This window comes from Periophthalmus magnuspinnatus, chromosome 3, assembly GCF_009829125.3.
Source record: "Periophthalmus magnuspinnatus isolate fPerMag1 chromosome 3, fPerMag1.2.pri, whole genome shotgun sequence".
In the NCBI taxonomy this organism is placed as follows: domain Eukaryota; kingdom Metazoa; phylum Chordata; class Actinopteri; order Gobiiformes; family Gobiidae; genus Periophthalmus; species Periophthalmus magnuspinnatus.
In genome coordinates this window covers 23,862,291-24,150,648 of record NC_047128.1, presented here as the reverse complement: position 1 = coordinate 24,150,648, position 288,358 = coordinate 23,862,291, and the positions used below count along the sequence as shown (strand labels likewise).

The 288,358-nt window shown below is 39.0% G+C and overlaps 1 protein-coding gene across 2 annotated transcripts; it reads right to left on the bottom strand.

Annotated features, from left to right (window-relative positions):
* Positions 1–60,896: 60,896 nt before the first annotated feature.
* On the bottom strand, positions 60,897–257,583 carry cdh8 (cadherin 8). Of its 2 annotated transcripts, none has more exons than XM_033988574.2 (12): positions 257,340–257,583; positions 254,768–255,347; positions 175,277–175,571; positions 120,712–120,831; positions 111,872–112,039; positions 110,041–110,228; positions 95,587–95,834; positions 74,983–75,119; positions 70,220–70,341; positions 68,815–68,932; positions 63,791–64,042; positions 60,897–62,847 (listed from the first exon to the last, which is right to left on the bottom strand). In XM_033988574.2, exons 2-12 carry the CDS (start codon positions 255,044–255,046, stop codon positions 62,354–62,356), a joined length of 2,421 nt encoding a protein of 806 aa, XP_033844465.1. In that variant the 5' UTR covers positions 255,047–255,347; positions 257,340–257,583; the 3' UTR covers positions 60,897–62,353. The 2 variants fall into 2 exon arrangements, with proteins under 2 accessions (XP_033844465.1, XP_033844470.1); XM_033988579.2 differs by having other exon boundaries at positions 60,897–62,841; positions 257,340–257,395.
* Between the last annotated feature and the right edge of the window lie 30,775 nt (positions 257,584–288,358).

Here is a 288,358-nt window from a genome sequence, read left to right as displayed (position 1 = left end):
GCCGGAGACAGTGATGACAGTCTGGGTTGTGGCAGAAGTGGCAGAAATTTTCCCCAGTGGTGATGAAAGATGGGTCAAATGCAGAGAAAGATTTTCATTCATGAGGGATTTGTATTCATTTACTTCTTAAAAAAAAAAAAAAAAAAAAAAAAAAAGCCACACAAATACAGTGAAATACAGTTAAAGCTCAAGTACCCAACTATTATTTCTCACATATTAGTAAATTCAGTTTTTTTTTTTTCTTCTTTCAATAAAGTAATGTAAAAGAACTTTGAGATCAAAAATAAATCCGCTACTTGCTAGTGTTGCGTACAGCTAACCATTGGACATGCTGGCAACTGTGAGGCTCTTTTCTTTCTTTCTTCTTTATTTGTGAGGGACCATGTACAAATTCATTAATCTTACAAAAGAAAATGTGATTTGTACCAGATTTAGCTACTGTTACTTTCCATCTGCAGTCCATTGGCAGGTGAACACACATTAAAATACACATGTCATTACAATTACATTATAAATTCATCATTAACATTAGCAGTAAAATACAATAAAATGTCCCCATGTCCAATGCATGATGTTTCCTACAGGCCATACCAATATACACTGCCTGGCCAAAAAAAAAGTCACCATCTTGATTTAACTAAGCAAATAGTTTGGGGTTGCTGCAGTTGGTCAGGTCTAGGTTCAGCAACAGTCTGTGCTCAAAGAATGAGGTCAGCTGACACCTGAATATACTGAATGACCAGGTTATTCCATCAATGGATTTTTTCTTCCCTGTTGACACAGGCATATTCCAAGATGACAATGCCAGGATTCATCAGGCTCAAATTGTGAAAGAGCGGTTCAGGAGCATGAGACATCATTTTCACACATGGACTGTCCACCACAGAGTCCAGACCTTAACCCCACTGAGAATCTTTGGGATGTGCTGGAGAAGGCTTTGTGCAGCGGTCAGACTCAACCATCATTAATGCAACATCTTGGTGAAAAATTAAAGCAACACTGAATGGAAATAAATCTTGTGACATTGCAGAAGCGAAATCGAAACAATGCCACAGCGAATACGTGTCGTAATCAAAGCTAAAGGTGGAGCGTGTAACCTTTTTTTTTGGCCAGGCAGTGTATATAGATCTATAAAAAATAAAAAAAAATCATTATGTACAAATCTATAGACGTTTTAGATCAATATTGTGACTTAAAATGTCCAAATTATAACAAACTATCACACCCAAGAATCATTATAACTATAGAGCCAACACAAGCGCAATGTTTTTTTTTTTAAATCTCCTATTATTCATCAAAACTGTAACTTCTATGTCATTTCTAAATCTACACATGCAAAAGCTTTTTAAATCAGTAATGGGAAACCTTACACACACACACACACACACACACACACACAGACAGGCACACATTTTACCACTTTAACCAGGTATAAATATAAAAAATCCTCTCTTCCTTCCTCTCTCCTGCTCTTCATGTGCTTGCTCAAGTATTGCCTGGCTGTGAGATCACCCAGCCCACCCTGTGCTGCACCGGCGGGGGAGCGAGAGAAGCGGAGACGAACACACACCCTCTCAACTGATGTGGGAGTCAGCACCACAGCAAGGGGCCCCTGCCGAGAGCCACTTCCCTGTATGTACTGTATGTCTGTGGCTATGGTCCGCGTTTTCCAGAAGCCAAAAAAAAAAAAAACCCCACAAAAACGAGGCAGCTCTTGCAAAACGTCTCTCTGATACTTCCCCCTGCGATAAGTGCCCGCGTTGGTGCTTTGAGTCTGGGTGAGGAGACAGCCACCCTCCCTCCTCTCTCTCTCTCTCGCGCTTTCTCTCCAGACTGCGGTAGGTTTAACTTTAGCTCTTTTCAATAGACCCGACCGCCTGCCAAGTCCAAATCCGCAGAGCTGGGTCAAATGATGAAATGGGGGAGAGTCAACATTTGAAGAATTTATGGGAGCACAATGATACAACCGATTCAAGCAAGTCGTCTTCACAGGGAAGTAAAAATATGAACTTTGCCAGTCTCCGGAAGACATAGAAGGGCTATTTATAAACACAAATTTGTTTTCATTGGAACCGAGCATGCTTTTTTCATATCGCCAGAACTTATTGCAAAAGCGAATGCAATACATAATGAACTGTGAGAAATGTCATATTATGCTCATAAAAGGGATTTGCATGTAACACAAGACAATATTGTGTTTTACGTTTTAAAGTAGTTGGTGGGTTGAGTTTTCTTTTTGTTTAGCTAATGTTTTATTTTTATCAATGCTATGATGTCATTATACGGATTATAATTCTGAAATTACATAACAAGATCAAGCAAAACTGGATACTTTGGTGTTTCATATGGATTTATATACTTATTTGTTTTATTAGTTTTTTGTGTGTCATGTATTTTAAACAAGGCACCCATGAAAAAGAGTCTGTGTGCTCTCATTGGTTTTCCCTGTCAAAATAAAGATAGAAAGAAATAAGTAAAAATATTAAGTAAACTGTCCACGTTTTATGAGACAATGGGTTGATATTGTTCCCATACAATCCCAGTTTGTTTAATTACAAAATGCATTAAATTAAAAACTATATATTATATCAACAAACTTTTTCTTGTTTCTTTGAACTACTGGTAATTTTACTTTTTTTTTTTTACTATATGATAAGATTTAAGCCATAAAAGGTTGAATTAATAACTTTTCTGACTCATTACAGATCAAAACTAAGTACTAAAGTGTGTCATTTTTATATTTTTTTATTTATTCATTCATTCATTTATTTTCAGCTCATGATTTTTTTAAACAATATTGTAGGTTTAGAAACGTTTTTGTGTTTTAAATCTGATCTTAGGTTATTGTGTCAGTCATAAATTTGCTTTATTATTGTTTATCATCTATATTTACTTCAGCAATATATCGAACTTCAAAATTTGTTATTGTGACAAGACTAGGTACACCATACGAGAATATCACGATTTGATGATATATGCAATTATCAGTATGAAATATATCACTAGATACATTTTAACAACAGTATTTGATAATCTGGACAAACTTGAAATGCACCCGTTTATCATCAACACAAATGTATTGCAGGTTTCTTTTCTCTAAACAAGCAACAAAATCGCAGTGATAAGTAATTTTGTAAGATATATATTAAAAAATATGCATGGTAATATATAAATAAGGTCTCTCCAATATTTCAATATGTTGGCACACCTCAAATTTCAGTGTTTTGCGAGTGTTTTGTTTACATCTCTAAGACTTAACTCCGTATCATTGAATATATTGCCTTTTGGTTGAGCTGGTGTGCATTAGAAGTTAAAACCTCTACACACATGAACGACATACTCTTGTTCGCAAATCTGAATTTTATCCAGGATATAGATTTGAAAATAATAGTGACCCAAAGTTGTAGCCATGATATATGCATGTATAACTTTAAGTTAAAGTTTGTCAAACACTTGGATCCTCTGGGACTCGGGGACTAGTGAGAGTGACCTTTGCCTGGCTTCCCTTCCCACGCCCGCCTCCTCCATGCAGGTGGGCTTTGTATCTGACGAGAATACCAGTTGGCATGCTAAACACCCTCCAGCCAAACATCTTTTTAACAGTGCCACAACAAGAACGCGTGTGATCAATAACCACGGTCGCCTGCAAAGGTCAAGCAGGCTGCTGGTAAACACGGCACTCAAACTTGTGATGGCGCCTGACTTTGCTTCCTGATCAGAACCCAGCTCTCTGGCCTGCGCGGGCTGCCTGGGGACCGCTGGGAGTTACTGCAGAATGGCTGGCTCTGGTGCGTGGCTTGGATGGAGCATGACCGCAGGACAAACAGCGGAAACGCCCGCAAACAAAGACAAGATTGATTAGTTTTAGTTTGTCGCCCCTCCAGCAGGCTCCCCATGCCGCCAGCCTCAAGAAGCTGGAAAATACTCTGTCAGACCACTGAGCTCTACCGGGCTGCAGCATCAGGGCCAGAGGAGAGGGATGTATTCAGCTGCCATGGCATTTCATTACAAGACTGTTCTCCTGGTCTTTCTGACACAAAAAGGGCAGATTTGCAAAGCTATTCCATTTATTTATTTTTTTACTGTATTGGCTATTGACCGGGGCATGATCACATGGATCATGTGTATCTATGTCCATATGTAAAGAATAACCTGCTTGTATCAGATGGTAGCTTTAATGTGGTGCACAGAGAGCAGCTGGAGTGTACTGTTTAAACAGAAAGCTGAAGATGTGTGATCAGGCGTGCACAGGGCACCTGTGAGGCCTCATCCTGACAGCCTGTAGCATGGCCGTTAGCGCGGCACTAAGAGCCAACCTGCCCCAAACACACTGATGTGGCATGTGCCAATGAGCATTCTGTCAGGCTGTGCATTCTGTAGGCTCCCCAGCACTGAACTGTGTGCCGTGTGCTGTTGGACGCTGTGCTGCGGGCAAGGTGGCCATGTCTCTGCTCCTGTTTGCTTTTCAACATGGCAGTGCCACATGCCGTTCACATGATAGACCCCGCTTTATCCAAAGTGACGAGGGGCCTTTCTTGGCTGTGCCACAAAGCAGCTTTGAAGCATCTGTCAATGCCCTCGCCTGGATAAATGTCATATGTGGAATATCTCAGGTGGCAGCTGCACCACTGCAATGACAACCACAGAAAGCCAGAAAACAGCCCAAAGCTTTGCCCCTCTGCACTCCAACTACAAATCTTGTCATTTTCATTTTTAAGACAGTCTCAAAGTCACATACTAAAGTAAAAGCCCAAAGTGAAAAGAAAAAAAGCTTTTTTTTATCCAAACCATTTGTTTTCTTTTTTTTTTTTACAATAGAATGTTGTGCCTTTCATTTAAAAGTAACAATAACCAACATTCTTATAAATCGATTAAGTTTGTTTTATACCAAATATGTCTGACTTTCACAAATAGAGAAATCATATTTTAAAGTTTCAGTGGTCTATACATGCTGGACACAGAGCAAAATAAAGTCCTTTATAAACAGTGCACCCAGGTAATCTCTGGGTGCTGTCTGGAAGCATCACCTCTGGGTGGAAAAGGTGTGACAGTCTAACACTGCACATCTGAGCAGGATGCAGTCTGTCTGGACATGTATGATTGTAAAGGGCTTAAGTAGACTAGGATGACAGGGCACTTAATTTATTTTATTTCAAAGAACACTTACTTCAAACAATACACAAACACTTGTTGTGCTGTTTCATATTTTTGTCAACAGTATGACACAGAGGAATATGAGCTGCTCCAGCCCCAACAGCTCGGCCGCGGTGGAGCAGGCAGCAGAAGCAGCCTGAATGGAGAGGGGTGTTGATCTACTTACCCAGGATGGAGAAGCCAATTCTTTCCACTCCAGTAAAGACTTGGATAATTGGACTTTTGTATTAAGATTGACATCGGATGAAAGTTAGTTATTAACATGGGGTGAAGCGTGGCAGATTGTTTATTAGAATCCCGTCACTATTTACAACCCAAAACCGCAGCGCCCTGACAATGAGGGTTCAATTAAAAGTGTGAAATCCACTTGACATTGACATATACTTGGTATTCTAATAAACATGCATTGAACAAACAGGAGATTTCAATTAATGGGGTTCCATGTATTTTTTTCTGGTTTAAGGTTTGGTGGCGGCTTGTATTCATGGAGTTGTTATTGCTTTGCTAATAATCCAGAGTATGGCATTAAACTTGTCAATCTCCATAAAGACAAGCAAGAAAGTGCTACCAGGCCGAGGTACGGGTCAGATTTGTGGCAGGGGCTGGTAACTGTAAGAATGCAAAATTGTCAAGGTCCAATGTATTTGAGCAAAATGTGTCTTTCCCCAGTACAGCACTTGAGGTTAAAATAAGTCATAAGGTAAGTGAGGAATAACTTTGGGCTGCTGTAATTTTTTTCCCCCTGATCTACTACACTTTTGAATCACATTATAACTACTGTGCAAAAATCTCCCAAAACAAATATATTAGCATGCAATATTCATTCACTACATGCCATATTGTGTGGAAAGACTGTAAACATGCAGAAAGATGGAGAACAAGTTATTTATACATCTGCATGGCTTCCATATGCAGCCATACGTCATGTCAGAGAGATTTGTGCATTCCCTGTCATTCTTGTGGCAGTTTCATACCTTCTTCAGGGTCTTTGTCACAGATCACATCTGTCCTTGGTGTGGGGGCTGGAAGAGGAAATGCTCCTGGCTGAGTTACGTGCAAGATTGTAATAAAAATGCATTGTTGTCAATCTTGAGTCTTGTCTATGTTGTGTCAAGTTATTGAAGACCTTGCAAAATGTATAGTATATGTACAGTATGTATAACAGTCACAAGATGGATGCCTAATCTATTCATGGGTTTCAGTTCTGTTGTGGGTGCCATTTTGAAAACAATTCAAAATATCTAATATTTTACAATGTAATTTTTCAGAATTGCCAAGTCGTCTCTTCCGTTTGCTTTGGAAAGTGCAGAATGAAATGCATAAAAAAGAAACGCTGCAAACCAATCTCAAACATAGTCGTGCGATCAAATTTGTTCATTTCAGTGAAAGATGTGAAATGACGGAGCTCATTGGTCACCCAACATTTTGAACAGTTCATAGATTTTGCAGACATCAGTGATACTTTTCAATCCCCTCTGATATTTTTGTGCCTTTTTCTTCATAAGCAGCCACAGTTGTTTTGATACGGACAGATCATGCATGCTCCTGATTGGCAAATCCACCAGTCAGTCACAACCATCTGAACTCCAGGAGATAACAGGTGACCAGATGATTGTGTATTCTGGATCCAAAATAAATATGCTCTATCCTTCATCCCTCTTCGTCAGCATGACTATCTCACTTTTGCAAAGTTGTCTTGTTCACTTGTTTCAATATACTCACACACAAAGAACCATCTAACTTCATAAACATCATTGTCCAAAAACATCTCACCCCTCTCCACAATCTTCAAAATAGTCCTCTCACTTCCTTCCCTACTAACTTCCGCAGCAGAACTTCCTTCAACTTCAAAAGCAGCAACTGAACCCTCAGACACCAACCCGTCTCTACTTCAGAAAATTTGCCAGCTCACTCTCTTCACATCATATCCACCCCCTTCCTTTCATCTAGCATCTAGCCACTCCTACCTTTTTTTTTTTAGAAAGCAGGAGCAGTTTGGTGCTGTACCCAAAGCAAATTATTACTCTCCCTCCAGTCTGTGGATAACAAACTGCACCTGTATATTTGAGATTGTCATTCTAAAGCAAATATCCATGGATCTTTGGATTAAACTCCCATTGATTTATGCAGTATACTTTACATGTTTCTGCATTCGTTCTGTGATATTTTTCTTCCTGTTTCAAACATTTCTCTACACATGTAAGCTACCATAATCATTTCAACATGTGACAGACAATGCATTTATCTGATTGGTTGATCAGCCTGTTGAAAACGTCCATCAGAACTCGTGGGCTGGTGCGACAGTTGAACATTTAATTAGTCAGTTGACCACTTGATCAAAACAAAAGTCTTCTTCGTCACCATCTCTCTCTTCTGTCCCCCTCAACCACATAAACTTTGGGATGAACTAATAGTAATGGAAAACACTTAGCTCTAATCATAGACTGTATCAAGAAGTGGACAAAGGGAGTGTGGAGTCATCCATAGCATCGAACCAGCAGTTACAGGAGCCAATTTGGAGCTGAGTTCCATGTTTGGAATTTCAAAAGTGAGTATCATAGCAAGCAAAGAGCCAATCTGGAATGAGGCAGATGAAGGTAACGCCCCTTCCTGCCTGCACCACTGCTTTAGCATGGGGCGGGCGCTTAGCAACGCTGTCAATCAAATGCTAGTGGGAGTGGCCTCAGGGAAAGGAGGCGCCTGATTCTTCTGTTATTAATGTTGATATCTTGATTTACAGACAAAATAGTGAAATAAAAAAAAAAAAAAACAGGAACACGTGGAACAGATCAATACAAACATTTTAAGACCAAAATGATGAGACTCACTGCAGCCATCAGAGACAGAGGCGTTTTTCAACATAAAGTGAGATGGAGCCAGAGTCGATGGAGCCGGAAGAAGGCCCATGATCACTTCCTATTTGGAATGCAGCAGCTAGCAGGTTACCTACAACCATTTTATGTATATACCATGGCGATGTATATTATACCTGACATCTTTTTTCTATACCTCCATCTATGGCCAATCCAGCCCTAATGATCACCCCTATGGCGAGTGAGAAGTACGAGGGAGAGAACCGGGAGATTGCCACAGTCTCCCCACTGAGATAGGAAGACACTGATTAATGTCTTATGTGTGGGCACTGAGCTAACATAGGTGAGCCAAGTCTGACTCAATAATCCTGTTCTCTTTCACCAGATACCCACTTCTTCAAGCTTAATCTGTAAGACCCACATTTCACATTGACATTCCCTAACCTCAACCATGGCTAATCTCACGCCTCATGTATGTTACAGCAGTTCTTATCACGGTTTAGCGTATTATAGCCCCTAAGGTGAGTTCTACAAGTAAAACTTATCTAAAGCGTGCCAGCATCGCCTAAACAACGGTGTCAAATGAATATGGATTTGTGAGTTCTGCAAGCTTTTACAGAATGATATTGGTTACTTTTCTTTTTTTTCATGTAAAAGTTCTTGTAGATCATAGTTTTGTAGCGAGTCTGGGGCTGGTAGCATGGTGCGTAATGATTAGCACTGATAACTCACTGTAAGAAGGTGTTTACTTGGTGGATTAGGTTGGGCCTTTCTGTGAGTTTGCATGTTTTTCTTTCAAAGTATTCTTGCTCCTGTCTTCCATAACCAAAAAACATAACAAAAATAGTATGTACAAATGGGAACAATTGGTTTAGCTCTAGGGCAAGGACATCCCTTATACAACACTTTTCTGAATTTAAGATTAAATTAATAAAGAAAAAAGGCATACGGATAAACTTTTACAAATAGCTTAAAAAGGACATAATCAAGGCCAAAACAAAACACAAATTACTGTTCCAAAAAGTAACAGAACTTTAGCTGTGGGGACCCTCGAAAAGATAAGATGAAAAATGCTAACTAATAGTTTTATTTAAACATTGAAACACTTTAAAAGATTGCCTTTTAATTAAATGTGCTGTACCTTTGTACTGTCTTGAAAACATGAAAAACAGAACTAGTTCATTTGGCTTATGCTTTCCAAGCATCCTAGTTATTCACCACAATGAGTTTATAAGCACTTTTCACAACTTTCAGAGATCAGAGCGGAGTTTAAATATAGTTCATTTAGAAAACAGAAAATGAGGCAAGGAGGGGGAGAGTGAAAGTTACATGGTGTGTATTAAGTAGCTCCCAAATTAGCCTACAATACAGCCAAAGCTAAAATTGCACATTCTGGCACCCACCTCCAGCCATTTGCACATGTACCCACCTTCTCCATCCCCTTAGTCTCAACCTGATTCCCTCTGACGACTGCTGAATAAAAATGGGAGCAGAGCTAAATTATGCACATTGGGGATATTCACTTTCCTGTTTTCTCCAGCAGATACCAGCATGTTGTTCCGCGCTTTGTTATGGACGACCCGGGCCCATGGGATGATTAGTAGAACAAAGCAAACCTGTTCGTAGTTCAAAACAAGTTCCCTTTGAAGATCAGTACTTTCTTAAGGGGCAAAAGTAAGGTTTATGGAAAAGAAGACAACCTAAAATCATCAAACTTGGTACTACTGGCCATAAACCTGGCTTGGTATAAAGAAAGGTTCTGGAACAAAGCAACATTGACCAAGATAGAAAACAAACATTTCAATTGATCATACTCTACTGATAAAAATGCTTTCAATGTTCAGTTATCAGTATCAATTATGTAAAATGGAAGTGGCAAAATCAATCAATAAGAATGACAATCTTTGGGGTGAGGTTGGTTTTGTGGAAAGAAAAAAATAGTTTCCAGAATGCAAATGATTCATAGACAGTTCTCAGATCAAAAAAGGGTGTACATTGCATTGGTAAAAGGGTAAATGGTCATATTTTTATATAGCACTTTCACACCTTCGAGGCACTCAAAGCGCTTTACATCATGGAACCACTCACCCATTTACACTTGCATTTATGCACCAATGTACAAACATCAAGGGCGAGTGGGTTAAGTGTCTTGCTTAAGGACGCAACGGCAGCATTCATCTGTGGGAGCTGGAATCACACCGCCAGCCTGTGGGTCGGTGGAGCTGAACTCTCAAGCAATAATGTTTATATTGAGAGGGGAATTCGAACCGCCAACCATCGGAGCAGCAGACAAATTACCAACTGAGCTACTGTCGCCTGCATTGCATTTAATTTCATATTTCAGGTTTTTAATCATCAATATCAATCATTGACGTACGTACAGCGTGGTAGCATATGCTGCATTTTTAATGTGCCTAAGCGTTGTATCGTGGGTCCCATCAATCCCTATCTTGTATCATATCTTGACAAAACTGACACTCCTGTAGCCAAATACTTTTGACAAGTTGGTATATTCGTTGATCGTTCAGGAGCAGTCTATGATAGAAAAGATTTCAAATGTCATCTTGATATTATTTTTAATCATTTTCATCTAAAAAGACTGGGCATGCTGCAGAGCTAATCACACCCAGGGCATTATAAACTTCTAAGGGAGGAGTTATAACCTGAATCTGCTCTGACTTTGTTTACATGCTAGTCAGAGAACAGTGCGTTAGAGCAACCCAAAAATCTGACAGCTGTCAAGTCCCTGCATTGACTGGCGTAATTTCTCAGTTGACCGTGAAGGTTTGAGCAGACTGTCAACAGAAGTTAGGGAAGTTACTCCAGCATCCCTGAAGGGTGGGTCAAATGCAGTGTCTGACGCTAACAATTAAAGGCACTGTACCCGATTTTGCCATCTTAAAAATGTGGAAAAACAGAACTAGTTCACTGTTAAACCGTTTGCAGTCGTCCAAAGTTATTCCTCGCTAACCTTATGCATTCCCAACATCCTAATTAGTCACTGTGACGTGTTTACAAGTGCTTTTTACAACTCTGAGACCAGTGCAATGTTTTACGTGACAAGTCAAGCCAACAACACTTGCAACATGCTAACACGTACTTCCTAATTATCGGACAATAAACCACTTCATTAGAAGCAGACAGCATGCAACATACTTACTTTGACCTCAAGAGCTGCTTATACAATATATCTGTACTGGGGTAAGACATATTTTGCTGAAATACATGGCAGTTATGTAAGCCACACTTCAAGGCCCTGTACTTAAGTTTCTCCAAAGTGGTATAACTGCAACTTGGCATGACCCCTGTGAATTCCAGCTTTCTGCCTAGCGACACACCTAATGGACGGAACATCATGTGCACACCCTGAAGGTGAAGGTTAGGAGAGCCCTGTTTAGCGAAGATATTTGATCCATTATACATTGTTTGTGTCTACAGCTGCCACAACCCGAATTATAAATATTGTATTAGCTTTGGGACCGGCATCCTCAGTCTCTTAGACAAGTTCATAACATTCTCTGCAGGGAAGGGCGGGACCTCCTGTGGCTTCCCTCTCTCAACGTCCTCTCCGGTTCTGTTCCTTCCTCCCACTAGTTCTATGTCACGTATGTATATTAAGTTGGGATCTGCAGCAAAAGAAAGGCTCCTGTACAAAGCTCGGCATGTGCACGACTCTGAGGCAACTGCTGCATTTTTTATAGCACCAATGAGCAACCGGAACAGCAGCATCAGCGCTTGTTAAATATGGTGATCACTTTGTCACTGATCACACTGCGGTTGTGCTAACATACGGTCTACGGAGAGTTGAAGTTCTCACTGTTACTTTGGGGCCTGTTGGTAATAACAGTGTAAATGCTGTTTGCAGCTAACCTACATTTCTTCATGAGTTCTTGGTACAATGACAATGTGTAAGAATACGTGTGTGGTTTAGTGTTGCATGATATTGGAGGAAATTATTGCAATTGTGTTAACTTTTGCGATTTATTTTAAAAGTAAGGTTCCATACGCAGAGCTCAATGTTACAAAAAACAACAAAAAAAAACTTCATGAGCAATAACAAAGAAGACAGAAATATGAACTGCAAAACTAATACATGAAGCCCATTATTTTCATGTTTGTAGTGGTCTAAACTATGCTTAAAAGATTGTAGCCAATAGGGTTTTTCGAAATTGTGTTTAGAGGTCTTTTGCCTTTCCAAGGTTTTCTGGTCTGATACGGCAGATGCGTTCATGATCAATTTTAGAAGCTTAAAAATAGAATAAAACATTAGTAACTGGAAAAATATATACATCCATAGCTGTCAGGTAAACCCTAGTCCATTCTTCAGAAATCAACTACCTCAAGGTTGTCGTTTTTCCCCTCAGAGTTTCATAGTAAAAAAAATATTTTCATTTTTCCAGGCTTGGGACAGGCTCAATCAGAGCTTTTAGCTGTAACTACATTTTACTTGTTTATTGGTACAGAACTGTGAAGACTTATAACGACTTTTACTACATAAAGTATGTTGCTCAATGTTAAACTCAAGGATGTTTAAACTTGGATAAATAAATGTACACTATATATGGAGTACAGAAATTTGTAATCATCAAATTTCTGTGTATAATGAATACTTCAGGTAAAACATATGTGTATCCTTTAATCAAATTTGAATACACATGTTTGATCTATTGTAGTGCATGCTTTTTAGGGTTTATTTTAGCCTTGCAATCCAAGTGTTTTTTACTTCTTGTAGGTTGACACTCAAGATCTGCCCTGGGACTTCAGATGAAAAATTGCCCTCTGGCTAACTCTGGCATATTTACATTGAAATTTTGATTAATATGCACTGTCCCTGAAATAAATGTTCAGAGTTATTTTTTTTTCTGTTATGATTTGTTTTGGATTGTTGAATACCTTGTCAAAAACCTTTTGCAAGCACAATACTTGGTTGTACTCAAATCCGCCAAATATGCACAGCCTCTGCTCATTAGTTTGCACTGTAGCTCTAATTTACCTCAAACATAATTCCTCAGATGTCGTGTAACATTTTATTTTTCTAAACTTTCACGCTGCTTAATCCAGGCTGACATAAATCTACATGGCATAACACCATATTACAATTAAGAACCTTGAAATACTTCAGGGGGCAGTATTTATGGGCCTCTTTGGGCTGATTTTAGATGTTGACACTTTGTTTAAATGAACTCTGTGTAATCCCAGTGTGACTCAGAACCTCTTTGATATTAAATACAACATGGCTCTGGCATGTGACCAAAACTCCAGAGAGGCTAAAGCATTTACCATAAGCTGTCAGTCATGAGCACAACAACCGCTGCAGGGGCTGCGGGGAGAGAGGTGTGTAGAAGATTTGGAAGAGAGGATTAAAAACAAATGCATATACACTACCAGTTAAGTTTGGACACACATTCTCATTTGTTTGTTTTTTTCCTTTATGTTCAATACTTTCTACATTTTATATAAAAGTGAAATCAGAAGTTTTCATACACTATATAAAAAGACACATACGCTTTTTTCCCCTCACAGTCCGACATGGAATCAGACTCATCTTTTTCTGTTTAAGGTCAATTAGGATTACCAAAATTATTTGTATAGATTTTTAAGACAATTTTTCATTACTTTCAAAGTTAGAAGTTTACATACACTATAGCACTTAAACAAAAAAATCCAGACAATCTGATGGACTCATTGACAACATTTGTATTAATTGAAGACACATCTGTGGATGTGTTTGAAGGAAGACCTGAAACACTGCTTCTTTGTGTAACATCATGGGAAAGTTCAAAGAAATCAGCCAAGATATCAGGAACAGAATTTTGGACTTGCACAGGTCTGGTTCATCCTTGGGTGCAATTTTCAGATGCCTGAAGGTGCCAGTTCATCTGTTCAAACAATTATATGCAAGTATAAAGACTATGGGAATGCCCAGACATCATACTGCTCAGGAAGGAGACTTGTTCTGTGTCCCAGAGATGAACGTGCTTTGGTCCAAAATGTGCATATCAACCCAAGAATAAAAGCAAAAAAAACGTGTGAAGATGCTGGCTGAAGCTGATAAGAAAGTGTCATTATCCACAGTGAAATGAGTACTGTACTGTCATGGGTTGAAAGGCCACTCTACCAGGAAGAAGACATTACTCAAAGAAAAGAAAAAAAGCCACACAAGGACAAAATCCTTAATTTTTAGAGACATGTTCTGTGGTTCTGTGTATGACAAAGCTAAAATTGAACTTTTGGGCCATAATGAGCATCACTATGTTTGGAGGAAAAAGGGGTAAACTTGCAAGCCTGAGAACACCAACCCAAAAAATAAAGGGGTGGCAGCATCATGTTGTTGGGTTAATTCGCTTTGGACTGGTGCACTTTACAAAATAGATGGAAAGAACATCTCAAGACATCAGCCAGGAAATTAAAGTTTGGGTGCAAATGGGTCTTCCAAATGGACAATGACCCGAAGCATACTGCCAAAGTGGTTACAAAGTGGCTCAAGGATAACAAAGTCAGTGTTTTGGAGCGGCCATCACAAGCTCTGATCTCAATCCTATTGAAAATTTATGGGCAGACCTGAAAAGGCATGTGCGAGCAAGGTGGTCTACAAGGCAAGGCAAGTTTATTTGTATTGCACAATTCGTACACAAAGTAATTCAAAGTGCTTTACAGAATAAGGACATTAAAATCGCACAAATCGAAACATAATCACAAATAATCAACATAAAATTAACATTAAAACAGAAGAGTGTAGAATAAAGCTGTCTTAAGGCAAACTCTACAAACTCAGTCGCACCAGTTCTGTCAGGAGGAATGGGTGAAAATTCTTGCCAACTGTTGTGTGAAGCTTGTGGAAAGATATCCAAAACATTTGAGCAAAGTCATACAGTTTAATGGAAATCGTACCAAATACTTATGGAATGTATGGAAACTTCTGACTTTGGAGAAAGTAATGAAAAATTGTCTTACAAATTACATCTCTCACTATTCTGGCATTTGGCAAATAAATTTGGTGATCCTAATTGACATGAAAAAGTTTAGTCTGATTTCATGTCAGACAGTGAGAAAAAAAGCATATGTAGCTTTTTATATAGTATATGTAAACTTCTGGTTTCCACTGTACATACTGAAGACATCAAATATATGACGCCAGATATATAGAATTTTGTAGTTAAAAAAATAAAAAGCTTAATAAGTGATTTTGTTTCATTTTTTTCCAATATTGTGAAATGCTCAAAGTACCCACCATTTGCTTTGTGGACAACACTGCAAACCCTTGGCTTTCGTTTAAAAAGCCTCATGATGAAGTCTCTTGAAATGGTTCACTTCACAGATGTGCCATGTCAGCGTCAAGAAATGCCAAATGCCAAGCTCAAAGCCAAGGATATTTGAAAAAAAAAAAAAAGAAATCTAGTCAAGTTATTTTGAGTTTACTTTTGTTTACTATATATTATATTTGTTCATTCATGATTTTGAGGCATTCAGTAAGAATCTGCAACGTAAATACTCGTAGAAATCAAGAAAAAACTGATATGAAAAGAGCATCTACATTTTTTTTACCGGTATGGTATTTTAATATGGAATGTTAGTTTAATTTTTGTTAAGTGTATAAGCTTACATAATATAATAAATGACCACAAATTAATGTTGCTTAATTAAGGTTTAAACTGACAGAAAAATATGATTGCGTGTAAAAACTGTCCCTGCATCTTGGTTGGAATTTGTGGTGTTGAAGACATAGCTGGAGGTATTCTGTTTAAGAACTCACGTCTACTTTCTGTAGTTTTACACTTTTCTTTTCCACTGTTCCCCACAAACTGAGTAAAACCATGAAGAATATACACCACAGGTACTATTTCACCAAACCCACTGACAAATAGAAAACATGAAAACGTGTCTTTATGCACTTTAACAGCAAATCATGTTGCTTTGTGTTCCTTGTAACATTGTGAGAAATCCAAACAATCCATCCCAAAAGTCCTTGAGAAAAACTTAACCCAGCTCATCTTATGAATGGGTTGTGTGGTTGTGGTCAGAGCAGGGCCAGATGGTGCAGGTTGGCACCCTTGCTTCCATCAGTTTACCTCAGGGCAGCTGCGGCTAGTTACCACCAATTATTGAGGAGTGACCATAGACTGCATAAATAAATGGACAAAGCTAACCCGCTAATCACTGCGTTCCAAATAGAAAGTGGGCATGGGTGCGCTTCTGGCTCCAATTCACTTTCTATTGAAAAACTGTTGCCCCTTGTTCTGTAACTGCTGCTGAGGCTTGTTATTTTGGTCTTAAAATATCCGTATAAACTGCTCTGCATGATCCTGGTGTTTGTATTTTCCCATTTTGTCCATAAATCAAGACATGAACATTAATAACAGACGAGTGAGCCGCCCTCTTTCCCCGAGGTCGCTTCTGCTAGCGTTAGCAACAGGTATGATTGACAGCCTTGCTAAGCGCCCGTTCCCTGCTAAACCAGCGGTGCGGGGAGGAAGGGTGCTACCTTTAACAGCCTCGCTCTGGATTGGCTGTTTGGTTGCTATGATACTCGTGGTCGGAATTTCAAATATGGAACTTGGCCAAACGCTGTGGATGACGCCACTCACATAAGTCTACTTCTTTACACAGTGTATGGTAGTGACAGAAAAATGCAGGCACTAAAAGGCATTATTTTTTGTTATTAATCAGTTTTTGCTTTCCATGGTCCATTTATCTGCTGTGTTTTTATTTACATTTCATTCACACTGCGGTTTCTACATCGGGCCCAGAGCTCTCCGTTTGACATGTCTTCTATGTGCTTATTCCACTAAGACAATTATTACACATCTTTAATGCAGTGGTTACGGTACATATGTTCTGCTGTCAGGTTGCATCTGTTCCCTGAGCATACATATGGTGTCGGCTAGTGCTCGCAGTGTTGTGAAGCCTGGCTTGTTTAAAATGAGTGCTTAGCCATGACAAAAGTGTTGACTGGCTGCGCATTGTGTTCTCACCTATAAATGCCTTGTCATCTCCGACCAATTTCACATGTCGGCCCCTGAATAACCGTCCCGGAGTTAGCCCTCACAGAGCTCCCAGCGGAGAGCCAGCCCAATGTTCTGTGATGTGTCAACACTGGTTAAAGAAAATGTCCCCGCTTCTCAAGGCGGCTGTAATATCTGCCAGGAGGGGAGAACAAAATGAATAACATCTTTAAAGTTTGATGCTCGCAAAATACCAACAGGATATGAAGCCATACAGCACAAAAGTGAAGTGGTGTTTGGTGGTAATTTTTGTATCATGCTTATATACATACAGACTCATCAGTGTACACGGTTATTGTGTCCTTTGGCAAAACACTTCACACACAACCGGACACACTTTGCTATTGCTCTACCTCCTCAGAAAATGAGACTGGGCCTGGTTAGTACTCAGATGGCAGACCGCTAGGAATACGAGGTGCCACAGCGAGGAGGCAGCAGCTCAAGTGGACTCATTGTGTCCTTAGGCAAGACACTTCATCCACATTGTCTAGAATGAATGTGGCGTGTGTATAAGTGTTGGTGGGGGTTGTTGGCGCTGTTGGCACATATTGGCAGCCTTGCTTACGTTTACCTCAGGGCAGCTATGGCTAAAGAATCCGAGCGTGAGTGCATTTTGTAAGACTAAAGGCCTGTAAGTAAGGTGACCATATTCATATTAAAATTATGTACCATCCAAATTTACAAATTCGAAGGATTCAATCATTTTCATTATAGATCACACATAATACATCGAAGGACAGTCACGTTTTATGCTGTCTCTCAAACCAAGGTCAATTATCTCTCAATTAACATAATCAGGATGTGAGCGCTGTGAATAGGACTCCATGGCCTCATAATGTTGCGATGGGATTCGGGACGCGTTCAGCTCTGTAGGGGGTGTCTGTCCTTTTGCACTCCACACATTACAGTTTGACAGGTGCATGGCCCTATCCAAGTGTCCCAACCGCCATACCTCAACAACTACAGAGATCACCTTCAACAAGCAGAGCGCCACAAGTTTGTAATGTTGAACCACTGCCATGTTTTCTACAGAGATCTGGATCAAAAATATTATTTGGGAAAATCTGACATATTTGTTGTTCATCAAGATGGAATGGCTAAAACAATATTAAAAAGTAAACAAAAGGACAACAAAACAAGTCATTAAAGGGGATGTCAAATTATTATTATTATTATTATTATTATTACTTATTACAATTATTATATCCCACGTCATAAACTTACTCAAAGTTGTATTTTGATCCATGCTTGTTTGAGGAATTCTGTATTGCCCTGCATTTGAGGCTCAAGTGCTCAGAAAATTGCAGTTTTCACCTACCCCCTACCTCTTATCCCTACCACTGCAAGGTGTGTCAACATGAGCCAATACACCTTATGCTGAATTTATTTTTTAAGCATTTAATACAATGTAATTTAGTCATTAAAGCATACATTGAATTACGCTTATTTTCTTGTATGTTTCAATTATCCTTTATCTTCCTCTCCAAACGTCTTGTGTTTCCACCTTTTGATGTCATTAGGTGGTAATCCGGCTCCTATGTACTCACCCCATTCTTATATCTTATATCTTATCTTCTAGGGGGAAGTGATCACCCTCTGCAGACAACTATGGCATTTTCAGGAACCTGTCTTTCATTCATATGATATTCTAAGATGTGAACAGTGAGATGCCTGTTCAATATACTTTAAACAAATTAACCATTCCAATTATTTGAACTGATACATTAGTTTTACACTATATTCTTACTCTGTGAATCATATGAAAACCTAATCTTTTCCTACGCTGCATTTCATCCCCCAGTAAGTAGAGACTATTTTCTAATGTCCATGTTCCACTATGGCATTTACCTGTGGCTGTTCACTGTATAAGATAAGCCAAAAGTAATTTCCCTGTGCAAATTTGAGTCATATTAAGTACACAGTAGGAACATTATTTCAAGGAGCTGCAGTTATCTTGGACATATTTACCCAGGGCAGTTTTGCAGAGAGGGGGATCGCAGAAATAAGTTGAGGACATGAAACGTATATCCAGTTTTGCATATCATCAGCAGACAGGTTGTTTATTGTTTTTCAGCCACTTTATAAAAAAAGACAAGGTGTTAAATTATCAAAGTTAACATGTCATTGAATGTAATGACTTTTTTTTTTCTTAAATAAACTTGAATTTGAAACAACCATGATCACATGTTACTGCATTGGACTGTGCAAACAATCTATACAATGTGGAAATGTTTACTTAATTTATACTGTAAATCATGTACAACAAGTAGGACCTAAATACAGTATTATAATGGTGCATTGTGTAACTTTCCCTATTCTCTACTTGTTTCCACAGAGATGTTGTTGCTTTGCCTAAAATACTCCATAGTATTGCATTATAAACATCTATCAGATTTACCTGTAAGTGTTCAACTGTAAATATTCCTTAAAAAACATGTATTTTTGCTGCGAGCAGGGTCACCACTGGAGTTACGTGAAGATATATAGCCATACTGTGGAACCTTTTCAGCCATGCAATAGCTTCTCCATGCAGACAAGCAGGTGGCATACACTAAATCAGAAATGTTACAAAGTGCACCTTCAAGCAATCATTGTATCTTGATTTACTAATGCAATCTATAAAAAAGAGTACGGTGAATGAGGCTTTCTTTGTTCGTTGTGATCAAGCAATGATGAAATACTGTGAAATGTCCTGAATGTTTCACATGAGACCATAACCCTAAGTTTCTTATAGCGTTTCCTAAAGATCTTGAGCAATGGCTTGATCACTTCAACCTCTATCGCGAGTTTTCATCCACATTTTTAACAATGCCTTTCAGCTTTTGAGTCCATTGAGCATGTCAAGTTCAGCTCACTAGTGATTTTCCGACCTCAATAGCGGGAAACACTGTGGGTGGCTTGCCATGTGGAAATGCAAATAACTGGCTTCAATAAATACAAGTGCTAAAATGCTGCATAAATGACACATGGAGCGAGGCAAGACTTCACAAGCAAATCAAACAATAGCCTAGAGCGCTGGTAGAAATCGATAGACGGGATCTACGACATCTTGAAAATGGCATTGAAAGGTTGGCCTGTTGTGATGTCTTTAGAACCGGTTGTGATTTTGTAGACTAAAATAATCAGTTTTAATTTTATTTTTTCTGTCTAAAACTAAATGAAAAGTATCTGTAATGATTAAAACTATGGGTGAAATTACATACATTTTATCAACTAAAATTGACTGAGAGAAGATATTTTCAGATTAAAACCATATACAGCTGGTGTGTCTGAAAAGTTTCAGAGGATTTTCAGACAGCAATTTTGATCTATTTCAAACCTACAAACACCCAAAGGACAAAACCCTGAGCCACAAATAAAGCAATGTGGTCTACTCCATTCAGTGAAGAGTGCAATGAGAGTTATACTGGAGAAACTAAACAGTCACACCATAAGAGAATGTACCAACACCGTTGCAAGAACTCATCAGGACCCCAGTCTAATGTCCATCTCCATCTCAGAGCCACTAACCACTCCACTCCAGATCTTAGCCAAAGAAAAGAAATCTACCTATATTTAAATAAAGAAAACACTAGGGCTAGACAGTATGCTAATAGCTGTAAGAGAACATATTAGGCGCCTGAATGATTATGCCAAGTATGACTCAGGCACAATTCACACTTAGTGTAGCTCATTAGACCTAGCCTACAAACAAACTAAACAAATAGGTGTGTTAGTTTCAATGTAGTTAGCACCCTTCAGATAGATATAAGGCAGTGTCCACCAGTGATCTGACCACAACTGAAGACTGGGTTTGGATGAGCAGCAAAACATCTTCACTCCTACAACTTTTTATCCAGGTGACAGATTAGAATTTTTCTTTTACTACACATATTATATATTTTGTCTAACAATAAAAGCATGAATGGATGAAAGGAAAGAGTGGAGACCTTGTCATGTTGGCCTACATCATCTGAGGTATAATACTCCCTACGATGGAATAGCTAGACTGGAATGGACAATACTATTCTTGGATTCTGGTAAAATCTTATATCCTGCATTAAAACTCCAGCTTCATGTCTCATCTTCCTCTGTGGCTATTTTTATTATTATGGATTTTATCAACTAAACTTTTTGATCGATTAAATCTAGATGAATTAAAAATAAAGTCTAGTTTTAGCCTAAAGATTAAGACTAAAACTACATTAAAATTTCCTATCACATTAACGCTCTTTGAGACACAGTTGCCATTCTCATACGGCAACAGGTACTCAAAAATAGCTATAAACTACAAACTATAATATAATGCCACTGAAACAGAGCAAAAATGACTCCGATGTAGTTTGCAGGCAGACATCTTTTACCAAACCAAATTTGAATAAAGTATTGGGAGTATGCAATGCACATCCCAGATTAATGTGTTGTAATAAATAGTGATTAGAGAGAGTGTGTCTGCTGAGATACCCATGGAGTGTTGCAAATCTACAACTCACTTGATTGATCGGTTGTTTAAAAGAAACAGGAAAAAATAATCTAATCAGACATTAATGTCGAATAGTCTCTTGTGGAGACATATTAAGTATCACTGTGTACTTCTACAAACTCCTTTTGTAGGCGCTACACTTATGAAGTGTTGGATTTGTTTACATTTTATTTGTTTACCATTTTGGGCTGTTAGCATGCTATTCATTTTCAACCCCAAAACACACCTCCAGTATGGTAGAGACCAAGTCGGGCTCAAGATTTGTCCAATACTCCCTGAGAAACAAGATTGATGGGTCAAATGCAGAGAACATATTTCCCATGGAGACAATAAGGTACAACTTACCGTTCCTTTGGTTGTTACACTGTACTCCTCATCCGGGCCCCATCTGCACTGAAGAATGTGTCAAATGTGAGTACAAATTTCCCCATGGGGCCAATAAATTATAATAATTTCCCTATGGGGACAAGAAAGCATAATTTACCTCATCTTTGATTGTCTGTACAATGACAACTAAAGTGATTCTACTGAAACATGCACTTTAGGGTTATCCCCCAACTAGGCACTCCTCCTCAGTGCCCCAGTGGCATTGAAGAATTGGTCACATGCAATGGACTAATTTCTCTATGGCCACATTCAAGTTTAAACTAATCTTAATCTTATTGCTTGGAGTTACTATAGAAGCCTAAAAAATAAATCAATAAAAAAAAAAAAAAACTTAAAAAAAAAACACATGCCTGAGAACGAACCAACTCTTCAAACAAATGAACCAGTGCATTCTTCATTGTGAAACTGCTGTCCTCTTTTGAAATATGGCAACATAATCAATGAGTTTAAACTCTGATAAATCCCCCTAATCCAGCCAGCACAACAAGCCTACCTTTGCTCCTATCTGCCGCCACCAAAAGACACCTTCTAATGATTTTCAATAACATATTTTAGCTTCAGTGCAATGTATTACTGTTTATTCTTAAAGTGCTTAAGACAGATTTTCGTGTTTTACTTCAGTTGGGTGGCAGTTTGTGGAAAAAAAAGTTGAGAAAAGTATGAAGTTTATAGAAAGTAGGGGAATACCTCTACCATGGATCTATGGATACAGTACTGCGAGCTACCTGTTGCACGTACGGACTAGTGGTCAGCCCATTGGTACTGCAGCAAAAAAAAAATCCACCAACCCAGAAAGCATTTTTTTCCCATAAAGTGCAATGCAAACACAAACTGCTCGTGTTCAGCTGATAGAGCACCTACAGCTTTCACCAAGGCCGGATTTTACGGACATTTTCTCAGTAAAAAAAAATAAAAATCCTTGAGTTGACTTAATCCTTGAGTTGAAAAAAAAAAGCACTATTTCAAATCCCTAACTTCAGCTCACCCTGCTCCACACTAGCCACTCTTGCTGTGATTGGTCAGAGGGGTCATGTGGTACACGAGACCACGGATAAAACTAGCCGCTAAAGCTAGAGATTTTAGTGCTTCGCTCACTGATTCTGCAGAAATCCACAACGTTAGCAGCCATATTTGTTTTGATACAGATGGATCACGCGTGCCTCTGAGTGGCTAATCACGTCCATCTGAATTCAAGAGAGATTCACTCACATTTTCATTAAGTACTGGAGAAGTGTGTATTCTGGATCCCAGGAAAGAGAATTGTGGATCTCCACCCACAGTGCTGCCAGTTCTGTGAGGGTCAGTGTGTGCCTAACCTACTCGAACTGACTGGGCTGGCCTTTCTGTGTGGCTGCACCTTTTCACCACATTAAACACTTCACATGTTCCTGAGGGCCCTAGCTCCTCCGCTATCCTCCTCCTCACAGCTAAGCAGCCTTGGAATAAGAATCCACCCAAATGCATGTCTGCTCCCACACCCGGGTAAACATGCAGGGAAAATAAAAGTGGGGAGGAGAGAAGGTCAGGAATAATAAAGATGATGTATTGAGTAAAGGTTAGCCTGTCTCCGAGATGCTAATTGTTCTGTCAACAGTATTCATTTGCCAGGACTCCCAAAGGGCACGCATCCATTTTGTTTGTTCCAAGTTGATGAGTTTCTCTCGCACATGAGCGAAATGAATGTGTGGAAATATAAGGCTTCTATAAATATATGTTCTTTTATTTAATGAGTGTAATTGTAGGTATTTATGGAATGTTTACATTACATTGTTCATGCAAGTCTACAATAACTTCATTCAAGACAGAAAAAGATCCTTATGCATACATCTACTTGGTACTATGCTCAAAAAGCTACATGAGAGGTTTTACATAGAATAAATTTATTAATATAATTTTGATGAAGTATGCTGTTTAGCCCATCTTCCCTGTGCCTGACAGACAAAAACATGACTATTCTGATGGCTGTTGGCAGAGGTTGGCAATCACACAAATGCATTCAAAAGGGCATGGTGGGTGAAATGTCAAGCTTAAGGACACAACAATAGTAATCAATTTAAAGATGTCCAACTCATTCCTAGCCCTTACAAACCCCTTGTCACGTCACTTGTATTCACACATAATAATTAACCAATGGATTTATATAGCACCTTTCAAGACACCAAAAGACCTTTACAGTCCATTACTCATTCGGCTCTTGAAAAGCTCAATGAATGATGCAGACAGTACACAATGGTTTAATTTTGTCGCGAAGTACTGCTTTTACAATACCACTTCATGGAGGAAAGAACGAACTGTATAAGAGAAACTGGTAATGCTCCTATAACCATATAAATAAAATGTTCTATATGATGTATTTTTCTGTAAGCTCAAAAATACACATACAATGAAACATCTAAAAGGTCATCAGCAGCTAGATCTTCACTTGTAGACGGTGTTCAGAGAGTAAAGATTTCCCTTCACACTCCATGTCAGTGTCACAGATAAACATACATTTGTATTTTGACAGACACAATAGTTCTGAAGTAACACTTATTCATTGTTCGTACTTTTTGACAACTTCTCACATCTCAGTTTTTCTGTTTGTCTCCTGTTAATTCCAGACCCATCATCACTTCCTTCTAAAGATCACTTGTCTGTCACTGCTTAAGTGAGATGTCATGTGGAGATGGAGTCTCTGGCGACTTTAACTGTCACTAGCTGTGCTGTCAATCAGGCCATTAGACTTTGCACCAGTCTGCGCCAATAAAACTATGTGGAGTTGCATGAAGGTTACCGCAATGACTTTGAGGACACCTTACTTTTAATAATAGGGGTAAAGGTTTCTTTGCCGTTTTGCTGCTTGTGGCCTTCTACACGCAAGCTTTCGATAACTGAAGACATGATTAGTGTCTTGCTTGGGGACACAAGGGCAGTGTTCAATACAGGTTGATTGCGTGAGTGGTTCTTAGACATCCGTATTTAATAAAAAGTGTGGTTTGAGTGTACAAGCAGTGTATCTTACTCAAGGAACTGGGGCAGGATGGGCAACAGTTCTACAATCATTTTCAACTGCATGGGTATGGAAGAAAACCTTTCAGAGGTAGTCATCTGGACAATGTTTTTTTGACATCGATATGTTTCTACTGGCATCCAGAAGTCTTTTTCAATCTGAAGGTACTGGACTGAGAAGCAAGAACAGCATGGGTATCGAACTTTGAAATGTGTTGTAAACTTATCCAGTGTGCTGACTTTAAAGCACTGTACCTGATTTTTTTTTTTTTTTAATGTCTTAAAAATGTGATGAACACAACTAGTTCATTTTAAATGGTTCTCACTTAGCAAAAGATGAAACTTAAATCTGCCAACTGGACAAATCACTGTAGGAGTGAAGACGTTTCGCTGCTTATCCAAGTCGCTTCTTCAGTTCTGGGTTAGGGTTGGGGTTATTATTGCTGGTGGACACTGCCTTATATCTACCTGAAGGGAGGGGCTAACTACACTAAAACTGTAAACAGCTATTGTCTCCAGTTTCAGCCTTAACAACCCTATTCAACCTGTAATGGCTGCCTCTTGTTCTCTTTGTTTCTGTTTGTTTTGGGTCTAAGGATAGAGTTGTAGATCGCTGAGAGATTATGTCTCAGGTCCCCATTTCAGGTTTATGCAACTTTATGCAATGAACAGGTTTTCTCAGCATTCAGAAGCCAGAGTGGATTTTGTGGTCATAGTAATGCTAACAACAACTAGCATGCTAAGCTTATACTTCCTGATTCTCTGACAATAAAGCTTTATAATTAAATACAGACAGAACACAGCTGCATTATTTTGACCTCAAGAGCTGTTTACACATATCTGTACGAGGGCAAGACAAATTTTGCTCAAATATCTGTTACAGGGCCTTTAACTCAATAGGGTAATAATTTTCTGTTATTTTACATAGACATAGAAGTAGAGCGTATTACATCATTTGAATAAAAGAGTTACAGCAGTAATGCAAGTGAGACACTGCTTCAGTTCAAATTTTTCCAAACATTCCAAGAAATATCTCTGCAAAAAATCAAGTTTCAATTTTGAGAGGTCAGCCATCCTGGTGAAATGCTAATGCTAAAAAACCCATGCATGTTCTGAAGCATATTGTCCATTCCTCTAGAGTACTTAAAAGAAGTCAGTCCCATTGAGTGCAGGCTATAAAGTCCGGCCTTCACTCTGCTGCAGGTTCTGAGGCGATATTGGAATAAATGGCTCTCAGTGGGAACAGTAGGTTAGTCCCTTTGCCACGGGGTTGCTTTCAGTTAAAGAGCGCACTCTGTCAGAATGTGGCCGATAATGAGGGGCACACTGCGACACAGCTCACACTTACTGCATAGCGTCTTAAGGTTAAATGATATGACAGTCTCTAACTAAGTCTCTTTTTTTTGCCTTAAAGGTCAGCTGAATATTTTATTGCCAGCCGGGCCTGCCAGTGTATTGAAATGGTAATGTAAATACCACTACAGGACTGTGTCAGGGAGAGAGGTCTTGGCAAAGGTCAAGCTGCAGCCTGCCTACTGCCTCGTCCATCATATTCTCACGCATGGAGTGGCAGCCAGCATTCATTCACAAAATGTAGAGGTATAGCATGGCTCCTCCATAGCACTGAATATTTAGCAGGATCTCATGGAATAATAAAATCTATTGGATCAACAAAATGTCAAGGCATTATCAAAGTTTGCGCAGGCCAAATGTGAAAAGATTTTTGAGGATTATATTATATTGATCTAAAATATACTATTACAAAAAAGGCAAAGTGAGGGACATATTACAGCTTTTGAGTCTCAAGTGGCAGTTGTGTGAACAAACTTTCAGATTTCTTAGTGCACGTGTACCAAATTTACTGAAACTTTAAAGCTCAGTCACTTTTCGTCTAACGCTGAACAATGGTAGAGAGTAAAGAACGGTTTTCCAAAAGGTTCTCCTGTGCCTGATTGGACAACAAAATGGTATCCCTGGCCATTTCTAATGCATACGCAAATCCCTTCAGTCTCATTTTATTTCACAAATTGTTGCTTTTATAAACTCTAGTGTAAACAGTGTTTCTCCAGAGCAGAAGGCACAGGGCCTGTAATAGCGCCAAAAAATATCTCAGTGCAAAAGTTCCAGTAGTGGGCAGTTTGCATATAAATAGCCATATACAGTCAAAATCATAATTTAACGCAACAGAATCTGCTGCTGCTCCGCTCAGTTACACTTTTTTTTTCTTCTCTAATGTTGAACCATAATAGACAACACAGAACAAACTACCTGGGAATGTCAGAGGTAGTGGTTTCCAAAAAGGTTCTCATTTGGTGTCCCTGGCAGTTTCTAATGGTTTTCATGCAACAAAATCTCTTTTCAATGCATAGGTGAATCCCTTCAGTCTCATTTTATTTCACAAATTGCTGCTTTTATAAACTCTATAGTGTAAACAGTGTTTTCGCAGACTAGAAGGCACAGGGCCTGTAATAGCACCAAAAACATCTCTGTAAAAGTTCCACTAGTGGGCAGTTTGCATATAAATAGCCATATACAGTAAAAATCATAATTTAACGCAACAGAATCATTGATATACTCTCTGCAAATCCCTGCAGACTAACCCTATGGAGTGCATAAGTATAGCAAGTATAGAACACCCTGCATGGCCACTTTGTCAATAGAGCCGGAATCATTAAAGTTTTACAGCCACTTTTTAATCCTGTGGAAATGGAAGTGGTTTTCTCGGGGAGCACACACGCGGTGCTCTGTTCATCCCTCACCTCCCCTCATTGGATTTTGTCTGGGGTCAGCAAAGCTCCTCTGCTTTGCTCCTCCTCGTGGATGCGTTCCAGGCTGAGTCTCTACATATGCTAGGTGCTGGGGGAAAGTTGCTGACGCAGGTTGAACAATCATGGAGCCCCGTAGAGCACATCTGTGATCATGAGCCCTTCCCAACGCAAACGAACCTGCTCTCACACTCCACTGGAACGCCATAGAAAGAATAAGGCTTTTTTTTTTTTTTTTTTTTCAAAATTACCACCTGCTATTTTTACACCCCTGTTTTATTGATCCTTTAAATTCCACTTATGAAAAAATTGAGGGGGAAAAGTCTGTGTTTAAATAGTGTGCCTCAGCTAAGGAGCACTCCCAAACCACTTACTATATAATGCTGATTTGGGCATTTTGGGTGGTTGTTATTGAAACACTTTCAAAATCATTACATGGGGAAAGTTAGGCTAATATACAAGCATCATGCATCCATCTATTGGTCATGTCCATTGATCAGTTAATTTAAAACAACTAGGGTGCAAGAGTTTTGCTGTAGTTAGCTCCTTTCTTCAGACATAAGGCAATGACTTAACAGTATCCTGAATTGAAGAAGTACTGAAAAAGGATTAGGTACATACCTCTTGGATGAGGTATGTGTGTTTTATATTTACTCCTTAAGTAAACTAAACTTTTGACAATTTAGAGATTTTTTTTTTTTTTTTTTTTTGCAATAATGTACTTGTAGTAAGAACCACATTTATGCAGGTCCTTAAACGTGCAGCAGCCGACACTGAAGTAACATAAATTGATTAAAATGTGAGACAAATAGCTAAGTGCATAGCACCATGACCATGAGATATGAGGCAAGACACAAACTACACATGGTGACAATTTCAAAGTGCCAGAGTGTGGACTTGTATGAACGATAGGAATGTGGAGTGTTGTGTATCCACTACACTACCACTGACACTCAGAATATTGGACTGTTGGAGATATTGGTTTCTCTGCTCACCCAATCAAGTTTAACTTGCGGCAGTTGTGTGAAGAACACAGTATGCTCGGTGATAAAAGAAAGGGTGTACTGAGCAGGATTCAAACCCCGGGCTTCAGTGTCATTGTCCAATGTCATACCCATTAAGACTCTCCAGAATCTGTTCTCCCATTCTGAAATGGAAACTGGCAACAAAGCAATGCACCACGCACTAATCCCTGTGATTTGTTGTTCGGGGTGAAATGTCCCTACGCTGAATGATCCAGAGGTTTGTATATGGAGTGGTATCACATCTGTGAGAATAAACAGGTTGCAGAGCCTCCTACAGAACAGGACAGGGAACATGGTCTTCTCCAGGAAAATTTCACCATCAACTTTAGAACCGACATAGGGCTCCTGGCCTGTACATAACAGGGCTATTCAGAATCAAACATTAGCATGCTAGTGTTATGGCTTTTTTTACCCTAAATCTTTACTTGTATTGTTATGGATCTCTTTAACCTAACCTTCGTAATACCATCTGTTATGCACAGATGTATATCTTGTTTGTTGCGTCCAGAAGCCTCCAGCCACTTGGACTAGACTAAACTGGTACGATTGTTTTGATGGTATAAATATGTAATTCATTTGTCAGCTGAGGTCGAGATGACCCTCTGTTAGGGACAACAGCTCTTTGATGACTGTGCATTGATTCAATAAACCAGCCTCTTTGATTCAAGACAACTTCACTGTTCATTTTATATTTTTAAGGTTTTTACTATTAGAAATTCCGCAACACTAGTTAGCATTATCTTAAACCAGTATCAAATTATTTACGCATACATTGACAAATTTATAGGACATCATGTTAGCATTAAGTATTTTAGCAGTGTAGCTAATATAAATGTCACTCAGTGTCATTGCATTCAATATTCAGACTCACCAGTTAAGTTGATTTGCACAGCGCACATGACAAGTTCTCCAGTAAAATGGTGATCTGGTCTAAAGGCGAGAGACGGTCCAAATGAGTCGACCCGTCGACACATGTGTTGAGCTCAGAAACTGATGCCTGTGTCGAGTCGTGTCACTGTGTGTGTCACTTTGAGAAAAGTTACATGACCAATATATCTCACGTGTCATGTGGTGTTGCTGGTGTCGGGAGCACTGAAGCAGGTCATTTAGAGCAGGGTGCATGAAGCTCAAGTCTGTCTCTCTTCATCAACACAGAACCACAGCGAAAAAAAGAAAGGCCTATTATACTGCAGATCTGCTGAACGGACTATTATTTTACTATAATTTCCACAACCATTCACCTTGTCACTGTATCACTTATAGCCTACTTTATTGTACAAAAGGCTGTTATTTGCTTTAATGGCATAAGACCGCATTATCTTCTTGGTCAGTTCTTTTCTTTGTTTGATATCAGCTAGCAGTAATTTGCAGGGCTCTGAATGAGGAGCTCTGCGTTGTGTCAACGGTTCTGCATATGAAGCAGTTCATTTTTAAACCACCAGGAGGCACTATATAATTCACTAACACAGTCAACACCATATCAACCCAGTGTTGGAAATACATTACACACACCTTGAGGCATTATTATTCAACATGTGTAAGGTTGTACATAACATTTCTATCATGACCCATCTACCCATCACTAGGCAATTTACAATCAAGGTCTTAGTTCCTGAAGCCACTGAAGTAAATATATATAAAACAAGGTTATAATTCTTAGTTGTACACTAAAAATTAGAGAAACATCAACTCACTGATCCACACCACCAGGATCTACAGCACAGACACTGGAATGTCATTCAGGCTTGAGAAGTGTAGCTGGATGGTGACAAAGAGAGGGAACGTAGTCCACACAGAAGGGGTCTCACTCCTAGAAGAAACAATCGCAGGCATTGAGGACAGCTACAAGTACCTTGGTATCCCACAAGCAAATGGCAACATTGAAGAGGAAACAAGGAAAGGAGCCACAGCCAAATACCTTGGACGAGTAAGGCAAGTCCTAAGGAGTCAGCTCAATGGCAAGAACATGATCCAGGCAATAAAAAGCTATGCTCTGCCAGTAATCAGATGCCCAGCAGGAATCATAAGCTGGTCAAAGGAGGAGATACAGACCACAGATGTTAAGACTCGAAAGCTCCTGACCATGCATGGTGAGTTCCATCCCAAATCCAGCACCCTGTACGCGAGCCATAAGGAAGGAGGCCGTGGACTAGTGAGAGCCACTGTCCAGCATGAAACATCCGAGATCCATAAGTACATCAAGAACAAGGCCCCAACAGATAACCTAATCAGCAAATGTCTCAGACAGTAGAGCGCAGAGGAAGAGGTGCTGGAGGTACCATCAGAGGAGAACAAGCCCCTGCACGGGATGTACCACCGGAACATAACTGAAGTGGCTGATACCAAGAAATCCTACCAATGGCTTGAGAGAGCTGGTCTGAAGGACCACACAGAGGCACTCATTGTGGCTGCACAGGAGCAGGCCTGGAGCACCAGAGCAATATAGCCCCAGATCTACCACACCAGACTAGATGTTAATGCCAAGCTAATGCTAAGACAAAGAGGCCTGTGAGACAACACATAACTGCAGGGTGTAAGATGCTGGCAGGGAAAGCATACATGGAGCGGCATAACCAAGTAGCAGGCACAGTGTACAGAAACATTTGTGCAGAGAATGGACTGGAGACCCCAAAGTCAAGGGTACTGCAACTGCAAAGGTAGTGGAGAATGATCGAGCCAAGATCCTGTGAAACTTTCAGATACAGAGCAATGCTGTTTTGGTGGACACTGCAGTACCAAGTGATGGGAACATCAGGAAAAAGGAACATGAGAAAGTAGAGAAATACCAGGGGCTCAAAGAAGAGCTGGAGAAGGCCTGGAAGGTGACTGTATCAGTGGTGCCCATTGTCATCGCACAGAGCATCTGGCCAGTGACCCCCAAACCGGAGGAGTGGCTACAGCAGATCCCAGCAAAAATATCAGACATCTCAGTCCAAAAAAGTGAAGTACTAGGAACAGCAAAGATACTGCGCACTGCCTGTGTGCGCAGTGTGAGTGTGGAAAAGTCGATGAGATTTAAAAAAATAAATAAATAAATACTCCCTTCAAAGCATTTGATTGGCTGATGAGAATCATGTGACAGGTTGCAAAACCAACACTGGATTCAGTTGAAATAGACTGATAGAGAATAGATAGAGAGCAAATCCTGGGTTGCAAGTCACTGAATGTATCATCAGGTCAGGCTTACATAGTGCAGGATTCTATTAAGAGTACAAGAAGCTATCCAGGTCTCCTGTCCAGTAGTGGTGGCATGTGGTGGTGGTGGTTGGAGGGTCAGATAGCACAGATTTGCAGCCCCGCTTCTGTCAGTCTACCCCAGGGCAGTTGTGGCAACAGAAGTAGCTTGCCAGTATGGTGTGAATGAATAATGACTGTGACAAGCCTGTAAAGCACCCTTGCGATCGTGGGGTACACGCCACCACGTATTTCAATGAGAACTGTCAGACGTTGCCATGGCAACAGCTTTGAAAATAGGTATGGTGTCATTGACTTTTTTGTTCAGTATAGGATTAGGGATGTCCATGCTAAATTTCAAATGTTTGTGACAAAGTATTCTTTTTTTGCGTACCATTTAAAAATTCAAGGGGGCGCTGTGGAGCAACGTAATATTTGACATATGTAAACTGCATATTTATGCTCTCAAAATAAGATTTTGAACAAAACTTATATTAATGCCGGAAAATAGGACACTGCATGTTTGAGTTACAGGCCATTTAAAACTTTAAAAAAAAGTCTTTTTTTTTTTTTTTTTGCAGGCTGGCCACACCCACATTTTGTGACTTAAAAAAATTCAGGAGAGTAGACTATAATCCCACATAGGTCTAGTTCATTTTTACCATTTTGCAAGTTTCTTGAATGAAAATCCATGGCTTAAAAAATCCAAATGTGAGAGTAAAAATTTTGAAAAAATGGGGTTCCGCCCACAATGGCCGACTTCCTGTAGGGTTTAGGGTGGGGTCATAATATAATTTTTTAATATTTAATATGTTTGTACCAAATTTCATTTGTCTACGATGAAAAAGGTCTCTCGTTGCCGTAATGTATTTTGATTTTTGAGGTGGCGCTATTGAGTCATTTTGATACGTTAATTTTTTTGCACATGAAAATACAAAATTTTTTGCCAATCTTGAATTTTAGGCCATAGTTTGATGAGTGTAGAGCATCTATTTAGTCTACAACAAAGTCCAGTACTCTGAACCCCATTCATTTCAATGACACATTTATTATGTTACCACGGTAACATGGTTGCAAATAGAGGCATGTTCTCATTGACTTTTTTGTTCAGTTTGCCAAGCCAAATGTCCATGCCGAATTTCAAATGTTTATGTCAAAGTAATTTTTTTGGTCCAATTCAAAAGTTCAAGGGGGCGCTGTGGAGCAAAAAAAATTCTGATATATGTAAATTGTATATCATTTTGTGCAGATCAAGATTTTAAACAAAATGTATATTAATGCCGGGAAATAGGACACTGCATGTGTGAGTTATGCACACTTTAACACTTCAAAATATTGTTTTTTTCTTTGATTGGTGGCCACACCCACATATTATGATGTAGAAAAATCCAAGACGGTTCCCTATAATCCCACATGGGTCTAGTTCATTTTGTCCAATTTGCAAGTTTCTTAAAAGAAAATCCATGGCACAAAAAACCCAAATGTGAGAGGTAAAATTTTGAAAAAATGGGATTCCGCCCAAAATTTCATTTGTCTACGATGAAAAAGGTCTCTCAATGCCGTAATGTATTTCAAATTTTGAGGTGGCGCTATTGAGTCATTTTGAAACATTAATTTTTTTGAACATCAAAATAATAAATTTTTCACAAACCTTGAATTTTGAGTCCAATAAATTGAGTTTTCGTTAACGTTCAGGGGGTCAAAAATGATTTCAATCCGACAACAATAATAATAATGGAAACGCATTTTCCACCCATTATTTTTCTCCTAAACCATAACAGCTACAGTCATGTGACTTTCCCACATTGTGCCCCATCAAAAATAAGGCCCCTGTGATTTTTTTTCACAAGTCCACGACAAATCGATTGTCTTCTATAAATTTTTGAAAATGAAATTTGAAGAGGGCGCTAGAGAGCCATTTTGTGAGAGAGTGCCTTGATTTGCATATCATTGCGTTCAGCTCACAAATGTGCATAAACGCTGTATTAGCCTTTTCCCAACAAAAAATGTGTGAAAGAGAATTTTTTTTTTTAAATATTCAAAAATTTGTGATTTTGTTGAAAATTCACCCTGACCACACCCAAAGTCATATTGAAAATCACACATGGGTTTAGTGGGATTTTGCCAAATTTGAAGTGTTTGTGATGAAAACTGTGCGAGGCGATATCTTGAATGTGAGGGTGTGCACTTTGGTCATTCCCGGGTTTGATCCAATATGGCCGACTTTCTGTATATTTTAGGGCGGGGCCAGAATATCATTTTTGTCATGTCCCAACAAGTACTATTTTTTGATATGCGTTTCAGATTTTTACGTTGACTTTTTTCCCCCCGAGTCGGGCTCCCATTGGCCCCATGAAAATCAAAGTTTGAGGTGGCGCTACCAAGTCGTCTTTCGTAATTTTTTCTCGGGGTCTTTTGTGACAATTAGAGGTCGTCGAGTTCTAATTTTTGACACCACTCACTGTCATGTCGGGGCGTGTTTACTACTTAATTTTTGCCATTTTCCATGCTCCGGACGTGGTTTTAATGAGTCCCTCGCCGGGACGTTGTCCCAGGCTCGGGCCTAATAATAATCATAAGGATGAGTCCAGTACAGAGCACAAATGAGGACAATTTCTCCTTTCTAGAATAGTATGTAAAGTTGTGGTTAATTGATTCATTTTTACAAGCAAAGGTCTGCACACCAACAGTCCATGTTTTCCATCATTACTTAACTAAACCACTGTTCCACTGTATTGACCGTAGCCTGGCCCAGTGAACCCAATATAAGCATGCATGTGTGGAGATAGGAAGCAGTCCACGTCCCTGCTCCTTCTGCTGCTGGGCCACACATATTCAGATCAATAAGACAAATAGGGACGGTCTAGAGACAAAGAGTACACCGCCCAACAACTACATGAAGCTATTTATAACTGAGCCTGTGTCCATCAGAATAATGATCCCACAGCACGCCCGAGACATCTCCCCAGGCCTAGATCCATACAGCGCTTAGGCCACCGCGGCTGCCCCAAACACGCACTCCGAGCAGAGGGATCGGCCCTAATGCTGGCCCCTGTCAGCACATCCAGGCATTATTCATAGAAGCAGCATGGCCCTCATCAATCTCCTCACAGCACTGCAGAGGTAGGGCTATAAGGCTCAAGGAAGGTATAAAGAAAGAAAATGGAGTTTGTGTGTTTTATTTAATGGAACAAAATTTGCCGTTTATATCGCAGTCATCGACAGCTAATAGTAAGTCTGGTTATGTGGCTATACAAACTTGTTGATGCACGATCTTGTCTGATCTCAGAAGCCAAGAAGGGCTGGATCCTTGTTAGTACTTGGATGGGAGCCCACTGGGAATACCACATGCCACAGTGGGACAGCAGTGGCTCTAGTCCAAACTTATTCCCCACCTTGCCCAGTATGAAAGGGATGTGTGTGTGTGTAATTGGTGATGTTCGGAGGAAGTGATGGCGCATCTCTTCTGTCAGTTTGCCCCAAGGCAGCTGTAGCTAAAATAGTTGCTTAACACCGCTGAGTAAGGAAAGAATGAATGAAAATGATATGGAATTTGACAGTGTAAAAGAGCCCTAGGGTTAGTGCATTATTATTTTCATGCTGCAAAGACAGAGGTTGTGATTCATTTCGGAGATTCAATTTTAAGTGCTAAATAAAAAAAAATTGCCTTCCACAGTTTTACAAAAATAGTCTGAAAATAAAATAAAAAATATATATATAGTTTATAAGTATTTTTTCTACACTGATGTTTTGATATGAGATGCCTGATATAAAAATCAGTTTCAAGCAATCTGCTGGGCTTATAGTGATCGATGGGCAGTGCTTGATGCTCCACTCTTTCCATTCAGACAGAAAAACGTTATGAAATAGACAGAGCATTTTGGACCTTGTGCAAGTACATCCAAATTCATGCATACAAACGGAAAGGAAATAGATTCTGGGAGAACTACTCAATGCAAATGATTAATTTATACACAGCATAATGTGGTTTTCAGGGAAGATGGGCCACTTAAATATTAGTAAATCCGATAGATAGCCCCATCGTCCGCGGGCCTCACGAGTAACCAAACACACACAATCCAATTACACACTGTAGGTTTTTGTCTTTATTTCCATAATGCACTGCTTTAATGGAATTACTCCACTAAGAGCAGGATTTTCATTTATCATTTGAAATTCAGATTGCGGCATTGTGGGAAACTTGCTGACAAAATTGAAACACATGAAAGTAGGGCTGCGCGAGGCTGTTTCACCCCATTTAATTAGAGACAGTGGAGGAGCAGAGACATGCCGAGTGCGTTCCAAAGAGGAATATTAATAATCACCGCTGATTTTTAAAACAAAGGCTGGTAAATGAAGACTTAATATTCGGCTTGATCTCTATTATGTCCTCATGTGTTGCGGGGAACACACAGTCATATATATGCATTGGGATTTATTTGTGTGTCTGATTATTATTAGCGATGGGACTTTCGGCTTGTTTATGGGATCCAAATCTTTTGGGTCCATTTATTTCGAAGAGCCGTTCAAAGGACTCGCTCTTTTACCGTTTATTTATATGACCAAAGCCAACATAACAACTCATTTAATGTACAAACTAATCCCAGAGAGAAATGACCAAGGCTAAGATTTGTTTAAAATTGTTCAATTGTTATGTGTTTTGCATACAAAGCTCTCACTTGTGTTGTCTGCTTTGCTTCTGAGCTGATTCTTGTGTTGATTCAGCATTAACCAGGATAAAAATGCATAAAAATTAGAAGGAATAAGTTTCGGTTGTTTTAAACAATAAGATCCGGATCCAATTAATTCTTCAGATTGAGAGGATGCTTAAAAATATATTAAATGTGGAATAGCAGTTTTTATGGCACATAATGGAGCACAAAAACTTTTTTTTTTTCTTTTTTGTAAGCTCTCTTTTCAGAAATTACCTAGAAATTCTTCCAACTTCTAAGTATCCTTGAGTATTTATGGGTTTCAAGATATGGAAACTGTCCTCCATCGTCAAAGCAGTTGAGCAATTTAAAAGAAAATAGTATATATTATGAATGGGGAAAGGTCCTTGCTAAGTCCTTCAAATCAGAAAGGAATTACTTGCCTGAAACCCCTGAACAGCTGAGCACTGTATTGCGTATACTTTGAATACTTTCATATTATGTTGCATTATGTAAAGTATAGGACTAAACCAGCTTGTTGCACTGTTTAAGCATTTATACATCATCAATTAAATATTCAAAAGAGTTTGTTTTGTTTTTCAAAACCTATTGTGTGACCACATACTGCCATGTACTGCTTTTAATTTAGGAACAAAACTGCATTCTGAATACAACTAAACGGAAGAGTAGCTGCTCCAGAAAGCAATTATTCAAACTCAGTATTCTACCTATTTGCAGTACATGTATTTAGTCACTTTGCAAGATAAATGCACAATTTCTACACAACATCTCAACTCATTTTAGTAAAAATCCCTCCCTCTGGAAGTCTGTCTGATCTCCTCACACAGTACCATTACACTCCACGCATGAACCATTGTGGCTGCACACAGATCAGCCCACTGCCGAGACATGAGGCACTTTTGCATACTTAGGCAATCAGCGACCGCTCACTACAGTTCTGCTCCACCGCCTGGCGCTTCAATTCACGGAACATTCTGCAGTCATTGAAGTAATCAGTTAGCACTCGCAGCCTCCCCGAGCTGCATTTAAACAAAGTGTGCCATTTAGACCCCAGGAACACAATCAACATGTTAATGCGGAGCTAATGCCAAGTGTCAGGACATTTTTTAGGATGAAAGATGAGATTGGATTCATCAGATTTCTTCCCCCAAAAACCCTAGAGTAATCAAACAGCAGTCCTCCAACGAAAAGTGATTGTGATAAATCTGACAAAGAAAAAAGAAAAAAAATTGAATGATGTTGTGATAATCTTGCATTTATTTTACACTTTGATCTTTTTTTTTTTTTTTTTTTTTTGACATTTTTGTTGCTACGGTGACACAAAATTACACTGATACTAAACTAGAATCTTACATAGCTGAAATTTGTTTTGTCTTACTTGCTTTTAGAGATGTTATCTGCCTGTCACCATAAAGATCTTCCATTATTCAATTAATTATGTTTTTATTCTTAGCAAAAATATTCCCAGCAGCGACTCCCTAAATGTTCAGCAGTTCATTACAGGGCGGGACTTGCCTTTCATGTCCCAAAGGCCCAAACTTAACCAAATTAACTGTTCCTAACCTTAACCTTCTATAAAGATCCCAGTCTGCCCTGTGTCCTAAACCCTCCCTTCTGTGTCTGAGTCTGAAGCTGGACAGAGATTCTGGTTCCTCCCACACACACCTGCAACCCATCAACAGTCAAGCTGCACCTGTCGAGTACAAAGGGACAGAGGATCTGACACTCAGCGGGAGATCGTCCATGTATCCACCATAGTACTGTTCTGCTGGGCTCTGTCTAGTTTTTGCATTTATGATCTCAATACCCAGTCGATTATTTCTCATTCTTCGCCAGATCCCGCTTCTTGGAACCACTCTGCACCAGCTCTCCACGACTGGTACGACCACCTCAGCCTCTGACCCCGTGCCCTGCTCAAAGACACCACTCTCAATTGTCTGCTCTGTCTACCTTCATTTACGTTCCAGTGTCTGTAAATAAACTGTTCTAACGTTTTACTCCCGAGTCTGAATCTGAATCTTTGCCCCCCCCCCAGTCGTTAAAACACCTTCACTCTGTATGGATTTGACCTGATGGTGTTACCTACATGTCTCCATGGAGATAGACAAGTTGACTGGAACGTTCCACAGACATTAAAAGCTGTACTATCTCCATGGAGACAAGCCAGTAAGAGACCCTCCATGGGAAATGTTACATAGTGCACATAACAGTCAACATACAAGACTCAGACAATGACTATGCAAAACTGTAAAATGAAAAAAAAAAAAACAAACAACATATATATGTGGAAAATCATTTCGTAATCCAAACTACAAACTCAGTCAAGACTCTTTTCCCCATCACCTGGTATATGGCTGCATGGTGTGGGATATGGCGCTACAAAAAACGTCACCAAATACTGTGAAAAAAAAAGTCTGTATACAGGAACCCTTTTGTTGGCCTGTCCAAAGTTGTTTGAGGTGCAATTTTGGATTTGGGGTTCACCTGAGAGCCAATATCTCACCTGCTCCATGATAGAAGATGGGTGCGAGTACAGAGAGGCTCGTTCTGGAAATGTCCATAGCCTAAAGCAACAAAACACTACCTGGCTTCCTCACATCATCATCAGCTGGTCCAAAAAAGAACTGCTGATGTCCAATGGTGGTGAATGTGACTTAGCAAAGATACAAAGATGGTAAGGGTAGATTTTCCACAAACCTTAGTAGCACCTCCGCTTTCCTTGGATAACCTCAATCAACACTCAACATATCTCATAAATCTCTTCAATAGTATTATAAAGTTGCTAACCTCTGAGTGTGTTTTTACAACTTATAATGTAATTACACTTATTTGATAGTTATCGTCTTGAGTCATTTTAGGCAGTAAAGCCAAGAATGTCAGTTCTACTTATACAATTAATTTTACCTATTAGGGAAATTAAGAAATATGAAAACGTCTTTGCATTTTTAAGTTTACCGATGTAAGTATTAAAACAAGTGGTTGAAAACAAAATTTGACAGCAAAAGTCTATAAGAACTGGTATAGAGTAATGAGCCTATTCCTGTCACAACAACACTAATTATGGCCTATGCAAAAATAATGTGTATATATATATTTTACCTTTAGGTCAGATAAAAAATAAATACATAAATAAATAAATAATAAAAATGAAGACATGTAAAACATCTTTGCGTTTTTAGATTTACCAATGCAACTATCGAAAACAAAATTTGACAGCAATATATTTATTTGTCCTCTTAAGGTTTTGCCTCTTGGAAACGACATGATACAAAGCATATGATTTTGCATAGGACATCAGGGAAACTCATCTAAGAAAAAGCCTGAAAATCTAAAAAGGAGGGACAAAATGTGATTTGAGGGAGAGTGCACCCATCGCCAAGAATACAATTAGGCATGAAAGGACTAATCATCGGACACAAGTACAAGTCTCCCCCCTTGTTTTAGATTTACCAAAGTAACTATTGAAACAAATGGTTGAAAACTAAATTTGACAGCAATGTATTTATCATTCAAATATTTTCAAATACAAAGTCAGTATAACCCCAAACCAGGCACTTCAAAAGACATGCAACAATGTGAGTGAAAGGATTTACAAATGTACGTATTAATGACAGAAGTAGTATGCATGAGTACAAACCACATTCAAATGTAAAATTATGCTTAAAATTCACACTTGGATTGTTTCTCAAAAGTCGAGAATTTGCACATTTTTACTTTTTTCCTTCAACTTTGAGCAACTTCTGTGGGTATTACTTTATAAAGAGATGATGACTGATTTAATACTTTTTGTTAGCTTTGTCAAATCACAGGTTTTCAGAAGTAAGTGTGGTGATGTTAGTGCTAAGAGCCAAAAGAGTCCAAAACTAGTTGCACATACCAATTACCATCACACGCCATTAGACATAAAAGCTCCCCAAATCACAGCTGAGTGGACCGACCACCCTCAGCTCCTCCAGTTTAGAGAAGCCTTCACATTGAAGCTTTCTACCTCAAAAATACCACATGTTTTATTCAGATTCTAGTCTCGAGTCAAATCAGGATCCCTTCACTTGCATCTGCGGTGGAGAGATAGGCCTAGATTGATGTACAATCAAGACAGGAGGGCTCCAGGATGGTGAGTACTAAGGAAACCATTTCTCCTCTAGTCCCTGCTTCTTCCTCCTCCTCTTCCTCATCCTCTGCTCTGCTCTGCTCCTTTAGCTCCATAAAATCACTGCAGTTCTGTCGTCAGTCTGCCTTTTCCTTACACCTCTCCCTGACACCCAGACACTCTGCCGGAGATGGCCCAGCAACACTTATGTTACTGGGGGAAAAGGACATCTACCAAGTGTATATTACTGCAGAAATCCTGGAAAGTTGGGCACCATTTGCGAACAAGAGTTTCTCAGGTCTGACATCGGAAGTGTAAGGTACCTATCCCACGGTTTAAGATGGAATCGAAAGTTTGTTATTTCAGCAAGGGCTGCAAAAAATATGTAAAACAGATGGTAATCGATACTAAAACTAATATCCAAATCAGATACTCATTTGGGCAAGTATCAATACTGAAAAAATAAATAAAAAAAACAGGACCATGTTTTGTATCATTTGCGGTATCAAAATTATTATTGCGTATCAACCCAATTCCTTAGTATTGAGTTTGTATGTATTATGACAACACTGGTTACAGCCTCTGAAAAATAATATTGCTACAAAACTACTCAATCATCAAAGTTATGAGTTAAGTGAGTTGACATTCAACATCAGGGAAGTTCTGTTCTAAAAGGCACTTGTGTTGAGCAGTTGCTTATAAATGATGAAGTTTATATGATGTGGCAATGTAAAACTCAGAATGAAATAACTTCATTGTCCAAGGACACCGCAGTATGAACAGACAGAAGGAAAGGAAATCCACTTTTTTCTTAAAATTGAACAAAATATGAAAAAAACTAGCACTACTGTCACTGCAGCAAAAAAAAATTAAAAATACAATATTCTATCATTTAAATGGTCAAAAGAACTCACAATGGTGCCTATAAACTTACTTTACAGCCAAAACCACATGCTTTGACAAAACTTTAGAGACAAGTGGGTCTGGAACTGTTTCCGTCTCCCCCAATTCCAGGGGGTGTGACGGACAGGCAGATGAACCAATCAGAGTGTCAACACGAACCTGGCGGCTTACATGTAAAACGGAAAAAAAAAAAAAAACAACACAGAGGACTCTTGAACTGTTATTTATCTCAGGTACAATAATGCATATATTTTGTTCTGAAAGATCAGAGAAGTTTTGAGTGGACATGTCTTCCGCATTTGAGAGACATGTGCTACAGATTAGCAGCTGTGGTTGAATCGTCCCAAATTAGGGCAGAGGTCTGATTCTACGCTCTTCTGGATTCAAACAGAATGTAGAAGGGACTGGCTGGTCAGGCAACCTATAAACAGGAACCAGAAACCTGTGTAATTTCTGCAGATTAGACATTACAGCATTATTGTAGCATCTTTGAAGATAAGTCTACCTCAACAGTCTCCAGGGAATCAGAGATTTTTATCTGAGCTATATGAGGTACTGATAACTCCCTCATTATCCATTTCAGTTGGCGGGATTGGGACAGGACAACTGAGAAAGTTAACCCACACAGATTTAAAAATAACTCCAAATGAAAGTCCTTTTACGCTTTGGTTCTTGCAAACTACATAATAAAAAGCATATGATTTTGTATAGGACATCAGGGAAACTCATCCATGAAAAAGACTGGAAAACTAAAAAGAGGGAGGGAATATGATTTGAGGGGGAGTGCAGTACGCCTGTCCCCAAGGATACAATTAGGTATGAAAGGACTAATCATCGGACACAAGTACAAGTCTCCCCTCGTGAATGAACACATTACCTCTTGGTCCCTGCAGCGCCTGGGGCACTATGGAATATCCCAGAATCTGTTAAACGGCGTCGCACATTTATTTCAAAGGGCCGGGTGCACGATGATGTAAGCACTATTGGGCCAAGACGCTTTGAGGCAAAATTCTGCTTCAAAAGCTTCCAAGAATCAAATGTCTTTCCATGGGACCATCTGACTGATCTATCCTCCCTAGTCCTGCGTTAGTGTTAAATGAAGGTCCATTAATAACTATAAAAGCAGTTTTGTTTTTTTTTGTTTTTTCATATTTTAGTTTAGTTTGAATGTTTTAGTCTTTTTTGTAGTATTAGTAGTGGTATTAGTAATAGTAGTAAATATGCATCATCAATTCGGTGTAAAATCTGTAAATGGAATCAATTAAAAACATATTTAAAAGGCACTGTACTGGATTTTCACTATTGGCAGAATTACTACAATAAATTGTTCATACCAATCCAAATGTATTCTTTACTTTCCTGACTTATTCACCGTGATGAGTTTAGAAGGATGTTTCCCAGTTTTCAAATGCAAGAGCGCATTTTTGTTGTCACATCATTCAAGAAAGAAATGTCTTGCCCAAGGACAGTATCTGCTTTGGGAGCTGGTATCAAACCACTAATCTACTTACAAACTTCCTCCAAATGAATAACTTTTTTGATGTTTTCCAGTCAGGTTTTAGATGCCATCACAGCACTGAGACTGCTCTTATCAAGGTGACAAATGACATCCGCCTGAACACTGATGCAGGCAAAGTCTCTGTCTTGATCCTGTTAGATCTGAGTGCTGCTTTTGACGCTGTCGATCATGTGATCCTCTAACAGAGACTAGACAACTGGGTGGGCATCTCTGGTACTGTCCAAAATGTATTCAAGTTCTATCGAGAAGACAGGAAGTACTTTGTTCAAATTGGAAACTGTGCCTCAGATCACATGTCCCTGGCATGTGGGGTGCCCCAGGGGGCAATCGTTGGCCCGCTTTTAGTTAATTGCTACATGCTGCTGTTAGGTCAGTTAATACGCAGCAATAATGTGTCCTACCACAACTATACAGATGACACTCAGATCTAGGTCTCACTAGCAGCAGGTGAATATAGAACAGTTGATTCATTCCACCACTGCATCCAACAGATTAGTTTATGGATGCAAAACAACTTTAAGCCTGAGTCCATTATTACTATTATTAAACTTCAACAAACACCATATCAATTTGTGTCTTTTTACCATATAAAATACTGCAAAAATCAAATGTCAAAATCAGACTTAGAGAGACTTATCCACACCTTTGTGTCCAGTAGGTTAGACTACTGTAATGGCCTGTTCACTGGCCTCTCTAAAGGAGCGGTAAGACAGTTGCAGTACATCCACGATGCAGCTGCTCAGGTCCTGACTAGAACCAGAAAGTCATGTGCTCAGGTCGCTGCACTTTAAAGCAGTTCTCTTGTGTACAAGTCTCTCCATGGCCTAGCAGCAAAGTACATCTCCGACATGTGCCATATGAACCAACTCACACACTGAGGACTTCAGGGACCGGCCTCCTGCTGGTGCCCAGAGTCAGAACTAAACATGGTGAATCAGTGTTTCTGCTTTATGCAACCAAAAGCTGGGACAATCTTCCTGAAGATGCGAGACAGAGCTTTACTTTGACAATGATTAAATCCAGGCTCAAAATGGATCTGTTTAGCTCTGTATATCACCAAAAGTTTTTTATTCTGCACTTTTCTTTTTTAATTTTGATGAATTTGAATGATTATGTTTTGTTTGTTTGCGTTGTGATTTTTATGTCTTCCTTATTCAGTCTTTAAGTCAATGCTCTACCAACTCAGCTACAGCCAGCCTAATGTAAGGTTTGCTTTGACCCACACTTCAATGCCTCTGTGTTTTTGTCTATAGGCAAAAGTTTAGCGAAAGAAAGCTGAGTGATTGGGTATAGCAAGACATTAACATAAGAACAGGGTGGTAAGGGAATTCAAGGCAAATTAGTGAGCCCCATATGTTCTGGCCTGGTTAACAGTGATTTTTGATGCAGCCTCTTGATGTGAAGAAAGTGCCCCCCTGCTGGTCAAAATATGTGCCCATGCTCACCAGGGGCCTTCAGATCAGAAACATCTGAACAACTGAAACATATGACCCGGGAGCTTAACGTGTTTATAATAATTTAATAATGCACGCATAACGCAATTGTTTGATTAACTGTTTTGAACTTTTTGAATCAATATTAATGATCAACAGGAAAACGCATTTTAAATCTAAAACAAAAAGTCAGAAGGGATTTGAATGGAAATGGGAATTTTTTTTTAGATCAAGTTTACAAGCTATTTTAAAAATCAAAAGTTTTTATCATCTTGGGCCTGCTATGTGTTAGACAGTTTTAAAGAGTTATTTTTACTAAGCTTGAGAAAAAGAAGTCAAGTTACAACAACAAACAAAGGTAAATAGCCATAATTTTCAAAAGTATTTTCAAATTCACTGTAGTTCAAACAGAATACTCGCATTCAACAATATCTTTACACACTTTACTCCTGATGTAGACTTGGCTTGGTCCTGTTCTAGTCCTACACCAGTCCTGGTTTAGTCCATGTTTTGTTCCGGGTTGAGCCCCAGTTTGATCCCAGTTTTGATGTGGCATGTTTGCAAATGTGAACCCACGCTAAAAACACACTTGTAATACATTGCAATTTAATGACACACTCCCGATCTTGCATGCCACTTTAAACTTACAAAATACGGTATGCTAGTTGGGGCTCCAGAACACCCACTTAAAAAGAAAGACACTGCTATCTCACTTACCATGCAACATTCTCCCTGTTTTCGCTAACACCAGTCTTGCACTCCGATTGCTAGCTTTATTCTTCAAATGCTCTTTTTCCCAGCCTCCTCCTCTATCTAGTATCTCACCCCCCCGCTGCCTGCCTGTCCCTTGTTCCCCACGCGTCTTTTTCTCGCTCTCATAAAATACAATATTTATCCGTGCTTGTTTGAGTTCACTAACCCTTATCATTGGGTGTGCTCCCCTTGGCTCCTAGATTAGTCTAGGACTCATTGACATTACATTGCTCATGAAATATGCATATCACGATCAAAGGTGACGCGGAGAGAGAGAGAAAAAGAGGAGGGAGGGAGAGAGGTGGTATCCTTACAAGAGCTCCCAAACTATGGTAGATCCGCTCCACCAAACCCACAGCAACACAGAATCACATTAGTCCCAACATGGTAATAAATAAAACATTACTGAAATAATGCTAGCGTTGGGTGGCTATATGCTAGGGACTTCAGCTAAATTAGAGGATCACAATTGGATTCCTAATGCATATTTTCTTAGATATGGTCGTGGGATTATTGGCAGTGATTGACTAGAACACAGCACAGCAGGGGGTTAGTTGCCAGCTATCTTTTTTCAATACATTTTGTGATTACGAAGCCTCCAAAGTCTTTCATTTTGCACATCAAAACATCTCGTACGATGAATAAAACATTTGTGGGAGAATACTATTAAGGCTTAAAGCAGCGTGATTACAAGAGGCGCATCAATAAACATGGTAAGTGCTGCATATACATTGTTTTTGAGCCATTATTCAGTGTCCTTTCCAGCTGGGATGTTTGATACGGCATGCATTATGTACCACTAATCTCAAGAAGGGAGAATAGAGGCATTTTGTCTTAGGATCTAGATAGAGTATATGCAGATGTGGTCAAATAGGGTCATTAATTACAACAATCTATTCATGGATCAGCCACAGTGTTTTAAAATGCACTAGTATGCTTATAGAATGGTTATATATATTACACAAAAGTGACTCTTGTGAGCTTTAAGCCATGTTAGAATTCTGTTACCTTGTCAAAAACATACCTCGAGTTGTGTTTTGTTTCATTCACACATGTTTGAGTAACCCTTTATTATTAGTTTGTGTCCACATACCCCAACCTCAAACCACTCTGTTCCACCTTGTGATGCATTGAAGCGGTGGTTTTCAAGTTAACAGCTACCTTTTACCTTTAGTTCAGAAGAGATTGGCAATTCCAGGGCTGAAATTATTCATATGACTCTAGTGAAGGTGAATGGAGTTTAAAACCACACTGGAGCACTTCCTGTATTGCCACATGACATCACAAGGTGGAATATAGTGTTTTCCCTTTGAGAGAAGAACACAGCCTAATTGTGGAGGGTTTGTGTGTTAAACATGTGTGAATAAAACACAACTTCGGGGAGAAAAGAACAATATAACATAGATCAGAAAATAATGTAATATAGGCCCTTTGAGCAAAAGTAGGTAAAGTAGGTTTTCTTTTTACCAAAGTCTACAAGGTTGAAAATAGTCGCAATGGGTCAGCAACTAATGATATCTAAGGTGACAAATTCAATTTCACTTTCTTCCTTGCACACTTATGAACTATAGGAGCCTTTATTGAAGCTGGATGCTCAAAGGCATATTCAAAAACTCATGCAATTATTCAATTTCTATTCAAAAATAGTTGAAAACTATAGAACATCACAACTGCATGTATAACTCCCAAAACATGCACTACTCCAAGTACCTATAGAATACACTGACAATTTTTCTGCCATGTGCCATTTCTAAGATGGAAGGCACACGGCTAAACTCAAAATCCACATATATGTAACCCCCAGATTCAAGACAATTATATTAAAATAATCTAATAGATTGGACCAAGCGCTAGGTTTGCAAGGGCTACAATAAAAATAAGAGTTGAGTGAGTGTAAATGAAGTGGCAGGAGACGGAAATGAGCAATGATGGGTTAGATAATTAGAAAAATAAAATAAAATGGTTAATGCTAACAGCTGGCATACTGTTACATACACGTTGTGTACAATATAAATCAGGAAAACCCAAGTACAACTGAGCTCAGTGGTATTTCAGTCATCCAGTCACAGTCAGTTGTCCAAAAAAAGTTCCTCGTTGTGACAGTTTGAGTGGTTACAATGTGATGATCAACAAGAAGAATAGAGAAAGTTACCATTCTCCATTGACAGTTCAGGGTTCCGCGACAGGCTCGCCATCTCCTGAGTCTTCTGAATCGTCACCAACCATACAAAACGTAGCCTATGTAACAACAATGTATACAACTAGTTAAAAGTCCATTTCCATTCTCTAATTTTTGTAGTAGTAGTAGTAGTAGTAGTAGCTAGAGCTTTGTTGTTGTTGTTTTTTTTTCTCAAATTATCAAATATTGTATCTCCATTATACAATTTGCAATATCAGTAACAACATACGTGCATGTTTTAAACTCAAAATATCATTGCTGCACATGAAATTATTTTTTTAACAGTTGCAATAATAAAATGAATTGCTCCTTTAATCTAAACTGATTAACCATGTGACTTGTGATTAATACTTTATCCCATTGAATTTGTAACTTTTAATCTTTGTTTTAAGCTTTTGTAAATCATGACATTAACTTACTTACATTACCAAACAGGTAATAATGCAATAACTCATTTAATCTTATCCACTGAATCAGTAAACCCTAACTGGTTTAGCATTGTATTACATGCTTTTGAATAAAGCATCTACATGTGCATTTAACATCAAAATAAACATTGCATCTCACCAGGAAATAAAAGTACAGTGACATTCGTTGCCAAGTTAATTGTGCTTGTTTTACGGTATTTGAAAGCAACAAACACGATTCACATTGACCTTAAATAGTAGTTTACCACTCACGATTAGCATTAGCATTAGCATTGCGTTAGCATCATGTTAGCAACAGGTTACTATATATATAGCACATGTTGACTCACCAAGACGATGGTTTTGCATGAACATGAAACAGCTCACTGTCACAGCCGCTCTGGTTCACGCATGGAATCAACTTAATAAAAAATAGCATATACAATTTCCCAATTAGAATTATAATTTTGCACCGTATTTACATCAAAATAATTAAACGTGCACTCACCAACAATCTGTTGGCTTAGCAAATTAAACGGCTCGTCACCCGGCCTCTCGTGTATGTCCAAAGTGAAAAAGAACGAAAAATCTAAAGTGAACCTGACATCACATCTGAAGGAGGTGGGACATAATTACTTTTGACAAATAAGAAGGTCATTATCGCCCAACGTGACTGACAGAACAGGAAGTCAAAGGGCAAGTGAGAGGATCACTTCCTCTTACCAAAATAAACGTTTTCAAAATAAAACGAGTGCATTAACAGGAGAGAAATAAGGCGCGTTTTCTCTACTGGGTTACATATAACTTTATTTTTCTCAGGGCCACAAGCTTTCCACGTGGTATTACGCAAGTCCTTTTGACTGGCATCAATCATGTTTGTGTGATTAATGTCACCATTTTGTAAAACTAAGTCTCTATTCATTTTAACTAAAAAAAAAAAAAAAAAAAAAAAAAAAGAAAGAACATGCTCTAGTAATTACAGTTATTGACCACAAAACAGATCAAAACACGTGATATAAGTCCTTTCTACCGTTGAATCCTTTGACCTCATTCTATACAATGGGCAGATTGGAATGTGATGTGACTTCTAGTCAATGTTCCCTCTAATTTTTCATGAGTCTGAGCAAACACACAAACTCCCTGAGCGGTCCCATGGACCACTGTGAGCAATATTAGACGTGCGCACTGTGGTCATGCTGCATCGCATCCATCCAAGTTAAATGGTTTATTAAAAGAATCAAATTACCACATTTACATGTCTGTTATAAGATATTTAATTAAGTGGTTTAGTCCACTTATACAATGAAAATGACAAAAATCTTGCTCATGACCTGTGTAATATGTTAATGCTATTGGAAGTATAAATATTAAATTTTAACTATGGCAAAACATGAGCTTCCAACCAAACCAAGCCAACTGTAAACTCCAATGTTGAAAACACACTTAACATTTTTATTGTAAAGCTCTGACTTGTATTATGAGTATAAGCCATTGTGAGAAGCTTTTGCTGTGCACTGAGTGAGATTGTCCTACTGTGTCTGGGAGACAGTCCAGTAACTCTTTTACAGTATATGACACGTTCATTCGATTTTTACAACTCATAAACTAGTGACAGTATTCAATTTAAAACGCAAAACAGCTGCAAAACAGTGAGTGAAATTACGCAATTACGCACGCGTAATTTTACGCGCGGATCTTTGCTCCTGGGCGGGCCGTCGGAATGTTAAGGGGTTAAACACTTAGAATCATTAGCGAGTTTTCACTCCACATCGGCCACATCGGCTAAAACTCTGGTAGCGGGACATGAGGAGCCTGTCAATGACGTTGATAAGCTGCGGAAATACGTCTGTGAATCACATAATTGTCTGGAGCAGCTCGTCCCCGGTCACACTCATTGACTCACATTGAAAAAGCGCAGAATGAATTGTTGTCAGTTTATTTTATTTTCAATTCCGGTTCGATTTTTCTGTGCGCGGAGACCGTGTCAGCAGTGCGCAATTGTGCACGCGCGCAGTTTAGAGGGAACAGTGCTTCTAGTCCACATGTTGCTGTGCCATTCACCGTTAGTGGTTTTCACCTGCATTTCAAGGACAAAGTTATAGGTTTTGGTCTTAATATCTTCCTCCCATTTTCACATTTGAAATGACTTAATGACTTGATTTGGTGTATATCAAACCTCTTTCCAAAATAGCAGCTCTCAAAAACACTATGTCCCTGATAGAAGTAGATGATTAAGGTCAATGAAATCCGTCCTTTTAAGAGTACAGCAATCCCTATAACAGCTGATGTTTTGAGCAGAAGTGGCTGCAGAGAATAGTGAGAGTGAACCATCGCTTTTGATAAGAGAGGAGTGTTTTTACAACCTTAAAATTGCGCTTTCTGCCACGAGATTTGATATATTCGGTATGTACACGAAGCATCTCTTTAGTTAGCGCTATTCAGACCCGGATAATGTCAAGTGAGTCGCTTTGCAAAAGAGACCCTTTTTTGGTTTCGCTGGCTTTGATTGGAATAAACTTTGTAGTGTGCCCCACATAGCAAACTGCACCCATCTGTCACGCCAGCAAGATAAACTCAAAGCTAAAGGCAGCTTTCAATAGTTTCCTGGCAATGATATGAGCGCAAACAGACACTTCAAACACGAGACATCCCACTTGGAACTGACTGCGTTGTCAAGGCAGTTTGGTCCTGACCACACAGCCCACTTTCAAAACACGCAATCTTCACACAATGACAAAATCAGGGTGACATGTTAGAGACAATGAAGATGTTTCTTTTGTATTTTGAAATTTTGTTGGATTTGAAATGTATGAGCTGATTACAAAGTATGCGGTAAGATTTGAATATTACTTCATTTAAAGCACCTTTGTCAAACTCAAGGTCCATGTGCCAAATGTGGTCCGCCACGTTGTTTTATGTGTGAAAAGGTAAATTAAAAGGCATGACTGTAATTTTAAAACAAGGCTATGCTGCTTTAATGTGTGCATTGACCATAAACTAATGACGTTTTATGTTTATGTTTATTTATTAAATATGGGACAGTGCACATTGATCAACATGTGTTAGTAGAGCATGTAAAAGTGCCAGAGTTAGCCATGCAGGCTAATTTTCTTCCGTAGTCCCACTCATTTTCCCAATGAGTGGAAATGAGAAATATCTGCAAATAATGATCCCAAAATGTTCAGGAAGAAGAAAATTGTCGGCATGGAAGACAGCTTCAAAAAAGGTGTGAAGGTGAATACAAGTTTATGCTTCATGGAGAAAAACCTGTATGTTTTTTGTTATTATGTTGTTATGAGGCGACGTCAATTGTCAAAGAGTACAATCTACACCGGCATTTTGACACCGGACACGGAGCTAAGTATTCAAAAGTTAGCCTTCAAGAAAAACAACAAATGGTCCAAGAATTAAAAGGCTCTAATCACAGCAGAATACGTTTTCAAAAGCCACTACTAAGGAACATGCATCAGTGAAACCAGCTCAGGCTTTTTCAGAGGGTTTTTGAAGCAGTACTGCAGCTGTGAGCAGGTGTGCCCCAATTCACACTTCCAGTTATACAGACATGTAATATTTGCAACTTGAATAAGTAATAAATACAGAAACAGTTACTGGACAAATAAAAACAAAACAGTAATACATTTATTTTACATGACATAACTGCCTTATTGTTGACGGCAGCCATTTTGCTGATGTGGCCCTCAGTGAAAATTATTATAAACACACTTCTGATAATGGACAATGCAGGCCAGAGATGTTCAAATTGATAAAACCTTCACAGCTCAAACATATTACGCAAACCTTTCTTGAGATAAGCAAAGGAATAGGAAGTTGACATTTGTTGCGGAAACATTTTAAGTTGTTCAAGAGTTGTAACGAGAAGCACTCAACTCTACATGTCTAACGTACTCGCAAAAACTTGATCAGTTACTTTTCTTCTGCCTCAAGAACTTTAGCCAACATGCTAGAAATGAAACCCATGAAATATTGATGTTTCCCACCAATGAAAAGAACAAACAAAAGAAACTTGCAGGAATAAACTTAAATAAAAAGGGATAATCCATATACTGGGCCCTGCGTCTGTTTGTGATACTTTCTGTGCTCCAGCCGGGTAAGCCTGCTTCATCCCGTCGGCAGCTGCGAGGGGACCGGACACTGCCTGAACCCATTTAGCCTCCAACGGCTGTTTGGCTAAAGCAGAAGCAGCAGTCCACGCACACTACCGACACGGCGGTTCTGGTACAGTTCTGCTGGCTGCGTTATCCACCAACAGAGGTGCTAATGAATGCTAATTGCAGGAGGGGGGTCAATTATACACTCCATGGCGCGTGATTAGGACCACCGTGTTAGCAACCGGCGAATCAAAACAACACCTACCCTCTTCTCCAATGAAACCACAACACAAAACATCCCGTGTTTGACTAAAGCGGTAACGAGCCCTCAAATTTTCATGCACGGCAGCACAAAATGACCATAATAATTCTACGAGGGAACATCAGAGTTGGAGCTGCAGGCTCTTAATTTAGTAATTACGCCGGGCAAAGATGTTAGCCAAAAGACTTCCCAGTGTAATGTGAGGAATTTTTACTTAGCCTCAGCTGTGATGTGAATGACCGCACTGGCACGGTTTGAATGTTAACAAGACGCTAATTGTATCTTTGTTACCTCAGCAGAAAAAGCTTATGCTTACATCTGCTTTGGCTAAGTTAGATCATTGGTAAAACCTGGCCAACGTAAATAAACTGAATACAGATTTGGGAAACTGTAGTATTCCGTTGTGGCTCAGGACTTTTTGGTGAATTCCACAACACTGGACATGGGAAAAAGCTAATAGTGAAAAGCTAAAGGTGACTTTGCTGATGGGCAGTTAAAACTAATTTTATTTTATTTATTTAGTAGCTTATTTGAAGAGGGACAATGCACATTAATCAACATTTCTGTAAATGCGCCAGTATTAGCTATACAGCTAGTTTCCAACTGCAGTCCCTATGGCAAGATGGAAAATGCCACCACGCATAAAATACAAAGTTTGTATAGTTAGTTTGGTTATTAGTAAAATGTTCTAAAAGTTAGTACAGGTAAGCAGGCAATTAGTAAAATACTGTGACAAAGACAGACAAAATCTACAGACATAACACAGAACAGATGAGGCCGGCAGGCAACACATGGCAGCACAATTTCACATTTGGTGATCACAGGCTTGATTCAGAAGTAACCATTTTTTTTTACCATGATTTTAAAAGTCCTGAGTGACTCCACACTTCTGATGTGAGGCGGGACAGTGTTCCAAAACTGGACCGCTCGAACTGAGAAAGCAGATTGGCTAAATGAGCTTTTTCTCAGAGACACAACTAGATTGTTTGAGGCAGCAGCTCTGGTGTTTCTACCACTCTGTGTAAAAAAAATAAATAAAAATAAATAAATAATATATATATATATATATAATTTTCTCCATGTGTTAAAGTTTATGCTAAGGAGTAGCTGGCTGGAGATTTAGCATTTTCTGCATGTTTAGGGTTGAACAAATCAACCAGAATGAACTGAGAAAGCCCACCCAGACACGTTACAAGCAAACTCCACACAGAAAAGTATCAGCTGTTTGGGAATCAAGCTGAGAATCTTTTTGCTGTGAGGCAGGAATGCTAACCACTCTGCAACACGCAATCAGATTTGAAAAAAATAAAATTTAATCCTCTTAAAGACACTCTTAAAACACGATGAGACAGTTTTCCTAACACATTCTTAACATCCTAATCATCCTATTCAACACGATGAGTCTATAAGCACATTTAACGACGTTCCGAGGCCCTTCCCGTCATACTAATGCTAACAGCAACTAGCATACTAGCCTTACTGTCTGGGTTGTGGATGATAAAACTGCTTTATAATTATACCAAAAGAAAGTTTCATCCACAGATCATACCCGGACAACGAGGGATTACACACAGACAGCTCTATGATTAGATGCAGACAGCACAAAGAAGTCTTATTGTGACCATAATAGCTGTATTTACAATATACCTGTCCCGGGGCAATACAAATTCAACTTTAAAAAAATTAGAAAAACATGAAAAAAAAGGTACAACAACCACAACTATGAATGTACTTCGATAGTGCCAAAAAGTTTGCTCTCAAAGATGTTGGCAATCATTAAGACCCTCAACCAAAAAGTGCCGAGAAGATGGATAGGACCAGACGTTGCTCCCATATGGAGTTTTCCTGGGTTGGTGGTTTGGTCACCGATAGTGACAACACAAGATGGGTTGTACCATTACTGTGATTCTTTTCCCTGGCATGACACGTAATGGCCCTGAAAGTCTGTGTCCACTCAGCAGCCACTTTCTGAGGAGAGCTCCCTTTAATCTTGGCTGTTTTTGATTACGCTTTGTTCAGAAAAGTCCACTTCTTCCCTACATACATCTGCACCTGATAACACCGTGTACTTTGATTTCCTTTTGTAGTGTTGTTTTTTTTTTTTTTTTTTTTGCAAGGCATCTCCTCGCAGCGGCCTCCCAACTTCAAAGTGGACTAAATTAGACAAGTAAACAATGAGCTTGATGGAACATAATTAAGAAGTTATTGTTAAGGTTATGCTGCGTGAATAAGTTCAATCATAATGAGGGAATAGTCTTTCATACAATCAAGAAAAGGGTTTATTTGGGAAGTCTCCTGGGTCTTTGTTAACACGGGGTATAGGTAAAGAGAAAACTCATTTGCAATGGGCTTTGTCTTGGAATGTTTGATGAAAGGTAAAGAATTAGGATAATCTATATGGGGATATAATTAGCTCAACTTACAATTAATTAAATTACTATGTAAGTGCAGGGATTTGATAGGGATGTAAAAACAGCGGTATTTTAATAACACAAAATGGAGCATTGATGATATTATGAACTTTTTCTCACTTTTTAATTTTAGATTTTCAATTAAAACAGAGAAAAAACACACATGCTCAAAAGAAATGAATAAAAAAACTCCCCACATAAAGCTTGGACAAATAACAATAAAAGGGCTGCAAACACTCTCAAGCAATCAGTAATATAGACTTTTATATCTAATGGAAAATAGTAAACTCCCGGGCTGTTGGACTCATGAAGTTACCCGGCTGGTGGTGAAAAGTTGGCTCTTAACAGATCGAGTGAACCTGTTTTTGAATTACTTTCTTTAAATGATTTCAGTAGATCAGATCTAGAGCAAGTGAAAAACCAGCGGTCTCTTCACCATTGCACATGTTAATAGGTTCATGAGGAATTCTGATTCAAAGTTGATGCAAGTTTTGCAAGCAGGAAAAAAATCTAATTATAATTATGATTTGAGTATGCACGGGAAATAATACGTTTGTGTCAAGCATTTCAAACCAGTTACCTATTACTTAAAATTGAGAATGTGCTTGGAACATATTATATTGCTATTATATTAGTATATTGCATATTGCTGTGTATGAGAGAATTAGCTTTGTGCACAACAGCGCCCGGCGACCTCACCGTGTCTCTATTTCCTGTCTGATTAAATCTCTATGAGGTTTCTAAGCTAAAATTAATACATATTTACAGATAAGGCAGTGGACAAGGATCTGTGAGTGGATTTAATTGACCACATGTTAAATACTATACAAATAAAAGGACGACTCTTTTGTGTTTAGAAAGAGAGATGTTTGTGTCTCAATGCTAATGTTATACACTGCCTGGCCAAAAAAAAGTCGCCACCAAAAAAAAAGGTCACACCGTCTTTAGCTTTGATTACGGCACACATTCCATAAGCTTCTGCAATGTCACACGATTTATTTCCATCCAGCGTTGAATAAATTTTTCACCAAGATGTTGCATTGATGATGGTCGAGTCTGACCGCTGCACAAAGCCTTCTCCAGCACATCCCAAAGATTCTCAATGGGGTTAAGGTCTGGACTCTGTGGTGGACAATCCATGTGTGAAAATGACGTCTCATGCTCCTGAACCACTCTTTCACAATTTGAGCTCGATGAATCCTGGCATTGTCATCTTGGAATATGCCCGTGCCATCAGGGAAGAAAAAATCCATTGATGGAATAACCTGGTCATTCAGTATATTCAGGTGTCAGCTGACCTCATTCTTTGAGCACAGACTGTTGCTGAACCTAGACCTGACCAACTGCAGCAACCCCAACATATTTGCTTAGTTAAATCCAGGTGGTGACTTTTATTTTGCCCAGGCAGTGTATAAGACACAGTGAGCTAGCTCGTATACTGCTGTGCACAAAGCCTTAAATGAACAACACTATTGCAATCAAGACATTCCAATATCACATATCCAAACCAAAATATTGTGGGTGACCATTTACACAAAATCAGACTTACTTAACTCTAGAAATGCATAACCAAAGAGCTGTCACCCTAATGTTGTTAAGTCATAAAAATACACTGGCACCATAAAATAATGAAAGTCTATCATTCATTAGATTGAGCACCATAAACAATAACCATAACTATAAATCCAGAATGCCTCCCTCATTTGCATGCATCCACGTCTGTTTGTAATAGAAGGCATTTTTGGCAGGCACCAGTAATTGCAATCTATCCGACGTGCCGAGCCCGGGGCCAGCCTTATAAAAAAGTGGTACATATCAGCGGGGCCACAGTCAGTGCAAGGTGATCACCTGGGGGGCACTTTCATTACGTGACAAAAGTGAGGAGATAATTTGATTTGGTGTTTAGTTAAGCAACCCCTGTCAAACCTGTAGCCCATACGCAGCAGTGGAGAGATCCGAGATTGACTACCAATGAGAGAGCTGACCTTACGGGGTCGCGAGCTCACAAAAAACAATTTGTGCCATCATTTAGTGCTCGACTGGCCTGTAAATTGTGTTCCATGGCTGTTTTTTTGACAAGGCTGTGCACCAGAGTTATATAAACTAACTCAGATAGAGATTACAAGTTCCAATACTCGAGATGATTCTATTTACGAGTCGACAGAAATAATTCACAGTTTCAAGAGCTGGCTGCCTGACCTGCTACAACCTATAGGCCAAACATTTACTATTGGAATGGAGGTTGTGTGTCTAGCACTCTTGGCTCACAGCAATCAAGTCTCGGGTTCGATTCTGGGACCGGTGGAGGATTTCTGTGTGGAGTTTGAATGTTTAAACTCTCAGTACAGATCAAGTGTAGCTCAAGATCCGGAGATGGAACCCTTGGGCTGCGGTCACCCACTGCTCCTGACAGGTTACCCAGCTAGAAGAATGGGTCAAATGCCAAATCCTATTGAATTACAGAAAGACTTCAGCCTCTACTTTAAAATTCTTTCACTCAGACCTTCATTTCATAACAGGTGATGAATTTAAAACCTTTCCCCGTACATGAAAAAGTATGTTGGCCATTGATATCTGTCAGAAAAAAACAACACTGTATGAAATTGATTTATAAGAGACTACTTTATAGACTGACTGAATATATTATTTGTTTGTTGAAGTTTGATACAGGAACTTATAATACAAGATCTCATGATGGTCTATGTCTAAAACCTGGCTGCACAAAGACATGCAAAACTGGATAGAGTTTTGTAATGCACCCTAATAATGATTATGATAATGATTAACATTAATAATCACACCTGCACCTGTTTTTAATGTTTTAAATGAAAAAGAGTCTGGTACTCTCACTGGGCTCTTCCTGTATAAATAAATATTAATAAATACATACAAGTAAATAAATAACCTTAACTGTAATGTTGAACTTTTATGCGCACAGGCAGGAAAATGATGTATACATTCTATATTTGATTTTATACAAAATACAGAAAGTAGTATCCTCAAAAACATCCCAAATATGCCAAAAGGCTTAGAAAGTCCTGACCAAAAAAAAATCTGAAGGATGATTCCTTTCAGATTATGGCATATCGTAACATTCTCACCTTCCACAGTAATATTTCAGTTTTGAAGTTGAAAGATACCCCGTCCCTGGCGCCATGATTTATATTGAAATTCAACCATTTCTAAGTGCAATTTTCCCCAGTACGCTTGTCTGTGCAACATGGAGCTCAGTGTAGAAATGATATCATCAAAAGCCTTTGTTATTTATGAGAACCCTCCAAATCAGATAAACCGGAACAAAAGTCTAATCTTTCAACAAGATTAACAATAGGCAGACAATACTCCAACAGCAGTGAATTTAAAACACTGGGAGTTTCACCATGTCTAATCTACTTTTCTGGTGAGAAAGAAAATAATTAAAAAGGCCAATGATTATTACGCTAACTCCAAAATGACAATTAAACTGGAAAAGAATGATAATAAAAATCTTCAAAATTTAAATATACGGTATATAAGTTTCTGGAGGTGGCATGTCATCTGCATAATCCCTGTAAAGCGTCATACAGTCTCCATGGAGATAAGTAAGTTTTATACCATTCTGTGAAAAGTTATAGAGTTGTGAAGTGATGTCATTCCTGGGTCCAACTGACTGATTTCTAGTATTTGTAGATTTTTTTTTGTTCTTTTGGGTTTTTTTTTCTCCACAGTAAAGCCTGCCTTGGACCTGGAAGTGACATCACACACCTAGATCACAACTCTATAGCCAAAGGAACAGCATTTCCATGGAAACAAGCAGATAGAGGCCAAATAAGAGTCAGGTTTGTGGAGATGCAAGCCCACTCAGCGTAAGGACATATGTTTTTAGTGTAATAAAACAATTACAAAAAATCCTTTATTTAGTCTATTTTTGCCGAAAAACATATGGCAACATAATTATATTGATAACATTTGGTAACAAAATTATGTAGAGCCTTGGTATTCTTATGAGATATGTTTTTTTATGCAAAATAAAATTCACCAAATGTTCTGAATGTTTTACTATTTTCCCTGCTGAAATTCAAAAAAAGTAATATCAGAATAAGTTAACTTTATAATTTCAAAATAGATAAAGCACCTGTTGCACCCTAAGACGTATCATTTAAACATGTGGCTTTCATGGTCGGAACAAAAGTCTGCTGCAGGGACAAATGATAAGCACCTGTCCTGGTATCTTTTTCTTGATATTTTAGCCCCAGAAAGTTGAGCCAGCAATGGAAATAATACAATTTGGACTGTTAGAAAGCAGATTTTAAAATGGAACTAAACACTAACTGTTTTTGGCAATTGATTTGGCAACTTTAGTGGAAACTAGGCAAATTTGCAACTTTCTGGTCAAAGTTTGTGCTGCTTTCAGTGACCTCTGCAATTTCCAGTAGTTGGTGACATCACAAATTATTGGAGCCAGGTGTTTCTAATTACAAACACCCGGTTGCAGGGGCGGAGTTTGAACTGTGCATACCTGTTAGACCAATCATACTGTTCCATATATTCCCAGACCCCGCCCCTTCGTCCTCCTTCACTCTTTTCCTTAATCCTCCCAGAACTGCCCAATTTAGCAGCTATATGTTAAATCTGGTTGTGGGCGGAGTCAAGGTGTTTAGTCCCACTTTAAATGGAAGTCAGTAGCTTTATAAATAAATAAAAAGATGAAAATTTAACAATTAGGAAGCGGAAAAAGACTAAAATAAATGCATGGAATATATACGTTCTACAAGTCAGTGTAAAAGCTAGTTAGTTTTTTTGAGGATTAAAAAAAACAGTTCTATGTTTTTGCAGAGAACAGCATCCACAGATAATCTTTTTCTTGTTCTGCATTTGTATTTGCTTTGATTCAGATACATATTCTTTGACCAACTGTGGCCACCAGACGCTTTGTAGTTGAAGAGTACTTTCATCTAGACCAAAGTATTTTTTTTTAGGTTTCCCATAGAGGTCATGTCACTTGTTTGTGGGTGGACAAAGGAAAGTAGTACTGAGATAAACAACATGAAAAACAGCTTTTGTTCTTCGCTGTGTATGAGAAAGTTTACAAAGACTAATTCACCACTATTTCGGTGGGTCCTTCTCGGTCATGTGAAACCTTAGGGGTAATGAGCTAATTAGTTGTCGCAAAATAGTTAAAGTTTGGTGTGACTTTTAAAAAGGTTGCTGCAGGTTACACAAAGTGATCATCAAAAACAAACTCTGTTGCTTATTTACCCAGAATGGAATTTGATTGACACTAAAGTTATAATGTTAATTTTTACTATAATTAAATGTGTCTAAAAGTTCTAATAAAAAAAATAAATCTAAAGGTAGTGAAGGGTCAGTACCACTAATCTCTAATCTCTGTTTACACCTTTCAGATACTTCCAACAAAAAAAAAAAAAAAAAAACACATCACGGACTGGCTTAATGCCAGGGTCGCCCATACAGAAAGCAACTAATATCATCGCCGGAACAGAGAGGCCACTGAGATCCATAAACGACGTCAAATGAGCATAAATCGGGATGAGGGAGCATACACCTTATCACGCATGTGGGATGCAGTCCTGGAGAAGGCGTCAGGCAATGGGGGTGTAAGCTTCTCAAAACCTTTTAAGAGCCTAGAAAATACGTCACAACATGGCACTTATGAGAAAGGTTACGAATGAAACATGTAAAGCTGGGGAACAACTGGTTTTGTTTGAGAAAAATAATTGTTACTTAACAGTATAAGCTCTAAAGGACAAACAGACCACATGACACACATAGATCAGCCTAATATGCTGCTAGCGGGGCATATTTCGACAATTGATGCGTAGCCTAAAAACGTAGTATTGTAGCATTTGATGTTTGTTTAATAGTAGCAATACCTATACTACTGACTCACTATATCAATACAGCAATACTTGGTTTCAATACACATTTTGAGATGCAATTATATGCAGATTGTTTAAAAAAGGCAATAAAAACACAACGGTTTTACTTTAAAATTCATCAATATATCAAACGATTGCTGCAACTTGTGAAATGAGGAGATTTATGCATATTCAATACTTACTACTAGTTTGTGTCCTCCTGCATTTTGACAGGTGTGATTGGCAGGTGACTTAACCAATCAGGGTGACACATTGTTCTGCGTTTCAACAGGAAGACTAGCACTGAAGCTGAAGAATAACCTTATATAGTCGTTCATGTTTCTACATTATGCCGCTCAACATTAACCCAGTATTGCATATACCGTATTAGTCATCTGATTAATTTAATAATCCATGTTCTGCATCAGCGGTAAAGAAAAGAAAATCACACATGTTATGCCATATTTATAAAAATATATTTCACAAAGTAGGAAACAATACAGGGTATCTTAGATTACAGTACAGGGAGTAAATAATTGAACATACACATTTATAAGCATTAAAGCACAGTAGAAAATATGATCTGCATGTAGGACTATCCCATATAGTATATTGTTTAGTCTACCGAGAACTGCCATAATACTGGTATCCATACAAACTGCACGCAGCTGGAGTGCCATTGGACTTCTCATTATGTGCAAGAGCTAACGTGCAGAGACAAAACCTACCACCTCATCGAAAGCTAATGATGTTAGCAGTAACTTTATGTACAGTAGTCTTTTTCACTGGTATCATACAGTAGTAATGTAAGCACGGTATGCACATGGCCTGAAATTGACTGCAAATTTATGGGTTGTCCTTGTTTATTCACTCTGCTATTGCACTGTGCTTAGATGGTCTCCTAACAGTAAGAATTCATATCCTGATTATCAAGACCATCTAAAATATCATGGTTACAAAGAACTTTTGCTCGCTTACGCCTAGTCTATTGTCAACTGCGATACATGTTATGGTATGATGTTTGGAAGTTTAAGACAGTTCGCAAAGGGCTGAGAGAAAACATCTGCTTGTGAAATTGTCTAAGCACACTCACTTCAAAATTGTCAGCACAGAAAAAAGAAATGATTGAAGAACAAATATACAAAAACTCATAGAACTGTAATGAAGAATCAACACTTGTCCAAAAACATTAGATTACAATTGTATTTAATGTTGCTTCTGTAAAAAGAAGGCCTCAAAGTTTCTACATTTCTCTTTTTGTTGTCTTCACACCAGTCTGTTATAGGCTAACAACATAGTACAGCCACACCTGGAGCATGTAAATACAAAGTGTAGTATAAAGCAAGCCTTTTGGGGGCTCTTGGACAGTTTATAAATGTGGCCGCCGGAGAACATATCAAATAATAAGAAATTCACTTAAAGTCAATACTGCTTTGTCTCTTTTTGCGTCTTTTTCGAATCATACATTCATCATGTATACAGTATATTGCTTTTCATTGTCATTTTGCTTCCAATCAATCCGTTGGGTGGCCAGGCAAGCTATGCAACAAGATCCCGTCACGCCTTCTTCTAATGTCCAGCCTCGGAGTTCATAGATGTCCACTTATGTCTCAAAGAAGCGTGCAAAATCCAGAAAAGTCTCTTGCTACTGGCAGTCACAGCATATGACTAACACCCGAAATACTGCTAGAACACTCCACAAAGGAATCTAAGTTCACAAGAATCATACATCTCCTACTAAAAGACATTGTTTGGCTTGACAATTACAATGCGCTTGACATAGTGGATGACGATCGCTAGACCTCACTCTAAGAATACAAAAAAAGGTGGCCTCCCGTCTTGGTAACTTTTTTTGTTCTTTTATTTTGTTTTTTTCTGTTTCTAAAAGCCTCCATTCCTTCCTAGCGTATTAATACACAAGTATGTGGACAGAAAGAAAACATCTGAAAAGTGTTTTTGATTTTTTTTTACTTATGAAATCAAGCGTCAGGTCTCGCGGTCGCTTTCACCTACGGAATACAGCTCCCCAAGTCTTCTGAACCTCGGACCCCACTCTCTCAGATAGTCATAGTTTTGGTCTGAGTCCGATGACGCAGTTTCCAACGAGCTTAGTGAGCCCGCGATGGACCCCCTGCCTTCGTAGCCGTAGATCTGGATTGAATCGTAAGGGGGCGCCGTTGGGTCATTGTCTGCTTCGTGGAGTCGGACGTTGATGAACTCGTCCACGTCGACACCATTGGGGCCGGAGTGCTGTCCCGCCCTGGGCATGAACTGGAGGTCGGGTTTGATGTCTTTGCGCGGAAGGTAGCCGTTGATTCCGTCTGGGTTCTGGAGAGTGGCTATGTCGAACGCCTCTGTGTCCTCCTCGCCACCTCCTTCGTCGTCGTAGCGGATGATGTTCTCCCTCACATCCTCGTCATCCTTGATTATCAAAGGTTCGTTCTTGTGTCTTCTCAGAGTCACGAAAAGCACCACTATTACTGTCGGAAAAGAGACAGGGAGAGAGAGAAGAGAAAGTCGAGCTCAAGCGTTTTAAAGCAAACCACGTCAATAAAAGAACAGCATTCTCCGAGGTCACGATAGTCAAGTGTTTGTTTAGATCTTGGCCATGCTTCAATGCAATGTTGTTAACTTTTACTTCATAATAAGAATCTTGAACAGGAAGGTAAAATGTTCAGTTTTCAATGGTTTCTTTATTTTAAAAAATTAAAAGAAAAACTCGTGGCCTTGTTTCAGATGACATCTTGTTTACTGATGTCACATCATGACCATTTGAGGTCTTTACTCATCTCAAATAGTAATTTCATTTATGTTGGGTTGTTTAAGGTTGAACAAAATATTCCTGCAATAAAAATTCTATTCCAGAGTAAATTCTGCATGTGGGTTTTGGTTTGGGTGGATTTTTTTCATGCAATGTTCATAATTACATAGAGAGGGTGTTACATCCAATAAAGTTAAAAGGACTGGAAAAAAACTACTGGAAAAAACATCAAAATCGGCACAAGTTCTACTACCCATTTATTTAAATTCACCCCACCACCAAATTTTGAAATATGAACTGCATTAGTACTTGGGTCCGGTGTTGTTCAAAAGTATGACAAAAAATAAAAAAATAAGTAGATAAAGGTGTGCAATGTAACTTTTTTGGTTGGAGGGTCACAACCGAGACTTCATAGAATGTTTTTACTTTGCCTGGAATGTTCAACACTATGGTATCAAACATATTGCAGTTGACTCCAGTTATAGGTTGGCTGTTTTTTCAAGGTATCTTTGAGCAATAAAACATCTGAAATAGAAAAAATGCAAAATAGATACGTTTGGTACCATATTGGAACATTCCAAGTGACATATCCACATACATAAAAGAGACATAAAAGTGACATAGGGCACCCTTTTTTATTATGAAATTATTCTGCCACTCACCTAGCAGCAGTGTAATGCAGGCAAGAATCGCTATCAGGGCCCCCATACTAAGGCCGATGGGCAGAACGTAGGCCTCTACATTGCAGGACTGGACTTCTCCTTCTTTGCTGCAGCCACAGACTCGAATGGTTAGCGTGTTGGTGCTGCTCATCGGCGGGTGTCCGTTGTCGGTGACAATGATTGGCAAGAAGTACATCTCTTGCTTCTGCCGTCGGAAGGTGTCATGCTTGGCTAGAACGCTGATTGAATTGTCTGTCAGCGAGAGAGAGAAAAAAAAAGGTAAAGATGAGTTTTTAGCAAAGGGCTCTGTGGAAAGCAATTGGTATTCAGGGTTGCAACTGACTGAGGTTCTATTATTCAATTTCACATCAATCGTCTCAACTCCTTTTTAGCATTCTTGGTTTTCCAGCTAGCATGAGTCGAATGTCGGGCTTTCTTCTCAACAGTTCAATTTGGGAATTCTGACGGGAGGTGAGCCCAAGTTTGCGGGCCCGTCTTTGAAAGCGTAAGGGGACCGCGGCGGGCGACAGCGGCTCTGAGGATGGCACATGTCGAGGCAGAGAGGTGCCATATGCTCTTTGATGACACGTCTGTGAGGCTGTCTGCTCATTAGCCAGCTTCTCCCATATTATCAAACACACACGTCCCCATAAGAATACACTCCTGCTGATCCTATGGAAAATGTACAACACATCTGAAAGCATGACCTTTGCCTGTCTAACTGTGTTGGAGCCACACAGAAGAACTACTTCGACGGATGCGGCAGGCTGCATGAAGTGTTGTGTGTTGACAGAGCAAACTTAATCAAAGGATGGAATGCGTCGTGATAGAATTAATTCCTTTGCACAATCTGTAATTAATGTGAGCATATGTTCAAAATGACTTCCATATGAATTCTGTCACAAAGTAGAGCAGGCTGCTATGTGAGCAGTGCAGAGACTAGTCTACTTTAGATTACATTGTTCATAGGGACCTTTTCTTTTCTTCTAAGATTACAAAGTACATATGGTATAGTGTATCCAGCTATCTGATCTCAGTAAGTTTTTTTTGTGGTTCAGAACATAGACAAAATATAACTCTAACCAAAAACCTGTTGTAGCGTCAGTCAGTCAGTTCTCTATCTAAACTTTGCTTTTATTTGAATGCTTTTTAAGTTACTGTTGAAAGACACATTGGCATCTTGCACATAATGTTGTCAGTGTTTGACATCTTCCACTTGATTAGAACCACAGCTCTTACCCAGCGTGTGCTGCCCCCTAACCTTTCCGCTGACTAATCCCTTCAATTAAAGTCATCAGCACAAACAAAAGCAGCAGGCTCAAACTCACAGGAGCCTGTACTCTGCCATCTATGCTGTGTAGTGTGTGTACTGTGTACTATATAGTGTATACTGTGTAGATGAGAGGCTGCTGCAGCTGCCAGGTCCTCTTCACACTGAAGTGTCCCACAGTGGGCAGCAATATGTTTCTTCTCCTCAATAAATGCAATGGTAGATACAAGCCTGTGCTTATGTAATTGATGCATCACTTATGCATGCTCCCATCAAAAAATGCATGAAATGCATTGTTTATTATTTGCATTTACTTTGCTAAAGATGTCAGTATTATTTGGCAACTAACTACGTTTTCAAAATTCTTTGTGCTCACATTTTAAAAACTGATGATATTAAATGGACAACTGGGGCCATTTGATTCTACAGTAGCAAACTCATGTGAACAGCAGCTTCATGTCAATATGTTTAGTTCAATTGACCCTTTAGGTCTATCCTTGTGCTCTCAGTGATTTGCATTCTGATTTCACACAGATTTGACATGGTAATCCCTATCTGATGTAACTGTGTCATGCCACACAGTGTACACTGGTTTAGGACTTCTCATGTCTGCTTTCAGAACTCTCAGACAACCACCCCCAAATGTACAGCCAAAACATGTTTTATTTTTATTTGAACTTAGGTAACCTTGTATTTTCTTCTATTGTGTGTGTGTGCGTGTGTGTGTGTGTATATGTGTGTGTGTGTATATATATATATATATATACACATATATATATATGCCATTGTATATATGTATATATATATGCCATTTAATTTCTTATTGTAACCAACCAAACAATTCAGTTGTAACACACGTGTACCATGCCTGCAAGGCACATATAGATAGAGCAGATGTAATGCATACATTTCCTTTTCAGACAAGTATTCTTTTGAGAATACAGTATGTTATAAAGAAAGCTCTTAGTACACTACACGGGGGCTTTGCTCACACTGCTGAAACATATGTGAGATTTATCAGTTGCATCATCTTAAGAAACTAACAAATCTACTCTCTCTAAAGAGCCGGGTACAGGAGTCAGCATGGAGCATACACTTGTGTAGGAAACTGTGCCCCATTTATTTAGCAGCATGAAGTATAGTCTGTATTTGTGAGTAAGTACAAGCACAGACATTTTATTTGTTTCAAGAAATAACATTTTATTTTTTTGATGTATTGTATTTTTGGAAATCTGGAAAAAAAAAGTTACAGTTGCAGTGCATGCTTGGCCTGGCTATGCAGCCTTTACTCCTAATATGAGATCGCAGGGTAAGCTGAGGGAGTTATATAAGAAACAGCAATGGATAAATAAGTATCTAAGTTCTAAGCTCAATGGCACAGTGGTTGACACTCTCATGAAACATGGACAAGATTGCTGATGAATTTAGTCTTTTAGACGGCCATTGTGAATGAATGTGAGAGTGAATAGTGTGTCTATGTGTGTGCGTTTAACAGGGTGCACCCCACCTGGTGGCACAAATGATAAGTTATAGTCCAAAACCAATCCATCTTAAACATAATTTGTAGTAAAATTAATTAATATATGCTTTAATCACAATGTTTGGCAAGCACTTGGTAATATCTCTTAATTTGATGTGGTCCCTTCGGGAGATTGCTTTGCCTGAAAATCTCCACAGTATGGCATTAAAGTATTTGCCATTTACTTATTATTAATTTATTTCTCAAAAAATCTTTGAAAAATATGCAATCTTTATGTGAGTGAAGTTGCCTTTCCAAAGATCTGCACTGTAACTTAACATTCCAGGCAGAGCAATAACCTCTCAGCCTCCACCAGAAAAGAAATGCAGTGAACATTAAATATTACACCCTTACAGACAGGAGCTATATTTATTAAGAGAATATTGTAAAATGTAATTCGTAAGAGTTGCTAAACATATTTCATTGGTAAAAGACAAAACTTGCTTCAAATCTGATATAGCTCTTCTTCCAGAGTTGTACATTCACAGATTTCTTGCAAACTTATGTCTCTGTCAAAGTAGTAGTTGCAGAAAGTTAGCCCGAAGCCAGTGCACCAAAACAGACGGCCCGAACCATATGAAGAGTTTTATCGCCCCGAGCCCAACACATTATACAACGTCATCACAGTCTGTTCAGCGCCTGTTACCGAACGGAGACTAGAGACGTGTGGTGGAATTAAGTCTGAAGGGGGAAAAAAACTGCAAATAAACCAATCAAAGTATTTAGCAAATACATTTAGTGCCATCTGCCATGCTTGCAACAGATTCTGGGAAAGTCACCCTACATTGAGCTGCAAGACTAGCACGAAAAGCCCATTTGGATCTCATTCGTTTAGCTTCCCTCAAAATGCACTGGGGAGTAAAAATAGGTGGCGCCGTCCAAACCATTTCACATCTGCTAATTGCGAGCTACACTGATCCAGCAGACTTCAAACCGAGGACTGTAGCGTGCCGCAGGTTAGAGATTGGAGTGGAAAGCCATTGGAGAAATTTAGAGAAACTTCAGTCATTCCAATGTGAATGGCTTTTGTGTGTCAGTGGAAATCCTACCTTAGTGGTGTTGGGATGTTGACAATGCTCTCGTGGTGTGAATTTTAAATAAATATAACTTCCTTTGCAATTTTCTTTTCAGATTAGACTCACATACTTTATGGTTAATGTTATAGGCATATGAAGGATTGGGTTAGCTAGTCAATAATCAGGTGTCTAATTATTTTATTTAGATGCTACTGAAAGAAAAAGCAGATTAAAGTCATGATTCAAAAGTTTTATCTGTCTTTAAATAAATAATCTAGTTTTGTAAATGCAGTTTGGGTCAGATACAAAGAGATGTGTAATAGTTTTGAGAGCTTCCAAAAATTTAATTCTTCGGATGACATGTTTTTATGGCTGGTGGTAGTACTTACAGATAGTAGTTACACCACACATAAATGCTACACGCTTTCTTTAAAGGAAGTGTTCTTTAGCTGGATTTATGAATGTTGTAATTCTGTTTCAAAATCAGAAGACTTTTATTGCCATTGTCAGTGAACACAACTCACAAACTAGGAACTTGCTTCGGTGATAAAGTGCAACATAGAAACACTTAATAATAATAATATAAAAAAGTAGAAATATAGCTATTATGATTAAAAATAATACAAAAAGAAATTAATAAATAATACAAATTAATGATTAATAAAAATAATTAAATAAAAGGTACCTAAAATATATCATTCAGGTAACAGTTTGAAAAAACATTGAAAGCCCTGACCATATGAAAATCTTGAATAGGTTATTTCTCTCAGCAATGACAATTTTACCAGTGGTTATGCCGATGATCAAAGGCCTATCTACTAATCTGTCAAACTACTGAGAAAACAATCTTTTAAGGTCAATAAAAATGTAATATGTAATCATTATAATTCAACATGCCATACCTTCATAATGGATAAACATGGTTTAAGTCTTATTAGATTTGAGATTCGAACCACTCCGCCTTGTCCTTGTGTTTTAAAAGTTTATAAAAGCAGCAATTTGCAGGAGTGTTGTATCATTTATGGCTCTGATAACTTGAAGCCAGCTTTGCACCTTTCAGAGTTTATTCTTCACTTCTATCGTTCACTACGCTAATCCAAATGACTTTTTAAGGACAGATTTTGAGTTGCGGGGTCACAAAATTGAAACAGAAATCCATCAGTGAAATTTTGAGAAACTTCAATCAAACCAACATTCCTGTCTCTATGGGATCACTTACCTTGGTTATTTTTTATGGTGAAGTTGGGATTGTTGAGCATTTCGGGCACTAGCCGGTAATCAAAGTAGTGGCCTTGGATCGGATCGTCTTTGTCAACCGCACTGAGGGTCTGGATCACCTGTGTCGGGAACAAGACAAGTTGGAAGACACAAAAACAAAAGTTGAATCCATTGGGTGAGGCCAGAGGTGGATAGTACGCAGTTACATTTACTTCAGCAAAAGATGAAGTTTAAATCTATCAACTGGACAAATCGTACGAGTGAAGACATTTCGCTGCTCATCCAAGCCGCTTCTGCAGTTCTGGTCAGACTGGACATTCACTTGAGTAACTTTTTAAAGACTTTTTAAAGAAATTGTACTTCTCAGAGGAGTTTTCTTGCAGCATACATTTACTCTTACTTGAGTAAAAGCTTTGGTTACTGTTCCCACTGTGAGTTTTATGTTGAAAATTTGTTTCTTGCACCGCTCCTTTAGATAAGAATTAGTTTTTCATCACTGTTACTTTTCAGATATATGATTTTGTGCATTATTTAATGTTTTATCTTTCAAATTACATTAACTTAAAATGATAAATAAGATGCATGGCCCAACAGTTACTCTTTACTTTAAGATTCTCTTACTTGATTAGGAGTTTTCCCAAATACTTTTCCAGTCTTATGTGAGTCATTTTAATATGTGAACCATTTCTTGGACCACTACTTTGCATTTCTACTTGAGTAATATTATTTTGAAGTAACGTAACTCTTACTTGAGTACATTTTTTGGCTACTCTACCCCACCTCTGGACAAGACTAACATGTTTATTGATGTTTTACCGCTGTGGCTTGCCTAACAGCTTGCAACAAATGTGATTAAATGCATAGCGCCTATTCATTTTGTGATATCATTATCAATTGCGCTCCTGCCTAGCTTGACGTACTTGTTATCTGCTGAATGTTTATCTGTCACCCTGGGTCTATATAAGATTGATTAGAAATTAGAATTCAACCCTGCAGGACTCTATTTTTGTGCCATTTTCCTTTCAATAAAGTCCCTCATCGTACACACTTAGCTTTGAATGAGGTCGATTGATGAGAGGAGAGGAAATGCTAAGTACTTGTCCAGGATTTTTTGGCTGGGGGGAAAAGCGTGGTGCCATCTGGAGGAGGACATGAAAGACGGACTTGAAATATGGAGCGCTCTGATCAATCCCGACTGCTTTCCCCCGTTCTCAATGCGTGTCAAGGGGAAGCTGTTTGCGAGGAAGAATAGGGTACCAGGCAAGCTACCTATGCGGTGTCCCAGTGATATAAAGAGGCTATAATTCACAGTAGCCAATCATTACAAAGAGGGAGAGAGAGGTAGAGAGAAAGTGATGGATGGTCAGTTTGATGAATGAGTGGGGGGGCTGAAGGGGGTTCTTTACCTGTCCGGGTTTTCCGTTTTCACACAAGAAGGCTTCGTATTCTGTGGCGAATTCGGGCGCGTTGTCGTTGATGTCCATGACGCGGATGGCCACAATGGCTCTGGAGATCTGACTGTGGTTATCTGATTGAAAGAGAGAATAGAGAGTTGTTAAAAAATAAATATGGAGCAGTTACATTTTATTGTTATGAGACAAAAATGAGCAGCTAAGATTATGTTTATACACAAATTATAACGTTAGTGATGTTAAAATATAGATATTTCACACCGATTTCATGTTGACGGGCAAATCCAGAATGATATCTCTGTATTTTTTGATACAGATTAATCTCAGTCTGGTCCTCCAAACCCGGTCAAATATGATCTTGCAGTCAAATCCGTTTTTTCAGTGACTCATGTGAAACGAAGGAGCTCATTGGTCACCTTTGACTTACAAGAGTTTATTGCTTTGCTAATTGATTCTGCAGAAATCTAAAATGTTTTTCAGCCCCTTGTGATATCTTTTTCCTTTATTTTTTCCGATACGGTGGACCATGCATATCCCCGATTGGCTAAACTAGCTGTCAATCACAGCCATTTGAAAACGGAGAGAGTCCCCGGTGACCAGACTCACATCTTCGTAAAGTATTGAAGAAGTACTGAAGTGTGTATTCTGAATCCCAGGCACAATGTCATGCGCAAATTTTGAATATTTTTAATAATCTTTCTAAATTTGAAACCAGGTGTGTTGAAGACTCGAAGGTGAACTCTGTAACTTTTTGTTTCCTTGAAGATGTCATTGCTTTACTTGGAAATTTTCCACTCCATGGTAATAAATGTCTCTATCTATGGACACAAGCAGGTGACACTACCAGGTCAAGTTATAGCAATAGGTTTTTAAGCAATAAAATATTCAATTTAACAAAGAGCAAACAGTTTAAATAAGAAAAAGTTACGTATTGTATTGTATTGTATTGCATTTTACTTTACTTTATTTTATTGTCTTTGTCACATATGTTTTTTTTTTTTTTTAATAATACACCATTTACATGTTCTCTCAAATAAAACCACCATTTCACATATAACTAAAATGACATGTTTTTTTACTCTAGATGCCCTGCCACACCTCATTTATCGGAGCTTTTCATGTTGCTTTTTGTATTATTTGGTTTCATCGTCCTGTTACATACCCTTTCCCCATTCAAGAGATATAATTTTCTGATATTGTTGTTAGTTGCTGTGGTAACTAAGCCCTAATTTTCCATCATTTTGAAACCCACGAATTGCACGTTTCTCAACATCAGATTTGAACATTATACTTGAACAATAGCACATCTGAATGAAGGTAAATTATTCAACCCAGTTTTAATTTTCTCCCTCCCCGAATTCATCTAACAAAATACACACTCAATAAGCCACATCAATCTAAACTCTTGCCTCTATCAGTAATGCAAAACAGGATCCTAGGCAACAGACAGGGGGAGCTAACCCTATCCAAAGTGCTTTTGAAATCCCCTGTACACTGTCATCTTTTAAACATGAGTATTAAAGCATGCATATTAATGAGGCATTGGTAACTGAAGTTTTAAAAGACAATAAAGGGCTATCTAATTAGAAGTGGCTTTACTGGAATTATTCATCACTGGTAATTGACAGTCCCTTCCGAGAGTCGCACTTGTATTTATGAATCAGTGGCTTAAATGGCAACTTTTAAAGCAATTAACTGGTAATACGTCCCTCTGTGGGTATGTCATCCGGGTCACTTAATCTGCTTTCTTATTTTTGAATTTAAATGATCATGTTTTTTTTTTTTCTTTCTTTGAGGTATTTACTGTAGCACATGTGCAAATTAAGAGTAAATGTCTTTGCTAATCTGGACCTGATTGAATGTAGTTTACAGACAAGAAGTGCATATCTGCTGTTATACGACGATGAGTTAGAAGTAGTAGCAGTTCAAGCCACTTTTTAAAACTTGAATCTGGAAAGTTAAGATAATGCAAAATGTACTGTCTGTAAGCCCACAAAAGGCAAACAATCAAATAAAGCCATAGTATATAACTTTTTAGACCCCCAAAAATAGACTATTTTTTAATTTAATTATTTGTATGTATTATTTTTATTTATTTATTATTTTTATATTTGTATTGTATTCATTGTATTTTATTTTATTTTATTTTATTTTAATTTATTTATTTTATTTTATTTCATTTTTTTTTCATTTTGGTTAATAGCACAGAAAAACTTGCATCCTTATATGCTTGCATCTCCACAAACCTGACTCTTATTTGGTCTTTAAGAGGGCCTCCTGCTGTTTGTTTCTATGGAAATGTCAGCTGTAATGTCCATGATAAAAAATATGCATCTATATCCATGAAGAATGTTACACAGTTTGGGTTTTGACTTTCTGTTTCCATGGAAGCGTGCATGCGATGTGCCGCCTCCATAAAAGTACATAGAGGGCATTTAATATAAAAATGACAATATTCTACAGAAACATTTAGATAATAAGGCAACAACTGCTATAATATGAGCATGAAGCAAAACTAATTATAAAGTCAATTTTCCCAGCTGTGAGATAATTCACTATAACCCTTTACAAAGGTACACTATATGTAACTTTTCTGGTGGAGACTATACCGCCAGCTTGTCTTTACGAAGATAATATTGTTTTGCTTTGAATGTTCCACATGACATTACGGTTATGTCGCTTTCATTTATTCAGTTACAGGTTTGTTTTTATTGCTTTTTATCTGTGCCACCTGCTTGTACATACTGTGGAACATTCAAGCAAAGCAATAACATCTCCATGGAGACGAGCAAATGTTGGACCCTGCACCAGAATAGTTACATAGTGAAAACTGAAATATGCCTAAGAATGTATGTATTTACTCTCCTAAAATAAACCCAATTTCTACTTCAGAAACAGTTTGCAAATGCATTGAACTGATGTGAAGTAGCTGTCACTTTGCATTTGTGCCTATACGTACTCCTGCTCTTACGTTCTAGCTTTTGAACCCACGCGGCTGATAAGGACGTGCCCCGTAGGGACAAGGGACCCGCTGTTGGTGCCGGAGACAAGTTGAAGGAGGGGTAAGCAGCGAGGAGAGGAGAAATTGACAGAGTGAAAGACAGTGATGGATGGATTAGGACGCGCGGAGAAAGGGTGAAAAAGAGAGCGCTATAGCTGTGTTACAAGAGCCTTTACGCTAGCAGTCGCAGCAGCAGGCAATGGAATCTGATTAGTCAGATGTCAACCGGTGCACTGAAAAAACAGGCCTCTATTTGGGTGGCAAATGGCATCCCGGCTCCGAAAACTGGGAACACATCTTTCACTTTTCACGCTGCAGAAATCCCCAATCCGTGAAGAAAACTGCCATATTTACTTTGGCAAATTCCTATTAGGTGTTGTCACTATCTCAAACCACAGTTACTTCGCCAGCAGGCATGAAAACAGGCTTAAAATATACAAGGCCTGAGACGTGCACATGGCTTATCAAATGAGACACATTCAATTCTACCCCCAAACTAGCTAGCGATGGCGGCGGTGTTAGTTATGTCTGGGTTAGCACGGGCAGAATATTCCGACAATGTTTTTTTTCTTTTGCTTTTTACAATTAATGTGTTTGCTTTGATTACGGATATAAAAAAGACAGGCAGAAAGACGAAGCGTGTAGTGAGGAGAGGGGGTAAAAGTTACAAGCTGTGTAAAATTTCTGTTTCAATAGCTTGAAGGGGTACATTAAGCTTTATCACAACATACAGCCCGCTTGAAACAATCTCTATGCAAATATAGTGCCTTTACATTCAGTCCTGGGCTGTTTTGTAGCTCTGCCGGCAAGATTTCAACCTAGTCAGTGGGTTTTGCGCTTCGCAGATGTTCTTTAATCTGTAATGGATGCTGGCACATGAGCAATCCACTCCACCGATGTCTTTAAAACTGTTTATTTGATATGTCTTAATGTTCTTGCTCTTTCACAAATTGACTCGCGGGCTGCTTAATTCAATCAAAACTCAAGCAAATTAACGGGCTTAATGCCTCAGTGGATCCGAATGCTAATTGTTTGTGCCGTATAGCGGGAAAGCGCACAAAAGTGGGACATTAAAAGGAGTGTGAGGAGCAGGTCAGTTGCCACGGTTGCAGAGCATGCCTTATTGCAGTGATTAAAACTTGTGTGCCGAAGAAGACATATTATGCTTGTGTCTGCTTTATAGTTATAATCTGTGACACCCGTGGATTATTGTGTTGTAATTTGGACTCTTTAAATTGCAATATTGATCTAAAACCCCCGTAATAAAAGAAACCAGACTGCTGACTTCTGCATTTGAAAACTTTGGTGCCCAATGGGAGCTGACGTAGCCGTAAACATCATCAAAACAGAGGGTTGTGCAGTTGTTGGCATGTCCAATGGATAGCTGCACTTCATGCTAGCAAGTAGCAGATTTTCTTTTTTTATTTGTACCAAAATGACTACATGTGCAGCTGAATCTTACACATATTATCGAATTGGAAAATAGAATTAGACAAAGTAAATACACCAGTGGCAGTGAAAACGGGTTGATCGGAGCAAGGACATCTTTAATAACTCAAGATAACTCAAAAATGCACGAATCACGCTGAATACATCTTCGAGACGGTAAATGAGAAGGGGAAACAACTACAGCATGGTTATAATGCTCTAAAAAGTCAATTTTGCATAATAAATCCACTTTAAAGTTGGAGATTGGGATTGCTGTGAGAGTAAGGGTGCAGTTGGAGGCCAGCAGAGGGCAGTAGAGAGCACTTACTGATTTCGGTAGCCGTGACTGTGATGTTGTGCCACATGTCGGTTTCGCGGTCCAGAGGTTTGGCCAGGGTGATCTTGCCGTCGTCTACGTTTATGTTGAACTGACGCTCCAAGTCTGTGTGTCGGTCGATGACGTACCTAAAATGATAGAGGAGAAAGAGAATGTAAAAGTCTATGTAAAGTAAAATCGATCTAAGGAAAATATGTTTTTCTTTAGAACCATTTGAATCTACCACCCACAATGCCACACCCACCTCACTCCAGCTGACCACCAAAGCAGATCTGATCGTCCATATAAGCATGAAACCTTAAAACCTAACACAGCCCAGTATAAACTCCCCCCCCCCCCCCCCCCCATGCTCTGTCCCAGAATGGAATCATCTACCAACTGACATAGTTTTAAGCCCGACTCTGGGCTGGCAAAACCTTAACATCAGGCACTCTCTATTCCTTCATCAGCATGATATCCATCTGGAGTTTGACAATTAATCAAACAGAACCAACCTAAATCAACTTATGGTGCATTCACACTTGCACAATTGCCACATAAAATTGGAAATAATCTGGGGCTGAACTTGAAACCAGACCAGGACTAAAGTAGAACCAGAACAAGACCAAAGCAAACTGGCATTACGATTCAAACGGGACCCAAACCATGCCATAAGTCTACATCAAGACTAAATTAGGCTCATTAGTGTCAACTCACCCACAATCCTAGTATGTCTGACAGATCTACTAGCCTCCTCAGGTAGGACCTTACCAACCAATCACTGTTCCAACTTATTTTTTCAACCAACAATTCAAAATGGCGGCTGCATCATGTTAATCTTTTGCTTCTATAGGTATGTTTGAAGACAACTTGCAGCACTTAAAGCTTTTCTTAAGTCGTTTCCCATGAGTTCAAAGCTAACTACCAACTATCCACTTTCTGAGAATGAAATGAAGTTCTCTCGTTGGTGAATTGAGTGTCAATCCGTAAACTGCAATTGTATACGTTAAAAAGCGGTACTCCAGTGTCTTTCTTTGTAAAGAATACAAGAATAACTTTAAGGTTGATTGATTGTGTTTTGATACCGCTAAAAGGCATTAAAACTTCACTTTCTAAGTATTGTTAATGATTCTGTGGAGGGGCGCCACACCTCCCCACTGTTTGTAAATGTCAACCGCGCACTTCCACTTGTCTTCGCAACAAGCCGTTAGCTATTTTGTTTAGCCGCGTGCTATTTATCAAGAGACGCCTTTAGATTAATGCACATTTAAGACTGCCCGAGGAATAATTAAGAGCCTCACCTGAGCAGCAGGGGGCATTAAAGTGTAATAAGTAGTGAAAAAGGCTGTCCGGACCGCTGTAACACCTCCCCAGCGCTAAAACAACATTAGTATGGGGATGTCAGGGTAAGGGATGGGTCGCTGTTAACCCCGTTTGGATCTGTCAACAGAAAATGGCTCCCACAGGGTTTGCATTAATGAGTTAGGACAACAGGCTACGACAACAGCGGCAGCGGGGCTAATAGATGAGACAAACATGGACCACTGGACGGCCATGTTGTATGTAACCTTGTGTTTTCTGCCATGTTTACCTGAAGAGTACAGGAGGAACAGGTTAAGCCTATTCAGCAAAACTATGCATGGGCTTGGTTAAAGGTTATTGTGAAAGCATATGAGGGATTTATTAGGGTTCTGCAGTCTATGCAAAGTGCCAATCAGAGACATGACGCTAATTATTTTGCATGGATAAAATGTAAATATTGGACTGTTGATGCTGATTGACAGTGTGCTAACATGCATGGTCTACAAACTACAGAATGTAAAGTTAAAAATGGTTCATTTCAAGCAATAAAAAACTACTGCTACTGTTGCTTATAGTAGTAACAGTAGAATTTTAGCAATCCTGGCAACGTTCAACTGTGCTAAGTATGCTGCCTTTGTCTGGGATCCAGGATACACACTTTATAAAGATGAGTCTGGGCACTGGTTAATCAATGAGCAGAACACTAAACTCTGTTAATCTGAGGTGAAAGAAATTAGATTTTGTTCAAAATTATGGGTGATCAATAAGCTCCACACTGAAAAGAAAAAAAGAAAAAAAATCTGCAGGAGTATTGACTAAACTAATCATTCTGGATTTGCCAGGCGGTGCTTTGCTATGACAGTTACAGACAGTAGGCAAGCATGGTTTGAAAATAGTTAAATAGTGTCAACATGGTTAAAATGCCAGTGACTACGTCTGATTTCCCAACCTTTACACGGACAATGTGGTAACCTTATTAGAAAAATGACACGTTTTAGATTTCAAAAGACTGTGTTAACTAAAATTTCTAGCACAAATCTTGCAGAAAAAAACTCAGTGGCAGAACTTAAAACCGCAGAAAGGACACCCGCAGATTTGAAATTGGAAAGAACATAAAAGAGAATTCTTCTGATGCCACTCGAAGCTGTGAAATCACCCTTTCATGTTGCAACGTGTTTCGTTCCAAGTTCCCGGGACAAGCCCACACGAAGCGGACTCAAAGAATCTGTATGGGTCATCTATGCTTTCACCGCGCTTGATATTAAAGGCATTTTATCTGACAAAGACATGACAAACAGAACTAATTCTTTTACATGGCTGCAGTGGTCCAAAGTTATTCTCACTGACCTTATGCATTCTGAGCAAAAAACTTATTCACCACATTGAGTTTATGAGCGTTTTTAGAGGACAGAGAGAGTTTTGCCATCACAACAAGTAGCATGGTAACAACAATTAGCATGCTACCCACAGACTTCCTAATTCTCAGACAATTAAACACTTAATATCTGTACTGGGGTGAGACAAATTTTGCTCAAATACATGCGGTAAAAAAAATGTGTACAAGCTCTTCAAAGGTAACACAGCCAAAAAACATGGGGCGCAATGATTTCGATGGGAGATTGTTGCTTCATGGGCCATTTAACTCAAAACAGTCTCCATTCTTTGCTTCCTGACTGACAGCGTACACTCTTTATTTCAGTTTTTTTTTTTTTTGCTAGGTCTAAAGATATTCCTAATCCAATCCTCCTTACCCAATTTATTGCAATTCCCTCCCCCCCCAAACTCCTCCGCGTCCAGACACCACCGATCGCCTCGTCTCCGTTCCCTCTACCGCTTTTTTTTCTTTTCAATTCGAGGTTTCATAACGTCTCAGTCCTATCAGCGCAGACCTGTTGGCAATGGCCTACTGATATTTAAATGAAGCAAAGAAGCAAAAAAAAGATGGTGCACTGAGGGAGAGAAAAAGAGAGAGAAAGAGATTGGGAGGTGAACCAAAATGACAATGAGAATTCTGTAAAACATTGTTTGCAGGGATCGGTGGATGGAAAATCTTATATATTTTTAACGTACCCTGACACTAAAAAAGTAAATATATGATTGAATAAATGAATAAATACATAAATAAATAGTGCAAATTTAAAGCTGCAATAGACTAAAATCTCACCTCAAGAAAGTTACATACTGTACCTGTAAAAAATCTATCTAATAATGAAATGAACACTTAATATTGAGGGTTAGTACTGCAGTGTGAGACTTTTTGATCTGTGTGTTGGTAATATCTTCTTCCTTTCCTTTTATGTCTTACAGATAAGACCATGAAATAACGCTGCCTGTTTGTACACCACATGCATTTTTATATCATATGCATAAACCACAGCATCATTAATGTCACAGAAGTATAAGAAATAAATAAAGGACCACATATACCCCGACACAGACTCTACCATTACCTTCATATTGTAAATAAGACATTAGACATAAAACAAAGTCAAGACCATAAACTGTAAATATGGACACAGCTAACCCGCTAACCGCCGCGTTCCAAATAGGGAAAGAGCATGGGCGTGCTTCCAGCTCCATCGATAATGGCTCCAATTCACTTTCTATTGTAAAACTGTCGCCCCTTTCTCCGTAACGACCGCTGTCAGACCCGTCATTTTGGTCTTAAAATGTTTGTATTAACCCGCTCCTCATGATCTTGGTATTTTTATTTTGGTATTGTAAATCAAGATATAAATATTGATAACAGACACATCACCTTCTTTTATCGAAGTCACTCCCGCTAGTGAGTGATTGACAACGTTTCTGAGTGGCGTTACCTTCAACAGCCTCCCTCTGGATTTACTCTTTGGCTGCTATGATACTCGTGGTCAGAATTATATGGAAATACATATAAATATGGAATTCAGGAGGCCCCGGCAAAGACCCAGGACACGCTGGAGGGACTATGTCTCTCGCCTGGCCTGGGAACACCTTAGGGTCTCACCGGAGGAGCTGGAGAACGTGTCTGGGGTGAGGGAAGTCTGGGAGTCCCTGCTTAGACTGCTGCCCCCACAATCTGGCCCTGGATAAGTGGAAGAAAATGGATGGATGGATATGGAATTCAACTCCAAATTTGCTCCTATAACCGCTAGCTTCAATGAGCTTCATTTGACTGGAGCTGAACACTATGCGTGATGCCACATTCCCTTAGTCCACTTCTTTAAACAGTCTATGGTCAGAGCTCCACTTTCTCTGCACAGTGGGGTGTCGCTTGCACACAAACAGCCCTAAATGAAATAAATAAATAAACGTCTGGCCCAGATTCCCATTGTTGCGGAGACGTACCGAGCCGTGACATTTCCATTTTTGAGATGAAATGGTGTAAAATCCTCTAGACGCAACGGGGTGGGGAGAAAAGAGGAGGGAGAGATCCACCAGGACTTCCCACCTCCCCGAGCCAACTCCACCCTCCCCAAAAGCGCTCCCCTCCTCTTCCTCACCTCCTCCTCCTCCTCCTCTCCAATCTCTTGGCCTATACACAACGCAGAGCACTTTCAAGACAGGCAGACAGCAGCAAACCACCTGGGAATAGCCCCTCTCCCCCCTCTTTCTCTCCCTCCATCTCTCTCTTTCTGCCGCAGACGGAGAGGATCCCAGTCAAGCTCCTGACAGGCTCACGTGGAAGAGCGCGAGGAGACAGAGCCTGAAATGTTCTGCCACCTGTCACTCAAGCTGACAACCTGATGTGAAAAGAATTAAAAGCAAATAAAAAAATATATATATAAAAAAAAGTATACCAAAAGCAGTACGTGCGCGGGTTACCAGATGAGTGAGGTGTGCAAGTGTACGAGCGGTGTCAAAGTTTTCTTGTCACGGGGAAGGCGGTGGATTAGAATATTGGTGAGGGAGTTGTTTTGCCAAGGTTTGATATGAAGTGAAAAGCATTAATACAGAATAAGTAAGGAATCATTTTTTCTTATTAATTGTGAGGTTTACTGAAGACAATTAAAGGAGCGCAACGTAACTCTTCCGGAGTGGGGTCTGCTTGCGTGTCTCCTAAATAATTTGAGGCGTCTCTCTGTCATTAGGCCTGGTGGTTTGTTTCCATGGAGATAGGAGATAAGTTTCATGCCATACTGTGGAATATTCCGTGCAAAAAATTAAGATCTTCAGGTGTTTCCTTGCCACAAATCTGATCTACAGTGGGACTGGTGGCAAAGAAATAAGATCTACATGCAGTCAAGAACGTCCAAAAACTTAAAAAGTTACGCTTGCACAATCACCATATCAAAATTAGGACTAAACGAAGAATAAAACCAGAAGTTAACCAAGTCTAGACCAAGACAAACCAGGACTAGAACAGAACCAAGTCAAAACCGGGCCCAAACCAGCACCAGTGTTAATACATCCTCAATACCAGCCTCTAATCCTTGTATGTATCATTAAGTAACAAGTTGAGTTTCCAATTTCTGCACTACACTTAGTAACAACACATTTTCCTACCGGGAATATAAATACTACAAATAAATACTTTGAATGTATACAGCCTGGACTAATTTGAACAAAACATTTCCAGACATCAATATACATAATTTTGTTGGCACCAAATATTTTCACAGCGATCCACAGACAGCCAAACGTAATCAGGGATAATCTTGAGGACAATTAGCTAATCAAAACGCATCGGTGTGACAGCAGTATAAAAACTATATGGAATCGCAATCAGTGGCATTGCATTGTTTTGTGCTCACTTACGGTTCATCTCTTTGTCTCGTCTCATTCCGTCATTTCTTAGATCTGCTGCCAATCAAACCCTGTGACCATGACATTATATGCTAGACAGTCTGTAGAAGGTAATCATTATGCTTAGCTCTCCAAGCTATTGTTGCTCACACCATATTTATACAGGAATAGGAATTTTATTGTATGGCTCGCTATAGGCTCAAAAGTAATCTCTAGACCAGCTATTAAAGAAAACCTATTGTGTTTGGGTCTGCTATATAATTAAAATCTATGACACCCGTGGATCATTATGTTATAATTTGCAATAGCAATATTAATCTGAAACGACTTAATAAAAGAAACAAATTCGCTGACTTTTGCGTTAAAAAACTGCGGTGCCCAATTGGAGCTGATGCCGCCGTAAACGTCATCACAACAAAGACCCGTGGAGTTGTCGGCCCCTCCAACAGATAGCTTCACATCACACTGGCGAGAAGTTTTTTTTTTTTTTTTCATTTGTACCAAAATTACTATGTGGCGTATCGCCAATTAAGAAAATAGCATTGGAGAACAAAGTAGGTACAGAGCAGTGGGTGTTTGCCGATGGTGCTGAAAACGGGGATTGATCTGCAATATGGCAACTTGAAAATAAGCAATTAAAGACTGCTCAAACATGCACAAATCACTCCAAAAACAATTTTAAGAAGGTAAATGAGAAGGAGAAATGACTATAACATGGTTCTGAAAAGTTGATTTTGCATACATGGGGAGAATATGCAAACTCCACATTGAAAAGGCCCCACCTACCCAGGAGTCAAACCCTGAGAGGTGGAGATTGAAATACTAACCACTGTGCCATCACGCTGCCTTAAAACTTTTCATCATTCCAAAACCCATAGATAAAACACAACTGCATCATAAGATAACTCATTAAAGTATTATTTAAGGGTCCATTATGTTTTCTGTTGAAAGGGAAGGTTCCTTAGTAAGGTATAAACCATCTTTCGTTAACTCCACGACAAGTGATTTTTTGCCCCAATACAGTTGTTTTTGTGGAGTCACCTGCTTGACTTCAAGGTAATTGCAAAGTTTTATGTTATTTCATGGAGCATTCCAGGCAAAACAACATCTTCATGGAGTTGTCTGTCTAATCCCTCAGTCATCCAGGTCTGATCCATAGCACAAGACCAAGTTTAAATCTGTCAACTGGACAAAATTTTGTAGGAGTGAAGACATTTCACTGCTCATCCAAGCCGCTTCTTCAATTCTAGTCAACAATAGGAGAGTCATTAATGGTTGAATAGGGTCATTAAGGCTGAAATTGGAGACAACAGCTGTTTACAGTTTCAGTGTAGTTAGCCTCTCCTTTCAGATAGATATAAAGCAGTGTCCACCAGCAATCTGACCAGAACTGAAGAAGTGACTTGGCTGAGCAGCGAAGCGTCTTCACTCCTACAACAAATTGTCCAGTTGACAGATTTAAACTTCGTCTTTTGCTATGGATCAAACCTGGATGACTGAGGGATTACACAGACATCCCCATGGAGAATATTTCAGACCCTCCACCAAAACTTCCATAGTGAGTTATTTGCCTGAAGGACAAACTTAGTATTTCAATGAACTTTTTGCGGTTAGCTATAGAACTTCAAAGGCATAGAACAACCCTCATACTTCAGATAACATATGAAGCAAGCCAACTCCATTGTGGATATATTTTGCAATACAGAATCTTGCTGAAAGGTAAATTTGATGAAGAAAATGATGCAATTTTAAAATGAAACGAACACGGTGGAACTATAGCACTTATGGGTTGGCCCGTAAGTCTTCAAACGGGAACAAGAAAGGAATGAATGCATGGGTTATTTGAGGAGAACTCATTGACTACCTGTATAAGCCAGCCCAAAGCATGACAAACTGCAGCTAACCACTCCAGGCTACTTATTTTAGTGACACAGGCTCTATAGCAATTTTGAGCAATTTTAGATCTTATTAATATCAGTGATGCATGACGGCCATCGCCACATGCCTAGAGCTCTTTGGTCTTTTGGATGGATTATCCCAAGGCACAAAATATTCTGAAAATGTGCAGCAGGAAAAATAAAAGCAACTTTAGATGTTAAGATTTGCGTGTATTTACTGGCAGAAATTGTACTTTTTTAAGGTAAGGAGGCGGAAAAAAGCTGAAAATTGTTAGCAAGTAGTTATTTATGTAGGTATGTAGTTAGGAAATAGCTCCGTGGATCAATCATTTACCACACAGCTATTAACGTTAACGTAAATTGTAAGATTTCTGTGCTATTGTGAGATAAAACCCGCTACTGCAGCAATACCAACTCCATCCACAAGAGGTCAGCAAATAAACCAAATTAGAAGATTAACTGTTTTGGCCCTTGGTGAGTTTTACAATATATTCTATTTAAAGGTACGGTATCATTTTTACCGTCTTAAAAATGCACAAAACAGAACTGGTTCATTTTAAACAGTTTTCAATCGACCAAAGTTATTCCTCACTTACCGTATGCATTTCTAACATCCCAACTAATCACTTCAATGAGTTTATAAGCACTTTTCACAACTTTCAGAGGTCAAAGCAGAGTTTTGGTAATGCTCATGGTTATGCTAACAACAACTAGCATGTTAAGCACGGACTTCCAGATTATCTGACAATAAAAAAAACAACAACTTATAATGGAAAAAGAAATGGGTACTTTAATTGTGTCCATTTCATTCTTGCAAAATAAGACCACATACAAGCCAAAGAGCATTTAACCACTCAACTGCAAAACTCCCAGTATTTTGCAACTTTTTCTCTTACTAGTTTTAAAGTTTATGGGGCTTAATTAACACTTTTTCACAAGCACTTGGTTATATGCTAACAAAAGTCTTCCTGGCATCCCCACACTACGTACCCACTACTCTACAGAATTGCTTATTGTTTACAAAGTGCTTAGTTTCGATTCGATGCATTTAGCACAGCGCAGTGTTCTTGCAGATGGAAGTTAGTGGGCTAAACATTTTCTGCATACCCAAGGGAGAGGGGCGACTTGCTGATTTGTCAGAGTGGCCTAAAGAGTAAGCGCTACCCGTTTGTTTATTTAGTTGTTACTATGTTCTCTTGTATCTGCTGAGTATTATGTATGTGTTGGTACGTGTCTGAATGAGTGAATGCAGTGTACGTCCACGTAACAAAGGTGAAGCCAGACACACCAAATACATGTTTTTTTTTATGTTCCATTGTTTTCCGCAGAGAGAAAAAAGGCTGTATGACATTCCAGTTTGTTATTAGGTCACTTAGTCCAGAGGGAGGATCGCAATATAAAACTAATGCAGCTTTTCCATTCTGCTGACCGCGTTTCCAAGTGTATGTGTCTGTGTCAGGTGCGCACTGTTGGTGAGAGGGATAGTTTGTCATTGCAGTTTCGACCAATCAGAACTTTTGGTTATCAATGTAAAAATAGTTGAAGAATGGACAGTCATGAATCCAGGTTGGGGGATCGAAGTGAAAATGGGACACACAACTGAACAGAGTCGAACTGAACTGGGTTTATGCAATGAATAGTCTTCACGTTGGCAATTTGAGTTGAGCTAAAGGTAGACTGTCCACATGGATTTCTAAACGACATGGTAATACAAATGAGGAGGATAGTGTTGTACGTGTCAAGATAATGTTACTCAAGGAGAAGTAAACAATGTGAAGTTGCTTAAAAGTGCACCATATAGTATTTATTTCAAGTGGGAGCCTGCCACCTGCTTGTCTCCATGGATTTGATAACTTTGTATAGACTGTATAAAGAAGTGGACTATGTGAGTGTGACGTCACCTATAGTGTTCATCTACAGTCAAATAGAACTTACCGAGGCGAGCAGTTACAGGAGCGAATTTGGAGCCGAGTTCCGTATTTGGAAATCTGACCACGAGCGTCATATCAACCAAAGAGCAAATCCGGAGCCATGCTGTTGAAGGTAATGCCCTTTCCCACTTCCCACCCAGCAGAGAGCCACCAGGATCACGTAGGGCTGGTTAATACAGACATTTTCAGACCAAAATGAGGAGGCTCACTGCAGCAGTTACAGAGAGAGGGGTGACAATGTAAAGTGAATTGGAGCCAGAGTTGATGGAGCTGGAAGCGTGCCCACTTACTATTTGGAACACTGTGACTAGTGCGTTCGCTATGTCCATTTATACATACGGTCTATATAAATTTGCCTTGAATGTTCCAACAAATGGCATTAAACTTGAGGCAAACCTCCTTTGAGTAAGAATCTCTGTTCTTCAAGGTATTTTTGAGCAAAAAATTTATGTAATATGAATGCTAGATTGATAAATTTCAAGCGATACAATGGCAGATTCCAGGTGAAGCAATTTCCATGGAGACAAACAAGTTACATAATCCACTTTTTAGTGAAACAAGTTTTGGTGAAAATAACTTTGTGAGTAACTGTTCAGTCTAAAACATGTAAGTAAAAGTGGACCAATTATGCAAAATCGACTTTTCAGTGCTTTTAACCATGTTATAGTCGTTTCCTCTTCTCATTTAACCTCTCGAGGTTATATTTGGAGTGTGTATGTTTAAAAATCTTTAATCGGTTATTTTCAAGACGCCATATATCTGTATTTACTTCGTTCTTCCATTTTAATCTTAATCGTTGAGAATCATAGGATTCAGCAGCATCGCACAGTCATTTTGGTACAAATTTTAAAAATCCGCTACTCGCTAGTATGATCTGCCATTAACCACAGGAGAGCGACGACAGCTACACAGCTCTTTTGTTGTAATGACGTTTGCGCTGATGTCAGCTCCCATTGTGCACCACTGTTTTCTAACAATTTTATGAAGTCGTTTTAGATAAATATTGTGATTTATGTGCAAATTATAACATAATGATCCACGGGTGTAGATTATAACTATAGAACAGACTTAAAATCTATGACATATTCTCACAATCATAATATGTATATGCATTTTTTTCTGTTAAAATATGGGTTTAAAATTTATTTTTAAAATGTATTTTATTTATTTCATTAACACTTTACAAATGCCATAAATTTGTATTTATTTATTTATCTATTTACATTTTCCTCACATTTTGAAATGACTCTTCCCAGTCTTACATTTCACCAACTTGTTTGCACTATAGCTGCAGGTGGATAAAAAACAAGTATGTTTTCCAAATGCATTGGAAACTGCAATCGGCCTAATCACAGTGCTGTATACAGTGTGCTCTCCCACCTCCATTATCTATTATTGAACTAAAAAGCACCCCACCATTTGGGTTCACGCGAGGGCAGCTCATAGTGACTGCCAGATGTCACGTTGCTTTTTATTTGCGGTCAGTCAGGTAGAAAACCACAGAGTACATGGTGCGGAGAAGGAGAGGGGGGAGTGTGGCAGAGTGCACCTGAAAATACTTGTTGGTTGGATGCATTAAGTACAGCTGAGGGCTTGTTTGTGTCCTCAGCGCAAAAGGACACGGCAGCCCACCACTTGGGTTGCGTCGGTCTGGTCCAGTGGTGATGGCAGGGGCGTGGGGAGGGGGGATGGTTGGGGTAGGGTGTGGGCAATGGTGGAATGCTGCAAATTTGTACCCAATTATATAAGTATAAGTACTGCTGTCAAAAGTATAAGGTAAGGTAAGGTATGCTTTATTGTCCCTGAAGGAAAATGTGTCCTCTACATTTGACCGTGTGTACTTAAGTTAAAAAACATTATATTTATAAGCTCCTTTCTAACACCCAAGGTCACTTTACAGAGCAGAAACACAATAAAAATAACATTAGTACAATTATAGCGCCATTTAACAGAATAAGCTAATCTAACAAGGTGGATTTTGAGGTGGGACTTGAAAAGGGTTAGTGCGGTTAATTGTCTGAGTTCAGAGGGTGGGGCTAAACAGCTGAAAAGCACGTGTTCCCATGGTGACCAAACGGGCGGAGGGTACAGTGAGCTAAAGGGAGGAGGAGGACTGAAGGGAACAGAAAGAAGAAGAGACATGGAGGAGCTCTGAGAGATACGGAGGAGACAAGATGTTATTGACGGCTTTGAATGTGAGGAGAATGAATGGAAAAGTAAAAAGCACGCATGAAAAAACTATAGTAACATGTTTTTAGCAGCATTTTAGATCAATATTTAACATGTACTGAACACCTTAATGCTTAAGTTAGTCATTTTAAACCACAATTTGCATGCTGTCTCAGCTGTGCCCAGTCAGAGCAGGAGACGCAGTGCTGTTATGTGTATTTTTAAGTTTAGAAAAGAGAAGTACTGCTGTGAAACATCTGTGAAACGGGGCAATTGAGACTTGTACACTACTCAGAAATTTCTATGATTGTAAATGTGACATGGCAAGAATTATACTCAATTACAGGTATTTAAAAATCTTCTTAAAAAAAGTACAAAAATATATTCAGTTACAGTAACATGCGTAGTTGTATTTAGTTACTTTCCGCCTCTGGGTGCGTTTCGAGCGACAGAGACAGATAGAAAGAGATGAGAGGTAAGATTGAGACAGAGAGAGACTGTAATCACTGCGGTCAACTGGAGAGCCCGTTCGTGAGACACTTTAGGTGCAATCCGCCACAAGGTAGCCAGCTTTTCAAATAACAGGCTTTTTCACTTTTTTTTTGTTTCTTTTTTTTTAGTTCTTTGTCTCTGTCGCAGATTTGGACATGAAGGACAAAAGGGATTTCATGTAGAGGATTCTTGGATGGAGTACAGAAAATGTTACCTTGTCACCGAAATGAGATTCAGTCTGTTCTCATTTCCATAGCAACATTTGATCAGAGTCTTTACTTAGGATGAAGGAATGTTTTGTCTTCTAAGCCAACTCTCTTGTTTCTGAGTCATGTGTGTCTACGTTCATCCATTCACATGCAAATAATATGAATAAAAATAATAATAAGTGCTAAATCTAGGAATTCCTGATCAAGATCCTTACTCAAGCCACTATCCTAACTACCACCACACACTGTTTCTGACAGACTGCAATATAACGGCATCAAAAATGGATTAAAGGTGCATTATGTAACCTTTTTTGTGGAGAATCGGCCGTCCATCACCGTATCTGTTATTGCTTTGCCTGGAATGTTGTAGAATATGATATTAATGTGATTTATACTGCGTGTAATCAGGTGTTTGTTGTTTTCCAATACCTTGAAAAACATGCATTCTTACTGTACATGAACTTTCCTCTCCACAGATCTGACCTGTAACTGTTGGTGTCACCTGCTTGTGTGCATGAAGAGTGGAGCTTAAAGGGACCATATTACACGATTTTCTGATGTTATAATGTTGTTTCCTCATCAAAAACGCACTTAGAGTTGTGTTTTGTTTCAACCACACATGTTTCTCAAATAGAAAACACTCTGTCCCACCTTGTGATGTCATGTTGTAATACAGCAAGTGCTCCACTGTGTTTTTATCTTCCATAAACCTTTACTAGAACCATTTGGATGATTTCAGCCCTGGAATTGCCCATCTCTACTGAAGTAAAAGTAAAAGGGAGCTTTTAACTTGAAAACTACCACTCCATGACATCACAAGGTGGACCAGAGCATTTTGAGCTTGAAAAACAAACTAATAATAAAGAATTCCTCAAACAGGTGTGAATCAAACAAAACACAACTCCAGGTATGTTTTTGATGAGGAAACAACATTATAACATTAGAAAATAGCATAATATCGGCCCTTTAAACTTCAGTCTTCGTGCACACAAGCAGGTGATGCCAGCAGTTACAGGTCAGATCTGTGGCGAGGCAAGCTCAGGTACGAATAAAGGTAGTAAGAATGCATGTTTTTTTGTTTTGTTTTGTTTGTTTGTTTGTTTGATGAGCTAAAAAAATTATATTATAGCTTAAATCTCACAAGACTCAATTTTGTGTAATATAGGACCTTTAATACCACACTATGGAACATCCTTGGCAAAGCAATGACATCTCCATGGAGACAAGAAGGTTATGATTCCTCCACCAGAAGCATTTTATAGTGTAATGTGTAGGTAAAACAAATGATAATATTAAAACTTCCTTGCATAACCAACCCAATGCTGTTAGCGTTTTATATATATCTCATCTTTAGATTTCATTTTACATTTAGAATTACAAATAAAATATGAACATACAGATCCACATCAAAAACAGACTGAACAGAGTGATGCCGCATGGAATAACTGTTACTGTGTACTTGTCCTACATCCTCTAGTACTGAAGGCTGTTACCCATCATTTACATCATAGTTATTACACAGTCAGATCATGTTTTACAGCTAGTATCTTGCATGCGCATCGCCAAGTCCATAAATTGCCTATTGTCTATGGGGAGATTTATTATTAAAACCATCTGATCTTGTAAGAGGCATTATTCAGCAGCGGCCCTCTGTCTCTCAGTCTTTTTTATCTGCCGGGATTAAAATCTCGCAGGCTGTAATCATTTTATCAGCCCGGAGCTTGCCGCGTAACAGGCCAGCGCAGACCTTGGGCTCGAAGTAAAATCAAATGCTCTTTGGTGTGGGTAATGCATCATATTAAGCTCTCCACGACAATGGCTTCTTTCATCTGTCTCCTCGCAAAAAGTAAAGACGTGGCATCTGCGATAGATCACGCCGGTTCTCCACGGTGAGTACGGCGAAGGGCCCGCGCGCTTAATGTTCAAAGCAAATAGCGTGTTTGAAGAAAGGCAAATTGTTGTGGTAAAAATATTAGCTGGCAAGTAAACGCGCAATCTGCCTATTCGTTGATCGTCGGACTTGGCGGAGCAATAATGCAATATACCATTAGTGGATTTGTTCAAAAGATTGAGATTGAAAGTTGGTGAATATGGTTTACAAAATGGCTCTAAAAAAACTTTTACTTCAGTACAGCTGAGGGTAAAAGGACACCATTGGGTTGCGTCGGTCCTGTCCAGTGGTGATGGTAGGATGTGGAGGGGGGGGTGGTTAGGGTAGGGAGTGGGCAATGGTCGAAAGAGTACTGCAATTTTGTACTCAATTACAGGTACAAGTACTGCTGCCAAATCATAAGATAGATGCTTTATTTCCCCCATAAGGAAATGTGTCCATATGTACTTAAGTAAATACTACTACTACTACTATTACTACTACTATTATTACTACATTTATTCATAAGCGCCTTTCTTAAGCTCACTTTAAAGGAGCAGGAACACAATAAGCTTGGGACTGAAAGTTGGTGAATACGCTTTATGAAAAAGTGCTAAATTAAAAAAAAAAAAAGTCTAAAAAGCTTTGGCTATGCTGGTGATTTTTATTTCATTTTTTTTACTAACAGTTAGTGAAAACCCGCAGGCAAAAATCCATTCCGAAAATAACAACTTTCTACAAAATTGGTCATTAAAACTATAATAAAGACGGTCAGTAAAAAAAAAACGACCTCTAGGGGAGAAAAAATCATGTTCAACGCGGTGTAACTGGTGGAATGACCTGTGGAGATTGCAAGAGTAATGTTACTTCAAAATAGTATTAGTAGAAGTATAAAGTAATGGTCCAAGAAATTAGTCAAGTAAGAGTTTAAAAAAGTATTTGGGAAAAGTGCGACTCAAGTAAGAATAGCTTAAAGACTGTCAGGACCGTACACTGTATATATAAATGGACATAGCTAACCCATTAGCTGTTGTTTTCCAAATAGGAAGTAAACATGGCCGTGCTTCTGGCTCCATCGACTCTGGCTCCAGTTCATTTTACATTAGAAAAGTGTTGCCCCTCTGTCTGTAACTCCTGCTGTCCAACTCGTCAATTTGGTGTTACACTGCTGGTTTTTTATCATCTCAAAATATGAACATTAATAACAGACAAATCAGGTTCTTTTCCCTCCTTCTAGCATTAGCAACAGGTTTGATTGACAGTGTTGCTAAACGCTCCCTCCCTGCTGAACCAGTGGGAACAGCCTGCTTTGGATTGGCTCTTTGGTTGCTATGATACTCACGGTCGGAATTCCTAATATGGAACTCGTCTCTCCAAATTCTCCTCTGTAACTCCTCGCCTTGATGAGCTTCATTTTACTGGAGCCAAACGCCGACGTCACACTCCCTCAGTCCACTTCTTTATACAGTTTATGGTCAGCAACATCTGATTTATAATTTGAAGTTAATGCAAGTTCAAGGACAAAACATGAAGTAATGCACAAAATCGGGTGTTTTAAGGATCGACACAAAAATGAGAAAAACAAAATCATATCTGAAAGAGCAGTGCAAGAAACACACATGTTGAAATCATTTAATACTGACAACACAACAGCACAGCTTTTGTCACTTGTAGACTTACTCACAGTGGGAAGAGTAACCAAAACTTTTAGGTAAGAGTACTGTTACTTCAATAAAAAAAGTAAAAAAAATACTCAAGTAGGAATGAAAGTATGGTGATAGAAAAATACTCTGAAAAGTACAATTTCTTTATAAAAAGTTACTCGGGTAAATGTAACTGAGTAGTACCCACCTCTAAGTGTTAGTATATATGTGTCTGGCCGGTGCAGGACAGCTCAGCAGGGGGGTGTACATGTACTCATTCATAGTGCATGGGATTTTAAATTCATGCCACACTCAAGAAGACACAAACTGAGCCTAAAGAACATACAGGCAGTAGCTTAAACCGGGCTCACCCTAGGACTGCCTGTCACGTCAACTACGGTGGACAGGTATGGACAAAAATCAGGTTCATTATTCGATCAACAATGTGATTGAACACGGGCGACAGTAGCTCAGTTAGTACGGCCTGTGTCCACTGATCTGAAGGTTCGCACATCTAATCCCGATCTTCACATAAACATCATGGGTTGAGCGGTCAGGTTGGTGGTGCGATTCCAGCTCCCACAAATGAATGCTGCCATTGTGTCATAGGGCAAAACGCTTAACCCACCTTGCCTTGTACGCTGTATGAATGTGTGTGAATGGGTGAGTGGTTCCTTGAGTGTAAAGTACCTCGACGATGGAAAAGTGCTATTAAAAATATGACTATTTACCACTTAAAGTTCAGATATGCGTTAAAATAGGTCAAGGTTAATGTTTAGGTAAGACAAGTAGCGACTATAGTCAGAGTCAGAGTCTCCAAGAAATTAATGTAAGTCAATGCGATGTCCCCAAGAAGCACGGAAACCCAACACTGCGACTATGTTCACATGGATTCACCTGATAACACAGAGAAGTACTTGTCTAATTACCTCAAAAACGCTCCAGACCGCTGTGGTGTCCGGGAGAAATAGATTACTTGCGAATTCTTTCTGCGATCACGCTCCAAGACCTCTCACAATAATTACTATATTGACTTATCGCTCAATAAATGATAGATGGAACAATCATTTTGGGGGGGTTTAAAATTTATCGTGGGTACTTTTTCTTTCTTTTATTCTTCTGTACAATGATAAGTTTTGAGCCGTGGAGGGCTGAGTAAATAATTTAGCTATAGCTGGGGTACCTGATTTTCAAACTGTGAAAAGATGAAGTAGGAATTTAAATCTGTCTAACTTGTTCTTAGCTTTCGCAAACCCTTTGGCATTTGGCACATTGTTAATATGCATATACATGATTTTTTTGCCACTAGCGCAGTTAACCCATCCTTAAACGACCTCCGTCCCAAAGCATCATATAGTGACTCACGTGGCTCTTTCCTACCATTTGTAAGAGATGAAAAGTTTCCTAATTCGTCACAATAAAATATTTCAAAGTTCAATATGCTGCTAAATTAAATATAGATGTTAAACGATAATATAGAAACTAATTTATGCCATTGACATAATACCTCGAGAGCAGACTTAAACTACAAAAAACAATCTAAATCTACAATGCTGCAATAAATAAACATCAGAATGAAACATTTTAGTCATAGTTTGAATCTGCAGTGAGTCACAGAAGTTTTTAATTCAACTGTTTGCAGCTTAAATCTTATCCTATAGCAAAAAATAACAAAACATTTTCCAGTAGTGCAAATAAAATGTACACAAGATGAATACTGACCCCCCAAAAATATTGTTCCAGCTGTCATATATTGATCAATAAGTGGATATAGTAACTATCATGACAGGTCTAGTTCAAGTGTCTTGCCCAATGATACAATGTCAGTACAAGTGATGAGCAAGTATGCAGTAGCAAAAAGGGTTTACAGTCCATCTGGTACCATAGTAGAAGTTGCAAATTCCTAGAAACAAATCATTCAGCTATCAAATTACTCAGAGGCACATCATGAAGGATGGGTCGAAGTCTAGAGGACACATTTTCTCAGGAATGATATAATATATATGTTAGAATATAATAATTACATCTACAAGATTGAGCCAGTCCATTTTCTCCTTAATGATACCGCCTCATTATCCCGTGTCCTTAAAAAGTGTCTGCCCTAACATCTCAGCTCTAACTTGGAAACGTCATTGTGCAAAACAAGGACACAGAGAGGCAAAATATGTCATTCTACATAAAACACACTTTCTTTTCACATGGGGATGGACACCGTGCAACCTCACTGCTCCATTCCTCCTGGCGGTCTCATCACTAAACATGAGAATGCACCAAAAATAAAAATATATATATATACAAATCCAAATGAACTGGCCCGTGCTGCTGCCGAGCCAATCTAGCAAAACCACCTCCGCAATTACACAGAACTTGTTGAGTGTTGTCCCGGGAATGTGGTCACCAAGTCACCGGAGACTTAATGAAATGCCAAGATGGAGGCAGAGAAATTGCATGTGTAACCTATCCTCAAGGTGCCCTTCTTGTATGTTCCACAATAGAAGTCACAGCAACAATATATCGTGAGCCAGTCACATGAGGTAGTGTTTTTTTTTTTTCTTTGTCTTTTTTCTTTATATATGCTAGGCTATTAATATTGGCAGCGTCATTGCCTTGGTGTCAAGATCGTCATTAGCCACAGCTGAACAGAACAGTATGCTAATACAACTCATACTTTACAACTATTAGTAATATGTAATATATATATATATATATATATATATATATATATATATATATATATATATATATATATATATATATATATATATATATATATATATATACATACACACCATGTGATGTTACTTTTTATCATTTTGAAAATGTGTTATGTGATGAAAACAACCTAATAACATGTTTAATAAATTTCAATTTCATTTTAGACACTTTGTGTCACCCCTCCCTTTTCTCTCCATGCTAAGTCACTCCCCCTTCAAAGCACCATCATAACACAATGAGTGTGTTTACATGAGCACGAGTATCCCGATTATGAGCCTTATCCCTCTGTGAAACCAGTATGTTCATATCAGTGTAGAAATGAGGAATGGAGCATTCTAGATATTTAGAGTGTTAACTAAGGAGCTAAACATGTAGCTGCTTAAAGCTTTTTAGCATGTTTCTAATAACAAAGAAAGAAGATACACATTCAAATAAGATCATAAGACTGTGGAGCACTGTCACAGCTTTAGTACAAGGTGTTATAAACAGTGAATGAAAAGTATGGCAGGAAAAAAAAGTTCCACAGCATCAGTTTACTTCACAGATAGCCACAGATGTTAGCATGGTGTTAGTAGTAGACTGCTTTATTTTAGGTAAAAAATAGTATTGCTTAAAAAGTTCTGGTAGAGGTTTGAGTTGTTTTGGCAAAGTAACAGCTCCTACTGCACTTGCTCAGTACGGCACCAGCATTGACAAATGTGTCATGCAGACGCAGTGTACTATCAGAACACCTCACTGACAGTATCCTGGTTTCTGATAGCTGGAATAATGGCTTATCCAGGATACTTCAATCAGGATACTGCGTTTAAATGGACACAAACAAAACACACTCAGTCAGTGTGCATTTCACTAATGAAACTACTGTGCATCAAATCAGGTTTGTGAAGTTGTAGTGGATGACATCTAAAACCTCTTCAGGCGTGTGATTTTGCATTACACTCCCTCTTTAAAGTAGTTACATTAGAGTACATCATTGGAAAGCTTGAATTTCTATTCTTAAAGTTTAACTGCAACTACAAAATAGTGTTGTCACGACTTTCTTCAATATTTCCCTGGGGTTTTACTAGTTCAAATATAGATCAAAATAATTCTAAAACTATTCAGGAAAGATCCACATTTGTCCTATATATTGTTTTTAAGCATTTACACTTCAAATGAGTATCTAGTTTCATTACTGCTACTACTACTACTACTACTACTACTACTAGTTTTTGATCCCGAAGGTTGGCGGTTCAAATCCCGCTCTGTATATAAACATCATAGGTAGTTCGATCAGATCCACTGACCCATAGGTTGGCGGTGCAATTCCAGTTTCACAGATGAATGCAGTCATAGTGTGGTTGGGCAAGACACTTAGCCCACCTCGCCCCCAGTGTCTGTGTACACTGGTGTAGTGTGAAGTGTGTGTGAATGGGTGAGTGGTTCCTTGATGTAAAGCGGTTTTGAGTGTCTTGAAGGTGGAAAAGCACTGTATAAAATTTTGACTATTATATACCATTTACGATTTAGTAGACTCCTTTTTTTCTGTCCTGTTGCATCGTAAAACAGCATAATACTATGATAAACCACAGTTCCCCAAAAAACCCTTCAAATTCCAAACACCTTAAGTCTATCCAGGACATCACATAAACTGCACAATGAAAAGTACCATAGGGATAATACCTGACAGCACTTCCAGAGGAGTCAGGGTCCCTGGCGGTGACGGAGCCAATCACAGTGTTGATGGGTGCGTTCTCTTTGACCTCCAGCAGGTACATGGGTTTGGAGAAAACTGGGGGCTCGTCCGAGTCCAACACCACGATCTTCACCGTGGCCGTGTCTTTGTACGGCATGTCCCCGTTCGGCCCGGGGCGCACGTTGGTGGCCTCTACTTTGAGAGTGTAGGCGTGTCTGGTCTCGTAATCCAACGGCTGCAAGAAAGAAAAAGCATTTGTTAGAGCTATACTTGTGTAGTTTTAATAACGATGTATGTGACATAACAATGTTCCAAGAAGCTGGTATCTCAGTCCCTCAATCCCTCAGTCATCCAGGTATGATCTGAAGTAAAAGAAAAATTCAAGTCTGTCAGCTGGTCAGATTACTGGACAGATATAAGGCGGTGTCCCCCAGTAATCTGACCAGAACTGAAGAAGCAGCTTGGATAAAAACAGCGAAACATATTCACTTGAAGAAATGGAAATGGAACAGAATGCAATCTATCAACACTGTATTTTTAACCCACACATAAAGATTGTGAACATTCATAAACCATATGAACAATATAAACATAAGAACTCTATACCACTGTGAAGACGTCTGCGAGCAACTTTCCGAAATGTTACAAAGTCAAACATTATTTGATCAACAAAAGCTGATAAATCTAATTTGTTGTTGAGCTGCGTGCCATTTTCCAATATCTTCCATCTCACGAGTGCCCAGATCTGACTTTGAATGCTCCCCCTGACAGCTGATTATTAAAGCTTTCAACCCAGCATCACACACAGATTACATCTCAAATTAGAACCCTTCTTTCTCCAAGACTGTCAACAAAAGCCGCAAACTTTCCACAGAAAAATAAAATCACAAAGTGTAATAGTACAATGTGTCACTCTACCATGTCGGTGTAATCACTGTTTACACCGCCTGCAGCTCTTAATTCATTCACCTTAGGCTGTGAGTTAATATTTAAAGATAAAGACAAGTTACAATATTACACGCGGGCCTCCCTAGACTGTCACAACTCCTCGTCCGATCACCTCTGCTCGTTTCATCCTGCCAGAATAATGGGATCAAGTCACTTTCACACTCCATAACCAGGATTTATAGGGAAATCAAAAGTAGGGCCTTGGTGCCTGGGGCGATTTGAGCTGGAGAGTGGGGAGAGCGCAGAGGAGCGAAGGATGAAGGGAAAGGTTAGCGAGGAGAGTGCGGAGGGCAGGGTTGGGAGGTGTCGGGGGTCCCATTGTGGCGTGCCTGAACAGCCGGAGGGCCATATAAGAGCAGAAGTGGTAGAGGGCAGTGGTAGTAGACGATCTGAATCCCAAGAAACCTCTTCAAAGAGCTGTGTGAGAAATTAGAGCGCTTCCCTCTCCCCAGACGCCTCCACCGCCTCGACTTCTCACCGTCTCACTTTGGGCCGTCTGTGCCGAGAAAGTATGCAGGCTGGTTGCAGACAGAGCTAGTATATTAGACTTGTATGAAGTAGAGAATGGACACTAGGGAAAAGTTTGAGGATTATATTTGAAGGCAGAAAAGGTTAGAAAGATGGTAAAATACACACAAACTGAAAAATGTATTAAAAAGAGAGATTTTCTAATAAGCTGCCATATACTGACAAACAAAACTGCCCTCCAAGAGTTTCTGGGGCAACAGTAGACCTAAGGCTATCCATGGGTTTCAGAATGATAAAAAAAAAAATCCATAGGTATTAACAATTTAAAACAAAATATCATATCCTTTGAATGGTGAAAAGTTCTAGGAGCTGAGACCCATGAATGGGTATAGCCTCGCCAGCACCATTTTCTAACATAAGGAAGGCCTACAGAAATTTACCAGACAACTAAATAATGTATTTGAACAAATAACCTGTACAGAATAGGTCATATCGTCAATAAAATGCCAGATTTCCACATAAGCATGCATCATAACAGCAAGTAGAAATCTCACAAACTGGGAAAACTAAGAGCCCCTTGATATATCTTACACAGGGGCCTCCAAAAGCTGAAAACGGTCTTGGCACTTAAAAAATGCCCAGTGAGATGCAAAGCTGGCACATGGATCATACCACGCTATCTTGTTCTCACTAAGAAACGGTCAATGAATGATACAGGGACAGAAGTTGTACTGGCAGTTAAGCAAGTGCTTTTCTGGCCTGAAGGTTGGCGGATGACTTATTGCAAAACTGAGTGAATACTGGCGTTGTGTCCTTGGGCAAGCCACTAAATATATATTACCAACCCAAGCCACAGCACACAGCAGTTATGAAGGACTACGCAATAACAGATTCACTGGGGCAACCTTGTATCGTTCAAATATCGCAAAGCCTCAATTACTTCTTAAACATTTTTCAGGCTTAAAGATTTCCTTCTGATACGGAGGATTCGGCATGGCAACAGCCCTCAGTTGTTATTGCATTAACGCAATTCAAATCCGAAGATTATATCTTTTAAATGGGAAAAGGACGTCACAAAATCCTTCAAATAAGGAAGGAATCATTTGCCTGAAACCCATGATCTGATCTGAAAAACACAATTACGTTCCCCATAGTATGGCAAATTAAACTATGTATTAACTGTATTGCTATCCCAAAAAGGTTGTTTTGACATGACCTGTTTTCCATTTCCATAAGAGATACCAAACCCAACAATTGCTCCAAACACATTTACTCTCCTCTAAAAGCATTACTGCCTTGATTACATTCAAAAGCCCTGATTAGCAAGGCACCACCACTCATTCTGTAACCAATATTGATATGATTAATAACAAAAACATAGCTCATTCTACCGTGAACGCATTGGCTAATTGCTGGTGTGTATCTCACCATTTTGTCACCGCAGTAATCCTACTCGACAACGCGTGCAATGGACTCTTACTTGTGTGCGGTGTGTCCTAACATGACGGAGCAAGGTGAGAGGAGGCCACCGACTGTTGATAGCAAAATTAATTACACCACTTCCACTTGAGTGCTTATGAAAAACAACACTACAAATATCCATTCCTTCTTGAACTCTGACTGCTTACAATGTCAATTAAAAATGCATGCAATAGTAAATAAATGTTACATCTATTGGCCAGTTGCGCTTGTTAAACACACATGATGTAACTTTTCTGCTTCCTGCTTATCTCCATAAACATCTTATTGCTTTGTCTAGTTCAATGACTTTATTTAATTAGGCTACAGGTGTATTTGTTGCTCTAAAAGTACCTTGAAAAACATGAATTCTTACTATGAGCCAGGGTCACCTCTCCACTGATCTGACTTGTAACTTTCTCTGCATGTCTCCACGAAGATATATATACGTTTAATGCCATATTGTTATAGACTGTATATGTAAATGGACATAGCTAACCTGTGAGCCGCCGCGTTCCAAACAGGAAGTGAGCATGGGCTGCGCTTCCGGCCCCACCGACTTTGGCTCCAATTCGCTTTACATTAAAAAACTATGGCTCCTCTCTCTGTAACTGCTGCAGTGAGCCTCGTCATTTTGGTTTTAAAATGTTCGTATTACCCGGCTCTAAGTGATCCTGGAATTTTTATCTTGCTATTGTGTCCGTAACTCAAGATATGAACACTAATAAGAGACAAACGAGGTGACTTCTTTCCCGCTAGTGTTAGCAACAGGTTTGATTGACAGCGTCGCTAAGCAGCTTCACTCCTGATTGGCTCTCTGGTTGCTATGATACTCGCGGTCGGAATTCCAAATATGCAGCCTGGCTCCACATTCGCGATGGGTGATGTCACACTCACTTAGTCCACTTCTTTATACAGTTTGTGCATACTGTACGACATTCCAGGCCAAGTAATAGCATCTCCACGGAGACAACAAGTAGGTGTTGGAAAAGTTACAGTTGCATCTTTAAATAATGTGTGTTTTTGTGTAGGATTCCATTGTGAATCGAAGAAATCATTAATTCAGTGGACGCACGCATGAGCTTTGAGTAATCTAGGGACAGCCACTTTAATTCGTATTAGTATGCTTGATGTAGTGCACGAAGTTGATTAATAGAAGATTCATGAGGAAAAAGCAGAGCCGCGCAAGACTGTCCCAGGCTGTTTTCCCCCTCATAGATCAGCTACTGGGTTTGAACTCCTATTTACTATTAATATGTTTAGCATTTGATGTACAGTACGCAGGCTTATAGCATTAACCCCTATCATTCCGCTCAATTAAAATGTATGGGTTTTTTTTCCCCATGTCATTTTAAACCCTCTGAGAATGTAAGTGAAAGTAATTGTCGCAAACAAATCCTATAGGACTTCAGACGCTTTAGGATGAGTGAGATTTGCCAGCTTACAAGTTGGATGCTACTTATTTGTCGCACAGTGTTAAACATTAGAAGACTTATTATTGTTTCTATGATTATCACTTATCACATTTATCATATTTACTTGATTTAAACCCAAATAGTGATGAGAATTTCTAAATTTGAATTCCATAATTAATCCAAGAACAAAATGGGGCACCAATTTGAAAGATAAATATTGTTAAAGTGAGATAAAATATGCTGTGCTTAGATGTTTCACATAAGTTTCAAATGCTGAACTGCACTTAAAAACTTCATATTCACTGGCGAACTAGGTCAAGTGTACTTATATAACATGAAAGGTGGCTCTGCTATATAAGTGCAAACTCTTTATAAACCAGTACCTTCAGATTGAAACTGGCTTCCAGATGGCATGCAGCTGAAACTCCTTGATTTTAAAAACATTGTACAAATGACTGATTTACCTTCGAACTCTTTTCTACCATAGACCGTATCTGGAGGACTGAAATGAAATTACATTGACTAGTTTCTGCATAGATTTTGGGTATTTTTGTTGTAATGAGGGGTGAATAAGTCCCTTTTATGGCTAATTATTGGTACATTTTGCAGTTTGCTGCAGCTCATGTCTTTTAATGGAACAGTCTATTTAAAAATCGTCTACTGGGATTATGTTTCATTCTCTAAATCTTAAATAGTGGCATAAAGTAGTTTCAATATAATCTTTTGTCACAATATTTCTCTGTAGCTGTTTTATATCGCACTTTTCCACTTTCAAGGCACTCAAAGAGATTTACGTCAGGGAATTACTCACCCGTTCACACACACGTTCATACACCAATGTGCGCAGACACTGGGGAAGAGGTGGGTTGTGGGTTAAGTCTTTTGCCCAAGGACACAACAACAGCATTCATCTGTGGGAGCTAGAATCTTGAATCGCATCGCCAATCTGTGGGTCAATGGATCTGACTGCTCGACCAATGATATGTGTGTAAACCCTCAGTCGTCCAGGTCTGATCCATAGCAAAAGATGAAGAATGAGCACCAAAACATCTTCACTCTTACAACGGTTTGTCCAGTTGGCAGATTTTAACTTCGTCTTTTGCTGTCAACCAATGATGTTTATGTCAAGAGCAGGATTCGAACTTCCAACCTTCAGATCAGTGGACAAACACTTTACTAACTGAGCCACTGTCGCCCTCAGATCTAAACTGTCTTAATAATAGAAACGGGTCGATTGCCTTGACAGGTCCCGCTTCTTCCCTGTGGCATATCACTGTTAAGTATTGGTTTGTCAGTTACATGGTTTTGTTTTTGCAAAGTGGCTGACACAACCTAAAGAGGCATGTGGGTAGTAGGTAAAGTAGGTAGGTAAAATCAGGAATTTTCTGAGCCTCGAATGCGGGACAGTACAGGATTACTCAAACACACATGAATCAATCAAAATGCAACTGTGTCAAAAATAAGCCATAGCCACGATGTAATTATACGTTACCGAAACAGCACGTCTACATTCGACAACACATGCCTTCTGTCTCTGTCCCCGCGCTTCTTGTCATGTCCTACCCGCAATCCCGCTGGGTCATTGTCCGCGGCCTCTCCCCCGCTCCGACATCACATCAGTATGTACACAGAGGCCATTGAGAGACTTCAAAGTTCAGTGCTGGCTTCAGGGGTGAAAGCTCAGCACTGCACTAACATCCCCCGACAGGCCTGCGGGCTGCCAGATAAAACGCTTAGAGCCCAAACACCACACAATCTCTGGTCTGCCCTGCCTCTCCAGCCACACTTAGATCAATAAGTTTTAACCTTGCTGCAAAGGATCTTTCATCATTTGAATTCCATGTCAGGTGGAGGTTGTGCTTGTGCGACTGTGGATGAGAGGGTGTGTCTTGGGAGTGGAGCTAAAGTGTCCTGGTTTATTGGTAACACTTGAAAGTATGAACAAAGACAGGATGATGAACATGCAGGACTGTTTCCATAGCAATTAAAGGGCTTATATTACGCAACACTAACTCATGTGAATTTTTTGTCGTGTCATAATACTGTTACCTCCTCAAAAATACACCTGGAGTTGTGTTTTGTCTCATTCAGATGTTAGAGTAACCCTGCTTTATTAGGCTGTATACATCTCCCAAGCTCAAAATGCTGTGTTCCACCTTGGGATGTCATCAAGTGCCATTTAGAAAGTTTTTAGTCTGAATTGAAGTGATTTCCTTGACAATACACTACAATAACCATAAGTTGCCTTTGAAAACATGTATATATTTTTAGTTTACCTTCAGTTTTTCAGTTGTGATTACCAGTCTACAATATCTTCAGGCAGACTGAGGAGTGGAGAAGTTTCAACGAGGCTAAAACAATAGCTGTAGCTTCCAGGACATTCTTTTTTCAAGTGATTCTAGTGAATGTGGATGGAGTTTAAAAACAGTGCTTCCTGTATTACCACATAATGACATCACAAGGTGGACCAGAGTGTTTTCAGAGAGATGAACACAGACTAAATATGCAAGGATTGTGTGTTAAACGTGTGAATGAAACAAGACACAACTCCAGGTGGGTTTGTGATGAGGAACAACATTATAACTGTAATATGGGCCCTTTAACAATTCACAAAATCTACAAATGTTGAACCGTATCATTATTTGTGGATTGGCTCCTCAAAGTTGCTATATTAATTGTATGGTTTGAAGTCCTTTCAACTGGTAACACTCTTTGGTGTTGAATGGCACTGCTTTCTTAAGCCATTTTAGAAACATAATTTCACTTTTGTTTCTTTTTGTTGACAGAGAAGACATGGAACTTTGAGCCAGTTTTTGTTTCATGTGGTTCAGTCTAGTAATTACAGAAGTAAAAATCAAATCAGACCAACACATCTGCAATTGGGCAGTTAAATGGTAAATTCCACTGTAGGAATCTGACCTGTTCTCCAGCTTCATTTTAAACTAAGGAGGTATCAGGCTTAATACCCCAACGCAGATATACTGTATAAGGAGCTCAGGTCAAAATAGGTCCATAGTCTACTGTCTGCATCTAAATCGTTTAAAATCCTTTAAATCATTTTATTTCTCAGATAATCAGGAAGTACGTGGTTACCATTCTAGTTGTTCTTAGCTTTAGCATGATGGCAAAAGTCTGCACTGGTAAGAGCTGTGAAAAGAGTTCATAAACTCTATACGGTGAATAATTTGAATGCATAAACCATTTAAAACTAGTTCTCTTTTGCCTGTTTTTTTTAAGATGGTACAAATCACTTGCAGCGCCTTTAGTAAACTATATGTTCATTGTGAATTAAGTCTGTGTTTATGCTAAGGCTAATTCAGGTGCCGTGATAATAAAGTGATATAGTTTTAAGCAATGCTATATTATGGTAACAGTGTAATACACTGTAAAGCAGCGCGGATTTTGGGGACTATTTGAGAGAGTGGCGTCAGGAGAGATGTAAAACACAAAGCTTGGGGCTCTGCAGAAAATTGTTTTGGAGTCGGAGCAGATTGAAAACATTCACTTTCATCTCATAACACATTGTTTTTGTCGATACCTCATTTTACCTTTTGCTGTTCTGTTAGCATACACCATTCACGGATATTAATTTAACAAAACTCAACATTAGTTTATGTCTATGCTATAAAAGTGATGCATAATGAGTCCAGGGAAATATGTAGTAGTCAATTGGATTATGATTAAAGGTCTTAGAGACCAAAGTGACTGAAATGATTCTGTTATTCAAAAAATCAGAAGCTTTTTCTGATTTGCGAGAAAAAAAAAATGTAATTATTATTTGGTGCTCCTAGAAAATTACATAAACATATTTGGATGGATGTTTGTTATCTGCTTGTTCCATGGAATGCTCTGGGATGTTTCATTTTTCTTATCTGGCGCTTTATCTTAACTTATCAATAATTTACTCTTGCAGTGAATGGGGTCTTCTTTCCACAGATTTGACCCGTAACTTGGCCTAGTGGCTTTATCTTTTATCCCTTTGTGTCCATGGAAATAAAAATAGAAATAGAAATACTAATACTAAACAAGAATTGAAACTAGATACTCATTACTTAGTATTGATAAAAAAAAATTCACAGGACAGAATTACATCTTTCCTGAACAAAATCGTCTTGAGCTGTGTCAGAACAAATTTAAGACCACATAAACTAGTATACGGCCATGGACCATTATGTAACCTACCTGGACAACTGAGGGACATAAATATAAGCCTGCATGGTAATATAAAAGAAAGTACCATCATTTAATGTTGGAAATGACATTCTATTGTATAAAGAAAGAACATCAAGTCTATTTCTTAGTGTAGAAATTGAGTTTGAAATTTTAGTCTGATGACAACACGTCAAAGCTACAAAAAACTATCAACCTGGTTCTAACCACATACTATTAATCCCTTGTTAAACCATGAATAAATGGTCATGGTTGACTCAAGCAAAATACACACATAGAGAGATCCTGGAGCAGCAGTGAAAATTCTGCTACAGCATAATAAGGACCGATCTTTTAATACCAATTTTGCTGACAATTTGGCAGGATTTTTTGCCAGATGCCCTATCTATGAAAACAGTATATGTGTGACTCATTTTTCACCAAACAGCCAGGTGAAACAGGGAGACACAATCCGACCAGACAGCCTCTATTTGCAGAGGTTAGCTGAAAGACTAACATTTTCTTTGTCAACACTTTTAGACACTTGGCGCTCAGTTTGTTTTTAGAGTCATGGCTAAATGGCGTCGTCTCAGGTCGCCTTGGCACTCTGGTACCCCGCCCCCTTGACACTCCAACACCCCGCCCCCTTGGCACTCCAGCACCCTGCCCCCTTGGCACTCCAGCACCCTGCCCCCTTGCCATACCGGCACCCTGCCCCCTTGGAAGTCCAACACTCCACCCCCTTGGCAGTCCAGCACCCTGCCCCCTTGGCGCTGCAGCACCCGCCCCTTTGGCACTCCTGCACCCCACCCTCTTGGCACTCCAGCACCCTGCCCCTTGGCACTCCAGCACCCCGCCCCCTTGACACTCCAGCACCCCGTCCCCTTGATAATCCAGCACCCCGCCTCCTTGACACTCTAGCAACCCACCCCCTTGGCACTCCAGAACCCCGCCCCCTTGGGTCTCCGGCGCCCCGTCCTCTTTGCACTCAGGCACCCCAGTCCCTTGACACTCCAGCACCCACCCCTTTGGCACTCCAGCACCCCACCCCTTGACACTCCTGCACCCTACAGCCTTTGCACTCCGGCACTCCGCCCCCTTAGCACTCCAGTACCCCGCCCCCTTGGCACTCCGGCACCCCAACCCCCCGGCTCTTCATTGTTCACATTTTGACAAAGTCGCAGCGCGTCCTTGGGGTAATGTCATTTTACATCACAACATGGAGCCGGTGAGTGATGTATAGCTTTTCTAGCCTGGCACGGAGCTGAACCATGACTCAAGAGTGCAGAGCAGCCATCCATCAATCCACAGTATGATCCGATATATGCAAACATCTATAGACTTAAACAGAATACATGCATACATAAACACGTGCATGCTAGAGTGTTTTTTTTAGATTTATTTATTTTTTTTAATATCATTCAGATCTTCTGGGAATGTCCTTGACAGAATAGAGCTATCTGGACTAGCTTTGATGACATACAATTAAAATGTTCTATGATGTTAAAGAGGTCATAATATGTAAAAATCAACTTGAGGCTGTGAGATTTTAACCATGTTGTTATGGTATTCCCTGATCATTAGTTTACTCAAGAGTTTGCATTTAATTTCTCTCTCCTCCTCTGCATTGCAACGTGTAATAAAAAAAAACAAAAAAACAAAAACATAAATAAAACAAAATGAATAAATACAGCTTAAAAAATGTAATAATAAAATGCAAAAATAAATAAAATACAAAAATAAATAAAATAAATCTGAATCCCAGTCAGGTAAAAACATAAAATAAATAAATAAATAAAAAAGACATAAAGGAAAATCTGCTGTTTACTATGGTGCAAGCTACTCTGAATAAATGAGTCCTCAATTTTACAGTTTTGAACAATAATTCAATGAACAAAATACAAAATAATGATCTATATATGTTATTGTTTAATACTAAATACCTGAAATATTCTCTTTGAGATGTAATTCTGCATGTTGTGATGTTTTGCGAATAGAAGGGGTCAAGTAAGGTGTCAGATGTTTACGCCCAGATGCAACCCAGGCTACTGTATATATTATATAAGAATTAGCATACTGTGTGGTGTTGAATCAAAAATGACTCATTGCACTGAGGAGATACAAGTAGCGCTATAGAAACTGAAAGAAAATAATAACAATGGGGGAGAAAGAAGAAGAGCTGAATAGTTTAGAAAATGTTTGTAGTTCATATATTTCAATGACAAAAAATACATTCAAAAAGGATACATCTTCTATAATGTTTTAAATGCTGTTCATGTGCCAGTTTCAAACCCTTAGTTCTCCAGGTGGGTTCAATAATAAAATGCTTCATGAAGTGTATCCATAAAAGATTTTAAATAATGAGAAAAAAAACACCAAGTTGGACTAACTTTCTTTTCACCTCTCATGACACTTCACCTGCCTTGCCGAGTGTTAATGTTCTGTGTGTGAGTGATTGGTTGCAGTTGGAAGGTCTACATCATAGAGTGTATATATAAATGGACATAGCTAACATGCAAGCTGCTGTGTTCAAAATAGAAAGTGATCATGAGCGCACTTCTGGTTCCGTCGTCACCCCAAAATCCTCACCTCTCTCTGTAACTGCTGCAGTAAGCCTCATCATTTTTGGTCCTAAATCTTAAATTTGTATTCCACTATTTTGTCCGTAAATCAAGATATGAACATTAATAACAAACAAATCAGGTGCATTCTTTCACAGAGGTCGCTCTCACTAGCGTTAGCAAAAGGTTTGATTGACAGCATTGCTTAGCACCTGCTCTCTGCCAAACCAGCGATGCAGGTGAGACTATGAATTCCAAATAGGAAACTCAGCTCCAAATTTGCCCCTATAACTGCTAGCTTCAACGAGGGTCATTTGATTGGAGCCAAATGCTACGGGTGACGTCGCACTCACTCAGTCCGCTTCTTTATACAGTCTATGGTCTATCCCAGGGCGGGTGTGGCTCTAATAGTATCTTGTCAGCACCAAGTGTGAAGTAAATGAATAATGAGTACAATGTAGCACTTTGAGAAGCTTCGACAAGCCAAAGAAAAAACGATGTATTCTTTTTGAAATGTAATATGTTGGAGAAAATGGGGCAAATGTTGTTTATGGAAACCAATTAACTAATTGATGTCTTTCAAATTGACGACGAAAAAAATCACTTCGACGGGGTCATTCGAGGACAAAGAGAACGCAAAACAATGGAAAACAGACTGACATTAATATTCCAGATTAGTATTGAAATCCAATTAGTTCTGAAAGCAAGTCAACCTCATTTGAACTCTGGATTGCAAGTCATCATTTCTAACAGAGCAAGCCATTGATCCCAATTTGTATAGTACATCTTGTGGCTTACATTTAGCAGAATAATCCACCACTATGATCACCCACAGTAACACAGAGCACTTCAGAACTTCTGCAATAAATTATTTCCTCGTCTTTTGAACACTTACATATCATGACGCATCGCTCCATTACGCACTAATGTGTTTGGCGGAAGATGAGATATTCACTTTGTCACACAAGTGTTGCTCGCGTGTTTCCTCGGGCCGGCGCACCTGGGAATATCTCGCCGAACCCATTCAGAACGCCTTCTTCCTCTTTGCTTAAAAATTACTGCCAACGTACCCTTGAGCAAACCAATTAACCAACAACTGCTCCTGTGAAGTGGCTTTGGGGGAACACGAACAAAGCAAGATGGAAATGTGAAAGAAAGAGAAAGAACTAGAGGCGACTGGAGGCCCGGTCCATCTGCTCAAACGGTGATGAAAATGGAGCTGTCTGCGGAGTGTAATATCAGAGCTGAGGCCGTTTACAAGCTGCTTTAGCATTCACAAGCACGCAGTGTACAAACCCAGAGAATCTATTAACTCGCATGGTAACAAGTTAGCCTTACTGTTAGCTAACGGAATGTCGACGCTCGTAGGGGTGCGTGATTCTAATGAGCGACAAGGTTTATTCAGGTTCATTCGGTTCATTCAGTTCATTCAGGGTCAAGGTTAAAGAGGTGGTATTATGCAAAAGAGATTTTTTTTTAGCTTTCTATCACGTTAAAACATTGTTCCCTCATTAAAAACATGCCTGAAGAGGTTTTAGACGCCATCCATACATGTTTCAGTAATTTAGCCATCGCTCCCGGGCCCTATTTGAACCCTCTTTATGGTTAGCTATAAGACTCCGCCCACAAGCCTACGTCACCCATGCTCCTACACGATAATTCTCCATAAATGTACAAAAATTATACAAAACTGAACACAGCAACTTGCTAAATGTGATGCGATGTGCAGTAGTTTCATTAGCAGGATGCACGCTGACTGTGTTGTATTAGTGCTCTGAAGGGGGAGTGACTTAGCGCAGAGAGCATAGGAAGGAGAGACTCAAAACCTTCAAAAAACTAAAGTGAATCTTATAAAATATGTTAATACGGGGTCTTGGCAAATATTGCATTTTCAAAACAATAGAAAGTAGCATAGTGATCTAAATATGTTACGTGTTAGCAGTTAATATCTCAAGAGTGCCCCCTCGTTAAGGTTTCTAAAGGCTAGTTTGTTGGAATCATTGAAGATAACGAATCGCTTTGACATTGTTGCATAATAGAGGTCTCTTTCTGCATCCTATTTGCAAGTACATTGTAGATAAACGCCATTAAAAAAATAAATCAAATGAGGCTTGTAATTTAGTCTGTATCAGGGTTTGCAAATGTCAAATCTATTTTAGTACGATAAATATATGGTTCCGTCTCTGCTTGATTAAATCCACTCGACTTTACTTTCATTGATATTCCCTGTACAAAAGTAAGCAACAGAAAGAAAAATAACGTTTTTTGACAATTCTTCAAATTGAGTTATCTGTGTTTAAACGATAATGAAAGTCTAGCTGTCTGCCGATTGTAATACGAGAGCTGAGCCGTTTACGAGCTGCTTTAGCATTCACAAGAGCATTGTGCAAACCCGGAGAATCTATTAGCTCGTATGATAAGTATTTACTGTTTGCTGTCAGACGAGGTATTACGTCTTTCAGTTCATTCAGGGTCAAGGTTAAGGTTTCAGAAGACTGCATTCTACTGGCACATACAGATAAGCAGCATTATAACAAAATCAAATGACACTTGTGATTTACTCTTTGTATCGGGGTTTTCAAATGTCAAATCTATTTCCGTGTTATCAAAATATCATTTAGCCTCTCTTTATTTTAACTGTCAATACCTTTAAACAGTAAGTAACAAAGAAAAGTTATGTTTTTGACAGTTCTTTAAGCGGTTGTTTGTGCTTAAATGTGAACTTTTCAAATCTAAAGTTCTGTTTTTGTGCATTTCTGAGGCATAAGCACAGTGGCATAACATGTATAACATCTATCTCTTCCGTGCTAAATCGTTCATGTGAATTTGCTTTATCAATTGCGGTAAACACGCCATCATTATCGATACAAATAATCGAGCACACTTTTAGTACAACTGAGCTTTTGATATAGTTTTAAAAGCAAATGTAATTAATATGGAGGACTTTTTCTGATTTTGCACATTTTAGACTGGCTCCAGCAGAGTTTACCATCATGCAACAACTAGCATGCTCACCGTGCACTTTCTGTTACATGTACAATCCTTAATTTTGATTCAGACAGAACACAGTGGACTTATTTTGACTTCAAGACCTGCTTATGCAATATATCTGTACTGGCTGCTCATATCCATGGGAATAATCGAGTACAGGGTCTTTAAAGTTGGATTTTATTTACTGAGAAAACATTTTTGGGTGACGTCAGTTGCTTAGCATGCAAACGTAGGCCAACTGCACATGTATTCCAAGGCGAACCGATCGGGGCACCAGCGCTAGTAGAAACCTGGCTAATACTTTTGGCTATTGGAAGCAAATAATGAATAAATAATGAAGCTAGCAAAACTTTTGAAACAGTCGACAGTCAGCAATGAAATTAAATAGCACTCCAAACCCATGAAACGCATCAAACATTTATAATAAGTATAATGGCTGACTGTAGCGTACCTTTCTGAGGCGTAGTATCCCCTCTTGGGTCTGCGCGTCGGTGACGATCTCGAATATGCCCAGGCCGTCTCCATCGATTATGTTGTACGTGGACTTGGCGTTCTCCCCGATGTCCCTGTCGCTGGCCCACACTTTGCCCCCTGTCTTCCCCAACGGTATGTCCTCCGGAATCACAAACTCATACAAACCTGCAAAACAAATCAGTCTTACTCTCTCCTCTGCCATCATTAGACGAGAGCTGCACTTCTAAATAGCGTGTTTGATGACTGTGAAATAACATTTATCTCTGTAAATGAGAACAAATCAAGTTTCATTTATTGGCTAATTTGTTTGTATTTTTCAATCAATTTTCAGAGAATTGTCTTATTTTCGGAGAACTTGTGTGGGTGCCGTTCTCCTAAGCATCACTACAAGTACCTTAGAAGTGCTTACTCAATTTAAAACTTTACTCAATTCCATTTTCTTGAGCATTTAAAGTAATTACCTGTAATTAGACTGGCTGAATCACCCCTGTTGTATTCTCACATTTCACCTCTAGATTCTGGCCATGTCCCAATTTGACAAATGCACACTTTGTCGGGTGCACTGAAGGGCACTTCCGTAACTTCCGTAGAGACAAGACCTGTCCCATTTCATGTACCCGACGAATGAGGCCGTCAAATGTGCCCTATGTTTCCATGGAGATTGGTAGTGAACAAAGTGTGCATCCGAGCACACTTCGCACACTGCTATATCCCATCATGCACTGTGCGTGACTTCTTCTATGGGAGAAACTAGGTATATTTTCTTAAAGTTATGTAATACTAGCTACAATTGGGACAAAAAAAATCACATTATATTTTCCTATTGATATTCAAAGGTAGGATAGGAAAGATAGAAAAGATAAGATAAAAACTGTAATTATTTCAGTGTCTATTTTACACCTTTAAGTCATGAATCAACAGGCGTATAGTTCATTAGTCAGCAGCCGCTGACTAGCCGTGGCTAGGCGACGTAACGTAAGCTACGTCACATAAGCGCACAGACAGTGGTGCTATGCTCCTATGCTCCGTAGCATAGGGCTATCCCATTTTGGCACGGCTTTTGTGGCCGACGGAAGCAACATGAAGGCTACAGGAGTACCCTTCATCAGCGGGGTACTTCAAACGGTACTTTGAACGGTACTTCAAAATGTGCAACCGTTGAATTGGGACAAGGCCAATACCTATGTTATTACAGAGTGATAGCGTGCCAGGTTTGGCCTTACAGAAGAAGACCAAGTGCACAGGTGAGCCTGAACAAGGGACAGGTGAGGAGAGGGAGGCAGGTTTCACTGCCAGGTTTCATCTGCCATCTACTGGTGAAAATTAAAAAAAAATCCAACACATTTACAAATGGTAGCTTAAACAAACATTTTTTCATACTTTTAGTCCTCCTTGAGAATTATAATTTACATTGTAACAAAGCAATGGCAATCAAAATATCAGACGTACATTTGTTTCTTTTGCTCCACTCTCTTAGGATATAATTTAGTTGTTTTGTTTCTTTTTTTCTTTTTTAAATCGTGGTCCTTTGAAAATACCAGACTGAAATATGATATTATGTCATTTGCAATTACAATTATTTGAGTAATACTTTTGCAAATACTTCTTATACTCTTACTTATTCATTTCTTGGACCACTACATTTTACTTACTTGATCACTAGTACATTAAATAACGGCACTCTTTCTTGAGCACAATTTTGGCTATTCTACTCACCTCTTGGACTGGTAACTTCCAGTATACCAGTCCATTTAATGAGCTGATATTGTGATTTCCATTCTACAATACACTTTTGAGAATAGTCTTACTTTTGGAGAACTTGGGCGGGTTGTCGTTGATGTCGGTTAGGGTGACAGTGACGGTGGTCGTCCCGGATAGTCCTCCCATGTGTCCTCCCATATCCTTGGCCTGGATCACTACTAGGTACTCCTCCCTCATCTCGCGGTCCATCTCATGGAGGGCGATCTTTATGGTCGCTGAGGGGCGGAAACAGTTCATAACACATTAATGCAATTATAAACATGACTGATAGACTCCGCAAAGGCGTGTAATGGCGTGCATGCAAATATGAGGCACATGCTGTACTCTGTAACCTTCATGGACAACCAGTTTGAAGACTGATGTTAAGTCATATCTTTTCATTTGTGTTTTGGGTTGTGTTGTGTCCTTGAGCAAGACACTTCACCAGCTTTGTTCAGTGGAGTGTATGGGTAAGATATCTGGCAATGTTTAGTTCGGATGTAAGGATGTTAGAAAACCAAATCACCTAAATTGCACAAATCTTTGCGTCACGATGCTGGTATCAATACTCCGATATTGGTATTGCTACTCTGATACCAGTATTGCAATATTTTACATCACATATATCCATTGCTGCATATGTTTCACGTGATTTCAGCGTCAATTCGGAACCAAATTCAGCTGAAAAGAAGAATACTCAGTGCTTTTTAATGATCCTGGTTTCTTTTATATACATTTCAATTTGAGAAGAATGAACTGTAACATTCATGGATGGATTTCTGTCTAATATTGCCGTACACATGTAGCAAAGACTCATGCAATCTCCCACCGATTTCAATTCAAAAAGCCTGTACGCCGTCTGTTCCAGGACTGTAGGTATCCACAACCGAGCGAGTGTTAAAAATCAGCTGTGCTTGTTTTCTGACGCGCTGTTCCGCCGGCCCCGAAAGTCATTTGTATTCTGATTGAGTGCGAATTATGCTGTCTGTCTTGTATAATCTTGAATATTGTATGCAGAATGGACCTTATTGACTCTACCCTGGCTCTGCATATGAAAAAGCCTCTGCCGCAGCATATAGGGATAATCCACTCAGGAAACAGAACCCCGCAGGATCATCAAATGAATATAAAACCGCTCATAAAAGGCAGGCTTTGGCATGACACCCTGCCTCGGTCCTGAGACAATGAGAATACGCGGGGTCTGTGATGAAAAGCATAGGAGGGGGTGAGGGAGGGATAGAGGGGACGGGCTTATTCGGAGAACATATTTCCCTTGGAGATGTAGCACAATTTCAGGGTCACTGAGGCGTTTCAATGTCACAGGCCGAACCGGCGATCCGTGCTAATAGAGAATACAAAAAACATACATAAAGGACTGATCTCATATCTTAACCCTTTTACAGGGAATGGCAGATGGGGTGTAAACAGCGTTGGAGTTTTAATGCTGACTTAACACGCTGGTGGGTTCAATGCGTTAGGGTTAAGGTTGGGGTTGTGGATCTAATTAAGCAGTTTTTTGGGGTTTTTTTTCCCCAAAGCAGCAACATGTGTTTGCCCAGGCACAGATATATTGTATAAGCAGCTCTGTGAGAATCAACTAGCGTGGTTGCTAATTATTTTCAGCTTTATCATGATGGCAAAACTTCGCTCTGGCCTCTGAAAGTTGTTAAAAGTACTAATAAGGTCTTAGTGAATAATTTGGACACTAGGAATGTGGTAGGAAAGTGAGGAATAAGGATATGGACTTCAGCAATGTTTTTCATGTTTTTAAATCAGTAAAAATCAGATTATTAGATAGTATCAAGTATAAATTTCAAGAAATGTACAATAAACTATATATATAAAGTATACATAACATGATTTAGTAACTTCCAATTTTTTGTCATACTGATAATTGTGACAAACTATATAATTTCATTGCGATTACCAACCGTTCATTTTTATTGTGTAGGGAAAAAAGTCTTAAATATGTATTGCCTATGTAATAATTAATAAGGATGGTCAGTTTCTTTAACCACACACTAAAGTAGCTTAATATTTTTAAGTTCTAAGTTTCTAAGGTTCTAAGTTCTAACCCTAAATTTGAATTCTAATTGAAATTGTAATTGAAACAGTGCTAATAAGTAACTTAATAACCGAAAGGACAAGATCGCGGATACAAGCAGCTGAAATGGGTTTCCTTCGCTGGATGGCTAGCTCCTTAGAGATAGGGTGAGGAGCTCAGTCACACGAAAGGAGCTTGGAGTAGAGCCGCTGTTCCTACATGTCGAGAGGAGTCAGCTGAGGTGGCTCGGGCATCTGTTTAGGATGGTTCCTGGACGCCTCTCTGGGGAGGTGTCCTGGGCATGTCCCACTAGGAAGAGGCCCCAGGACATGCTGAAGGGACTATGTCTCTCGGCTGGCCTGGGAACGCCTTGGGGTCCCACTGGAGGAGCTGGGGGACGTGTCTGGGATGAGTGAAATCTGGGAGTCCCTGCTTAGACTGCTGCCCCCGTGACCTGGCCCCGGATAAGGTGAAGAAAATGGATGGATGGATAATAAGTTAATTTCAAAGCTTGCATAGAATTATTCACCCATTCATCCACAAATATCTCCAGTCTCTAGAGGCAAGGTGAGCTAAGTGTTTTGCCAAATGACACAACATCAGAATGCCATAGTTGAATTGTCAATTGAACCGCCAACTTTTGGATCAGAGGTCGAATACTTAACCTAAAGTGCTACTGCTGCCTGGCGTTATACAGCCCTATAGCATGAAAGACTCTGAAAATGCTAGCACGGTCCATTTGACATACTTGATAACCGTGTTCATGAGTGTCTACAAACGCACACAGAAACAAACTCCACTCACCCTGCACCACACTGATCTGCACTGATCATCGTTAATTATTCAAATGAATTCCTAATCACTGAAAAGAGAGGATAGACAAACACTCATTTCCATAGATATTCTTCGGCTCTTCGTGCTTTTTTTTTTTTTTTTTTTCCAGCGACCATTAACTGAGTGATGAAATGGGGCGTGCTGTTTATTTATTTACCCAGTGCTGTGTAATTTCCAGTGTTGTAAGTGTCAACCACACTCTAATAGGTGTTTTCCACTTACCTTTTTATTTTTCATTAACATTCATTAAAACATCTGGCTCACTTGAATGGGCCATCTGCATGTTGACGAAGCCGCTATGCTAATCCCGAAATTGTTCTCTTTTCTTTGTATAGCCACGATGCTAGCTAGCCATGTGCACCTAGGACCAGGGTGAGCGTGCGGTACGTCGTCGCTAACATTCCGCCTAATTATGTAAATAATTTTGCGGCTGCCGTCTCATGTTTATTGTGTACTGTTTTCCAAATTGTGCGCAAGTCAATTTCCATCTCATTTCTTATTAATGTCGTTTCACCATTATTTAATCATATTGCTTACAGACACATGTTTAAAAGGCGAGCCGCGAAAGCAATTAAAGATCCAATCTGGAGCGCGTTTGCAGATAACTTTATGCATGGTGACACCGTGGCAGAGTTAGCCGCACCGAAATAGAACCAACGACTGACTTTTATTACTCCTTTGGATTTATAATTACGTGATTGTACACAGCGGCAAATGGCTGGTGGACCATTTAGCGTTTACGGCAGCCAATCAGCTGGCAGAGGCAAAGAGACGCACGGATGCAGAGGACATGAATCATATCATCTCAGGGCTCCAATAATGAATTTCATGCTGCCTTTTGTTGCGCTGTGAGCCGTATCGCTGATCATCAGTTGACCTCGAGAAACCAGGACACAGGGAACAGAGAAGGGGCTTTGTTTGTATCGATGCAGCCCACAGATAAAAACACCTTTTTCGCCTCCATATATGTTCCTAAAATAACACAAAACCATTCTATTTACAAAAGAGGTCAGACAGACTATAGTTACTGTGTTGCTATAGACATCTTAAACACAGTAACCAGTATTTTGTTACACTTGGAGTCAAATGTAGCGTGAAAATGTAGTTTGTTTTACTTAAAGGTGCACTGTGTTTCTGGAAGAAGGTTCACTACCTGATTATGTCCATGTAGAGGTTGCTTTGCTGGGAATGTTACATAGTCTGACGTTAAACATACTGTATCTGTCCCAGTGGAGATGAGTGAGTGGGTGTCATGTCAGATCGTATTTGAGGTACTTGTACATGCACGATTAGCAACAAAAACACTGCAATTTAAACATCTCCATGGAGACAAGGAGGTGGTGGACCCTTCACCAGAAAAGTTACATGAGTAGATCAGTAGTTGTGCACTCTGCAATAACATGCGTCACTGAACTGATGCCAAATATGTATTTCTCCCTTCATCAGGACAGGATAAAGCAAGGAAAGTTTATTTGTATAGCATAATTTGTACACAAAGTAATTCAAAGTGCTTTACAGAATAAGAAAGAAAGAATATCACACAAATCAAAGCACAAATAATCACAAATAATCATTAGAAAGAGTGCAGAATAGAACAGCTAAACAGAACCGTTTTGAATCTGGATTTAAACATTGTCAAATCGGGTTTTAGCTGCATAAAACTGAAACGCTAATTCCCCATGTTTAGTCCTGACTCTGGGCACCAGCAGGAGGCCGGTCCTTGAAGTCCTCAGAGTCCGAGATGGTTCATATAGCACTAACATGTCGAAGGTAGTGGAGGAATATTGCTGGCAGTAATATTAGGGATGGTGATCGTAGCAGCAGCAGCAGTAATATGGTTAAGATTAAGTTAGGCTTTATTGTTTCCATAGAGAAATCTGTCCTCTGCATTTGAACCAAGCTTCAAAGCCAACCTGGAGCACTACCACAGACCACAATCCATCTCCAGATCTTAAAATATTCTTGATCAGGACTACCTGGAGGATTTCACGTATTGTGTTTTGGGTTGTTGGACGTAACAGGTGTGTCTGGTGAAAACCCACAGAGATGATGAGGAGAAGCATGGAAACTTTGTATGTGGGTGGTCTGGGAGTTGCACCGGAAATCTTCTTGCTGTGAGGTGTAACATGTTGAATTTACAACTTTTCTTCTATAATCCCACTACTTTTTCTTTTCTTCCACTTGTTGAATTCTTAGTACAACAATATTTTCAAGTTCCAGCACTTGAGCACAGACTTCTTCCCTGTCTCTTCAGCACATCAGTTGTGTGGGCGCACTTTTCTTAGCTTCTTTTACACTTCACACGACACAACCGTATCATTTTACTCTTTAATTAAGGCGTCGCGCTCGTCAGCTATCGTCACATTTCCCTCAGTAATATAGAATCTCGCCCCTCCGCGCAGTTTATGTTTGTAAACAGCAGCGTGCACATGTAGTCGGAGCAGGCCTGGGAGCCACAGTGATGAAGCGAATCATGCAGCGATAATCTCCATCCATTTTGGCAAACAGACGGACGCGGCCTCCTGCAGTCCTGTTACGGCATTATGGAACTACATTGTCAGCTCGCATTTAATGAGCAATTACTGATGTTTCTGCAAGACTCGTGGCAAAGAAAATGATCATGATATCTATATGCAAATGTGTGTCTTTCGATGATGTGATTTTAAATAGGGTAACATATTGCAGACGGTATGTGCACTCTACAAAGCTTTGGGGGTGAAGAGTTTATGAATCATTCAATACTGTATTTTGGGAGTCTTTAAAACCAATTGCTGTAAAATGTAAGCAAAGTTAGGTACTGCTTGTATATAACAATCATCCCTTGTTTAGCCTCAATACAACACGTACCAATTGTTTATTAAGAATGATTCAGGGTTAGTAACTACTTCATTAGGGGGTTCGGAGTTAAGGTTAGGGTAGTTACTAAATCTGAATCACTCTTTGTAAAATATTTGTTCATTATGAGTTAAGAATAAAGGCTATTAAAAGTGTAGTTGTTATTATGTGTTACTCGAAATTTGTATCTTTATCGAAATTCAGTCATAGCATTTTGGCTTGTATTATTGGCTGTATGCTAGCCCAGATACTACCTGGGACACATTTGTTACTAGCATGGTCAAGGAACAAGGGAAATTTAGTTATTTCTTGCTGAACTGAGGGGGCAATTGACCTGTCCTGGGGTTGGGCATTGAACCTACAGCCTATTTGTTTAGAGGCAGGAATGTTACGACTCTGCCAGCCAGCAAGATAAAAAACATGTTTTTATTATTATTATTATTATTATTATTATTATTATTATTATTATTATTATTATTATTATTTATTTATTTATTTATTTATTTATTTATTTATTTATTTATTTATTTATTTATTTATTTATTTATTTATTTATTTATTTATTTATTTATTTATTTATTTATTTATTTATTTATTTATTTATTTTTCCATGTTTTAGTTTTAAATTCCTCAGAGTTTGCTTTGCTTTATTTACACCACTGCAAACCACTGGCCGTCTCTCAATGACCTCTACAATAAAGTAACCGGAAATGATTTTCAATTCAAGTTGTGCCATGTCAGGGTCAAGGAAGGCCATTTGTCAAAGGAGTGATAAAATCAAAGGGTATTTTTCAAAATTTAAAATCTGGAACAAGTTCGGGGAGTTTTTGAGATTATACTTTTCTATATTCCATATGTGTTCATTCATAGTTTGGATGCCTTTAGAGAGAATCTACAATGTAATAATTAGGAAAATAAAGAAGAAACATAAATGAAGTGTGTCCAAACTTTTGACTGGTAGTTATAAGTGGTAACCGGCATTACTTACTTGACATCTCATACTGAACATCTAATATTTTGTGCATAGAAGCCTAAAGCAGCTTATTCTTATTTTTGTATTATTATTTTATTTATTTTTAAAGGGACAGCACATAATTAATGGACATTTATATATGAAGATTATTGCCAGCGTGACCAATTTCCATCATCAGTCCCTCGGCAGGTTGATGTCAAAAAGTCTACAGGACAGGGAAGCTTATATTGTTTTATTTGAATGGGGCTGGAGTATACCCATATTAATAACATGCATATTGCACAACCATTTTGAACGCACGTCTCCATGGAGTTGTCAATGCTCTACCTAGAATGGTCCGCAGTATGGCATCAGGCATATTTATCTCCATGAACCCTATCAGGTGATGCCAGCAGGCCATGTTAAAGGTCAGATCTGTGGAGAGGTGAGACCACTTAACGTAAGAATGCATGTTTCTTACGTGTTTTAGCAAGAAATACACCCCTGATTAGTTAAATACCATAGTAGTTCAATGCCATAGCGTGGGACAATCCAAGCAAAGCATTAGCATCACCGTGGAGACAAGCAGACACAAAACAAAAGTTAAATAATACACCTTTAATTCCTATCCTGCTCATGGTGTAGTTTGTGCTGATAACTTCCTCTGTCTTCCGCTATTGTAATGTAAATGACCGTAGCCCGGGTCAAATGAGTGATCAGCGATAGGCCAGTACTTAACCTCTGATGACTTTGTCCTCATTTATCAGGTCTGAACAGGTAATGAACCCGGACAGCCTTTAAACAGGAAGAATCTGAACTGCCCACAAGAAAGGGACTGTTGGAGTAATACTTAGATACAATCACAGACTCACTCTAAAAAGTCATTAAGTCTCCTTCTGTTCTTTTTACAGCCCGAGCGCTCATTTATTACATTTAGTCATACATTATGTCCTCCATTGACGAGAAACAGACAATGGATTTTGTGCATTGTATTAATAGCTTTCATTAAATTTAATAAAGCGGCGCTTCAATCTCGCTGGGATCTCGAGCGGGCTTTGTGAGGTAAACAATGAGGAGAATCACCACGGTCGCTTATTGTCTGGAGTTCCAATTCTAACAGACTTTTTTTTTTTTTTTTTTTTTTTTGAAATATGGTGGGAACACTAGACTTCTGTGTTACTGTATTCGAATGCTTTTTGTGGCACAGTGTCAAGTACACTCCACAGCAACGCAATTGGAGTTCGGAAAAAAGCACTTCTCAGTTGGTGCCCAGAGCTTTGGTGGATGTTGGAGTTAGAATAGAGATATACACTACCAGTCAAAAGTTTGGACACACCTTCTCATTTGTTCAGTGTTGTTTTTCTTTATGTTTACTACTTTCTACATTGTATATACAGAAGACAGATGTATGAAGCAATGTATGTGGAATTATATGGCAAAGAAAACAAGTGAAACTACTTTTTTTTTTCATATTGTAGATTAAAATTCCTCAAAGTAGCCACCCTTTGGTTTGTTGACACCACTGCAAACCCTTAGCCTTCTTTCAGTAACCTCTATAATAAAGTAGCCTGAAATGTTTTTTCAACTCAAGGTGTGTCAATTGTCAAAGCAGTGATAAAAGCAAAGGGTATTTTTCAAAATCTAAAGTCTGAAACAAGTTCAAAGTTATTTTGAGGTTATATTTTGTTAACTACTGTTGTTAAATTTCTATACAACCGCTCACCTTCTGAGATGTCCTCAGGTCCGGAGTGGGGTGTGTTCAGGAAACGACCCAAAAGACAGAAGCTCTAATAGTGTAATGGTTTTTATTACAAAAACAGAGCCAATTACAGATAGAAGTCTGGGTATCTCAAAGCCAATACAAGAAAAACCCTGAACAAAGAAATTCCCCCATATTTATATCCATAGAACGCCTCATTTACACAACTTATTGTCAATCTATCTACAAGGATTTAACTATTTCCAGATGTTACACGTACACATCTCAGTGTTAGACATGTGAATCCGTAAACTCTGTCACCTCTATACATTAAGCTCTTAAAGGAGAACCAACAGGCCCACTAACATCTAATGGTGAAGGCCAGATACTACACTACATTCCACATTCATCGTGTTCATTCATAGTTTGGATGCCTTCAGTGAGAATCTACAATGTGAATAATCATAGAACTACAGAAGAAACAAAAATGAAGTGTATCCAAACTTTTGACTGGTAGTTATCTGTGGTAAAAAGGTGTATTTACCTGAGTTGGGGTCCACAGAGAAGTACGGTTGACCTTCCAGAATGCTGTAGACTAGCTTAGCGCTGTTGCCATAACCGGCGTCGTCAGCGTCCGTGGCAGTCACCTGGGTCACCGGAGTTCCTATGACAAAAAAAAAAAGTATTATTAGAAACATACAGTGAAAGGTTTTGGTGAACTTACAATGAGAATCAGGTCTGTCACAGCAAGCTTACACATTTTACATGAAGATACATTTGGAAAGTTTTGATGATGGCCAAAAATCAGTTCTATCGCTGGCAAACTTTGGAACGTGGACACAAAATTAGTAGAGAGGGTGTCAGTTATGTAATTTGAGTTTAATACAAATGGTTAAACCTCTAACATGTGTACATACTGTGATTCATTCAACTGGAAATGGAGCTTTTACAATATCAATTCAATTTTTTGAGCTCAATATCACAATAGTGGTCGCTTCGTAGTGCTTAACAAAATTGCTGATTCAACCAACTGAAAGTTAGAAAAATCAAGTGTCAAGATCCCAGTTTGTCCCTGTTTCTGTGTTGTCTTTCCCCCTCTCTTCTGTGTCCTTGTCTGGAGCTGGGGTGGAGACTCTGGCACCACCCACTCAACACCTGCAGCCCATGAGCAATCAACCTTGGGTGTACAAAGGGACAGAGAATCCTACACACTTCGCCAGATCGTCCGTGTATCCGCCGTGGTACAGTTTCACCTGGCTCAGTCTAGTTTTTGTGATTATGGTCACAGTACTCAGCTAGTTTTTCTCGTTTTTTTTTTCCTGATTCTTGGAACTACTCTGCACCTCTGCCTCCGGCCCAGCTTTCTACAACTGGTACGAACACCTCAACCTCCGACCCAGCTCTCCACGACCTGCTCCGTCAACCAGCATTCACATTTCCTTGTTTGTAATAAACTCCGTCACACTTTTACCACGAGTCTGTATCTTTGATTCCCCCCAGACGGCACGACATCAAGTCAAACCTTGGTCATCGGTGAAAAACAAGTAGATTAACCAATACGCAAATGGATAACTCTCATAGCGCTAGGCCTGTCACGATAAGTTTGATATATTGCTGAAGTAAATATAGTCGACAATACTGAAACTAATTTATGCCACTGACACAATTACCCAAAAGCAGATTGAAACCACAAAATTATTATAAATTTACAATATTATATTAAAAAAAAGCAAGAGCTGCAATAAATAAACAGCAGAATGAAACACTGCAGTACTTAGTTTGCATCTGTAATGAGTCATACAAGTTATTAATTCAACCTTTTACTGCTTAAATTTTGTCATCTAGCCAAAAAATAACCAAGCATTTCCCAGAAGTGCAAAGATAAATTACACATGATAAATACTGACCCCAAAAAATACTGTTCCAGCTTTCATATACTGAATGATAAGTTGATATAGTAATTATCATGACAGGCCCACAGAGCGCACTTTGTCCTTAGACCCTCCTTGTCGACAACGTACACTCCAAAAAACGTGGTCATTTAGTTATGAGTTTTACACAAATTATTACTCAAACTGACTGATTCAACACAGACTATAATTTTTGAATAGTAAAAACGACAGGCATTTTAAATACAGATAAAACACAACACACCGTGCACATTTCGGACGCATTTATTTCGAAGAACTTAACTTTCTTGCTCAAATGCATAACTACTGTGCATCTTCTTTACATAAATCGAATGAAACGGAAATAAAATATGCTCAAAGGAAATTGTCCCTTAAACAGATAATGCAGTTTCTCAGCAGGTAAAGTAATGACGGCTCTGAGGGGTCGGTTTAATGTCCAGGAACCGTTCAAATGACTCGTAGGCTAAATATTCAGAGGTAAATGTTGCAGAGTCATCCTGGTGTGTTCATATATTATCACTTTGTATACATTTACCGTATTTTGCGCAATACTTAATGGCACCTTTCCTGTAACGCTATATCAGGAGTCTCTAATTAAATTTCCCATAACGCTAAACACACATTCCACATTGTAACACCGGGATTCACAAATAAACAAGTTTTATTTGTTAGTAAAATCAATGAACCATCATTTTTCATAGCCTTTCTAACCAGTTTATTACATACAATAAAAGTTGTTTATGGAAAAATAAATTACTAAAATTATTATTATTATTAAGTTTTAGCACATGTCGTCTAGCTCCCAGCATGCATTGCTTCATGGCTTTAATAAGGTCTTGATGGCAACCTACACAACCAAGATATGGGACTGTATGCAAAAGAGACAGTATAAATAATATACCACTTTGTAATAATGGTAGAAAGTGATAATACAACCAACATTTCCTGTAGCCCCCAGCATGCCTTGCTGTACAACTTCATCTAAGTTGACGTACAATCATAACTGAGAACTGTATGCACAACCTGGCCATAAATAAGGTACCTTTGCACAATAAGTTCATAGCAATCCAAGATGTATCTAACTGTCATGTATTTATAGACGTTAGGAAGATAGAGGGTGCTGTAAAAATGGAAAATAGTATAGTTCTTTTTTACCTTCAAGGCACTTAAAGCACTTTACATCAAGGAACCACTCACTCATTCACACACACATACACACACACTCAAACCCCAATGTACAGACACTGGTGGGGAGGTTGGTTAAGTTTCTTGCCCAAAGATACAACGTCCGTATTCATCTATGGAAGCTGAAATCGCACCGCCAACCTGTGACCTGTAGATCTGCTCTACCAATGACGCTTATGTTGAAAGTGGGATTCGAACCTCCAGCCTTTGGATCAGAGGACGAACACTCTGAGCTACTGCTGCTAAAGTTGTCAGGTGATTCTGGGCTGGAGCACAATGTTCCGCTGTCCACATTGGATATACTTACACTATAACACATGCAATCCATTGTCAATTTACGCTTTTACAATCAATTATCAGTATAGTGTCTCTACGGCGTATAGCTGGCCCGTGCAGCCTTGTTAGTTTGTATAACATGACAGAGACAAATGCCTCATCATTATTATCATGTTTATGGGAATGTAACCATGGTGACAAATAGATGCTTTTAGTGCCTGGATGTCTTACGATTCAAAGCCTTTCTTTTATGAATTATCTGAAAGCCTCGCTCTTGCTTTTAAAAACTTGAGATGAGACTTATGGCTTTAACTAAATACAAGCTCTTGACACAAAGGAAACATTAATGCTACCGCCCGCTCATGTATTTTTAAAAAGCAATATCCGTATTCAGCTAATAGTCGTGCAATTAGCTGTTACCTTCCACTCCAACAATAACCAATGAATACAAATTTGTTTCATAATTATAGTACTTTCAAGAGTTTTTGATAGAAAATGTAGACAGTCCTTCTATACTGAGTCATCCTATGAGGCTCAAGGCAAGTACATTAGCAACGATGGCTGTCAAAGAAGAAAAGAAAGGATACTTATATACTGCCAAAGCTATTATCAATACTACATAAATGTAGATCGTTAAGAACGTTTGAGTGTGTAGAGCGTAGAGTTACCATGGTTATTGTGTGTTGAGAGCACATGTTTGAAACATACTGACACATGGCGAATTTCTCCAAAGATCAGATATTTCAAGTCTGGTGTTTGCTCAAATGCACTGCATGAACGCTCAAGGCGGCAAACGTGCCATGGAAACGCGCCATGAAAACATTGGACGAGCCTAAACTTTCCATGAGGCCCCTGACGCCATGTACTGAACATTTAAAGAAAAGAAAAAAAGCATTTTCCATTTTTTCCTTATTATATAACTTTGACATGTTTGTCTTGTAGGGGTGAAAATATATCACATGCTGTTCTTTGTTTTAAATGTTGTATTGTGACTTTTTATATAGTAAAATAGTTATAGTTATATATAGTTGTAAAGTATCTTCTTCTCATCTTAAAGGAACTGTGTGCAAGGATACAAGGAACTGTATTCATTTTAAATTTCACAAACTTTTTCTATCCGTGTCTGCAGATATGAGGTAAACAAGTTCAAATCAAATAATGCTTTTACTTATAATTTTAATGCTGATTTATTATTACTAAAAAAATAAAAACATTAAACATCATGTCCCATTTATTAATAATCTGATGTTTTGCTTCATAAGGCAATTTTCCAGTCAGAGTGCAGAATGAGCCTCACTTGAGTCTGTACTTTATGGTCCTAGTTTCAGTGCTGAAATCCAAAACATCTCTTTCTCTCTAATCTGAACCTCCACCCCATCACCTGCAGCCAAACATTAACCAGTGCTAGTGCAGCCTCTTCAGCTCAGTGAGTGAATTCTGGAGGTTCTGAGCTTTCACATGAGACACGGCCTGTCCATACACTGAGAATGAGAAAAACTCGAATGTGTCGTCTATATGCAGGTTAAGGCGCTGGCAACCGGGCTCAGCTGTCATTGCAATACCTTAAAAAAGTGAGAGCGTAGGCATACAGTTCCTATAAACAGCCTTTTTTTATTTTGACAATAAAAGATGCATATTCAAACTTTGCCTATCAACAATCGCGATCATATAAAATGCCCTACATACCTTCCACCTTTATAGTCTCGTGACGCTATCAATTAATAACTCAATTATTAAACTCATCCATTTTAATTCACAGTGACCTAGCTTTCATCAGCGTCGGGGGGGAGAGAGGTGGAGAGGAGGAGTGAGGGAGGAGAAGAGGCGAGGAGGGAGGAGGGAGGAGGGAGGAGGAGGGAGGTGAGCGGACATGCTGACAGAGAGCAACACGCTGGCACCGCGCTACAGATGGTATGGTAATTGTTTCCGTGAAAGATGTTTAGAGGTGTTCCGACAACAAAGGGAGATGTCCCTCGCCACAGACGCTACGGGTCCTGCCATGGGCCAAAAACAGTTTGCCCGCCACACATCACACATCAAATGCCTTGTAAAAAAAAAAGAAAAAAAAGAAAAAAGAAAAAAGAAAAAAAGTGCCGTTTTGGCTTGGCTAGGCGGTGACTTAAACAGGAGCTATAAAAATGCGGTGCCAGATGTGAGTGAGACAAAGTTTATAATGTGCATCTGTATTCAGTGTATGGTCGACTACAGGCACTGAAGCAATCCCCAAAAGGCGTGCTGACCAAAGTGCTGATATATCTAACAAAAAGATTTATAGTCGGTAGAATACATTTGGAATACAAAATATGAGGGTTTCCGGGGATAGCAGGAGGTGTGGGAAAAATATTGATGCGCTAATACAGTCCCCCTTGCAAGTTTATTAAAATATGCGACTACAGTAAATATGTTTATCAGCGCCTCATGACTCGGCATGCTTGGGAAATATTAAATGCATAACTATGAAGTTGAAGAAATCAAATTTTCAACAAAGAAAAAATGTTCAACCGTGGAATAGTTTTAGTTCAGTGGAAACAGCTGCATGAGTTGTAGCTAAGATAAAGCGATAAATGCACTGAGGTGTCTTGCCAAATGAGACAATGGCTGTAAGCAATGTATTTTTTTTTCTTCTTTCAATCTAAACTTGTTGTATCTCATCTCTCTCATCACTGTCATTCACATAATTCTTCATTAATAAATCATTCATATGTCAAAGTAAGTTCACTGGCCTTCATAGTGATCCTAATAATCACTTATCTGTTTCCATTAAGTATTTTGTTTTGTTAAAATAAATGTTTATAGGGGCAAAATGCAAGTATTTTGGTTGGGTGTACTTGTCTCCATGGAAATGCTATTACTTTATAATGTTCAGTATGGAAATAAACTTTTAAATCTGTCTATTAAGATGGGATTTGCATCTCAACCATAGACTGTATAAAGAAGTGGACTAAATGAGTGTAATGTTACCCATAGCGTTCGGCTCCAGTCAAATGAAGCTCATCGAGGCTAGAGCAGTAATAAGGGCGAATCTGGAGCCAAGTTCCATAATTGGAATTCAAACCACGAGTATCATAGCAACCAAAGAGCCAATCCGGAGCCAGGCTGTGGAAGGTAACGCCCCTTCCGACCCTCACTGCTGGTTTAGCAGGGAGCGAGTGTTTAGCAGTGCTACCGGGGGCAACCTCGGGAAAGAAGACGCCTAATTTGTCTGTTTTTAATGTTCATATCTTGATTTATGGGCAAGACTCTGAATTGGAGCCAGAGTCGATGCGTACCCATGATCACTTCCTATTTAAAATGTGGTGGCTAGCAGGTTAGCTAAATCCATTTATAAATAAAATCTATGCTCAAAACAGATCTGACCTGAGTGCGTGATGGGGATATACATTTAATGCCTTACTGTGAAACATTCCAGAATAACAGGCGGCAGACCGTCCACCAGTGTAACGTTTAACACCAAAGTTTAACCTTTCATTGAACTTTTTAAATAACTTATCTTATTGTTTTATGTGTTTTTAAGCCATACAAAATTCCATACACAATAGCTCCTTTTATTAACAATATACTTCTCAAACAATACCTTTATCTCTATATCGCACCACATTTAATGCATATACTATGACACAAACCATCCTTGCTTACACCATGCAGTTCATACCTATATTTGTAACAATTTGCTCCTGTAATCTAACCCTCTCGTTACACTGTCATTCGCGCACACAACATGTCGATGCCTGATAAATAGTCCCGGCTTCATCTCTGGAACACGGTAAAAGGCCACATGCAAGCTGTAAAGTAGAGTAGTGCTTTCGCAGTTTGCAACCCAATTATTTCACAGCGAGAGTCTCTCAAGTGGTCCGCAGAGACAGAGGTGTTCTAGTAATCTTACTACGACCTGTGCGCTTGGGTTAGCTTGTAAATTCGTACCACGCTCCACTCTATTTGTGCGCTACTTATGCTTTGTAAGATCACACGCAATCAATATTTGCCTGTGTTATGGAGATATTTCAGCTGGCTTATTATCTCTCTCTGATCAGATCCTTCCAGTGTTTAACGCAGTTTAAGACGAAAACCCGCCTCTTCTCCCTGGCATTTAATACCAGCTACACAGGATAACTTGGGGTGGATTGATTGATTTTTGTTGACTTTTATTTGAAGCACTTTGGGCAGCTGAAATGTGCGATATACATAAAGTTGCTTTGAATATCCATTGAGACAAGCAGATTGCGTCACTAGGCCAACACAGGTCAAATCTGTGGAGAGGTGACGCTGCTAACAAAATGCATTTTGGATAACATGGGTAAGTTTAATGTCATATTGGGGAACATTCCAAGTGAAGGAGCATCTCCATAGACAAGCAGATGGTGTAACAACCACAAAAAAGCTATATAGTGCACCATTTTATATTTAATTACTTCTTAAAAACAAATTAGTTATTCAATTAATGCTTTGTTTTCTAACATCAATCATCAAGCAATAGACACTTTTTTTTGTTGTGGTTAAATTGTTGTGGGTCCATCTTTGGTCGGACACAAGGAAACCAAGCCATATGCAAGTTGTAAAGTTTACAACCCTATTTTTCACAGCCAGAGTCTCTCAAGTGGTCCAAGGAGACAGAGGTGTTCTTGTAATCTTATGACGACCTGTGGGCTTGGGTTCGCTTGTGAATTTGATACCGACATCTATTTGTCTTGCTCCAGTAGATATATTGTCAATATAAGTCTGCTGTGTACCGTCTTCATCTAATTATAAAGCGTTGTATTTCATCCGCGAATCAGAAAGTGCGCTGTTAGCATGCTAGCTGTTCTAATCATTACCGTAACACCGCTTCAGTCTATGAAAGTTGTGAGACATGCCTATGAGCTCATTGTGGTCAATAAAGTAAATGGAATGTATCAGGTAAGTGAGGAATAACTTTGGGCCACTGCAAACAGTTTAGCACATTTTATGACGCTACAAATCAGGTACAGCACCTTTAGCTATAACCAGTGTCCACAAATTAGTTCCATAATTAAACTACTTCCACAGGTTTTTGCTGAAAATGTAAACAGGGGCCTTCTCTGCTCATACAGTTGAATGAAATGGTAAAATGGTAAATGGTCACGTGTTTTTATAGCATTTTTCCACTTTCAAGGCTCTCAAAACGCTTTACATCAAGGAACCACTCACCCATTCATACACCAGTGTACGCAGACACTGGGGCGAGGTGGGTTAAGTGTCTTGCCCAAGAGTACAACAACAGCATTCAACTGTGAGAGATAGAATTGCACCGCGAACCTGTGGGTGAGTGGATCTGACAGCTCTACCGATGATGCTGACGTCGAGAGCGGGATTCGAACCGGCAACCTTCAGATCAGTGGACAAGCACACTCTACCAACTGAGCTACAGTCGCCCCAATTGTGTTAAAGTTTAGTTAGTTCAGTTAAAACGTTAAATAAGTTAAAAAAACGTTTGGTTAAAAGTGAAAGCTGTTGGTTTTATGTACATACTGCAGAACAAGGTATTCAATAGACTGAAGAGGTAGCATTTTCATTTTTGTTTTACTTCAAAAAACAACAAAACAAACCGAAAACTGATATGAAAAGATGAATGGCACCCCCCCAACTGTGAGCTACTTGTCCTTAGTACTGCAGATCACACGCAGTCAATATGTCCCTCTTTTACTCCGGTATCTCAGTTAGCGTAAAGACATTGTAAAAGCAACAACAGAAGAGCCGTAATGTTAACTGGATGACAGCAGCTGAAGCACGTCCTAAACAGGAGCTCATGTTACATACAGCCATTAAATATGAAATTAACTGCACCACTATGCTCCAATAGCCATTAGTAGGAAGTACACTGTTGGAGGATAGTATAGTGTGAAGTCATATAAAGTCATTGATTTGTAGTGCGCAGAAAAGACAGAGTAAATTGTTCTGGAAATTAAAGACCTAGAAAACAAATACAATAAAATCCCTGGCATTTGGAACGTAATTGAATAAATAAATAAGGCTATCTTTATTTGAGCTGATACAACACAACACAACAACAAATTGAAATTATAAAAATTGAGACAATTGTAAAACTGAAATTGGTATTGTATAACTATGTGAGAAAAGTTGGAATTTAATGGAGAATATTTTAACAGAACTTGTCAAAAAGAAATGAAATAAAAATCCGAAAGTCTTGACAGGTTCTGTATTAGTTGGAATATTCACCTGTTAATGCCACAAATTCTGTCACTGCATGTCGCTCGGTTGGAATTATAAAACCACAATATGAATGAAAGAATGGCAAATGTGCGGAGATGACCTCGTGCAAATAATGACAAGTTTCAATATTTTATGGACTTTCATTTTGGTTAAAACTAGTAATGGGACTTTTGGCTTTTATGTGATCTTAATCTTTTGGATCTGTTCATTTCAAAGAGCCGTTTAAAAGATGACTGGCACTTTTACTATTTATTCATATGACAGAAGCCAATGTAAGAACTCATTTTATCCACAAACTAATCACAGAGAGACATGACCAAGGCTCCGATCTGTTTAAAATGGTTCAAAGTGAGAGTGGGAGTGTGTTTAACCTCTGGAATCGTGCATTATCTAAATAAAACGTTACACTACAGTAATAATAATAATGCCATATCTGTTCTGTTTTTGGTGCACAAAGCTCTCACTAGTGTCGCCTGCTCTGCTTCTGTGTTGAATCTTGCAGTAGTTCAGCGATAATCAGCATAAAACTGCATAAAAACTTGATTTGAAGATTCGGTTCTTTAAAAAAATTGATGATTATTAATAGAACTTGCTAATTTGAACGTGTTATGACAGTTGGAATAGTCACTTATTAATTATTCACCTATTTCCCACTGTATAAAAAGACAACAAACAAGGTTCTCGTGACATCACAACAGTCATTCTAGTTAGTTAAAAGCGTTACGCCACAAAATTGGACCATGGAAGTAGTGTGGGCCCGATCCGAACATATAATAAGCTTCAACATTTGCAGACTTGCCATTGATTATTTGATTAAAAACTAGAATTATCCAATAAATTGAGTTGAATTAATTTACTATATGGTTCCTGTGACTTCCATGCAAGCACGTTACATTCAGATATTACAAATGAACTGACAAGATGGAGAAATAAATTGTATACCTAACTCATTTCCTGTTGTCGTTTTGCACCATAGTACACATCACTACACTTACGCAGAGAAGCAAATTATATCCGGTGTGCCATAGGTGTCTGCCAATGGTCAAATGAAACAAATGCGAGACAGACAGCTGAGGAAATTGCACGCATACATGGCTCTTATCTGTTTTAAAGTTAAATTACTTCTCATACAGCGAGGAGAAGCAGTCATCTACACATTCCTAATTAAGAAATGATGGTTGAAACTCAAAAACACGTGCGCAAACAACATTTTTTGTAAGATTTGGTTGCAATAGCCCGTTTTTCAGATGATGGCGCAACGGCACATGGTACGTTTTCTACATTTAAGTATTGCAAAACCAGAAATTGTGCCTGGAAAAAGGTTAATTTTGCAGAATTTGAAATAAGAATGAGGTTGTTTTGGGGTGGACGTACCAGCTTTGCTTTAGTGTTTATTTGTCTAAGGGGGTATCCCATGAAGCTTTGCAATGTGATGATGTCAAATCTGTGAAAAACGCTATTGCCTGGGATCTAGAATACACACTTTTCTAATAATTTACGAAGATATGAGTCTGGTCACTGTGGAGTTTCCCTGAAATCAAATGGGCATGATTGACAGGTGGATTAGCCAATCAGGGACACGCATGAGCGAACTGTAAAAAAACAAATATGGCCGCTCAGAATATCAAACGGGACTGACAAAACATTGCAGATTCCCAAACTCTGTAACTCTGGCGTAAGATGTTTTATATTGTTCAAAATGACACATGCCCAACGAGCTCCTTTGTTTCACATGTATCAGCGAAATAAACAAATCTGATTGCACGGTATTGTCTGAATTTGGCTCGAGGCGCGACGGAGGGCATGGGGACCAGACTGATATCCCTCTGTATAAAAAATACAGAGAGATATGATTCTGGATGTACCAAGCAAAGAGGGCAAAGGAATAAAATCTTCATAAACATAAAGAGTGGAAGCATTAGAGCGTGAAATAGCTAGCTTATTCTCGACTTCCCACTGGGGTAAAATTCTCCTGAATGCCCCATGATAAACAGAAAAAAAGACAGATTAGAATGGCACAGTTTGGTCCTGTTCCAAACCAACGCAGATTAGCTCATCCTTTGCCTCAGTATTGCACTAGAATGTCCATATACAGTAGTTAGCAGCAGCTGTAGGAAAAAGAATAGAGCTTTACGGTTAAACGCATATTGTTCTTGGCTTTTGTACCAAACCAGCATAAAGCGTCGTGGCAATTACAATAATAACTATACCTATAAACCTGGATAAAGAAAAGATTGGAACAAAAGCCATGTTTGAAGGAATCGCCAAGGTCCACAAAAAGAAATGATGGCAGAAAGTAGCTGGCCGTGATTTGACCATAAATATCCCTGTATTATAGGGCACATGGACCATTGATGGAAAATTATGCTTCTCCAATCCCTATAACAAGGGCTTTTATGGTGAAATATATGCATAGACTAGACACATATGGAAACAAATGTGAGGCTTATTAGCGCTATGATGCAGTAGTGTAAATGAGGAAGCCCTGAACTGATGTAAGCAAGCGGAATTGTTTATGACATTTTTCCGATCTTTTTGTTAATCAATTGTTAATCTTTATAAAATGTAGTAAAATAAAAATTCTAATCTGTCAACTGGACAAGAAGTTGTAGGAGTGAAGACGTTTTGCTGCTCATCCAAACTTTCAAAACTGAAAAAGTAGCAAGGATCAGAAGCGAAACGTCTTCACTTGTACAACTTTTTTTTGCAGTTGACAGATTTGAGTTTTTCTTTTACTATGGATCAGACCTGGACGACCGAGGGATGACACAGACATCTTTATAAAGCATAAAGAAAAACTCACTTCATAACGAACAAATAGTTTCTGAAGTACGATTGAGGCTGAGTAACTACTTAATTAATACCTTAACTCCTAACTCCTTAATTAGTTGTGAGAGATCAGTTGAACCACTAAGCTACTTTAATACTTTAATAATGAACCTGTGCTGCAAATTAATAAACAACAAGACTACAGGCCTTTAATTCAAATCTGAGAAAGTGTCCGAGACTGAAAGAAAACCTTGACATACATAGTTTTGAATAACTGTTTTCATCTTAACAATGATAATCCTGCATAAATAGATTTAACTCTGTACTAAAGATGCACAGTGTAAGATTCTGGTAGAGAGTCTTCCACCTGCATGTCATTGTTTTGCCTGTAATGTTAGGGATTGACTGGCATATCGATTGGCTGATATATTGGGCCGATATCTGCACTTTTTACTGTATTGTGATCGGCCTTAAATCTCCAGCACAGGCTGATATTTTGTTTTGGTTGACCTACTGCCTAAAGAACATGCATGAAGCTATATTTGAACATTCAACATTGTGGTCTATTCCATTCAGTGTAGTGAAGACTGCATTATATCGGATCAACAGAATGTACCAACACCGTAGTGAGAGCACCTCGGGACCCCAATCTGCCGTGCATCTCCATCTCAAAGCCGCTAACTACTCCTTTGAAGATAGTGAGGTACAGATCTTAGCCAAAGAAAAGAAATGGCTTGAGAGGGGAGTTAAAGAAGCAATTTTTGTTAGGAAAGACAATCCATCTTCGAACAGGAATGGGGACCTTAGACATAATCTATCTGCTATTTATAACTCCATCCTCACACCTATATCTGAACAAAGAAAACGATAGGGCTAGCCAATATGCTAATAGGTGTGAGAGCACCCATTAGGGGCCTGAATGATTATACTAAGTGCCTCAGTTCACACTTAAGGCAGCTCATTAGACCTAGCCTACAAACAGAAACTGTAAACAACAGGTGTGTTAGTTTCAGTGTAGTTAGCACCTCCCTTCAGATTTTTCTTTTACATTTGAACATTTAGTAGTAAGAGATAATTGCACAAAATGTGACTACACTGCTCTTTTAAGGGTCTGTGGTTAAAAAAAGGGCTGTGGGTGAGTTTGTAATAAATTTAACTGACATCATTTGGAGAAAATAATTAAAATCGGTCCCATATATTGACTTAAAAAAATCATCAGAACTTTTATTATTATTATTATTATTATTATTATTATTATTATTATTATTATTATTATTATTATTATTATTATTATTAATGAAACCATCTGTAACTGAATAAAAGTGAAAGCAGATACATTTGTTTTCATAGTTGGAACATTACAAGCAAAGCAACAACATGACCATAGACAAGCCCCAGAAAAGTTACATAGTGCACATTTCAGTTCTTAAATTCTTATATCTAATGTTTTTCTTTCTTTTTTCATAATTCATAAGCAAACTGTGTAAAATATTATCCCTTAGCCTAGATGCAACAGACTACTGACTACCAAAGATGTCAACGTCAACAAAAAATTATACAACTGAGAATCCTGTGCTGCAAGCAAATACACTAGATATATTTAGTAAACCTTCTCCTATGCTCCTGCAGTGGTCCAACAGAGACACGCAACTATAGTATGTGTAAAAATACAGCGTGTGTTTAATTACCGCTTTCCAACACTGAGCCTAAGAGCATTCATCACTTCTCCACCTCTGCACAATTTAATAGCACACCAATCATTTCAACACAAATCATGTGTAGGGCCTTGTATTAATGCATATATTACACTTTCAACTCTTCCAGGTAAGCACGTTTCTTATAGGAATTCTGTAGGCACTAGTGATCAGTTACATTTACTCGGTTATATTTATTTAAACCTGAGGAAATTGCTGGAAATTGGTATTAACTGCTAACACATAACATATTTAGATCACCATAACTTCGGTTTTTACTGTGGATCAGACTTGGACGACTGAGGGATTACACAGACAACCATAAGGAGGGTTTGAATAGTGCCTGGGAGAGATTGCTAAGTTACACGCACAGATGACGTCTAAAACATCTTCATGCATGTTTTTGATGAGGAAACAATGTCATAAGAGGACGCATGTTTTTGTAAGCTTTTTCGTGCAATGAACAGCCAAATCGGAAAAAAAAAACAAAACAAAAGAAACATGTTTTTACTCAAAATTTGGCTAAAAAGTTAGATGTACTGCAGCTTTAACAGCAGTGGTTGGATCTGGAATTGAAACGTCAACCTTTGTAGTAGTGGGTAAATCCTCTAACCACGTTTCCAAATGCTTTCTTGTCACTTTATGTACTTGAATAATAGTATTTTCAAGTAACACTACCCCTATATGAATACAGGATTCGGCTACCCCACCCAGCTAGCAATAAACACATGTGGGTCTAGCTTTTCTTTTATCCACCAACAGGAATAATAGGACCCACACCTCGTATTTGCTCTGTACACTGGCTCGCTGATAGGAAATCAATGGGCATCTTTGTTGAAGCGGAGAGGAGGGATAAATTGGGGGACCCGACCCGATGCGTTGCACAATGGCTTGGGGAAGGACACTGCAGCTTAAGTCCCTGGTACATTATACATGGGCTGCTTATTTCCTTTAAAAGCATTGTGCGCGTAATCAAATAGTGGAAGGTCGGGAAGGCACACATCTTTGCTACACAGAGGGAAGCGGAAATGAATTCGCAAATTAAACGCAATGCTAGTCAGTGCTTTTGTATGCTAACTCGGAGTCTTCGCAGTCGGATTGGTGGAAAGTGGTCCCCAGTGGAAGCAACAAAATCATACACGCCAAATGAAAATATTACCGAGCAAACAATGGACAAAATGGAATATTTGATCTAATCTGATGAAGGGATCAAAAGAAGACAAATCCAATAGAGCTGCATTGCTTGAGGAGAATAAAGTGCTTTGTTTTGAGGACGAAGCAGAAAAGTTAAGATCTCAGTGGACCAAAAAACAAAAGAAAAAACTGAGGATGATAAAATGGAAGAATAGTGTTGTTGTATGCATTAAAGTTTCAGTCACTACATAACTATAGTATCTGTATATGTACAGTATATGCAATAAAGCGGTGGTTCCCAAACTATACGGGTACCTTCAGAATAACCCAGGAGTAATGTGAAAAGTTATGCCGTTATTTGCTACAACTTTTTGGTAACACTTAATAATAACTACACTTAATTCATAACGAACATACAGTATGTAGGGAACGTTTAACACTTAAATAATAGATCAGGGCTGCAGATGAATAAATAAGACTACAAATTATGACTTTATATCTTGAAAGAGAGTGTCCAAGACTGAAAGAGAATCGTATAACGTTGTCCATGCATTTACTGGAATCCATCAGTGGTATTTCTGAATAACGGCTTTCAGTTTACCAAGGATAATCCTGCATAAAAAGAATTAACTCTGAGCGCATATTCACTTCCTGTTACCAACGACACGCATCTGTTTCTACAATAAATCAATAGATAGTGTTGATGCTTTTGCTTGAATAAAATATAGGAAGGTGTTTGCAGTGTTAGAGATGGTGGCAGTGTTCTTGAAAATAGATAGATGAAGTCAGCCAATGCAAGAAGATGGATGTTTCCTTCCTGACTGAATCAAACCATTGTTTATTAAAAGAAAATATCGCACTGTTTATCAAAGGTTGCAAGAAAAAAAAAATAAAGCATTGTGTATTTTGACTATAATTGCTATAGTTTTGCTATGCAGCTGTATAGACAAAAGAATGTTTCCTAGAATGTTGACAATAGCTTTTATGCTAATCCACCATTTACTTGAAATGGGTGCATTCTGTTGTTTATTTCTCAGAACATGTACTCAATGGAGCTTTGAAGACAGCATATAAAACAAAACATATCAAGAAAGTCCTAATTCAAAATAATCCAGGCCTCGTCACTGCTAAAAGGTACAGTGTGTAACATTCTTAAGGTGGCATGATTCCATGGAAGTTTTAAAACCATACTTTGGAACATCCTTCACGGAGATGGAGGCCCTCCGTTTGGCCAAGTAAGAGTCAGGTTTGTGGAGATACAATACATGTTTCCAGTGAAATAAAACAACTAAAAAAAAGAAACCAAAACATGCTTTTATTTTTCAGCTAAAAGGTCACATACCATGGCTTTAAATAAGGGGCTAGGAATCAGGGTTAGGGTATGCATTCTCAATAAACTATTTGATCATTATGAATTACATCTTTCCTCATGCTTTATCATGGCTAATTCAGGTGTAGTCATCACAAAGTGTTGCTGATCGAACTTAAGGACATCATCTCACAGAGTTCATACTTTGGGAAGGACTTGTACTTTTCTCTATCCTTCAGTCCAACAGGCGTGGCAACGGGCTCACATCTCAGCTCAGTTTGGCTCAGGCTGGCACACAAGCGTGAAGGCTAGAAGACTGGCAGCATTCATATGTATGTGGGCACCGAGCCGTGGAAGAGGGAGATCGGGGAGTCGTGCGGAGAGCTGTGTGCGGCCAAGGTGTGAGGGGGCTAACAGTGCCCCGCTGTGTGTCCTACCCGGCTAAAACAATAGACTTTATGTCTGACTGGCTTTACACTGCAGGGGGCCCAAGGCAGGGGAACGAGGACAAGCGGAGAGCCCGGCACACAAGCAAAATGGGGTAGTCCGAATGGGCCGCGGAGTCAGTGGTTGTAATATCACTACATTATGGTTTGGCCAAACAGATATTGGAAATGAGAGAGCTCCTGGGAAGAATACCAAATGGGAATGCATAAAATATTTGGTGTAAAAAACGTTCTGGGATATATATTGAAAGCACTGCATACACACAATGCTGTTTTGTAAGTACATTGTACAGCTGCCAGAAACAAAGCTGATACGAATGCAATATTGTATAACATAACTCTAAAATAAAATGAATTGAACAAAATCATGGCAAGTGAATTGTAAATGCATTTTTATTCAGCAACAATTGTTTCATATATATATATATATATATATATGAAACAATTGTTGCTGACTGAATAAAAATGCATTTACAATTCACTATATATATATATATATATATATATATATATATATATATATATATATATATATATATATATATATATATATATATATATATATATATATATATATATATATATATATATATATATATATATATATACACACACACACACAGATTTTTAACAAAAATAAATTGAGTTGAGAGATAGTTGAGGTACAGTATGTAACTTTCTGGAGGTGGCATGTCACTTGAATGGTTTCATGGAAATAGAAAGTTAAAACCATACTTCTTCAGAACATTCTCCATGTTGGTAGATACATTTTATGCCATACTGTGGAATATTATAGCCAAAAACACAACATTGCCATGGAGGAAAGTGGGAGGAGGCTGTTCTCCAGGCCAAATAAGAGTCAGGTTTATGGAGATGCAAGCTCAGAGTAAGGATGCACGATTTTCTAGGTTTTTTGCCTGTCGATTTTTGAGTAAAAAGTGACATACTGTGGGTTTAAGTGAGTAGAATTGACGGTACAATTCCCTGTTGATCAAAGTGTCTCTCCATACCATTATGCATAGTGAAAGTATGCGTACTGTAAGACAATAAATTGTGATGGACTAAGAAGGTTATGAAAGTCAAATTTAATTAAAAAAACAAGTACGTACATAGACACTTATCTTTTATTCCCTGTTTTTTATGCATTTCCACTTTGGCAGAGTTCAGACAGCAGACTTGGGCTAGGCTTTAATCGACAGCACTCTGTAAGTAAGTGACTATTAACGGCAATCCACTTACACAGATCCAATAAACTGAAATGAAAACGTAATGAATGCATGCCATAACCACGCTCTGTGCCGCGAGACTGCCTGCCCGCCCGCACCACGCTGCTACTGTTTCTAGGTCAGAGCTCCGGCGCGCCAATGGCTTTCACTCCAAACTGCCTGGTCTGCCGAGCTCAACTGTCCCCCGATAGTGCCTTTGCGGTGACAGCAAAGTGATTATGTATTGATCTTGATCACATAGACACCAGTGTAGCACTGTGTGCCGTCTGTGGGCTGAGAGGATAATAGCTCATGATCAGACCAGCAGACTGACAGCCAATCTCTCCAGGCCGTTGCCGCCAGCTCTATTTTTGGACGGTAACACCTATTTGATGGAAATGTGTACACGGGTATAGGGATTCATAGAGGAATTAAGAGGTTATTAGCTGCAATGTTGTCGAATATTAGAAAGCAGTGGAGAAACAAGCATGTCTTGGGAGCTTGTATGTGTCCATATACTCTCAGTGGAGGAGATGACACACTTGGCAGGAAGCCACTACAGCAGCATTAGCCAGATTTACATTCTATAGCTGTGGATGAATCTTCTTGGGAATAGCTTGATTGCTACATTGGAAATTCTTGCCAGTTTACCAACAGCTTACTAGGGTAACCAACAAGTTGAGATTTAATGAATGATAACACTCAAATCTGCTGCAGCAAAACTATTGGCGAGTACATTGGTAAGACACTGGCATTCTGCAATGGTTAAAAATGGAATAGCTAAACTTAGTTAGCTAGCTTTGCTACCATATCAAAGGTAAGGACTGACTAAGAGTCAAGTGTTTACAATGGCTACATTAACGTGCACATCAAATATCTGATGATTATATTATTTCAGTTATCAAACAGTTGAAATATCATTAGAGTGTTGGTCCCCCAACCTGAGGGTTGGAGGATTGAGTCCCGCTTGGACCAAGTTCTGTCGTTGTAGCTTACCATCACCAAGTGTGGAAATGAATGAATAATGACTACAGTGTAGTGCTTTGAGAGGCTTTGAAAAGTGCATTACAAGTATAAGCCATTATTAACAGTTACATTTAGGGCTGTATCTTGCCCCTGGTCTTAACACAGCAGTCGTCTGAGTGAGATAATCTGCTGGCAGATAGTGTCAGAGCTACTGCTGAGAGTGTGGGGCGTGGAGCTCTTAACAAGAGGTGTGCCGTGCCAAAATATTAGGTGGAGTCGAGAAAATTGAGGACGTGGTGTGGTGCATTCAGTGAATTGCCAGAATCGTAAAAAAATAAAATATCAAACAAGCGTACTGAAAAACATAACATGTAACATCATTCCTCAAGACATAAAAAGCCTTCTTTTATTTGGAAAGGTATTATGGATGATAAATGCATAACATTTCAAGGGCAGGTATAGAGCCAAATGTTTTGAGAGAACATGCACACATGGAGAATCATAAATTGTCAGCTTCTGTGATACATAGGCCTGGTGTAAAACTGGTGTCTACAGCTCGAAAAAATTAAGTTCAATACGGGTTGGTTTGTACATTTAACTCTAATAAAATGAAATACCAAAGGATATGACAGACATTATGAAAATATGAATAACTATAGCATAACTTAAATTTTGGTCCTCCTTTGGTCAGTATGTCATGGCGAGAACCACGGGCTTGGGAGAGGCCAGCAGCGTTAACAATCATGCTTGCGGGGGTGAATTTAAATGATTTTCCAGATAAAAACATGTGCACATGAACTACTGGTATATAGAGGCTATTTTAAAACTAAGCTAATGACTTTGCACTGGGATGTTTCATTTGGATGAGGCTGTTAACAGAGCTATCCTAAAGTGTCTGTCTGCAGTCCTAATGCTGCAATGTCAGATGTCCTCACATCCTCATGCTCTTTCTCTCATCAACTCCATTTCATTTCGTGACTAACGCAGAGAAAATAGACGTCTGTGTGCATGCATAGGTGCAGAGTGTTCAGAACGCAAGCCCAGTCAGTCCTGTCACAGCCCATCCAAAATTCTAAAGCTGGTGCTGCTACTGGTGCGTACTTAGATTGTGGGGCTTTGGAGCTGTTTTATTGTACCCATACATAAGTTCTCTCTCTGCTCACACCTCTCTTTGCTGCCTGGTAATGATGCCATCACCATATATGTACCTGTACCGTCCCACTCCAGCCACCAGTGTCCAAGTGCAGCCTCTTAACACCAGCATTAACATCATGTAGGTGGCGGGAGTCTGACCTGCACACGCCCCCTTAACACTACTGCTCTGTTAAGACCGGGGGCAAGATATATCCCTTAATCTGTAATCTGATTTCTGCAAAACGTAGCACAAAATGGGCAAATTTAAAAACTAAAAAGACAAAATTAAACTGATGGAAAATTCTTCTTTTGTACTTCCAAATACAACATTTCATTGATTAAATAACACATGTCACCAGGTGTATTTGATTATCAGATTTGTCTTGGCCATGCAAACACAACAAAAATCTGATTATTATTACCTAGTATTACGTGATGATATTTCCAATGGGACAAGTGAACAAAGAAAATCTTATCTGGGACCAGAAAGTACGTGCCCACTGTTGACATTTTCTCACGACCTAATCAAAATCAACAAACCAGAAAGACCAAAACCATGGAAACCGGTTGAAACAAATCAATGGACCAAGCATAGTAAGCCTCCTTTCATGTTTTCGCCTCCTTTTCCCAGTGGAAAATATGACACATTTTGAGTCAGGCCTGTCAGTTCCTCTATAACGGCAATACCCATTCCACTATATCTGCACATCGTTGTTTATAGCGACGCTGCAGATGGACATTAAGGAAACCCTAAAACAAATAAGCGCACGTATAATCCACTGGCATATACAAACTCTATCACTGCCAGCACTTTATGTTTACCACCCACCCACCTCTCCATTCGTCAGTATTTTGCATTGATATATAGCCGGTGCTAAAATTGTGCATCCCGTTTACTACCACTATAAGGTTTCCTATAAGCATCTCAGATTACAGGAGGAGCGCGCGGTGAATAATTGCAAGGTAGGGTAAAAATGTGGTGGGGGTTAGGCTATCAGTCTTCATACACGTGTCTAATGTATACCCATGCAAAAGTGTGCGTTTCAGCAGAGCATCAGGAAGTAGCAGAGGAAAGGACTAAGTGAATGAGGAATGCCCAGCGGAGGGTGCGGAGATCAGGATGCATGTGTTTAGACTACGCTATGTGTTTAGAGGCAGCTCAAAGTGTAATGTACTGGTGTTTGAATTGTACTCATCCATTAGTTATGTGCTAGCTAGCGGGAGAATATTCAAGGTGGTGCAGTGCGTTGGATTTGCAATGAAAAGTTTGGAAATAGAAATATTTAAAATAGGCTACAGGTATTAACCAAGAGTTCAATTGCAGTATTTGATCAAGTTTTTTTTTCTTTTTTTTTTTTATTGAACTAAAATAGATTTGGCTGTTCCAAGACACCAAATTAAAATCCTCGTGGCGCACTTTAAATTGAACTTTTTGCTATTTTAATTGCTCCGTGTAATGAGTTTAGACATACATGTCATAACTTTCAAAGGCCGCAGTAAACATTAATGCTAAAAACAGGTATGATGCTAACAGTGCACCAGCATTTCTTCCTGGTTCTCAGATGATAAATATGCTTTATAATTTAAAACAGCTGCTTTTACAGTTTTCGACGGAGAATGTTTATTAATGGGGTTGCTGTTTGGAAACTACAAACGTTATGCAAAAGTGTAAAAACTGAAAAAAAAAAAAATGAATTAGAAAGAAGTTCAACTCATCAACAACAAACTGACACTTACATAAAGAAACAGACAAGGTACAGAACATTTTAACTATAGCATGTTAAAGCTAACCCTTTAACTTTCAATGGGCGAAGTTTGTCTTAGCCATTACGGACACGACAGCAAGTTATCAAACTCTTTCTCACGCTCCTTTCACAGATTAAACAACAATAACACACATTTTCAGAGGCCAGAGTGAAGTTTTGCTATCAGCGTAATGCTAAAAAGAGCTAGCATGGTAACAATATGGCAGCATTAGGCTACTTCCTGGTTTATAATTGATAAAAAAACCAAAAAAAAACCCAAAAACACTTTCATATTTAAATGCAGACAGCTGTTTTTAAAATGTATATGTACTGGGGCAAAATTGATTTCACTTGTTTTTTTTGTTTTTTTGTTTTTTTTGTTTTTTTTTACATAATTAGAACATTGCGTACAGTCCCTTTAATGATTCCTATAAACACTATTAATACGGTTGCTGTTTGGATACTATAAACATCATAAAAAAGCCTTCAAACTAAAATATGACTCAATTAGAAAACTTTCAACTCATCAACACCATGCTGTCTCTTTCATTATGTAAGTGTCTCTTCCTCTATCAAAGACACAGCACTGAGACTATAGGGTTTTTAAGATAAGCGTTTAACTTCTCAGGAGTGAAATTTGTCTTCGTCACCATGTACAATGTGTAAGTAGGTTCCATAGAAAGTCATCAAACTCTTTCTCAAGCTCTTTTCACAGGATAAACTACAACCCAAACATTCTTTCTATGGTTCAAATTGCGTTTTATGTTGCACCAAAACGCTAAAGCAAGCTCCAAGTTTGTCAATTTTGTTCTCTGACAATGGCAATAAAAACTATACTGATTCTGATGGCCCGTGATGTGTGAAAAAGTGAGCTAACAAGTCATGAAACTCTTTTTCAAGCCTTTTTTCACAAGCTAAACAACAACCCAAACATTCTTTCTGTGGTTAAAATTGTGTTTTATGTTGCACTAAAACACCAAAGCAAGTTCTCGTTTGTGAATTTTGTTCTCTGACAATGGAAATAAAACCTATAGTGATTCTGATGGCCCATGATGTGTGACTTCGATAACAAGTCATGAAACTTTTTGAATCCCTTTTCACAGGCTAAACATTCTTTCTGTGGTTCAAATTGTATTTTATGTTGCACCAAAACTCCAAAGCACGTTGCGACTTTTGTGAATTCTGTTCTCTGCGAATGGCAATAAAACCTATAGCGATTCTGATGTGTAAGCGACTAAGCTAACAAGTCATGAAACTCTTTTTTGAGCCCTTTTCACAGGATAAACAACGACCTAAACATTCTTTTCGGGGTTAAAATGCACTTCAAACCATCTGTCCAAAGAAGACATCAAGGACTAACACACCATTGCCTCCCCTAGACCAGAGACCACGCCAAAGCTTTGTATATTAAACCTTGGGAACGACAACTATTTGTTTACCCACATTGTAAATTAAGGTTGGAAAATAAACCAAGGGCTAGGCGAGCTCGTGCAAGGACAGGAAGAAACTTAAGATAGGATATGGTTGTCAGCATCCTAGAAATTGCTCCCTGGAGTCGCTGATGGATCGGGGATGGTGCACTTTTGAGGGACCGTCAAGCTAGCGTCGCCTTTCCCGTAGCCCCATTACGGGTGTTTTTTAGGATACACCGATACTCCATTTGTCCCTGTGTAAATGAGTGTCAACCTCACTTCAAGAAACCACTTTGACGCGCCGAGAAAACAAAATTAAGGTAACAAAGTAATTAAGAGGGTCTTTTGTTCTTCGCTGATGGAACCGACATATGCTACCGTTTTAAAGGCGTGTGTCATTGATTCACTTTAATTAGTTCATAGGAGGAGAGGCTAACATGCAGATGGAGTGAGGGACGGTGCGAGTTGGAGGACGAGAAAATGGGCACTCCGCGTGTTTAATTGCTCCCAGGCGTGTAGCAATGGCGAGGTGGTAGCATGGTATAAGGGGAAGCGTATTGTCTAATGAACAACTTTATCACGGCTAAGTGAACAAAACGTTGGTTAATTTGAGAACTCTGCCACAGGGGCGAGAGTGTTTAATGTGAATTATGCTTGCATGAAGAAAATGAAAAAAAAAAACTCTTATGCCAAGCTGGCGTAAAGAATATAGGGAAGAGATTTGGGTTTTGCTATAGTGCACTGTGTTGGTAGAAGCTGACCTCTGCATGACATCTCTTGGTAATCTACCTTTGCTGAGTACGGTGTAACTTTTTTAGTTGTGTACTTGGTGCTCTCAGAAGTTTTCACCAAAAAAATACCATAAAAATATTTGTCTTAGTAGTTAAAATCTTCTCCCTCACTTCAAGAACGTTTGATTCTCTTTATATGTGGAGTTTTCCTGTTGCACGTTAATCTTAAAGGCCCTGCACCCGATATTTTTCCCAGTATTTGAGCAAATTTGTCTTGTCCCAGTACAGATACAGTGTAGGTCGGTATAGATTTATAAGCAGCTACTGAGATCAAAATACATCAGCTGTGTACTGTCTCCATTTAATTATAAACCGTTGAATTGTCAAATAATCAGGAACAGCACTGGTCACTGAAAGTTGTGACGCACTCATAAACTCATCCAGGTGAATAATTAGAATGGTCGGAATACATATGTTAAATGAGGAATAACTTGCAAACTGTTTAAAATGAACTAGTTCTGTTTGACTTTTACTGAAATTTGACAAAAAACCAAGTCTACGCAAGAATAAAGCCAGGATTAATATCAAATTATACAAAAGATAGCTCTAGAACTAAACGTAAGAGGAAACAAATTGGAGAAAAATAAAATAAAGTCCAAGTTTGAATTTCAAACTAAAATGAACCTTGAAATTGAACAGAAGTATCCTGTGTACCAATAATAGGATTAACCCTACACCTTGAGAAACACTGAACTAAATGCAAGAAATGTGGTTTTAAGAGTTACAGAAATAGATTGAATATACAGTGAATATTTTCTATTTTCTGCATCGATGTCAGAGAATACAGTAGAGCCCTTCAAGGCAACTACTATCATTAACACAAACATGCGCTTAGATAATAGAGATCAAATTAGGGGTTAATATGCAATTAGCAATGCATAGGGTGTGAAGAAAATATACTTTATGTTACTATATCTGATCGAGCAAACTGCAGTTCTGACAATACAGCCTAACTTGTGTTGTGAGTCTGAATAATGCATAGAAAGCAGCAGGTATTTCTTGAATAAATAATAGAAACAAAAAGCGCCGAAGGTTCTGTCAGTAACTCACAAAGTTGACGGAGTTCATTGATACTCGAAGGTAAAGTATATATGAGCTTCGTATTTGTTGCTAACTGCTCTTGTCTACCAGTGTCAAATAGGCTGCAGGTGGTTTTCAGTTGAACCTTCATTATTGATTAGCAACACTTACGAGCTTTGGCATGCAGAGGCTTTTATTTAAATATATTTCTTTAGATTTAGTTTAAAGGGATTGGCGATACTGGGGCTAATATCATATAGGTATGAGGAAAAAAATTAAATCTGAGGGAAAATAGCTCATTTGGTTGAGTGTTTGTCCATTGATCTGAAGGTTGGCTGTGCGACTCCAAGTCCTACATATGAATTCTGTCGTTGTGTCCTTGGGCAAAACACTTAACCCACCTCACCCCCACCTGCGTATCTCCATGGACATGTTGGTGCTTTGAATGGAATTTTCAACAGTACGGCATTAAATGTATCTATCTTGCAAAAAAACCCCAACAACATTTAAAGTGAGTGGGGTCGTCTCTCCAATGATATGACCTTTAACTTGGCCCTCTTTGGTGATAGAAGTATAATGCCATACTGAGTAACATTCAAGGCTAAGCAATAACATCGTCATAGAGATTGGGGAGGGACCATGCATCAAAGTTACACAGTGCACCTTTAAAATGAATGAATGTATGTTTAGACAACCAGCATAAGAAATACAACACATTTTGTTATACCACAGATAAACACATTTGTTCATTTTTTAAAAAGTGAAATATTGAATTGTGAACTTTAAATGGTGGGCCTTTCCATTTTAGAACACTATATCAGACTATCCCTATTATTCCTCCTCTCAAAAAACTAAAAAAAAATTCAAAAAACTCTTTCATCTCCCTTTTTTGCTCGCCACAAGTGTCCTCACAAATCAGGTAAGTGGCACTGTTGTCAAGAGCCAAAAAGATAACAGTGTAAAAAACACCAAAATAGCCATAGCAAGCAGAACAGAATGGTGCTTTACTGGAAGAAGGATGTAAGTCATTTTGGGTGCTGTAAAATGCAGATAGGAGGAGCAAAGTGAGACTCAAGACAAAAAAACAGACTATAAGCCATGGTAATGTGTGTATATATCTAGCCTAAAGCCAAACAAATCACACTAAAAGGACAAAGGCATATTCTGGGAAGTGCTACACAACTTTTCGGGACTTCAATTTCCCAAGGTCTTTTTAACCGCACTGCTGCAAACTGAACTTTTGTGTGAGCGAGGACAATGTTTATGTATGCATTCTTACTTGAGTGGGCACGCCTCTCCGCAGATCTGAACTGTGACTTGGCCTAATGGCATGACTGTGGAGATATATACATTTAGTGCAATACTGTGGAACATTCTGGACAAATCAATAGCGTAAGATAAGAGATAAGAGCAGCTTTACTTGTCCAAAAATGGGGAAATTCCACACGGTCAGACATTAAATATAATTCTTAAAGGAACTGTATATAAGATTTTGATTTTAATTTTCATAAAATGTACGGATATGAGGTAAACATGTTCAAATATAATATATTTTTTTATTAATAACAAATGTATTTTGTGTTTTTTTTTTTCATTATTATTATTACAAAAACATTGTACATGAGGTCCCATTTATGTTGTGATTTGGTGTTTTAGTCCTCTGGACCAGGGGTTTCAAACTAACTTTCACCGAGGGCCACATCAGCAAAATGGTTGCCCTCAAATTTAAGACAGCCATACATATTAATTTATCTTATAACGGCCACATAAAATAACATGGCGGGCCACATTTGGTCCTCGGGCCTTGAGTTTAAGTCATGTCCTCTAGACGATTATCCAATCAGAAAGCATAATTCAGCTCTTATGTAGGTTGACCTTTTCAAAGCTGAAATCCAGTTGGTTTAAACCTAAACCACTTCTCTGATCTAAATCCTCCCTATCTAAACCCCAGCACCTGCAGTCGATCATACATCACATACATCAGAGCTAGCACAGCCGTTGCAGCTCAGTGACTGGAGTCCTGAGGTTCTGAGTTTTTACATGAGACATGGCCTGTCCATATGCTGATAAAAACTCACGTGTCCCCTATAAGGCAGGTTAAGGCGCTGGTAACCCAGGTCCAGCTGTGATTGTAGAACTATGTATTTTGATCCTTGAATGCCCTATGACGTTTATAGTTGGACAGAACGATGGGGGAGCTGGCATTTAAAGTTATTGACACAAACTTTTTGAAATGTTAGACAGAAATAACAGATACATATGATGAAGTTGATAAAATGTCTACTTCCAATTTGACCGAAAATGATGAGACGATATGAGTCATATAAGTGGATATGAGAGGAGACACTAAAATATACATCTTTGAGTGGAGAGGTTCACAACAGGACACAATTTAAAGGAGAGTAGATGCACTCTAAAACTCTTTTTTTTCTGGAGGCTTTGTCAGCTGCTTGCCTCCATGAAGTTGTTATTGTTTTGCCTGGAATGTTCCACAGTATAGCATTAAACACATGTACCTCATTCATTTACTTTATTGCATGTACCTTTCATTTACATTTACTAATTTCAAATGTTTTTTTGATTAAAAATACACTGAAAAACATCTATTCTTACAGAGAGCAAGGTCACCTCTCCACAGATCTGACCTATAACCTGTGTACTTATGTTACACTCTTTTTAATGGTAATGCATGTTATTGCACTAAATTGTATGTTTTAAAGTCTTTGAATCTGTATAAACATAAAGACACGTTGCTGCATTATTTTGTTCGAGATTAACATTGCCCCTGGGCTGAATTTGTTTGACCTTGTTTGAACTTTCAAAGGAAAAGGATGAAAGGAAAAAACAAGATTCAAGTGATGTTCTTTGAATTATAATGGTTGAAATATTTTGTGCATATATTTTGAACTGTATTATTTATGTACATATAGGAAATAATGCCACACAGAGGTTTCTCATTGTTGATATCTATTGCATATTCCCCTTATTTCTCCTAATAAAAAACAAGATTTAAAGATGGAATAATACCAAGCTAACAAACGTATAGGTCCCTAAATCCATTTGCTCTCCAGTTTGACCTGGTTTATGGTTAATATCTCTGTAAATACTGGTCCTATCCACATGGAACAAAAACTGACACAAAGCTCAAAGTCTTACGTCAGCGCAAGTATACAGATCTGAAAATATTACTTTTTTCACCATTTCAGAAAGTAGTGCCATTATTTAACCTCAAAGACGTGATTGTTTTCAGTTGAAATGACTTATAGGATTTATATTGCAAGTTTTGTGGAGCCATTAATCTCCCATTTTTTCAACTTTTCAGCATTTGACCTTCCTGTGATATTGCATGATGGTACGGTTTTGAGGACACTTGACTGTTCAAAAGATACAATATTTTGTTTTGAATTGTTTGCAGGCACTGTATCTGACTTTTACTGTCTTCAAAATATCAGAATAAGGACTGGCTCATTTCCCCGCTTACCTCACGCACTCCGAACATCCTAATTAGCCGCTTTGAGGAGTATACAAGCGCTTTTCACAAGTCTCAGAGTTAGAGACCAGTGTGGAGTTTTACCGTGGAGGTAAAGCTAACAACCTGCATTTCCTGATTATAGGACAATAAAAACACTTTCTAATTAGATGCAGACAGCACACAGCGGACTTTTGACCTCACAATATACACAATACGACTTACACAATATATTTGCACTGGAGCATGACATAAAATACAGTTCTGGGCCTTTAACTGCCATGACAACCATCCTAACTTTTCATCATTCTGAAATACATGGATTGCTGTATCTAATAAAAAAAGAAAAACTGTCAGATGCCCTGCCTTCCCACTTCCCACACAACAGCATCAAGCCCACCACTATACTGCCACTTCTAGCTACCAGCGCCTTGTAAAGTAACGCACTATGTCATCTGCTAACCCGCTCAGATCCACCAAGGGTTAAATCTCCCCTTTTTTTCTCCCCAGTGGAATGTGGAAACCTGCACTGTCTACGTGCCTGGTGACTTAATGCCTCCGTCAGCGGCTGGGATGGCTGCTCCGCTCCCGCCTGACAAGCAATCCATCACCACAGAACACACAGACCGAAGGCTAACACTGCCACATAAAACGTACAGCTACAATACATGCCTGCACATTGGGACGCAGCGTGTTTGGGCCCGGGACTAGAGAAGGCCTTGTTAAAACGACACTAGTTATAAAGAGCGCAGTGGGCTAGACTTATCGGCTGGATGAGACAGATGAAGAGCGTTTGGAAAAAAAGTGTTGTTCAGCCATAGACTGTATATATAAATGGGCATAGCTAATCTGCTAGCCGCCGCGTTCCAAATGGGAAATGAGTCTGGACGTGCTTCTGGCTCCAACGACTCTGGCTCCAGTTGATTATCTATCGAAAACCCGTTGCCCCGCTGTCCGTAACTGCTGCTGTGAGGCTCGTCATTTTGGTCTTGTCTTAAACTGTTCGGATTAACTTGCTCTACCTGATCCTGATATTTTTAATTTGCTATTGTGTCCGTAAATCAAGATATGAACATTAATATCAGACAAATCAGGCACAGTCTCTCCCCGAGGTCGCTCCCGGTAGTGATAGCAACAGGCTTGATTGATAGCGTTGCCGAGCGCCCGCTCCCTGTTAAACCTGCTCCTGCTTTACCTTTAACAGCCTCGCTCTGGATTGGCTCTTTGGTTGCTATGAGACTCGCAGTCAGAATGCCAAATATGGAACTTGTCTCCAAATTCGGCCCTATAACTGCTAGCCTCATTGAGCTTCATTTGACCGGAGCTGAACGCTATGGGTGACGTCACACTCACTTAATCCACTTCTATTTTATGTTTGTTTTTATTGAACTGAAAAACTGTACGGGTTTGCATCTCCACAAACTTGACTCTTATTTGGTGTGTAGGACAAACTCCATCTGTTTTCATGGAAATGTTCATTTGGTTTAAAGTAGCTTGTTCCATTTCCAAAACAACAAACTACTGTCATTTCCTGTCAGATGGAGTCCCTTAGTGTTATTGCAGTGTATTTAATTTAGTGAATGCAGATTTTGCCATATATTGTGTAAACATATCTGAAACCAGTCATACGAATGGTGAATAGTGGGATAGAATATTCATTAGACCATATCTGAAGTTGTGTTTTGTTTCATCCAAATCCCCTGAAATAATCCTGTATTCTCCGGCGCTGAGTTTCAGAAGTCTGCTCTTGTTCACAAACTTTAGCACCTGCGGCCACTCCAGGAAAAAAAAAAGAAAAAGCTCTATAAACAAACCTTTGTACATGATACTCGCTTTTTTTCTTTTTCATTTGTTAAATCTCAAGTTTGTATTGCAAGTACTAGATTTGCTCATAAAATTGCTTCTTCCTTCAAATAACATCTTTCCTCTTAAATTGCCAGGTACTACTAATGGTTACTTGTTTCTGTTCTCAAGAAATCAAACTTGTATTTCATCAACCACTGAGTATCATTTGACTACATGTCCTATACAGTATGGAATCCCCCGTAAACTGACTTCATCATACACCGATGTGGTCATTTTTGGACCTCCTGCCTGGCAACACTTATCAATTTTTACCATGTTTTTTGCCTGGATTTACCAGAATATCCTTTTTTTCCAGATGGGCATGACTGACAGGTGAATCAGCCAATCAGGGACATGCATGGTCAGTCTATATCAAAACAAAAATGGCTGTTTACGAGGAAAAAAAATGAAAAAAAATATATATATATCACAGAAGAGACAGAAGAACATTGCGGATTATGCTGCAGAATAAATGAGAAAAGCACTCAAGTGAAATCTGAGGTGAGAGAAATTACATTTTTTGTAAGAGATAGGTGACTAAGCTCATTCGTTTCACATGCGCCACAGAAAAAAACAAATGTGATTGAGCAAAATTTTTGGTTCTAGCTCGAGATGTAACAAAGGCTGTATAAATAAGACAGAGAAATATCGTTTTGGATTTGCCAGGTAACCATGTTCTATCTCTATTTTAAAAAAAAAAACAAAAAAAAAAACAACTATTTACTATATGAAGTCTCCCAGCATACACAATGCTCCAAAAGTGGGTGGCCTAGAAAGCACCAAAATACATGGAGGGGAGGGAGGTGGGTGGCTAAAAAGCAAGAAAATGTGAAATGTGGATTTACACCTGTGGTAATCCTGGGGTTTGTTTACACTCCCACAAGTGAAGAAGTGAAATTTGAAAGGGCTATCTCTGCGCCGTGCCGGGGAGCAGATTCAGCCAATTACACAGCGGCCTCTGGTGCAGCATGGTAGACCTGCTGCAGAGCCGTGCTGGCTGTGGCTGAGCTTCAAACCACAGGCTAAATCCATAGTGCACTGGTCTGAACAATAGTCTACCCCTAGAGTACTGACACAGGCATAGAGAGAATAAGAGGGGGACATTGAGGAGATGGAGAGAAATATGAAATGTGTACGAAAACAAGAAAAGGGGGTCAAATGTGAAGATGGCAAGATAAAATGCAATGTTTAGAATGTTTTAGCATTCAGCTGCGTGGTGACAAAGATGAAAACTGAAAACCGCACAACTCTTATTCCCCGGGGAAGACCGAAGGACACGCTGGGGGGATGGTGTCTCTCGGTTGGCCTGGGAACACCTTGGGGTCCCGCATTGGAAGAGCTGGATTGAGGAAGTGTCTGGAGTGAGGTACGTCCCCATGACCCAGCCTCAGACAAACGGAAGAAGATGGATGGATGGACAACTCTTATAGCACAAATGTACAGCCAACAAAGCCTATTATGCACCTTTTTACATACGGAAACAATTAAAAAACTCTCAACAGCACAGATTATTGCATTAACATTGTTCATTCATAACTGTACAATACGTGAGTGGGACGGTGCATCATGTTCCCTTTGATTTGTACTGGTCTCCATGGAGATGCTATTGCTTTGCCTGCATTGTTCCACAGTATGGTATTCAATTTATTTCGACACATGTTCATGGAAGCAAGCAAGCGACACCCCCAGGCCACGTTACAGGTTAGACCTAGGGAGAGGCGAGTTTAATTACTGTAAGAATGGGTCTTTTACATTGCATTTTTTGGCCATAATGTACCTGTGGTTGAATAAATAAAAGATGAAAGAAGCCTTTAATCCCATATTGTTGAACTTTACAGGCTAGGCAATAACATATCCATTACCTAGACCTGTATATGAATATGTTTTGGGTGTTTTTTTTGTTTTTTTTCTATGATTTTTCCATATAAAATCACTGTCTCTGCATCCTCTTTTTATCAAACACACCAACATACATTGATGTGGTCGTCTACTGGACATCCAACCTGGCAACGTCTACCTCACCATACTTTATTAGCATGTATTCAATGTTCCTCTGCATATTTCCAATCCATCATGATACCGTTAGAAAGTTACCAAGCTGAACATCCATGTAGTTGTATCATCTCCCTGTATAGTCTGTGACCTTGGTTTTGCTCCATTGTAAACCACAATAGCATAAAAACCAGGCTGCTTCAAATCCAATGAGATGGATGGATGAGACTGCAAAAGAGAAAAAAAGAAAAAAAGATCAAAACTGAATTACAAGTGCGGGGTCATAAATTCTGAAGGCAAAATAAAAGGCGTGTTATGGCTCGTGACTCCCGTTTTGAACTCTCCCATAGCTTCAGACAGCTGAGGCGTGGCATCTGGTGTACAAGCCCGCCGCGCGCTGCACTTAATGGGGACAGACATGAAGAGGAGGGCCCCTGCTCCATAGTGGTTGAGGTGGTTGTGGAGATGTGATCCTCGCGTCTTATCTGTTTTCTCCCCCGTGACCTTGCAGCTGTACAGACGTTTATGCCTCTCCCCTTTTATTCTCCTGTAGTGATTGGATGGGCCTCTCCAGTCTCAAACTCCTGGCACCCTCATAATGCCTTTCCCTCCCCATTGCGGATATATATTCTTTTTACAGGCAACAAGAAGCAATTAATGGATTACTGATTGTTGATTGAATTTTTATGTTTCAGTCATAATTGTCTGCAAAGTTCAAAGTATGTTTTAAAACCTTAAACATGTTCTTAAATACCTTTGCTTTGGCATCTCATGTTTTAGAACTTAACATAATGACCTTGTATCAAACCAGACATTATTTTTCAGCTTCGGCGGCCCCCATAGTACAATCAGGTGCCCCATATTAAAATTAGGTGTAGGGCTCCATATACTGGCACAGGGAATTATCACAGGGGAAACATACAATCTTAGCCAATAATTAATGCAGTTCTAATGTAATTTGACAAAAGAATTGGTTTGAACGAGTCTGGCGATGATTTATGGGCTTAAAAACTGTGCAGAGTTTCTACCTGTGACTCAACAATCCTGGGAAATTTCAAATAGCATATTCAGAGGTTCAGAGGCAAAAAAACAAACAAACTGAAACTAATGTAAACAAAACGAAACAACAGGTTCTTTTCTGATGAGGAAGCGATGTTATAACATGGTATAACTATCTTGCATAATATGTGTCTCTATGAAAACAAGCGGGTGACACCATTTGACCAAGGTTAGATCTGTGGAGAGTCAAGTTTTGTATTTGCAAAAAAATAAAAAATAAAAAAACAGAAAGATATCTGTTTAATGCTGAGCTATGAAACACTCCAGGCAATGCAACATTACCTATAAACCTGTACACAAATATGACTCTTTAAAAGTGGTCGCTATTCCCTTTTCAAACAAAAATACCACACCAGTATTTATTTTGTCTTTTCCCCATGACCTTGCAGCTGTACAGACGTTTATGCCTCTCCCCTTTTATTCTCCCGTGGTGATTGGATGGGCCTCTCCAGTCTCAAACCCCTGGCACCTTGATGAATGCCTTCCCCTCCCTTTCTGGTTACACTGACCAATCCTCTCCGCCGCGGCACACTCTACACCACATGAATCTTCAATGCGAACACTTCGAGGATGAGCTCACCCGCACATACAAAAACCGCAATCCGTCTTGTAATCATAACTGCTTTTTGTCTTTGTTGGTTGCACTTTGCTCTGAGTGCTTCTGTAGTATTTGTGCTGGCAAAACTGTATGCAAATTCGTAATTGAATCAAACTTGCTATTTGAGTTGTAACAGGTTAGTAAAATGCAAGGGCTGCAGTTATTTACAAGAATCTCATCTGCAAACAACAAATTATCCTAATATCATTGTCTTGTTGCAACTTGTTAAAGACGTTATTGTGCTTGTGTCTGCTATATAGTTGTAATCTATGACATCAATGATCATTATGTTATAATTTGGACATTTTCAAGCAAAATATTGATCTAAAACGACTTAATAAAAGAAACAAGTGAGCTGATGTCCACTTTAGAATACTGCAGTGCCCAATACGAGCTGACGTCATCGTAAACATCATCACAACAAAGGCACAGTTGCCGTCACCTTCGATGGATAGCTGCGCATCATGTTAGTGTTTTGAAGATTATTTTTCATTTGTACCAAAATGGCTACATGACACTACTGAATTCTACATGAATCACCAATTAAGAAAATAAAATTGGAGAACGAAATACAGAGCAGTTGGCGTAAACCAGTGGCAATGAAAATGGGGGTTGATCGGAGCAATGGCATCTTGAATACTGAAGAGGCACGATTCGCTCTAAACACAACTTTGAGTGGGTAAATGAGAAGGGGAAACAACTATAACATGGTTAAAAGGTCTAAAAAGTCAATTTTGCATAATAGGTCTGCTTTAAGTGAATTTTTGACCTCTACCAACATGTAATTCTTGTATTAATCTTGTATTTTTAGCAGTTTTTATTTCCATACTCTGACTCGTTGGGTTTCAATACTTCTGGGGACATTATACTGACTTGCACTCATTTCTTGGTGATTGATCTTAATCTTAACCATTATCATTTTTTGCCTAAGCCCAAACTTTAACCTATTTTAACCCATATTTTTACTTTAAACCATGCCATCTTATAATGAAAGTATGCAGATTTTGGTCACCACAATGTGATAAATACCTTCTCTCAAACAATTAGATTTGATTTTTTCCCCCATAATCTTGCAGCTTTACATTCATAACATCTTCTAAAAGGAAGCAATTGACGCTTTTAATTTTGGGTAGTGCAAGCTGGGCGCCTGCAGGGTCTCAATAGCTATACTTGCTACCTCAGATAATTAATAATGCATTCATGCGGGGTTGAGAGTACACAGGATCTTGCTCAGTTCTGCAGAATCACCTGAAGCGTTGCAAGTGTCCAAAGTCTCTGCTCTCGCACACAAAAAAATCACAAACACATGAAAAAGGTTATTGCTTTTGGAGAAAATGGAAATGAGATACCACATAACAGAACACATCCTGATACAACGCAGGACAAAGTGGGATGAATATAGAGCTGCAGAGGACTGAGAAAGGCCCAGCTGCACAACAATAAATATCAACAACCCTCCGCTTTAATAATTTCTAGTTGTGACACGGCAGTGAAAATGCATAAACCTTCTTGGCATTTTATTCCACATGGCCGTAGAGCACAATGCTCAGATATGGGGGTGGTCATCTCTCTGTGGCTCAAATGTATTTACTCCAAGCATACAAGAAAGTGTGGCTGAGATGGCTTGTACTAACACTTAACAGCAAGAAGATTGTAGGTACGATTTCCAGGTCACCCAGGTCTTTCTGTGTGAAGTTTGCATGTTCCTGCAGCTAAGATGGCTAGCTCAAGACCTGGAAATGCTCCCTGAGCGATAAACTGCAGCAACTCACTGCACCTGACACATTAACCCAGTGGCATTGAAGGATGGGTCAAATGCCACCAATTAATTTCCATCATGAGGGATCAATTAAGTCTGCCCTTCTCATAGATATTCACTATGACACTGTGGCTAAAAATATGCATGGCACTTGTAAAGTGAGTGAAGTGTTTTCTTTTAATTTTGTTAAACTATAGAAGAGTGTTCCAACATATGTAAAATGGGGAAGCAATAACAGGGACAAATTAAGACTTAAATCATTATAAAACCATTTTTGCAATGGCATTTTGATATACTGCATTTTCAGTGATGATTAAGGAAAAGCCTAATTGCCACAATGGCAAAAATATGAAGCTTTACAGACACATCAGTAAAACAAAGTCTCACTTCTATTACAACAGCTTATGTTGCTAGAATAATTTGTGGCTTTTGATGCACTAATTGTCTTATTTTGGTATGCTCCACTGCATCTGTACATTTATGTAAGGCATTTGGTGGGAAATGTCAGCTGTACATAATGTCATTAACATATACACTGAATATATCAGCCGTAGCTGAGTGCACTTTTGCATTCAGGTCACAAGTTACAATACAGTTTAGTCATAGTTTTTGGATAAATCAAAACAAATTGGTTAGAAATACAAATGAAATACAAATGTGAATGTTGCTTTAGAGTGAGTGCAGTGAATTATATTCAGACAGACAAAGCGGTGAAGTGCTGGTTAATTCCTCTTTTTATATTAGGGGAGGTAAGAAGCAGATAACTTTTGGATGTACCCAAACAGACTTTAGTAAAGAAGTTTGGACATGGTTTATGAACAAATTCAATTCAAGATGATTAGATTAGGTTAATAACATGCACATTGTTATCAAATAAAACAGATTAAAATGGGCGACAAACAGCACACAGGGATCAACCTGCTTTGTCATTTAAATGTCACAATATGGCCGCTTGAGCTGGACTGCTAAATGTCGTACAGCACAGGACACGTACTCTGGGTTGTATAAGCAGGCCGTGCAAATTGCCAGTGTCCTTTTAACAGATCTGACTAAGCCCTTCAGTATGGGAGGTGTGAACTGCGGCCTTTTCTATGTGCTGCTATTGCTCTGGTGTAAAGAGCCTTCCCACTCACATAACACCACAGGCCTGTGTCTGCTGAGGGGGACATCACACTCACGCAGCAAACTCTGATGGCATTTTCAACACTCAGGAAACGGAACATTTGGAGCCAAATGTCAATTTGACAAATTCACACCCAAGATGACTGCAAGTCTTTACGTCCCATGCAGCATATACAGAGAGTGAGTGGTACGGTATAAAATCAAGCATATCTTCAGGCAGGTTTTGTTAGTGCGTATAGTTTTAGAACAAATTGTCGGTCCATGGCTCCATATATCATTGCAAGATAGGACAAAATTGATGTGGTTACTGTTGTAGAATAAATGAAGTAGCCTGAGAGTTTAAATAGAGGCAGGACACTGGATGTCTAATGCAGGAGAAGTTACCTACCATCAATATGGGACCCAGAGAATTGAATATTCAATATTCAACTGTTGTAGGGAGTATTATACCTCTGATGACACACAACAGATAATAATGACTGAGCTGTGAGTGTCTTTGGCACAGCAGTGCAATTTCTGTAACATTAATAACATACATAATATACAATATACAGTTTTATATCTGACAGTGAAATGAATCTTCACGTTCAACTGTCAAAGTAGTAGCAAATTCAAAGTAAACTTTATTTGCTCCAAGTAAATCCAGTCTTAAAATGTTAACACAGACACAGTGCATGCATGATTTTAAAGGGAAATGTAGTGAATGATCCCAGCTCAGTGCGCCATCTGCATAACTTAGAGAAGAGCTGCAATTAGCCTGTGAATGTGTGAGAGAAAAGGGATATTTGAGCCTACATAAAGAACACTGTGACATGTCTGACTTAATGAATCTCATCGTAAAGTTTACACATCCCCCATGCAGAGAGGCCCCACGGTAACACACAAATGACACTTAGCCTGATGCTGTTGGGCACACACCTGTTGTGCAAACACATGTCAGGCCTCTGTGCCACATAGTCATTATGTTTGATACCATCCATTTTCATCCATGTCAGCTAACACGCTATCACCATTACCATCAACACCTCCAGCATCCAAATGGTTCATGTGCAAAAATAACCCTTTGACTTTTCTGACACAAATAACTTTTTTTCAGTATGCAAAAAGTTGTACAAATAGAGGACATAAATTAGGTTAAGGATAAGGTACACTTTTTTGTCCTCGTAAGAAAATTTGTCCTCTGTATTTGACCCATCCTTCAATGCCGCTGGGGCATCTCCTTAGGAGCAGTTACCACTGCAGAGCAGCGCTCAGGGACCTTTGAGCTAGGCTTCGCCAGGACTACCTTAGCTGGAGGATTTTTATCAATGGTGTATGTTTTGGGTTGATGGTGGGAACTGGAGTGCTCGGAGGAATCCCACCCAGACATGTGGAGAAACATGGAAACTCTGAACCTTCTTGCTGCTGGCGCTGACAATCACGCCACCATAGGATTGAGAAAATTGCATTGACTAAATTTTTTTTAAATTGTAAACCTCAATTTTGATTTAAAATGCTTTAGTAATGGAAATAGGAAGTATCAACCTGTTTAGAACTGCAAAACGAATTTTTAACCCTTGAATATAGGACAATACAGGATTATTATTGATTTTTACCTAATATTAATTTAAAATGTACCAAGTGAGTGTGTTTGTATTTTTATGAACTGTACCTTGGTGCTTTCCAAAGTTGCCTTGACATTGAATTTCTTACAAAGACGTCCAACACAATGACTTCGCCTACGCCATTTCTGATCAGTCTCACTCAGACGACTCTCAATAATGTTTTCCTTTTTCAGGACCGTCTGTTTAAACAAATTAAGGGGTCAGCCATGGGTGCATCATACCCCCAAACTATGCCAGACTTTATCTGGGTCTCTGGGAGGAGAGGTACGTCCACAGCACAATCAATACAGGATGTCAAGATCAATAGCATGATTTTCACATCTCAATGACCCACATCAGGCTCAGCGTGGATTTTAGTGACAAAGAAATACACTTTCTGAATTTGAAAATATCTCTTGATGAGCAAGGACTTTTGCACACATCTTTATTCAGAAAAGTCACAGACAGAAACACTTTACTACATGCTGAAATCTTCCATCCCAGAAATCTTATTGAAAACATCCCTTTTGGACATTTCATCGCTTAAGACGCACATGTGACTCAGAGTCTGGCTTCCGTCACCAGGCACAGGACATGCAGGACAGATTTTCCCATAGAGGTTGCAGTAAAAAGCCACTCCATACCACAATATTCTGTTTAACTGAACATAGCATCAAGGCCCAGACAATTAAAAACATCAGAAAAAACTGGAACATCCTCTCCTGTGATTCATCCCTGGTCCTCTGTTTTCGTTTACCTTTAGACAGGCTCATACGCTTAAAGATAAACTTATGAACAATTACTTGCCTGCTAAAAAGCCCAACACCTTCCTCAACTAACCCATTGGTACTTACAGATGCGGTGCCTGCAATTATTGTCCACACATTAATAAATGTATTAATTTGATAGACTGCAGATGGAACAAACACTTTTCATTGCCAATTGTTTGCTAGTTGTAACTCTACATATGTCATATATAGACTAGATTGTTCCTGCAGCTGCTTCTATAGCTACCGAACCAAAACTCAATCAGAACTCTAAACACGGACTACTCATAGCCAAACGTATTAAAACCATGGCCCACATGAATATAGATGACCTCAAAGTCATGGCGATAGAGGTCATTGAATGGGATCCCAGATGAAGGGATCGGCTCAAAAGGTCACTTCAAAGGGAGAACATCTGGATACACTCCCAAGGTGCTGCTTCTCTTTCCAGTCTAAATGAGGAGATAGACTTTGCTCCCATTTTATAAACTGCTCTTCCGCGGTTCTGACTCTAGTCTGTCTTTGCTCATTGTTTTAGCCACTGTTTGTTATTGAATTTACAGCCTCACACTCAGTTTCAACATTGTCATTTTCCATCAACATTTTTATTATGTACATGATGCATCCTGTTTCTTTTTGATAATAGTCTCTTGGGTATTTTAGGTCACATGTCTACGGTCACCTAACATTATAAAAGGGAGTCACTCGGTGCCCTCATCATTTTACTCCTAAGTCTTGACGAAGACACTCAGGGCTTCTGCGTAGGCTGGTCCATGTCGCAGTAAAGGACTTTTTCTACACAAGAGGATTATTTCAGCTCCGCTACCATTCCCGTTTTTTTTTTTTTTACATCAGCACGTGCTAAGCTGAATCTCTGTTCCTCCATGACAAGTGACCTCATACTTGTCCTACATCCTTCTATCTGACTCACTAGAGCTCCACTGAAGCACCCACCTTATCTCCTGTTATCATTGTCTTCACATTATCTGAAACTCTCTAAGAACATATCTCTGTTCTCTCGTCCTTTCTCCATTGTAAATATTATATTGAACTGATTACTATATATTTGCAGATTATGATGTTTTGTTTTCTTTCCATGCACATACTCTGATCTGATTCTGAACTCAGGAACTTGTGAATCACTACCCCCTTACTCTGCTGCCTGTGGTAATGCATGTGCGGGCCTATGGGGACAGTGGAGTGCTTTCTCTGGTCCACGCTCCAGGTGGATCTGCAATACAACACGGACACAACAGAAAGCACTTATGTGGAACGGCTTTACAGTATGAATGAACTGTAACCTTCTGCAGTGTCCTGTACCAGAACCTGATCGGGGCGATTGGGAGTCCACAGGAGAAAACCAGTCACTCTAAATAACTACTATTGATACTATTAATACTATTGTGCAAACTTTTGCTGCGGAAAAGCATGCTCTAGTTTCAATAGACTGTCTTAGATATTTAGTGGTGGGTTATAAGTAATGAGTTGCATCTATTTTGTTGCATTTCCTAAAGATTTTGAGTAATTGTTTTGTTTTTTTGTTTTATTTTTTATAGCCATAACAACCAGACAAAAAATAAGGATGCAATGTGAACCAGAAGCTCATTGGAAAACACATATTAACAAAAATATTACGTTATAAGGAAGTGTTGCAAAAAAAAAAAAAGAAAAAAAAAGGAAATGTAATTAATTTTATTGTAACAAGTGCATGTGTTATATTCACTAAAGCGTGTATGTGTAATAATACAATGCTTCTATTATTATTGATTTGGACATGAAAGTGCATATAAAACTTCTTAAATAAATAATTCATGTTTTGAGTTTTGGGATTTCATGTTCACTATGTTCCCATTTTGAATGTTGTGATGGAATGTAACTACATTTTAGATATGGCTATGTTTGGTTTTTAATTGTTTATCGTTTAATCTTTTTTTATTATTATACATCACAATGCTTTTCTAGATTTTTTTTTTTTACAAATACATTTATATTCCTACCATCTATCAAATTGCTGCATCAAATTTTTTATTCAAGGGATGACCAGAAGCAACTACACTCCAGTCCAATTGTTTTTTTTTTTGTTGTTTTTTTTTGCTATTTTCTCCAAACTTCACCATATTCCTAAAAAAAATAATACAAATACAAATTCCAAAAAATGACCCTGTCGCACGAAATCCATTTAACCACATCCACTTAGAGTTGGTGCACACGGGGTGGCATTTGTGTGACAGGCTGTGCTATTACCGAGCCTTTCACATACAACACAACAACACACACATATACACACAAACACACACACATGCACGTACGTCCTCTCATTTCCTCTCCCTTTCATGAACTCTCCTTGTTATTTACCACCTTCATTTTGGCCTCCCATATTCTCCTTTTTAAGCATTGACTTTGAGAATCGGCAGCGTGGTGGAGTAGGTTGTGTTTTGTCCTCTCTCTTTCTCTCTCTCTTTCTCTCATTGAGGTTCTTTTGCTATTCACCGAGGCCAGGCGGCAGCAGCAGTAGCCAGGGCCAAGTCGTATGCATGGCCAATCTTATGCAGATCGCATTGAAGGGCTTCATTACCTAGAAGCCAGCCACCCTTTTGTTCTCCCTCAAGGGAAGAGTGAGAGAGCATGGGCTTAGTGAGAATAGAGAGAAAGAGAAAGGAGACAGGTTTGGTAGAGCTACAGCAAAGGAGGGGTAATAAACATCAACAATAATAAAAATGCATATACACGCTATTGGGGTGAAGTAACTGGCCCAAGGACACAATGCCACTATGCAATGACACAGAGCAGGGATCAAGCCAGCAACCATCAATATTATCCTGGATGTTTTTACTTACTAAGCAACTGGCTCCTAATATCCTCTATAAACTGCAACTACTACAACTACTACTATTACTACTAGCATAATGTCTACTGCAGTGATACCACCAACATCGTTTTCACTTCTACCAACTTCACTACCAAGGTCAAATCTGCAAAAGTAAATAAGTAACTACATGAGTAAACATACATACAAAAAATAAAAAAAATAATACAATGAATAAAGTGTTTGCTTGAAAAGAAGCATTTTGAAACCGTAATAATCTAAAGGTGTCGTTTTTGAGTGTTTACCTCAAATATATCTTATCCACCTAGCTTCTATAGACTTCTTTGTATTAGCTCTTCTGCATGAAAGTCGCTGTACATCATTTTTACCGTTTTAAAAACATGAAAAATAGAGCAAATTCATTTTCAACGATTTGCAGTAGCCCAGACTTATACCTCACGTACTGTATGCATTCAAAGCGTCCTTATTATTGACCGCTATGAGTTTATAAACAGTTTTCACAACTCGTAGAGAAAAGAGTGGAGTTTTGCCGTCACTGTAAAGCTAATAACAACTAGCAGGCTAATGCACTTCCTGATTATTCAACAATAAAATGCTTTATAATTAGATGCAAACAGTACACGGTGAACTTTTTTTGATCTCAAGAGCTGATTAAACAATATATATGTACTGACTGGGACAAATTTGGCTGAAATTACATGAAAATACAAGGAAGAAACGGGTAAAGCTTCTGCAGAGACAAGAACTACTGCTTCAACGTGGGTATTACCGTGCGATTATACCAGAAAAAGACTGTACAGGGATTTTACCATTGTAGCCAGGGCAATGTAGACTGATCTATAATTCAGAGGCTTATTGGATGAAAAATAGCATGTGATGAATTAGTCATACATATTTGCGTGTGATGTTTAGCAGATGTGAGCCTTGACTAGGTGCTTGCAGTTTTATGTTTATTTTTGTCACTCCACAACATATGTTACACCATGGGAATATATGACTTGGCCTCTTTCTCTTATATATGCTGTGTAATGGCTAACATAAAAAAAAAGAGATGCTGAATTAGCATCGGGCTCGCTATTACAGGCCACGAGTAGAGCTGTGGGGGATTGTTAGCGAAAGTGGCCCAACAGAAGCCTGGCAAATACACTGGGTTATTGACAAGTGACAAGTTTGGGCACCAGCAAAACAGAGGTGAATAACAACAACCAGGCCATTACCTCCAAACATGCCGAGACACACAAACGTGAACTCGCTCCGAATGTTGCCAAACGAGGTGAGATAGAGCGCAGTAGAGCCGGTTATTTACAGAGAAACCGCCTCGTGTCAGTGGCATGTCAGCCGAATCCTGTCCTCTCCCTATTTAGCATGGCCACGGGAAAGGGCAAGCTGGCACCGCTACTAGAGCTAGCAGTTGGATAGCATTGAGAGAGAGAGACGGAGAGGGTCTGGCCAGGTTCAGTGCCCCCAACCCCTCCCCAAACTCACTCCAACGCACCCACCGCCCACCCATGCCCCATCTCCACCCCTGCGGCCCAAGAGAACGCTCGTCAGATGTGCCCCGGACCAAGCACCAAGCCCCCTGCCACTCAGTCCATCTGCCAAGCTGCCGACCGAAGTCTAGGATCAGAGCGGAGAGCACACAAACACCAGACACTCTCTCTACTCGGCCCGCGCTCAAAGCTCAACAGACAGATAAAGGATGTGCTAAAAATGGTCTTCTTTTAGTTATGTGGGCTACTGTGACCCCTACGTGCCGCCTGGGTTTTGCTCGAGTTAAACTGCAGTTAATACAGGCGGCAGACGGAGAGTTTCCACGTCAAGTAGGCTGAGGCATTCCTGCAAGATCAGCGCGGAGCAATCATATTTTTAGGTATGTCAAGTGAGGGGAGTTTTTTTTTAGAACATCTGGCCCTAGCGAAGCATGAAATGTTCTCAAAATAGCTCAGCGTTGCCTGTATTGATCAGAAAGATGGCTACGCGTTGAAGAGGCGTGCAGACTGAAATCCACACCAACTAAGAGGTAGACTATAATAAGGAGCTTGTTAAACATTAGTGTGGCCAAACCTCCTTGCCAAAACCTGATCTTGTTTGATTTCTGGAGCTAAGCAGGGTTGGGCATGGTTAGTGTTTGGATAGGAGACCACTGGGAATACTGGCGAATACTGGGGAATACTGCGGGAAACTGGCAAAACTGTTGAATCCTTAGACAAGACACTTCACCCACATTGCCTAGTACGAACGTGGTGTTGGAGGGATCAGTGGCGCAGCCTTAATAGTACCTACAATAGTACATTACCACCACCAAGTATACAGTTAATGAATAATGCACACAACTGTAGTGACTGAGTGTCTGGAAAAGCGCTATGGCTATTTTTATTTCTATTTTATACACTTGAACACACACTTTGATGGACGTTTCAAGCTGATTTTAACAATGTTATTATTCGTCAGGCGCTATATTAAGTTACCAAACCAGCAATATAAAGTGTGTGATTTTCTTCATGTAGCGTCTTACCTCATTTCCATACACGTCGCCCTTTGATCAAACCTTGCTCATTTGTCATCCAAATATGAAATGACGTCTTTACTTACTCCACATACCTGCGTTCTGTGATGGCAGCATAATCAAAAACATCATTAAAGGAACCACCGCGCAGACACCTCAGCCTGTTAGAACTATTACCTACGCCCACCGCCCGTCCTGAAATGCAAATCAACTCCGAGCAATCTATTAACGCCACTTCAACTTCTTGTCTTTACACCAATTTAGCCGATCTTGACACATTTGGCGAGGACGCGTGCTTTCGAACAGGTATTCACTTTGGAGGAGGGAGGGATCGGGGGAGGTACAGGCCCTTGATAGTGGAAATCGCCGTCTGTCTTCAGGTTCGCTTATTAATCGGCTTGATAATGAAGCTCTCTCACACATCAACACTCCTAGGACACCCCTACACGCCAAGAAGAAGAAGAAGAAAAAAAAACTTCCAGCAAGTTTGTTTCTCACTGTAGCAATTATTACCATCCCCACCCTCCCTGAAAGTGAAGGGAGGAGTGATAGCGACCTCATGCTAATTACACCAAGGCACACTCAAAGCGAAGCAGGTTTTGAGGTATCTAAGGACATCACGGACCTTGTTAGCAGCAGAAAGAATGGCGCGGATTTGCACTTCCAGCATATGGTTGGAAGCTGTACGGGAGAATTTGTCAGCTTGTAGTGGTCTTAAAGTCAGAGACCCTATTAACTGGGAAAAGCACTGACTAATCCAGGGAGATGTGTGCAAACCGGAGATACAGGTGCAAATGAACTTTATAGTTAGAATACCACATTGTTAAGATGGTTTTCTCTGGTATATGACTTCAGTATAAGCCTGGATTTTATTAACAGAATAATTGAGTGTTTTGTCAATGGTATTTTGTTGAACACTTGCATAAAATTTGAATGCTTGCCTACCATTAAAATTGACAGACGACTACAAGATGGTAGAACAGATGGAGCAAATATTTACTGTTATGTCAATAAATCAAGCGACTGAAGTAATGCTATTTAAAGGTACACTGTGTAACTTTTCTGATGGATGGATGGTCCACCACCTGTTTTTCATGCTCGAAAAGTTTTAATTTTCCTTGGACATAGGGCGTAGTAAGACATTAAATATTTATCTACATAGAGACAAGCAGGGGACACCACCGGGCTAATTTATTCTTATTTGTGGAGAGGTGACCCCATTCGCATTAATAACGCAAGGTATTTTTAGCAATATAAACACATTTGGCACAGCAGTAACCAATGTAGTGTAGTAGCTATAGTACAATAGTAACAAGCTACATGTTTTTCATTTTAGTGCAATAAAAACATCTGTAATGAAATAAATGCTTTTGTTTTAGTTTATTCGTTGGCTGAAGTTGTACCCAGTGAGGCTTTAATAATATTGCTGACAATGGAGGGAAATCAAGATAAATGATACACTCTAGTACTTGTTCCAAAATGACAATCGTTTCTTGTAAATGGAATTTCTGGTTAAACATTGGGGAATGAAAGCTTGTGTTTTAAACCTAGAATATTGGAATTTAAGTTGGCATTGTTTCATGTTTTTCTTTAACGCTATTTAAAACAATGTTACCTCAATTACTTTGCCCTTGGCCCTAAACTCCGCCCCCTTCTCAGAGATTCCAGATTTCGCCCATGGCCTTTTGAAAGATGGGTCTGAGAATTGGACTCGACACTTGGGAACAGACTGACCTTAACCCACGACCACTCAAATTTAATCTGCTCTCTGACTTTACTTGGGATAATAAACTGTTTCTGGCCACAGCTGGCACCAGGCCATTAAAATGATCATCCTTTAATTGTGCTAGAGGCCACACGGGAAGACAGATTTCTTGTTTTTTTTCCTGCTAAAGAGTTGACATTAATTTGTGTCCAGAGTCATTTTGTTGAGTTTTTCTGAATATTTTACAAAAAAATATAGATGATATGAATTTCTGAAGATGGTAGATCTGTTCTAAATATTCCAAACATTGCTACAAAGACTGTACAAAGAAGTGGACGAAGTGAGCGTGACGTTACCAATAGCATTCGGCTCCAGGCTAGCAGTTAGAAGGACTAGTATAGAGCTGAATTGCGTATTAGGAATTCCGACCGTGAGTATCATAGCAACCAAAGAGCCAATCTGGAGCGAGGCTGTTTAAGGTAACACCCCTTCCTGCCCGCACCTCTGGTTTAGCAGGAAGTGGGAGCGACCTCAGGGAAGGAAGGCGACTGATATGTCTGTTATTAACGTTCATCTTGATTTACGGATATAACAGCAAAATAAAAATACCCAGATCATGTCAATTAGAACATTTTAAGAGCAAAATAACGAGGCTCATTGCAGCAGTTACAGCCAGAGTCGATGGAGCCGGAAGTGCGCCCAGGATCACTTCCTATTTGGAATGTGGCGACTAGCGTGTTACCTATGTCCATTTATATATGCAGTCTATGGGTTGCCATTCCCAAGCCTGGATAAATGGACAGGTTTATATGAGGAGGAACAGCAGATACCATTGTTTATGGACAAAAAATAATAGCCAACACTGGTATTATCAGTTTTATTGCAAATTGGAGAATTTTATAATTAAAATATAGATGTTAACTGTTAATCATAGTTTGCTAACAGTGGCAACAATATATTTTTTGTTTAGTCTGCCAAATACTACTACATTCCTCTATTCTACTACATAGAAATATTAATGATATTCCTTGAATGTTCCACAATATGCCATTGAACTTGTCTGTTTCCATGGCGACAAGCAGGTGTCAGTGGAGAGGCGATCTAGTGAGAATGTTTTCAAGAGATGTTTTTGATTTTTAACCATATTTCTATCTAGAATATTTATTTCAAACTGTGGAACATTCACCAGAAACCAATAACCAGGGACACAAACAGGTGGCAGACTCTCCTCCAAAAAGTTACCTAGTGCATCTTTATCTCGAATGGTAAATCCCAAAGTCAACACTGCTAATTTTTCTATCCCTCAACCCACAAATCCACTCTCACAAGTATAATGTAACCCAGACTTCCCTTATACAATCTCCAACTCGCATGCACTCACTTCACCCCACTCCACCTCCTCTTCTTCCTCCTCCTCCTCCTCCTCGTCTTTGTCGCTGTAATTTGACGGACTATCTGGCGAACAATTAAGACGGCGGACACCTTCCATTTTCATCCATTCAACCAAATGAAAGTCAGAGAAAAGTCACAGTGGACGCACGTCTTATCCGGCCGGCTCCTTTTAAACGCCAGAACAAAAGGTCTTCTTTCTCCTTCATATCCCATTAACCTCCCTGCTCCCCGCGCACACGAAACATGGCGACCCCACTGGCCCATGTCACATATCTCATCCAGCTCCGGCAATATGCGCTTGAGGAAGAAGAGGGGTGAGGAACGGGGGGGAAAATGCGTCGCTGTCTGGTAGGTAGATAAGCTGTCTGTTGATAATAGTTGTTGAATTCGGTCATGGATACAGCGATGACGGGTGGAAAGATGCTGTGATGCTGATGGGGTTTGGAGTGGACCTGACAAGCTAGATATCGCTGTTAGCTTTGGTTTAGGGATGGGCAAAATGATCTAAATCTAATTTGATATAATCGAGCCAATTTTAGAGTGGTTGTTGCTTTAGTTCAATGCGGAAAAAATCGTCCTTTTTCCTTCCGTTGGTGAGCGTTTTTCGATTCTCTGAAGCAGATTCAACCAGTTGGGTGTGAAGTCTCAGAATATGAAGATGGCAATATAAACCAACAAAGTAAAAAAAAAATCTATATATTTATTATGGAATTATTTATGCCATATGACCTGTTTCTGCTTCGGACATTTTGGATTTGCAGTGCTGGTTTCCCCCACACGTTCGTCACATTCTTGTCTCCATGGAGGTGTAATTGTTTTGCCTGGACTGATTCAAAGTACAACGTTAAACTTGTATAGTATTATCATGAAGATAAGTAGATCAGTTACAGGTCAGGTCTGTGGCGAGGCAACCCTGCTCACAGTAAGATTACATGTCAATTTGCAGGTACGTAAGGCCATACTCTGGGACATTTGGGGAAAAGCAATACAATCTTCATGGAAACAAGTGACAGAGTGGAGCTTTTAAGGGCCTATATTATTCTGTTTTCTGATCTATGTACTGTGTTATGTTGTTTCCTCATTAAAAACAGACCTGGAGCTGTGTTTTGTTTCATTCACACATGTTTAACACACAAACCCTGCATATTTAGACTGAGTTCTCCACCTTGTGATGTCATGTGGTAAATACAGGCAGTGCTCCAATGTGTTTTTAAACTCCATACACCTTCACTAGAATCAATTGGATAACTTTCAACCTGGGACTGCCAATCTGTACTGTACTAAAGGTAAAAGGTAGCTGTTAATTTGAAAACTACCACTACATGACATAACAAGGTGGAACAGAGTACTGTAAGATGTGTGAATGAAACAAAACACAACTCCAGGTACGTTTTTGATGAGGTAACAACATTATAACATAACTGAAAGCTCACAAGAGTCAATTTTGTGTAAGATAGGACCCTTGTTGCAATGTTCCATCTTTTTGCCAGATGCTCATATCGGGACATTATTTAGGTGAGACAAATGCTTACTCATTAATTTGTCCAGACTTTGGAGACTACCCATAATGCCACAGTACTTGAAAACAAGATGATAAATAGTCAGTTCAGAAAAAAAACAGGGAAACTCTATCAAACAAACAACCCTGCATCAGTGAATGTTTAATTAATCAGTAGTGACAAAAGGGAACAACAACCAACAAAGACCGATTTTCATATCTTATGCATTATTCCCACCGGCGGATTGTAGAACGCTGTCAACTACGGCTTTGCTCTCCCCGCCTAGCTCTATGGTGTCCCCGTGCTGCACTGACAAAGCCCTTTGAGGGTCTGTACTTTTCAGCTGAGATTCAAAACAATGTGGCGCAGGGCTATGTAACAGGGTTCAGACAAAAGAGCTCGCATTTGTGTTGTGTTTACATGGATATTTTTGTATCCTGTTTTGTTCTCTTTTGCTCTACCGCCTCGACACTAGCTAAGAATAATCAGCATTGGTGATGAGAAAGAGAAAGCATAGGCACAAGAGTTAACAGTATCTAAAGAGGATTGTGATAAATGTAAAAAATTTTAAATGTTTTTGGGGCAAGTGAGTAATTAATGTTGTGTAAATGAGCATGTTTGAGTTACGTGTCTTTGTCCTGTTTTGGAAGCCATTCTGAGAACTTTAAACCATCCAAAGGATTTGAGATAGCAAAAAAATGAACTTTCCATCACTCCATCACTGAAAGCAAATCATGTTAAGATGGCCAGACCCTGTTGTCAATGCCCAATCTTGTCTAATCTCAAAAGAGAAGCAGGTTGTGCCTGGTTAGTACTTGGATGGGAGACTGCTGGGAATAGCAGGTGCCAGTGGGTTGGCAGTGGCTCTAGTGCATTCTGTTGCAGTCTACCTTGCCTAGAATGAATGTGGTGTGTGTGAGTGTTGTTGGTGGTTGGACGGGCCAATTTGCGTACATTGGCAACCTTGCTTCCTCCAGTCTAGGCCAGGGTGGTTATGGCTATAATAGTAGGTTACCACCACAGAGTGTGAAGTGAATATATTGAAGTATTTGCCAAAAAGATCACAGCTATTACACAGTTCAAACCAGTTGAATTTACCTACATTTTCAAACAAATGTTCCATTGGCACATTCAGCAGCTAATTCTTGCCTTGCTTATCTTTCTAAGCTAAGCATCAAATTAGACATCACATCAAACTAGTTTGCGAAATTGCATGTTCCACTGAGAAAATTAATTTCATTATCTCAAGCGGATTTAAAATTAACAAAAAACTTTCATTTACAGAAGTGGTCCATGATTGTTTTTTTTAAAAGAACAACCAGATAATTTTTGGGTGCTGTTTTAACTTCAATTAAGGTTTTAAAATCTAAATCGCCTCCCTCTGCCTGGAACAGCCTCCCTCTGCCTGTCAGATCCTCTCAGTCTGTAACGCAGTTTAAGACCAGACTAAAAACACACCTCTTCTCCTAAGCTAGGCAGGATTTCATGGTGTTTTATTGCAATTTGCATATGTGTCGTATTTTATTTTTTCTGTTTTTGTTGAATTTGTGTGAAGCACTTTGGGCAGCCTAAGTTGTATTTTCAAAGTGCCATATAAATAAAACTGAATTGAATAAATACAAATCCAAAAATACAGTTTTAAATACACGTGTTTACTTGTTTCATTCCACATTTTCACATTTGCTCTGACCTTACATTAGCTGATATGTATACATTACAACTTTAACAGGCTATGAATTGCATTAACCAAGTCTGTTTATCCAATTAAAAGAAATTAGTGTTACTGCTACTTCATTAAAACTAAATGTCCATATGTGTTTTAAAAATACAATTATACTCGGGCTAAGGCAATTATGCCATTTCCCCCACTTGCATAATACTGCACTTAATGAAAACCATATCACAAATTAAATCCAAACTTCCGCGCATGCAGCTGCCATAGTCCACCTTCTATTGTTTACACAGAGAAATTACCCACACTCCACTGCTCTGATCTGAAGACTCTCCACAGATGGGATTTACCGAACAGATTCCGATACATACCTAGCACCATCTGCCCTCTCTTGTTATGTCAAGTTTATGACAGGAAACAAGAGGAATCTGGATGAGAAACACAATAACAAGTGCGTACCGCCCAGCTACAGACCTCAACACACTCGCTCCACAGCTCCAGTGTCAAAAAGCCTTAAAGACACCCTCTGATCTCACGTCTACAACATTTTCCGACCTGACTCTGCACTCTGGGGGTCGTCCGAGAAAGGCTTCCTACAAAACACATCCACCATCTCGCGTTGGGCTGCCAGTCTTTACACCAGTATATGCGTTTGATACTTCTAATCATCACGCGGCGCCATTGAAATGCATAGACAGATCAAGAATGCGAATATATGAATACATTAGCATAAAAGCGCGAGGAAAATTGTTTGCAGTGGCGCGTCGCATTTGTGGGGAACTCCATAGCTGGCGGCAATTAGAATCAGTCAGTGTTGTCGTATATTGTAACTGCATATTGATAACAGTCACCCTTATACGCTTTTACTTAGCTCCCCCCTATTCCTCTGATGGGATTGTGCCAAGGTATCTAAATTCATAGAACTATTCATGTTCTGGCATTGCACTGAGAAGCTTTTGTAGAAAAAAAAAAAAAAAACAGTCTTTGAATCTGGTCCCCATAGAACTGAGGAACATGGCATCAGTTCAGAACTTTGATCTGTGAAACTGGCTTCTGGACAGTGAGACATGTGAGCGGAACATGGACTAATCTATTGTTGCTAGCTTAACTGTCTTATTGAGAGATTGTGAGTGTGTGAATTGTCTATTGTTGTGTTACCTTTAACCTGTGGCCCTCGACAGGGTAAATTTAAAGGTATGATGGTCTTAAAATGTCATTTTATCAGGAGACACGCAGTTACACAGCCATTTTTACATCTTTGCAAATGTATATGTAATATTTGTAATCTGTAGAAGTAATGAATCCAGAAAAAAGCAGTTACATTTATTTTACATCTGGCCCTTTGACGGCAGCCATTTTGCTGATGTGGCCCTTGGTGAAAACGTGTTTGACACCCCTGCTTTAGACAAAATGTTGACTAAAATAAAATGTTGTTATTGCACTTATAAAAACGTGTCTATAATGTGAGCGGGCTTGCATCTCCATAAACCTGACTTGCATGGCCTGGAGGAAGGATTTCTCCTGCTTGTTTCCATGGGAATGTTGTTCTTTTGGTTATAATCTTCCACAGTACGCCACACAACTACTTTATCTCCACGGTGAATGTTCCAAAGTATGGTTAACTTTCAATTTCCATAGAAACATGCAGGTAGCGTACCACCTCCAGAAAATGACATACAGTACCTTTAATGTTTAATAAAAAAACATAATGAAGACAAAGATTTTACTCCTGTCTACCCTCCCACATCTTCAGACACCATTTTATTCAGAACCTTTTCATAAATATTCCAACCTACTGACCACCACTTAGATTATAAAACTGACTGCGCTCATAAAAATGTTGAAGAATACTATAAAAGTTTAACATAGAACCAAATGGGCCATGCCGAAAGCTGTAGTAGCTCTTGCCCATCCGTAGATCAGCAATTTTTCACACATGCCACAAAAGTGAGCAGCACAGCGGCATATGTTAATGTAGACGTAGTTAGCCAGATATGTAAAACACCGCTTTTAATGCAGTACGTGGAGCTTTAAATTGTCCCTAGCTGCAGAGAGAATTCAATTTGCCCATTTCCTGATGAGGGGAAACTATTTTGCTATTTCAATATGTTGTTTTGAGCCAGGTTGCGCATGTTGTTAGTGCTTCTCTTTTGTGTGGGCTGATTTTCGGATGGGAATGCAAATCAGGCTTTCGGCTAAGTGTGTATTGACACCGGAGCCCGGGATGTTCAGTTGGGTGAAGTTCTCGCAATTTTTATTTGATTTATCATTCTTGTATTTGCCGAGCATGTAAATAGGCGCCCTCATTTCCGCTCCGTTCCCATTCGCTCATTATTTTTGATAATAGCCCATTAGAGATCTTCTGAAATCTCACGCTCTGATTAGACTGTGCAGTGTGGCGGGGGTTGGAGTACGGAGTAGTGATGGACGATACCACACTTTTAGGATTCAATACTGTACTGATTAGTTTAAAGGGAAAATTAATAGGTTGCTTTAACGTTTTGGAATTTTATTATGGAAAAAAAAACATAGTTGGAGGGCAGAGTTAGTTGCTATTTTTGGGATGGATCCAAAGAGAAAATACACACTTTTTCCTCAACATTTGGATACACACGTCTTGTAGATTAATGCCATGTTATGATGGTAAATGATCACATTTTCATACAGCTTCAAGGCTCTAAAACTGCTTTACATCACAAAACCACATCTCTCAGCCACCTCGACACACAGAGACCGGGGGGCTTAAGTGTCTTGCCCAAGGACAAAATAATAGCATTTATATGTGGGAGCTGGAATCGCACCACCACCACAACTAAAATTATATACTAGAGAATGCAAGTAAAATTCATTATTACTGCCTACAAAAGCAATTCTTTCACCATTTCAATGAACACAATTGGATATTACAATTTAAAAGTGCAATATGCAGCTTTTCTTGTGTGCAATAAACGCCACTTGCTTGACTCCATGGATGTTATTGCTTTACCTGGAGTGTTCCACAGTATGACATTAAACAAATCTATCTTTCCATTGAGTCAAATAGGTGGAAGCCCTACACCCGAAAAATTGACTAAACATGGCCTATAATAAGCTAGAACTGACTGAACCAGTGTTAAACCTCAACTGAACCTGCACAATAATCTCTACATAATAATAAGTGTTCATAAAATGGAAATCTGAAATGCTGCTTGAAATACAATCCAGACAGATTGTGAATCTAACATAAGAAAAATATTTTACTGACTACCTTGCTAACCGCAGTTTTTCAGGACAACCTTTTTCAATTCTTCCATCGTCAGTATTTTTGGGTTTCAGATGACATCACAACATTATATAAGCCAACAATGTTTAATACAGGTGTGGAGCCAACAAAATGAATATTAAGATTTCTGTTTCTATAGAGTTGTCCAGGGAGTTTACATTGCAAAATAAAATTGAATTCTGTCATCTGAACAACTGGACATGAGTGAGTGAGTAGAAAGGATCAGGTTAAACATTTGTGAATTTGACAGTACCATGTAATCAGTAGGGAAAATCTATCTCTTGCTCCCATAGACTGTATATATAAATGGACATAGTTATTCGCCAACCACCGCGTTCAGAATGGGAAGTGATCATGGGTACGCTTCTGGCTCCAACGACTCTGGCTCCAATTCACTTTACATTGAAATATTGTCACCCGTCTCTCTGTAAATGCTGCAGTGAGCCTCGTCATTTTGGTCTTAAAATGGTTGTATTGACTCACTCTACATGATCCCGGTATTTTGATTTTGCTATTTTTTTCCGTGAATCAAGATATGAACATTAATAACACACAAATCAGGTGCTTTCTTTTCCCGAGGTCGCTCTCACTAGCGTTAGCAATAGGTTTGATTGACAGCGTTCCTCAGAGAAGGGGCGTTACCTTCAACAGCCTCGCTCCGGATTGGCTCTTCGGTTGCTATGATACTCTGTAGGAATTTCAAATGCGGCTCCAGCTCCAAATTCGCCACTATAGCTTCATTTGACTGGAGCCGAATGCTATAGGTGACGCCACACTCACTTAGTCCACTTCTTTGTACAGTCTATGCTTGCCCCGTATCTGGTAATCATTACATTCTTGAAGCTAAAAACCACCAATATCCCCACTTACCCACGGCGGACATCTCGGGCACAGAGGCGCGGTACGGCCCTTCGATGAACTGCGGGGGATTGTCGTTTATGTCCTGCACTTTGATGATGAAGCCCGACGGAGGTTCCAGCGGTTCGTCCGTGTCCGCGTTGACCACCTGTGCCGTGAGCGTGTACTCCGCCTTCTCCTCGCGGTCCAGCCTCTTCATGGCGTGGATGTCACCCGTCAGCTCGTTGATGGCGAAGATGGTGCCCGCGCCTTCACCCGCCAGGACGTACTTGATGTTCTTGTTGCCCACGTCCAAGTCTGTGTGTAGCTGCGATGGAAGAGACAGAAGGGATGGTTAGAGTTAAAGTGGAACTAAACACAAAATCTACTTTTTTTGGGAACTAAACTGTGTACTAAAACATCTAAATATAAGTGTGCGCTCCTTTCACTGGCCTCTGCAATTTCCAGTAGTTGGTGACATCACAGAAGACTGACCTGATTACAAACACCTGGCTGCAGGGATGGAGTTTCAAGTGTGGATACCTGTTAGCACAATCACACTGTTCCTTATATGTCCAGAACACGCCATCCTTCCCCCCTCAAATCTTTCCTTTATTTGAAATGTGGGCGGAGCTTAGGTGTATTTTCAGTGGTATGTATAAGCAACCACAGAACAGCACAAGGTGACCCACAAAAATATCTTGCACAGGTTGGAGTATGGAATTGTGTCAGTAGATGACCTAGTTAACTAAATTTTATAATATAGTTACAAGGAGACACAAGTAATTCTTCTTTGTCGGTCCCAAGCCTGGAAACATAGGTTGCTTAAAGCCATTTACATCCATGACATCACAGTTTTGACAAGCTATAAAAGGGGTTCTCAAACTGTGGTACATGTGAATTGAACCCAGAGTAAGTTCTTGTTTAGAACTACTGTAACATTGGAGTAGGGCAATTTTAGACCTGGTTTAGTCCTGGAATAGTCCTGATATTAGCTTTGCAATAAGTCTGATTAAGATCTGTAGTACTTGGATTTTTTTTTAAATTCATTCATTCATTATTTATTTATTTTATTTATTTATTTATTCATGTATTTATTTATCTATTTATTTATCTATTTATTTATTATTTTTATTTAGGTGGCACTTAAAGCTTGGACACTTTTTTTTTTTTATGTTCATTTCAGCAATAAAAACATCAAAAATGGAAAAAAAAAAAAAAATCCCCAAAATCTTTCCAAAAAACAAAAAAAAACAAAAAAAACAAACTGTTCTATTTGTGTCTATTTCATATGCAGTGTGTTTTTTAAAAAGTTGGCAGGGCTAGTCCAAGCCTCACTGAAGACTAAGCAGTGAGGTACCCAAAGATGTTGTTGTTGTTGTTGTTGAATCTGTTCATAGTTTCCCCAGTTACATTGCATCTAAAGTAATCTAAAGTGTTTTAATTATGTTTCCATTTTGGTCTTCTCTTTGTTGTTGTAGAGCGCTCCACAGCTGTCCATTAGGTGATTGATTATGAGTGGAGCGGAAAAAGTATATCATACACACACATCTTGGGACATACGTGAGAAACATTTCCAGAGAACAGTGATGATGTGTTGCAATACTAGGTGTGTACAAACTCTCAAATCATTGAGTCACAGAGCTATAGAGAGTACCTGCTCCACTGCACACACTGACAGGGGGGTGGGCAGTGGATGAAGATTGGCACCTGCTGTAGATCTGACTCATACATTCTTTACAGAACAGTCTGTTCCGCTCTATTTGGAGTTTAAATCATCTTGCTTAAGGCTGCAATTTTTCCTGCATACTGTGCCTACTACTCCTGAGCAGAGGTTACAGATGGTATCAAAGACTGACCAAAACTTATTTAATAACCTGACAGTAAGAAAAAGCGAGATAAAGAATTCTACCATCTACTACTGTATCAATATCGAATGTAAAGTGCAAATACAGGTTAGAATATACTCTTTAGAGACTCTTTTTGCTAAACATCTTTCCTTGTTTCTTGGTTGGACATGGGTAGTAAATGTGATAAAGGAAAAAATGATTCCACAATGGCCAAACTAAACTGTTAAATGAATGTTTAAAGTGTCAGAAAATGTGTTAATTGCATATACTTGTCCTTGCACTTTGGATGGTATTTTATCTATTGATGACATAGATAAAGTTTTTTTTTTTTTTTTTTTTTACAGCTTGTCATTTTTAGTGTTGCTTCACAAACTGCCAAATGACTGATCTAAAGCTACTACTAAAGTATTTACCACTTGTACTACTATGCCAAAAGTAATACTTGGTACAAAAATGAGATGATGTCATATGCACTTAAAAAGATAGCCAGTTTTCTATCAGATTTACTCAAGATTTTTCATTCATTATAGCTGCAAACAATGAAAACAAACACAAATTAAATTGTTCAGCAACCAACGTATGAAGCCAAACTAAGCCTCCTCACTTGCTGCCACTGCGTCTTTTTATAACTTTCACTTTGTTCAACACTTTGCAGTCTTCCCATGAACGTAAATGCTGGTAAGTGTGCACTACATCTGTACTGTGTCGGATGCAGCAGTCTAAATGAATCTCTGCTTGGCCCATCCTCTGCTAAATGAGCCCCACTGGGGACAATATCTTCATAAGTAGCACAGGAAATGGACCTTAGCCTACCTTGTTTCTTGTTATACATCACAAGTGCTCCATACAGATGCACTTTACGGTGGATATTGCTCCCCGTTGTATGAAATTTACCAAGCTGAGAAGAGCAGAAATGCAAGAATATGCTTTTCGTAACAGGAGAAAATCTTCAGAATGTATTAAACATTAAAGGCACTTGATGATTCACGCACACAAATAATAGCGGATGATGCTGTTTGGCCTTATTATTTGCAACACGCGAAGCTGCATTGCGTGCAACACATAAATCACACAATACAAGTAAGATTTATATATATATATATATATATATATATATATATATATATATATATATATATATATATATATATATATATATATATATATATATATGCAGGTTTACAATTTTGTACGTTGGGGGTGACAGTAGCGCAGTTGGTAGTGTGTTTCCCACTGATCTGACGGTTGCCGGTTTGAATCAAGCTCTTGACATAAAACATCATTGTCCATTGAGGTTCGTCTGGTCTTCTGTTAATTTTCGGTTGAGTTTGTTTTAATACCTGACAGTTTCGATTGCTCACAGCTCTTCCTCAGAGTGGTTACATGATGTGAAGTCAGATGATGTGAAGTCAGACGATGTGAAGTCAGACTGCAGCTAACCAGACATATCACAGCAACATCACATGACCACTCTGAGGAAGAGGAAGAGTGCTACTGAGCAGTCCAAACAGCCGAAACATCATTGGTTGAGCGATCAGATCCACTGACCCACAGGTTGGCGGTGCGATTCTAGCTCCCACACATGAATGCTGTTGTTTTGTCCTTTGGGAAGACACTTGCCTCCACTGTCTGTGTACACTGGTGTGTGAATGGATGAGTGGTTCCTTTATGTAAAGTGCATTGAGTGCCTTGAAGGTGGAAATGCGCTATATAAAAACACGTAACCATTTGCCATTTACTATTGTGTATGTTTTGCTTGGATTCACTGTTCATATGGGATTCTTGATCAACATTACATGCCGGCAAACGCTATATTCTCTTATTTAAAAGTGAAATTTGTAATATGATAAGAAATTACATAAAAAAATTAAATTATTTTCTTAAATTGTAACTTTTTTTTTTCCCAGAAAAGTATCTCAAGCTGTTGTTATACAGAATGTACAATCTAGGCTATATAACTGTTTGGTTGCGCCCAAAGTTTTGTAGTTCAATCCCCAATGTTGCATGCTGTTGTTGGTGTATCGTTGGGAAAATAAATCTTTTTGTGAATTTGTAAACTGAATTTCGAACTTCAGCATTGATTTTTTATTTCTTTTTTAACTGTCATAACTACACCCAACCCTTTGCAAATATGGAAGCAATGGACAGCTTTGAAGTAAAAAAAGAGGAATTGTCAAAACTTTCTGGTCAAATCACCTAAATCTATGTTTGTGCTGCCTTCAGTGGCCTCTGCAATTTCCAGTAGTTGGTGACATCACAAAAGACAGCCAGGTGTTTCTGATTACAAACACCTGGCTGCAGGGGCGGAGTTTGAAGTGTGGATACCTGTTAGACCAATCACTCTGTTCCTTATACCTCCAGACTCCGCCCCTGCTCCTCCTTCAATGTTTTCTTTAGTCCAGAGGCACTGCCCAGTTTAGCAGCTCTAGCTTAATTAAATGTGGTTTGGGGCAGAGTTTAGGTGTATTTTAAGGATAACGGCTATACCACATTGGACCAAGGATTAAATGTCACTAGGGTATATTATAAGTCTTATGTTTCGGCAACTGAACAGTGAGGCATTGTCTGGAACATTTAGCCAGTACACGTGCATCATAGCAACACGTATAACTGCATTCACTAGCTTGAACTCCATTCCATAGCACAGTATTTTAGATATTGTGTACGTCTGTAATGCCCGACCTCTACGCTCCTACAGTGTTACTTTATGAACCAGCCTTCACACATAATACAGTCTCGGAGGTGTAGTTTGCAGACACTGACAAAGCACATTCACTTAAATTGTCACACCTTGCACTTTTGTTTTCCTAATTGTGCTATCATTTCCCGTGAATGATGTAGCTCATTAACACAAATGCCTGGCAACATCCCGCATGCTGAGAGACCCCCTTAAATGAGCGCAAATTAACGATCTTCTGTCATTGCATTTTGTCCTATGCATGTGATGTTTTGTGTGTGACTACGTGCCCGCGGTTAGACTACACATGCCACTGTATACATCTCAATTTTGAAACATAGGGGGCAAATTGACTGTTGTGTTTTGCATATTGATTTGGTTAAAGTCCTTAATTACCCATATATTTAGTAGGTTATTAACCCTGCAAACGTGTAGTCCTTTGCTTTTCTAAATATCAGGTATGGTTGCACATGCACAACACAGTTCAAAATGTTTCATGTTTGTTTTGTTGTTTTATTTATTTATTTATTTTTAGGTACAATATGTCATTTTCTGGAAGTGACACACCTTCATGATTCCACAGAACTAAAATGGTCACATTTTTATATAGCGCTTGTCCATCTTCAAGGCACTCAAAGGACTTTACATCAAGGAACCACTCACCCATTCATACATGTACATATACATATACACCACTGTATGCAGACATAGGGGGTGAGGTGGGTTAAGTGTCTTGCCCAAGGATACAACAACAGTATTCATTCGGAGCTGGAATCACTGCCAACCTGTGTTTATGTCAAGAGCGGGATTCGAACTGCGGACCTCCGAATCAGTGGACAAACACTCTGAGCTACTGTTGGCCCCAGTAAAGTCAAAAATGAATACTAGACTTTGGAATATTCTCTGTGAAAATAGATACATTTTACGCCACACTCCATCGCCAAAAGAACAACAGTTGCATGGAAATAAGTGGAGGAGGTACTACCTCAGGCCAAATAAGGGTCAGGTTTGTGGAGGTGCAAGCCCACTCATATTAAGGATGGAAGTTTTTCAATGCAATGAAAAAACAATGAATAGAGCTAATGCAAAACAAGTTTAAGTTACATACTGTGGCTTTAACACGTATGACCAAAGTCAAAATATGCCATCTAATATGAAGCCCTGGAAGAATGAAAAGTGGGAAAATGTACAACCCATTTGGTTACATTCTACTGAAAATGTCCCGTGCACTACAAACTAAATTGTTGTGTGGTTTGAACAATGCCAAATAATGTCTGCACAATTCTACTCCATGGGATATTGAAATTTCTTGCATCAAAAAACTAAAATAAAATAAACTGTGAAGATTTTGCAAACTTTTGGTGTGGAGGAAAAAGAACATATTTTCTGCCCAAAAAAATATTAATAATCATCAACAAAAAGGCAAGATATCAACCAACTGTAAGATGCTAGACCAAAAACCCATTACCATAACATGCTGTTTTGCTCATTGGCTGCTCCGATTGGCTAAAACTCTACTAGACGTTCCTCCTCTTCCCGAACGATTGCAACAGGTGCCATTCCAGATCGATTTTTCAGAGCTAACCTTATTAGCGCTATACGATCGGTCTGGTTTTAGTGACTGAATATGTAAAGTGCATGCTATGGGAGTTCAATTTGTGTTCCCATGCTGCAGTCTCAGTTTATTGTACAGGCTCTTGACCAATAAACTATAATCAACTGTACCCAATGGAAAAACTGCTAATGCTGTTACATCCAGATGCAGCTAAACTGAAATAAGATTTTACTTTTGTTTGTTTGTTTCCCTTTGTATTTCTGGTGGCTGAAATGTAAGTATTAACAAGTGGTATAGGCCGAGGATGAATTCACTGCGTAATCAAAGTTGTTGTATGCTTAAACAGAAGGAAAAAAATCAAATAGTTCAAAAAAAAGTAGCCCTATACTTTGTTTGGAAACACAAACATTATCAGAGCAGCTCGTTCAGTTTTAAAATCTTTCTGTTTTTGTTCAGCCAAGACAGAAATTTTAATTATACCTGGAACACTTTGTAAGAGCGTGTATTAAAAGCCAACTCGCTGGGCTTTTTTGTATAATTGAACTCAATAAAAGCAACATTACTGCCATTAGATCATAATAGCTGAATATTTTTAAATGGGAAATGTGTCCTTGCCGACAGGAAGACATGTTCTGTAGTAAAATATGATTAACTTCCATTGCAGTCAGAGAACAAGGCACAATGAGCCAACAAATAGAGCTCGTTCCCATTCATCCATCCTTATATTCGGACATTTGTCACAAGAGTTAATCCACTTTGCCTGCATTAAAATGGACATGAAGTCTCAGAATACAGCTAAGGATCAAATGTCAGTACTAGAATATTTGGACACGTTTTTACTTTGCCGAGATCAGATTTCAACAGATCTGTAACCAAACTCCGCTCCCATCTACTCACCGCTTCTCCAGCCCTAACTCATAACTCATTCAATAAAACCTGCTAATACTTTTTCTTTCATGTCCGTCTGAGTCTTTCCAGGTTGAAGTACTACTTATACTACACATTACGCCATACGATATGCGTCATCCTTGTCCAAAAGCAAATAAAGGCTATCAATCTAAAACAAGGACAAATCTTTCATTTAAGGTAATCCTGACCATTCCTATCTGAAGATGGGTCCCCGGGCGCTGCTCCTCTTGACATGTTGACCCAGCGGCATTGATTGATGGGTCAAATGCAGAGGACAAACGATCCTACAGGAACAATCACGTGTACTTTAGCCTTACGTCTACTGATTACTCCTACTTTTATTACAAGCAACAGTAAATTTAAAGCTTTTTTTTTTTTTTTTTTTTTTTTTACATATTTACACCAAGTTGCAGAATATGTAGGCCTACGTGAAAAAAATACTGTAAACACTCTTTGCCAACAACTTTGTCAATATTACTACTGCTTTTAAGATTACTGCTACTACAAAAAGGCTGCTTCGAAATACTATTACTACACGTAAGATCAAAGTGTTTATTCTAGCATAAAGTAATACTCAATTTGTCGCAATTGCTTGTAGACATTTTTAAAAACAAATATTATCTAAATGTATATACTTAAAAATAAAAATAGTACAAATCCCATCGCTGAACTTTAACCAGCCGCTCCTCTTAACAGCCGCCTCTGAACGCCCTTTTCGCCCACTTTGCCGACAGCCTTCAGCGTGGAGTGCACAGGCGGTCATCACAAGTACAATTACCGAGGGGCCAGGGAGAAAAACTCTGTCACCAGTCCCTGTCATTAAAGTGAGTTGCCCGGGCAACTAAAACAGCACCCACAATCAGTGACATTGACTGTGGCATTCAGGAAACAAGTCAATAATGGATAACTACACGGTGCACGCTCCGCCATTTTGTGCTACAGACACATACTAAACAATAAGAGACATAGGCTGAAGGTTGCTACAGATTTATGCACAGTTTTGTCTTTCTGTGGCAATAATAATTTGTACTATTCACCTGTTTCTGGAAGTCGGGGCCCGCCATTATCTTTCGGGTTGTGTTGTTTTGCATGGACCAGCTGATCTCGACAGCAAATATGTTCTATACAGACTACAAAGCTGTTTTAAAACCGCCCAGAGAATCAGCGCATTGTTGACTTGTTGGCGCACATGAACATTTAAAATTTTGCACAAATCAACCTACTTTATGTCACATTTTAGCTGCGCGTTCGGCTCCAGTCAAATGAAGCTCATCGAGGCGAGCAGTTATAGGGACGAATTCGAACTTCCATATTTGGTATTCCAACAGCAAGTATCATAGCAACCAAAGAGCCAATCCAGAGCGAGGTAGAAGGTAACGCCCCTTTCCGCCTGCACCACTGGTTTAGCACAAAGTGGACACTTAGCAACGCTGTCAATCAAATCTGTTGCTAAAGCTACCGGGATTGACCTCAGGGAAAGAAGGCGCCTGATTTGTCTGATATTACTGTTCATATCTTGATTTACAGACACAATAGCGAAATAAAAACACCAGGATCATGTCAAGCGGGTTAATACAAACATTTTAAAACCGAAATAGGGGTAAAAATGTTTGAACGTAAAGTGAATTGGAGCCAGAGTCGATAGAGCCGGAAGCGTGCCCATGATCACTTCCTGTTTGTTAGGCGGCGGCTAGCAGGTTAGCTACATCCATTTATATATACAGTCTATGGTACCAAAACGAGGTGGGGTGGAATAAGGTCCATATTGTTTGGAGATAAAGCAAATTCAGAAATGAAGGATTGTACCGGAGTTAAGTTGCGTGAATAAGTATTTCAAAGGAGTATAGAGAAAATATATTCATAGGTTTATACATACTTCAGTGGAAAGTAGCATGGTGTGAAAAAGACAGGTGTGTAAAATTGAGTTTTTACAGTTGCCTTGAGAAACTGAGCATCTTGATATACTAAAAAGCTAGATGTCTACTACTTTTCCTCTCACGTTGGTATGCCTCTTCAAAATACGAAAAACAGAACTAGTTCATTTTAAACGGTTTGCTGTCCGAAGTTATTCCTCTCATACCTTATGCATAAATATTCACTGTGATGAATTTATAAGCACTTTTCACAACTCTGAGAGAGCAGTGTGGAAATTTGCCATGACGGTAAAGCTGATAACTAGCATCTTAACACGGAATTCCTGATTATCGAACAATACAGTGCTTTCTAATTAAATACATTCAGTGCACAGCTCACTTATTTCGACCTTAAGAGCTTTTTATATTACAATCTGTACGTGGGGAAAGACAAATTTTGCTCATAAACACGTGGAAAATCAAGATTACTCAAACATGCAAGAACTAAATACTACTTTGAGTGGATACCTGTGAAGGTGAGCTTGTCTGAATGTTGTTATCTCATCAAAAACCTACCCGGAGTTGTGTTTTGTTTCATTCACACATGTTTGACTAATCCTAGTTCATTAGTCTGTCTACATCTCCAAAGCTCAAAATGCTCTGTTCCACCTTTTGCTGTCATAACAAGGGGTAGTTTTCAAGTTAACTACTACTTTTTACCTTTTGTTCAGTAGAGAAATGTCAATCCCAGTTCTGAAATCCAAATGATTCTGGTGAAAGTGTGTGGAGTTTCAAAGCGCAGTGGAGCACTTCCTGTATTACCACATGACAACACAAGGTGGAACAGGGTGCTTTCTGTTTGAGAGAAGATTCGCAGGATTTGAGTGTTAAACATGTGTGAATGAAACAAACTCCCAACTATGTGTTTGATGAGGAAACAACATTATAACATAGCTGCGAAAATAGCGTAATATAAGCTCTGAAATCCAGTTAACATTCCGCTGGAGCCAAGAGCTAGCTGCTTGTTTTGTGTTGTTTCTGTGCTTCTCATTTGCAACTTTTCAACACTGACTTGGAGATAACCCAGAGGAACACAGTCTATAGCATCACAACTCTTGATAAGCACGGAAATAGTCACTGCAATTTCTCCTATTAATAATTAATTGTAATTTGGAAGATGTTGTAGCCGCTCATAAATAATACAAAATATACAGTGCAGTCTTTGGTGTACTTCCAACATCGCAGTTATCACAAAGCCCAGGAAGTCTATAGCGATGAAGGTTTTACTGATACACCGTTAAATGCAACGCTAAAACAACGCAATAAAGCATCAAAACACGTGCTAAACTTAAAGATACATTGCGAAACTTGTCTAAAGGAAAAATAAATGTGGAAGGTTTGTTAGGTACAATAGAGTTGCTAAGTTTGACGTCACTTCCGGGTCCGCAACATGATTGAAAACGATTTGAAAAACACATTTACAATTTCTTTCTTTTATTCACCTTATTCTGGAAGCACCACCATCATCGTTCGGGTTTTATTATTTTGCATGGGCCTGCCGATTTGATCAGCAAATAAGTTCTACACGGACTACAAAGACGTTTTAAAGCCTCCAAGAGAATCGGTGCATTGTTGACTTGTTGGTGCACATGAACCTAGAACGTTTTACACAAATAAACTTATTTTATAGGATATTTTAGTGGCAAAACCTTTGTTAAATTCTCCATTGAAATAACTGGGATTTCCGCTTAACAGGAAGTACCATCACGAAGTAGCATTTAGAGGCGGAATAAGGTCAATAGCGACGACGCGTTTCCTGTTTAAAAGAGATTGCAGTCGTTTAAAGCTCCCAAGGTGTGCGTGGATCTATTGGTATAACTGTGACAGAAAGTGTACGAGGAAGGTTGATATAAGAGGCTAGGCTAAAAACGCATTAGCTGTTACACACTGGTAATCCTACGTATATTATGTTGGATTATTACTACTATTATGTACATATTTGATTCTTGAAAGGTGATTGTCTTGATTGTTCGATGAATAAGAAACTAAAACAAAACTAGAAATCATAGCAAAAGACAAAGTTTAAATCTGTCAACTGGACAAATTGTTGTAGGAGAGAAGACGTTTCGCCGCTCGTCCAAGCCGCTTCTTCAGTTCTGGTCAGATTACTGCTGGACACGGCCTTATATCTATCTAAAATAAGGAGCTAACTACACTGAAACTGTAAACAGCTATCGTCTCCAGTTTCAGCCTTAACAAACGTACTCAACCTTTAATGGCCCTCCTATTGTTCTCTTTTGTTTCTTTGTTTGCTTTGGGTCTGAGGATGGAGTCATAGATCTGTGAGAGCAGCGAAACGGTTTCACTCCTACAACGATTTGTCCAGTTGACAGATTTAAACTTCGTCTTTTGCTATGGATCAGACCTGGACGACCGAGGGATTACACAGACGAAACTAGAAATCAGCTTTGAAGTTTCTGGTTGAACCCCGACTTGACATCATCACTTAACAGTTTTAGTTTTCGTCTGGTGATATGATAATTTCAGATGGAGGGCAAGGGTGTATTTAACTCTATGGGAGAGTTACGTTTTTTGAAATAGCCATCGAATTTTGGACACTATATGGAATTTTGGCTGGAGTTCTAAGGCGAGAGAAGTTTATTTAGCGTCAGTATAAGACTCAGAACCCAGAGACAGATACTATTGTCGATTCCAGTCTAGTCCAGTTTGCGTATACTTCCATTGTAGGCCGTATTATGCCTATGATAATGTAAGCCAAGGTAACAAGGCCGGAGCTGGCGGTGTGGAGCTTTCACAGCACAGAAAAGCAACCTCTCTATACGTCACGTGAACACAACCTATTTCCTCCAATCTATTTTAATGCATTCCAGAAAAAAATAGGTCAAAAATACTCCACTGTACTTCTTGCTGTTGCATCATCTTACCAGCAGCGGTGGAAGAAGTACTGTTGTTCGTTAAGAGCAAGCAAATACTCAAGTAAAAGTAAAGTATCACGTGAAAAAATCTACATAAATAAATGTGTTAAAGTGCCAGTTTAAATGTACATAAAGAGTAAAAAGTAAAAGTATTTCACGCAGATTTTGAGAACTTTTAAGGCTTTGAATGTAGTCTTATTTTTGTTGATTTTTTTTTACCGTTTTTTGTGGCTGTTTTAATCTGTACATTTTTATTTTTGTTTGCGCAAATGAACATGTTAAAAATAAACCCTCAGCCTTTTCAGATACCTAAAATTTTACTTAAGCACAGTACTTTACTGCGTTTACTTTGTTACATTCCAGTACTGTGTCACACCTTACATAACACTATTTTCCAAACATGAATTTACTTTTTTCTGAGTTAGTCCTTGAAGTGGCCATACGTTTCCTTAAAACGCTGCGGCTTTAGGTAGCTCTGAATATGACGTGCCTGTCAAGCTGCTTCGTGCTGTGTAGACATTTATTTATATATTTTGCGTCCCGGTGCAGTGATGAAGAAATCCAATCCGAGGCTGACTGGAAAGAGCGACTTTACAGTTCTGTCTGCTCCTCGATAGCATCCCTAGCCCCATATACTGTACGCACACACTCATTTTGCTAACCATGTGTCCCAATCAAGCCAGCGCAGGACTGCTTACCCTGTCAGGAAATATGCCATCTCGTGCAGAAGATTTTTTTTTTTTTTTTTTGACGTAGCAATCACTTGAACAATCACGGGGAGATAAATGAGGAAGGTTCTGCAGGATTCTACTCCCACCTCTACTCGAGTCCGGGGTTTTTCGAAGTCTACATAGTTAAGTGCAGGTCTACAGAAGAGCTAATGATTTCGCTCAATGTCAAGGCTGGAAGAGGGGGAGGAGAGGAGAGGAAAGAAGAGAGGAAGAGGGGTGGGAGGAGGGAGAAGAGAGAGAAAACGGGGAGGGGAGAGAGAGAGAGAGGAGAGGGTGTTAAAAAACGAACGGGAGCGATACAGAGATCGTGGAGAAGGGGGAGAGAAAGGAGAGAGAACGAGAAAGAGAGAAAGGAAGGGGCATAGGTTAGAGGAGATGGGAAGAGGAGAGAAAGAGGAGCAGAGAGGAAGAGAGGAATAGTTGGAAAAACAGGGGTGGGAGAGAGGAGGGAGAACAAAAAGAAAAGAGAAGAGAGGGGAACAAAAAGGAAGGGGGGGATAGAGAGTCAATGGAGAAGGGGGAGAGAAAGGAGAGAGAGGAGTAGTTGAAAAAGGGGTGGGAGAGGAGGGAGAAGAAAGACAAGATGGGGAAGCGAGAGAGAGATAAAGGGATTAAAAAGGAATGGGAGTGATAGAGAGACACTGGAGAAAGGGGAGAGAGAGAGAGGAAGAGAGGAGTTAAAAAGGAGGGGTGGGAAAGGAGAGAGAAGAGAGACAAAATGGAGAGAGAGAGAGACAGCGAAAGAGAGAATAGCAGGTATTAAAAAGGAATGAAGGGATAGAGAGACACTGGAGAAGAGGGAGAGAAAGGAGAGAGAAAAAGCAAGAGAGCGAATGAAAGGAAGACAGGAGTAGCAGAAGAGCTAATGATTTCACTCAACGTCAAGGCTGGAAGAGGGGGAGGAGAGGAAAGAAGAGAGGAAGAGGGGGAGTAGTTGTGAAAGAGGAGTGGGAGGGAGGAGGGAGAGGAGAGAGAAAACGGGGAGGGGAGGGAGAGAGGAGAGGGGGTTAAAAAGGAAGGGGAGCAATAGAGAGATAGTGGAGAAGGGAGAGAGAAAGGAGAGAGAGAAAGAAAGGGGTGTAAGTTAGAGGAGAGAAAGAGGAGCAGAGAAAGGAAGAGAGGAGTAGTTGAAAAAATAGGGGTGGGGGAGAGGAGGGAGAAGATAGAGAGAAAAGAGAGGAGAGGGGAACAAAAAGGAAGAGGGGACATAGAAAGACAGTGAAGAAGGGGAAGAGAAAGGAGAGAGAGAGGACGAGAGGAGAAGCTGAAAAGGAGGGGTGGAAGAGGAGGAAGAAGAGAGACAAGATGGGGAAGATAGATGAGATTAAAAAGGAAGGGGAGTGATAGAGAGACGCTGGAGAAGGGGGGGAGAGAAAGGGGTGGGAGAGAGGAGGGAGAAGATTGGGAGGGGAGATAGAGAGAGGAGAGATGAGAGGAGGGGGGATAAGCAGGAAGGGGGAGATAAAGAGACAATGGAGAAGGGGGAGAGAGAGGGGAGCGAGAGAGAAAGGGAGAAAAAGGGGCGTAGGCTAGAGGAGATGGGGAAAGGGGAGAGAGGGGGAGGAGGGAGGTGCGGGGGAGTAGAAGAAAAGGTAGTGGAGAAAGAAGGAAGGAGAAAGACAATGGAGGTGTGGGAGAAGAAGACAGAGGACAAGAGAAGAAAAGGAGTAGTAAAAAAAGGGGAGAGAATAGAGAAGAGAGCAGCAAGAGTCGATGAAAAGAAGGGAAGAGAAAAAAGAAGGGAAAGGAAGAAGAGAAGGGGGAGGAGAGGGTTGGAGAGGAGAAAAGAAAGAGGAGGGCAAAGTGAGAGTAGACATATTCTCTCTCATTGCTTTCAAGAATGAGAGAGAATGGAGAGAGAAAGGTTGAGAAGAGGAAAAGAAAGTGAGTGACAAAGGGAGGATTGCAGAAGTGAAGGGAGAGAAAAAAGAAGGGAGGAAGGAGGCAGAAAAAAGACAAGATGGGGATCTAGGGAAAGGAGAGAGCAGATGGAAAAGATTAGAGAGAGCGAAAGGGAGAGAAGGAAAAAGGGGGAGAGAGAAGTGAGGGGGAAGAGTAGGAGAGGTAGAAAAGTATAGAGGAGAATTGTGAAGGAATATAAAACAGAGGGAGAGTTGAGTGGAGGGAGGAGAGAGGCTGTGACTGTGATGGGCTGTCAGGAGAACACACGGCACGCTGTACGTCAAACCGCTCAACCAAATTCTACTTCAGCTACTTCTGTGAGAGGGTCGCTCGTATTTATGGAACACTGGAATCAGCACAGCACTCTCACATATCACTTTTAACAAGAAGAGCTTAAATGTCTACTTTGGGACGAATGTGTCAAATACTTTTTATCGAGAAGTAACTTTGTGGAATTTGTGTGTACATCGTAGCTAGATTCTGACTACAATATGCTGAGTGGGCTAAAAGTACTAACCACTTTAACACAACTATGGTCAAATGCAAGGTTTTGGTAGTACTGGAAAGAGTGAGGGAGCAAAAAATATATAGAAGGAAAAAAAAAAAAAACTTAAAATTTTGTTATATCTGCTGACTGCAAAACTCATTCCATTTTATCCACTTTGGCTGGACAATTTTTCTGCCGTACCGGAGGCAAGGATTTTCCAATTTTATCTGAGAAGTTTGGTAGAGAAACATGGCTCGAACATAAATCTTGATTTCCTGAAATCTTCACAAAAATTACACTATATGTCAAAAGGCTTCAGGGTGTAGAATTGCACTTGCACTCATTTCCAGCAATAAAAAAAACGAAAGATGTACAAAATTCTGTGAAAACAAGATAGCAGCATCTATCACTCAGGAGTTGAGACTTGCACTTTTACTGGAAACTGCTGTTGCTGACTTTTTGTTCAGTATAAACCAGAGACACAATTAGACCAGATAACAGCTACTTAAGCATTTAATATTAACTCAAGTTAAACGTCTATTTCCTCAGCTGTCTTCTTTCTTCTTATTACTTGTTTCATACTGTTATGAAGTACCATAGTAAAGTATGCATTATTCATAGTAATATGTACTATTTGAACGATGATGTAAAGAGTCTTGTACAAGCATAAGTGAGTGCTCTATAATGCATAGTAGTGTTGTCTCTAAATGTCATGTCAGATGCACTACTGAAGCGCTCAAGCTAACGCGCTCAAGCTAACACGCCTGCTTAGCTTCAGCAGACCCTCCACCAGACTGTGGGAAATGTCATGTTCACCATTAAATATGCAGCACATGCATGTTGTTATGCAAAATGTATGGGGACCCAAAGGCCAAGTCACACATCGCTGGTGGACGTAGCACCTGGTACGGCCAGTGTCTCGTCCTACTTCTGCCCCAATGACCTACTCTCCCAGCTAAAGAATGAAGCCCCTGTGCCGTCTGCTTTGGTGCAATGAGAGATCCAAAGCTACTAAATGATTGCCAAAAGTGGTAAAATTAGAGCTAGACTTTTCTTCCCCATCTGTACAGCCCGGGGCGCTGGAACATAAATGGTTACTGGAGATAGATTCTGCTCAAACATGTCTCAAACTAATTGTAGCTTTGTCCCATTTGTTTGATTTTGGCACTGTTAATTACACGTACATGAATAATCTGTAATTCTAAATATTGCAATAACATTTTGAATGTAAGGAACAGATGGTGCCATGCATGATATATGATACACTTAGCTATTCTTGGGAACATGTCCCCCCAGTCTGTCGCATTGCACGTAGTGTTTTATCAAATCGGACAGAAAGTTTCCCTTCTGGTGTGAGCCACAACAGGCTTTATTAGGCTGTTCTGCCTACATATATGTAACATTAGTGATGGTCTAGAGGAAAAAAAAGAAAACGGAAATGAACACATTTATTCTGGTGCACGGAGCCGTCTGAAATATTTCAGATCCTTTCATTTTTCACAACACAAATGAGGCTAAATTTAGTTATGTCTTTGTATTATTTCTGCTGGCTGCAAAACTCATTCCAGTTCTTTTAAATCCATTTTGCCCGGGCAATTTATCATGTTCACTGGCATACTGGGGGCAAAGATTTTTTTTATATTTGAAATTTTATTTTAGAAGTTTGGTTGAGTAAAATGGTTCCAACATAAATCTTGATTCCCTCAAATTTTGAAACAATTTACCATGTCAATCTTTTTTGAGTTATAGGAACCCAAAAAAACAATTACATACATGTTATATGTCACATTCATCACTCTGGCGGCGTACACATTTTACAAACATGGCAAATATATTCTTCCAGGGTTTCTGTGGAGTGTCAACAGTTCATACAGTACAGTACATACAGTACAGTACATACAGTACAGAACATACAGTACAGTACATACAGTACAGAACATACAGTACAGTACATACAGTACAGAACATACAGTACAGAACATACAGTACAGTACATGTATAGCGAAAACTAAATCTGCTTTAAAACGTCGGGGATGGGCAACTTCCTCTAAAAGACCTGATTTGTTGCAAAAATTAAAACACAACAAAGCTTATCTTTTCCCCCCATATGCTTAAAGATGTACTACATTTTCTGTTGGTGGGGTCCACCGCCAAATAATGTGATATTTATTACTACCTTTATCATATGATATTTTATTATTACTAGTTTTAGTTATTGATTTGCTTTGATTGTTCCACAGTGTGGCATTAAACGTATCCATCTCAAAGGAACAAAACAGGACTGCTCATAGTTAAAGGCACTGTACCAGATTTTTACTCTCTTAAAAATGTGAAAAACAGAACTAGTTCATTTTAAACAGTTTGCTGTGGTCCGATGTTATTCCCCACTTACTGTAAACATTCCGAACATCTTAATTATTCACCACAATGAGTTTCTAAACAGTTTTCACAGCTTTTAGAGACCAGAGTGGAGTTTTGATTTAACAGCAATTATCAGGCAGTAAAACACTAATAATTAGATGCAGATATATTTTTGACCTCGAGACCCCCTTATATATAGTCTCTGTACCATAGACTGTATATATAAATGAAAATAGATCATGTGCTATGTTCCAAATAGGTAGTGCTCATGGGTGCACTCCCGGCTCCATCGACTCTGGCTCCAATTCACTTTACATTGAAAAATTGTCACCTCTCTCTGTAACTGCTGCTGTGAGCCTTGTCATTTTGGTCTTATGATCCTGGTGTTTTGTTTTATTGTTTGTTTTTTTTTTGCTCTTGTGTCCATAAATCAAGATATGAACCATAACAACAGACAAATCAGGCACGTTCTTTCCCTGAGGTCACTCCTGTTTGAGCAAATACAAAAACCTTTAATTGTTTCATTCACTATAGACACAGTTGAGCATAATGGACAAAGCAAAAACATCTTCACAGAGACAAACGACTGGCTGACCCTCCACCAGAAAAGTTGCATAATGAAGCTTTAATACTGTAAGTTAATACTCCACCTGCCCGCGACACCATACCCTTTAAAACCCCATCTCGCTGCAGTCCATATTGACAGGCTCTCATAACTCACTGGGTCGGATGCGCTCGGAATAAGTGGCTGGTCATGTATTTTTTATGCACACATGCTTTATGAATCTGGCCTGTTTTTTTAATAGCGTAATAATCAATAGGGCTCTTTGCAAGGGTCAAACTCACATTCACGGAGGTCTCTGAGTGCAGGGAGTGGCTGGGATGTTTCCTGTTCCTCCACTTTTCTCTCTCTTGATCTACTGAGACAATGGAGGAGAAAGCGTGATACTTGACCTGCGCAGGCTCTGAGGTGACGGAAACGAGCCGCGCACAAAAGGTAAAGCAATTACAATCAACCTGCTGCTAACCTTTTGTGTCATACTTTCCTTTCACAGTATGGAAAAAGTGTGTGAGGGAATGCGGCGATATTTATGTGGAAGTCTTCTACTACTACTTTTACTTCTGTGTACGAGCTGGGTTTTAGAGTCATATGGATAATAATAGATGCAGAAAATATGATGAAGTTACGGCTGGATTTTTGACAATGAACTATTTACTGTCAAAACAACTGCAGAAGTATCGTAAATCTGTATTTAGAGAAAAGGTAAAAGTATATGACTATGACTACTAGTAACGCTACTACTACTATTGCTACAACTACTATCACTACTACTATTGCTACTACCACTACTACTGCTATCACTACTGTTACTATCGCTACCACTACTATCACTACTAGTACTATCGCTACTACTACTACTACTACCACTGCTACTAATACTATTGCTATCACTACTGTTACTATTGCTACCACTACTACCACTACTACTACTGTTACTATTGCTACCACTACTATCACTACTACTACTACCACTGCTAGTAATACTATTGCTATCACTACTGTTACTATCGCTGCTACCACTACTACCACTACTAGCACTATCACTACTGTTACTATTACTAGCACTACTACTACTATCGCTACTACCACTACTACTACTAGCACTATCACTACTGTTACTACTAGTACCATTACAGTACTATCACTGCTACAACAATAAGTAAGTATGTGCATATGTTGTCGCAGTAACGTCTATTATACTACTTATATAATTGCATATTTTTATGTCAAACGTGTGAATGAAACAAAGCACAACTACAGAGAAGTTTTTGATGTGGAAACAACATTATAACAGATAAAAAAATAAACTTAATATGGGCCCTTAAAATGCAACACTGTGGAACATTCTAAGTGAAGCAATGAGATCAAAGAAACCTCAAAACAACAAAACACACTCAGAAATTGTATCTTTCTTCAACAATTGTGAATATATAATTTGAGTCAACAAGAAAACAAACTCAGAAATAAGAATTCAATTCCAAAAACAGACCTAAATTTTCAAAACTGTCTTTTTTTTTTTTTTGTTATCTTCTTCCACAGATATTATCAATGAAAATAACATCTCATGGATTTAATCAAGGAAGGACAGAATCATATTTTAATTGGCTTTTGCAAACAGCAAGTCTCAGATGGCTTTTTAAAAATTCACTTGTCTGTTTTTGCATTTTTTTTTTCTTTTCTTCAACAACTGCAAATAATTGGAGTAAACATATCCAGTTACTTCAAAATATGTGTTAATTTACATCACGGTCAATCAGGGCTTATGCGCCAGTGTCTCTTTATACCTTGAGCAGTGGTACACAAGCTGGAGGGTACTTCACCTGCTTGTTTCCATGGAGATATTTTTTTTCTTTGTGTGTAATGCTCCATAGTATTGCATTAAACCTATTTAACTTCTAGTATTACTGTTGTTTTAAAGGTTCTGTACTTGATTTTTTTCCCCATGTACATTTGTGCTTTGCCCCAGTACAGATATATTGTATAAGTAGCTCTAATCAGGAATTACATGTTAGCATGCTAGTTGCTGTTAGCTAGTTGTTGTTAGCTGGCCTATGAAACTTGTGAAAAATGCTTAAATAGTGCAGTGAATAATTAGGACGCTTGGAATGAATAAGATAAGTTAACAACAACTTTGGACTAATGCAAGATCAACTAACTTTTTTTTTTTTTCACGTTTTCTCAAAAAATCTGGTACTGTCCCTTTAACTATTCAAAAATATCTTGAAAATATTTTGCATTCTTTCGGTGAATTTGGTCGCCTCTCCACAGATCTGACCCGTAACATGACCTGGGACAACCATCTGCTTCTTTCCATGGAAATAGATACATTAAAATCACAAAATGGATTCTTGTGTTTTGTTTCATTCACACATGTTTGAATAATCCTGCATTATTAGTCTGTCTACATCTCCAAAATGCAAAATGCTCTGTTCCACCTTGTGATGTCATGAAGTGGTAGTTTTCGAGTTAACGCCTTGCTTTAACATTTTTGTTCAGTAGAGATTGACAATTCCAAGTCTGAAATCATCCAAATGATTCTAGTGAAGGTGTATGGAGTTTTAAAACACAGCAAAGCACTTCCTGTTTTACCACATGACATCACAAGGTGGAATAGAGTGTTTCACATTTGCAAGATTAACTCAACCTAAATATCCAGGGTTTTTATGTTAAACGTGTGCATGAAACGAAACACAACTCCAGGTATGTTTTTGATATGGAAACAACATTATAACATAGATCAGAAAACAGCGTAATATGGACTCTTTAAATGCATCACTGTGGAACATTCTAAGCAAAGCAATGCCATCAAATACATATCAAAACAAGAAAACATTATCGTTTTTTCTTTAACAATTGTGAACATACATTTTGAACTAACATATTCAGTCACCGCTCGCCTCTGCCGTGGTGCGTTTGCGGTCAATCAGGGCTAATGCACGAGTGTCCGGTCCCTACACCGCGGCACATAACACCGCGCGGAGAATAAGTCAAAGTCACAGTGGCTACCTTTACAACAAGAGGCTCGTACAATTAGATTAAGCCGGCCATGAAAAGCCTTTTTGTTTGAGTGTGCGCTGCATGGGAGAATGGATTTTAGGTTAATCATAGCAAGGTGCAATGTCAGTGGGAGAGAATGGGTAAATGCAGGGATAAAACTGTACGGTGAAAACTGAACAAAACTAGGGTAAAAATATTAAAAGAGGGTATGTAGAATTTTTTTTTTAGTTTTTTATGAACATGTTCAGATCAAATGTTGCTTTTACTGATAACTATTATAATGCAGATTTGTTCTTTGTCCGATCTGAAAGCAGAATTTGCCTCATGAGCGTCTCAAATCCAGCGATTCCTTTTAAAAGCTTAAAGGAATCACTGATCCGGCTCCTCGCTACCTAAACCAGCGATGTGACGTTCGTGAATGAGTCGGATCTTAACGCGAACAATTGGAACCACATTTCATTTTTCATTTTTATGCATTTTTTAACACTGATTAACGCTGAACCGACACAAGAATCAACTCCGAAGCAGAGCAGGCGACACAACTGAGAGATTTGCGCAAAAAACCCCCAGACTAAGTTAGTTTTTAAAAATTATTAATGCAATTTTATTTTGATTCTGCATCATTTCAAAGGGTAAACACACTCCCACTCTCTGTTTGAACTGTTTTAAACACATCTGAGCCTTGGTCATTTCTCTCTGTGGTTAGTCTGTGGATAAAATGAATTCTCACACTGGCTTCTGTTATATAAATAAACATAAAAAAGAGACAGTCGTTTGAAAGGCTCTTTGGAATAAAAGGAGCCAAACGATTCGGATACCGTAAAAGAGCTGAAAATCCCATCACTAATCTAAACTCCAGCACCAGCAGCCAATCATTACTCTTTATAAATGTGGTTACTTTTTTAAGAAGTTATGAGACGTAGTTAGCTTACTGACATGTTTCGACTGCGAGCTGCAAGTCATTTACTGAACTGTCATGGGTCTTGTTTTTCCCAAAATGCAATAAAAATCTTACCAATGCAATAAAAGTCTTTACCCATTGATAACTCGTTTGGCATGAGAAAAAAAAAAGAACTGTATTGAAACAAGTCAGAAAACATGGAACTTGGAACAATGAAATACTCCAGGTCCAAGGAGATACATTTTATCTATTAAAAAAATGAAATTGGAATTGAAATTAAGAAAAAGAGAGATGAAGGAAAGGAAAGGGAGAAAGGAAAAGAGGAAAAAAGTAAAGGAAGGAAAATTATAAGGGAAGAAAGGAAAAGGCAAAAAAAATAAATAAAAGAAAATGGAGACTCAACCCTGAAACTGAATGTCAAAATTTGTTTTAACTTCATAACTATACTCACTCATTCATTTTAGCTGCTCAATAATAAAACGTTAGCTCATTGTAAGCCCCCAGCCCCTCAACATCCCACCCCAAGCTCTGATCATTGTTTTATTTCTGTTTCTTATCCTATGCTTTGTTCCTTGTTTATCATTTTCTTGTCTGTTTCTTTGTCTTTACATGTTTGCATGTTTCCATCTCTTGCCAAGTCCGGTTATGTTTTGTACTGTACTTATTTTTTTCTTTCATAAATAAAATAAATAAAAAAATAAATAAATTAAGAAAATCTTGATGAGATCGTAACAAATCTCAAAATTGATTATCTGCAGTGCACGGTGCATAACACTTGCAGAGAAACCACACCACACCTGTTCTGCAACCAATCTTTTAATATGGATTTTTACACAGGCTACTCATTACATTCACCTGATAGAACACGAAAGCATTGGACACTGCCTTTATTAGTTTGGGGGGGGACGAAGTGAGAAAATAAATAGCTGTTTGTCGTTGGTGTTTGTTTTGTTTACTGCATTGCTTCTGAGATGTTATTCCCTTGCCTGTAACGCCACGCAGTATAGCCTCAAACTTCCAGGACTACGATTGTACTTATTGCTCAAAAATCTTGCATTATAGTTGCGAGCGGGGTCATCTCTCCACAGATCTGACCTGTAACTTCGCTTAGGTTACACTACTACTTTGGAGATAGACAGGTTTAATGCCGTACTGTCTGTGGAACATTTTAGACAAAGCAAATTGCATGTCCATAAAGAAAAACAGGTGGAATATCCTCTATTAGAAAATATTACTACATACTACACAACTGAACCTGAGTTGCCAGTTGCTTAACGTGTATATAGAGGAAACATACACATTTTTATAATTTTTTTTCCTCTTTATCAATATATGGACAGCGTATCCTGCAGCAGAGGCACTGATTAACGATTGGCTGCAGGCCCTGGAGTTTAGGTCGAGAGGATTCACATCAGAGAAGTTCAAACTAACTGGATTTATGCGTTGGAACTGGCAACCCAAATGTTTAACTCATGTAAGACTCATTCTGCTTTTTGTAACTAACAGTACATCACAATTTGAACATATTTAGCTCATCCCAGGGGACACAGTTCAGCCATTTAGTCAAAAAAAAAATGCACATACGGTCCCTTTAAAGCAGGACTACATGTGTTGCGTGCAATGGAGCAGATTCGGAGCGCATATACGGTGCTTTTAAATGTAAATGCAACTAAAAACAACAACCCATTGACTTGTGTGGGTTATTTCTCACAGAACACATACATCGCTTCACAGTTCCGGCAGCCCGCATGTGTCAATCATCCCAGTCAGTCATTTATCATCGCGTTTCTTTCACATGGTAGCAGAACGAGTAGCCTATTTATGTCAAGGCCCGTGCTGCGTTATGTAAAGAGACACGTAGACAACTGAATAGCTACGACTTCCTTATATGCGCTTTTAAGTGGGTTTTAACCGGTTTATAATGTAAAGGGCTATACTTATTGCCTATAGGTCATTACGTTTTACGAGGGGAGCAGTCAAGTGAACAATCCGGCGCAAGAAGAGTCTGTAGAAAAGACATGTCACAAACGGGAAAGAAAAGTGATGTATAATTTGTAGAGCGTGAGTGTTTAACTGTATGAGTCATGGCTAAAAGTGTAACTGAATGGACTCCAATAGCTGAGTTTTTAGAGTGGTGTATGCAGATAGAGCAGCTGCCCTCTAACCACAAGTTTCGAGGTTTGGTTCTGACGTGCTGCCATTGCGGTTAAATCTGTACACAGTAACAATGGATATTTTTCAAGGTATACTTAAATAAATGATAAGTTTAGTGCCAATAATAGATAAGTTTAATGCCATACTGTCGAAATATTCTAAGCAAACAACAGCATCTCCATGGAGACAGGCAGAAAAGTTGCATTGTGGACCTTTAATAATTCAAGACGATTCTGTTCAGTTGCAAGGCTATCCATATTTTATTTCACTGCGTGTTAGTTTGTTTATAAAATGGATTTGATGTAACTAATAGCCCACATTTGACCAAACTTCAAAACACCATAGATATTACACCAAGAACTGCCACACATCTTCATAATGATGTTTTGTACCAAGCAGAGAGAGCATGAACACAAATCAAAAAACTTTTAAATAACGCAGACACAGGGACAATTTGTGTGTTAAAGGTGCACTATGGAACATTTCTGGATGAAGGTCCACCGCAGGCTCGTGTCCATGGAGATGTTATTGCTTTATCTGGAATGGCCCACAGTATGGCAGCAAACATATACCTCTATGGAGAAAAGAAGGCAACAACAGGGCAAGTTACAAGCCAGGTCTATGAAGAGGCATTATTATTATTATTATTATTATTATTATTATTATTATTATTATTATTATTATTATTATTATTATTATTATTATTATTATTATTATTATTATTATTATTATTATTATTATTATTATTATTATTATTAATTTGATTTTTTTTATTTATATATATATTTTTTTTACAACAAGAACATTAGTAATTGAATAACAGCACAATGGATGAGTTGAATGTTATACTGTGGAACATTCCAGGCATTGTTATAACATCACATATATCATGGACACAACCAGGTCTGATACCCTGCACTAGAAAAGCTCCATAGGGCACCTTTAAAATTGAGATTTTTGGCATTAAAGGCGACGTACTTGATTTGTACTGCCTTAAAAATGTGAATAGTTAATTTTAAATAGATTGCAGCAATTGAAACTTATTCACGTACCTTATGCATTCTGAGCATCCTAATTATGCACCGTGAGTTTATAAGCACTTTTCATAACTTTCAAGCACTCGAGCAGTTTTACTGTCAGAGTAAAGGTAACAATAACTAGCATGCTAACACATCCCAGAAAATAAGACACTTTGTAAGAGAATGTGCTGCAGGTTTCAAATGACATCACAACATCCTATAGGCCAATAATATTTAGTACAGATGTGGGGCAGGTAAAATGAATGTTGTTAACCCTATAGTGGCGGATGCTATTGTCGCCGATAGAGTTGCGGACTTTCCATTACCGTAACTCGGCAACCAATTGTGCTCTCATGTAAATTCAAATGACGTCTCAAAGCAGACGCATGGGGCTCTTTAAATATTTTGCTGTCATTACGGTAATCTGCCTCCGTTGTCCCTCGAAGATGAACAATCACAGTCACTTATTCGATGTGTCAAAGAAAAAGCTATGGCTGGATATGTAAAGTATCCAGTACATTCTGATACTTCCTTTAACATGATTTTTATGGCTAAAAAAAGAATAAAAATCCAGGAAAGTTATACTGGTCTATAGTGTGCTCAGTCCTTAAATGGTTAAAATGCAAACTAGAATATAATTAACAGGAAAACTACTATTATAATTGGCAGGAAAAACTGGCCCTTGCACCCGATCTGAGAGTATGACATCATCACAATCTACAAACTGAAAACGACCGATTTGGAAAGAAAATTGTGTACCGCCCCTTTAAATAGAGCTAGATGTTTCAGTATTAAGCTCCAGTCCTGCCGCGGGTGCACATGTGGACGGATGGGGAGGGACCCAAACAAAACAAGCTTAATCAAGAAGCACAACAGTTTTCTCTTTCGTCTACGCCGCCGCTGACCTAATCAAATCAACGAATGAGATTGATTCCACGTGGTGCCATGGAGACCGTAGCAAGTCTAAACTCGATGCTCGCCACTCCACCGCGATGTGTGTTTTTCTCAGCCCAGATGGTGTCTAGTTCGCCTTTGTAATTCATATTTCAACATTTTACCCTCCCTCTCTCCTCCTCTCTTTTTCTATCATCCCCTCTCCTGTGCATTCTCCGAGTAGAAGCACTAACTAAATGAATGCGGGTGTGCGGTTAAGTAGCTCCAACTCATCTGTCAAGCGGGCGACGCTGTGATCCTGTTAAATGCCGCAAACAACACTTTTGTTTAGTGAAGTTGCTCAAAGAAAGTATAAGAAAAGTCTGGTCTCAGCTAAACTCAAGTGATCATTCAAATGAGTAAGCAGGCAACGTGTCGGGAGCGGAATGGGACGATTTGGGAGCCATACGGGAAGGCGCTCTACTGTGTCGGAATGTGATGTTCAAGAATAATCAATATTAGAAGCTCGGTGGGGAAACATAGAGGTGTTTCTGAAATGTTACGAGTGCGTTACAGCAATCGTGGGAGGTATAGACAGGTTTTTCCTTACTCTTATCCCCCATATATAACTCCATCCTCAGATCCAAAGGAAACAAAGGAAACAAAGAGAACAATAGACTAAGGCCCATTAATGATTATGCTTAGTAGGTCTCGGGAACACTACGCTCTTGGTGTAACTCAATAGACTTATCGAACATACAGAAACTTAAAAAAATAGCTGTTTGCAGTTTCAGTGTAGTTTAGCTGTTCCCTTTGTTTAGGGATGCATTGGGTCAAATTAAAATACTTCATTGGGTCAAAGTTTGGTATTGGTATGTGCTAAAAATGACATGCATCCATTTGCAAGTGTTTCTATGGAATGAAATAAGCATAGATATGTTTTTCCTTACGCTTATCACTTGTCCTCCATATATAAGTCCACCCTCAGACCCAAAGCAAACAAAGGAAACAAACAGAACAATAAAGCTACCTAGTAAGCTCATTAAGACTATGATTATGCTTGGTATGTCTCAGGAACAGTGCACGCTTAATGTAGCTCAATAGATTTATCCTACACACAGAAACTTTAAACAACAGGTGTTTATAGTTTCAACATAGTTAGCTCTTGCCTTCAGATATAAGATGTTAGATATAACGCACCAGTAATCTGACCAGAACTGAAGAAGTGTCTTGGATGAGCAGCAAAACGTCTTTACAGTTGACAGATTTAACTTTAGCTTTTACTGTGGAATGAAATGTAAAGAGTGTGTTACTGCAATAGAGGTAAGTATATATACTTTTTTCTTACACTTATCACTTATCCTTCATATATAACTCCATCCCCAGACCCAAAGGAAACAAAGCTAGCTCAGTAGACCTATCCTACATACAGAAACTTTAAACTTTAAATGTAAAGTTTAGTGTGATAGTGGTACGTATATATAGATACATTTTCTTTATGCTACAGGAGGCCCATGAATTGTGTCTTTTGGGATGGTTTGAATCAACTTAATACTTAATACTCCATTTCATCAAAGGTTGGTATCATTATGCTTCAAATGATCTGAAAAGGCTGGATCAGTTAATAACTATTTAAAGATTTACAAGGCTGTTGGCCAGTTGTGCTTCCTGCTTCTGTCCACCACGATATCTCTCCCCATGAACCTCAACTATTCAAAACAAAATGTTATCTTTCACACTCAATTTCATTTCAATTAATTTTTATAAAGCCCAAAATCTAGTGACGGGACTTTCAGCTCCTCGGTGCAATCCGAATCTTTTGGATCAGTTTTCATCAAAGAGCCATTCAAAATACTGATTCTTTTGCTATTTATTTATATGACAGAAGCCAACATGAGAACTCATTTTAGCTACAAACTAATCACAGAAAGAAATAACAGAGTTCTTTAAAATGGTTCAAACTGAGAACGGGAGTGTGTTTACTCTTTGAAATGATCAGAATCTAAATAAAATGTTGCACTACAATAATGAATAATCTCTTTTACTGTTTTTGTGCACAAATCTCTCAGTCTTGTCACCTGCTCTGCCTCTGTGCTGATTCTTGTGGAGATTCATGTGTAAAAATGCATAAAAATTGAAATGAAAGGTTCCAACCGTTCACATTAAGGAACCGTTCAAAAGAGCCAACTCGTTTTACGAACATCACATCACTAACAAAACCACAATAGCAGTTGCCTCTCAGGGCTTAACGGGATCATTGATTTAACTGAGTGAAAGTTTGAAAATCCAACAGTGGAACAGGCATTTGTCAACAAGAAGCAGATTAACCAACATTCATTCAACTGTCCCAGAGCATTACTTTTCTTTAGACCCTGCAGATGTGTCCAGGACTCATGCATATCCATTTGCAGATAAAGTTCAAATCTGTAGGACCAGAGCGAACTCAAGACTAAGGGACAGAGTGAGGCTCATTCAGGACAGAGGGGGCTCATTCAGGATAGGGCAGGGGTCATCCAGCCACAAATGACAATGCTCTTAAAATCTCACGAGAAAAGATAAATAAACTTTATGTAACGCTAGCAGGCTAGGAGGTTGATTACTTCTTATTCAAGCCTGAGGTATGAATAAACACAAATGGCCAGTATTGAAATTAAAAAAAAAAAAAATTTATGGATGTATATAAAATAAAAAAAACAATAAACCAGACAAACAACAGTAATAGTTAGTGAGTAGTATTTGTATTATTGATAGAAGCAGCGGATCTACAGATGAGTATTAGTATTTGTATTATTGGTTGATGCAAAAGTTCATGGATGCATTTGAGTTTTAATCCAAAAGAAACCAAAGTTCCAAAAACAATATAAATTGGTTCCAAAAAATAAAAAATAAAAACAAAATCTACAGTAAGATGGGTGCGGATGAAAGTACATTTTTGTCATACTGCATAAGTAGATGTATATAGATATGTAACTCGCCATCATGAGGTGAGTTGAAGGGTTATAAGTTTTATATCAGTTTTTTCAATAGAAAAAATCTGACCATTTAGAAGTAGACTATTTGCAATCAGAAAAGGCAAGTTTTAGTCCATAAATCCACAGGTTTTGCCCTCGATATTGACCTAAGAACGCCACAGGGAGGAGTGAACAAGGAAGTGATGGGGAAGTGACCTCTGTGGCTCCGCTGCTTAAAGGCAGATAGGACCATGGCAAACAGGAAGTGGTATCAAAATAAAGGATTTGGGGACGTGTGGGTAGTACTTCTTGCACACAAAAGGAAAAAATGATATATCCTCTTGCACATCGGAAAAGACAAGCCAAGTCAGACACCTGTCAGGAGCACTGCGCAAATTTTGTTGTCTATTTCTTTTAAATAAACTAGATTTACCCAAATGAACCTGTCTTGATTTGCAGATAATTCACGTGTATCAGCAGGCAACATGTCGCGAGTTGAATTAAAACCACATTTCGCTAAACCAGTTACAGCCGAATTAATTTTTAACAACAATCAATATTAGAAACTCCGTAGGGGACATCGGTGGAATTTGTCTTTGATTCAAATCACCGGCAGCGTGTCTGAAGAGGCTTCCCGTGAGCAGTATGTACACACGTGGGCACATTTCCATAATTGGAAGACATGCCGAGCCAGTGCCATTCTTTTGGGCTCGCTGCTGTGGAAAATGCAGATGTGCTCCGTGGCGCCTGTACCAACTGTCAAAGTCATTGTTCCCATTGTGAGAAGTCGTGCAAATTAGTCGGTTTCAATGCCAACTGCCACAGCCAAGGAACAACCATGCATTGCTGCCGCTGGAATTTGTGCAGGTAGGTTCCGACTTTCCTCTACATGCCCTGACAGCCTAGGGGATTTTTTATTTTTTATTTTTTTTGCAAGAGTCCCAATGAAGTGGTTTTACAGGGAAATTGTATTATTTATAAGAGGGACATTTCATTCAGTATGAAGAGATCGCATTTGTGTAACATTACAACATTCTAAAGAGCAGAGTTTGGTTGCCAGGTGGTAGAGTACTGTTAAAATGAGAAAGCCGAGGAAAAAAAAAAACTTATAAAACTATATTTTATTCATGTATTGGCAAGAGCCCCAATGACGTGGTTGTGTGGTGAAATTTTATCATTTATAAAATTTTATTCCATATGAAGAGATTGCATTCACGTAACATTAAAACATTCTAAAGAGCATAGTTTGGTAGATTTTACTGTTAGAATGAGAATATTTTGAACCATTTTTCCTGCCTTTTTATTTATTTTTATTTATTTATTGGCAAGAGAAGCAATTTTCTGGTGAAATTGTATCATTTATAAAAGGGGCATTTCATTCAGTTCATCGTTTGTTTCAGTTTCCTCTTCATAGGCACCATTTTGAGGACTTTTTACCATTAAAAAAAAAGAATATTACAGCAATGGTGAAAACATGGGTGCACCGTATGCATATGAAGAGATCGCAGTAGTAGTTTGGTTGCCAGGTAAGAATTCTGTGGTGGAGTTTACTGTTAAACTGAAAACATGTTATTATTATTATTTTTCTTATCTTTATTATGTCCCTTTTTATTTACTTTTATTCAACTTCACTGTCTTCTTAGTACAAATGAAGTTGTAGTTTTTGCACTTTATTTTCATTTAGAAAATTGGCTATATGGATTTGTAAACATATGGCTTGCTCATTTTGCTGAAAAAAAAAAAAAAAGATTTCTCTCCCATTAGTCTTCAAAACAGAACTTAAATGCCACTTATTTGGTATAAACAAAAATCAATGTGTGTAGCATTCCATCACGCAGAGCCAGGGGAGTTTCAATACATATTTGTGAAATTATAACATTGTGACCTACTATGTGCAATATGGCGATGTTTTGATCTGAAATGTGATCAATATCCTTTTTAAAATTTAACTAGCTTTTTCTACATCTCCACTGAAAGCGCTTCACAAATATACTGCCTTTTCTTGCACAGTGCATGTCTCGGTGGGCGAGGGCTTATCGGAGAAACTGCCTTTGTACAGATCTAAGAACAAAAGGCTTTTTAAATGAGGGCTCCAATGGCTATATTAATAATCATGTGTGCCTTTTCCTCTGAGAGTGACTGCGATATCCAGTATCATTAGACATGCAAATAACAGCGCAGGTTTTGCCATCCCTGGGATTAGAAAGAAAAGGAGGAAAATGGAAAAAGCAATCTGGCTGTGGTTGAAGCAGTTATTGAGTTGGGTGATGTGGTGTTGGTCTGTGAGGTCTTGTCTGAACCAATGGAAGTGCAGCTAGTTGACCTTTAAAATATAGGTACATTTTTATCACATTTTATACAGCGCTTTTCCACTTTCAAGGCACTCAAAGCGCTTTAGTTTCAAGGAACCACTCACCCATTCACACATTCATACAACAGCAGACATCGGGGCTAAAGGAGGTTAAGTGTCTTGCCCAAGGACACAGTAGGAGGTGGAATCATATTGCCAACCTGTGGGTCAGTGGATCAGAACGCACAAGCAATGATGTTTATGTCGAGAATGAGATTCGAACGGCCAATCTTCAGATCACTAAATCTGACAATCTGTCGCTTGTTATTCATTTATTTTGTATTTATTTTATTTTACTTTTTATTTAATTGTATATTCTATTTTATTGTTATTTTATTGTTATTTATTTATATGCTTATGGATAGCCTTGTCTTATAACATGTCCAAGTCAATGCTTCTCCAAAAAAAGTTACTGTAGACATTGTGTAATTTAAGAAACTGCTATTTTTTTTTTTTTTGTTTTGTTTTTTGTTTTGTATTTATTATTTAAATTTTCTTTATAAACTGAAAATGAAAACTGATGATACAGATCCAAGTCCTAACTAAGCTTTGTGAAAGTCAAACAAACAACAAATACGATTAGTCTTACGGTGCTATTTCAGATTTCCCTTTAGAATGTGATGCATTCATGGCAAGGTGGGCGAAGTGTCTTGCTCAAGGACACACCAACAGCGATAATATATACAAACAGGCAATACGTCAGCTAATGCCACAACATATTTAGTTCCTCTGTTTTACTAATTATGCCACAATAATAAAGAACTTGCCACGTTTGAGCGACAACTGGATTATTGTTTCGGTTGTTCACCAAAACACAAAAATGTACAGGTTAAAAATGAAATATTAGAACTAGAACAGTGTAGTTAGCGCCTCCTTCAGATAGATATAAATTGGTGTCCATCAGAAATCTGACCAGAACCTGCAAGACTGAGGGGTTACCCAGACTAGAATAGAAATACAGTGATTTTAAGTATCACCTGAAATACCATCCCACACCCCTAGGGCCCCTCGCACCACTTGTTGTCCAACACTAATTTGAAATGTCACATCCCCTCTTAGCAGACGTTAGCTCCAAGTACAAGCCCTCCATGTTTGTGCCACGATGCCAGTGTGCCAAGGCGCTGCCCGTCCTGTCTGCCAGACTGTGACAGAACAAAAGGGATAAGGAGCAGGGAACAGGAAGTAACCACTAAAAAGACAGGATACTGCACAGCGCCTCGCAGAGTACACGCTAACGGCTGACATGTTCTTTTTATCATCCACTTCAACCACAACGGGATGACCGGATACTACAACACTTCTACTGCTGCTGTGGCTGTCACACTTAGAGAGAGAGGGATGAAGAGAGAGCGGGGAGAAGAGGAGAGAGGGAGGGGAGTTAGAGAAGAAGACAGGGAGAGTATCATCCACTTCAACCACAACGGGAAGACCGGATACTACAACACGAGTACCACTGCTGTGGCTGTCGCACTTAGAGAGAGAGAGAGGGATGAAGAGAGAGAAAGAGGGAGAAGAGATGGGAGAGAGGGAGAGGAGTTAGAGAAGAGGAGAGAGAGAGAGAATACCATCCACTTCAACCACAACGCGGTGACCGGATATTACAACACTACTACTACTGCCACTGTGGCTGTTGCACTTAAAGAGAGAGAGGGATGAAAAGAGAGAGATGAAAGAGTGGGGAGAAGAGAGAGACAGGGAGGGGAGTTAGAGAAGAGGAGAGAGAATCTCATCCACTTCAATCACAACAGGAAGACTGGATGCTACAACACTACTGCTGCTGCTGTCGTACTTAGAGAGGGAGGGATGAAGAGAGAGAGAAAGAGGGAGAAGAGAAGAGTAGAGAGAGAGAGGAAGGGCAGTTAGAGATGAGGAGAGAGAATATCAATACCATATCCCAACAGGAAGACTGGATACTACAACACTACTACTGCTACTGCTGCTGCTGCTGCTGGTGTCACACTTAGAGAGAGGGATGAAGAGAGAGAAAGAGGGAGAAGAGAAGAGTAGAGAGAGTGGGAAGGGAGTTAGAGAAGAGGGGAGAGAGGAAGAAAGACTATCATCCACTTCAACCACAAAGGGATGACCGGATCCAGCAACATAACTGTGACTGCTGCTGCTAACACACTTGGAGAGAGACGGATGGAGAGAGAGGGGAGAAGAGGAGAGGATGAACAAAACTAAAACGCTGCTGCTGTTCTCACACTTAGCGAGAGAGGGATAGAGAGGGAGAGAGAGAACGGAAATCACTTTAACCACAACCAGCTTACCAGAAACTACAACACTGTTACCACACCAGGAGAGAGTGATGGAGGAGAGACAGGGAGAGGGGAAAACGAGGGATATTGAGAAAGCGAGTGAGAGAGAAAAGGTATATCAATCACTTCAACCACAACCAACTGACCAGAAACGACAACACTGCCTCACTTAGAGAGAGAGAGATGAGGGGAGAAGGATAGCAAAGAAATGAGAGATGGAGGGGGGCAAGAGGAGAGATAATGTGAGAGGGAGAGAGGGGGAGCAAGAGAGAAAAGAATATCTATCAGTTTAACCACAGGCTGCTTACTAGAAACAAGCACACACTTAGAACTTATGAAACGAGAAAGAGAGAGCAACTTCAAGGAGAGCAGGACTGAGAAAAACGAGAGAAACAAGGAGATAGAAACAGAGAAAATGACAATGATCCACTTCGAGCATAATGGAAACGCAGAGAGGCAAGGAGACGAGGAAGAGAGAGAGAGATAAAGAGGGTGTGAGAGAGAGTCGGAGAGAGGATAAGAGCAAGCGAGGGAGTTGCAGACAGAGGGATGGAGAGAGGGAGAGAAAAAGAGACAGAGTAGGCGAGAGAGAATGAGAATCCTCCGCCACATTGCACAAACATTCACTAACCTTACATAACCATCTCCTCTGGCTAATACCAGACGAATTCCACATCCCAAAGTGGACCTCTAAGAACACACTAACGCAAAAACACAAGAGCGTGATAACCGCTACGATGAGATATGATTCCACCGAAGTCCGTCTGGAATACAGCGCCTGAGATGAAATACAACAAAATATTTCCATAGTCCAAAAGTAAAAGTCATTTAGTCTTCCCTCCGGTGCTTGGGGAGAGGAGTGGGCTCAGAAATTGCCTCTTATAACCCATTTTGCTAATTCCCTTGTTAGCTACACTTCATTTTGTGGGATATCTTCAGCTTGGGTACGGCCTGGTGTGTCGTCCCTTAGCAAACACGGCACAGCTGTAGGAATCTATCTCTGTCGGTAAAAGGTTAGAGAAGGGAAGGAGTGAGGAAAACAGGTTAGGCTCAGAGGAACCTGCAGCTGGAGCACAAAACAAATGGAGGTGGGGTATTCAAATGCAGGAGGACGGTGAGATGGATGTGTGGAATGGGAAAATATGGCGTATGTGAGGAAAATGACAAAGGTGTAAAGTTAGCGAATACGTGATTGTAATATGTTTGTCTGTTTTGGAGGGTTGTATCGTGAGCTAGTAGGAATCTTGTCATGTTCCTTGGCAGAGGTATAACACTGGACCCTTTATACAGCATCAAAAAATTGGTCAAATGGTCAAATCTTTATATAGTATTTTTCCACCTTCAAGGCCACAACAACAGCAGCATTCATCTGTGGGAGCTGGAATCGCACTGCCAACCTGTGGGTCAACAAACTGAGTTACTGTCACTCAGTTCATCCAACAATAGTTTGGAGCCAAATACCAGAAATTGGGACTTTGAACCTCCTGGTAAAATTAACATATCAGGGACAACGTTTATTTTATTTTATATTTTATTTTACTTTATTTTATTTTATTTTTTTATTTTATTGTATTTATTTTTTAAATTAATTAATTCATTTTATATATTTATTTATTTATTTTCTAATTAAATTGCTTGTTAAATTTTTATGCCAATTGATAATGAAAAAAAAAAAAAAAAAAAAAAAAAAAAGCTGTCAAACCATTAGGTGTATACTAGCTCTCTTCAAAACAATCACCAAAATAATAAATTTGGTGAATCAGGGAGTGATTGGCCCAGACTTTTGGCGCGGATTGGCAGCCACATTTTCATTCCAGGTCAGTTTTAACACCTCACCGCGTGCACAGTAAGTGAGTAAGTGAAAAATTGCCTCAGTTTCAGCTTCTTGTTATATGCAAAATTGTAAAGACTTTCCCCCCATTCAAAATATAATATTATTTTAAATTGTTTATTACTATGTCAACAGTCAGATTTTTATTTTGTTCCTATCACTGTGAAACCCATGGATAATGCTTCAAGAAACTCATCTTGTAAAGCCCAACATAAAACCAAGCACTCGCTCCTATCATTATCACAAAATTGCCAGTACTGTTATCCTATTAAAAACCATTAGCATTACCAAAACATTACTGGCCCGTTGACAGCATTTTGCGGCCCACTGAGTCCATCCTCCACTATCACAGGATTTCACCAAAGCCCAAAGTGACTATAGCCCAAATCTTCCTCCTCCTCTCCTTCCTTCCTCCCTCCTCCTCATCCTCCTCCTCTTCTTTCTCCCTTCTATCTGAGTCTTTTTCTGGATCGGCCCGTCGGTAATGTCAACAGAGATTTCACGCCACAGTGCCAGTGCATCAGCCTGGCTCTGTTTTGCACTACCTGTGATTTACATCAGAGGCAAGCAGGCTCATGGGGGATTTTTGGTGCCAAAGCCGGGGCCGGGGAAGAGCGAGATAGAGGGGGCAGAGATAGAGAGAGTGGGGATGGAGGGAGGGGTACGTCTATCAGGTCTATCTACATCCATCTGCGATCATGGCATCGCATTTTAGAGTCTGGAAACCAACAATAAGAAAAAATAAATCTAAAAATGAAAATCTTTGTATGTATTGCAGCGTTCTGGTATGAGGTACCAAACCAAAGTTCTTCTTGTTGTTTATTTTCTGAACACAAGTGCTACTGCGGGCCATAACCATGAAAGTGAGATCTAATGAGATCTGCGAGATGACTGGGCTAGGCTAAATCTTACAAGGCAAAATTTTAGGCACTTTGAGGTTTTCGAAATTCTTAAAAGTTCATGTTGTGAAAATAGAAAAGAATCCTGACTTTTGTGAAAAATCTGACCTTTGTGAAAGCTGTGGATGCCCTGCCAGCTGAACATAGAAAGTTTGAATTCCCCAAAAGTGCATTGTGCTCTATGGGAGGATTCTTTCTGGGCTGCAGCTCTCGGGAGCTGCAGTACCTTGATCTGGCACGGGATGGAGGGCGAGTGTCTTATTCCAGGGGTGTCCAAACTTTTTTCACAGCAAACTGAAACATATTTGAAGTGGGGGGACAAACCAGTGTTGATACAGGGAGTCAAATTGTGCAATTAAGACCGGTTTGACAGCGCCATTGTACCGTCAATAAGACTCGGAAGATTATTTTTAGGTCTGTGTCACAATGCAATGTGATGTTATTCAGATTATAGAGGTAGAATCTCTTCAGTTTGGAGTCAAAAATACTTCCTGATCAATTGAGCCAGTTTAGGAGGAGGCATGAGGGCCAACAAAAATTGGTTGAAGAATTTTGAATTGGTTCAAAATTTGGCCCCTGGGCCGTAGTTTGGACAGCCCTGTCTTATCCAGTTCTTATTATAGGTCCATGGCCGTAACTCATGCAAAAACAAGCACAAAAGAACAGGAGTCTCAATTTAGCAGATCCAGTCTCTTAACTGAGAGATAACAGTAGGAACAGTTACACCAGGGGTGTCCAAACTAAGGCCCGGGGGCCAAATGCGGCCCTCAGACCAGTTTTTATTGGCCCTCAAGCCTCCTGCTGAACCGACCCAATTGATCATAAGCAGTATTTCTACCACTCTAATCTCAAACATCACATTGCAGTGTGATACAGACCTAAAATGAATGTGTTTCAAGCCTTATTAATACACAGCGGCTCTGTCAAAGCTGTTTTTAAAGTACCGCACTGCACTGATCGCTAGTCTGTGGCCCTGCGCTTCGAATATGTTTTGAGATGTGGCCCTCGACAAAAAAAGTTTGGGCACCTCTGCGTTACACCAATAAAAACAACAAAGGGTGTCAACTCTGAACAATACACAAAATATCAGATCATTACAGTATACTATGATAAATAAATCGCAGTTTGACACACTTAGTAGTTACTTTGCATTTACAGTGAGTCGTATTCAACCCTCCCTTGACTCTAAAGTGACACAGTAACTCTTTAGCAGGGAAAACGAATATAAATGCATGGTGCTGTTAAAAAACATGAGCTGCATTAAATACATTTAATCAACCCCGCACAACCCTCACGTCATATCTTAACTACCGAGAAAAAGTACCTATGATAAATACTGACCCGCAAAAATTATTGTTCCATAAAATAAATCAGTAATTATTGTGACAGGCTTAGAAGGCGGAGGAGGAGGAGGGATTGTAGGTTTGGAGTCACAACCCTGGGGCGTGACAGAGAGCCCCTTTAACAATGGCAGGGCGAAGGATGTTTTTACAAGATCCATGAGTCTATTCACGCTCCGCTCCTAAATGTCACCGTAAACCCGGGCAGCAGACGGCTTTGATTTAAGGAAGACTGCGCACTGCACCTTGTAGACTAGTGTACTACTAAAGGTATTGTTATAAGTACACACGGTATAAAATGGAGGCATTAGAAGATATAGTATGAGTATTTAGGTTGAAATAAAACATAAAAAACAGAAATTCTCTTGTCACTTGAGCCATATTCGAGAGAATGGAATAACTGCATTGGGAATAATTAAACATATGCGAACAAATATGGAGTGACTCAAGTACTCCATTTGCACTCTGTTGAATTTTGCATTTTCTTCATATTGCAAACTTAGTAATAGCAGTATAAGAAGAGCTGACGGAGAATTTTCCACTGCAGTCATACCGAGGGCAACAGCTCATCAGAGACTATAATACTCCCTACAAGACTTAGTCAGACGTGAATGGGCAATACCACAATGTGTTGCGTGTTCATAACTCTGCGTTACGTATTGATGGTAAATAAACCCAGAGTTCACCTAGAGTATCCAGCCTCTCCACGCAAGTTTCACACAACTTCGATCATTTCCACAAGACTAGCATATCAGCCTAATTGGTTTCGCAGCAGCAGTAATAGCAATATTAGTATGCTTGAAGGAATCCCAGCCAGACATGTGAAGAAACATGCAAATTCCACACAGACAGAACGAGTTGAACCAGGAACCCCGCGAGACACGAGATACTTTTTTTGCAGCCATATTAGAGGTTCTTTTTGGGTAAAGTAACTAAACTTAGCACACCGTCCTTGTTTACTTTTTACCTTAATACTCACAGTAGTACTTAATAATCACATCTATTTAGAGGACTTCATCCAACGCTGTCAATAGTATTACTCCCCATAGCCCATTTGTTCAGCCTCTTACAAATTGAACAGAATTAGAGAGACTCGCCCGGCTCATTCACCACATGCAGTTTTTATAACAACCAACACCTTCCCCTACAATCAACAATACAAGAAAATCTGCGTCCCCTTCAGCTAATTTACTCAGTTATTCCTGGCACAGCAAACCTACCTTCGTCCGAGTAAATCATTTGCGTCTCACAACTGAATGCTTACATCTGTTCATTTTCTGACAGTCCACACTTTGTAATCCATTTATTAGGCTGCTCCTAACAGCATGCTTGGCCCCCGGAGCAGCAGACACGAGCCCGGGCCCCTGTCATGTCCACGGCTAACGAGTGGGGACGTCACGGAGCTACAACATGTCATTTGTCTCCCATAATAAGCCATGAGGGCTGGAGTGGTTTGAGGGAAGTCAGCATCTCCATAAGGCCCCCCCTATTCCTGGAAACACACAGGCGGAGACAGTGCCAGGAAGCCCTCATGCCCAAATATGGGAGGGCCAAATGTCTTTATAAGGATGAGAGTGTGTCTGGAGGGGGGTATGTGTGGCTTCTAAAGCATAAGCTAGTGGGTTATTCAACAGTGATGGATAGCTTGTTGCCAATTTGGAGAGTTGACGTCAATTCAATTAAACGTATTTTGGTATATAACATTTACTCATTGAATGTCACAGCAGTTTTATTTTTACCCTAAATGCCCTTTTTGCAACAGCCAGCCACAAATAGTGACAAGAAAAGGCTGTAAGGAAACAACAACCAGCTTAACAAGACTTTTTTTATGTAACACTTTATAATAACTACACCTTAATTAGCCTTAATACAGCATGAAGAAAAATGTAACCATAATGAAAAAATTGCTTAAGATTAAAAAAAGATTCAGGCTTTGTAGCTACTTAATTAAGGGATAGGAGTTAGGGTTAGGGTATCTGTTATTGGTAGTTACTGACCCTGACTCAAACTATTTCTTCATTATGAATAAACTCTTTGTTCTTGCTTTAAGACAGGCATGCCCAAACTGTGGCCTGGGGGCCAAATGCGACCCTCAGACCAATTTTTCTTGGCCCTCAAGCTTCCCGGTGAATTGGCCCATATTACCTTAAATATTTAATGTGTCCCATTGAGGATGTAAGCATGAATAAAGGTCTAGTGGTTCAGTCCAACTTGTAATAATAACGCAGATTTGAAGTATTCACTGTATTGGTGACCAGTCTATGGCCCTCGGCTCTCAGCTTTGTCTGTGTTTTTATATATGGCCCTTAATCAGAAAAGTTTGGACACCCGTGCTTTAAGGTGTAGTTATTATAAAGTGTTACAGGTGGCATGGTGGCTGAGTGGCAAACACTTCTTGCAGAAAAGACCCAGGGATTGTTCCAGGTCTGTCTGTGAGGAGTTTACATGTTCTCCTCATATCTGGGTGGGCTTCCGTTGGGCATTCTGGTTCCCACATCAACCAACAAATCCTCTAGCTAAGGTAGTCCTGACCCTGAGCACAACGCTGTGTCACACAACACTGCTTATGATCAAAAATCAGCAAAATTGGATGAGGTGAGTGAACAAAACTTTAGGAATTCATATTCATATTTTTGTAGCACTGTTATATCAATTTGACACAGTTGAGTATTTGTTGTTGGAAAATAGACAGAAAAACAAAATTTACAACAGACGTGTATCTATGATCTCAATCCTGGTGAATGTAAAAAATAATAATAATAATAAAAATAAAAATCCACTACACAACATAAAAAAGCCAACATTACCATATTTGCAGTTCAGCTTCAAACTCACAACCAAACCAGTGGTGAGAAATGACCTGTGGTTGATAGCGAGTGTCCCTAACACTTACACGACACACCCAGACCTTATGAGAAGGTGTTGCTTTGCGTGCTCTAGCGCCCTATTACCACCTGACTGCGAGATGGATGCCGCCTGTCACACCTGTCTGCCTCTGCTCCTGCCTGACGCGGGATGGGGTCACGGGGAACGCGCCCAAACACTCATCAATCTCCACCATTGTCGGACGCTCTTTCGGCTCCGGCAAATCTTCTTCCAATATCCATTTAGTGTCTGAGGGTCCTGACAAAAAAATGCTTACAAGCACACAAACACCAAGGCCTGACCCGCTGACCCGGTCCGCCGCCGAAAAGACAGGCAAACAATGGGCATAAAAAGAGCATGAGTGATATCAAAGAAGCGACTAGGTGAAATAAGTTGCCGTAAAAATGATGAAATGAATAACCTTTGTTTTTTCTTGAACTGCGAGTCAGTGCTTAGATGGAAATGGACCTAATTTCAATATTCAAAAAATCTAACTCTGAAAAAAAGAAAATTGCGGGTGAATTTTGCATGCCAAATTTAACTGCAATTGCTAATTTGCTATGACTTTTGGGCTTTCCACATATGGGTTTCAATCACGTTACATTTTTGTCTTCTGGATGCAATTTGAGAACTTTTAAATGGAATATTTTGTTCTGAATTGCTTTGGCAACAGCCCTAATTTTTGATCACTTGAAGCCCAACTGGCAACATTGGTCAGTACAAAAAAGGTGTATTTATTAAGACAAAAAAATAAATTATTGTTTCAACATTTTGATTAAATTTGTTTCGCCTCAGTACAGATATTTTGTACAAGCTCTGTGTGGTGTCTGAATGTAATTATAAAGTGTTTTTTTTTTCATCTGAGAAACAGGAAGTGGTGTTGTTAGCATGCTACTTGTTAGCACTGTGCACACACACACACAACTCTGGCTGTTTTGAAAAGTGCAAATAATCTTTTTGTGGTGAATAATTAGAATGGGATGCTCCAAACACAATTTCGTTGTTCTTCTGTGACAATGACTACAAATAAATTTAATTGAATTGAATAGAATGCCCAAAATGCGAAAGTGCTAGTGGAAAGTAGTTCTATACACCACCTTTAATTCTACCAACTCTTGCACTGAATTAATCTTATTCTTCCAAAGTTTTTTAAAAAGACAATTGCTGTAAAAACGCTAAACATTTCAACTGAATATTGTTAATGCCATATAATACTGCATATCTCTCGCAGACTGTATATATAAATGTACATAGCTAACGCACTAGCCACCACCGCGTTTTAAATAGGAAGTGATCATGGACGCTTCCGGCTCCACTGACTCTGGCTCTTTACATTGAAAAAGTGTCACCCCTCTGTCTGTAACTGCTGTTTATTTTGCTATTGTGTCTGTAAATCAAGATATGAATATTAATAACAGACAAATCAGACACTTTCTTTCCCCAAGATCACTCTTACTAGCGTTAACAACAGGTTTGATTGACAGCGTTGCTAAGCGCCTGCTCCCTGCAGTGGGGGTGGGAAGGGGCATTACCTTCAACAGCCTCGCTCCAGATTGGCTCTTTGGTTGCTATGATACTCAAGGTCACAATTCCAAATATAATACTTGGCTCCAGATTCGCCACTATAACTGTTAGCCTCGATGAGCTTCATTTGACTGGAGCCGAACGCTATGGATGTCGTCGCACTCACTTAGTCCACTTCTGCATACAGTCTATGATATCTCACCCATAACAAGCTGGTAAACTCGTGCATGTTTGAGCAGTTCCCGCCCGTCTTCTCTTCTCGCATGCCAAACTTTCGAAGACACTTCCTCAGACATGCAGCATTATGTGTGATCCCTTAAGAGATCTGTCCAACTTTAAATCCACTCTGTGAGGATGACATCGTTATTAGACTGGCAGCAACTGAAATTCAATTTGGTGCAGTCCCATAGGCTTCCATCAAGTGTGATCCTGTGAGCAAATGCCATTGTGTTGTCTGCGTCCTGGCTTTTTCGTTTATTAAAATCACAGCCAATTGGAAGGGAGAGCCATCGAAACACAAGCCCAGATCTACTAAACAAAACAAATGGGATGACATGTGTGACCACTTCCAGGTGAAATTTGGAGCATTGTGAATGATTGTCCTGGCCGCAAAAATAATGGACATTGTTTGGTTCACAAACCCATAGATTCCTTTTGTGTTTTTGCACCAACTGCAAACACAAATCTAAAAAAAAGGTATTCCTGGCTTCAAACTCGCACCATACTGCAAAGCCAGAAAAGTAATTTTCATTATTTTGGCTGGTGCCGAGTTTTGCCGCTCCCCTGACAGTTAAGCAGCATTTGACTACCCAATCCGCTAATGGGTGGAAGGGGGTTGCAGATAAAAAATAATAAATAAAATTCGTTTTTGCTGGCATTATTATCATATTTTCTTCACAAAATCTTTCTAAGGCGTGCACAGTGTATCAAATATTAATGTAGCAAAATATGCAATAGCTTTATGCAAGAGTACTTCCAAGCCGAGAAACTCATTCATGTGTTGTTTACGATGGTCAACCCGCACTGGAGCTTGGTCACGCTGTCACATTGCGAAAAAGGATGTTGTTATGACTCGGTTTGGTATATTTTTAAATTATTTATTTGACAGAACGTAGTTACTGGGGGTGCTAAAAGGCTCAAGAAAATAATGTGTGAAAATTCAACCCGCTCTGTTTTTTCTCCTTGGGCTGTGTAGTTTCTTTTGGCACTTTCGCACCCCTCAGCTGCCTTCACTCATACTCAATTCCTCCCTCTCTCTTTGTCTCTCTTTCTGTCTCACTTTCTTTCTCGGGGCTCCCTTGAGGCTTTGGGAAATAATGTACACAAACATAACAGGCCTGGGTTGTTTACATGGGAAGAAGTTGAGTAGAAGGAGGAAAAAAAGAAAAGAGAAATCTGGAGTGAGGAATTATCCCAGTGTGAGGTTCCATTACAGCACCCTAGTTAATTGTGAAAGTTGGAAGAAGTTCTGGGATGTTGCACTGTCAGTCAAACAGCATGGGGGCTTGTGATGTGAAGGCCATATTTCACATTCATGACAGATAAAGTATCATATACTTTACTCTGCTTTTAGATGACCTAACTTGACTTGCTTATCTGATCAGTGTAACAGAATAAGCAAAGGTTACTCAAATAAAAACAGCACAATTGCACAAAAATGTTTGGATGTAGTACAAGTATTCATTATTACCAATTGCATATGTGTTTTGTTCCGCTGGAGAGACCATACTTTACTACTATACTATTCCAATGAGGTTTAAGTGGTCTACCGATAATACATTTTAATAGATTCTTTTTTCAGACCGGGGTTTAGTTTGTTGTCATACCTGACAGTTTCAACTGTTCAGTTAAAGGTCTTTAAGGGACTTTAAACTGGGACGAGGGGACCTTTTTACTTACACACCTGGGATACTATCCTGAAGTAGTCGGACTGCAGATGGCGCTGTCGTACTGCCTGCTCCAGTAGGAAATATAAATTTTAAAAAATTTAAAAATCAGCTGACTGGACACGTTAAAGCAGCATCACGTGACCACTCTGAAGAAGACCGCTAGTGAGCAGTCGACACTGTCAGGTATGAAAACAAACTAAACCTTGGTCTGGAAAAAATAATCTATTAAAAAAAATAAACTTTTTTTTTTTTTTTTCAAGAGATAATTTTTAAATATTTTTTCATGATTAGTCAGAATTTGAAAAACGTGTTTTGTTCCATTTTATTGACCGTGCTACCTTAGTATTTCATAGAAGGCATGTAGTAATGCAAATAATTTCTACCACTGGGATAACAGGCTTTGTAGTTGGAATGAAGTAGCCAACGGCGCAGATTGGCAGTGTACACCAAGGACAGCTGTGGTCATAAAATTATCTTAAAATTAGCATCACCAGGAGTTGAGCAAATGAATAATGCAATGTTAAGCATCTGGGAGTAACCCCCCAAAACTTAACTGAAAAATAACACATTAGCATGATTATTATTATTACAATAAGAATAGTGTAGGATAGGTATATATTCAAAGTAGAAGTGCATAACCAAAAACAGTATTTATCATAGTCAAATACTACCATTCCCTGTCCAGCCTCACTCCTTACACGTGTTTCCCTCTGTGTCATATTGGTTGTCATCACTTTCCACTACAGTGCTTCAATAACAGCTGACAGTGGGGTCCCAGGTGCACTGCCTCCATGCCACCGCACATCTCCTATCACACCACAATAAAAACACCCAAACAGAAAAAATATATAAATCGGCTTCTTGAAATGTGACAGAATAAGAGGAAAAGTGGCTGTACCTGATTTTTTTTTTTTTTGCATGTATTTGATCTAAATTTGTCTTGCCCCAGTACAGATAAATTGTAAAAGCTGTCATTTTTATCATCCTAGAATCAGAAAACACGCTGTTTGCATGCTATTTATTGTTAGCATTACGAATAGGGTAAAACTTCCCCCCAGCCTCTGAAAGCTGTGAAATATGCTTATAAACTCATCACCGTGAATAATTAGGACGCTCAGAATGCATAAAGCAGGGGTCTTGAACTCAAATTATCGGAGCCGCGGGAGGCAGAGACTGGGAAAGGGTAAGGGTAAGGCTGGGGCGCATCAGGTTTTCCACTAAAAAAGCTTTGTTAAAATCTTCTGAAACATCATCGCTGTTTTCGACATACATCAGGAAATATGCCAATTCTTGTGGATTTTATGAATACACATCGTTATTTGTTGAATCTTTTGTGACGGGAGTACGCAGCACGAGTGACATGTGTGTTTGGCGTTTACTGATTTGGCGAAACCTTCTACACGCAACATTCGTATTGTCCTGCGGGCCACAAAATATCATCTCGCGGGCTGCAATTTGCCCCTGGGCCACAAGTTTGAGACTTCTGGCATAAAGTAAGGAAAAATAGGGGGCCAGCCAAGCCGATCCCCCACTGTCAGCTGTCCATATACCTGTCTGCTACGTTCGTGACATCTCTGTATATCGAAATATATATAATAATGTGATCGTTGTGCATTATATCTTGTACAGCTATATGTGCCAGTTATTTATTGTATATCTTTCCATCATGCATTCTGGGTTCTCCCATTGGGTGTCACTCCAGCCACACCTATTTAACATGGCTCCACAGCCTCGGACAAACCATTCGCCCAAACATTTCTACAGAGACAGAGTGCGGAAGTCTTTCTATTTTTGATTTTGACGAGCATTAAACACGCCCTCTGCAACACACCTGGCTTTAGAAATACAACGTGTGAAACATCCTCTTTATCTTACGTTTTTGAGACAGTAAAAATCACACAGCGCCTTCAACCACTATTTTCAGATTCTTATTTACTCGCTTTCACTTTTAAAACAATCTTTTTCTTGGCCCAAAAAAGCGCATCACAGCACAAGTTGCTTTTTAGTGACTTTGGGGACTTTTTGTACATGGATGCATCAGCTCCGTGCCTACTGGATTCCCTGGACTCGTATCATAGAGAGCGGAGATTCATTACCGCGCCGGGCCTTCACTCTTGGTTGCACACTGTCTGCTCGGCTTGGCTGGCCCCCTTTGGACCTCCAGACGGCTCCATAGACGTGTCTTTATTTATTTATCCTGCCTTGGAATGGAAGTTTAAAGGCGTGCCGGATAAATGCATTCAAGGTCAGATTTAAATGTATTTTGGGCGTACTTGAGATATCCTTCAACAGAATACAGTTTGAGACGGTTCATCGGGGATATATTTATGGAAGCATGGTGTAATAAATCCTCTGTGGAAAAAACCCCCACCAGATTTAAAGTTTCCAAGGATTGTAACGTCACCGACAGATTTTAAAGGGCCCATATTACACTATTTTCTGATCTATGCTATTATGTTGTTTCCTCATCAAAAACATATCTAGAGTTGCATTTCGTTTCATTCACACATGTTTAACACACAAATATTTAGGCTGATTTCTTATCTCAAACACCCAAAGCACTCCATCACATTCCACCTTGTGATGTCATGTAGTAATACAGGAAGTGCTCCATTGTGTTTTTAAACTCCACACACCTTCACTAGAATCATTTGGATGATTTCAGACCTGGAATTGCAAGTCTCGACTGAACTAAAGGTAAAAGGTAGCTTTTAACTTGAAAACGACCACTTCATGACATCACAAGGTGGACGAGAGCATTTTGAGCTTTGGAGATGTGGACAGACTAATAAACCAGGGTTACACAAACATGTTTTTGAGGATGTAACAAAATTATAACATGGCTAAACGCTCACAAGAATCAATTTTGTGTTCCATCAGACCTTTAAGTCCACACATCACCACCAGACTCGTTTAAAGCACCGTAGTAGTAGAACATAAAAATACCCAAGGCTTTATTTTTCAGCTCAAGCAAGTCTATAATTTGAAAGAAAAAAAAAAGATTTCAGCATGATGTATGCAGGGAACTCAGATTTCATGCAACAAATATTTTCGACAGCTTGTCTACACCTTGTCACAGAAATGCTGGAGCACACTGTGAAGCAGTCAAAATAGAAGCCTGACATTTACCGCAATTATATACATTTAGTTTGAGATCACAGAAAGAAAGTGCATTTTCCTCACAGAGCAGGCTGGACTCTTTCACTCCATTACAGCTGAAGCTTTTAATGTTCATAGGGGAAATTGTGTGCATTGTAAACTAGTCAATTAAAATAACCACTAAATTAAAACTCAACTGCTATAGATCAATTAATGCTGTTTTTGTTGCATTACTGAACCTTAATGCAAATTACCAGCAATTATAACGGACCAGCACTGAACTTGGCACTTGCTGTTTCTTTATCATCTCAGACGCTATTTCATTTTCATTTCCATTTATTGCATTTATTTTTGTATTTTATTCCTTCACGCCATTAACCACACACATTGGAGCCAGAGGTGCCATGAGACAGCCTGATGAGAGTGTGGCTGAAAATCTGTGCCAATGCCCTTCTTCATGCAAAATAACAAAACCCTAATGACAATAGCGGCGCCCACAGCGACTTCTGGAATAAGGTGAATATGTAAGAAGTGTTTTGCCCAAGAAAACAAAGGAAATATATACTGGTTGGCTCTGAGATTGCACCTAAAACCTTTGGCTTTGGCAGAACACTCCTCTACTGAGCCATTTCCGCTCCCATGTACACTATTTTACACTTGTATTAGATTTCTAGCTACCTCTTTTGCATCCTTGAGCTTAAGTCACAAAGATCACTTGTAAGCCACGCTATAGAATATATTCCCCAGGAGAGTACTGGTGAAGTGAAAGGTTAAAAACATGTTATTTTGCATATAGCCGCCTATTTGCAGAGCGACAGCGGGTCTGAGGCTATGACACCGCGTCCATTCACAGACACAAGAGCAGCTAGATGACACTTACACAGGCCCTGACACTACCCACCCACTCATACACACGTACTTTTACTACGGCAGATATTTTCTTGACTCACTCGGTGTCGCAACAGACGGATGACTAGCTGGACCTCCTTCCTCTCTTTCTTCTCTTTCTCTCACCCCTCCGTTGAACTGTCACACCCCGCGCCCACATCACACTCCAGTTCGGACTGAATGCCACTAACTACGTCTTCGATCTGCACTCACCCCTCACTGGTAGCTCCCACGTGCGAAAAGCCATGACGTTATGCTCCATTACGATCGGTTGTCTGGTAATCGTGCGTCAACTGGCCTCTCCTGCTAGAAGTGATGCTGTAGGTTAGGCAAGTGCTGGTTCATTTTCATTGTTAAAAAGAGGATGTAAAATAAAATAATGCTTTGTATTGGTGGAACTGAAGTTGAATTCAGAAAAATCAATAATTGGACATGGAATAATAGCGATTTACCATCATAAAGTTTGTATATTTCTTTGTTTTTCTTCAGCATCAGTGGACCTGCTTAGGCTGATAGATGAACTATTATTATTATTATTATTATTATTATTATTTATGTATTATTTTTATATTATTAAATTTATTTACATTTTTTTCTTGTTTTTTTATTCTTATTTTATATTTTAATGCCACCTTTTAGCCAAACAAACTAAAATAAACATATCTATTTCCATGAAAAATGTTACAAAGTATGGTTTTAACTTTCCATTTCCATAGTATTATGCGGATTACTTGCCACCTCCAGTGTATTAATATTCTCTTATATTATATCTTTGCCCTATCTAAATAATAAAAAATGTTTGTATAATTTTTATTTTAGATGGTTTCCAAGTTCAACATAGGCCAGCATACTGCGGAAAAGCTTTATTTACAAAATGTAGCCAGCATAAATAGTACATGGCAAGAACTAAGGTTTAAGCTGGAGTTACACTTATCAATATAAAATCACAAAACACTTTTTTAGTTTTGACTCTTTTTCGATTTCCTCTCTGTGTGTCCGCTCACCACCATCCCACGGTGCCTTCCTCTGCTCTCCAGGTCACATCACTGGAGCATTCGCCTCTCCAAACCGCACTTTATTCCATCTGAAAAACTTTTGTCAAATGATTATTTTATAAAGTCTTACAAAGCCGTCAACAAACTTTCTCGCAAACAGCACGCTTTTGACCTCGTGCGACTATAGCGGAGGTTTCTGAAGTATAAATAAACCAACAATGACTTGGGAAAGGCCGTGAAGTGAGAGAGACAAAAAGCTACGGATGCACGCGGAGCTCCCTCTACCAGTAAAACGTATTAGGACACTCATAACCTACGCGTTGCCTGTTCTCTGAAAAAATAAATAAAAGAAAAAAAAGAAGGAAAAAAAAATGCTCCCTCAAGCTAGCATCGAGAAGAAAAAAGCATTGGAATATTTCACACAGAGAATACAAGGTTTAGCCAGGCCAAAGCAGGAAATCACAATTTGCCACCACATTTATTTGCTCACATTTCTGGAGGCGCTGGCTTGTTTGTTTGTCGGGATTCCAGAGGCTAAACTGTACTGCGAAGAAGACCATAAGAAGTATTCCTCACAGAAAGCAAAATGGAACTGCATCATATGAGAAAAATGTCAACCAAGGTAACTGTATTTATTTTAGCATCGTGTTGGGCTATATATGGTATAGATCAAGAATATGTGATGTTTGGAGACATTTTTTAAGATTGAGACTTCAACAGAAAACTGGGATTTGGTGAGATCCACTACCAGCATGGAGATATTATTGGTTTTCCTAGCATGATCCACAGTATGGCTTTATCTTTCTACATAGAGACATGCTCGTATTAGGTGACACTCGTATTCGCAGAGATTGGAATCCGCACATTGTTTTTTTGTTTTTTTGTGTTTTTATTGCTTTGTTTTCATCTCAAAAATCACCTACAACTGAAATAATGCAAGATAGATAAATTAATGCAACACTGTGGAACATTTTATGGAAAACAATGCTCCTTATGGGACAAGCTGATGTTGGACCCGCTCCTGAAGATTGACATTGCGCACTTTTAAATACTGTATATCGATCGAATGTGAATTTTAAGTCGTTTTATTCAAAATCCATAATAATAAATAGTTAAAATTAAATACATTTTATTGTTATTGTTTTAGTGGCTTGTTTGTACCATTAAAATATGTGTATGGGCTGAATTCCCTTAGCAACCGATAGCTCTCACTCATATCAATACTTAGGCATTAGAGTTCATTTACCAAACCGCATTAATGCTTCAGGCCAGATTCTATGCCCTTTTAAAATCCGACATAAATCTCGTCTTCCAAAACCGCACTTTTCAATTTGCGCCGTCACTAGGAGCCGGGCAGGGGGGCAAAAAGCCTCCTCTGCTGTTACATCTTCTCTACTTTATTACCAGTCTTCAGGGAAAATGGCTGAAGCGTCGCAGCCCAGCTATCTGTTTACATTTTCTTTACAAGACTATATTGGAATTATAATTGTGTTGTATGGCACCTTCTTTTGGAGGCCTGCTCTGTTTAAAGGTCCTGTGGAGTCGTGAAGATGAAGAAAAATGGAGGCCTTTTGAGGGATTCGATTACTGGGGAAGAAACTGCAGCTGCACAGTGGCCCTTTTCTCTCCCTCTACTCCTCTCTCTGTTCTGTTTTCCTGCAGGTGCCAATCTCCCGGGATGCTCAATATTAGAGCTGTAGGCACACTGACGCAAACACCGTGCCATCTACGCCCTGCACAACGATTTCTCTCTACGATTACACACACTTTAATTTGGAGGAATTGGGATAATTAGAATAGATTGAGGTATTTCTGCAACTGACCGCAAAGATGTTGCCGTAGTGATACCTATTGCTCCACTGACTTTCGATTTGTTCCAAGGTTAACAGGGTCAAACCAGAGAGCCGGTGCATTTGCTGTTTTCGCCTTACAGTTACCATAGAGCTGAGTAAATCTGGATTGGAAGCATGGACTGTATATATAAATGGGCATAGCTAGTCCATTAGCTAGGAAGTGAACATGGGTGTGAACGGATTCCATCAGAGTCCAGGTCCAGTTGACTTCTATAGAAACATATGCACCTCTTTCTTTGTAACTGCTGCTGTCAGACTCATCATTCTTGTCTTATAACGTCTACATGGCCCTGGTGGTTTTATTTTGCCATTTTGTCTGTAAATCAAAATTTGAACAATAATAACAGACCAATCAAGTGTCTTCTTTCTCGAGGTCAGAGCTTTGTAGCAGTAGGTACAGGCTTGATTGACAGCTTTCGTGCCCGTCCCCTGCTAAACCAGCAAGTAAGTGGCCGGTACCTTTAACAACCTCGCTCCCGATTGGCTTTTTAGTTCCGCAGTTGATTTCCCAAGTATGAAACCTGGTTGCAAATTAGCCGCTATAATTGTGTAGAACTGAACACTATGGATGAAGCCACACGGTCCACTTCTATATACTGTCTAAGGCTGGAAGTGATTATTTTTTTCCCCTTTCTTTATTTTGAGAAGTCCTTGGAAAAGACTGAACAATGTGTAAATGCAGTTATGAATGCATTATTGGAAAGCTTATTCAACACATCACATTGTAACTGGAAAAATAACACGCATCTCGTCTGTCACACTGGTTATACAAGCAGACGGCATAAATATTCCATCACATTGTGGATGACGGCTGATTTTCACAGCTCCACGGCATTGCATGGTGCAGTGGAGTGAGACTGTATTTGTATCCTTAATAATGTTTGGAATACATTTAAATGCAGAGGCAGTTCAGAAGATTTCCAACCTCAAGTATTACCGGAAAGAATACCTCCACCACTCATTAGCTGCGTTTCCATCACCTTATTTTTAATGCGCATTTTGAAGCATAAGTAACGGGACAGGTCAGAATTTAATGCTAGAATGAGCTCTTTAAGTGTCAGAATGAAGATTTGCTGAGCTGGTTTATGTTTAATATATTACTTAACCTATCCATTTTGAGCTTAAGTGTTTTTTGACAATAGTTGCAGAAAGTGGAGCCATTATTCAGTCTCAAAGATCTGTTGTCAGCTGGAAGAGCATTATGGCAAATCTGTGCACCCAAGCTCCAACAAATACATTTTTTAAGTTTTAAGTTTGGATATTTCTTTCAAAAACTCCCATTAAGAGTTACATCGGCCCTCGCACGCCGTCCGAAATTATAACAATAAAATTCTACAACACGAACACAACCTATTACTGTTAGTTTTACCATCATTCCAATGTAACAACTTTTCCAATTTAATACAACAATTTCCTGTGTAATATCTCTGTCAATAAGTAATTACTTGCTTGGCGAATATCTGTATGGAATGCTCATCGGAGGGGAGCAGATCTATATCAAGTGTTCATTTACATAATGCAAATGAATCCACAAAGGAAGGAGGAAAAAACTGTTTGCTACCGTGACTGTTGGATACCGCAGTCACTGGTGGAAAAACAAAAGTATCTACAGCAAAGATGGGCTTTTAGTGCATAAGAAAGGATAGACTACTTGCAAAAACAGTGAACATAATTCACAAGTTCAAAATTTTACTCCCTGATTGGACATGGGCAACACAGAATACATAATTGTTACCGTATTCCTTTATATTCCTGTATATTTGTACTTTTCTTCTCAACTCCTTACCCCACAAACCACTACTTGACTGATTTAAAACTATGATAAATATTTCCCACAGGTACTGTTCCACCAAACCAAGTTCTAATTTGAAAAACATGAAAACCTATCAAATGCACTTCAGTGTTCTTTGTTTTGTTGCGATGTGAAGAATACTAAACTGTGTCAAAGCACTAAAAGGAATGCAAATATTTGTTTGGCATTTTCATTTTTCAGACACAATTGCAACTGGCAAGCAAAAAAAAACAAAAACTATTAAACTCTTTGTGAAGTATAGATGTTTTATTTTGGGAGCGATTGTCCATTTGTTGAGGCTCATACGCATTAGCAGAATATGGGCTTCTCACCGTTCCATTAAGACCTCCCCCGATAGACGCACACTATTTTAGCCCCCTGTTTACTTAATATGCAGGATCCGGCCCGTCTATTTGCCTCTAATCAACTGATAAGACGAAAGGCCTTTTCTCTATCCCCCGGAGGATGAAAACCAAACTCCTAATGGTCATTAGTAGCAATTATGTTCCTTAACTGGCACATCCTCCATGCTTTTGCTGCGTTGGCTAGCAGAATGCGTGTGGGATCCGATGTGGGAATGCGAGGGACTCTAAACAGCTCTTCAGAATACATTTCCACCCAGCTAACCACGGCTCTCACACTGATGATGGATATCTTCAGTTTCCTGTTTGTTGTGATTAAGATCAGAGATAAGTTGCTATTTGAGCTCGATGGGCCCGCTGTATGGGACGCGTTAATGCTCCCCTGCTCCATTATCCCGAAAGATTCATTTACACCGAACTTTGACTCGCTGCGTCCGCGTTCTACAATTTGATTAGGTTATAATTTCCGGTGGGAAAGGGCCATTATAACTATGGGAGATTAACAGTTTTTTTGAAGGAAATATCCCAAATAAAGTCCATAAACGTTGAATCGCATCAATATTTGTAAGAGATTGGATCCAAAACACAAGGATTTAAGTCTTTTCAACTGACAACGCTCAACAATCCCGTCTTTGGAGTTGAATAACGGCACCACTGTTTGAGTTTATCGTGACAGGATTATTTCATTTTAATTTATCTATACTGACAGAGAAAATGTTGAACTTTCTGCTAGTTTTTGCTTCATAAGAATAGGATATTAACCATAAACCAGTTCAACAAATCTGCAATCTGACAGTTAAATGGCAAATTATACCATAGAATTCTGACCTGCCCTCCATTTTGATTAAAAAGATGTAATATATTGCTTTGAAATTGTTAATTGTTACGGTAACGGTGCTAATTTTTCATCATTCTGAAATTCATGGATAGGCATTGCACGTGAACACAACCTATCGCAGCATCGTCAAAGGCATCTTAAGGACACTAGAAAGACTCGAAATCCGTCTCAGCATGCTGTACCAACTTCCAATTAGCCAACTCAGCTACTTTGCTACAAGAACCAGGAGACTTGTGTGATTTTATGCAAAAGATCAAACGGCCTCTGCCCTAATCCCCCAAGTTCAACCTCGAGAGTGTGATCCTTATCGACAATCACCAGGCGCGCCGCATTACGCATGCATACAGACCTTTTCCTCACGTACTCCACTCGGGCAACAAAGCCAGGGACCTCGCTGTGGGATTTGCATTGTAAATGTTAGTGCATGTATTGTGTGCTTGACATACGTGACGGTAATTCAACGGACAATCTGATCTGGTGTTTGTGGAGGTAATACGCCACACTCAGGTATTCGTAGATAAGTCCGCACAAATCTGCGTGTAGGGCCGCACATGATCCCTTTATGAATCCCCGGGGATGGCTGCGAGCGGCTCATGTGGATGAAAAAGCACGTAACGCATAGGATGTTATGGATATTATGATTATTGTTGAACTAAACTGACATAATATAGACACAAGTGACATTACAGCCTCCATTTTTCGTCTTTATCAGATGGAGCGGCGTGCATGCAGGGGAGGAGATGTGGATGGGAAGAATCAGCTGTGTAAACAGGACACAAACAGCTCTGCCGGTGACAAGGCTCGCTATTGTCAGAAAACTAATAAAGAGGCAGAGTGTTGGCGCAGTGCAGTAATTACACATCCCGGGATATCAGCGAGTGTTTAGAGAAACACTAGCCATCAACAAAGAAGAAAAGGTCATCAAGACAGATATGGCATTAGCATTTTGACGGTGCTGAAAGCAGGCATTGATTCATCTTGGCGGTGGGAGAGTGTGCACAGGTAAACAGTAGCAAAAGGACCATAATATCATGTTTTTCTTTATCCAGCAATTGACTGACAGGTAGTAAGTGTTTGTGGTTGCTTTGTGAACACTGTCAAATCATTACCAAGAAATCTGTGGTATTATGTTTCCACTATTTCCCTGCAGATAGGACATGTGTCATATTGGTGATTCATGAGGTATATTTAGAGATGACAACCAGCTATTTTACACCACTTTTTCTTATTTGAAAAAAAACAAATTGCTTTGTATTTATGGCAGCACAATAGTGACAGTGCCACTCTTTTGACCAAATAAGGTTGTGAATATAGTGAGATGGTATAGGGCTGTGCAATTACTAACACTTTAATTGAATCATGGTAACATTGACTTCAGATCATAATTAATGCACTTTTTGTTTTGTTTTTTTGTTTTTTCTTTACAGCTCTGGTAACCCTGTGATAATAAAACACTGTTGTTTGGAGTAAAACAGAATGATAGAATGTAGAAAGCTGCAGTTAAAACATGAATATTGTTATTAAATCTCATAAATATTTGAAAAGTTATTGAATTCATACAGCATCAATTTTTATGTATTTTTTATTTATATGTATTTTGTTTGTTCCTAAGGTGTAACTGAATTTTTCGATCGGAGTAACCTAAATAATGTATACATTTTCAATAACGCGGCATACATTAATTTCTGTCTCTGTATATGGATGTGGAAAGTCCAATATGAAATCGCAGATGTTTATGTTCCCACAGTCCAAGCAATAAATAATATTATGTTGGTCCAATTGACTTTTTTCAATGTTACAGTGAATACAATTAATCTCCCAGGTTTAGTAATAATTAGGGGCTTGGGTCTAATAATAAGAAATAAAACAGGAACAATGGAACAATGCCAGGTACTTTGTTGCTGGCTCGGGCCAATAATACTATAAATGGGAGTATATTTGGAATTACTGGGTCCAGATGGCTAAATACGCACAGAAAGTAATACAGAAAAACATGTCTCATCTTGGCTCCTCTTGTACTAACAACACAGCAGATCGAGATGGCTGTAAACCTACTCGCCACTGTCCAGATGGAGGCTACAGTGTATTTGGGTTGGCCTAGCTTGCGTTCCCTTGACGACAAACACACAAAGATCCGTGTGGCCATTAAAAAAAGTGCTGCCTCGCCACAGCTGCTCGTGGTCGGTCTTCATCAGCTAACAGCTACGCGGCGCACCATGACGCAGACAGAGCATGCAAACGCACATAAAAGGGCACTGTGCCATTTGGCAGAGTGGAAAACTGCGGGAGCTGAGGAGAGCCCTCTCTGGGGAGTCAGCCTGGGGTTTCCCTTCAAGACGTACTACCAAGCGCCTATGAAACTTTAACATTCTTTTGTGCTGTGAAGTCGACTGAACTAGTGATTCTGGAGTTGCTCGTTTAGTGAAGTTGTACAGTTTTGCTATTCCCACCACCACCAATCACGTATAACATATAATATATAATGGATTATGTTCACTTTCTAAAATGTGGAGATCTTTTTCCAGTGGAGGGTAGAGGTCTATATAGAGATTCGCTGTTTTCAAAGAATTATTCAAACTGAAAATCCACATCTGGGAATTGGCTCCACAAACTTCCCTTCAAAAGTTCTTTCAGCTGACAACAATCACAATTTATGGTTAAATAATGGCACCACTCTCTGAAGCTGTTATGAACACAGAATACATTTTTGTATATTTATGCTGACAGAGATGTTGCTGAACTTTGTGCCAGTTTTTAGTAATTACAGAGATATTAGCCATTATCTAGTTTGATAAATGTGCGATCTGACAGTTAAACAGTGAATTCTACCATAGACTTCTGCCCTTGTCCTCCAGCTCAGTGTTAAACTATTCACCTTATTTCGGATGTTGCCATGGGCGCTGCTGTTGTCATTCGGGTTGTATTATTTTTGCATGGAGTTGCTGATCTTGACAGCAAATAAGTTCTATACATATTACAGAACCATTGAAACCCCCCCAAGAGAAACGGTGCAGTGTTGTTTTGGTGATACACATGAACATAGAACGTTTATACAAATCAACCCACTTTATGTCACACTTTAGCTGCAAAACTTTTGTCAAATTCTCCATTGAAATGAATGGTATTAACCAGAAGTGCCAGTGGCATTTAAAGGCAAAAGTGGGAGGAGCGAAATAAGGTCAATAGGAATTCCTGTTATCAGTGTCAAAACATTTAGTTTAAAATTGTTAATCACTATGCCAAATGGTCCTAATTATATTATTATGAAAGTCATGAATTTGCAATAGAACAGTTGGCAGTAACTTGGTTTGCAAACTCAGGACCTAAAGAAAAGACTATACAGTAGTGCTATCTGGAGCCTATCCCAGATTCTACAGTTTTTTTGTAAGATAAAGTTGTTGTTTTTTTGTAATAACCAGTTATTCACACAAAATCAACACAAAATTCCATGCAGCAAAACTGTATGGCACACAATCTATTTACCATATTTTAAATGTCCAATTGCAACCACATTTTCTGTCCCAATAAATCATACCTGCTAACCAATTTTTGCCTATGACTGACAGGCTAATGAACAAACCCATTGTAAAGCATGAGAGCTAGCATGTTTTCCTCCTGTTTTGCTGTAGTAGCCATGCAGGTTAAGTGGAGTGTAATGTCCAAATTAGCCTTGGGTGTGAATGTGCTTGTGTGGTGTCGGTGATAGATTGGCAGGCTGAGCGACTGTAACCTTTGGAGTGCCAAACACATGCTGGGATGGGCCCAGAGCACAGGAAGTGCAGGGGAAGCAAAGGGCAGCAGGGATTCTGCTTTCATACATCATCATAACAAAGACGCATTACAGGTATGTGTTCACAGGAATAATCCAATGTGTGACCTGAGACGTCCTACAGAATATATCTGTCAGAGGAATTATTGTGAATATAAAAGAAGGAATAAAGGATTTACTCTCTAGTCTGCTTTATGTGTGTTGCAAGTATTAAAGAATAGACTGATGTATGTTAAGCAGGGCGACCAGCACAAAAAAAAAACAAAACAAAACTAAAGACGAATGAAACTATTACACACTTTGGCTACCTTAGGCTTGTGGGTGGATTTCAAATCACACATTTTGGTACAAAAGTAGTGGCATTGTGGCACTACTAGTGCCACATTCTGTGCATAATTATTATGTAAAAAAAATAAAATAAAATCTATATGCAATAAATATGTAAAGATATAAACATTCTGAGCTTTTTTTTTTAAATAACTGGTTGTTATAAATCACCAGAACAAATTGCATAAATTTAATTGAAGTAAATTAAAGATTTTGGCTTGTGCAGGTTCACGGGAGTCTTTCTAAATACACATCTTGTGGTTGTGCCAAATCAACATAAAAATATGTAAAGTTGTGAACAATGCATTCTGCCCTTGTTCAAAAAGCTTTATATGAAATGTGGAGTGGTCCTTATAAACAGACAGTACAAACTGCACACATTTAATTGTTGAGAAAATATTACATAAATGTTGATTTATGTACTGTATACACATGAGTGGCTTTCTTAACAAGCATCCAAGTGGTGGCATTGGGGGGAATAGATATTATAAATAGCCAGAACAAAGGGCGTACAATTAATTGAAGTGAAATGAAACTATTCCACATACTTTGGTTACCTTGGACCTGCAGGTGGATTTATAATCACACATCTTGGTATAAGACCAGTGGCATCGTGACATAATGGTTGTGCCTAATTTGTATGTAAAATATGAAAATATAAGAACAACTTGTGCTTTCTGACCTTGTTCAAAGTGCTTTCTATGTAGTAGTTATTATAAATAACTAGAACAAATTGCATTTATTTAATTGAAGTGAAGTGAAACTATTACACATAGGCCCGGTGCAATAATGGTTGTGCTAAATCAATATGAAAAATGTAAACAATTTGTGAATTCTGACTTCATTTAAAGTACTGCATATATATTATTATTTCACAAACTGCCTAAGTCAGGCAGTTTCTTTTTCTATTTTCCTGAAAACCTTGAAAAATTACATAAGCATTTATGCTAACAATTGCTGCGATAATTGTGAAAACAACTGACAAGTCATGTTTTTCATTTAAAACGTTGTCATATTATATGTTTAAAAGATCAAACAGCATATATAACTTGGAATAATAATATTTTTTACACTTGGCAGTCAAGCCTACATTAATTTCATTTAATCTAATCTGAATATTTCCAGTGTGTTACAACAGCAATCCTCTTTCATCAAACCTGTCCTCACCAATGTACTTCTAATTGGATGATCTATTATTCATAATATCAAGGCTTTTTTTCCTTTTTTTTCACTTCCTCAGAATACGACTTTTATAAAACAGACAATGAGATAAAAAAGCTTGTGTAAGCACACATCTGTTAATATTTCATCAGATAAACCACTGGAGCGTGTCCAATCCACTGACAACAACAACAACAAGGACAGTGATGAGGACCAATGCAATTAGCCAGCCTTCAAACCAACTCCACTGCCTAAAAGCTTTTCACATGTTTCTGGCATGCTGCATTCAGGTCCCTCCGCACCCTTTGGGCCCGCCTAGGAGAGAAGTACGTAATTTCCAGTTTCACGCTGCTCTCTATGCACAATACGCCACAAGCATGTATTCTTTGAGAACTATTTCAACATCCAACATCCCAGGATCCCATTAAGCATTCATGATTCATCTGGATTTTATATTATAATGTTTTGAATTTTTTATGCGCTCCCTCCGTCCCTTACACATCACACTCTTCTGTTCCGATCCGTCAGGGAGGGAAAAAAAAAAAAGGAAAAATTAATCAAACATCAGTGTTGGAGGAGGGACAGTGTTGACCTAGCACGTACACTGGGGCTCCTGTTTGCCACGCCACCTGTCTTAACGTTTTTCTTGTATTATTTATTGGAGATTGCAATTTTTTTTTTTACAACTCTATAAAACAAATTAGCTTACCTTATAAAACTAAATCAGATGTGCTCTCAAGCAGTTAGAAGAGCTAGAACAGTCCAGGAAGAAACAATACTGCTGATGTGCCATTGAGCAAGGTATTAGTATTTAACAGTTTTTGCCCACCATGTAGTTCTGTGAATGTCAATGCCTTCTTTGTGGTTTAGAGGCACTCTTGATAAAAAAAATAAATAAATAAATAAAATAAAAAATAAAACATCAACAAAATAAATTAAAATTATGTTTAGTTGTTATGTTTTCAGAGCCCTACCATGTTACATTTCAATCATAAACAGTTAAATACGTAGTTAAAAACCTTTGCATCCTTGCTGGTGGTGGGCACAGCACCTTGTCACCATGGAAATCTAATTGTTTTACATCGAATGTTCCACAATATGGAATTAAACTAGCTATTTCCATGGAATTTTGACATTCTAATTATCAATTTTGACGTAACGTTCTATTTCCATCATGCCCACCACCTGAAATGTTAGACAATGGAGCTTTAAAGTTGCACTATGCACTTTGGTGGAGATTTAGTCACCTGTGTATCTTGATGGAAATGGCCTTAATGTTCCACCGTATGGCATTAAACGAGAAGAAATGAAAGTTGAAGCGAAATGACCTGTAAGTTGACATGATGGCGCACTTGTTCGTCTCTATGGATATGGATAAATGTCATAATGTGGAAGATTCCCCCCTCAAAAAAAACAACAATGACATCTCCATGGAGACATAAGAAGGCGAATTCTTCCCCAAAAAAGCTACTTAGTGCACCGTTAGGTAAACTAAAAACATAATTCACAAACTTTTAAACAACCCTCAACTTACATAAACTTGCACAAATGAACAACTTTGACTAGAGCCAAGCGTTCAGCCAATCCCCTTGAGTTGCATTAACTTCTTTATGCAGTGTGGGCCCATAAAAGCCTGTGATTAGTGGCCTATGAGCGGGGAGTGTGTTTTCGCAGGTAGAGAGCCAAGAGGAGAAGTGAAGCCTGCACGGATGCTGCCCTTTTCCACCCCTCCTTCCCTCTCCTGGCTATTATTTCAGCTATCTTTTTGTTCTTTCTGCAGAAGGGATCATTAAACCGAAATAATTCATTTGTGAGAAAGGTCAAAGTCTGCAGTCTGTTGGCACCCAGATACCAGAGTTAGGAGTGGCTGCGTGGAGAGAAGAGCGGGAAAAATGTAGCCTACATTGATCTCACTATGTGTTTGTATGTGTAGGGGTTTTATATGTTCAGCCCAGCGAGGAGCCCTCTGCAAATGATAATAATGGTCTTCCTAATAGCTGTTATTGGTGGCGACACTGATCTTCAACTAAATGCCAGATCCATAGTTTGCCAAGGCCAGTTTATTGTAATGATCAGAGAGGATAAAGGGGTTAGAGGAGGAGAAGGTTGATATGGGGTGTTGGCATGTGGTAGAGAAATGGTTGGTTTGGCATGGCCCCCTACGAGTGATGTAAACAGAGCTGTTCTTTTTTTAACAAGCAAAAAAAAGAGAGAAAAAAAAAAGTAAATATGGCAGGGATATAGTTGGATTTAAACTGATCTGGTTTGGTTTATTCATGTATGATAACAATGCCATACAAAGTTAATGGCTAAATGGTTTGGGATATGTTTTGGAGATGAGTCAGGTTTGTGGAGATGCAAGCTCGCTAAGAATAAGGATGCGCGTTTTTTCTACATTTTTCAGTGCAATAAAGCATGCTAGATGTTTAAAGGTAGTGTAAACATATTTTGGACATTCCCTATGGAGACAGATGTTTTATACCAACTGCAGAATATTATTGCAAAAGGATGAAGCAGGAGGCCCAAAATAAGAGTCAGGTTTGTGGAGATGCAAGTGCGCTCAGAGTAAAAACGTTTTTCAATGGAATAAAACATGCTAGTTGTTTAAAGGTAGTGTTCTGGGGCAATACCATCTTACATTTACCTCTACTGACTCGTAGCAATGTCTAATTTCCTTTTTGTTTTTCTTAATGTGTTTGCTAATGCAGTGAAATATTTGCGTACTATTTCTACAGCAGTACTGTGTGTAGTGTGTACTCAAGAAATAACATTAGGTCCAGTAGTTTGCAAGAAAGATGTGGAGTTATATTTGTCATGAAAATCTTGCAAAGCTCTAAAAATAGTAACTTCCTCTGTGCCTAAACGCGGACTGTATTCCCATAGTGAGTGGTGCTCTGTGCTGTCCACGTGTTTCTCCAACAAACCATGAAGCCAAATCGCACAATAACAACATCCATTCTTAACAAGATTAGTGTGCGCCAGTCCCAGTTTGGCTGATGGGACATGTACAGAGCCTGGGCACATGGATAAGCCGCGTTGTGATGCCCACAGCTCTTTACATCCATAGGAGACCGTCCGCCTGGAGACCCAAGCCAGGCACGCAGCCACAAGAGCACCCTGGCACTGGGAGAGGGGATCCCCAACTCGTGCAGGCTTGGACCCCCTTACTATGTCAAAGGCAAGGGCCAATTAGCAGCTTTCACATCATCATAATCTCTTCATTTGAATAATCAGATTGGAATAATTGTGATAATTGACCGCTGCTGATGCAAGGCCAGTGTTGCGGCTGAAAAGCACAGTCCAGATTCAGAATAATAAAAGGACACATTATATGCATTTTAACGTAGCTTTGGTATTTCAGGTTTTGGAGATTAAAATCCCACACATTATTTCCTAGCTTCAGTGCTCAACCTGACTGGGAACTGGTGCAGCTCGCCCTCTAACAGCAGCAGAGGGAATTACCATAGAGAAAAATTAATGTTATCTAATAATAGAACATGCGGTAGTAATGCACGCAATTTGATGGCAAAAGTTATTATTTATTAACTTAAAACTGTTCAGGGTTTCTACCTGTGACGCAACAATCCAGGGAAAATTCAAAATGCATACTATATGTCTTTTAAAGGTGCCAAACAGGGTCTACCACCTACTTTTCCCCATGGAAATTTTGCTGCTTTGCCTTGAATCTTCCATAGTATGGCTTTAAATTATAGCGTATAAGTAGGACACAGTACAACGCCCTGCTCTCTATAAGAATGTATGTTATTAAAGGTATTTTTGAACAATAACAACACCTGAAATTGAATAAATGCATGTCGGTTTAGTTTAATAATGTACTGCGGAACATTCAAGGGAAAGCAATAACATCTCCATGGTAGCGGAACCCCCAGCTGGAAAAGTTGCAAAAGATTCAACATCTGCCTCTTTAATACATTCAGATGAGTCTTCTGTCTTTGCCTGCTTAAAATATGATTATACACGGGTCGGTGTATTGTCTGAGAAAACAACATAATTTAAATGTCAGCGTAGACGAAGGCCAAGAAGCAGCTTAAGCCTGTGTAATTGTCTCTTTTGAAGCTTAAAATATGGACGCAAAAACTCCTCAATTTGAGAGAAATGTGCCTAATTTAGCCAAAGCGACTCGTGAGTTGAGCATTTGAGGTGAACCACTTTAATTCCTATAAATTAGTTAGAGCAAAGTTCAAGGCAGAGCGCCAAATGATTTAGCCTGCCTAAGCGCTCCACCTCCGCACAGACGGCACAGGCCAAGTCCAGCGCGCCAGCCGGGAGAGAGGGAGTGGAAGGGGGCCGTAAGGGGGCGGACTTAATGAGAGGAGAGGGTCCGCTGCAGTTTTCACCGCTGTCAGCTGACAAACAGTGACAGGGGAGTCGGCTAATCACACAACCCAAGTCCAAGGTGAAGCCATAAAAGGCCATTTGGTTTGAATTAACACTGATGTAGCAGGAAAAGTGGCCCCAGCGAGTGACTACTACTACGTGCTTTAATCACGCTATGAGGCGCAGATGTGAGTGATAGCAGAGAGCTTGTTATTTTGCTCAGGGACTCCTGAGCTGTGTGAATGGATACGCTTCCCTGTTACATTATTATTGCAGCTGATGCACGTACACCAGAGAGCTCCCAGGGATCGTGGACAAGGCGCGTCGTGTGACTCCTTATGCGATAGCTGCAAACATGATTTCTGCTCCCCTGTGACAAGACTGGAATATTGTACATACTGTAGGGCCGGGAAACTCATGTCTAATTGTCAGTGATATGGTTGGGGCTTTTTAATTGAGAGGGCTACAGCCAATCCACTGTCAGAAAAAGCATGTGGCTTGGGGTACAGCTTAGGAAGAATAAATTGGGATATTTTTGTGTTAAAGGAACTGTATGCAATATTTTAAATTCCATAAACATAACCCAGCTGTGTCCCCACATACAAGGTAGACATGTTCAAGCAATAATTGTAATGCTGATTTATTCTTAATTATAAAAAAAACACTGGACATGATGGCCAACTTACTTATGTTATAATTTGGTGTTTTGGTTCTTTAGGCGATCCAGTCAGAAAGCAGAAAGACATTCTGACATTCTGAGACACATGAGTCTCTCATTTGTGTTGCCAGTTTCAATGCTGAGAGCCAGTTGGTTTAAACCCAAAAGGATTGTCTCTGGTCTAAATCATCACTGCCTAAAGCCCAGCACCTGCAGCTCAGTGAGTGAATTCGGGAGGTTTGGTGCTTTCACAAAAGGGGCGTTTTGTCCATATACTGAAAAAAAAAACTGGTAGTCACTAAAAGTCTGCTTCTTTAAGTTCAGGAAATCCATAATGGAAGTCATTTTTACCTTGTTTTTGAAAAGAAAAAAAAAAGTTAATTGAGATCGATAAAGATGAGGATAATCTTTTTGTTTGCAGCATGGCCCAGTCCTAATGTATACAGTAACATAATGCAACCACAGCAGGAGAGGAGAGACAGGCCACAGTGCTCTCCCTGCCCCGTGTTGGCGTTGTGTAGGCGGGATTACACAGACATAAAGGCAAAAAGGGGAGAGGGGGAGGCGAAAGAGTGATATTTTAGCAATGACACATCTGCCACAGCTAAAATGTGAAAGTGCACCGCGTCTCTATTAAACCGCTAAAACAAAAGCGCCTGGCAATAACATTTAAGTTACAAGCGACGCCATTAGGTCCCCCGTAAAAGCGATAATACGCCCGTGCACGAGGTCACCTGTAAATCTGACATACCAGTACAATCCTCTTGCCCATTACTTCCCGTCCAGACAGCGCGGTTTACACAGAAATACTAGGAAATAAATATGGCTCCTCTGACGTGCCGCCAAATGTTTTGCGAAAATACCCCTGCCATAAAGCTCCATGGGCAGACTGTTTACGGGTGAACACATAACCCGCGTGTAATGTGTCCAACGCCACGATGCCTTTCTTCTCATTTCGGGCCATAACGTTCCCAAATGGCCTGACGCACACACAGAACTATACACATGTTGGGTTTCTATGCTTCTTTATGATATTACATTGGTTTACATTCGTGTTCTGGAGACTGATCCTAACCTTGGCCGTAGTGACTACCTGCCCAACCTTAATATAGTGCATTTAAGTGCATGTTTTTCCAATTATTACTTGGTTTGGTGGGTTAATACCACCAAAAAAACAAACCATCATACCACCAACTATGATTAAGACATATCATAGTTTTACATCAGTTAAATGTAAGTTTGTAGGAAATAAAGGTTGAAAAAAAGCACATAAATACTTATCTGGCCATGTAATTGTGGAAAATTCCATCCAAAATGAAGGGATTTTCAGTATAATCTTAAATATATGTTTGTTAACTATGTTTTTTGGGGGGAAATTAGCAGTCTTATCTTTCATATGTACTTAATCTAATCTTAAAGTTAAATAAATCATGTTGATCTAATAATTAAAGGTTTTCTATCATGGAAACCTGATTTTTGTCCTCATAAGGGTGGCACGTCCCATGATGTGAGCGTGTGGACATATTTTAGCCCCCACAATGCGACAAATATCTGCCCACATATACACAAACGCAGGGTGCTTGTTAATGGGGGGACGGCAACATGCCATAGACAACCTGTCAAGCTCTTGGAGGGTAGCACTAATGTAATCCCACAGCTCTATCAGAGGCACCGCTGGGCCCTGGTCTTTTATTACAGAGAGGGAAGGACATACACGCACGCACACGCTGATCGCAAAAAGAACAGAGAGACCACGAGCGAGCACTCACGGTCCGCTGATATAATGGGTCAGGCAGCATTACAGATTTACAGGTGAGCCTATAAGAGGGAGGCTGCGGGGTAATGTTACCAGGCGCACCGAGCGTACATAGGAGAGAGGGGATGAGGTTGCTGACATGGAGGGCACAGAATTGAAGGGTTGGCTCCAGAAAGGCTGACACCTATTGACTGCCACTGAAAAGCAACGCGCAGTAAGTCATCTCGGTAGTGTCTGATTAGGGTTAGTGGTAGCTGAGTACTTTGGTCTGCTTTAGACAAGACAAGGGAATATCATCAGCCATTGCATCGAAATTAGAGATGCCAAGTCCACTTTCTACATTTTTACATTTCTACCACTCTCTACAAACATTCATTGGTAAAATATCCATCCAATACACACCCACATTCATGTATTTGTTGTATGTGTTTCAGCCTTGAGACTGTTGATGCAACTATTGCAAAAGATGTGTTCCACAAGTGCACCGTTGCTATAACCCACGTATCCTTGACGCCATACAAACTTACTATAATATTCTCACTGTGCAGTCAATAGTCTGGACCTCCAAACTGTTAAAACATGTTAAACTAAAGCAATATAAAAATAGTTTTGTCGGTTAAGGGCATTGGAAAGATGCAGAGATACAGTTGGCAGTGCGTCGTGTGTGACTATGAGTGCATTGTCAGGTGTATTTATTATATGTATTTTAATTAGAACGATTTCAAGTTAAAATGCAATAGAGTCTGCAAGCACCAAAATTATGCAGTGCGTGGCTACCGTTAGCATTTATTCAAAATCTGGACGGTTGGACAACTTTTTTCTTCTCCTCGTTTTCCTCACCTTTTTTGTTGGTAAGTACCGCTCTTTACATAAACAGCATCAGTTAAGAGGTCAGATCCACAGGTTGGCAGTGCCTTTCCAGCTCCCACAGACAAATGCCATGGTTGTGTCTGCGCACAATGGTGTGTCAGTAGGTGAGTGTCTCCTTGATGTAAGTCGCTTTGAGTGCCTTGAAGGTAGAAACGCGCTATATAAAAATGTGACTATGACCATTGACAGGTGATGGTGCTCTGTTTTTATCTTTCAAAAACAGTCACACAGTCCATTACGAAACCCCCATTCTCTATATTTCAGATCTAATAATAAACTCGTTAAACTTGCTTGGCAAAATTCTCCAGCTATGTACAAAATGTGCAGATGCTAGCTCGCAAATAGTTTTAGCTATTTAAACCACACTGGAGGATGCAATGGAGATCTAAGGGCTGAAAGACAAGACCACTCAATACACGTTTCCATGCGGCTGCTTGGAGAAAGATTACAGAGCTGTATTCCTGGCCGTGTTGTGGGTGTGAGAAACCAAACGGAATTAAACTCCATCCCAACACACATCAATGCCCCCTTCACTCCTTGGACGGAATCGTGAATGAATCCTGCGTCTAATTCGGGCAGCATACTGTTCCCAGCGTATTATTTTCAAGCTAGCGCCTAATAATTTATGTGGGCTAACGGCTATCAATCACCGGCGATAATCCCGCTAATATTCTCGTTGACTTCGACACTGCATTCATCAATCAAGGGCAGGTGGAAAATCTTTAAGGACTGAAGCTGAGCAAATGCAGATTAAGATGCGGAGAGGGGGAATGGGGGAAGGTGTGTATGTGTGTGTATGTGTATGTGTGTGTGTGTGGGGGGAAGACTCGACCTTTGATGTGTTTTTTTGGAAATCGCGAACGGTAGAGCTGCAGGGAAGACGGGGGAGTGAGAACTGAGCAAGGATCCAAGTTCAACCTCACCAAATACGCGGAATGAGGGGACTATGAACAATGTCATTTGACTGCAGCCCATCAGGACAGACTTACTGAGCTCAAGAGTCACTAGAGCCATAATCATCCTGTCACGGTGAAGAGGAGACGACGGGAGGAGGAGGAGGAGGAGGAGGAGGAGGGAGAGGAGGAAGAGAGAAGGAGGGAAAAGGGAAGCAAAGAAGTTGTGCCCTTTCCAGTATTTATAGAGTAGTGTTCCAAATCTGTGGTGAGGGAAAGGGAAGGGATGTGAAATTTGCTAAGATTGTGGCAAATGGGGTGGGAAATGTTGCAAAAAATATAATATCTAGACTTTTGTTTGCTTATTTAAAATTATTATTATTATTATTATTATTATTATTATTATTTATTTATTTATTTTTATTAATCCAATGACAATATTCAGATGCTATATTGAATTTCAGGGTTCTTATGCTTTACTCATGTAGAACAATAGTACTAGGAAATAAACCTAAAAATGCACCAAACCCAGCAAAATCTTGATTAGGTGTGCAGAATTAGAGGTGAAAATATACAAATAAAATTAAAATATCAGTTAGAACACTATCAATCTAACGGGACAAGAAATGTGGGAAATATACTTAATGGAGTTGATGTGTAAGTTTTCTTAAAATGTAACCACATAATTAAGAAAAGTCACATTTTATTTGAGAGATACACTGCACATTTTTTTTATTTTGTATTATTATTAGTCTGTTCTTTTTACAGCTTTGTAAAATAGCTTCCATCATACTTGACACTCTAATGTTGCATCTCCAAATGAACAATTTTGTTATTGTGGTAAACGGTAAGTGGTCACATTTTTATCTGGCACTTTTCCACCTTCAGATCACGCAAAGTGCTTTAAATCAAGGAACCACTCACCCATTCACACACACATTCATACACCAGTGTATGCAGACGCTGGGGGCGAGGTGGGTTAAGTGTCTTGCCCAAGGACACAACAACAGCATTCATATGTGGGAGCTGGAATCACACCGCCAACCTGTGGGTCTGTGGACAAATGCTCTACAAACTGAGCCACATCGCCGCTATAGTATAGTAAATAAACATAAGGCAAATTGTGTTTTTAATCATATACGACCCAACTATGTGGTTTGCACATGATGTCAACAAGTTCAAGTGGCTTATAATGCATCTCTGGTGTATAGTTCCTTGATGTCAATTGCTTATCAATTCATAAAGTTCACCTTAAATAAATGTGTTTTGACAAATCATCACTAACTGCTGTAAAGAAAAACAATCTAACCTAAATTATATTCGGATAAAAAGCAGTGGTGGAAGAAGTACTGTACTCAATTTTGTCACTTCTGTCAGTAAAAGTACAGATACCAGAGCAAAAAAATAAAAAAATAAAAAAAAATAGCAAAAAAAGGAATTATTTTCCATGTAATGGTTTTACTTTTACTTAAGTGAAAGTATTATAAAGTACTTGTTTAAAAATGTACTTAAAGAATAAAAAGTAAAAGTATTTTGCACAGTTTGACTTTGAGATCTATAAAGCTTCAAATGTTTTCCTCAACAGAAACTACCAACATACTAAAAATAAACCCATCAGACTCTCCAGCACGTCAGCACGACAATAAAAATACTTTAGATTTGAGTCCAGTTCAAAAATGTAGTAGAGTAGAAAGTACAGATACCTTGTCTCAAATGCAGTAAAGTAAAAATAAAAAGTATCCAGTTTAAAATGTATTTAAGTAAAGTACCTACAATTTTTTTTTTTTTCATAAGTACAGTACTTTACTACTTTTACTCCATTATGTTCCTTCACTGATAAAAAAAATAATACAAATTTGCCAGACAGAAATGTTACCTAAGATATATTTACATAAAAATAAAAACAGCATTATGAAACGAAACCTCGATTTGACGAAGTTAGTAACTGTCCAATGAATGCTGTTTTTTGTTTTTTGTTATGCGAAATAGAAGGTTAGCCACCCAAAGCATTATAAAACATTCAAATTAAAGAGCACATCCATATAGACATAGAAAACCCCTTGAAGCGAAGTAGTACATGAAACTAATGCAGTGACTTCTGGTACCTTGATCTGGCTGTGACTCCACCTGGTCTGAGGAAAAAATAAAAAAAACAACAGGGCAAATATTTCCGACCACTCTTCAATTTAAGGTGAACACAAGTCAAACATCAGTACTACAGCGGAACAGGAAAGCCAACATCTCCGGGCCCTGTCTCTCACATGTACTCGGCAGCAGCAATCCGAAACGCTGTGGTCCGACTGGCTGGGAATTCTGTCAAACAGCTTGTTGGCCAGAGTCAAGGTAGTGTTTTCATCAGCACACACAGGCAGACAGGGCACAGTTGTTATAGTAAAGTTTCCCAGACCCATAAGAAATCCTCAGCAGCAGGTGCAGTGTTCAAATGTGTCAAACCGAAATGTGTTCTAAGTAATCACTCTGTTCACTCCAATGTTATTTATGTGGCAAATTTAAAAGCAACCTCAGCTGCTTCACAGGGAAACCTGACAAAAAACAAGTTTACAGATTAAATGATGCCTAGGAAAAGAACAATAAAACACCACTGAACTGAACTAAGATATAGCCCATTTCAACTATTTGATATGTTGTCAAAATCCATATTTACTTGTGCACTACGCAACTGTTTAGTCTTTTTGTCTTTTCGATTACCAAGCAGGTGGTGTCACTATGTTTAATGTCATGTTTAATGTCATAGTGTGGAGTATTCCAGGCAAAGCATTGACATCTCCCTGGAGAAAAGCTGGTGTCATACCCTTCACCAGAAAAACAGGAAAAAAAAGAAGAAATAGCGCACCTTAAAGCAGATCTATTGTGCAAAATCAACTTTTTAGATCTTATAGTTGTTTTCCCTTTTCATTTACCGTCTCAAAGTTGTATTTGGAGTGATTCGTGCATGTTTGAGCTTGATCTTTATTCGCTTATTTTCAAGACGCCATGTTGCAGATCAATCTCCGTTTTCACCGCCACCACTGCTCTGTACTTACTTCATTCTTCAGTTTTATTTTTTTCGTCTAATCGGTGATACGTGCAGGATTTTGCAGCGCCGTGCAGTCATTTTGGTACATGTTTCTTTTATCGAGTAATTTAAGATGAATATTGCTTTTAAAATGTACAAATTATCACGTAACGATCCACAGATTATAGGTCTGCTTTAAAAGTATTACATGCATCAACAAACATCATGCCTTGAATTTTATGTCCTTTAAAGAAACAGCAAAACACTCTGCATTGCCCCAGATGACCAGGGACTGACTGACTTTCATAAGAGGTGTTTTGCCCAAGGACACAAACGCAATACACACTGAATAAAACAGGGCTTGAACCACCAACGGCCCGTCTTAAGTGGAGCACTCTACCACCTGTAGCCCCGGTTGCCTCGAAAACACGTACATCTTTAGAATGTTGCGTGAATCTTGTCTTCACAGCTCGTTGGCTATAGTCAAGCCAGTGCTTCCTTTAGCGCAGAGGCACACACAGAGCGCAATTCTTCTTCCGGACATAGGCTTTCTCTTTGCTGAATCAATAATCAAACGGCTTTCTCTTCCTTTCTTGTACCCCTGTCAGTCCCTGCATTCTCCCGCTACAGCCGAGATTGATGAATATTAATGTCGGGATTATCAATTCTCTTTGTGTTGCGAAAATATACAATGCGGCGCTGGGATGAAAGACTTAGGACAATGGGTAGAGGGAATAAGTCAATTTAGCATATCGGCACTACTAGCATTCAGGCAACCAAGGGATCCGTCATTAACAATCCCCAGGCTGTGTGTACTAAGTGATAGGCAGAGGGAGTAGAAAAGTTACATGTGAGACGGGGGAAGGGGGGGATTGTTACGCCGGACCGTCATCAATTTGTAGTAGCAAACGGACTGTTCTCTTTGGTGCCAACTTTGCAATTTGTCCAATGTTTGTCTTTTGTGCTTAGGCGATGTTGTGTCTTTAATAGGCCGAAACTAATGAACTGTTTCTTTTGTGTGTTGGAACAATTTGACATATAGAAGAATGCAAAGGAAATATGTCTTCATGGTTTTGTGTTTGATTCATAGGTTTGAGAGCGGTTAAAATGGCTGTTGGGACCGTTGCTATAGCGATTAACAATTCAAAACAAAATATTTTATTATCTATATAAGCAAAATGTATGCTTTATAACAACTACGCCTTAATTATCTTATATTATTTAATTATAAAGCATGAACAAAGGCTTAATTCATAATGAAAAAAATAAAATATTGAGGATGGGATGCATAAAAAATTGTGAAAGTATTAATATTGCAATAGTAATCAGTATTGCAACAAACAAATTATATGTACTATTTCAATAACACCAATATTCTCCATCAGATAAAAATGTATATGTTTTTTGTGTTTTAGTCTAAGAAATCGGATTTCTAGTCTTAATTTTGACCAGTAAATGCAATGGTAAATGGTCACATTTTTATATAGCGCTGTTCCACCTTCTAGGCCAGGGGTGTCAAACACATGTTCACTGAGGGCCACATTAGCAAAAGGGCTGCTCTCAAAGGGCCAGATGTAAAATAAATGTAACTACTTTTTTAAACTTGTTAATTAATTGTTTCTGTATTTATTACTTATTCAAGTTACAAATATTGTACATGCAGTTGGCTGGATGTAAAAATATGGCTCTGTAACTGTGTAGCTCATAAAATGACATTTTAAGACCATCATACCTTTTAATTTACCCTGTCAAGGGCCACATAAAATGATGTGGAGGGCCACATTTGGCCCGTGGGCCTTGAGTTTGACACATGTGTTCTATTTATTTTATTTATTTATTTATTTAGAAACGGGACAGTGCATATTAATGAACATATGATACATATGTAAATATGCCAGATTTTAGCCACAGGCTAGTTTCCATCTGTTGTCCCTGGACAGGTTGATAGTCACATTTAACATAAAATACCACATACACAAAATACAGTCAAATACATACAGGGCAGGACAGAAGCCAAGTCAAAAACATAAACTCAGGAGGGTTACTACAACTTTTAAAGTGCTGTGTGTATTGCACAAATCTTAAAGTGCTGTGTTTATTGCACGAGTTCTAAAGTGCTGTGTTTATTGCATAAGTTCTAAAGTGCTAAGTGTATTGCACGAGTTCTAAAGTGCTAAGTGTATTGCACGAGTTCTAAAGTGCTAAGTGTATTGCACGAGTTCTAAAGTGCTAAGTGTATTGCACGAGTTCTAAAGTGCTAAGTGTATTGCACGAGTTCTAAAGTGCTAAGTGTACTGCACGAGTTCTAAAGTGCTAAGTGTATTGCACGAGTTCTAAAGTGCTAAGTGTATTGCACATAACCATAAAGTGCAAGGTGTATTGTACAAGTCCTATAAGTCGAGTATTTTATGTAAAGCTAAAACTGAGTAACTATGAATTGTGTTCACATGTTTGTGTTGATCTAAGCCACTCCTTTAAATACCTTTTAAATGTAGTAAAAGTGGGTGCCTCCCTTACAAAAGTGGGAAGACTGTTCCACTGTACACAACCTTTAAATGACAGAACATTTTGACCAAAAGTAGTTCTTCTCACAGGAACCTCACAGTCACCCCTGCTTGTGGCTCTGGTTGTTCGTGATGCAGTTTGTATTTAATGTGTTCTTTTAGAGGCGGTGGTGCCAGCCCATGTAAGCACTTGTATATTAGACAGGCATTTTTAAATTTAATAAAGTTTTCAAAGTTCAACAAGTTATACTTTGAAAGGATATTACAATGATGGTAGGTGAAAGGTTTTTTGTCTAGAATTTTCAAAGCTTTTTTATATAAAGCTTCTAGGCACTCAAAGTGGTTTACATCAAAAAAAACACTCACCCATTCACCCACACTCATACACCAGGGTACACAGACACTGGGGGCGAGGTGGGTCAAGTGTCTTGCCCGAGGACACAGTGACAGTATTCATTTGTGGGAGCTGGAATCTCACCGCTATTCCATCTTTCCGATTTGGTGGTTAATATCTCTCTAGAAACAGCTGCTCTGAGCATAATTTACTAAAACAACAATACTATGATGCTATTCTGCATATATAAAACATGAACAAAGTCTTAATTCATAGTGAAAAAAAATGACTGAAGCTCTAATAACGTTATAATTAAGGAGTTAGGGTTAAATAAGCCTCAATCATTCATAAACCATTTGTTCATTATGGATTAAGCCTTTCTTCGTGCTTTGCTAAGGCTAATCAAAATATAGTTATTATAAACAATTACCATTATATGTTTTTGAATGATGACATACAACAACACAACATATAGCACACAAAAGAACTGCACTAGTGCCCTCAACTGGCCTACATTCCCCATAATAGAAACAGGTCCTCTTACTTCCTGTTCAAAACTAAGTGGTATTTCGCTTTAACAAACCATTTTTGACCTAGTCTGACTTTTTTTTTAACAATCGTAAGTACAGAGCAGTAGATGGAGATATAGGGCAGGTGAACATTTTCGTAGCATTCAAGCCTCAAATGCAAAACGATACAGATTTAAACAGTCAAACCTGCATAAATCAATCGAAATATAACTAATGACGAAGGAACACTGTCGTAACACGGTTTAAGTCCATTCGAAATAATACGCCTCCTTTAATTTAGACACTGCCATCACATCCTATTTTGTTTCACTACCAGAACATTAACTTACTGATTATGCAAACCCGCCCCTTTAGTGTCTGTCTTCCCTCACCTACATTCACTGCACCTTATGTCAGATCCAATGCCAGCTACAACATTAACGCTTTGTAGCAGCAAACCACCGCAGAGCCATTCTCCCTCCCCTCTCCTCCAATTTGGCATCAGCCTAAATCAAGAGCTGCTTTTCCAAACATTACCCAGCAGCACTGGTCGACATGAGACTCTTAACCCGCTCTTGTGCGTTCTCCCACTCGCTGTCAACAACACACAAACCTCCATACAGTTGTACAGGGCATCCTCCTTCACACTCCATTTGCCTATATTTCCTGTGCTAATAGCTAGCGGTTTCTGAAGCATTCCTGGCTCATGATGAGTAATCCTCCTAAAATCCCTTTCCAAAAATGTGTCGCTTTGAAAGTACAGTGAGCAGTAAGCCTTCATAGCTGTCGTCCCTGCTTGGGTTAAACAGGTACTGCATGTCGGCCCCCCTACTGAAAAAAACGAAGCTTGGTGACTTGTGGTGTCAAGGGGGAATAATGATCTCCATGTCAAATGCATGTACTTAGGATTTGTTTACGACATGTAGTATCTTCAATTGACCGATCAGAGGTGCAGTTATTTATTTTGTTTTATGGGTTGCTTGAGAGTAAAATAATAATAATAATAATAATAAAATGGGAGTAAATGGATTAAGGATGCACAAAATATGGTGAAAGAATCAATATCGCAACAAATAAATTATATCGCAATATTTGGTTCTTCATCAGTTAGAAATGTACTTTTTTTCTGAATTTTTTTTATTTTTTATTTATTTTTTGGTCCATGAAATCAGCCTTGAGTAAGTTGATTCTGATCCTTAAATTAAATGGTAAATTGTCACATTTTTATATAGCGCTTTTCCACCTTCCACTCACCCATTCACAAACTCATACACCAGTGTACACAAGCACTGGGGCCGAGTTGGGTTAAGTGTCTTGCCCAAGGACACAACCACAGTATTCATTTCTGGTCCAGAATCGCCCCACTTTTCCATCTTTCTCATTTGGTAGTTAATATCTCTCTAGCAACAGCTGCCCTGAGCATGATTTACGAACAATGCTCCTCTGCACCATCAGCCCGCTTAGATCATCACCAGTCACACAATGACACACATTTACATACGTTTTGTTGGATTACGAGTCTTGCCTAGTGGCATAATGGCAGAACGCGTTGTTGATAGTTGAATGGAACCCCAAACATCCTGGTTAAAGGGGGAAAAAAATGAATTTGACTGCAGTACAAACGCAATTAGAAAGTATGTACCAAAACAATGGGCTTACTTCCATAATAAAACTAATACAATTAAGATAAATTAAGTTATAAGCTATGTGGAGGTGGTTAATATAACTTGAAATTGTTATATTATATACAATGCAGATATTTCCTAGTGTCATTTTATTTTATAAGTGTTTCATTTATACTAATTACCTCAATCAAGGCCAATTCTTCCTCGTCATTTGCGTTATGCTAAACACAATACAATATAATGTTCTGTACAATCAACACACTTACACTAACACGGTAGTCCCTTCGGTAACTGTGGTTTCAACTAAACACTGTAAAAAACATTTGGCTGATGAACCAATCACAAACAAAACAGAATTATTGTTATTATCAAGCAGAATGTGTTAATTAATTGGGTTATGTGGAACACCCTTTGTTTTTGTCAACATGGAAGCCAAAATTAAAATGATAAAATGTGATAATGATTTTATTATTATTATTTTTTCACCACTGCTAACAGAAAACGCTAACCCGCTTCTTAACCGTGTGAACATCAGGTAGGGATGACAACAATTTGGAATATCAGGGATTATGTGTTTATTAATTAGACCAAAAATATCCAACATGGACGTATTTCATTCTTGGTCAAGGAGAAGTCAAAACCTAGATGAGCGTAACGTGTCATACAGTGTTTTGTATTATCTACATGTGATCTTTCTGACAAGTATTGCAGTTTTTGTTATGTTCGAAGTTAACATTTTAAAAGAACACCTTTGTACGGATCTAAACTACAGTGTTAGCAGTTTTTATATGCAAAATAAGACAGAATATTTTGTGATCTGCTAATCATGTCCATTCAAACTGCAATTTCAATTCGATTGTGATTCACCTTACAGCCTTATTCTGTACGAGTTTTACATCCCACTCACCTTAGCTTCATTTTTTAATTAGCCGTGAGAACTACCGGCAAGAAAAAAAAAAAAAAAAGAAAGAAAAAAAACGCAAAGAAGAAAAGAAAGGAAGATTTATCGTCTTAAACACAACACAATGCCATCTCCGCTGGACTTATCTTAGCTCTGCCAGGCATACTCATGAGCACTTAACCTTGATGCGAGCGCTACCCATCACCGCCGCTTAGCAAAAAAAGGCAAAGCGTCCTCTCTTTCGGATAGAGAGAGAAAGTACCCCCACCTCTCCTCCTCTTCTTCCTCCTCCTCCTCCTCCTCTCCACCTCCATATACTGCTCTCTCCCCGGTCTGTCCTTCAGCTATAATGATGATGCTTTACACCTATGACTAACCGGCAACAACGACTAACTTTGTTGCCAGGCGAGAGGGGGGAAAAGCATCCTTCAAAACCCGGAAATTACTATTAATGCACGTCTATTGTTAAGCAGCTACTAGGCTAGAGTAGTCAGTGCTAAATGTTTAAAAACGGGTTGTAGTTTATATCCGAAAATTGAACGTAGATTAGAAAATAAAGGGATTTTTCTATAAGCAAAAATATAAAAATTCTAAATAACGGTATTAAGGAACATGGAGCGACCTCAACCAAGGCACTAGTCCATGTATTGCAATGGTACAATGGTAAAGATTCTACTAATATCAAAAAGTGCACTGTGCAACTTTTTGGCGTAATGCTACACCGTGTAACATTCCTGATAAAGCAATAATATCTGTATGATGATAAGTTGCACAGTGTACTTTTTTGGACAAATCTAACTCATCTTCCTCATATTTGTCTCCATAAAGATGCCATCCGACTGCATTAGCATTAAATGTACATGAGTCATTTAAAATTCTATACAACATTTTCTCCATATAGTTTGCAAAGAGCTTACGTCTGGGTAGCGAAGAGAGCCCGTTTTCCTTGATCCTTTTGATGAGCAGCCTCAGTCGGAGCCAGCAGAGGCTAACTAATTGACTAGTCTGAAAAATTAATGCACCACTTAACAGCATTTTTCTGTTGCGTCGCTATTTAGCAAAACACAGGTGCCAGTCCCGCACGGTGGCAAATGTTTAATTGATGATGCCATATGACAAAGCTTGGTCCATTCTGTTCTCTACCGATTCACAAATGTCTTTTCTATTAAAATAAGGATGGATCTGGAACTATTTTTATTCATGAAAGTTAAACGGCCTATTAAAACTGTGATAGCTTGATCAGAATGTAAAGATTATTTACTCTATGGGGTAACTGCTAACACGTAACATATTTACATCACCATGTTTCCTTTTATTGTTTTGAAAAATCTATTATTGCCAAAAACACTGTATTAACATGTTTGGCGTTCTGATTTCCCCCATTTCTTCCTTTTCTCTCTGCACTAAGTCACCCCCCATTCAGAGCGCTATCACATTACAATCGTCGTGCATTCCGTTAATGAATCTACTGCACATCGCATCAGGTTTGTGAAGTTGTAGTGTGTTGTTTTCCACCTTGCTTTTGTATACTTGTATATAATAGCTGTGCCAGAGCATGGGTGACATTTTTTGCGGCTCATTGGACAGAATCGTACTGCCCGCTAGTGCAATGAATAGTGCTCAGCTTACAAAGTCACATGCTGTGGCTTTAATAAAAATAAATATTTACTTGATTTGATATTCCAGCCAGAAACATTCACAAGTGAGGGCATCCGACTTGGCAAAAATATTAACACATTTCTGATCACTACATGGTCATGTTTTGATATTGCATCTTCAGAAGGGATACACCAAAAATATGTAATATTTTTAGAAAGAAAATAGCATGAATAAACTACGAATAAAAACGTTTCTACAAGATAAACTGTATTTTATCATCCAAAGAAAAAAAAAAAACTTCATTGCCAAAAGAAATTGTAAAAAAAAAGGAAAAAAAAGAAAAAAAAAAGAAAATATAAAACACGATCAAACAGAAAGCATGTATAAAAATGTATTACAACGTGAACAAACTTTAACTTGAATATGCAGTATGGACAAAACAACAAGAAATGCAAAACTAGCAGTGTATTGTTGAGTTATTTAAAGTGACAGGTGCTTCAAAGGTGTCAAATATTGCACATCCTACTGTAAGATATAGTGTAAGAAAAGGGGAGGAGCCAGGTTACCAGGGTTGCCAGGTTGGTTCTCCCCAGGTTAGCAGCAGCTTGCAGCAGTAAACAGGCTGCTTGTCGCACTGGCCACCAGCCTTTTTTTTTTCTTCCATTGAAAAGTCCCTGACACGTGCACACATGAGCCAGGGAGCAGGTGGCTCTTAGCAGCGGGAGGAGCCCACAGTTGTGCTCATTCCAATTGGAACCAAGAAAAAAGACTAAAAATACTGAAAATAATCTATTGGATGTATTGTAAAAATAAATAAAATTGTGATGTTAATGTATCTTCCCATTCACTTCAAATATCAAGGTCAAATAACACAAGAAAATTGTCTGTTTTTATAGTCATTGTGGCCACCTGCACAGAACAAAAGAGTTATGTCTAAATGGCTATGCAAGCTTCCATAGATGTACAATGCAGGACTGGGAGGTTTCAAGGAAGAATCAAGTACTGGGGTTGCCAAAAGTATTGAAAATCAGATGCTAATCAATACTGAAACTAGTATCAAAACTAGATACTCATTTGAGCAGGTGTTAATACAAAAAAGTCACATTCACAGGACAGAAATGAACCTTTTCTGAATAGATTTAGACTGATCTTGAGATGTATAAAACTACGTAGACTGGTATCGCCCATGGACCACTATGGAACCTACCTGGACGACTGAAGGATTACACAGATATAAGACGGCATGGGAATATAAAAGAAACTGATTTCTTGTGTAAAGAAAGAGTGTTTTTAGTTATCATTGTGGTATTGGTATCGAGTCTGTCCCTTAGTATCGAAATCGCGTTTAAAATTGTAGTATCGTGACAACACTATCAAGTACACAACTATACGACTGAAAGTATGGAATCTGATTCAAAGCTGTATTCATATAAAATAAAACAATAAAAAATCTATAAAAAATAAATTCATTAGTTTTCATTTAAAAGTTCTGAGAATGTTTATCACTGTATTTTTTTTTTTTTTTTTTATTTGTATTTTTTTTGTTTAAGATGTCATTCTTTGGAGTTCTATGTCTCTCTATTGCCCCCTATCTCTCCTTACCCTTCGCATCCCCAACCCTCCCTCTACCCAAGAGCCAAGCCAACAGCAAAATAAATCATTCAATAAATAAAATAAGCTTACTGGGCCCTTCAAACCACCCGAATCGACGTCCCCGCATGATAACCGAACTTAACACAACGGTGACAATCGCATAGTGCACTCACCCTGCCAACCAGGATTGGATCGGGTCCCGAGAACTCCTCCAGCACAAACATTTGATTCCAAACCCATCCTCTCTTGGCGCGACTCAGTAATCTCTGTCCTTCGCTTCCGGGGCCGCTCGCCACCACAGTTGCCCCGGATGCCCTGCCACCGCCGGCCTGCGTACCTCTGGAGCGGCTGGAGATGGGACTGCTTGCCGTACAAGTAATCCACAACAGCAGCAGAAGCGAGCAAAGATCCGTAAACGTCTTCTTCGACCGATTTGGCATCCTGGCGGCCATTTGTCGGTCTGTTTGTTTATTTGTTGATCTCAAAGTCTTTCTAACTCGACCCCCGGTTCCCTCCTGCTGTCCGCTTTCTCCTCCCTCTCCCTCCTTCTCTGTTGCGTCTCTTCAGATCAACAGCTCCTTCTTAGATAACAAGAAAAGGTTAGTTGTGTCCTCTTTGAATCGCGTTGCTGGCATTCATGGCGTGATAAAGGTCACTTGCATGGCTTGGCGAGAGTCCATAGCAGTTGGAAAAGAGGGGGTAAGGAGTTCCAGCTCAGCAGCGTCCATTTGGAGGTATTCCGAATTGGGAGACCTGAAATGGGAACAGTCGGAATTTTAGTCGGGGAGGAATTTTTTTTCTTTTTCTTCTTTTTTTGGGGATCTAGGGGAGAAGTGTTGGTGTTAGGAGGTGAGGGGAAGGGAAGAAAGGGGGAAGCAGTGCCAAATAAACAATAAAGCAAATCACATCGGGCAGCCAACAACAAGGATGGAAAAAAAAGAGGGATACAATGCAATGGAATGCTGTTTGATACACTGCAAGTTAAGAGTGAAGATTGATTACAACATGAATTTCTAAGACTTTTAGATCAACAGTAAAACACTTTCTAGTCACTTAGTCTCTTTTCAAAAGCCTGTGGTATAATCCAATCAGTATTGACAACGATTGATATTCCGCAATTTCGCAGCAGGACGTTCCACAGCCACGTGACCACGGCATTATAAAGCAATAACAAAACAACACATTTCTTGTATTTTATAACAAGACATCAATATGCCACTTGTTTATTACAAATGATGCTTCCTCAACACGGGTGACCCTATCTCGATCCCATATTACTGCAAACAAATGGCTTGGCTCTGCTGTATCCAATTCTCTATCAGATTGCCTGTTTTTAATCTCTTGTTCATACATAGGGATTATCCAGGAAAGAATTGCATGAGAAATTATGCGTTTCTCATGATGAATGCCATGTCGATACGAGCCCGGGCTAAATTGTCCTCAAGGGCTCGTGTTTTCCATTAAAAATCCTTGGACATGCCGGGTAGTGGCAGCTTGCAGATAGAGCGCTTTGCTGCAGGTGAGCCCCACAATGTCAACAGCGCTGGAGCCGGTAGATACCATGGTAATCCACAATGACGATGACTATGATGATGATGAAGGTGATTAGGGCAGCTGATAAATTGGACCGGCGTTTGAAGGCATGTTTAATCGCGCCAGTGCAATGTAATGTCGAGGCGGGACTGTTGTTTTGCGATAAGGGTGGACAGGGGTACTGTTTCGGGGGAAAGTTGAAAAAGAGCTTTGGGCTTAACTGTAAGTACAAGATAGTGAGTTAAAAAGCGGGAGTTGAGATGTTTGGATTAGGCTGAGAGTGGCTTTTGTTGTAATTTAAACTGAATTAAGTTGGATGGTTACATTGCAAGTTTTTGTTTTCCCTTTCTTTGTTTTAGTTAAGTTGAAAGAAAGTGAAATTAAGAGATAAAATAGTGTAAAATCTACGTATATTAGCAGTGATTTCAAAAAAACAACTTCAAAATCATGCATTGGAAAGTTAAGCTCCTGCTCTTTGACTTCAAAATAGTCAAAAAATGCAGTCATCGTGGTGCCAGAGGACATTTAAGGTTTAAACTGGCTGCCCAAATCTACCCAATACGTGCGTAAACGTGTTCCATCCTGTGTTTAAAGCGACCAACATCCCATTTAGTCGTTTTGCCTTTGATAAAATAATCGAGTCTACTACGACGCGTGACTGGGCTGACAATTTCAGCACCACGGGGAAAGGGGACAGCTCCAGACGCAGCCGGGAACGTGAGAGCGAGAGGCGAGGAGCGGAGGAGCTGCCCGAGGTACCAGACGTGATTGTCGGCAGAGAGAGAACGCAGAGTCCGCTGTTTCCCCAGTGTCTGACAAAAAACGCCAATAAATCAGTTTAGTGGATGTCTTTAACAACCCCACGCGAGGGGTATTTCTTTTCTTTTTTTTTTTTACGCGGGAGGATAAGGTGCTTGTTCCAATCTCTCGCGCTCTGAAGTTTCTGCCTTTGAGCCCATAATGTCTTCATTCATTAAGACAGGTGGCACTTTAAGTTGAAAAAAGCAAACTAGGACCAAAATCATATGTATGGGTTTATAGTAGACTAGTCCTGAATGAGTCGTGGTGGAACGGTAGCCCAAGTTGCACACCTTTGCTGTGCACTTGCCTTTCCAAACGTGAAAATCGTCAAAAAAAATCGTATTAAATAACCTTGACACGAGCCAGCAATGGTGTCCCCAGTCAGAAAATAATATAATTAGCTTTACTTACTACAACGAGACCCGCATCCTTCCTCGCTGCTGCATAATTCCCCCTTACAAAAAAAAGAAGAAGCGTAAAGCCAAAAACTCCAGTGCGTATCGTTCGAAGCGCTGGGGGGAAATGTGGAGTGGAGACAGTAGAAATCCGTTCCAACGCGAAGGAAGCTTATAGGCGTTTGTTGTCGGCGCGTGGAAGCAGTTTGCGTGAGTGTTAGGAGCTCCGACAGACTCGCTCGCTCGCTCGCTGGACGACTAGGAAAAAGTGAGCAGGGGATGGAAGAGAGACGAGCCGCGGCTGAGCAGAGAGCCTCCCCCCTCCGCTGCGCTCATTGGGTTGATGAGGAGCCGGGTCAACAACAGGCGTGCGGATGAACGTGGACGCGCAAAGGTGGCACGTCTCGGGTTGCAGACGAGAGTTAGAGACGGATAAGGAACGACGGGGGGGATACGTAGGCGCGCAGGGTTATACGGTGGAGATGTGGCTATGCGTGCGTCCTCGTTGCGCGCAGTTGGACATCACTACTGTAAGGTGTCCTAAAGAGCATTTGACAGGGTTTTCTAATTATTTCTTGGTTTATTTTTTATGGTTTTACAGCCAGGGGATAGTTGGGACAGTGGGAGTAAAAAAGTTGATGAGGAAAAGGTATAAAAATACAGGAAGTAGTTGTGAGTTTCTAAAAAGTTATGTTCTACCTATGGCATCAAAACGCAAAAGCATCAAAATCCAGGGATAATTTGCACATAAAGAACACTTTTTTTTAGCAGTTTAAATGTGTTGTTGTTTATTTTTATTAGTTTAAGCATGAGTATTGTGCAATTTAGGTAAGTTTTGGCTACATAACAGTCATGGAATTACATCTATGTGTCATATCTGCTGCCCAACCCAGAAGTAAAATGATAAACTTCACCAAATAATGTTGATGAAAAAAATAAAAAATAAAATATGTAGTAAAATTATTATTATTGTTATTATTGTTATTATTGTTATTATTGTTATTATTATTATTATTATTATTATTATTATTATTATTATTATTATTATTATTATTATTATTATTTAATTAATTTATTTTTTTGAATGAAATTAGTACTCTGATCCAACACACGCACTTTCAATAGAGTAAGTGAAATGAACACGGCACTGGCTCATTTACACATGCAGTTATTTGAGAAGGGTTAAGGAAGGAACAGATGGGCAGTACTACGCTTAAGTCCAGAGTCTAAGTACGACTGAATAGAGCAGGTACTAGCAGGCATAATCACTCAACTCCTCCACTTTTAGTATACCCTATCGCATTACATTTTATTGGTCAAGTCTGATCGTAACAGTATATGATATCATCGTGTTACAGCGGAGGCAGGGAGATGGATGCATTATGAAAGATCCAGCAACACAAAGCCACAAATGCAAGGCAAATGTGGTCATAAGAAGTATTTTACTAGTTTTGACAAATGCAATAAGTAATGAAACGCATACCATATATAGAGGCGAAAAGGTAATTTTATAAAAGTTGAGATATTTGATAAAATTTTACTCATAAGCAGCATTATTCACAAAAATAAGTTGCTTTTTTTTGTTTTTGTTATTTTATTTTTATTTTTATTTTTGCATGCTTCGATGACATACATATGCATAACTGCGTAGTCATACACATGTTTAATATAGAATTTTCCTCATAACATAAAGTGTCATTCACAAATATATTGATTATTTATTTATTTTTATTGTTTTTATTTTTGCTTTTGCTTTCCCTGCTTCTCCCTGTGCATGGAGCTGTAGTGTGAATGACAGCCAGACGTGTTGTCCAGGGAGGGAGCCCTCTAGTGTTGGTGATGTTACTCGGCAGCAGCAGAGCACATGAGAAAGACGAGGGAGACGGGGCCTGTGGGGAGAGCTGTCCTTTGCACTGTTTACTAAATATGTGAGCGTGTAGTAACGAGTTTTATCGTGCAAATGTGTAAAATGATATAGTTTTCTTTCAACTTATTCGCATTTGAGGTTATGGTGTAATATCAGTGAGTATGAATCTGAGGTAGGGATAGAAACAGACACACAGATGTTGATTTGTGTACACTTTAGCGCCGTCACGATGCTAAAAAATGTCGATTTCGATACTAAGGAATAGTCTTGACACTCAATATAATGTGATTGTCAACATTAAACCCTAGTGCTTTCTTTTATATTACAGTTCTGTATAAACTCCTAGCGATATTTCTAAGCTCTGATACGAATAACAGTGTGAATTTCTGCAGTATTTTGTCAGATAACTACATTTTTATCTGCTAAAAAGACATCCAGATTTCAAATTTTTCACTGCTAATACAAGTAATGTACAATGGTTACTTCAGGGTCATGGCGCCTCAAATGAACATCTTGTTTTAATCTAAAAATAAAAGTGTGCACATGAAGTTTGATGACATATTTCGTCGTACAGAATAGTTGATATCATAGTTTAAATGGAGCGAAAGACAAGAACGATGTGTAATGCGTCAGCCTGCTTGTCTCCATGGAGATATTATTGCTTTGCTTGGACTGTTTCACGATGTGGCATTAAACGTGTCTATCAAGCATTTAACTACTGGTATTTGTGGGGGGAAAAAATGCATTTGCTCCACAGATCTGACCTGTATCTTGGTGTGATGCTTGTCTCCATGTACATAGATGAGTTTAAAGCCACTGCGAAACATTCTAGGTAAGGCCATAACATCTCCACGGAGACAAGAAGGTGACCCAAACAACTTATCCCGCTTTAGTACTACAAACTGTGAAACATACTGTATTATTTGCACTACGTTGTAAAGTGTGAAGACCCTTCGGACCAAGAGCAGGTTCTAGAGGTGACTGCTTTGTGCCGCTCAGGAAAAGTGCTCTGGGACAACTCTCTCTTTTGCTTACGGAGCAGGTCGGACGTGGGACAGACGGGCCGCATGTGTACAAGAGCACTCAACACGAACAGCATTTCAAAAAGTTTAAAACAGTGGTGGTTCAAAGGTCAAATATATCGACATGTACAGTGTAAATAAATGACATTTATATGTTGAGGGGATGTTAGTTTAACTTTTAACTTCTATCATTTTATGTATAGTGAGTGTGTTGTGTGTATAGTGAGTGTGTTGTGCGTATAGTGAGGGTGTTGTATGCATAGTCAGATTGTTGTATGTACAGTGAGTTTGTTGTATGTATAGTCAGTTTGTTGTGTATAGTGAGTGTGTCGTGTGTATAGTGAGTGTGTCGTGTGTATAGTGAGTGTGTTGTGTGTATAGTGAGTGTGTCGTGTGTATAGTGAGTGTGTCGTGTGTATATTGAGTGTGTCGTGTGCATAGTGAGTGTGTCGTGTGTATAGTGAGTGTGTCGTGTGTATAGTGAGTGTGTCGTGTGTATAGTGAGTGTGTTGTGTGTATAGTGAGTGTGTCGTGTGTATAGTGAGTGTGTCGTGTGTATAGTGAGTGTGTCGTGTGTATAGTGAGTGTGTCGTGTGCATAGTGACTGTGCCGGTATGTCTTTTTCTTGTCCTGTAGACTGTTTGACATCAACCTGCCAAGGGAATATGTGCAAAAAAAAAAAGAAAAAAAAGTTTGAATACTCAATTTTAGGAGCAAAAGTCTTAACCACTCTGCCATGCTGCACTTCAGATTACAATTTAACAGCATGAAATAAATAAGAAATCACAAAATACAAGAAATAAAACCTCACAAAATGAATGTACCCAAACCGGCACCGCAATAAAAATATCAGAATAGTAACATGTAAATCAGCTCAATGATTATTCACGCGAGTACCAATGCGCTGCATCCATTGATTAAATTCAATCTTTGTGAGTTTGATTTTTGTGCTTTTTAAAAACTAGGTCAGACCTAATTTGCATATTTTGACATTTAAACAATCGGCAGTGGTTTTAAAAAAAAGAAAAAAAAACTTCAAATGGAATGAGCCGTGTTCGCTCTCTGAAGTGGCAGAATGGGAAAGGAGCCGGGGCTGTGCTACTCAATTAGACTGCTCATATTACTCTGTCAATGAAGAGGCCAGCACTTGACAATGAAGAACAATGAGCGTTTGCCCGGCTTTCATGTCCAACCGCACGCTTATTGGGTCAAGTACTTTAGTGGATATGCCATTTCACTTTGTACTATTGACAACATAATAGTGGGTAAGGTGTGGCGAGGTGACGGAGCAAAGGAGGTAGAGGCGGGAGCCAAGATGGAGTCGGGAGAGTAGGAAAAAGTATTTGTGTAATCCCTCAGTTGTCCAGATCTGATCAACAGTGAAAGAAAAATATAAAATCTGTTAATTGGACAAAAAGTTGTGGGAGTGAAGACGTTTCGGTGCTCATCCAATCTGCTTCTTCAGTTCTGGTCAGATTACTGGTGGATACAGCGTTAACTACACTGAAACTAAAAAAGACCTATTGTTTACAGTTTCTGTTTGTTAGCTCGGTCTATTGAGCTACACTGTGCCTGTCACTGTGCCTGAGTCCTACTTAGCATAATCATTCAAGCTTCTAATGGGTGCTCTCACACCTATTAGCATACCGGCTAGCTCTGCTGTTTTCTTTGTTTTGATTTGGGTCTTGGGATACATTATGTCTAAGGCCCCCCATTCCTGTTCAAGGAAGGATTGTCTTTCCCAACAAAAATTTCTTCTTTAACTCCCATCTCAAACCACTTCTTTTTTCTGGTTAAGATCTGTACCTCACTGTCTTCAAAGGAGTAGTAAGCAGCTTTGAGATGGAGATGTACAGCAGACTGGGGTCCTGAGGTGCTCTTGCAACAGTGTTGGAACATTCTCTTATGGAGTAGCTATTTAGTTTCTCCAAAGTAATGCTTACTGCAGTCTTCACTACAGTGAATAGAGCAGACTTTTGTGTCCAGTTGACAGATTTTATATTTTTTATTTTACTATGCATGAGTATTGCTAAATCAATGCATAAAAAACAATGTTATGTTCATGTAAAAATGCCTGCTCCCAATTCTTTGTTCTATGTAGCTGAGCAAACTTTATTCTCAGTACAGATATATTGTATAAGCAGCTCTTAAAAGGGAGAGGAATCAGATAGCTGTTCGCTGCATAAAGAGTTTTATCCTCCAAGAATCAGAAAGTGTGCTGTTAGCATCCTAATTTCACTCTGCTCTCTGAAAATTGTGCTTATAAACTCATTGTAGTGAATAATTAGGAAGCTCAGGAGGCATCAGGTAAGTGAGAAATAAATTTGAACCATGACACTATTTAAAATAAACTACTTCTGTTTTTCACATTTTGAAGAAATCATCTACATCACCTTTAATTATTAATTCTCATAAAGAAAATATTTGGCTTTTTGAGCACCACCAGATCCAACTAGGTGAAAACAAGAGCTATATCAGGTCTATAGTAGATAAAACTGAAGATAAACAAGCACTAACCGATGAATTTCTGTACCATCAGATGAGCTTCCTTACCACCAGAGGGACTTGTACCACAGTTTGAGAATCACTGTATTGCATATTGATACAAACAAATATAATAATAACAACAACAACAACAACAACAACTATTATTATTATTATTATTTATTTTTATTTATCTTTTTTTTTTCCTGAAACTTACTTTGCACTGGAAAATTGTTATCTGGCATTTATTTGAGAAGACTAATAGACTTATAGCACTTAAACGTATCAAATTCTTCACTGTCTCATGTTCTGATTGACTGTTTCACATTATGATTGACGTGTGAGTGTCTGCGAGTGTATTCTGTGCTGTATTATGTTGCCTCTTGACCAGACCGTCATTACAAATAAGAAGGTGTTCTCAATTGACATACCTGGTAAAATATTGAATAAATTAAAAAAATAAAACTTGAAATATCTTTAAATAATAAAAACAGCTATAAGAAAAACAAGTGACAAGGGACAATCTTCTAAAAATATTGTTGAAACCATAATCAAATATGAATTAATTAGGTTTTTTTCATATATATATATATATATGTATATATATATATATATATATATATATCATAATGAGGACTTTTTCTTTTCTTTTGTTTTTGAATAATTTTTTATTTTATAAAAGGGTTATGTGATTTTGTGTATATACCCATTGCCAGTGAAAAAATTAGCAACATTTTTGGATACATTCATACCATGTGAATTCAAAATCTGAAGAACTTTCCCTCTCTCCTGCACACAACACTTTTATACCCCCTGAAATACAACTTCCAACTCTCCCACACTTCCCTTGAACCACCATCTGTATCCATAACAAAAAAGCTGCATTGTAACTCACTCTCTATTGTCACTGCAACCTTTTCTTCTGCCCTAATGATCGTGCCAGTAGCCCAGACATTACCGAGACACGCTTCAGACTGGGAGGAAAAATACTACCTTCTCAATCTCTTCATCTCTGGGGAAATCCTGGAGGAGAGAGAGGAGGCCATGAATGGACAGTAGTCCCAGCGGAGCCCACTGCTTTAGCTCTGCACTGTGAGCAACAACGCAGGACAAGAGGAGATTTCACCCAGTCAACTACCGCTCTGTGTACACATGTCTTTTGTGTGTCTATGGTAAATAAAGCGGAAAGTCTGGTTAAAATGATGCGAATATAAAAGATACTGTTGTTTTAATAGTTAGAGGTGCAGTATGTAACTTCTCTGCTTGTCTCGCCTCCGATAAATAGCTGCAGATCACACTAACGAGCAGCAGATTTTTTTAAAATTTGCACCAAAGTGACTACAACGCTGCCAAATCCTGCGCTTATCACTGATTAAGAAAATAAAACTGAAGAACGAAGTAAGTACAGAGCAGTGGGCGTATGCCGCTGGTGGTGAAAACGGGGATTGATCGGCAATATGGCGTCTTGAAAATAAGCAATTAAAGATGGCTCAAACGTGTTCACGCCAAAAACAACTTCGGGTGAGTAAATGGTGAGGAGAAAGAACTACAAAATGGTGAAAAGCTCTAAAAAGTCTCTAAAAAGTCAATTTAAACATTAATTTTTGACAGTATAATTGCTATATATAACAGTTAGGGAATTATCTCTACTTACTTATAATTATCTCTACATTTCCTGTCTATGTCCAACCTGTCTATGCCCAATCAATGAGTTATATTATAAACTTTACTTAACATAGGGAAATCTAGGTACAACTTTGTGTCAGAGCTTATTTCAACTACATTTGATTAGTCTAACCTGTCATATCCACTTTAGTCTGGCTTGTGTTGTCACTGAGTAGAGCAAAGTATAGTGTTTTGTGGTGTTATAATGTGTAAAGTGTCAATAAGGAGTCTGTAGCGGTTGTACCTGTTGACAAAATGAGAGGCAGTTGTGTGGCATTGACTGGAGCGGAATGACAGAAATGAATGACAGAAAAATGAGCAAGTGGGAATATTGGCTTCTGCAAGTTTCCAAATATGTTCAGTTTCACCAAACCTGGTAAATAAGTGACAGCACATTTGTAAACAGTCCTCAAAATGTCTGAATGATCACTGCTAGACAGAATAGGCTCAAGAGTGGCTTCAATAAATTAAACTAGATCACAAACAGAAGTCAGATGTTTGAAGTGCAGGGTCGCTGTTTAGTTCCAGTCTGAAGTTTGTCTTGGTGGCTTGTTTTCATACCTAGTTTCGACTGCTCATTAGCGGTCTTCCTCAGAGTGATGCTGTTGCTGTGAGGTGTCCAGTCAGCTGAATTAAACATTGCAGTTAGACCTTTTCAGGACAGTGGTGTGTGAGAGTAAAAAGGCCCCCTCCTCCCGGTTTAAAGTCCCGTTTGCACGTTTCTGTATTTCAATTGCCTCCTTAATCCAACGATGATGTTTGTTGTCCTCTGTCCCTGTGATTTTTGTTCCCTCTCAGTTCATAAAGTGGTTCTCTCCTTTACATTGGTCTGAAAAGTCTAAAGGTGCATTACGTAACTTTTCTGGTGGAGGTTCTGCCACCGTCTTCATGTAGATAGGCAGCAGTAGTTCAATTTGTCCACTGTTCCAATGCCACTCTCGACACAAACATACTTGGTTGAGCAGTTAGATCCACTGGTTGGCGGTGCAATTTCAACCTCCACAAAGAAATGCTGTCATTGTATCCTTGGGCAAGACACTTTACCCACCTTGCCCCCAGTGTCTGCGTACACTGGTGTATGAGTATGTGCGTGCGTGTGAATGAGTGAGTGGTTCCTTGATGTAAAGCGGCTTTGAGTGTCTTGAAGGTGGAAAATCACTATATAAAAATGTGACCGTTTCCCATGTAGATATTAAAGCATTCACTTGATGTTCCAGAGTATGGCTTTAAACACATAGCTTGCATTTATTCAATTCCTGGTGTTTTTAAAGCAAAGAAAAACATGCATTCATACTCTGAGCGGGGTTAACTCTCTTCAAATCTGACCTGTAATTTTGTCTGGTGACATCTCCTGTTTGTCTCCATGGAGATCGGTAAGTTTAAAGCCATGTTGTGGAAGGTTCTGGGGAAAGCAACAGCAGCTCGATGGAGATAAACTTGTGGCGGATCCTCCACTAAAGCTTCTATTTGCAATAGTCCAATTGTACAAAAATACCAGATAAATCCAACTTTGCCTAAAGGTCCAATATATTATGCAAAATTGATTCTTGTGAGCTTTAAACCATGTTAGAATGTTGTCACTTCGTCAAAAATATACTCAGAGTTGTGTTTTGTTTCATTCACACCCTTTATTATTAGTCTGTCTACATCTGCAAAGCTCAAAATCATCTGTTCCACACTGTGATGTCATGAAGAGGTAGTTTTCAAGTTAATAGTTACCTTTTAACTTTTATTCAGTAGAGATTGGCAATCCCAAAACTGAAATGATCCAAATGATTCTAGTGTTGGTGTATAGAGTTTAAAAACACAGTGGTGCACTTCCTGTATTACCGCATGACATCACAAGGTGGAACAGAGTATTTTCTGTTTGAGAGAAGAACTCAGCCTAACGATGCAGAGTTTGTGTGTTAAACATGTGTGAATGAAACAAAACTCTGCATGTATTTTTGATGAAGAGAAAAACATTACAACATGGATCAGTAAACCGGATAATATATGGGCCCTTTAAGAAATTTAAACTTATTTTGCTGCGTGTTGCGTTCGGCAGGATCACCACCTCCGATGCAATCCATTACCTTTAAAAGTTTTCTAAAGATCCCAGCAAAACTGCACTTTTTTGTTGTTTTTGCTTTCACCACAGCCTTCCTAAAGTGCCCCTGAAATAGTAGAATAGGTAACCATTGATCTGTCCTTAAAAACAGGCCTGGATGCAGATGGAGCATAGGAGAGTGTATCCAGACAGTCCCAGTGGTGGTGACTCGGTACAGCCCTGCTCGGCACACACCCTCACCGCACTGGCTCTGTGATTAATACCTCTGACAACGCAGTAACTAATGATCGATTGAGGATGCCTGGATTCTAAAGACCATTTCCCCTTCACTTACTTCGCCTTTTTCAAAGCCATGGTGATATTTTGATCAGCAGAGGCAGTGTGGTGGGGCCGCGGCGGTGGGATTAATCACTCATTTCAAATTAGATCCTGTCTTATTTGCTCAAAGTTCCAACCCAAAGAAAAGGCTGTCAATATGCCCTTTACTAGACACCATGAATAACATTAAAGGAGACTGTTTGTGTTATGTAAAATACCGTTTGGACATCCTTGCTTTGCTAACTATTTATATCCTATTATTTTTTATAGGGAATGCTTAGATTACTGTGATGCCCTCTGCTGGAAAAGATTAGTTTGAAATGGGTTATAAAATTGCATTGCCAGTTACCAACCCACTGTATGAGGAAGGAGGTGATGGACTCCCTTTTCCTCGCTGCGAAGATAAATGGAAAGCAGGACAGAGGACACCAAAGATTAGCATTTCTCAGTAGTATCGCATCTTGGACTGGACAAAATTCAATTGTTGGAACTGACAAAGAAGAGAAACAATTGGCATTCCATGGTGAACTATGTCGCTTGATTTGGCCCTGGAAGAGAGAGAAAGTTACCAATGCAATGGACATAGCCTATGTATATCATTCATCTGAAGAATCTGGTAGAACCTTTCAGATGATGCCTAAATCTGTCGGTGAAGAAGTGGACTGAGCGAGTGTGACATCACCCGTAGCGTTCAGCTCCAGTCAAATGAAGCACATCGAGGCTAGCGGTTATAGGAGTGAATTTGGAGCTGAGTCAAGTTCCATTTGAAACTCTGACCGCGAGTATCATAGCAACCAAAGAGCCAATATGGAGCATGACTGTTGAAGGTAACGCCCCTTCCCACCCACACCACTGGTTTAATAGGGAATGGGTGATTAGCAATGCTGTCAATCATGGCCTAGCACCAAAGTACATCACCGACATGTTAGTGCCATATGAACCATCTCACACTCTGAGGACTTCAGGGACCGGCCTCCTGCTGGTGCCCAGAGTCAGGACTAAACATGGAGAATCAGTGTTTCAGTTTTATGCAGCTAAAACCTGGAACACTCTTCCTGAAGATGTGAGACTTTGACAATGTTTAAATCCAGGCTCAAAACAGTTCTGTTTAGCTGTGCATATGACTGTGAGGTTTTTATTCTGCATTTTTCTCCTTTAGCGTTAATATTATGATGATTATTTATGTATTGATTTGTTGTATTGTGATTTTAATGCCTTTCTTATTCTGTAAACCACTTTGAATTACTTTGTGTATGAATTTTATTTATTATGCTATACAAATAAACTTGCCTTGCCTTGGTATTAGTGTTTATATCTCGATTTTCTGATAGCAAAATAAAAATGCCACAGTCATGAGCAGGTTCATATGAACATTTTAACACCAAAATAATAAGGCTCACTGCAGACGTTACAGAGAAAGGTGACAATTTTTTCAATGTAAAGTGAATTGGAGCCACAGTCAATAGAGCTGGAAGTGCGCCTTTGATCACTTCCAGCTAGCGTGTTAGCTATGTCCATTTATATATACAGCCTATGCTTGAAACCAAAGGATACATCATTAAACATAGTAACCAAGGTTTCAGAGGTAGAAGTTGTTGCTGTGTGTGGGCTGTATTTAATTATAGAGCATTTACCAAAAGAAAACGTCCGACAACTTTCTATAGAGCATTTTCCATGTCTGCAAATCAGGAAGTAAGACTGTTACGCCGTTAGCATGCTTTTGTAGTTGTAGTTGTAGTTGTACTTAGCTTGACATTTGGCGTTTTGTGAAAGATGCTCATAAATTTACCATGGACAATGAACAGGATGCTAAGAATAATTTAGGAAAGTGAAGAATAACTTTGGACTACTGCAAACTATGTAAACGGAACTTGACCTTTTTAAGACATTAAAAAATCGAGTTGCTACAGAGCTTTTTTAAAAATCTGCGTGATAGTGCTTCTTTAACGCACTTCTGAGTACGGTAAAGATTGCAGCGTTTGAAGAACTGTGCCTGTATGAAAGAAAAAAATCACTATTAGACTTACCAATAGACCCTGTCATTACCACACGCTCTTTAACTAACTACACATTGACTTACTCATTGACCCCTCCCACTCCGTCTAAACCCCGTGTATGTCAAAGAAACCCTATTCCAAAAACATGGCTGAACATGTAGAGCCTAATTTATTATGCAGCGAACGGCTTTTTCAAAAGATGATTGGAGAATTCCCTTCTGAAATGCAGCTGCAACATCAAAGCACTAAGTAGGAGGGAAATTAAATGGTACAGAAATAAATAATAGTCGACTTGATGTCTTTGCTAATTGGGATGTGTGGCACTCGGGTCAAAAGGCCTCTAACGGAAGCCGTGGAGAAAGATTGTTTTGTTTTCTGGACTCCGATAACATGCTATGGCCCCCTGCAGCGTCTCAGAGCTTGACCAGCAGCATGTATAGCACTGATTAGACACAAGCTACTTAGTAATTAGTGATGAGCTTGTTACTGCGCAGCTAGACGTTTTCTTGTTGTTTTGGAGTCGACTGGCCACAATTGCTCAAGATGTCCGGCTCTGAATGCCCTATGTCAGGTTAAATCAATTCTCCCAACCCCTTGTTTTACACTGACTGCTAACCACATTGTTTACATGACATATCTACTTATCTTATTAACAAAGTGAACTGGTGCAACTTTGGAATTGTATGCATTAAGGAGTATTCTTTGGGATGATTTTTGTTCATTTTTTTATCGTTTCTCAATCCACATTCCACAAAGGTTAGGGGGTGTCAGATGAGTGTAGCAATTTAACTTTTCTAAACACGATATACGATATACAGCCACTTTTCTGTTGTCATGTTAGGTTACACAAGTCCAAAATGTACGCAGTACGGCCAATCATTACATGCTTTTCCTGTACTACACAAAGATGCATTGTCTGATTGATGAGACTTTCGGCGGCTGATGTCTAAGCCAGTGTTTTTCAACCACTGTGCCGTGGCACACTAGTGTGCCGTGAGATATTGTCTGGTGTGCCGTAGGAAATTATCCAATTACACCTAACTGGTCTAAAAAATATCAGGTTTCACACTGAGTGAGTAGAAATATTTTATTTTATTATAAAATGCTTTTTTGTGTGTTTATTTGATTCCTGTTCAAAATAATCTGATGAGAATTACTTTATATTGTAAATATAGGATGCAGAGTTTCATTTTTTTTTTACATTTTCTGCTTATGGTGTGCCTTGTGATTTTTTCAATGAAAAAAATGTGCCTTGGCTCAAAAAAGGTTGAAATACACTGGTCTAAGCTATACAAAGACGCATATTTTAGTTTAACATCACTTTAAGCACTTAATTCAACTTAGTTTTCATTCATTCCATAAAGGTTAGGGGGTATCAGATGTAGCAATTTAACTTTTTTAAACACAATATATGATATATAGTCACTTTTCTGTCCAAAATGTACGTGATACGGCCAATCATTACATGCTTTCTCTGTACTACACAAAGATGCATTGTCTGGAGCCCTTTGCATTCTGATTGATGTGACTTTAAGCGGCTGAATCAAGTACTTAAAGTGATGTAAAACTAAAATATGTGTAAATCCTTAGTTTTTACATTTTGTTCTTTGTAAACCGCACTAAAATGTTAATAATTAAAACGTATCCTTTGACTTCTCTTCATAAAGGCATTTCACCATAGCAAGTATTCAACTTTTCCTTTACATATTTATTTTTTGATTTATTTTTAAGCCTGGCTATGTGATAGTATTAAACCCTACATAGTCTAAATGTTTTTGAATAAGCCCAAATACAGAGATGTGGGCGGGGGCAGAGGGTAGGTGAATACAGGACATTATTATTAGGATTACCCAAACATGCATGATGCAATTGAAATACAAGTTTGAGTAAGCCAACAGAAAAACAGAAAAAAGTCGTTTTATTAAAATATTACGATACCACATTAATACTATAGATACAGAAGTGCAGTATTTATATATCTCATTTCTTCTGTCTCTTTGAACTCACAAAATTCTCACATTTTTACCACCTAACCTACCTCTCTCAAGTCTACTCCTTATCCTCACATCACATATCACTCATCTCAGTCTGCGTGGCACGGTGAGAAACAAGCACAGCCTGGTGGCACATTAGCGAAAAGTCACGTACGTTAATTGCTGACAGATTAAAGTTAATTGATTTCACTGATAGTTTTAAAGCTCCTAAGATAATGAAGTACATTGCAGAGAATTTTGATATGTTGACATTTACGGAATGAACAACCTGTAACGTGTGGGTACAACATAGCGTTAACTAACATCTTAATCATGCAAATTGAAAAACACGGCAGATTTAATTATCGTCGGTCCAATCATTGGTCCTCATTAATTACGCTGGGACTTATTTATTAACTTTCACATATCTATTCCACTACCTTCCAATTATACAGGACAGTCCGCAGACCCCCGTCGGTGTAACAACAGTAATTCCATTCCAGCTCCATTAGAGAACACATGTAGTGGGACACGTACAGTATGAATGGACAAATAAGTACAAGGTTGAAGAATACACTGCTCACAAACATCATGGGTGATTGTCTGGGCGCTTTAATTGCACTGTGTGAACATGGGTGGATTAGCTTTCATCTGAAGGAAAACAAATTAACCCTGTCGAACGTCTGTCTAAACTATGCGCCGCGCAGACGTAAATAGAATGCTACATCACAAGGCTAAAATAGCATATCGAATAATAAGGATAAACCTAATCCACCAATGAGTTTGGAGTAAAAGTCAAAATAAATGGGTGGTGCAGATTGAAAAATGTGGCAAATTTAATTATTGCCTGTCCAATCATTGGTCCTCATTAATTACAGTTGGGTGGTGCGTAGCAATAACTTTAAGCTGGGGTACCTGATATTCAAACAGTCAAAGGAGAAAGTAGCTACTTGAATCTGTTTAACTCAGGGCTGTCCAAACTACGGCCCCGGGGCAAAATGCAGCCCTCAGACCAATTGTTTGTTTTGTTTGTCCTAAACTGACCCAATTGGAACTTATTTTTTACTACAAACTGAAGAGATTCTACCTCTATAACCTGAGTAACATCACATTGATTGGAATTGATTATTCATGCTTTTATTTCTTCTTGTTTGGATTATTGTAATTCTCATTTTACTTGTTTTAACAAATCTGCAGTCACTTGTCTCCAGTTGGTCCAGAACGCTGCAGCAAGGCTTTTAACAGGAACCAACAGAAGGGCACACATCACTTCGGTTTTATCCTCTTTACACTGGTTACCTGTTAAATTTAGAATTGATTTTAAAATTTTAGTCTTGACTTTTAGAGCTCTTAATGGACAGGCCCCTGAATATATCTCAGAAATACTGGTTCCTTACACCTCTGGCCGCTCGCTCCGGTCTTCGGGCCAAAACCTTTTGAAGGTCCCTAAAACCCGGTTTAAAACTCGAGGAGACCTGTCCTTTCAAGCAGTAGCCCCTAAGTTGTGGAATGCCCTGCCCTTGTCTCTCCATGTGGCTGACTCTGTTGACTCCTTTAAAAAGCAGCTGAAGACACTGTTATTCAGACAAGCTTTTAGTTAATTTACTACTCTTTGTCTTATTTTATCTGTTGAACATTTATTGTTGTTGTTTTATCTATTTTTATCTATTTTTATTTGCACTCTGTAAAGTACTTTGTGATTTTATCTGTGAAAGGTGCTATATAAATAAAGTTTACTTACTTACTTACTTACATTGCATTGTGACACAGACCTAAAAATAATCTTCCAAGTCTTATTAAAGGTAAAATAGCTCTGTCAAACCTGTGTTAAATGTACCATTTAACTCCCTGTATCGACACTGGTTTGAGGCCCTTTGCTTCAAATATGTTTCAGTATGTGGCCCTCGGTCAAAAATGTTTGGACACCTCTGGTTTAAACTGGTTCTTAGAGCACAAACAGCACTGTAGCAATGGGATCCATACTGGCATAAAAATATTGCTAATATTTTTGGAAATCATTATAAAAAAAAAACAAAAAACTATTAATCCTAAATCTTAATCTTACAAGTAAAAACCTCTTTCGAGATGATTTCTGGCTGGCTCATGAGCAGCCCGTATCGTGTTTAATGGAACTGACAGGAACATTGTTTGAACTTGCGTCAATCTTTGGCCACTTAAAATTTTAAGTTAAAATTTCCAGACACTAAAAACACCCAAAGTGCTTCACATTGTATTTCTCTACACTCGGGTGATGGTAAGCTACTACTGTAGCACCAGCTGCCCTGGGGTAGACTGACAGAGGCAAGTCCGCCAATCTGCACCATCAGTCCCTCCAACCACTACCAACACTCACCGGCTTAGAAGATCAGACGAGATCGGTCATTCTCCATGGGGAAGTACACCACTTATATTGGGTGGGATATATTCTATGATTTGCTTTCCCATTTATTTTAAGTATTTTAACCAAATATTCAAACTTCCTCCTCACAAAAAATATGAAGTGAGGGCCATACAGGCCGACTTCAACCAAACAATGAAAGATTGTCTATGCAAATTTCCTGGTGGAGTATCTGCTCCCTGCTCGTCTCCATGGAGATATTATATCTTTGCCTGTAATGTTCTACAGTATGGCGTTCAAATGTTTCATGGAGACTGTGGGTGACGCCTCAAGGCCAAGTACTTTTTAAAAACCCAAAAAATGCAAGATACATATTGTATTGTAAAAAAAACAAAAAAAACTTGTCCAATGCTGAACAACACTGCAGAGTGTATTTGAGGTTAAGGCAGACTGTCTTGTGTGTAGACAAACAAGATCTTACACCCACATCTGTATACTGACATTTCACATTTCCAACTTTACCTTCTCCCTCTTGCTTTCTTCTCTCTTCTGTTAAAGTTCTGAAGGCGCCGTTCTTTGTATTCCCATAAGTATCATCAAAGCTCTTAAACCTAAAGTCTAAAAAGGCAGTTCTCCAAAGTCGTTAAATATAGACACTACACTGTTACGCTCCGAGTTACACTTTCACTTTGACGAACTGTCATTGGCACCACATTAACAGATTCCACAAAAGATCCCGTCAAAGTAACACTGTCAAAATATATATACATCTGTCACTAAAGTCGCTCTACCTGATTTTTACTGTCTTAAAAAGGTGCAAAACAGGACTAGTTCATTTTAAACGGTTTGCAGCAAGTTATTCCTTACATTATGCATTCCACGTGTTCCAATTAATCACTGGAGTGCGGAGTTTCACCATCACGGTAACACTAACAACAACTAGCATGCTAACTGCACACTTTCTGATCGTCGGACATTAAAACGCTTTACAATTAAAGGCCAAAAATACACAGCAGACCACGAGAGCTGCTTATACAATATATCTGTACTGGGTTAAGACCATTTAGCTCAAATTGTTCAAATGCATGGAAAGAAATCAGGTACAGGTCCCTTTAAATATCTAAAGGTTATCCAACGACGCACTTCGTAAAGTCGACAACACAACTTCAGAGCGCTGCCTTTGTCTCTAGACTGGAACTGACATAGCTATTTGTATGCATTGATTTGATTAAAGGGCACGCTCCGCTCTCTCAATGCAACCGACCTAAACACTCGCAGGAGAACTTTGGCGGGACACCTGAGCTCTTGTTTTCGGCTTTTACAAATCTGCAACTGTTTTACGCCCATTAGCCTTTCCAACAGCTATGGCGTTTTATTGAATTGGCGGATGAAATGAATTTGACATTAATCTAATATAATGTGAGAGGGTGGTTCAGATGATAGCCGAAACTTCCCTGATGAGACAGAGGACGACATCAAGAGACAGTGATGGTGGTAATGAATAGACTGAGTGCTGCGTTAATGGCACTTTACCTTGCATAGCCGTGCTGGTCTATAGTGTATCCACGGACGTGATTTCTCCATAGACCTCTGAAGAGTTCCCCTTCACAAAAAATGAATATTTAAAAGTGCAATTTCAAAAAGGTAGCTTTAGAAATTGCCCGATGCTGTTAGTTGGAGGACATCGAAATCAAATTATTCTTTCTTTTGGATTTGATCAAATGTAATCAAACCTTAAGTAGAATGCAATGATATTTTATAAAATACAGTTAAAAGGAAATTGTGTGTAGACAAGACTATTTTACCTATAGTGTATTTAATTTACAAAGAAAACATTTCAATTAGACAAGGCTTTAAACAAACATTGGTGGGTTGCAATGAATAAAAGATGCAGCTATGGAAAAAAGAACAGGTGGAAAAGAGGAGAAGTTGAGGAAGCTGATGGTTCTACTGCTGTGGTGACGATGGGGTGGAGGATGATCTTAAAAAAAACTTGAATAATTGCATTTTCTTTTTAAATACATTCTGTTCTAGTAAGTTTCCTCTGGGTGCTTACCTCTGAAAACATCTACAATCAGGTTCACTCTGGGGGACTGACAAAGAGATTCTTAATGTCAGCGGGATTATCCTGGTTAAATAAAGGTCGATGAGTACTAGTTGTTTTTTAAAAGAGAAACATGTTAGCAAATGTGCCGTTAGCATGCTAGTTGTTTTAGCATTACTGCTAATACTGCTTTAGCATTACTACTTGACTGCAAAGCGTGTTGTGGAAAAACACCTCTGAAAGTTGTGAAAAGCATGTACAAAAGTGACTGACACTTTTAAATCTTCACTAGCTCCTATAATTCTTAAGTTATACTCATCAAATTTTAGCAGTAGGTAAAATGAACCTTCTGAGATTTTTTGCAATATATACGGTTATAATTGTTCACTTACTCCTGAATTTATCACTACTTAAACAAGTAAAAAAAAATGACATAATTTTTAAAAATAATGTTTTTTAAATGTCCACCATTTTCGGTTTCGCCCTAAATAGCCCGATCCAACACTTTGCATAACATTTGAAAGCATTTCCGGGCTTATGGCTCTTATTTGATCCTCGATTTTATGTTTTTGTCATGATCCCTGTTCTGCCCTGTCACGATTCCTGTTCTGTTCTCCCTGTGCCCTCGTCTTCCCCCCTCCCTCACCTGTCTGTCTCCGGAGCTGGGCGGAATCCGGACTCCTCCCACGCGCACCTGCTCCCCATCAGCGCAATCAACGCCACCTGCCGTGGATAAGAGGGGTTCGGACGAGTCACTCGGGGCCGGAACGTCCGCGTGTTTCACGTGATTATACTTTTGGCTTTGTACTTTTGATTCATGCTCGTCCTCTGTGTCTCACCGGAACCCTTTTGTCCTGCTCCAGATCTCCGTCCCAGAACCTGCTCCGGACTACCCCAGCACCCGCACCTCCGCCCTGGTACGTCTTGTATCCTCACTGCCGTGCACTGTGTCTCTCTACGCTCACGGACCCGCACCCACCCTCCCCAGCTACGTTGGATCTATGAACTCTGATCTCTATGAACACTTCTATGAACTTTGATCTCTATGAACACTTCTATGAACTTTGATTTCGATGAACATTTATTGTGAATAAAGACATTATAAAACTTAGTGAGTCCCGCAACTTTGGTCCTTACGCCCCGCTGGTTACGACAGTTTTAAGTCGTTTATTGTCTGAGGTTTATTCACAAACATCTTTTCTTTAAGATCGCCCCACAGGAAGAAATCGGGACTAGTCAGGTCTGTGGAGATCACACACTGCCCCTTGTCTTTGAAAACAACTGATTATTCCTTTCATGGCATTTACACTCGGTGCATCTCTGGTACTAAAATGTCGACGTAACACCACTGGGTTTCTGAATTTGACCCATGTGACTCAAAGTACCACTGTACAATGAGGGTTCGCTCCTCGGTGCTATATTTGCTCATATCAATGCCACAAGGGTAGTTCTAAACACTCTGAAAAATATTTAGGAACAAAAGAGTTGCAAATTTTTTTCAACTGTCAGTGACTTTTGGGTATAACTCTTTATACTCTTATATACTCTTTTATACAGGATTTGGATGCTGAGATTCCTTAGAAAAGTAAGGAATAACTTTGGACCACTGCAAACCGTTTAAAATGAACTAATTATGGTTTTCACATTTTACCTTATATGGTAACTACAGGTCTCCACGCCACACAAAATTAAACATGTAGACAGGAGGCTGAACAGCAGGCGGAGTCCATAATAATATCAGAGGCATTGTGATTCATCTGTCTTTGCACATCTCTAGCACTTGGCCACGCACCATATTTGCAGAAAGCCAAAAACTGCATTACCTAATTCTATTTTTTTCCCACTACGAAGACACTCTCAGTGGGCTTCTGGTTTGTAATTAATAATCAGTATATGTGGCTAACACAGGACAGGATATTTGAAGCCATTAGAAAACAGCTCCTTTCTACTCTCTAGAACTAGAGTTTGCGACCAGGAAGTCTAGGGGGAACACGCAGCCTCGCCGAAAGTATTTTGTTCAGAAAATTTAATTGCAGCTTCCTCTGTCTTGTTCCTGTGAGTATTACAAAATAATGACTCTGTTCTAACATGAAATTAAAAGCAAAAATGTGTTTTTTTGTCACTCCGCCTGAATAATCTAAATGGGAAATTATACTGCTTGTAGCCGAAGTTCATTGTTGTTCCCAGCTTTGGTTCATTGTTTGATGATAAATTTGCCACTTGTCCCCGCTCTCAATCAAATTCCCAATGTGTTTTGGTATCTTGTAGCTTTCCGCAGTCGTAAAAGGCTTCTCCGTGCGTGCTGCATGCTAAAACTTCCTTTGTTGTGAAAGTACACGAGCTCAGAACAGTCATGGGCGAATTGGTATTTTATAACAAACAATGAAATAAATCCGTATGGAAACTCAAACGATAATGGCAGATATATACTACTTGCTTGTACTAGTAAAATATTGCAGCTGGAAAATTATATGTTATTTATTTATGTATTTATCTTTATTTACACAGGGAGAGCCCAATGAAAGTACTTTTTCATGAGTCCCCTGATAAAGTATAAAACAACACAAAAAACACAAAAAAGCAAACAGAACGACACAGGTTCATTTAAAACATTAAAAACAGGAGCAGGTGTGATTAGAAATGTTTATCACCAGATTATTAAAGCGCATTAGTGGCTCCATTGTATTCAGTTTTGCATGTCCTTGAAATGTATTCCATTTTTGGCAAGCAAACTAAAAGCTTTTTTTTTTTCACCAGTTCAGTTCTAGTGCAGCCAAATTTTAGATTCAGACATGAGTTCTTGTATTAAAAGTTCAGAGTAGGTAAAGGTTAGGGTTTAATAGCAAAAGAAAAGTATGAAATCTGTCAACTGGATAAAACGTTGTAGGAGTGACGACAGTTCCCTGATCATTGAAGCCGCTTCTTCAGTTCTGGTCAGATTACTGCTGGACACTGCCTTATACTTATACTTATACTTATCTGAAGGGAGGAGCTAACTACACTGAAACTAAAAACATCTATTATTTAAAGTTTCTGTTTGTAAGCTAGGTCTATTGTGCTACCCTGAGTGTGCGCTGTGCCTGAGTCCTACTTAGTGTAACCATTCAAGCCCCTAAAGAGTGATGTCACACCTATTAGCATCCTGGTAAAAGTTTAGGTTTAGGCCAAGGTTTGACAAATAGTTAAGTTTAGGATCAGTCTCCAGGAAATAAATGTAAGCCAAAGTAAAAAACCCAGAGTTAAAACTTCCCGTGGACATATTTTAATAATTTTGCTATGCATGTATTTTTGTTTTTTTTATGTATTTTGCAAAACACATTCTTCTGTTTTGCTTTTTATGCCAGCCTGTTCATTTTTATTTTTAGTTAATCAATCACTCCCTGCAAAGCCAAAATACGTACTGCGTTTATCATTTTATATCTCAAGGTTTAACATAAAGGATACCATTTTTAAAGCAACATCGTGTAACTTTTTGGTACCAGCACTTCACCTGCATGACTGCGTAAGTCAAAACCATACTTCAAAACATTCTCCATAGAAATAGATACATGGTATGTCATACGGTGGAATACTTTATCCAAAGCAACGCGATTTCCTCCTCCAGTCCGTGTTTTTAGTCAGGTTTGTGGAGATGCAAGTCCACTTACAGAAAATAAACGTTTTTCAAGGTTAATGAGTGCAATAAAAACTTGCATAAAACAAAAAAATATATATGTTTTTCCAGTTTTGTCTATTTTTAGAGTAAAAACAGTTGATGGGTTCTGATTCTGAGTTTTCATTCATTTGGTATGCATGTTTGATCACCTACCCATCGCTACTTTTAGATCTTGATGAAAAAAAAAGGTAAAAAAAAAAAAGATGAACAAAGATGTGCTGTTATCAAAGAAGGACTGTAGGGCGTAGAAAGGAGAGACAGGGGTTACTCAGTCTGCAGCATATGGAGAAGACATGGAGGGGAGCAGAGAGGAGCAGGCCAAACACACACAGGCTATTGATTTATCGAGGGGTATAGTCTTAGGGACGGGGTAGGATTGATCAAATGGAAGGTTATCCTTACTCACAGAGCCAAGCTGTTTGCCAATATCCATCACTGGGAACTCAAAAATGGCTCAAAGGGTCCAAGCTATTTTCCACTGCAGACGGGTTATTCCACAGATTAATGGAGATTCTGTTATGGGGTTTGTTTAAATTTGCACGGTGGTTGTCGGCCTAAGGTTTTTTGCTAATAATATAAGTCAATTAAAATGGCACTATGTAAGTTTATAGGTAGCGGGTCCAGAACGTTCTAGTTCTAAAAATCTAAAAAATAGAGGAAGGTCGTTGGTCGAATGTGCTTAATGAATAAACTCATGTGTACTGTAGCCTAACAATAATAAAAATATGATAAAGCTCAACATAATTAACTTTTTGCATTGTTAACAAAGATAAAATAAGCCTGCCAGCATAAAATAAAATAACATAAATAAACAGATAAATAAATAAATAAATAAAAAACAGAAAAAGAAAGAAAGAAAGAAAAAACAAGCATAATTAAATTGTTGAAATTAGTTCTCACTTTCTGGCTGGAATATTCCTGGAATGTCCCTGGAATGTTCAACAAATGGAGATAAAACTTAGCAATGTCCATAACTCCACCAAACCAAGTATTTGTTAGCAAGAGATCAGGATCTTATCATCCCATAACACAAATTTTCTGTTAGACTAATGTTAAACCGATGGAGATTTTAAGATGCCAAATACTGAGCTTATCTTTCATTGAGAAGCACTCTGAATGTGATAAATGTATTTACCAGTCGTGACCAAGCAGCTTAATGGGTTGTTACACGGCTCTTTTGTTTACTTTTAATATTGCTTTTTTATTTATGTATTTATTTATTTTTGTTAATGCATCTCTATGGACTCTATTTTGCACATCTTACCAATAAAGTCGTCTTTCAGTTCAATACCAACCAAACGTTAACAACTGAATAAATGTACGATGGATACGTTTATACAGCAGAACATTCCAGGCTAAGCAATAACATTCTCATGAGTTAAACAAACGACTGACCCTCCACTAGAGAAGCTACACAGCGTAAATAGGTTAAACTACCATAATGCAACTCGCAATAAAGCTTGACCTTACTATAGGCCATGTACATAATCAGTGAGGTTATTGATTTTAGCTTAGCACAAGGATCCGTTCACATGAAGAGGTTAAGATCTGTCATTAGTACAATCCTTCACAGACATATAGGAGGTATTTCACAGTAGTTTTCAAAAGACTGCACTGGTACAATCACATGACCACTAGGTGTTTTTTTTTTTTTTTTTATTTTACAAGTGACAAGGGAAGGTAAGGCTGGATAGGTCATAAAACACAGGTCATCACTCAAGACTGGAGTTATTTATAAGTCTGTCTATGGGCCATGCTTTATGGTTCAGTTCAGTACATGTTCAGACTAGAGTGTTTGAACCAAGCAAAATCTGTACTGTCCAAAAGCAAGTGTATGCACATTGGCTGAATTGTTTACTTTAAGAACAGTAATGACAAGAAAATGACTGGAAAACCAATGCTTGAATTAGTTACAGTAACGCCCTGTGTTATGCAGTTATAAAGGGACAGTGGGAAAGGGAAGGCAGTTGTATAGCACACTTCGTACACAAAGTAATTCAAAGTGTGTTACAGAATAAGAAAATCACACAAATCAAAACAAATAATCATCATAAAATTATCATTAAAAGAGAAAACTGCAGAATAAAAACCTTTCAGTCATATGCACAGCTAAACAGAACCATTTTGAGCCTGGATTTAAACATCGTCAAAGTAAAAGCCTGTTTCACATCTTCAGGAAAACGGTTCCAGGTTTTAGCTGCATAAAACTGAAACACTGATTCTCCATGTTTAGTCCTGACTCTGGGCACCAGGAGGAGGCCGGTCCTTGAAGTCCTCAGAGTGTGAGATGGTTCATATGGCACTAACATGTCAGAGATTTACTTTAGTGCTAGACCTGAGCACAGGACTTATGTATCAACTTATAACGTACAAATATCTCTTGTGATTTGTGTTTGGAAGTGTTTGATTATTGTGCAACATAGATTTTTTACTGCACTGATACTCTCTCCCCCTTCTCGCTCATTCACATCTCTATCTTAATGTAGGCAAGAGGTTGACACTATCTGCCCAAGTTACAGGTCAGATCTGTGGAGAGAAGGACTCGCTCACAGTAAGAATGCACGTTTTTGCCTTAAAAACATCTGCGACTGTATAAATGCCAGACAGATAAGTTTAACATAATAAAAGTGAGTAATCCCTCATTCTTCCAGGAGTGGTCTATAGTAGAAAAGGTTTCAAAGGTAGTCATCTGGACACTTTGTGAAATTGAGATACTTCGACCGCAACACGGAAGTAATTTTCAAACTGAGAGTACTAGACTGAGAAGCTGGATTTATACTGCCCTGCGCTAGATTTGCCAATGCACTAGGGGAAAAGTTATAACCTGAAACTACTCTGAATGGACTTCAAAAACATGGAGGACCATTTCTAGATATGTTAATGTAGCAAACTAAATTATGATTAACCAAACACCAATAATGGCACCCTGTTAAGAGGCAATAAACATTAAGGTACGTAGGTTTGTTTCATTATAAAAGGCATGCCATGTTCATTCAAGAGAAAAATACTGTATTCATTCAGTGGTTTTAAATTGTTTAGGTTAACAATTCTGTTTCAATAAATAACACTTGAGTCCCTAACATTGGATTGATGGAACAAAAAAAAAGATAAAAATGCAAGACGGCAAGACAGCATCATGCATTTTGGAGATGCTGAATCAAACCCCATAAACAAATAACTTACATTTGTTAAATTAACTCTCCTACCTGCCATTACGGAGACCAGGGCAGATAACACAGCAGAAGGAAGTGAGCAAATCAGAGATAGACCAACAAGTGCTGGGAAACCTATATAATTTTTGCTCTAGTGCCACCTGCTGGTTACTCCACAAAGTGCATTCGACAGGTTAGACCACTCCTTTCTGGCCTAAATTTTCTCTAAATATATTTTTGTGAAGTTTATAATTTTTGCAGCAGATATGACATAGGTAGAGATAATTTGATTCCATTGCAACTGTTGCCCATAGCAACCATAATGCTAACATGGACCAAAATGTAGATTATTCCTTGTGCGTAAACCATCCCTGCATTTTGTAAACAATTTTCCAACTAGAGGATATGGACAGATGTATTGCTGGGTTTCAGGCAACATCATAGCACTCAGTATTTGATACATATGGGTGAAGCTAAAATTAATATTGTTAAAATGCAGATTTCTGTTGTAATACAGTACGTTCCTGGCTCCAGTTACTAATAGAAATGATCAGGTTCAACATTTGTGCATTTTCTTTTTGAATATTTAATGGCAAAGTAATGTCATTAATGGGTAAATCTGGCTCTTGTCCCCCATCTGAAGTTTGACATCATCACATCCTAGAATCAGAAAACTACCAATTCCGATGTAGAACTCAGCGCTACTTCCTGTATGTTTTTACTTTTCAACATACTGCTACTTAACAGATATAAAACTATGATAAATCTTTACGACATGCACTATCCCACAAAAGAAAGTAACATGGAAAACTGTTGAATGCACTTTAACATGTTTCGGAATGAAATAAAACATGACTGCAGGTGAATTTACGATGAGGAAATGATATCTTCACTTGTGCAGATGAATATATAGCGTGGTGCAATGCAATTTGTGATGTTAAATTGTGAGTCAAACACCATATGGCATCAGAGCTGGGGTTTATTCATTTCTCCTGTTGGCTGGAATCCCTGGTTTACTGGCCTGATTGTTTCATCTACTGCAGAAGAAAATGAGGCACTATTAATTCCAGTGAACTCCCATCCACCCTGTCATTAATCTGATCATTTTGGCTCACCACAGTGGGGACAGCCGTGTCAGATTGCAAAGTGCATGGCAAATGAGATAGACACTCACTATCGCTCTGGTATATTTTATATTGTCTATGGTGGCGATGCTTAAATGGTTAGGATCTAGAAGGTTATGTAATGTGTAATTATCAAGACTAATAGCAGTGCATTACAAACTTGTATTTAATTCACAAGCGTTTTGATATAGGCCATAAAAAGCACCATGTAATGAGATTAATAGGCAGTACTTTTTTTTTTAGTTGTACCAAAAATGTATATTTAGAATACAAATGAGTACGTACTTACATACTTTCATTTGGTGGTTTTCAGAGTACACTTTCCTAAAATCAAAGGAATACATTGTGGTACTTTAGTCTTCAATTTAATCCCCAAACTGCATAGTATTAAACACGAATAGCACTAATACTAACACTGCTCTTGGTGTGTGATATTTCCTTCTATAATAAGTGATAATAAATGTACTGAAATGTTGCAACAGACATAAAGATGTTCAAATTTTATGTCATATTTTTATACTATAATATACAGGGTGTCCATAAAGTCTCTTTACGATTAAAAAATGTATTACAAAGAAATTGATAATCTAATCACTTATCAGACTTGTTCTATTGTACTCAGTGGTTTCCAAAGTTTTTAACCTCATTTAATACACCGCTATATGAGCACCATTAGTCGCACCAAGCACATCAAGATGGTACTTGATTTCTTGCCATCTTCGCTGTAGCAGAGCCTCATCAATGGTTACAATCGCATCTGTTATCTTTTGCTTTAGTTCAGTAATGTCCCGTATCTTTGTTTCTTTGAGTCTGCGTATCTGATTTTGTCTCAATAAACCATGATACACATTGTGCGTTCTCTAGAGGAGTAGTTCATTCAAAAGGATGCATCTTTACTCAACAGGATACAAAAATACAATGTGCTTAAAAACTTGTATAACCACTGACAGGATAAATCTAATTTGTATATCTTATCAGCTGCCTCTCTAATATATATAGTAGACTTTATGGACACCCTGTATATAAAGTAACTCTAAATGAAAGTATTTTACGTTCTACATCATATTATAAAGCATTTCAAATAATAATTTAATCCTAAACTGACAGTATACCGAGGTGCATATACAGAGGGATATAGAATGTGTCTGAGCTTAGATTGAACTCACTATGAATATGAGAATATCTGTTCATCTTAATAAAAAAGCTAACAACGATTACAAAAAATTCATTTGTTGGAAATGTAGTCACTCAAACAGCAACCAATAGATTCTTACTCTGGAACCATTCAATTACAGGATAAGTTTGTAAATAAAAGATGAAAAGGGTGTGAGTCAGCAGTCAGAGCAGCAGCAGCTAAATTAATTTCAGAACAGAACATGCATATTGTGTGGATCACTCAAACAACCCAAGACATCAGCGGCCGCGGACAAATTGGCGTTGAGTCTTTCAAAATGCAATTTCCAGCGCTTTGAGCACTACAAACAACATTACACTCACCTCTGTTGTATTAGATCAGAGGCATAAATCTCTGAGACAAATGCCATGCTGCATACCATCCGCTCAGCTAGAGGTCAGCCATAAAAGATGGGTTTGTTGTTCGGCTTCAAATGACCCTTGAAGAAGACCGTGATGTCATCAGGCAAGTAGTATGTAATTGGAACTTAAAGGACACGCAGGCCGTGTCCCAGTTCAACGGTTGCACACTTCTTTGAAATACCATTCGAAGTACCTTTCGAAGTACCTTTCAAAGTACTGTTCGAAGTATCGTTCGAAATACCATTCGAAGTACCTGGTCGACAGAGGTTACTCCTCCGTGTAGCGTCCGTCGGCCACAAAGGCTGTGTCGAAATGGGACAGGCCATTATTTGCATTCTTATTGACCTTTAAACATGCTCTTACCTTTGCTTTGGCATCTCTTGAATTAGAACTTAAAATAATGACCATATATTGAAAACAAACATTATTTTCCAGCTTGGACACTTCCCGTACTAGAATATGATGTAGGGAACATCTACTGACAGCCAGTAGATAGGGGAAAAACTCATCTTAGCTAATAACAAACATGCTCAGACACTAATTGTTGTCAGAACATTATTTTAACACTGTATTTTAATGTACAGCACTTGCACTTTTATTGTGAACGGTTATGGTTCACTGTAAATAACAATATTCATATAGACGGCTAGTGTTAATTATCCACTGTGTTTTATTGTAAATATTTATTTTTGGCCCGTTACCCAGAAGTAATTTGACACGTAACCCCAGTCCCGGCTCAATCCAGTCAGTATAGTGAGAGGAGTTGCAACAGTGTGCTTTTTTTTTTTTTTTTTTTTTTTTGTATTACTGTTTTCACCAGTGATCTTCATATCATTGCACCTTAATAAATGGTGGAAAAAGATGCTTTTTCTCTGTCGTCATTTCTGAAGAGTGCAAAATTAACACCTCAGCCATTGTAAAAAAAGAAAAAAACAAACAAAAAAACTCAACAGCAGCTTTACCTCCTGCGAGTACTTAGGAGAGACAACATGGGGAGGAGTTTGATGATTTCCTTTTATAAAGCAGGGGTTGAATCCATTCTTACATACTGCATCTCAGTTTGATATGCAGGATGTTCATCTGCAGACATGGCAGAGAGTTGTTAAGACAGCTGCAAAATAATTGGAACCCACCTGACCCCACTAAAAGACATTACCACTTCATGTTACCTGAGCAGAGCAAATGGAATAGTCTCAAACCGGTCCCACCCTGCCCACCCGCTGTTTGATGTGTGACCCTCAGGAAGGTGTTACAGGTCGATGATAACGCACACTGCAAGGCTAAAAAATAGCTTTTTTCCAGCAGCTATCAGTGTGCTAAATATGTTGTTATCCGCCATTCTTTTACTTTTAGACTTAGATCAGCTGCCTTCGACACGGTGGATCACAGCATCCTTCTGTCCCGCCTGGAGACACATGTGGGCATTAAGGGTACAGCTCTCTGTTGGTTTCGATCCTATCTGTCAGACAGGAGTTTTTCTGTGAACTTAGGACAATACTCCCCAGGTGGGTTCTGCATCAGCGCCACCCTTCTTTGCTCTGTGCATGCTTCCTCTGAGTGATGTTTGTAGTCAGCACAATGAGACATTTGATTGTTTTGCAGATGACATTTAAATACATCACCAGCGACCACTAATGACAGCCAGACCACAGTCAGAGCTCTGCAGGACTGTCACAGGGATGTGCAAACTTGGCTGGGCACAAACTTCCTAAACTTAAATCAAAATAAAACTGAGATTGTGGTGTTTGGCCAAACTAACCCACTGCTTGGACATGACAGTGTGATTGGTCCTCTGTCCCTTTATTGTCGCCCTGCAGTGAGGAATCTTGGGTGATTATGGACTCTATGTTCAAGCTCTGTTACAAAGTCCACCTTCTTTCAGTTGAGGTTCATTGCTAAAGTAAAGCCCTACTTTCCAGGGGTGAATTTTGAAAAAAGCAATCCACGCATTTGGAACGTTGCATCTGGATTATTGTAATTCTTTGTATGTGGGACTGGACCAGGACTCCCTGCAGCGCTTACAGAATGTTCAGAACACTGCAGCTCGCCTCACAAAACCTAAGAGACGTGAGCACATTACGCCTGTGCACTGGCTCCTGTTTCATATCAAGTGTAATTCAAAATGTTATTGTGTTTGAATGTGCGCACTCTATGGGTCCTCTTTATTTGAGGATGTTATTGCAGCCCTATACACCACCCAGAGCCCTGCAGTCAGCTGACCTGCGCCTACTGGCTGTGCCCAAAGCCAAGACCAGAGGTGACAGAGCGTTTTCTGTGGCAGCGTCCAGACAATGGAACAGCCCCCCTCTGCCTGTCAAATCCTCTGTCTTGAACAGAGTTTAAGACTAGACTAAAAACCCACCTGTTCTCTCTGGCATTTCATTCTAGCTAGACAGGATATATTGGTGTTTTATTGTTTGTTTGTTTGTTTTTTTTATTTTCCTATTATCTGTATATTAGTTTGGTTAACTTTTTTATGTGAAGCACTTTGGACAGCTGAAGTTGTTTTAACTGTGCAACACCTAGCATGTTAACAGGATGCTGCCTGATTCTCGAAGGATAAAACACTTTATAATTAGATGCACCACACATCGTTCTCATTTCTACTTGCTACTTTTACAATACATTTGTACAGCAATAACACTACAAACATAAATCAATGGAATAGCCGTAAAATATTTTTTTGCAATTGTGATCTTGGACAAAAATAATTAAATAAATAGTCTAAAAACACCCCACAAAAAACATGCTCAGTACTAAACTATAACCAAATTGTAAAATCTTTTGAGTAAACTGATCTAAACTTTCCTTACCAAAGCAGTTCTTTGACATCCTAAACTCTGCCAGTCTGTCTATAGTTCCTATATCATTATCGGGGTCCCTGAGATCCCACTGCAGGCGCTAGTGTCACGCTCATCACTTCTGACAGCTGCTAGACTTCACCACATCTGCCTATTTGGAGGCAAAGTCTGTTCCTATCATTAGTAGGGATGTAACGATATGCAAATCTCATGGTACGATAATTGTGATATTGTTGAGAGGCTAACACAACTGTAAAAATGTTACCTTTTTCTAGTACAATGCCTTAAATACCCAATTTTTCCCCAAAAATTGTCTTGTTTCTGTGCGGATACATTATATAAGCAGCTTATGAGGTCAAATTAAGTCTGCAGAGCACTGTCTGCATCTAATTATAAAGTGTTTTACTGTCCAAGTATCAGGACACTGATACACAGCTTCACCATGACGTCAGAACTCATAAAAAGAGCTCATAAATTAATTGCGGTGAATAATTAGGATTTTCCAAATTCATATGGCAAGTGAGGACCACGGCAAACAGGTTTAATGAAATAGTTCTTTTTTCACATTTTTAAGACAGTGAAAATCAGGTACAGCACCTTTAATAAGCCATTGGTGTGAATCATTACTGTTATAATCCAAAAAAGATACAAAAATGCTCTGAATCCAAGCAAAGGATCATGGTCTATGTAGTTTCCTCTGCATTTTGCAACAACAGCTATGTTTAAACTGAAAATCTTATAATTTGATACACTGAGAACCCACGATATTATTGTGAGACTTCTGACAATACGATATCACGATGTTCTGGTTTTTGTTACATTCCAAATCATCACTTCCACAGCATATGGCCCTTTTTCCTCTTTTTTTTGCATCTGCTCTCAAAACTAAACTGTAACTGATGGTATTATCTAAAGCCATGATTCAATAATCTGGTTAATCCTTGGAGACTTCTTAGGCCTGGATGTTGCTGGACTTCAACACTTGCTGTGCACTCGGAAAAGTACGGAG

Excerpts from the sequence above, each read along its gene's own strand:
- cdh8 (XM_033988574.2), bottom strand. The coding sequence starts at position 255,046 with ATGGCCGCCAGGATGCCAAATCGGTCGAAGAAGACGTTTACGGATCTT. Across the intron at positions 112,040-120,711 it reads CTCTGTGGACCCCAACTCAG|CGACCATAAAGATCGCCCTC; the intron begins GTAAATACACCT and ends TCCGCCCCTCAG. Across the intron at positions 95,835-110,040 it reads GGATACTACGCCTCAGAAAG|CCGTTGGATTACGAGACCAG; the intron begins GTACGCTACAGT and ends TCTTTCTTGCAG.